Source organism: Oreochromis niloticus, linkage group LG15 (assembly GCF_001858045.2).
Source record: "Oreochromis niloticus isolate F11D_XX linkage group LG15, O_niloticus_UMD_NMBU, whole genome shotgun sequence".
In the NCBI taxonomy this organism is placed as follows: domain Eukaryota; kingdom Metazoa; phylum Chordata; class Actinopteri; order Cichliformes; family Cichlidae; genus Oreochromis; species Oreochromis niloticus.
Genome location: NC_031980.2, coordinates 12610023 through 12832681, shown reverse-complemented (window position 1 = coordinate 12832681; position 222659 = coordinate 12610023). Strand labels below are relative to the sequence as shown.

The window sequence follows — 222659 nt, the reverse complement described above, 5'->3', positions numbered from 1 at the left end:
TAGTCCTCCACTGGGTGACAAAAAATAGTGTTAAATGGGTGAAAATTTACACATAAAGCATCACTTAACAAACAAAATTCATCTAAAAAAGTTTCTTAATTTATTTTATTTTACTGCTTGTTTTTTGTCGATTTCTATTAGTTTGCTTGTTTGAATCTCTTCTCCAGACCCTACTATTACCAAAACCAAACTCTAAAAGATTTTCAAGACAGGGTTAACTTTTCTACATTTTATACAAAGTAAACACAGCGCCATTAAAATACGTAAGCTTATTACAGCCTTTGTTTGTATTGCACAGCTCACTTCAGTCTTTCACACAGTATATATTCAAAAGGGTGAAATGCAGCTGCGGCTTTAACAGAAATAACATCCAGCTATGCTAAGAAACCTAAACCTGTTTTGCTGGAAACTAGAACTTGTGAATTTTACAAAACACAGTGCAAATGATCATTTCCCACTTTCATGCATGGACATGTGTTTGTGCTCATGCTCCTAACTCACAACCAGTTACCTCCCAGTATCATAGTGGGCACCAGAGGAGAGCTGAACTCACAGCTTTGGAATGTGACTGGAAAACTGACAGAAAGCAAAGCAGATATTTGTAAGTCTTGAGCCTCGTTTGTCATGAGGATACCATTCCTTACCAAGATTAGTTCTGTCTGTTTCTTTTCTTTCTTTTGAGTGGGGGAGGGTCATTTCTTTTTTTTTCTTTTTTTTTGTTTATTTTTGGGGGGGTTTAGAAATGCTTTTAGAAATGCTATGAAGCTGTGATTAAATGTTCAGTAAAGTTTGGAGCTGAAATCTTGTTTTTCCTTCTTCTTCTTACAAAATAACTTAGTTTGAGTCTTAAAGCTCCACTTTTATTCAAACTTAAAGAGATTTTTGTGGCATTACTAAGCTTCCTTAAAGAGAACTTTAACACAGGTGGCTTGTATCAATTCAATATGCTCTTTTTTTTAAAATGGTACCGTTAAAACACAGTATGTTTAAAACCACAAAACAAACACAAAAGCTGGATTAAATCAAGTTTGAGCACATTTAAATTCCACTACACGTCTTACTTCCTATTCTGGACATGGTTTACGTCCAGCCGCATAGATCACTTAAGAGAAGAATAGCCCACGGAGCAGATCAACAACAAGAACAAGCCCACTGAGAAACTTTCCATCTTATCTCACTTCTGCCTTGGTGGGACGTTTCTCGAGGGGTTATTCGCGAGTATGAGGAAAGAGGAAAAACACGTTGGAGGAATGAAACAACAACAAGCCTGTCTCCACCCACCAACGCTCGAGAGCCCACCCTCCGGAATTCGCAAGCTTTGCCCCTACCCCCAATCCGTCCAACCCAGCCCCCGCGCACAAGGCCTGTTTTTGACGATGCTTGTAGTGGAGGCCTCCTCAGCAGCCATAGAATTACTGTGTGGGTCACAGGATTGGATACCACTGTCAGATGTTATCCACTCATTCATATCCTGACAGGACCTTTCTGATTAGGACAAGTCAGCGGAAATTACCGCAGTGCAGCTTACCGAAGTGTGCAAAAGAATGACAAGGAATGATTTAGATATGGGAGGCTCTGGTGTGCCTGTCGGTCAAAAGAGGGAACTGAAAGAGCAAAATGGTTGTTAGTGAAGATTTTGTGGTGTGCTTTAAACCTTTAAAAAACAAATTGATTCATGAAATGCTCGAGAAACAGCCTTAACTAATAGTAATGGTACAGAGGCACAGAAAAATCTGTGAAAGTAAAGCTTTGCTGATGTTCTAAGTAGTTTGTTTTCATAATCAACGCAAACTAGAATTCTTCACATATAGTTGTTTTTCAATTGGTTGTTAAACGTATGTCCATCTCTTTTCCACTTTTCTTTTTGCAGAGCATCGCCTTGAAAATTCAGATTTTTCTCAGTTTGATCGGTTGCCTTCAAGCTTCAGCAGAAGAAAGTTTTCAACATTTTGTTTTTTCTCAACGTCCTTCTGATGGAGAAGTTAGAAGGCAGCTTCTCATTTGACAGTGTGATAAAACAAAACAAACAACAACAAAAAACCTTAAAGGTCCTACATCTGAAAAAGTGACATGGCCTAACTTCAAACTTTGTTTCTTTGCATTAGATGTTTGTTTTGTAGCTGTCACAGATCCACAGTTACGCCTTTTGTTTGCACTTATGCAACAAGATAAGACTGTTTTGAAACCTCTTTTACCTTCAAACCTTTTCATTATATTTATGTAGATAAAAGAAGAAAAATACTTTTCATCTGAGACTTTTCAAAGACATCTACAAACGGACATATTTTGAAGATGTTTTTTTTTTCTTTTCTTTTCTTTTTGAAGATGTTTTTAAGCTGAACATAAAACTTGTAACAATTTCTGCACTAGTTGTTCCATCATGCTACAGAATAAGATTAATTTTTTTACACTCATTTATATAAGGATCTGTACTTTTTCCACTTCTATTCATGAAGATGAGCATTGAAAATATTTCACATATTAAGTTCTACAAAAGGATCTTCATGTCACATCTGTAATATTGCTAGGAAATGATCTGTTTCTGAAATGAGCCGAGCAGCTTCTTGTTTGCAGATGACCTTCGTTTTAAAACCAACATCACTGTTTGTGTTTTTTTGGTTTAATATCATTTCTTATGATATGATCTAATTTTAGTACCTCCCTACATGTGAAAAAAGAGAGCTGACACTGATAAAGAAGAAACTTTTTATGTGAATGTTTGCGGAAAAAAAGGTTGAAGAGATAATTCTTATGTAACAAAAATACATTTTTAAGACAAAGTGACTACATTTTTTTTTCATTTATTATTTGTTTCAATGCAAAGCAGGAGCAACACTTAAACCCCTTTTTATGTCTTTTTACTCTCTCTATTTTCTTTTATGTCAGGACAAGCTGTTTCCATATATGCTGTATCTTTATATCGATCTAATCCCCACCTGTTCTGTGGAGCACTTTGTTGAACTGCCCAATTTTAAAGATGTGTGATTACCTGAATTGTTTTTATTCTTTCATCACAACTAGCAATGAGAATTTGCCTCATATAAAATAAGCGGTTTTGGAGAAGTGCATATAGGGTTTTTGTTCCAAATTGAATGTCAAAATAGTCCCTGTGAGACAATGCAACATCATACAAATAAGGGTTCATTTATTTTCAGTACAGTCCAATTCAATATGGTACAATTTATATATGATGTTCAACACTATGAGTACAAATTTATCATGAGAGCAGAAAAAAAAATTGGTGTAATATGAATCTCTGTAAGGCCTGCAGTAATTTCAGGTGTAGAATTGAGGGAGTGTGTCTTGGGTTTGTTTTATTTGGCTTATTGATAAGATTTGCATAGATACATTTAATAAAACAAATGTAATATTTTTAATGGATTCGCCTTGTTTTATTTATTGTTCTTGTTGCTTTATTTTCTCAGTTAATAGCTCTAATCAGTAGAAAGAAATGTGCGCATCCAACCTGCAAACTATAGGATCTTAAGAGCATTTTGTTTTCTTTTTTAAATAAAGAGAGAATTTTTTTTTCATTTAATTGTGTTTTGGGGGTTTACTGAAGACCAAGTGGAAGTATCAGTACATATTCTGTTTAAATGTATCTTTTTATAAGCCATCTTATCAAACCTGTTCAAATGTTAATTCTTTTCTATTGCTCTTTATTTTTTAAGTCTGTAAGGAAAAAGCAGTGGTGATTTAGATCTTCAGTTGTCTTAGATGAAATATATATATTTATGAGCACATGCAGATTCCTGAGTTGTTTGAATACCAACTTTCTGTGCAGACTTTGAACTCCCTCTCCCCAGCTAACCTCCCCCAACCCCCACTCTTCACCAAGTAGGCTCCCAGAGGAAACTTGCATTTTACCCTGCATTGCTGTCAATGCAGTTCAAAGGGTTCATTGAGTCCCTCTCTCTTTTCTCTTTTTCTTTTTTTGTGGGGAGGGGGTTGTTTTTTGTCGTTTACCTCATGCATTCCAGCTACCAATCCTTCACTTTTCTCTATCGTTTACAAGGATGGATAAACAGTGTTGGCAGAGCGGGGTCATCTCCCCTCAGGGTTATTTTTAGGACCTGGAGACTATAGGCTTATGGAGTGTTTTAAGAGAAGAAGAAAAAACACGCCAAAAAATGACATTTTTTTCTAATTTTTTTCACCTAGTTTCAAATTCAAAGCACAACTCACTTTAATTTCCATCCCTGAATGTTGGTAACTCTCTGCAGACAAAGAAGGATTGATATTTTTTTTCTCACCCATTCATCGAATATTTTCCTCTGTTTTCTTCGCAGATTTCGTTAACAAATATTTAGACTCAACGAAAAAAAATATTCACACAGCACAGAAAAGCACACACGTGTCGTGTGGTTCATACTTGACCACAGGGGCAACTCAAAAACTTTCCCTTCGTTTTTCATGCTTCAGTTCGTAAAATACGATTTTTTTAAAACCCCGTTCCATTTAAATTCGGATTGGATATTTGTTCAGTGGAGGCATTTTAGGACGACTTTCAATTTGATACACTTCCAACAGCCATATTTTTTTTCTTTTACCTTTTGGTCTCAGGAGATGAATTTCCCGTTTACTTCTGAGGGAGGAAGAGAAAGAAAAGCGACGAAACTAAACTTTATGGGCGGTAAATCACGTAGTGGTAGTCTAACCATCCGGCCAAGGCTCCTGCACCGGGAGTAAACAGGGTGAAAATATCTGAATGAAATATCAGTGACGTCAGAGAGAGCGCGAGGAGAGGGGGGAGGTTAGGGAAGAAGCGCTTGTACCGCCGGTGCGCCAAAAACTGCGCACAATGGGGCCACGCATCTATATCGCGTTCTTCCGATTTATTTTTGGATTCTTTTGTCGTGTTGTTCTGCGGGGCTTCAGCGGGTCAGTATGACTGTTTTTTCTTGCTCCTGGATCCACTGAACCTTCTGAAGTTTTAGTCAAACAAATGGAGAAGCTGAGCATCCACCCACAATGTAATCGATAGATCTGCTAAACCAACGCTAATACTCCTTAAATATTATAATATAAAGCTTAAAGTGGTTAACAGAGATCCTGTGATGATGGATCTTGTTTGCTTAATTGCTGTTTTTCCGGTTTCCCCCGTGTATTGGGGATAGTTCCCTTTAAAGACTTCCAGTTGTAGTTATACAAATAACTGTGTAATGTGTAATTTCCCTTAATACAAAACGATAAGCAATCTTTTGGGCGCATTTGTGCGCATCTTTAGCGTCAAATCGGTTTTGATTACGTTTGATTAAAGAACCAATCCATCAAGTCTTCACGGTGGGTAACGTCGGTCATTTCAGGTCAGGGAATGGCAGTGTGTGTGTGTGGGGGGGGGTGAGCCAGTCTCAATCAAGGCTTTTCTTGAGGAGGGTGGATTTAAGCTGGAGGAAATAGGGGAAAATGTTGGTAAAATTCAGCGCACTCACCTGTAAAAGAGGTAGAGGAGGAAGTGGACATGCTCCCTTTTTTCTCTCCCTCTCTCGTCGTGAATGAATGAGATGGCACAGGCAGACCAAGCGTTTCTCCCGGTGTTCCTTTGATAGAGCAAATGTAGGGTGAAGTAGAGATCAGCCTGCTGGTCATCAGGTCTCCCGACGCTCTAGTTTGAGTTACATGTTTCAACTGACTTTAACCTGCATGGCGCATGAAGCCAAGTGACCGTCTGGAATCAAAGAGATTTTCCATGGATGAATATTTTATAGTGACTCTGTAACATAAGCTGCAGCAGCGTGAGGGACAGACTGATTTGTTTTAAACTGAACCAACAGATTCCTGTGAGGCTGTGGCACAGATCCGAAAAAACACATCCTCTGAACTGCTCCAAAGGTGATTTCTCTCTCTCTCTCTCTCACTTCATTTCCCAACTTCTCACAAAAGGCTGCTCAAGCTCAAAGGCACTGACGGCTCAATCTCATATCTACCCTCCACAAGCCAGGTCTAAAAATTGAATTAGTGCTAGCATTTTAGCTGCAAATGTGGGGTTTCCCCATAAACACGTCTTCCAGTAGAAAAGATGCAGATGCGTCGTTGGTATCCGAGATCTTCTGAGCTTTATCACTGCTCTCCTAACCATGCGGCATCTATGACCTCCCCCCAACATGCTCTCAACCATCCCCACCTCTCTCCCTCTCTTTCTCTTGTTGATGAAGATCCATACTTAACATCCCCCACCCAGACCGTTTAAAAGACCTACCCACCACTCAGTAAACTCAAATTAATTTTCCTTACAAGATTACCATAAATATTCACTCCAATCACCCGTGAAGCGATCATACAGAAGACACCCCAAAATTATTATTAGCCTACTATAATGTATCCACTCCTTCAGGGACCCCAAACTTTCCTCACTGATCTGATGTCTGCTGTTGACTCTTTCAGCTTCATATCCTTGTTGAATAGCGCAACTGAGCTGGTTCCAGATCAGCTACTGGTAACTGATAAGACCAGAGAAGTGGGGGGTGGGATTGAAAAAATAGCGCCATCCATCGGTTTGCTAAAGACAGTCAACTTGACTAGTAATGTCACACTGAGAGTGAAATATCAGTTTGCTTCGATGATAGATAGATAGATAGATAGATAGATAGATAGATAGATAGATAGATAGAAACTGTGTAAATAATAATTTAAAAAAAAGCTACATTCGCAACTATTAAATGAACAGACTAGATAGGAAGCATAACATAATTTAACTATTACCCTTCCGCCAAGTAACATAGTTCCTCAACACTGGCTTTCCGTTTAGCGTTAATGCTTATAATCACAGGTGTGTGTTCATCGGGCGCGTTATAATGTCCTCGAATGTGTCAGCCAATCAGAAATGAGGATCTTTTTCACCACTTTCACTAGACATAAGTTGATAAGATTATTGCCACATGTGATGGTTATTTCCACCTAAAGCCAACGTATAATAGGATGTTTTAACATAATATTATAATGTAGGTCATGCATGGGCTAATCCTATAAACCACTTGCTTTGTGTGTGATGAGCCGCCAGCTTCAGCACAGACAAGTGAAACAGTGAGGGTTTTTTTTCTTTTGTTAAGTTTACCACTAGGATCAGTTCACTGACACACCAGTCTACATGTAGGCAGGCTGCAGGATTTCACGGGGTTTTTATGCGCCATCTGGTGGTCCAGTATCCTCTGGTTTCCCACGCGGGTATATGTGGACGCGTGCGCATTCAGTCTAAATTGGCTGGGAGGTGATTAAAGGGGAGGGCCAAACCTTAGATGAGGCATTGAGTGCTGACAAAGTTATTTGTAGTGACTGGGATTTATTTATTTTTTAAAAAATTTTTTGATAAGTTTGGTCAACTAGCTCGTTTGATTCTATTACGCATGGCCTATATCTGGCTCTGGTTGTTATTCAGTTAATTTAGCTGATCATTCTTCCAGTTATTTAACCTAAAGTTAAATAGGTTAAATAGAAATGCAGAGGCACTAGCAGGTCTTTGTCATCCAGAGTTGTTGGGGAGCTGGAATAGATGTTAAAGAATTAAGACAGGCAGTATAATTTGGTTTTAAGTAAAGCGAGTCAGTGTTGAAGAGTTGTGTCAGAAAACATTCTGAAAACTTAAAAGAAAAATTGGATCGTGCATCTCTTCTTGGCGTCAGATTTCACGATTGTTTTAGTTTCATAACATGACGAGTAATTTGGTTTTTCTGGAACACTGAGCACATGTTTCATTCATTTACATTAAAAATTATCTGAATCTGAAACCATGAGTTTTTTCATGTCCATCTTTAATGTTTATTGGGAATTTTAAATAACAGAAATGAAAAATATAAGCTGTCATTTTTTTCTGTCTTCAGATTTATATTTATGTGCATCTCAATTATTTATCTGAAACTGACGTTTTTGCAAAGCATTTGAATTTATTTAATTTTTTTAACTTCACTTCCAATAGACGTTTTTCTAATTTGATATCAGTTTATTTGAATGTTGTGAAAAATGTAATGTAAGGTGCACACCAGTTTGAATTTAGATAAAAGGAAATTTGTGCATGTTTTCATACTAACCCGTGAGACACACCCCCTGACCCTCCCCCACCACACAGACATATCCTTCCATCTAACTAAGAGAGGTGATTATAGCCTGATGAATTTCTTTTCAAGGTTCATGCTGCCCTCTGCTGCGTAACCGCAACTGCCTTTGTTCAATTTTGTAAAAGTTACAATTAAATTAAAGTAACAAACTGTGATTCTTGGATATAAAAAGGTGTATTTTTTATTAAAAATAATTCATTTTTGCTTTTAATGTGTAGACTGTGCATTTAAACATTTTAATAAAAAAATATAATCCATTCTATAAATTATGAAAAAGTCATCGTGAAGCTCAACTTCTTGCTATTTTTAATGTATTGTTCATTAAAGGCGCGGTCACAGAAAGTCAGCTGGATGATGATGGAGCGTTTGAGAAGATGATTATAAAAGTCTCCGGTGCCAGATTATGCTTATGAAAACCAAAAGTGCGACATCGGAGAGGTTTTTGAACATGAAACATGTACGTTTATTAATCCTCATGGCTCCCTCTGTGAGACCACCCTCATTTTGTGCTTGCTGCTGTACCCGTTGTTCACTTTCAGCGTGACTGCCCCCTGGTGGAAGACCACACATGAACTCAAGATCAGATCTAGACGCCCTGACTTGCTTTGTCTGTGAAAGGGAACAACAGACCGATTCATATCCCAGGTTCTTGACTCGCTTCTCATTTCATTATAATTTTTTAATAGAAAGCAAAATATTTCTGCCTTTGCCCAAGATTATCTCAAATAAAACGATTTTTTTTTTTACTTACTTCCTTCATTTGTTTCACTCAAACTTGCCACTTTGAGGATTAATTCTCCGATCCAATTTGGACAATCAAATTTCATATATTTTTATCCTAGGCTGTTACCCTAGTGTAATTTTATTTACTACATAAAGGTCCATAGCTGTTAACATACACAAATAATAAAAGATCCTGATGAGTCACTGTTGAAAAAGTTATTTATTGTATTTGTGGCATTGTGTTTTGTTTCCTTTGAAAAGGAAAACAATCAGCACAAGTCAAGAGGTAGAAATCATCAGTCTGAAATTAATGTAAGGACTGACATTTACACACACACAGACACACACACACACACACACACACACTTTCCCATGGAAACAGATTTTTTTTTTGCATTTGTTTTCATTTCATCCACCAGCAGTACCATCATCCGTGTAATACTGTCACTAACATTTGTATGTACTGACATCATCTGACATCAAACAGACTCCATTCTGCGCACAATCCAGAAATAAATAACACACACATCACGTTGCAGCACCCAAAGGGAGCAGGAACAATCTTGAAATGAACTTTTTGCTATTTTCACCTCATGACTTTAACGGCTGATTGGCTGATTACTGCATCATCCTTGAAAAGAGCCCCCTGTGACTACACAGAACAAACAACACATTAGGTGTGAGAGATGCATGTTGGCTTATATTTGTGTGCATGGCAGAGCCTGATGACTCTGTGATCTAATCTGCTCACACAGGGGGAGGGACAAAAACAGATCAGCACAAAAAAAAAAAAAGGAGAAAAAAAAAAGGTAGCAGTGCTATAAACAATGTGTCAACATCTGGTATTAACGGTATTCTGGTATTAACGGTATTCTAAATATGGTTTGACCAAAGGATTAAAAAAAGAAAAAAAGAGAAACACCACACACTTTAAAAGGTAGGTGCAGGTTATTTGACCCAAGAGATGTTGAGACAGCGAGCGATGAAGGCGTAAGTGTCAGCCACCTCCTGAATGACTTTGCTCGTGGGCTTTCCAGCACCGTGGCCTGACTTTGTGTCCACAAGGATGAAAAGGGGATTTGTCTGCTTGGGGCTGCGACCTACAATGTGCTGCAAAGTGGCGATGTACTTGAGGGAATGCAGAGGCACTACCCGGTCATCGTGGTCACCTGTCAGCAAAAGCACAGCAGGGTACTGGACCCCATTGCCTTCTGGGACACGGATGTTATGAAGTGGGGAGTATCTGCGAGAGAGGACCAGTGGGATCTTTGTTAGGACTGCAACCGTTTAAATATTAAGTAAACAGCAGATTCCCACTATAAAAATGTCAGAGCAATGATAATGTTTTAGTAAAAAAATATTTTATTTAACCTTATAATATATTCACACTGCTATCCTACATTAGACACAAAATAGTCAGGTAATTTTCTTTGTTCTGAATATCTTTGTGAGCTTCAGTTCTCAAATCAAGAAACAAGGATAACTCCTGGAATGAGATATTTCATTAAAATACAGTACTGTGCCAGAGTCTTGAACCAATCCTTATTTCTTTATATTTTGTAAAGACAATTGAAAATCTGTGCAGTAATTATTTATTAAAATGGGCAAACAAACACAAGGAAATACAGTATACAAGCTAAAAGCTGAGACTGTACAATTCTAATAAGCATGAAAGTTGATATTTGGTATGGCCACCTTTATTCCTCAACACAGCCTGAACTCCTTAGGATCTTCTTTGGATGTTGGCTGCCTTTTGATCTGTTCTCTGTCAAGATGATCTCACACTGCTTCAATAATGCTGAGGTCTGGGTTCTGGGGAGACCAATCCATGACTGACAGTGTTTCATGGTCTATTTTTCTATTTGTGTATGCTTTTACTGCATTAACTGTGTGTTGAGGATCATTGTAATGCTAAAAAAAATGAAGCTGCTGTCAATCAAGTGCTTTCCAAACTGTATTGCCTGGTGGATTAAAATCTGACAGTGTTTTTCCACATTCATAATTCCTTAAAATTTGACAAGATCATCAACACCACTGGCTGAGATGTAGCCCAAAACCACCATGAGCCTCTGTATATATGCATCACACCATAAAGACCTGTTACCACTGATCTTTAATCCAGTGTTTGTGTAATTTGGCATAACTCAGCCTCCTTCCTGTTTCTCTTCCTTAGCAATGGCTTCTTGACAATTGGACTTTTTAAATCCCCATTTCTTAAGGAAATGACATTCAGACACTTTATCTGCTGCAGACAGGGTTTTAGGCCTGGCACTTTTCCTTTTGTCCTCCACTTGTCCAGTTTCCTCAATTTTTTAAAGGACATGCTGCAAACCATGCTGAAATTTGACAAGTTTTCAGCTAATAGCACCTTGGGACTCACCTTGTTTGTGCAAAAATACTATTTTGTGTGACTGTTATCTTCAGGATTTTTTTTTCAACTAAAGAAATAGGAATAAATTGTGTTTTTGTGACAGGCTGCTAGTAACAAAGCGTCTAAAGATAAGATATGAAATTGGTTCTTCACCAGGTTGTTATGTGTAGACACACGCTGGTTCTTACCTTGTGTTAGGTGCCTTTGTTATACTAGAATGAGTCACACGAATTAACGATTTTTTTTTTTTTTAGTGGTCAGGGACAAAGAAAGATTTTGACAGACCTTCACACAGCCTGGAGAACTATTGTTCGAAACCATTCTACGGTTCAGAAAGTGAGAGTAGCTCAAGACTTTTGCAAGCACTGTACATTTTTTTTATGTCCATGTAGCCAATGTAATCAGTGAAGCTTAGATTTGAATGTATAAAGGAACCTGCTGATGTAAATGCAGCCTACAGTATATATTTCACATTAAAATCTAAACTGTGGTCAGAGAGCACCTACTTGATCAGCCATTCAAACTGCTCTTTGTCTTCTGAACAGCCAAAGTCTGTGGTCCAGGCGTGCCCGATTGTGAACTTGTGGAACTTCAGCATGTCCATGACGCCCACCTGAGCTACTGCACATCCAAACAGCTCAGGCCGCTCATTTACACAGGCCGCTGAGACAGGACACCAAGGATTCAGAAACATCATCTATATCCATTTGCTGCGATTATATTGTTTTAGTATATCTTGTTCTTTAGTGGAAGCGTACGTACCTACAAGCAGGCCACCATTGGAGCCTCCATTTATAGTCAGTTTGGAGGGAGAAGTGTATCCCTCCTTGATTAGATATTCAGCTGCACACTGGAAGTCTGTGAAGCAGTTCTGTTTATTTGCCAGCATGCCAGCTGGAAGAAAGAATACAAAGTATGTAAATGAGGGCTTTGCACTGGTAATATTTAAAAGATTCCCTCCAGGCACGTTTGAAAAGATCTAAAATTATTATGCTTTGAATAATAATGTGTGTCTGATATGGTGTTTTTATGCTTGTCGGGTTAGAAATTCGTAAAAACAACATTTATGCCTCCTCAGCCACAGAAAACTCCAGAATCTATCAATATGCAAATATATTCATTTCAAACTTTTAACTAAAGGTGTGTCTTGTCTTTCAGTAATGACAATCTACTGTATGTCCTACACACAAACACAGTCATTTTCTAACAGGGCAAACTGGACACGCCCTTGCGATTGAGCTCTGTAGTCATGTTTATAATTACGTGTCAAAAGCTCCTCACCTTTGTGCCAGGTCTCCCCATATTCTCCTCCTCCTCTGATGTTGGCGACAGCTAAAACTCCTCCCAGATGTCTGACAAAGATGAGTCTGGACACGCTGTAGCTTGGCGTGATGGAGATGTTAAAGCCCCCGTAGCCATATAAAAAACCTGGATGGGAGCCGTCCATTTTGATGCCCTTCTTGTGAACAATGAACATGGGTATCTGAGTGCCATCCTTTGAGGGATAAAAGATCTGAGACAACAAGAGAGAAAAAAAAAAAAAAGATTGTCAGGGTAACATAAGGAGACGGGGAGTGAATTACGAAAAGGTAAAGAACAGTAAAGCTTACATCACCAGTCTATCCTTGTTTCTGAGTCAGAAGACAAGAGAAGACACAGGAGCTTTTTTAAAATCCTGTCTGCATCGTGAACATTTTACACTTACAGAGCTATTTCCGAGGCCGCTGTTTTCAGCAAAAGTATATAAATATATCTAACTCTGGGACACTATATGTACAGAGGAAGTAAAAAGAATTTGAAACATGGTCTGGCCAAGGCTAGACCATCTAAAGGACAATTTACTGCAAGTTTCTCAGGAATCTGAACCACTTAAATATAAAATCAGCTATGTCAGGTCATCCATTCCTGGCCCACAATCATTTCCCAGGGACACTGACAACATCTATCATAACATAAAAGCTTCAAATCTTATTACTAATTGTAAAATTTCTTTCTCTGTCATTTCTCTCCACAGGTGACCAGCTTCCAACTCCATCTGGCAATCAATCTTTTTTTTTTTTTTACAATAAATCATAATTAATGGCTGTTACTTTGGCTACATTTAAAGAGAAAGGGGTCATGTCTCCTCTGACGGCCGAGCAATCCTTCCCGTTATACTTCCGAATACTCCATACTCCGTTGGAGCCCACAGAAGCACCACATCTGCACGTACACTCGCGTTCACCATCTTAAAAACAAATTTACGTTACTTGGACCCAGGCAGCAAGTATTATCGAGGCTTTACTCTCAACTGTTTGGTTCAATTTGATGATGGAGGTGTGCCTCACTCTCTGAGTGTCCTTGCAGGTGAGAAAGAACTCCGGTCGTGAGGCAGTACTTTCCATAAATCTTTCTCTAGGTGATTTTTTTGAAAGGAAAAGTGCTAAGAGCTAAAAAAAAAAAAATGTCAGAAAAAGTTGCTTATTTGCCATAACAAGGTGAACTGACATGTGACAGTTACTACTGTGAATTATAGCAATGTGACACACCCACACTGACTTGGTATATAGCCTCATGTTTACAAAAATACAACATCTAAATCACAAAATTAAACTAAGAAACAAATATCTGATGATTTGACTATTAGGGTGCAGTTCTAGTTGAAGAATAAAATAATTTGAAAGCTCAGTTTGAGTGCTGCCTACGTTAATAAATGCTACCAGTACCTCTTTCAATGATTTAACCCACCTTTTCTACAACAACCCTAAGCTAATAGTTTGCCCACAGTTTGCCATTTTCGAGCCAGCCAATTGATAAAACCCTTCATTTTGTTTGTCAGGGTACAAACTGGCCGGTACACCACCGTTTTATGTCTGTCATTTTGGATAAATGCTGGGTCAGTACTTTAAAAACTAGGTTAAAGTTGGGCATTTATGCATAATTAACTGTTAAGATATCTTTTAATAAATGTGTTTACCACAGCCTATTTTTAAAGAGAAATGAAACACACCTATTTAAACACTGGTAATCCCAGTCTAGGCTCTAGTTACCTGTGTGGTCTGGTAGTCGGAGGGGTTGAAGCCTTTGACAGTGACCTCTCTGAAGATATGGGGCTGCAGGGGCTCCTTGGTTAGGTCACAATGGTAAATGATGGCTAGATGAAAAGAAAGTAAAAGTTTCATTTTCTTTACTACTTTGAAATCACTTCACAATCAGTGAATTCTTAAAGACAGTACAAATTTACTTAATGAAATAATACATGGAACTTAGAAATGAGAACAAAATTACATTACTTGTTGTTTCTTATTTATACAAACTTAACAAAGGTTGACTTATTTCACTTAAACAATATTTGCACAGGTAGAAATTGCAAAGCAAAGGCATCTGATAAACAAAATAGCTTTTTTTAATTAAAAATAATAATTTTTGCATTATAGTACCTGGAGACAGGAAAGAAGTGAAATAATAGAAGATCTCAGAGTCTCGCTTTCGTCCTGTGAACCCTACTATGGATCCAACATCAAGAGGGAAGGTCCTCAGCTCCTCTCCTGAGCTCAGACGATACATTTTCAACACATTCTTCACATCATGGAGGAAGCACACAAACAAATAGCTGGAGTATGTACAGGTGGCAAACACTGCAAGGAAGACATGGCAAAAAAATGAATGACGTTGAAATTTACCTTTAATGACAGGGCGAAACTGCTAACGCTTCATATTTTATAGGGAAAAGGTCATGCAAGTGTTGCAGAACCTCACCAATGACATCCTTCTCATGTTGAGGCAGGAGCTCCTTCCAGCTGCTCTGCTCCGGAGAGGCAAAGTCGATGTTGATTAGTCTGTAACGCGGGGCGTCTAAGTTGGTCTTGAAGGTGAACAATGTGCCCTCGTTCGTCACGTATTCGTACTCGGCGTCAAAGTTGTCGATTAATTTTACCCATGGCAAAAGTCCTGAACAAACAAGGATTTCAGTTCTAAAATCAAACTGCTAAGACTACAAGAAGAACAATATTTGTCTTAAAGTACCAAAATACTTTGACAAATAAAGAGACACAAATACAGAATACCTGTAATACCCTGAGGAGTGGTCTTGAGGTCACAATACCACAGTCTGTTGACAGGATCACAACCTTCTCTGATAGACAGCAGCACGTAGCGCCCATCTTCTGATACCTACAATACATCTGCAATCATTAAACTGCACCTGAATGCCAACTAAAGCATGCATTCTGCCCAAGTTTGATGACATGACAGTTGAGGGGAAAAAAAACCAAAACAACTTCACACATACTTCTGCTCCACTCATCCATTTGGGGTGATCAGGAAACTCTGCACATAGGACGTCCTCAGACTGTGGAGTCCCCAGAACATGATAGTATAACTTCTGATGCAGGTTAGTGGAGGTCTCAGTGCCTGAAAGCAAAAAACAAAATTGAATACAAAAAGACGAAGAGTGTTACGAGTGGGTGTAAATTTTATAATATTAGATTACAAAAGGTTTAAAAACAAAAACAATAAACAGAAATTAGCAAATGTTGACAAATGACAAACATTTTGCCTTATGACATTATTATATACATTCTCCTTAATTTACAGTGGCTCAAAAGTAATTGGACATACAAACGTAACTTTACATGGATGAAAACCCTTTACAATCTTTGACTGTCTAAAACCGGCAAACATCACCAAATGCTGTGTTTCTGCTCCCTGGAGATGCTCTGCTAGGCTTTCATTTGGTGCTTGTTTGTGAGTCTTTCTGCATTTGTGCACTATGCTCTATTGGAATGAGAATCGCTTACTGACTTGACCATTGAAGAATATCCCATTTCTTTGCCTTGAGAAACTCTTTGGTTGCTTTTGCAGTATGCTTTGGGTTAATATTCATTTGCACTGTTGAAGCACTGTCCTATCAGTTTTGTAGCATTTGGCTGAAACTGAGCGAGTATAAACCTGTACACTTCACAATTCATACTGCTATTTCTTTCAACGCTTACATCATTAATAAACACCAGTGATCCATTTCCACTGACATTATAAGTCGTGTCTGACTGGTAACGTGGCATGCTTCTCCATACTTTTCTATTGTCATCATCTGGTAAAAAGTTCATATTTGTTTGTTTTTTTTATTTCCTTTCCGGAACGATGCAGATTCTTTTAGAAGATTTCTGGTAAAATCTAATCTGGTCTTCCTGTTCTTGACTGTAATGAGCAGTTTTCACTTTATAGCAAAGTACAAACTGCTGCATTTCCTGCTGTACCTTGGCAATTTGTCATGTTCTTGACTTGGATAGTGTAAACTACATTTTCTAAACCATGAAAATGATTTTGTCATCATCCACCTTTGTGGTCTATGGCTCTATGATCTCTTTATTTTTGGTTTTTAGTTTTTTAGTCTAATGATGACAGCGAAAAGCTGTTACAAAAGAAATCAGCACTTTGACTTATTTGTCATGAAACAACAAGGGAACAGGCCTCACCTGGCCATTGAAATGCTTGTCAGTTGGTTAGCAATTTCAGTCTTTGTAAACGGAGGTCTGTGTACAAAAATGTCTGTAATTCCTCAAAAGCTAACATGTTTTTTTTAAATTTTTAATTCAAGGTTTAAAAAAAATACATTAATGGTATCTCTGATCAAGTTTTATTTTCCACTCACGTTTGAGCAGACATTGCTGCTGCAGTTTAACAGTCTATGTAGGCTGCATTTGGAGATATATAATTTTGAAACTGCTAGCAATTATCTAATGACAATTTAGCTTTTCATTAGCTTTTTTAAATGGTAACTGGCCAGTGCACAAAAAAGCGAGTCCTTAAGCAGATATCCATTAATCCATTTTCTTCTATCCTGGCAGAGAGCCCTGTCCCATGAGGCTAGGTAGGCAGACTGAGTTCCAAGAATGTCAATTATCTTATAAGTATTTCATATTTTGAGGGTAATTTACTGCAGCTAAATGAAGGTTTAGTATTTGAGAATGTTTGAATCCTGTCCAACACAGTCTTACCATCACTTTTGCCCTCCTGGTCAGGATACGAGTTGTAAAAAAGCCCCTTCCCATCGTGGGTCCAGGACATGCAACTAAACTTGACTCGCTCCAGGCGGTCCTCTAAAGGCACAGCACCCTCAACGCGCAGAAAGCGGATCTCCACCCAGTCAGACCCACTGGCACTAGTGCCATATGCCAGGTACTCCCCATCCTCAGAGAATGCATAGCCTTGAAGAAATCAGAGAAACATAAATAGAACGTTAACAAGGAAACTTAACAAAATTTAGATGTCAGAGAGGACACTATATTTGTAGAGATTTTTATTCAAAACTGAATAAAAACTACCACATGAAGCAACTATTACTTGAAAGGCAATTTTGAACTAAATGTATTACTAAAATTACTAAAATTAAAAAGAGCACACGATCCAGAAATACAGGTAACATATTTTTTCATGTCAGTAAAATGGATACTTTGCTTTTATAATAGCCACAGCTGATACCTCGCAGAGCAACTGTCCCATCCTCAGAAAATGTGTTTGGATCTAAGAAGACTGTGGGCTCGGCATCTAGGCTCTCTTGCACATACATCACACTCTGGTTCTGGAGGCCTGTGTTGTAAAAGTGAAAGTACCTAAAAAACAAAGAGAAAAGCTACTGGAATGTCACATAATCACTCTGTCATCTAACACTAAAGCTGAAATCCAACATCACAAATATTATTAAGGAATCAGTTGCAGCAAGCTTTACCTGCTTCCTCTCTTGAAGGGACAGCTATACTTTGGATAGTCGTACAGCTCAGTCATGCGCTCTTTGAACAGCTCTCGCACCTCACAGTGCTCTAAAAATGGCAAAGTGAGCTGGTTCTGAGCACTGACAAAGGCCTAATGGAAGAAAGCATAATACAACCATGCTTTACATTTTACCATTATCATTTCAGCAGACTGTTCAAAAGAGCAAATAATTATTTAGCAGATATCTTTGCTGTGGAAAAAGTATCCACCCCTTCCTGAGTTCTTTTTTTGGCACATTTGTCATGACTAAATGTTTTAGATCAAACAAACTTTAACATCAATGATAACCTGAATAAATACAAAATGCAGTTTTTAAATAAAGATTTTATTTTTACCAAGGGAAAAAAAGCTATCCAAACCTACCTACAAGCTAGGTTTTCAGATTGTACTCTAATTAGAGAAGATAATTTTGTTAAACATTTGCATATTTTTCATTTCTCATGTCTCATGATCTATTAAACTGAAGGAGTCTGTTAATTTAGCTTAAGTTTAAAATATACTAAGAGACATTAAAAACATACAGAGCCAACAACTACTGATTGTTTGTGCATGAAAATATAACAAACTGACCCCAACCCCAATACCACAACTGCCACAGGTAAGCAGGGATCAGGCGATCGGCATACTAACTCCTACGGAGAAAAATATGATTTACAAATGTGTACAGTAATTTGTGTGTAACATTTGAGGACTCACAGATGCGTGTTCCAATCCACATACAAATCGATTTGACCACACGTAAAACTATTTAATGCCGGTGCACCAATTTTCTGATATGCACGGATTACAGTGCATGCTAACGTGTCCTCAAAAGTTACACGTAAATGATTGTACACAATTTTTAATCTTAGTTTATGCTTTTGAAGCAAGTTTTTCTCCACAGAAATTCATAATGAATGCTGGAAGAACTGAAATATATAAATGAAAATCCAATATTGTTGTTCTATAATGTCTCTGATAGGCTAAGCATTATATATGTACTGGGGTTATACTAATATTAAAATGTGCTTGATCTGAAACATGTAAGTATGACAAATATGCAAAAAAGAAAGAAAAAAAAATCAAGAGATGCTACCCTTTAAATGCGCCTGCGACATTTAATACCAACACTTAACTATCTAATCATATGCCCACATTTCTTAATTACAAAAGGCGACACAACAACTAAACATGGCAGTTTAGTTGTTGCTGGTGATTTGAGTGGTAACAGAGAGTTTACCTGTGTCTTTTCACTGTCAGGGTCCTCCAGCCAGCTGTAAGGGTCAGGTACTTTGCAGCCATGATAGTCATCCACCTGAGACCAGCCATAGAGGAATGATTAAAAGGTGAAGTAGCTAAGCAAAACAGAGTTGAGCTATCGGGGTTATAAGCCCAGGGTGTTTAGTAAAGTTAATCACGTAGCATCTTGAAAGGCTAAATTTGGACTTGTAGTTAAGTTATGGCTATCTCTGAAATGCATGCATTTTTGTCAACATAGCCAATCTCAGTTTACCAGTGCTGGCTAAGCTAACTAGCATGCTAACAAAGCGAACGCTCTTTTCAATGAATGAAAGCGCGTGATGATTAAGCATCCCGGCTTATTAGCACGCTAGGCTAGTTAGCAACCCACATTTACTTACAACTGACTCGTCGCGGTAAGCCTGGGGATACTGAAAGGACATTTTGGACGTCAGTTTTCGGGAATTTCGTAACCAAAAAAGCTGCCGCAGAGATTGGAAAGGTGCTTTTGAAATGACTCTCGCGGTCCTGTAAAACATAAACTTAAACCGCAGAAGCTTTTGTGTGGAAAAGACACCGCTGCTTGTACACAGCCAACAAGCGCTTTCATGAGAATTCACTGACTGTCAACCAATGTTTTACAGCGCCCTCTGTTGGCCAATAGCGAGAAGAAGATTCTTGGAACCTGATTTAACCAACCACTTAAGATGAATTTAATAACCTCAATTAAACGGTTTTAATGTGAAATCATTTATGTAGTCTGTTACGTTCAATAAAACAAATAAAATGGAGATTACGTGCTTCAGTACTTTCCCCTGTAGGCCTACACACTTCATTAAAGAAGCAACATAACTGACAAAGAGAGATTAAATGCAATAGTTTAAATAGTCTGTACCAAACTGTATCTAAACCAGGAATTCACGCAAGCATAAAGTGTTTAATGGCAAGGTCTAAGCTAAGCTTTGAAACACTTCTTGAAAACTGCTACAGTAAATTTAAAAGGAATTCAAAACAATGTCAGATGCTTATCAGCATCTACAGTTTCGAATTCTGTGTTTGGTATTGATCTTTGTAGTTTTTATTCATTTTACTTGCAAAAATAGACTCGTACAGTTTAATAAAGCTGGAATGCCAGTAGAAGTCATTTCAATTTAGAAATGAATACACAATATGTATAGCCCTGTAAACAGTGTTCATCTTATTTTTTCCTTTTCTTTTTTGATAGGTTAGAAGTCCACTCTAAACAGAGCAGCTTTGTTAAAAAGTGACATTATTGGTAAAGGTTATCTGAGTCCACTGAGAATCTCCATCACTAGCCTTATCTATCTGACAGCACAAGAGAACGGTCAACTCTTCACTCTTTTTGCTTCCTGCTCATCATCGTCCCCTCCCTTCCTTCCACTTCTTGCTTAATCAATCAGCGCTGATTTGACGATTATTATCTCTGGCACCTACTCTTACACAATGACTGATAGCTCAGGATAAGGCTCACCGAGCCGGCTCGCAGCTTGAGGAAATGAGCGGAACTAAGTGATTAATTATAAGATACAGTGTGTTTCTTAGAGAACTCATGGGCTTTAGTATTATTTGGCTTATTATGTGTATTTAAAAATGAAAGTAAATGTATTTCCAGCAGTATTTTGTATTTTAAACAGTAGTTTTAAGAAGAAATCTGACGTGTTTTATATAAGTTTGTTTATCTGTGACGCAACATTTTGACTTCATGTCATTCGTAAGGTATGCAGATAAGAGGCTTGTGACAGCTTTAATTACGCAGTGGCGTTTGCATCGAAAAGGAAACACATTGTTGGGATACCGCTGGCGATCAGATGGGCAGATGTCTGCAGGGAGATTGGAAAGTGTTTTTACTTTTAGACTTGGCTTGAAGCATTTCCCGGCTGTCACATGGTCAAACCGGTTGGAATGCTTTGAAATGTTCAGACTGTAAAAGATTCTTAATCAGTGAGATCTTTTTATGGGTGAATTTACAATGAAAGTGAAGAATGAGAGAAGCTAAGTGCAGGTGACGGAAAAGCAAGAAGTGTTTCACCTGTGTTGTCTTTTTCTCTGTTGAGAAAATGTAGTTGCGAGCGGGATATATTTCAGGTTGTGTCATTGCTGTGTTCGGCTTGTTGCATTGTTCCTGGGCGGATAGATATGATCTCTTTAGATGGATTTTTTTTTAGGTCGGAAATGTTTGTGGTGGTGTTTTGAGGTCAAAGTGCTGTCGCTGCGCTCACCCACCCCCACAGCCCCTCTCACCTCCAGCCCTCTTCCCTTTTTAAGCTGGACTCAGGAATACCCTTCTGTGCAAAGAGGATCTCTTCCTGTTTGCCAATTGTCAGGCCATTGTCCTCTGACGCCTCTGTTTCCCTGACAAACTGAGGAGAAAAAAAAACACTGAGCATGTTTGTGTTTGCCTTGCAATGTGGACTATTTTATGCTCATAGAGTAGTTGGGTTCATGCACTTGTATATTTGACATAGAGCTGGGATGGGCCAGGAGCTGCCCATGCATGAATTACCCCCCCCATGCCCAATTTCCACCATTGTCCAAAGCCTGTCCGGAGATCCACGCAACCCACCCACCCCCACTCTACCCCTCATTGTCGGAAGCACCTGTCTCTGTCGCAGCAGTTTAAGAAGGATGACCACCTGTTGTGTCACCGTGTAGGGTTACCACAAAGTTATCTCATTCAAAAAACCTCCACTCAGGCTGGCTCCTGTGATGCACTGCATTTGGTTGCATGTGTTAAGCTCTTTTTAGTTTACGCTTGACTAAAAAGAAAACGAAACAAATCAGTAAAGCATAAAGAAAGCTGCCGATGATGCCCATCTAAGGAGAAGAGATGACAGTCTGACATCAGCACCTGACTGGAAAAACCAGTCTAATGTACCAAGATGAACTGTGCTAAACAGATCTAAGTGATGTACAGATTGTGAAATCTGTACATCTCTTAGTCATTATAAGAGCTATGTAAGTAGATCTCTTCTTCAGCTCTGTCTTTAAGTTTTTCTTCAGCATCTACAGATAGATTGATACTGTATTGATGCCATAAGGGAAATTATCATGCTACAGCAGCAGGATAATGAATAGAAATAGTACAGTCTACAATAAATAAACAGCATAGTTAAAATAAGTAAGTAAAAATGCCACAAGCGCATAGTGAGGGCCTTATGCTGTGAGACAGTGTAAAAATGTATATATGCAAAAGTGATTTAAAAAAAAGAAATAGGTTTGAGTTAAAGAGTAAAAGTAAGATCTAGATTGTACAAGAGAATAGTGCAGTAATATTGCATTAATAATTATGTACGCTATAAATCTTGGGAACAAATACATTGCTGATGTAGTGTTTTATCTTGGGACAGGGAGACTAGTTTTCATGTAATCTAGTCAGTGCAGTTAGCTGTGACATTTTTTTATTTTTCATCTCAGATGCTGTCAATGCGCATTTCCCTTTTGTGAAGTGTTTCCTGAAGATTCTTGGTGTCACAGACAAGTCCCAGTAATTCGATTTAATAACAGTAGTCCAAAGGGATCCAAACACAACAAAACAATACCCAGGCAATAATAAGGATGCTTTTAAACACAGAGATCACAGGGGACAGCTTCCTGGCTGGCTGTCATTAGCCAGGGCTGGGAAAACAGTGTGTGATGATGCGGTGGTGGGGTCAGTAAAATCAGGCCCCTCAGATATCCTCAGACAACAGGATGTTATTGAGTATCCAGCCGAGGGAAATTACAGCACACGTGGAAGAAGGATGCGACCAGTGCAAAAATTATAGGAAATGCTAAATGCCTTTGTCATGGTGTTCAGACGTGCTGCTGTGCCATTTTCATTGACTCTCGGGCTAAGGCAAGATGCCGTGACTCATGCCGTATGTTGACAAGTGACAAAACAGCCATTATAAATTTGGGTTTGAGCTGTGACAACAAGCCCAATGTTGTCCACTAGTGATCTCATGTCTGTGTATTTCGGGATACCGCAGCTAATAAGGTCCTGTCAGCATCTATTCAGACATACAGCCGAGATTTCATTCAGCAGAAAAGCATAAAATAAGAACCGCAATAAGACCAAGTCAATCACCCTGAGGAGAAAAGACGTTTGCCATTGTTTGTACCGATCATGCTGAAAAGGGAAAGAGAGCACTCAGGTTACCCAAAGGCAACGTGGTGAAAGAGCTGAGAATAAAAGGGCAGTTTTAAAACAACACAACTTTCAGGTGCCAAGGGTCTTTGATTGCTTGTTTGTGCTCCTTGTTGTATTCACGCTCCCAGAAGTAATGCCAGCGAAAAGAAACGATGATGTCACTGTCTGAAAATAGATCTTCATCTTTCAGTCGAAGCAATTTGTTTCCCTTTATGCTCTGTCTTTCCTCCCGGTCAAAGTTGTCTGTGCACTTCTTCCCGCTAGACTGAATCAAGTCTTGCCAATGTCTGGCAGTCACATTTTCAGACAGCGATGTTTTCATCACAGGCATCTGCAGTGGCTTTGTGGTCTTTATTAGTTAGAAAAAGTGGGAGCTAAGTGGTAGAACAAAACTGAGATATCATGATACTTCGACCTCAGTTAAAGAAGTGGTTTGTAATCACTGTGGTAAAGTCCACAGTAACCAGAGAATCATTAGGGAAATGATAAGTTTCCCTAAGTCATATGTCCATCAGCTCGACGTGTCTCCTGTCTTTATCTCCTTTCCTTTGTTTTGTCTTTGAACCTTACCTGCTTTGTTTTCTGGGTTTGTCACAAAGAGAAGAGGAGGAGCTATCAGCAGGAAAATGAACGTATTGCTTGTGTGCAGACAGATATTACCCTTTCAAAATACAAAACAAATATGTGTTTGTGCGTGCCCTGTAATTTTGCAGTTGACATGTGCACTTAGAGTGGGGCTCTGGGACCCTTTTAATGACCGGGACGGGCAACGCTGGAGACAGGTGGAAGACAGTGCTGTCTGACTGGTCTGAAGTGCGTGCGTGTGTGTGTGCGCATGTGTCTTTGCATTAGTTTCTAAGTAGTTGCACATACTCAGATGTGCCGACAGACATGCTGGCACCCGATGATGTCACTGATGTTGTCACTGAATAACTGTAAGCTTCCTCTTTTTGTGACAAAAAAAAAAAGAAATCACACCATTTGTGCTCACTTGCTGAAACAGGACGTTACAATAATAGCAGCACTCTCATTAGCACAGAGTTCATCAGTGCCAAAAAAAGTTTTTGTTTCTTGTATTTCTCAGTATCACTCTATTGTTTGCCCATTGAAAGTGAAGTTGTACAAACTTACACAGATAGCTTTGTATGAGAAAAACTGTAGTCCTGCCACAAAGGGAAAAATACTATAAAGTACAAGCCCGCACACGTAGTGTTTCTTGTCTGAGTCAAGAAAAGACATAGCATATTGTTTTTGGGTTTTTTTGTTTTGTTTTGTTTTGGGGGTAGTTGATAGAGCCTCTGTACTCCACTTCCTCTGTTTCATTCTTTATGCTAATCTAAGCTAACTCTGAGGCTAAAAAAATAAAGCTAGCACTTAAGCAATAGATTCTGCAGTTCCTCAAATGGCCACTTGGGGCTGGTTGCAAGAAGAGCAGAAGAAGTGAAAAACCTGGCCAAGACAGCAGGAAGTGAAACAGATACAATTGCAAAGTGGACAAAAAAGAAAACGAATAAAATAAATGTGGTTTAACAGGAACCAAAAACCACAGAACATGTGCTCCATCTTGGTAGGTATTTTTTTCTTTGCTATGTTACTTGGAACTAATGCGTAGATATGTGTATATTTGTTATGCACGAATACAGTTTGCTAGCCAAGTTTTCTAGCTTAGATGATAACTTCACTTCACCGTCTTATCTAGACCTAAATAACATGAGTTACCTAATTGTTAAGTGATAAAGTAGCTGTTTCCAGGTTGGAGACGCTATTGCATCAGACAAAGCTCCACTGCCCCATCCCCTTAAACAAAGCAGTCTTTTTAGTTTTATTTTTTTTCTTTTATTTGATCTTCTTCCTATATTATTACAGCATTTGTCATCATGTAGTATTGATTTTTTTTAAAAAATTTTGGTAACATTTTAACCCTCATCCTGCACATTACCTTGATTAATACTGTTTATATTAGCCTAATAATAGAACTATAGCTAGCTAGCTGAAGATAAAAGAACATAACACGGTATTTAAACTGGTTTTTCACTAATATTGTTAATATTTAGGGTTTGTTTCCATTGGTTTTAGCCCATTAACTCATTTATGTCTTATTTTAACACTCCTTGTATTGACAGTTATCAGTGTTTTCAAGTAACTTCAAGATACCCATTCGCTGTATTTAAACGATTTAAGCGCTCATCGAGTGCCTGTAAACTCATTTTCTTTTGTGATTCATAGAGCGGTGCTGCTTGGGTGAAGGTATTTCATTTGATACTTTGTTTTAAAAACCATCACACACAAGAAATGCGTTTTGGTCAGCACTGCTAATAATTAAAGAATTGTCAAGGTGAGATTCAAAGGATTATTATTTCCTGTGTAAGGAACTGATTGCACTCACTGAAGAGGGCACTTACAAAGTAAGCAAGGGGTAAGCATGAATACGCATACAGCTAAGCATATTGCATCAGCTTAGGGGTCACAGTCGGGCTTCCTGTGGATCTTTGTTTAAGATATAAAAGGAAGTTAAGCGTGTATGTGTGTGGGTGTATGAGAGAGAAATGGTGAGGGGAAATTCTACAAGTGGCTAAAAAGTGACTGCATGGATCAGGTTGGCCTCATGGATGGCTACTTGTTCAAGAGCCATCCAAAAATATGAGGAGGCTGCTCCTTAGAGACAAAAAATATGATAGACGTAGACAAAGACAAAGATATATATACACAAACACACATACAGACATGTCAAAAAGAGAGTTTTTACGGGATTCCTGTGAAAATCTTAGTACACACCATCTACTTCCATAAGAATCAAAAGGGTAAATAGCATGCAGGTGCTGCAAATTTAAATGCAAGTGGTTCTTTGATCATCAAAAAGAGTGAGCATCTCTATAAAAACTTTCATTTTGGTAGTTTGTTGGTTTGGAGAATTCAGGTGTAAAATCCTACAATCTTCCCAGGAGTGGATGTCCCAAAAAACCCAAGAGTCACATTTCAGACTCTTTAGGCCCCAGTTAGCAAGCTAAATGCTAAAGTTGGAGCATGACTTAAGTTTGTAAAAGTTGCATATGTACAAACCGATTCTGGAAAAATGTCCCGAACAGACTAAAGTAGGTATGTTTGACCATTGGTGGAAACCAAACCAAACACAGGATATCAGTGTAAACGTCTCTTATTAAATGTGAAGGACAGTGATGAAGGGGTGAGGATTTGGCTTATTAAGGATTCACAGGACATGGGAACCTTACTGTCATGAACTCCTCTGTATGCCAAATTCTAGAGTCAGATGTGAGGCCATCTGTCTGACAGTGACAGTGGCAAACCTACAAGACAGTGGCTGAAAATGAGAATAACCTAGGTGTTGCAATGGCTTGGTCAAAGTCCAGACCTAAACCTCAATGAAATGCTGTGGTGAGAGCTGTTCTTAAACAAATGCAAACCTCAATGAATTGACATAATGTTGTCAAGAAAAGCGGGTTAAAATTCCTCCCCAGTGATGTGAGAGAATGACGTACTGACAGTCATACAGTAAATGATGACTTCAAGTTATAGCTTCTAAAGGTGGTTAGGATCTTGGGGCGCACTAAGTTTTTCAGATTGTGAAAACTGTCCTGTGGAAACTTTGTTTTTCACATGACTTTATAACGCTACTGTGTATGTTTAAGAGATTCTGACTACTTACCATTTTCTTTGGGGTTGGGCAGATAGGTTGAAAAAGAGAGTGTGTGTTTGCGTGAGTGAGTATGTGTAATAGTTTGTGTGCATCCTTCCCGGATGACAGGCCCCTCTGTTGGTCATTATTACAGTCTGGCTTAGTAATCAAGAGGAAGACTAAACAATGTGAGAAGGCTTTTGATACAGGCAGGTGTGGCTCCTGGGGGTCTGACACTTCCTTGCTTGTACAACTGTCTGTCTAAAGATGCCAGTGTCTGTAAGCACACCCTTTGTTTTCCCACTCAATGCTTCAAGTGAAATTTAATGCAGCAACTGCTTCGTCTTTCTTTTTTTTTTTAGATCAGAAACAAATGCTGTGGCTATTTTAGAGTAATAGTCGGACCTTAAAGAGAGTCAAAACGTTTCCTAAGTATTAGTAATGGTGATAAAGAGGCATGATGCAACTGAAGAGTGAGAAAAAGTACACCTCATTTCAGACAAAATACTCAGGAAGAACTTTAAGGGGTCAACCACAATGCTTTGGTTCTCAGAGCAGCATGTTGGTTTCTATTATTAACCATCAGGTTACTGTAAACTCATGTGATGCTGTATGGAAGCTTGTGCAGTAAAATAAACAGTGAATCAAATTTTTTTTTAAACCCAAAGAAACTGTTTTTACAGAGAACTGAGGATTGCTATATGCATGACAAGACTGGCATGACATTCTGATGCCAGTTAGGATAAGAACATACAGACACCTGTAATTTCTACTATCCAGCCTGAGTAACATTTAAAAAAGAAAGAAGTGTTCTGGATTATTAGTATTGAATTAAGTTTTTATTAAAAAACATCTTTTGTGGGTCAGCCGAGTACAGTGATACATTTTTTTCTTCCTGTTCTCCTCATCTCTGTGGGTGGCTTTGTCAGGATCTGAAAAGACATCTGTTGTGAAGCGCAGTAGCATTCCTGGCCCTGAAACCACGATAATAACCCTTGGCCTGTCAACAGGAGATCATCCAGCAATTGAAGAGAGATGGCTGGACTGGGTGGGTGGTGGCTGTGGTGCAGCGCTGTCGGGTTTTGTTTTTTTCAGATTAACACATGAAATGGATCAGAGGACAGAAAAAAAGATGGAGAAAGACGGCGTGCATCAGTGTTTTTCTAATTTAATAAAATAAACCCAATTCATTCATTGTGTTCACATTGCTACCACTGACATATAGATGAAGCATATCTTGCCTCAATCAACTGTCAAAGACCGGATGAAATGCACGTGAGAGTAAATGTTTCCTCAACCACAAGCTGTCGAGAGTATAGGGTATTTCGAGGTAAAGGAAATCACTTAAAGTAACATGAAATGGATGGGGAGGCTGTCATGGCTGACAGGCTGATAACACCACAGTAAGGCAGGGTGACATAGGTCAGAGTAGGGGACAGTGACAGCAAGATAGCTGTGATAAAATTCTAAATATTTCTCCTTGAGTCAGCCGTAAAACTTCAGAAAAAAAGCCAGAGGTGGAGGCTCTGTTGAACAATTGAGGGGTAATGGGTTATAAAATGGGCTCAGTCTTAGCCATCTCTGCCAAAGTGCATTGTCCTCATTCTTGCGGGAGGTGACAAGGAAGGAGTGGTCACCTTTGGTTCTCCTGCGAGACATAACCCAAGGCAGGTTGCAGATTCGGGCATGGAAATTAGAGAGTAACCCATTAATGGAGCCTTCCCCCACAGGTATTCTTGGCTTGTGTTAAAGCAGGTTTCTGTATGGAAGTCTGTGAAATCTTACTGTTGATTAAGTGTAATTTTAAAGTAATTATAAAATAGTTTTTACATGTACCGCAGGAGATTTAATCAATTCGATGATTAAAGAGAAAAATTCTCAAAATGTGAAAAAATGGGTAGATGCTGTGGTCTATTTTGGTTGAACTAACCCTTTCAGCACAAAAAAGCTGAATGTATCTAATGCAAAGAAAAATTTAGAGCTGGTGCTATTTCATGTAAGGGCAATGCAGAACGAGCCAAGTTTTCCGAGATGGGTGCAAATTGAAACCTGCTGCTCATTGTGAGCTAGCTAAGAGCTAATGGCTGTACAGTTGGCACACTGACTTCTGTTTGGCAAAGCCAAATTCATGCAAATGATGAAAGTAAAACATTTGCTTCACTTTCTGCCTGAAAGCACTTTTAATCCCAGTCTGCTCAGCGTTTATTGTGATACTGTAAATCTAAGGGTGGCTGTTCTTTAGCAAAATACTCATTGCCCTGCTTTGGGTACATGACGTGTCTACTTTCACTTCCTACAGCACATCCTAAACCGGTTAAAGTCAGTCATCTTGTTATTGTTAGTCTACTTGTATGCAGCTTACACTTCATTACACTTCCTGCTCACTGACTTCATTCTAAGAATGCCATCTCAATTATCAGATCATCTAAACCAAGTTATAACCAGCTACACAGCTACATATACATGTACACCCATACTCAAAAACCTCCACACGTATGTGTAAGTTTGTCTCCAGGGCCTGTGCACAACTCAGACTAGAAGTCCATGCTGTCATTATGAGAATTACTCACACATACCTATGAGTAATAGACATAGTGTAGAGAAGGTCCAGATAAAGAGGCATTAGAGAGGAAGAGGAGGAGGAGAGGAGAGCTGAATAGAAGGTGATGAATGAGATGACTGAAGGCAAAGAAAGAGAACGAAAGAGTGAGAGACAGAAGTGGATTTTAAATTACATGGTGGCTCATGTCAGCAGTCCTAATTAGTAGCTTGGTCAGGTGTGGTGAGTGGGCAGGAAGCATGAAAAGGACAAAACACCACAAAAACAAAGAAGAGTCTACAAGCGCCAGAATCCACTTGACATATGCCAGTGCATTATGGACCTCCCCAAATTGAAAGTGAATGTGACCAGTGTAGATGTTCAATGTGGAATTAAGTTTACAGATAGGTGTACGGCGTGGCCGTTCAGAGCGTGGCGCGTGTCTAGCGCGTGGGTAACGAGAAAGAAAATTCTGACAATTCCTGAGCTGGCTGGAAGCCGGCCAAATCAAATATTGCTTTTGGAGAGAAGTCAAGAAGAGGAAGGAGCGGGGGTGGAGGTGAAAACAGGGCTGTAGATCTCAATCTTACCTGGGCATTAACAAATTCTGGACCTCCCCCCCAGTGAAGTAGTGTGTAGTAGCTGATTACAAATCTACATGCACCAGAACACACCCTCAAGAGTTTTCCATTTATTTGTTTGTCTTTATCGCAGCTTATAAAGATTTCTAAGGTGTGACACTGCTTCTTGTTGCACCAGCTTGCATTTTAATTTCGAATAAGGTGTGCATGCACAATATAACCCAGAAACTGTCGATGTGTATTTGTTTTCAGGATTCTGATTAGAAGTACCTATTTCATCATTCTTAGTATTACAGTGACATAATACCATAACAAAAATTTTGATTAATCTCATGGGTTTGTGTATCTAAAGCTCTGAAGCATCAAGTATCAATATGAATGAGTCAACCAAGCAAAGCAGACGTATTTCTACTTACAGCTGTTTATTTGGTACCTCTGACTTGGTATGCAATAAAAATAACCTGGGTGCATTTAATGTGTATGTTTTTTTAACTGATGATCTCATTTAGCTACAGAACATACAGAACAATTGCTTCGTTTAAAAGACTATTACAGACGATGAAGTTTTACAGGTTGTTAATTCTTTGTTGCGGTTAAGATATCCTTATTACACGATTACGTGGATTTCGACTAATCTGACTAACTTTAAACCTACAATTTACAAATAAATGATCTAATTTCCTCTGCTCCGCGTCCTTGACTCTCTAACATAACACAGGTATGCCGTCTTCCAATCCACAACAGATCGAAAATGAAGATGCATTTGTTTGATCCGGACATAGCTGTGTGACAGCCTCCCCGGAGAAAGCCTGTTGCCTCGGGGCAAAAGTGTGACACAGACACACACACACATGCACATGCACATGCACCCACACACAAACACGCTCCAAGGAGGAGTCATGGGGCAAAGGGGAGAGAGGGGGAGGGAGCATGAGAGGAAAGGGAGTGTATCTCTCTCTCTTACACTGTCAAACACACACACGGTGTATGTGAGCAAGACTCACATACACTGACTGCTCAGTTGCGCAGTCAGTATACTGAGGTCTGCTCAGAGAGAGAGAGAGAGAGAGGAAGAGAAGACAAGAGGCAGAGAACAGCCACTGGTTGCTTCTAGACACTCAAGCTCAAGAAGGGCACAGACAGCCTGACCTATGTGTGGCTCCTCACAAGGCTTTACAGTAAGTCTGCAACATCTGTCTCAGATCATCTTCTTAATTTTTACAGGAATAATTTCGATTGTTCTAACGATTTCAGCATGTTTAAGAAGGGTTAGACATTTTTGGCTCGACTTTTCTTTTCTGCATTACGACACTCTCCCACGAAGCGCAATCTCAAAGTGTGCTTTCTAGAGTCAGCCCGTTACATGTCGCCCCCGAGCCACAGCTGTGTGCTCTTGACTCATGTCTTGATTTTTCAGAATATATTTTCTGCTGTGTCACTTGGTTCAATGGTTTCGGAGTGAGCTGTCACACTTGTGACAGTCATTGCGAGTCAGCTGTGGTGACACTTCAGAGAAAAAAAAAATAAGGTGTAACATCACATATAAATCTCATCTCTTTGAACTTTTATTTGCATTTGAGAATACGTTGACATTCTTTTGTTATTGCAGCATATATGCCACTGAGTACAGTTTCTACCACTAGTGCTGAAAACAACAAAAAGATGAGCGGTGGGCTTTCTATCGCGGCTTACTGACTGTAGATTTATTTATACATAAATGTGGAGAATTTAGAATTTCTATTCCTTGCAGTCATTCCCTCAGGAGTGAAGTTTTGACTTGACTTTTTATCTCTCATCAGTAAGGAACATAAGTCACATGAGTGTTTACCATATATTAGCAAGAACCAGGCTTATCTACCATTATCTGAGAGGCAAACTGATGAGTCTACAAAGGAAGAAGTTCTCAGACAACACATCTGAGCGTTGTCTTTTAATCACGAGCCTGCCATCCGCTTTTTCACTCTTCTTTATTTCAGTCTGGGAGCCGTACCTTTTGTCGCGGCTGAGCTGCCTGACAGTCGCAATGTCGTGAGAAGGGAAAGAGTGAAAATAAAGGACAGAAAGAAAAGGAAATGGAGAGTAGAGTGGCACTTCTTTTCTTTGTTTCGACAATTAAGAGCGGTTGTTTAGGAAAGGGAGCCACTTTGGGGCTGGCAATCAATGAGCAGATGTACTGCTTTTGATCAATTGGTGGGTTTTTTTGTTTTTGTTTTTTTACATGTGTCTTAATATTATGGGTTTTTTGTGGACTGAAATCAGGCATATCTCACTCTAGCAGCCCTTCTGTGGCTTTTTAATACGGTAAATAGTCACTATAGAGTGTTAAGACCTGGCCGACAGCCAAGTCTCAGTCAGTTCAGAGGAAGTCTGGTTGATTCCCTGGTAGTGCGGGTTTCCTTGTGAAAGTGGTCCTGCTTCGGGGCTGACGTGCACAGGAACCTCCGTTATAGCCCCGGGGTTGTATTCTGAGTCACAGGATGTAAAGGACAGAGGGGGGCCAATGGGACAGCAAACTTGAAGGTTCCACTTTGAAGTTTGTTTGTCCGGTGTTGGCAGTTGACGGGAAAGTTAGTTTCTCTACTTCTACAGCATCACAAACATCCCACTGCCTCCTTCTCTATATCACACTTCACAATCTGGGACCTGCTTTTAGATTCATTCAAAACTCGACTCGATTCTGCATCTGCTGTTTTTATGAAAGAAAGGTTTGCCTTCCACCCTGTAGAACCAAAATAGGTTTTAATAATAAAATTAGATATAGAATCATAGGGATTTAAGAGCAGTTTTCTTTATTTTCCATAGGCCGCCTCTTCATGTACCTCAATCATGTTAACCTCAGAGAAGTCAGCTCAAACTGTGGGTGCCACTGCAGGGATGCCAGGAAAACACGATGTTGATATGACATCATGGAGCGAGGCAGACTTTGAGGAGAACTGCACTTACATCGTGAAGGACCAACCTCTGGAAGGCGAGTCCGAAAACAACTGCAAGACACGAGCTGAGAGATCGTTGCCCAGGAACCTGGCCCTGAAACGCTGCCACGACTCAGCAGAGGTACACAAGGCCTTCCGTGTTTGTTCTTTTAAAGACAGGCAAGACATTTATGAAGACAAATAGTCCCAGTTCAAATATATCAAAGGAGCTATGTGATGTTCAGTAGCTCTGCATGTTTTTAGTAAATGACGATTCTTTGCGTCACTCCAACATCCTTCCATCCTCTCATCTATCCTCCAGTGGGAAGTACTTGACATATTGTTGTCTAATTTGAGCTTTTCCTCTCTGCTATGTGTATGTTGAAGCAAACACAAACACAATAGCCAAGACTCTGGGCACTCAGCCTGAGGGCTCTATGATTAGTAGTTATCTTAGGTTCCCATCCCTTTGTTCCAGCAGAAAATTACACCATTAGGCAAAAGCCCATAATATACATAATACCCTAAATGTTCTTCCAGGTAAAATATGTGTCATCTAGCATGGAGAATTATTTCCATCCTCTCATCTATATATAAGTGAGTGGATAAGGAAATGACAATCATATAGTGTGGTAAATGCATGATAAAAGGTTAACCGCAAAGAACTAGTCATGAAAAGGAAACGCTAAATTTCCTCTACAAAAAGTCTGCAAAGGAAGGTAGTGAAGGGAGATCAGAGGAAGTATCCCTGACATCTGCAGTAAAATACCTGCATTTACCACTTTGACCTTCTAATAAGAAATGTCTGGTTGACACTAAAGAACAGGATACATGACAGTAATCTGTGACACAAGGGCAAGTCAAATGATGCCTTTAGACAAAGCCATTGAATGCAAGGACAAAAATATCTTGATAAACTAACGACAAAACTGTAGGCCTGAGTCTATAGCGGCTGGGTCAGATACATACAGTGTAAAGATGAAAGAGAAATACACTACCGTCGCTTTAGGGCTTTTGCTTTTTGAACATGGAGCTCAAGGTGCTGGTTGGGGTGTGACCATGACACCTTATCCACTCTTCCCCACCCTGGAGGACTGAGACAGAGGAGTGAGTTTCACACCTGGTAGTAGCAGAACAAGACTAGTAGTGAAATTTTAATATGGGAGAGAAACTAAAGATAACTTGGTCGATTGGCTTATTAAATATTTAACATGTGAAAGAAAGAACACATTCAGTCACAGCCTCTGAAAAACCTCTCAGCCTGTATATTATAAAATAAGGACAACCTGCTTAACCTGCTTTCCTTTTTTCCACATAAGTGTCTCCAGGGGACAAAAATATTCAGTGAATTGACCAGATTCTTTGGAGGCTGTATTCCAAAGAATCTCATCCCTTTTAGGATGTTTTAACAACTAAACGTGCATTTAACTGCTTGCTTAGATCTTCCGTTCTATTAACTGATTATGTGCTCTCTTTGTTTAACAGGTGCTTGGGGTGATGACTAAGGAGATCATTCCGAAGGGAACACGTTTTGGCCCTTTGGTGGGGGAGAGCTACACCAACGAAACTCTGCCGAAAGACGCCGACAGGAAGTACTTTTGGAGGGTAAGCAAACCTCATGTGAGACTCTGCAAACTTAAATGTTAAATTCAACGATGTGCCTTTCAGAACTGTTCACATCCTGTATCTCTGACTGACTGGAGATGCTGCTTTGGCTATGTCGTGGCACGAGTTAGCAAATGTGGTCAACGTCTGACATCCTGTCAATGTATGAGTCAAATTTGTCAATGGTCTGGTGTTTTTAAATGCCATTTGACTTGATAGCTTTCAAAAGTGCATGCATCATATATGTCAGTGTGTTTGCCCGTTCTGTGCACTTCTGTCTGAGGTCTTTCTCTCTCTCTCTCTCTCTCTCTCTCTCTCTCTCTCTCTCTCACACACACACACACACACACACACACACACATGCACAAGCACACACACAGCTGTTTGGTTTCAGTGACGCAGCGGTTCTCCTGTGTCTTCGCTTCTCACAGTAGTGGTATCACTGCCAGTAAATACACCATACACATGTCCGCACTTCTCCAAACTAACAAACTCTCACACTGACTAAGCAAGGAAGTGGCTTCAAGCCTGAGAACTGTTTATGTTACATATTCAGCAGCATCAGGGCATCTTCCATTGCACACATGCTCCTGTGTAATTCTATAGTATACACTCAGCAACCTTGACATCATGCAACCCCAACCAAAATTTGCAACAGTCTAACAATTTGTTAATAATGCAGCCATGACTCAAGCAACAGCACAGAAAGAACACTTTTGTACAATCGCAGAGGAAGGGAGGAGGTGAATAACTTCACCGTGAATGTAACAGGTGAGAGTAAGGAGTGGGTGAAACAGTATACCCAATACTACAATCCAGTCATACAGAGATATTCTTTTTGAGTGTTCCCTTTGTAACTCATATTGTGTGCTGCAAAGACTTGCGCCTATCCAACATGAAAGAAATTACAGCATTTACCATAAAGGCACGAGGAAACTGTGACTTCATGGTTTCAGGTTCACTTCTAATCATCAAGTGAATTATTTCTGATCTCTTGTTCTGCTCACGCTATAGGTCTTCTCAGAGGGGCGCTTACACCACATTCTGGATGGGCTGAATGAAGAGCGGAGCAACTGGATGCGTTACGTCAATCCAGCATGCTCTGTGGAAGAGCAGAACCTGGTTGCATGCCAGAGTGGCTTGGACATCTTCTTCTACACCACCAAACGGCTTCAGCCAGGCCAGGAGCTTCTGGTGTGGTACTGCTCTGAGTTTGCCCAGCGTTGTAACTACCCTCCACTGGGACAGCTGGCTATCGACAAAAACGGTAAGTGCGTGTGTTTTTGTGTGTGTTGTCAATTTAGGAATGCGCAAGGACCGAGTGCTGCTGAAGTCAACAGAAACTAACACCGTGCCCACGCATCGAGACGTATCTGGTTTGTTCTGTCATTGTTAAGTAAGGCCCCCAGTCAAAACGCCAGCCGACTGACACACTCTTTGTGTAGGTGTTTAAGAACTTACTCCGTCACACCCATAGCTCCTTTGTTAATGCAGAACACAAAGGAGGATAGTGGAGACTTGAAAGCAGAGAAGAGCTGTCTCCAGGTGCAGCAGCAGCACTGGCGTAAGATGAGACCAATTTCAGGATTTTAAGCAATGTTTCAGTTTCCCTTTTAAACTCCCACATAGAAGGCTGCTGGCGGCTCATTCAGCCAGACAGCATTTGGCATTCATTCACAAACAGTAGGAATGCGTATGCTAGCAGAAAGACCACATGCACGCAGCAAAATACAAAGTCAAACACAGTCACAAAAAGAGGCCGCTAGAGGTGCTGACGGCACTCTGGCACGACTCCATTTATTTATTTGGTTCTTAAGGAGGAAGCGAGGTAGGAAGTTCTCTACTGACTACTTGAACTTCCTGACAAGGTGACCAACTGACAGATTGATATCTCACTCAGTGTTGGCTGTTTGTTTGCTGAGAGCTGGCCTCCCTGGAGTGGGGGCAGGGTAACCTGGGAGTGAACAAAAGATAAGAGATGTGCTGTTTGTGTGGCTTGTGGGTTAATTGTGTCTAAAAGTAGGTGAAATGTACATGCATACCACTGTATTTGGTCTTCCTCTCTGTTGTCGGTTTGAGTCCCTTGTTTATTCTGTGGTAAAGTCAGTGAAGCAGTATCTTTTTACCTAGATGAAATGCAGATTTCAATCCAGATTTTCAATCCACCTTATAAAATAATTTATATCTGTTTGGGAGCTGTAGTTTATTTGTCACTTCAAAATGACAAGTTGTTTTTTTTGTCTCCTGTACACTGTGTATCCTGCCTGGCTTGTGACAGAAAATACACCTTCAACTGCCCAGCCCTCTAATGCAAATAGCACACTGTATCCACTGACTCTTGCTCTCTGTGCTATCTGTATCATGATCAGATCCCCATTGTTTCATTTCTGGTGTCCACTTTCACAGAGTGCAAAGGTCAGTCGCATCTGATAAAAAAAAGTGCATCTCCTGAAGTTTAAAGTAAATAGCTGGGCTAGCGTAGGTACTTTTGAAAGCAAACGTGCATAGTGATTAAGAAAGAAAACATACACGCGTGCTTGATAAGACGAGTATGTGCTTGTATGGCTGCAAGTGTCAGTTAGTTGAATGATGATAATGTTACACCTAGTGAATGTTAAGAAATGAGTCTCCTGTCTCTGATGATCTTTCTCTATTGCTTATCTGTCTAACAGAACAGAGTCCAGCGAAGAAGACAACAAGGAAACGAGGTCATACAGTCTCTGAAATCCTACAAGACGACCCCTCCAAATCCCCTTCTAACTGCATCAGACGTCTAGACAGTTTTTTGCCTCAGACAAATGTCTCAGCAGATTTTCCTTTATGTCCCAGCGTTGTCTACCCACCTCAGCCTATCTCCGAATCTATGCATGCTAATAGATATGCATTTCTACCACCTCTGCCATCCTGTAGCCCTCCAGCTGCCAAAAGGCAAGCACTAAGCATTCCTGTCCCTGCTAATGTCCACTTTGCCTTTCAGCACAGTCAAGGCCCTCCCGTAGCAAAGCCTTACCAAGATCCCTGTATGCCCGATATCGCTAACTCTACTCTAATGCACGGCCCCTATCTACTGCCCCACTACTCACTTGGCCTTCTACCTCATTCATATCCATTCTACCGTGATAGACTGAAATCTCACTTGGCAGTCTCACCCCATGTATCGCCCTTTCACAACTATGCACATTTTCAATCGCCTTTAACCAGCGGTTGCAAAGACTTGACACGTGCACTTTCTGATTCCAAACCAGACCTCTTTCTTTCACCAATCCGTGAGCACAGAGACAACAAGGACCTCATATCCAAAAGAAGAGCCTACCTCAGCATCCCCTCACACGACCTCAGAGATTTCAAACACTCCCCTCCCACCAACATTCACACAGACCTCGCTATGCCTGCCACATCCACCGCCTCATCTATGGTCACTAAAATCCATGAAGCACAGCCTTCTCTCGCTCCTGGAGGATGCTCGCCGCAAGAGGGAATGGCAGCCTCCTCAAACTGCCTCCCTTCCAATTTTACCTCTGCCACGCAAAGTGAAGCTGAGGATGCAATGGACCTAAGCAAGACAAAGCAAAGCGGGCAGATAATTGGCTACAAGACCCTGTCCTACCCTCTGATGAGGCAGAATGGAAAGATCCGATATGAATGCAACATCTGTGGAAAGGTCTTTGGGCAGCTGTCTAACCTTAAGGTTAGTTCTTCTTCAACGCATTAAAGCAGTGTGAAAGAAAATGACAACCACCAGTTGAATACAGTGACTAGAGTATAGTATAATTGAATTAACCAGTTCCTCTGATTTCCTTTGTTTGATTGATAACAAATAAATTGTCATATCTCCGACATCTTCTCAGGTTCATCTGCGAGTACACAGCGGGGAGCGTCCCTTCAGGTGTCAGACCTGCAATAAGAACTTCACACAGCTAGCACACTTGCAGAAACACTACCTGGTTCATACAGGAGAAAAGCCCCATGAATGCAAGGTAAGGCTGCAGCTGTCGGAAATTGCTGGAAAGCATTAGACGCCTTATATCACTCTCATAGTAAATATGTAGGTGGACTAAAAGTTTGTACGTCAGCAACAAAACATCAAAACATCACAGCGGTTATGTGACTAAGAACAAAATAAAGACTCATACAGAGATTCCCCTCTGCTGTGTTTTTACATAGGTGTGCCACAAGCGATTCAGCAGCACTAGTAACTTGAAGACCCACCAGCGGCTACACTCAGGTGAGAAGCCTTACCATTGCAAGCTCTGCCCTGCTCGCTTTACTCAGTTCATCCACCTCAAACTCCACAAGCGCCTCCACACTGGCGAGCGACCACACCGTTGTCCTCACTGCCCCTGTGCCTATCTCCATTACTGCAGCCTCCAAGTGCACCTCCAAGGCTTCTGCCCTCTCTTGCCCTTGGCCTCACACAGATACTCGTCAGAGGAGCTATGTCGAGTTAACTCTGAGATTGAGAGGTTTGACGTGAGTGAGGCAGCAGAGGAGCTTGAAGCCATGGCTGCAGAGGTTGATATGGACAAGGGGAATGTTACCGACCTAATACAGAAGATAGAGACCCGTGTCTCGGGCCACCGGGATGCTGACAGAGGGGAGTCTGAGAGAACCAACTACAAATCAGCAAAAGAGCGCTCGGGTGTTCAGCTGCATCACAGCAGTCCTGTACCTCTGCATCCAGCCAGCATCAAGCTGGAGTCAAGCTGCATAACAGAGCCCTAAGACAGCCCTGCTAATCCATCCATATAATCCTTACAGGTCAACTCAGCAGCTGTCTGTTACTGCCCTATTTGAAGTAAAGCCTTATCTCAATCATGGATTTCCTAGCCTATACTCTACATAGACCACAGCATGTGAAAAATCAAGACTTAACCAGCCTGGCCTGGAAAAAAGTGACTTTTTAAAAAAATAAATGTATAGATCTTTGTTAATTTATTCAATTACTTTTAATCTAAAATGTACAAAAAAACACATTTTTTGATATTTTGACTTTTATATCTCTGGAATGTCTTGATGGAACAACTACACATGTGATTATGCATTAAAAATAACAAAGATGTTTGCTTTAAAATGTGGTTTTTAGTGTGAGACTGAATGTTTCTGTTTTTGTATGTATGCGTAATTGTGTCCCTTGAGTCAAGTAACTATTACTGTACAAGCATGACTTTATATTGTAAGTGGGTTAAGCACTGAAATGACAGCAAAAAGAAACCTCAACTTGCCTTCTGGGTGAGTATACAGTGCTGAATCGGAGTTGCAGATAAACATCCTGTTATGAGTCTTGGGATACTCACAACCAGTAAATACCAACCCGTCATCATGGAAGGAAAAAGAAAAAAACACACACACACACAAAACTGAACAAGATTATCTTCATGATCAATATCCTGTGAATAATTTTATACACGTATATCTATATTTGAGTTTTGGTATTAGGCAGTTGTCAGACATTTCACCCACAATGTGTGACTCCAGAGTTTAGTAAGACATATAAATAAATTAAAAATCAAACAAAGAGAACAAAACAGACTTAAGATGACTACTTTTATTCACAATGAACGCTGATTCGTATAGCGCAGGCTTGTGAATAAAACTGCAACCATATCTCTATATTAACAGAGCTATACTTGCTATACTCAAGAATTATTACAGGATTTTCTATCCAGTATCCTTCTGTGGTTCTTTTGCTAAAACCTAAAATAGTGTAGTTGTGGAAAAGGTTAAAAAAGTGCCAATTTGTGCTAGTGATGATGAGGTAATTGGCTCTTGTAAACTGCTATGGAGCTTTTTCTCCATTTAAGAAAGTAAATTAAAGAAGTGGTGGGTCAAGTAGGTGTCATTAATGGCTTTCAAAATGACACAATCGTGACACAGTCCTCAAAATATGGGGCGTAGAACTACTGTAAGTGGGGCATGAACTATTAAGGAAAGACTCCAGCTGATGTCATGACCTTCAATTAATTGAAATTAAATCTTCCTTTTTATTCAGTGTTTATTTATTTAAACTTGATTTAACCAGGAAGCCCCATTAGATTAAAATCTGTGTTTTTTTTTTCAAAATGACAAAAAATTGTTAAAACAAATATAACATGAATGCACATAAAGTAAAAAATGAATTAATTAATAAATAAAACAAGTCAGAGTCAACAAGTAACACAAGTCCTGCTTATGAATAGCAACTGCAGTCTTCTTTCACAGAAGTCGTTATCCTAGGGCTAAACTATACCAGAGGGACGGAAGCATTCAGATTTGGTGTACTCTTAAGGTTAATTCATAATCAAGGTGCCAAAATAGAAAACACTATTCGGCCTAGACAGCGTTAACACACATAATATGGGAGCTTTTTCTGCTGTTTGGCCCCTTGAAACCCGATTAGGACACAGAGATGTGCACCGGTGTGATGTGGGGGATGAACTTCAGTTATTGTTGTTATTAGTCGGGCATGGCAGACAAAAAACACGCCAGAACCACAGCTGTAAACACCGTGACCTGCGACCTCCACATGCGAGGAAATTCACGCTCAGATCAGTCTGCCGTCTATCAGCAGTCTACCATGTAAGATGCAGCCGTCACAAAAGATTTGAAGAAATAGACCGTGATGTAGAAGAGGTTTCCACGGTGGAGGAAGGAGAGGCTCGCTAAACTGATGCGCCTTTAAAACGTGCTGTGACGTCAGATATTTTGACAGGGGGCAGGCAGCGGGAGAAGAAGAAGAGGAGGAGGAGGAGAGCGGATGTACCAAGCGGGGGCCAAAGGATGCCCAGGATAATGTCATCGGTGTGTCCTCCTTCACACCTATCCGCATCATGATAAACGCCGCAGGAGCGGTCGCCCGCAGGATGCCGTCGGCGGCGCGGCGGAGCGGGTGCTGGATAGCGTGGTGCCAGGCGGTCCTGCTCGCCGTGTCGGGGCTGGTTATTGTGGCCGAACGGAGCGCTCGTAAGTGGGGATTCCAAGCGCTAGCGGGCTGCTAGCTCGCGTGCTGTACATGTTGAAACTCAACCTCGTGGAAAATAGATGTTGGGCTTCTTTTTTTTTTTCTTTTCTTTTGCTGTAATGTGATTGAAAATGATGCTACGTGCTGGAGCCGTCTCAGCTGCGGCCGTACTTCACGTTAGAAGAAGCACATTTGGGAGATGCTATGGCACAGCCGTTACTACTGAATGGGAAAACCTAGCTGAATTCCGTGTGCACTGCAATCCAATATCGGCATTGGTTAGTCCACCTTTGTTGGCCAAACTGGGCCCCCCGAGACCTCCTGTGATCGTATAACAGGATAAGTTATTGAATTTAACTACTGACTTTAATTAAGTGTTACTAAATTGCCGTCGCTGATCAATATTCACATAATGCCCAACTTTTACATTATAATTCTCCACCTTAGACCTCCCCCAAAATATGATTGAACATATTAAACACTTGTTTTTCCAAAGTAATTTTTGCACATCTAGGATCTGTATTGAAAACAAGGTGCAGCACAGCGTTATGATTTCCTGACTGTGCAGATCAATGGGGCAAGGTCAGGACACAGGAGGATACCTGGATGTGTACAGAGTGTGACTTTGTCTTCAGCAAGTATACCATTACCAGAAGATAAAAATACTGTGCTGCTGCCTGAGCTTCACACTTTAGAAATCCTGTCATAATTAAAAATTTAAAAAGTGAATGCATGCATAAATGAATGGCTGTTTAGATTATCAGTAGAGTGGCACATTGATAAAGATGCACCAGTGAAGCTAAGAAACAGCTAATGGCTGTTTTAAAGTGGTGTGGAATGATTTTGGTGTCTTTTTTGTGAGCTTGCGCCATCCCATTAGAAGAGTTTTTCTTAAAACTAAATTTACTTAATGAAGCATGCATCTCTCATGACTCTGCAGCTTTAAATATGGCCTCACTAGTGCTCGGTTAAGTGAGCTGTGTGTCCTTTAAAATCTGAATAACTGGAATCACAAAATACTGATACCATTGTGCATCTGGGTGTCTGTTCTGTATATGTGTGTCTGTGTGTCAGTGATCTACTGTATAGGGTTTTACCTTTGGAATGAGGAGACACAGTGGGCAGGCCTCACACTTGGCCTCTTTCTACCGGGGACAGCAGTTCAGCTGCTAAGTGTGAAGTGGTACTATGATGATGGTGATGACAGGCGATGTTACCTCTCTGTTATACACATCCTGCACTTGGGCATCTTCAAAAGGTAAGCTCATTTTTTTCCATTCGATGTGCTTTACGTAGATACATTATAAATGCAGAGTACTTTATTAGAATGTAATAATTTGTAGTTTTTGTTAAAGTACAGGGCAAAAAAAATTATTCACATCACTGTGAAACCTTACTGAGTGGGTTATATTTTATGCCTGCTCTGGTTTCTGTCTCCATCTTCTGGCAGGTTGTGGGACTGCATGAGGTCTGTGCTGCGCATGCAGGGCTCAGTGGCTGATCTGGGAGCTGCTGTTATGCAGCAGGCAGATGTTGCTGCCCTTTGGCTGCTGGAAGCCCTTGTCCTCACGCTGCCTCAGAGCCTGCTGCAGGCGTACATCGTGGTGTCTACTGATGTGGGCATCGCATCACCAGGTAATTTTATGTTCAGTTGAATCACAGGTTCTGTGTGATGTTTATGGCCTGTAAATTGTTATATAGAGATAACATTTTTTTTTTATGCTGGTCCATGTTTTATCTACAGTGGCGTATTGCTGTGGTTTGTGTGTGCTGTCTATTGCGTGGGCCCTGGTGCTGTACAGCCGAGCCTGCTGTCTGATACGGCCAGGCCACCTGGACATGCCTCCAGCAGCCCTGCTGTGCCAGCTGGTGTGGAGGGCATGCATGCTGGGTGCCAGGGTGACCTGCCTCACATTCTTTGCCAGGGTTTTTAATTGGTGGGTTTGTGGAGTAGCAGGTGAGCACTGAGAAGCGAGTTTTATTTTGTTAAGACACTTGAAAGGCGGAGAAAGTGTACAGTTATATTAAACTAGTACATTACATTAACAGGAGACTCAATGACTAGTACACGCACAGATTTCCATGTCTTTTATGACTTTGAGCTTAAAAAACATTTTCTATCAACTCCCATTTAACCACTGAGTTATGTAATTATCCTCAGAGCACTGTGACATGTCCTCTTGATCCAGTTTTCTGTTTTGCCTCTGCATCAGCGTTGCACACTGTATATGGATCCTCTGTTGCACTTGTAGACCTTCTATTCTATTTTTATGTTAACCTTCAGGTTTTCACTGGCTCACGGCCTCCTTTTGGCTGGTATCACAGCAACCAGACATCTGCACCGGCCCCTGGTGTTGGCGTGCTTTTAATGGCGTCATGGGGCTCATCCACGTCTTCCTCTTCCTCAATGTCAAAGATGGACCCTCGCGCTTCCGCATGGCCAGTTTTTATGCAGTATGGCATGAGTTAAAGTTATTATTCTTCAACTTTTCTTCTTTTTTTTTTTCCTGTGTTTTCATTATGTTGTTTTGTGCAGCTTTGTCTCATCTGCCTACTCACAGGGCAGCAGGGACAAACAGATATAGATACATAAGTTTGCAATGTCATCCTCACCTCTGTGTGCTAAGCCCACAGTGACGTAAAGCTGTCTACAGATGACTGATGGTGCCACCTTCTCTCCTTCTTCAGTTCATGCTTGTAGAGAATGCCACTCTGCTGCTGGCCGCCTCTGACTTCCTGAGCGAAGCATCATGGGACAGCATGACCCTTCCCACCACTGTGCTGTGTGGCTTTCTCCTCGGTGAGTCATTTGTTTCTAGAGAATTTGCTGTTTGTATTGGGACATTAGTCATAGTTACACTAATGTCACACTGTTTATTAGTTTCTGTCATATCCAAGTGACAAATCCCCTCGTGTTTATTCACAAATTCTTAGAGGTATTGTTGTACAACAAACATAGCTACCGATATGCTGCCCTACTTACAATACTCTTCATGTGTGAGATTTTACTGTGCGGGATATTTTAAATCTCTTTATTTGAATAAGTAAGAGTGGGGATGAGATCGTAAGATGGCAAAAAATAAGTGAAACCTTTTTTGAGGTTGATATGCATTATAGAATTAATATAGTAACAGCCAAAGTGGCTGTTGTGATCTCTGCTCCAGCCTCCCTCTGTGATTCAGACTATGTAGTCAGCTAATTGCTTGTGAAAGGCCAAAACATACCTGGGCCACTAAAAACTAAAATTTCATATTCCTTTGTTTCTTAGGTGCTACCTCTCTTGTCCTATACTACCGCTTCCTGCACCCCAAGTCCACAGAGATCTCCCAGGGAACAAACCACAACCACATGGGCAGTACATGCATAGAACAAGGGGAGTCCTCCTTCTCTCTTGGGGACAAAAGTTTGCCAGCTCATTCTATTCAAAACCATGGCAGCTTCTCCCTCTCAGGTGTTGCTGGTTCTCTGCTGGAGCACCCAGGGAACTGCGGGGGCAGGCCTAACAGCTCCTGTCCATGTTACCACCACCACTGGCTCTTGATCCGCCTCGCTCTGAAAACAGGAGATCTTGGTAAAATCAACAGGGCGTATGGGGCTGGGGGAGCAGCGGCCGTACTAGACATAGAGGAGTACAACCAAGAATTTAAAAGTAACGAGGGCATCACAATTACAGCTGGAGGAAGCTGTGAGGGTGTCTCCACCTCCGAGTCTCAGGGGAAAGGTCTGGCACCCCTCTCGGACTGTAAAGACGAGTTCCAGAGCGTAAGCGAACCCACGTCGACTGAACAACCGGAAGAAGACGACAGTCTGGAGATGGAGAGCCCGATGGAGTCGCCCACATCGGATTTCAAACGCAGCTCACCAGAGGGTAAATCAATGTTTGGAGACAGCCCAGAACCCTATTTCTGCCCTACAGAATCAAGTTCAACCTTATACTTCAGCGCCGATCCCCAATCTCCAAGCAGTGCCAGTAACCCCCGTTTGGACCGGGACCTTGGGGCTCTGGAGCAAGGCGTTCGCCTCAACTCAATCCCCAGTGATCCAGCCCTTCACAGAGATGTCCGTGGACTCATGGGCCGGGTTGGACCACGATGCATTTCCACTCCTAAATTGGACTCAGGAGTGTTAGACTCCCCTTCCAGTGTCCCTCATCTTAAAGGTCCAAGAAAGCAGCTCATATTGTCCCGAAGAGATGAGGATGAAAACTTCTAGCTTACATGTGACAGAATCAGGGAAGAATTAAAAACTTATCCAACATTAAAGGAGTACACCAGCTTTTAAAGGAAGTGCTTTTTCAGCAGTCCAGCATTGTAGAATTAGAAAGCTGGCAGTAATTTCTCCTTTTGTCTATACACATATATTTAGTACACTGTGGGGCGTATGCAACAATTGTGGAATAATCCTCTCAAAGCATAAACGATTTTCTACAAAAGCATTCCTTTGCCCAAAAGCCGGACACAGAGTAAAGCCTTCAGTAGAGCTCATTTACCACAAAGGTTGTGTGTGGAGCTCAGACACACCTTCTGCCTGATGTTCAGCTGGCATTTTCATTCTTTTGGTGACAGTGAACTTAAGCCTCAAGAATAATAACAGTTATACTGTGCAACAAAATGAACACCGGTCGGTCAAGACCGAAACTACGTAATAAGGAAGTAGGCATTAGTTGTATCAATAAACATCATCAAGTACGCAGATGCTTCATGATCTTAAAAAAGGGGATGATCTCTTTAATACGCACTAAAACTGCTGTTACTCATGTCAGTTGCCAGCAGCTATGAAAATAGAAAAACTAATCCTGTATCTTTCAATGGCCGGAGTGTCTGACCTCTGAATCATAACCATCTCACTATAAGCCAGAGCCTTTTGGCTTCCTAAAAGCACAAATATCTTCTGTATCATATGTCTGTTGCTGTGATGCTGTGATTTTTTTCTTCTTCTTTTTTTTTATTAAAAAAACAAAAACAAAACAAAAAACTGAACCTACCTGAGAATCAAAGTGTATCTTTTGTATGATGTTAACAGGCCTAGGGAAACTGTTTGATGTCTTGATTTACATGTTGACCATGTAATTGCGGAACTGTTTTTGCAATTTAGGTTTTGTTGGAAATGAAACAATGTCTCAGGCACTAACGTCTCAAAGCTTTCATATGTTCTGTAACAAAGTGAAAAGATGCTTATGAGATATTTGTGGTGATTTTTTTTTTGTTTTGTTTTTTTTGTATGTGCTCTTGATTACTATTGGCAGGGGCCAAATGAACTTTGCTCCTTATTGTGTTCTGTAACAGGATTAAAGTCCACTAACAAAGCAGTGAAATTATGCTGGGTTTTCTCTCATGCCCAGGTGACTGCCTATATGACATTTTGAACTGTGAAGTGTAAGGCCACTGGTGGCTCTAAATAAGCAATAAATACAGTACATGTTTAGGTGAGTGGAGTGAAGATGTGTCCAGTGTTTTATTTTTTTTGAGCAAAGTACGGTGATGTGCAGTCTTGACCCAAACATCACTTAGTATTTATTGAAACATGCAAGCATCCATATAGTATATAAAGTGGGGAAAGAACAGTTCTAATCACCTTTTAAGTTAATATTTGATATGGCCAACTATCATAGGCAAGCTTTCTTGGAATTTAGGCTCCTTAAGGAGGCTTCAGGAATAATTCTCCAGGCTTCTTGAAGGACATTCAAAGCTCTTCTTTGGATGTTGGCTGCCTTTTGTTCCATTTTATGTCAAGATGATCCCACACTGCTAGTGTTTTATTGTGTTTTTTCTGTCCAGTTATGCTTTTATTGCACTGAAAGTGTGTTTGAGATCATTGTCATGCTGAAACATAAAGCTCTTGCCAATCAGATGCTTTCTAGGATTGCATAGTGAATCATAATCAGTATCTTTCTGTCTTCAAAATTGTTTTGATAGTATCTCCAACACTGAGTAAAATACAGCCCGAAATCATGACAGATCCTCCACCATGTTTTACAAATGGCTGTAGACATTGTAGGCTGTAGGCTTCAAGTAAGTAATTCTTTATTTAAAAAGCCATTCCTTGACACAGCGGTCTTAGCTAATTACAGGCCAATCACCAACCTTCCTTTTTCTCAAAAGTTCTTGAGTCATTGTTAAAAAGCTAACAGATCATCTGAGAGGAATGGTTTATTTGAAGAGTTTCAGTCAGGTTTCAGAATGCATCACAGTACAGAAACAGCATTACTGAAGGTAGCGAGATCTTATGGTCCCTGACAGTGGACTCATCTTTGTGCTTGTCCTGGTAGATCTCAGTGCTGCATTCGATACAGTTGACCTTAATATTTTATTACAGTGATTAGAGCATGCTGTAGGTATTAAAGTGGTTAGAATCATATCTATCTAATAGTCTCCAATTTGTTCATGTAAATGGAGAGTCGTCTTTACACAATGATGTATATGTTTCTGTAGGCAGTATCACTAGAAGGCATAGCATATGTTTTTACTTCTATGCAAATGATAGCCAACTTTGAAGCCAGATAACACACATAGATTACTTACACTGCAGGAATGTCTTAAAGACATAAAGACCTGGATGACCTTGAATTTCCTTTTTCTATATTCAGATAACACCGAGGTTATTGAACTCAGCCCTAAAAAACTTTGAAATATGGTACCTAACATGATGCTTAGTCTAGATGGCCTTACATTTTATTGTTTCTTTTATTGTTGTAATTTTAATGTGTTTGTCCGAAAGAGTTGTGTTTTGTAAACGAGACATCGAATCTCAATGGGAATACCTGTATAAATAAAGGTTAAAAAAACAAAACAAAAACAAACCCAAAACGTTGGCCTCAAGTAACACTGAGGACTTGGAGTCACTGTTGACCAGAATGTGTTCTTCAGTGCTCATATTGAACAAATATGGGGGACTGCTTCTTTCCATTTGCTCAATATCTCTAAAATTAGAGCAATCCTGTCGCAGACTGATGCTGAAAAACTAGTTCATGCATTTATTACTTCTACGCTGGGCTACTGTAATTCGTTATTATCAGTATGACCTAAAAAATCATCAAAAAGCCTTCAGTTGATTGAAAATACTGTAGCAATAGTAATGGCAGGGACTTGAGCGAAAAAGCATATCTCTCCCATACTGACTTCTCTTCATTGGCTCTCTGTCAAATCCAGAATTGAACTCAAAATCCACAACAGAGCACTTTGCTCTAAGACTCCTAATTTACTTGTGGTTAAAAGGAGAATGGGAGCAGAAAGCGAAGGCACTGCCTTCAGCTTCCAGGCCCCTCATCTGTGGGACCAGCTCCCAGTTTGGATTCAGGAGAAAGACACTCTCTACTTTTAAGATTTGGCTTATAACTTTCCTTTTTGATCAAGCATATAGTTAGGGCTGGATCAGGTGACTCTGAATCCTCCCTTAGTTGTGCTGCAATAGGCCTCGGCTGCAGGGGGCTTGACGTAATGCTTCTTCACTCACATTTTTTTCACTCACTATGTGTTTACACACCACTCTACATGTAATCAATAGTTATTATTAATCTCTGGCTCCATTCCACAGCATATCTTTTTTTATAATTACAGGCACTCTACAATATAAAGTGCCTTGAGGCAACTGAACTGAACTGAGCTGAATGGTAGATGGATCAGCTGAAGGGCCCGATGCATCTCCTAAGTCCTGTGTCAGTCCTGTGTTGAATTCCGCCCCACCTCTTAAGGGCATAACATACAGATACACTTCATCTGCTGGAGATTCTTTTGTCCTCTATTTGTCCTCAGATTTATTTAAGAACACACTGCACATGAATCAAGATGTGCCAAAGCCAACTCTAATAGGGCTTTGGGAATCATGTTGTTGTTGCAAAAATACAATTTTGTCCATGTCAAGACTATGTTGTCTTTGGCTTTTTTTTTTTTTTTTTTTGTAGATTTAAACTAAAGGAGCAAATTACGCATGCTGCTAGTAACAAAGCCCCTAAAGATACAATTTAAACTTGATTCTTTGCTTAGTTTTCTGTTATCTACATTCCTCTGAAAATAGTTAGATAATGAAAATGAGTGAAAAACTTTAAAAGACCTTCAGAGAACACGGAAAAACTGTTGCTCAAAACAAAGGATGCAAGAAAGTCTGGCTCCTTGGAAGCAAAATATAAAGAAAACAGAGATAGCTCAAGACTTTTGCACAACACTTTATGCCAATTCGGCATGCAGCTGTAAAAGTGGTTATGTTGAGTCTGACAAGGCAGACTGAACCTAACTTATTGTGTAAATCGACCCAAAGAAGGTATTTATGGCTCTGGCCCTTTAAGACGACGCGCATGCGTACGTCGCCGAGAAAGTTAACTCACTGAACTTCGTAGTCAGAAAAATTCTGATTTTTAAAACAGAAGGGAAAAGCCTATTGTGTTGACATGGCATTTCGCCGAAGAAATAAGAGCTATCCTTTCTTCAGCCAGGAGTTCTTAATTCAAAACCATGCTGACATCGTATTCGGTTTGGTGATTTTCATTCTGATTGGACTGATGTTTGAGGTGAGATGAACTCACATTCCTTTTTTCCTTCTCTCGTCTCCCTCAGCTGTTTTAAGATGGCAAAGCCTGCTGCAAACTCAAAGCTGTAACTTGAAATCCCACTTAAAGCGATTCCCGCTTTGTAGAAACGGTTGCTCATAAGATTATGTCTGTTAATTTAGCTGTTATCGGTTTCGCGGGTTTGTCGTTCGTGCATTTTTTTTGTGTTTTATTTTTTACAAGTTTGGGGAAGAAAAAAATGTTGCTCTGGTCGCAGTCAGAGTAACAATCTATGCGGTGCTTTTAAGGTAGGAGGAAACGGGTTTAAAAAAGCAGCTGTGCACAAACTACAGCGTTTTCGTATTATTGCTTTACTTGGTGAAAGTTTCCCCTTGTCTTGTCTTTAAGTTTCTAGAATCTGGGTAAAACCTAAACACTTGACTTGGGTAGCAAAGCTACATGACCGTTTAATCGCATGACAGTGTCTTTTACAGCAAAAACTCTTTGCAGCAATTGTTTTTGCAATTGTCAGTTACCAGACATTTCTAAAATAAAATAGGTGTTAAAGCCTTTCCTGGATTCAAATTAAAAGCACCGACGTTCCTTCCTTTGAGTTCCAACAAACTTCCGCTGCCAACCGTTTTATTTTGAAACTCCTATACGGAAGCTGTCTGACTATTTGTCAGTGTCTTGACGCAACTAGTTAACTGCCACGTCTCAATATTTGCTGCTGTGAGCTGCGGGCTCAGCTGCTCTTAACACGCTTTGACCTGAAGGGATTTCACCGCTGACATTTAGTGAATTAATTAATTAGATTATTCATGTATTAGTTCTTCTTTTTGAGTGAGCACAAACACTCCCAGGCAGCCACCGCCTGGACATTTAGTAAAGTTTCAAAACGGAACCCTGGCTGTGATTACACAGCTGATCGAATAGGAAAAAAAAAGTAGGGGATTTCCTTTTATTTTTTTCATTACTGGAAAAAAAAGAGAACACGAGTGCTCTACATGTAGTCAGTTATGTTAAAATTTGATGACATGTCACCAGTAGCCTCGATCCACAGGGAGTAACTGGCGACTTGTTTCACTGTGGCGCCCAAACTGGAACCAGGGGACCAACAAGGTCTCTTGGGGTGGGGGTAGGAGGGGGCTGTAGTTTCATTTTTTTCACTTTGCTTAATCATATGTGTAAAGGTCAGAATTTAACATGTGGGAAACGGTAGTTTACTGCAGTGGTTCACATCGTCGGTTGAGAAGGAGATGACTGGACACCAGTCTCTGTTATCTTTTTAATATGCAGGCGGTTAATCAGCAGAAAACCATTTTTAACAGTTTGAATTGCTTGAGCAATGAATCATCGAACCTGAAGATCTGGCCCTCTTCACCTTTTCTTATTACATTCAAGTGTATTCAAGTTTTAAGTTAAAAAAAAACCCAGAACAAAACATATTTTTGTTTTCTGTGCATAATGGATGTATGTGTGTGTGTGTGTGTGTGTGTATATATATATATATGTGTGTGTGTGTGTGTATGTGTGTGTGTATATATATATATATATATATATATATATATATATATATAAGTGACAGGAATAACCAAAAGTATTTGCTTTATGCATGTTGAAATCTGCATCATCTGAACATAACTTTCTGATCCTGGATCACACTCAGCAACCTGTAACAGGTGCTTGCAGGCAGGTATTGCTTTGTTTTGAAAGCCCTTTTTTAGAAATAAGGTTTATACCGGGTTAAAACAAAAACCTCTGCCATTCTATTTTTAAAATTTTTTTTTTTGAAGAACATCTTTAGAAATCAGTTCTCATGAGGAAGTTTTGACACCAGATGTGTGACTGTCTGACAGCTCTGCTATACTGATAAGGCTATTTCCTTAATCTCGCACGCCCACTTGCTATATATGTTAATTTGAATAGCTCTTTCGTGGGGGTTGACTCTACTCAGGGCAGTAACCACAATCGCTGTCGTAGTTTTACTTTATATGACCACAGTCTATGCTTTATTGACTATATGGAAAACTGGTATGGCTAATGTACTTCAGTAAATGAAAACCCGATATTTAAAAAAAAAAAAAAAAGTTGTTACAACACTGCAAGGGGATGTGGGTGGGGGTTGTGAAAAATCCTTTATGAAGGAAAGACTGACTTCTGTTTGCTCTACTTGGAAGCCCACATTCTTGAGGTTGCATTCAGGCAGGTTCGCTGAACTATGCTGCTGATGACGTCTCGTCTAATTTCCAGGCAACAGCAAAGACGGCCATACTGTTCATTCAGCCTCAGTACAACGTCACCACTTTATCGTCAGGTACGAAGAGCCAGATTTTGATTATGTGCTTATTTTCATTCAGCCTCTATTAACCTTTGACTCATGGAGTTTCACTTCTACCGTACCTTTTCCTCTGCGTCACGGTATTATTGAAGCTGGATGTTCTTCCAGGATGTTTAACACACCCCTGATAAATAACATCCTATGTGTGTTTCATATCTCCTGTGTGTGTTTTAGAGGGAGAGGTGACGTTGTACCATTACGGATGGAAGGACTGTGCCACCATCCTGTTCTATTTCTTCATCGCTATCATCCTCCACGCAGTAGTGCAGGAATATCTTCTGGACGTAAGCATCTTTTTACTGTTTCACAATGCCCCAGCTTTGTGGTGTGTTTTTTGTCTGAAACATATGCTGATTATTTCCAGCTGACAGATTTAAAAAAAATATGAGTAGGTAATTACAACGAGGGAAAATGTTTTTGTTGTGGGTATGCAAATTCGTAATAATTTAGTAGAAAGGTTTTTGGAAAGGAAGCGTCATAAGGTACCCATTGCCACAAAAGCACCGCTCCAATAAAACCCACATAAAGATTCATTAACCACTATATACACATTCTACACATTGGTTGAATGAAGGAGAACACTACAGGTTATAACCAGGTTGTACCAAGTTACATAAATCTTGCCAAGACCATAAAGAAGCTTTAAAATAATCAGAATATTATTGTTTTCAGTGTAATCATCCAGGCTTTGAACTGATTAGCTTAAAAAAAACCCTTCAGTGCACAGTCAGAATCAGAATCAGAAAGGGTTTTATTGGCAAATGTTGAGCAGGTTTACAACATTAGGAAATTGCTGCGGTACTTAGTGCGAACATACTGTCATATAATGCTTAAATAGGCATAAAAATAAGAATTAAAAGTGCTAAGTAGTTAGATATATACATGAGTGCAGGTGGTGATCAGGTCCGTACAGTACTGGCCTCTTTACTGTTTCAAAAACATGATATTATAATGAGGAAGATGCGTGCCATATACTGAAACCAGGATATGTGCTGTTTCATCTCATGGTGTTTGCATCCAAATGCTCTCAGTGTGTCAGTTTAAAACAAACCACATGAGAAAAAAACCCCACACATGACAGTTGTGAATATTTTAAACAAAAGAGCTTAAACAGATTGATGTGGGGGGATGGCGGGGGGTGGACTGGAGGCAGAAGGAGAGCAAGAGTAGTATTTGATCCATCCTGAACTAGAAGAAGCCCATGTGTCATTGTTTAGAAATAGGCCAGCGAAAAGGATCGGGGTTTTATTTTAGCAACATCACCACGGTTTCCAGCGTGTCTTGAAAGGAATACTTCTTCAGGGAAGTGTTTAAAGTAGCAGCCATAAATAGCTTCTATCATATTTTTTTTTTTTTGTCCTCCTTACGGTATTCCTGTAACACTTCCTTGTGCATGACAAATGCCAGAGTCAACATGGCACCCGTTATTGCCGGGATCTAACCTCATTCACGCGTCCTGTTGTTATGGTTCATGTTGCAGAAAGTGAACAGACGTCTTCACCTCTCCAAGAGCAAGAACACCAAGTTTAATGAGTCGGGTCAACTTTGCGTGTTTCACTTGGTGTCTAGTGTGTGGAGTTTCTACATCCTCATTACAGTGAGTGAGACTGCGTTCAAGCGACAACTTCCTAGTGAAGGAAATGCCTCACATATTCTTAAAACAGGCGCTCACCCGCGCACATTAATAGATAATAGTATTAAGACTTTTCAGTGTTCTAATTTCTTCACACAGGAAGGATATCTCCTGCATCCCAGCACCCTTTGGGAGAACTATCCTCATGTACATCTCAGGTATATATATTAATTTAACCATAAAACAATAACTGTAGCTAACAAATATCATGTTTATTAGAGGTGAGACATAATACTGATACAGCAATCTGTCATAACCTTTCCTCTTGTGATACTCTTATCTGGATGCTTCTGCCAGATTTTGATTATTTTGGGGTTGGGTTTTTGGCCTGGGTATGGACCTAAGTGCAACTGATCTTCACATGGTTCAGGCAAATTGACAGAATGAGTTTTTGCGTCACATTATATTTAATTTTGGCTGTTAAATAAATAAAGTGCATTTAAGCTATTTAATCTAACCCCAACCAGTTTTACTTGCCAGAGTCTCTACCGCCTGACTTTTTCTGGTGGCATTTATCAAAATAATAAGGGAGAATAAGAATAAGAGGTTATTAGCTATAATCATTATTAAAATATAATAATGGTAGAGTACAAATGTGTACTGTAAACCAACGCATACAGATCAGTATTTAAGGTTTGACTCTAAACATCCACTGGAGCACAAACTGGGTGTCATCAGGATGCTACAACACAGAGCGAACACCATCCCCACAGATACAGTGGCCAGGAAAACAGAAGAACATCATATCAAGAAGGCCCTGAGTAAATGTGGTTATGGACAATTGTCAAAGCTGGGAAGGCACCTAGAGAAAGCTCCAGGAGAGAAGAAGGACAATTGCTGCCTAAAGTGGAAACCTTTAGTGATCCCTTATGTGTCAGGGTGTGCCAAAATCGGTCCACCCCAAGGATCGGGTCCCCCAGCACAAACGGGGTAATATAGCTTACGCTGTTAAGTGCCAGGAGGATTGGCATGATTTATACATGGGGGAAACCAAACAACCTCTGGTGAAGCACAACACATGAGGATATACACATCCTGGACAGGGAGGAACGCTGGTTTGAGCGGGGAGTCAAGGAGGCCATTTACGTGAAAAGGGAAAGACCATCTCTGAATCGAGGAGGGGGCTTAAGGGCGCGTCTTTCACCATCTTACAATGCTAGGATTACAGGCATTCCCTCAACTCATGGCCATTGATCGGTGCTCATAGATCGATGGTCATAACAGTTTGCAATGAACTTCACAGTCCATTGTTCATTCAGTAGTGCTAGTTTCAGTCATTATGCATTTGTGCAAAGTAGGAGGCTTTTAGAGTTTCTTTTTCAGAAGAGGGGATCATCAAGAATATCTTATGTAACACGGTTTAACACAGCTACATTTTGCTGCAGAAACACGATAAGTTGGCTGTCTACAAACTTGTTGTTTTTTTGTTTGTTTTTTTTCGACCGTAGTCGTAATTATATAATAAAACTAAGACTATCAGTGAGGCAGAATATAGATTATGTGTGCTTCTCCCTCTGTCTTACCCGCATCTGTCTGTGTGTGTCTGGTCCAGGTTTCAGGTGAAGTTTTTCTACCTCACTCAGCTTGCTTATTGGCTCCATGCCTTGCCAGAGCTCTACTTCCAGAAAGTCCGCAAGGTCAGTTGGAGAGTCCTTGAAACTGGAGGAGTTCTAAAGTGTGATTAGATAAGCTCTGTTTATATTTGGGCTCATGTATATTCTGCATGTGCAATAGAGAGAGTTGGAAATGGACGGAGAGGTGGGGGACGGTGTCAAGCTTTAAAATCATTTGCAAATAAAGGCTGTTTGTTTTGCAGGAGGAGATTTCTCGGCAGCTCCAGTACATCTGCCTGTATTTGCTCCACATCTCTGCAGCCTATTTGTTAAAGTAAGAATCCCTTTGAAGTTGGCCAGTAAATATCCAAAGGTGTGAGTAGAGAAGACTCGCTAAATGCTTGGTATTTGAGTCATTTCAAGGTCTTTCAAATTCTTTGCAGCAGCAATTTTCACTGTGCTGCTCAACTTAGTGGTTTTCTATCAGCAGGGATGTAAGGGAGAAACGTGGCACTCAAAGAACCTTGATTTGAAATCTGTGAGGGAACAACATAAAGACAGTGGTGATGGTAGAAGTTATTTCGGGGTTAAGTCAGATCAAACTGTACTGGCGATTTAGTTATTTTTAGATAATGGCTCAAAATTGGTATCCAGCTGCACTTCACGGTGACTCCTGAGTTGCAAAATGCTTGGGCATGATTTCCTTTTATCACCTAATCTCTCGACTTTGTGTTTCCTCTTTCCTGCCTAGTTTAAGTCGTGTGGGTCTGGTACTCCTCTTCCTGCAGTATGTGTCAGAGTTGGGCTTCCACATCGCCAGACTCCTGTATTTCACTGATGAGAACCACCAGAAAATGTAAGCTATCTTACCTGCGAAGAGGCTTCAGCAGGTTTTACTTGATAAAGGAATGAGATAGAAGTAGATCAAGCCCAACAGTGCGACCTTTTAAAAAATAAATCTCAGTGTTTTTGTTTGTAAGCAACTCCATCATGTGTTTTCAGCGTTGTTCACCGTTTGACTCGGATAGTTTTACAGTACATTATAATATTACAATGTTAACCACCACCTTGAACTGATGATCTCAGCAGCTTTTTTTTTTTTCCCTTTTCCTTTCTCTGGGCCCAACCTCGCTGTGTGTCCTCCCCCAGGTTTGATCTGTGGGCGGTCAGCTTCGTGTTTACGCGGATGTCTACGCTGACCCTGATGTTCCTGGCAGTGGGGTTTGGTTTGGCTCGTTCTGAGAATCAGGGGCTGGACCTGGAGATGGGGAACTTCAACACTGTGCTGATAAGGTGAGTTATATTGAGAGGGAAAAAAAAGAGCAATGTCCAACATCTGTGGATAATGATTTATTTTCTGGTACTGCAAGAACTGTTTAGAGCTACAGAAACAACATAAGAGTATAATTACATTTTGTGCCCTTGTAGTGTTCATTTTTGTATTGTTTTGCATCATTCATTTTGAGGAGGATGTATAGGAGCCAGGAAGGAATTCAGATATTTTATTTAGGCTGTTGAAAATGTCATACATTTGCATCAAATTTTTAACATTTTGCAACACAATGACCCATTTTTACGAGCACACGTTTGTTTCGTTTTTTTTCTTCTTTCAGGATGACCGTTCTACTGTTGGTTTGTTTAACTCAATCGTGGCTACTCTGGAAGTTTATTCGCTTCCAGCTGAGGCGCTGGAGGGAGTTCAGACACGAGCAGGCTGTTCGCAAGAAGTCTGCTGCAAAACAACCCCTAAGGCCACTAAAAAGAGATTCACGTGAGTTTAAACACCTGCTCTGCTGGCTTTCATAATTCTCGGGCATTACCTGTTAAATACTTGCAAAAGAAAAAGGAAATGAGACTTAGCATTTGTCTCTTCTCTGCTGTCATTTCTGCTTTCTTCATTTATCTTTCACACTGATTCTTACATGTGCTGCATTAACAGAAGTACTGATTTCTCCCTTCTCTGCCTGGCAGTTGGTCACCATGAAAATGGAGTTCTTAAAGCTGAGAACGGAGCCTCTCCTCGGACGAAGAAACTCAAATCCCCTTAAGATAACAAACTGACTGGCCTAAACAGGAGACCTTAGCCCTGGCCAAGGTTTCTCATCAGCACCACAGCGAAGCTGATAGCCACTGGCCATCAAGCTTCTGGATGAGTATTTCCTGAGACGCCACGGGGACTCAGTCGCTACAGACTTAGGCTTGAATGCTGGAAAATGAAATCCAAGGAAACCCCTTGAGCCCCAACAGACATTTTCTCTTCTCATCATATCAGTATTTTTTTTTTTTTATATACATCCACAAAGCCTGTGATCCCACCCTGAAGCACACCATTGAATGCAGAGTGATTTCAAAAGTAAAGTGAACGCAGTGTGCGGCACATTTTAATGTGTATGTCCATGCTGAATGTGTTGATTAGTCCTCATACACAAGTACTGTATTGGTTGTAGCATTGTGAGATATTGCAGCTCTTGCCATTGAGCCGGCTTTGCTTGTTTTCTATTCTGGTCCGCTGGAGCAGAAAAGCGTTACTGATGATAAAGTATGATATGAGCTTACTGTCGAAATCATACAACTGTCACTGGTCATTTAACAAATATGCATTAAGTATGTATGTTGGATATTACCGCATGCTGTTTCATGTTTTCTTTTTTTTTTCTTTTCCTTTTTTGTTTTTAATTTCTTTATTAAATAATGAGATTTTTTCTGATATAAGTTTTGCATCTGAGGTCTTTTCAGCTGGTTTACATTTTATGCACCATGTGTTTAAAACAAAAAAACAAAACTACAAAAAAAAGAATAATCACTTGTTGGAATTTATGGTGTGTGAATGGACAAATTTGAAGTCTCCTCATCAGAGACGCCATAAGGTTAATTTTAAAGCAACAACAAAAGGTCGCTGTATTTATCATTTGTCTCAGTGTAAGGTATCACTTGAAAGGTGTCATGTTTATTATTTAATTGTCAAGGAAATTTTAGTAAAGGCTTTGATTTACAGTAGATTTATTGCAGAAGAAGAACTCTGAAATAAGGAAATTCTTCACATCAAAGAGACTGCTCTGTTGCTTCACCTGATAATGAGAAGGGCGGGGGGGGCAATTAGGATGAGCATGAACTAATTAGCATCTATTTTTTCCAAAGAGATACCTACCTGGTCAAAGGTATCACTGACAAATAATTTAGTTTAAATGGCTGGCATAGTCTTTCCCATCTTGGTCAGGTGGCTGGGTAGTTTCAATTTCCACACCCAGCTTCTGCCGCAAAGAATCCAGCATCTTGGAAGGGATGTCACTCCAGTTAGACTCCAAGTATCTGAGCACGTAGTGGTCGGCATCAGTCAGCACAAAGCGGTGACCAAAAACTGAAAGTGGGAAAAAAAAAAAGGGAAAAGGTAAATTTTATAATCTTGATATACTAAAGATAACATTTAAAATGTCATAACTGAGAAATGTTACTGTACAAAAATGCATATATAATCATTTTCAATTTGAAGTCAGAAACCCGCTTAAAAAAAGTTGGGATAGTGGCATGTTTGTTTTCCCAGTCCTGGTTAACATAGGATTTCAGCTGTTACCTTCCACAGTGGCCCCGATAGCGAAGTCTGCAGGTGAGTAGTACGCAGGTTTGTCTACAGTAGAGTCCGGCTTGGGCACACGGGACTTTTCCAGAAACTTTCCACCAATGATACCAGAGTTGCGTGTGGTCTTTTCAAAAATGCTGATCATGTCATTGGACAGGAAGTAGGACAGGATGAAACGGCGGTCTTCATCTTCAGGATTCTGGGAGTCCTGGAATGCAACATAGGCGGGCTTAACCAACGTGTAAAAATAAAAATAGCGTTTTTGCATAATCACCCCTTTTTAAATAAATTTTTACTGAGGAGTAAAAATATCTCTAATCTGCAGTGTTTCTGTTTAAACTGCTACAAATGCTCTGCTAAATGTTGCTCACCAGTCTGGCACTGTAGCGCAACACTTTATGGTTGTTCTCTAGCATCTTTACCACGTTCACTTTGGGAGGCTCGGGAATCAGACGCAAACAATTCTGAAGAGAATCCTCAAGTGAGCCAAAACCATTGTAGGGAGGAATTGTCTGTAAGAATGGACAGCATGGAGAAAGAGAGAAGGAAATGGACACAAAGTAATAATGTACAAAAACATATACACTTCTGCTGCTGTAGTCCGTCTGCTTAATTGAGCTACTATTGCCTTCCTATCACTTTGAACTGGTCTGGCTTAAAGCAGTATAAATCATGCCTCCTCAGTGATACAGATTACCTTCTGAATCTGTCTGTGTGTATGCAGTCATGGCAAAATTAGGTCCTTGAGACACTTACTATAGCAGGAACCTCTTCAAAGGTAGTTTTTAGAGCTTTATCAAGTGTTTATATGACTATCTGTAGACAGATTCTGTCAGTATGATGCGTCATCACTGTGTAAGATGCAGGTGTATCACTGACATCATGAAAGTCAAATTCACAGATGGATGTAGTTTATAATCGTGGTGTAATCCCATTCCAGGATGGGCTTCAGTTTAGATAAAATTTTTGCTAACATAAAAAACAAAAATAGGTTAAATATACAGTTCAATTTACCTTCTTCCTGTCTTGAGGGATATCAGCCTTCTTTGGTATCTCTATGGACTTCATCTCCATTTCCGGGTGGTTCTTCTGGTAATATTCTTTAGTGAAGCCATCACAGTCATAAAGCAGGAAGTTGCGCCCCAGTAGTTTCATCCTTTGACCCACCTGGAAGTCTTTTGGGGAGTAATACTCATCCACCTCTTCCTTTGAGACCTCCATCACTGCACTGGGGAAGTTCTCTACAAATAAACAAGAGTACACCAATGTAAAAATTAAATATACAAAATATTACCACAGTCCCACAGTATTTTTGATGTATCTAGAAAACCGAGTACTTTGTAGAAGCCAGTGTAATTAATCTTTTTACATAACATGTCATCATTTTTGTCATCATTTCATAAAGCCGTTTATGTCATACATAAAGTAGGAAAGAAAAAAAAACTTAACTGATGACATAACTCACTTTACTGCACTGTATCAAATCAAGTCAGTTAAATGCACATTTAACAAACGCACAGTACTGTATGAAACCTGATTTGATCTTTTTGGGTAGTCTCTGCCTCCGCATCAGGATGGGGAAGGGATCCCGGCCACTGTTTGGTTGGTGGACTTCTGCGATCTCCACTGTATCATCCACCAGGTAATAGTGAATGGTAACAGGCCTGGACTCCCCATATAGAGAGTCAGCATCATCCCACAGAGCGAAGAAGCGTAACACCTGACCAAAAAAGTGTAGAAGAATGAAACTACAAATACAGGCATGCCTCTATTATATCTGCCATTTATTTCATGGCAGGGATACCCAATCCAGGAATTTAATTTCTAACACTTATTAGAACTCTAACACAAATCAAGATTGGTGGATTCAAACCTTGGACGTTGCTGTGATGTGACAGTGCTAAACGTGATAAATGTAACACAGTCAGCTTGGAAAGGACAGAATTTCATTTACCTTGCGGTCCATCTTGAGAAACTTGTGCAAATTATCAAATGTGGAAGGTGTAGTGTGACACGGTGGAGGGTTTTCACGACGCATGATGTAAGGATCCGCTGGCATTAGCTCAGGGTCATTTACAATCATGCCTTCACTTTCCATGAATTCCTGTACAAAGAATGAGAGATCAGAACACGCAGGAAGTGTATTTATAACAGCAGACTTCTAATGCATAGTTTCATTTCCACAGCATTCAAACACATAAGGTTGTACCTTAGTAAAGGTATCACACTGGGTAATGCGGTATTTGACCCCATACACGTCCAGGTCCATACCAAGGTTGAGATCTTTCCAATGGTAATGCTCTCCACGTTCATTCTTGGGCAACTGGTGGCGTTTGATCCGCTTTCCCTGTGGTATCCCAGAGTTCTCTACTGTGGGCTCGATAATGCAAATGCTGTCATCCTCTAGGTAATAGTAAATTACCACAGGGCGTACACGGTACTCTTCTTCAGGGGAATACAAAATAGCCTCCATAAAATATCCATAGTAGCGCAGCGCCTGCAAGACAGGTGGTAGTGATGAATAACAGATGAAGAACCTTTATGTTTTTATGAGTTTTACAACTATAGGTGTTACCAAACCTTCTTGTCAAGGGCCACATGAGCAGGGAGGAAGTCTTCATGTACTCTTTTACCAAAGGGGCCATAAGTAAGGTCAGGTGTCTCGAAGGCTAACTCACTAATCTCTTGTTGAGTGAGCTGCTCTGATAAAAGAGGGTCGTTGCCAATGCCCACAGTGGGACGTCGGGGCAGAGCATAACCATTCCTATAGCTCAGAGTTTGGGGTCGATGGAAGGCTGACTTCTGCAAACACAGAGGAAGAAATAAATTAGCTCAGGTAAATACAGACAGAAATGTAATTATATGAAGCACTTATCACTAATTGATGTGGTTTACACTTAAATACCAATATGGGAGTGTTCTGTCCAATGTTACAGTAGTCTGTGCAAGTCTTGAGCCACCCCTTGTGTATATTTTGTTCCAAGTAGCCAATAATTCTCCAGGCTTTCTTAAGGTCTTTTAACGTTGTTCTATTGGCTGCTTTTTCAAGGATTTTAATTCAAGTCCTTGTTCCTGACCATTTTTAGAGGAATTCTTTAATTGTTAACTCACTTGACATTGACCTATGAATGACTGAAGCATTAAAAAAGACACCTAACTCAAGCAATGAGCCAGTGTTGTCTACACATAGCAGAAAACTACAACATAACAATCTAAAAATATATCTCTAGTTATCTTACTAGTATACTGTCACAAAAACACATCATCTGTTCCCATTAACACAGAACACAGAAAACACAGTTTATTAGGCACCCGTGAGCAAAACACAGTGGAGGTCTGTTGTGGTTTGGGGCTGAATTTCAGACAGCGGTGTCAAAATTAATTGAATTATGAACCGAGTTTGATCAATCATGTCAATCCATAAAATTGCCGAAACCTTTTTTTTTGTTTTTTGTTTTTTGCCAAAACACACTTCCAATGCGGTGAAGGCATAACTGGATAGAAAAATACACAAGGGAGCACAATCAGTGATAGACTGGCCTCCCCAGAGTCCAGACCTCAATGTTCTGATAATTCTTTAAATAGCATTTTTCTACTCCCTACAATCCAACATCATTCACCCAAGTGCTTTTTATAAACCAGTCACTCACATTGGAGAGCATCTTGGGGTTAGTATCTTACCCAAGGAAATTTGGCCATACTTGTAGCCAGGGATCAAACCACTAACTGTCCAATTAGTAGATGACTTGCTCTAACTCCTGAGCTACCACCCCTGTTAATGTAACAAAAGGCAGCTAGAATCCAAAGAAGATTTTTAAATGTCCCCCAAGAGGCCTGGGGAACTATTCACGAACACTACTTAAAGAAATGACAAGCATTGTTGCCTAAGAGTTCTGTTTGTGTTGAAGAATAAAGGTGCTCAGACCAAATATTGACTTTCAGGGTGATTAGAATTGTACAAACTCAGTTTTTGCCTTCAGTACTGTATTCCCATGTATGTTTGCACATGTTCCAATACATTCTTGCACCCATTTCTCATTTCCGAGGGGTGGCTCAAGACTACTGAACAGTACTGTAGATCAAGTATTGAGCGCTATGCCTGTAGGAAGACAAAATAACAATAACATCCCTAAAGTATAGCAAGAATGGATAGCAACAATCCTGGGATAAATTCTCTCTGTGTTAACTGTCAACAGTGAATTTGTTAATTTTATGAAAAAATAATAATAATTATGTGTTATTATGATTCAGAGCATTGCTGTTCATTTTTATTAGGGCTTGGTAAAATAAAATAACCTTATAAAAGAACCAATAATTATCAAAGACTCTTTAGAGAACATCCGGGATGTTTTAAAGGTCACTCGAGAGCTGGCTAGTACTTTAGCAACTTAAACAACCTAACTAGTGGAGGAATGTAAGAAGACATCTGCATTATTAAAAAATAATCGACAAATATTTAAAAAAAAAAAAAAGAAAAGAAGTAAAACTCTGTCAATCGTTAATGTTTCAAACTACTAAGCAAACCCTATAGTTTTGTTTAATCATATTCTTACCGTCACATCTCGAAATGTATATCCCGGTAAAAATGGTAGTCCGTGGCTGTTCCAGGTACAAGACATTTCCAGTCTTGATATATATATATATATATTTTTTATCTCCTCCTTTGCACAAGATGTTAGCAGTGGTAATTGTGTAATTTGTGGATTTAACAGCAGGTTTCGTTGGTGTGTAAAATTGCACGAGAGCTCTCACCGTGGTAAGTTTATGGTATCCATGGTAACGACAGGGGCGTCTCAATGGAAACAAAGCAAATATTTCCTAAAACAAAATTAAATTCGCGGTAAAAACCCAAGGAAATACTGAAATTCACAGCGGCAAACACAGAAACAAAGAAATAAAAACGGCAAAAATAAAATACAATATAATAACATGATATTAAGTTGTTATAATTTCTATTTTTTTTTAATTTGATGCAGTATTTTTTTATGTTATACCCACTAAAACAAATGCATTTATCTATATAGTTGTGCTGACTTTGTATAGCTAGCCAAAGTGATTTGCAGTCACTAACTTCACTCCTTATGTGCTGCATTAAAACACACTGTAGAGATCTGTCTTCATCACAAGGTGGCGCTCAATAACAAATCTTACAGATCCAGTGAGCCACTGGCTCACGAGTTCTTCTTCATGCTGTCTTATGGCCTCCTTGTGTAAATCAGTATTATTTATGAACTCCCTGTATTCTCAGTCCTTGAATTAGGCTAAAGCGTCTTCTTTTTCCTGAGACTCACAATATAGTCTTAAAGTCAAAAATATAGGTCAATGTACACAGTTGCAGCTTGTTTTTTCAGAAGAAAGTGCAGAAGGAAAAAAAAAGACGTTATTTTTTAACACAGTTTATTCCAAGCACAGGAGTCATATTTTGGTCTCTCACGTCACCAGTTATTGGCACATTTTAATCCCATTCAAAATTAAACACAACAAATATCTTTGTTATTAAAAAAAAAACAAAAAACTAGGAGAAGTGCAGGGTGTATGTATGGTGGAGGGAGTGTTGTGAAGATGACCTTAATATGTCCTGTTTACTCTTTAATTATGCTCAGAAAAATACCAAACTGATTTATGAAAACTAACTCTACGCTTGAAGTCAGGGAAGCACGAGCAGAACTGGACTGTCAACTGGTTATAAGATTAAAGTGGCGACATGATTCGCCACTTTCTGCAGCGCTGGTTTCCACAGGCATCTGTTTAGCATCTTTGAAATGAATACATGGATGGCGCAAGACCTGAAATTCACACATCTGTCATGAGACAAGACCATAAAAATATTTTGTAGCAAAGTCACTGATAGAAATTGGCATTTACTGGTAATGCACATTTACATCTGGGGAGAAGTGCAATGTTTAACAGACGCATTCAGCTTTTACGCATGGTCCACCTCAGCAAAGGGAATATGCATACAACGAGATGAATTTATGATTTCCAATCAATAAATAATTTGACCAGTTACAGAGAGACTCATCAGCTTCATTTCTGACAAAGAGATGTAACAGCTGGAAAAGGCACTGCACTGTGAGTTAAACATACTGTATCAAAAATAAGGTTTAAAATCACTAAAACCTCTTTGAGGCTCTTTATATGATATTTCTAGTTCTCCTCTTTAAATGCTGGCACAGCGGTTTAAATGGGCCGATCCCCTTCTTAATAACCAAAAAAAAAAAAAAAAACATCAACCAAACACAGAAACACTAGGATTGCATCCCTGAGGTGCTAGACCAGACAACCTTCGCCAAGTATAAAAATATCTCATAATAAACCATACTTGACAACAAAAATACGCAATATTAATAAACTATTAAATATTTTAAAATATATTTCAGAAGGGCTGAGATGAATTCCCACAAAAATATCTTTTGGTTTTATAAAGCTCAAAAGGCAGCATGGTTATTCACTGTGGAAAGATTATCTTACATTGTCAAGTGCACTTGCTTTATGCTACCCCTCTGCTAAAGTTCACACTTGAATACTGGAGGGTACAGAACATAAAGCTGTAAGTGTCACAGTCTCTTCCAGCTGCCTGGGGTTCTGTATAAACAGACCTGTCTGAGGCCTTGGTCCTTCAGTCACCATGTAGTCTCTGCAGGCCTATGTATGTCTAAGGCAGCTAACCCATAAATCCCCACTTCAAAAAGGCCTGCGGAGGTCATGGGCAAGGCAGTGCAGCCTTTCACCTCTTGCTTCCTCCAGCCAAGAGGTAAGCTTACCATACAGAAAGGGAGCTTATTGTTTTACTCAAAAGGGGAATAGCTTATGATACCCAGAGGAATATGCAAATCAGCAGAGAAGGAGGACTTTCTTTAAAAGTCTGCAGTACCTTCGACTTTTCTCATCAGTATGAGTCCAGCTGCTTTTGCATTCATGCTTATAAAGCTTCATCGAGGCCTTGTCCCTTTCCACTCCAACCCAAGTGTGTTCTAAATTTTTGTTCGAGTTAAGTAAGCCGCCTATCAATCGTTCCTCTGCAGTCCTCAGTAATATCGATTGAGGCTCCGTGTCCCTGGGATGTCCGGCTGTCCGTTCATCCAGATCTCCCGGATGATTCGCTCCCTTTCCTCAAGCCTCTGTGCTCTTTCCAGCTCCTCCGCCGACGTGAACACGTTCATGTTGAGCGTACGCTCAAAGCGCCGGTGTCTCCGCGCCGACAGATCTGAGGTGGTGTCCCAGTCTGAGTCCGAGTCGCTGGAATCGGAGGATGAGTCGGGAGGACGCGGTCGTTTCTTGGCGGGAGGCCGCTGGCGGGGCTGGCAGTCGGTGCGACAGGAGATCTGTACTACCAGGGCAAAGAGGGTGAGGAAGAGGCCCAAACACACACCGCAGACAAAGAATAGTGCAGCCCTCTCTGGGTGGTCTGTTGTAGAAGAGAAATTGGAACTTGTTAGTTGACTTTATGAGGAAAATGTGTCGAACACTAAGCTGAGTCTTTCTCACTGGGTTTCTTATTTTTTCCTGACCTGTTTAGCCAGATGCGTTTCACTCAGTGTAATGAACATTGTCTGCACAGCAAGTGTTCACGTGGCTTGGTTTAGTTAAGATGTCTTACAGATTCTGCTACTCCTGGTTTTCATCTTCAACAGATGTCACAGCTCTGATGGGATCTGTGTTTCACCACTGAAAAAACCAAAGTGACTCTAGCTCCATTTGCACGAGACGAGAACAGCTCTCCCTTTTCAATGAATGAATGCCATTTTCAGCTTTGAATCCTTCATGTCTTCCTTGCATTTTGCATGCAGGTACTTTGCATTTGCATTCTGCATCCAGCTTAGCTGCAGATACTTCTGTTTATATTATTGTTCATTAATATAATCAATTTCATTTCTCTTGTACCATTAAGACGTTGAGAATTCTTCTTGAAATCATAACGTGCAACCTTTTTTGCATTCTGAGGAAACCTTAAAAGAAAGCTAAAAGCTAAGTGATCTAAGTAACCACCTAAGCTCATGTTCACTGCATGCCTTGTGTATTTATTTGACCTTCTGTGCTGCACATTTCACTATGTATAAACTGTTTATAGCAGGAAACAGGCAAACTATTTCAGTGACTGTTTTAGCAGCTGCTTAGAGCAGGTGACCCACACTGTGTAATGTATAGAGACATTATCTCTGCTTACATCCTCTGGCCCACATTTACCCACCTTTTAGTGACAAGAAATGGGAAACGGGGATTTTACACACATCAATCCATGCAGTGCAGTCCCGTGGTCACTAATCTCATGGGCCAAGAAGCAACCAGGAGCTGATAATGCTCTTGAACACAGAGGTCCAGCCTTTTTGTTTGCTAACTGTATCTCTTTCCCAAAGAGATCAAGTTTCTTTCGTCCGCCCCTTATTTCCCGAGGGGCTGCCACAGCGGTTGGATCTGCATATTTCGATTCGGCACAGATTTTACGCCGGATGCCCTTCCTGGTGCACCCCTCCCATTTATCCAAGCTGCAAGGTGAATGCATTAACCTTTACACTGTGGGGCCACTCCGTAAGCAGATGCAGTTAAGATCTCTAAAAGTCTAACTGCCAGACATTACGCTATACATGTGATGTTACAGTAGATTTCAGAACAATGTTACCCGACCTAATACGTAAGTGTAGGCTGCCAGTGCGTTACTAATGAGGGCCATGTTGCCACTCGATGTTGAGTTGATGACGGGATTCATGTCCGGGGGACGCAATGGACTTTCTTCTCTTTCTTCTCCTCCTTTTCCGTTTTCAAAAGACTTTTCCTCGTCGGCGTTCGTCTCCCTGGGTTTCTTCCTTTCTGGAAAAAATGTAAATTAACAGGACATGAGTACACAATGAGTAATTTACAGCAGCTACATGTACAGTTACATTATGATGGTGCTGCTTTTACAGTAAATCCAGAATCTGCTGTTGCTGATTCATTGTAATGACATCAGTCTCAGTCGCCTACAGTCTCACAGTGGTTTGGGGAAGATTTTATCACATAAATTTTCTAAAAAGATGCGTCACGCATAAGACACACACACACACACACACACACACACACACGTACACATTCACAGGGAGCTTTGTGATTCAGAAGATAACACAACATCCTTTTCGGTTAAATCCATTCTGACTCAGGTCATTAACAGAGAACCACATGGAAAAGTTTGCACTCTGGAGACATTTCAAAAGTTTCCCAAAATCTTAGAACAAAAAAGTCTATTTATAGATGGGAACGACTACTTCCTGCTCTAGATTTTTCTTTTTTCACTTCTTTCAGTGTTTACCAGCTGGGTTTTGTTGTGCGCTCACTGCAAAGAGAGTGTGAGAAAGAGAGAGAAAACAGGAGCACCATGAATTAATTACAGGGATTCATACTCATGTTACAGCTGCCTTTAGTTTACCTGACGTAGTTGTTTATGGGGTATGGTGGAACTACTGCAAGTTTAGCTCCACTGAAAAAAGCAACCAAACCTCAAACAGTCAAAATAAACAGAAGCATTTAGTTTAGTGACCTGAGCTCTCTGTGTGTGTGTGGTTGCATAGTCATTTTTACATGCTTTATTTCTTTTGTCAATGAAGGTAAGCATACTCTGGTGATTTGTCACACGCAGGAATGACCTCTAATTGCAGAGTCTCTAAGGTGTGTCGGGCTCTCTTTATCTGATAAATGCAGTTTATACTGGAAGTGCTCGCTGATGAGGTAAATGCTTCCACCTGGACCTACGGCTATGTTGCACACATGAGCTAACGTTCAACCGCAATCTGTCTCAACTCACAGAAAACAGACAACTTTTGTCACATTATCAATGAAAATATAAAATACATTGTTGTTATACTGTTGTCTCTATGAAACAATACATTTGTCTTCAGAGGATTAGCATTCCTGTGGCTAACTAAAGACACCCTTCTTACTTCTTTAGGCAATAAGAGGATACATACCAGCCAGATATTGCTAATCAAATGCACTTCATTAACTGACAGTGAGCAAGTGTTAGCACCTCTATAAAAACAAAAGTGTTGTCAGTTCGTTGGTCCAGTGTGTTCAGGTGTGTGTTAACGCAAGGCTAAAAGCTTACCAGGACTGGACATCCCAGAGAATTCAACCAAAGATCATGGCGTGCAATGCACAGGGAAACTAACTGAAGAGTCAAAGAAAGAGCTCGACTTCAATGAAATAAATGGAAAAAGAAAAGTCAAGTAATCTGTGTGAACTGCACAGCAGCAATGCCACATCAAGAAGCAGCTGGAACCAAAGATGGAGACAATAAAAAGTTCAGTGTTTGTGTTTGTGCCATATGATGTTTACAAAGTTGTATTTTAACTTGTACACATAAAACCAATTTTGCGAGGATAGGAAATAAACAAGAGTGCATTCAAAATCCATGTTTATATAATGGTGTTCCTCTAAAAGCTATGATATCATGGTCTTAAGCATCACATAGTTTTGCTGAATTATAGTAACAAGCACATAAGTGTACAGAGTGAGGAATATATGATAACAGCGATAGAAAAGGCATAATTTATCAAGGCAGTAGTACAACACACAAAGCTTTTAAAATCTGAGAAATCAAAATTGGATGAGAAAATTGATATTAATCCATGTATGATTAATATAACTATCCTTATTAGCTTATGATGGGAAACGAATGGATACAAGTACTTTATTAGTGGTGCATTAGTCTAAAAGTTCAAATCTGCCTCTTCAATCATGCATGTACTCACTTGTGTTATATAGTAAATACAGTAAGTAGTGTTTTTATGGTATGCCACTTCCTGGACTATTTTTTGGCAGAGGGCAGTGACTTCCTGGAGCCTTTGCTGTCTGCATGGCTACCTTTGGTGATCAAGCAAAAAGATTCAATCTATGTCAACATACCCGTCATTTTGTGCAGCCTAACATTAACTAAAGAGAAATGCTAAAGTAAGAAGAACAAGGCACCTGAATTTACAGTGAATCACATCTTTATTTGCTTGAATATTTCTTTTGAAAACCTCTTCTTCACCATGTTTTATCTGCTATCACACAATCTCACGAGAAAGGTTATTCCAGAGTTAGTTTATGAGCAGTGCGTACATTCGTGGCAATGAGGAGAAGACATTCATGCATCAGGAACCGTCAGCGCTACAGCACACGTCTTCTGTCCTCTACCTCTCTTAACTGCTCATTCATTCTTCTATCCTCCTAATCAGCACAGTGCCAGTAGCCTAGCACAGTAATTATTGTGCTGGATGCAGGCCACCATTGCTCATGAATAAAGCTTTGTTTAAGTTTCTTTCTTGCTGGCGTCTATTCTTTTTCATTCTCTCATTCCGTTGTTCTTGGTCATTCATTCTCTGGGAATTTGAAAGCCTTAGGTTGTTGTACATGTAGTGCAATCATTGGTTGATGGGAAGGAGTATATTGTGAGTACCATCAATCAGAAAGGATCCATATGGAAACAGTTGAACTTGTGTTACTTTGAAAATGCACACAACCACGCTCTGACTTAAGACCTGAATTAGATCAAGGTCTGATGCTCAAGAGGCCTCAAACCTGTTTAGCGTTAACTGCATTTCATGGGGGGTGGGGGGTGACAGTGTATGAGCTTATACACTATATTTGTCATTTGTCTCACCTGGAACAGTGTCAGGGCTTTTGACTGAGTTCCCTTCAGGAGGGCTGTCTCCCACTATGTTAGGGTCATGGGCGCTGGGTGCTGGGTGGTAGGCTGGTGGTCTGGGGCCCTGCTCGTGGAGCAACTTCTTTGGGACTACAAAGAGAAGGAAGTAAAGCAAGGAAGGGGTTTGTAGGGAAATGAAAGACAGAACAGAGCATAATTAGACAATGCAGTATTGGAGTATTTGTAGGTAAAGGAGGTAAAGGACAATGCAGTATTTGTAATGCAATATACTGGATTATATTTTCAAAGCAACCAGTTTTTAGTAAGAACTATCTTCTTCTCTACCCTCTAGTGCGCACAGCTGTGCAGTCTGCCGTTTCTGTTGCTGTTGTTGATAAGGATTAAGAGTCACATCAACTGCTGACTCATTTCATTAGGAGTCAAACAAAGGTAAACATACTCAAGAGTATGCTGTCACTGACAGTGTCAGACAGCGTTGTGGCCATGACTCACACACTCTTCCGGACCATGCATGCAAGTTCCCAAAAGTTACGCTGCCCCCGCCATCACAACCGCCCAACCTAACAGTGTCCTGTTAGTCAAGGAGGTTTCACTCTTTCCCCAGACACAAACCTACTGGGCTATACATTCCTGCCGGCTCACATGTGGTTTCGGAGGCCGAGCCATGCTCCGGTCAGCCTGGCTGACAGTTTACAGCTGAACAGATGACTGTCTGTCCAGCTGTTGGTCATTCTTGCATTTTCACTGCTGTTTGCGAACAACGGCCACAAAGACAAATCTGCTGCTTTTTTTCCCCGTGAGATCATCAGTACTAATAGTAAAATTATGACATGAAAATTGGGGTAAAAATGCAGCATTTGTTTAAAGGACGACGATAAACACGCTGATCAAATTACCAGAGACGTATTTTGGCAGTGATCCAAGAGCCAATCAAAGCACAGGAAGGAGCAGAGCAGGCCACACTCCCCCGTTGCACTGGATGCTGCTTTTGGCTTGTGCACATTTTTCCAGTTGTAGGCAATGATGAAAAGATTGCACATGCACATTATGATACAATTTGTGTAATTATACTCTTTGTGACATATTGGACAGTACTGGCTGATAAGAAATGCTGGTGGCCACAGATACATGATCTTCCTACTAAACCTGTTCTTCCACAACAGGACAATTAAGCAGACAAAGAGCTCTCTTTGAAGAAGCAATAAATAAAGATGGAGGATATGGCTGCTTAAGTAAACCAGTATGTTGCCTCTACTTTGCAGGATGCATTTATGGTGTTTAAGACCAAAATTAATATGCAAACCATTTTCTTAAGGTTGACTTGGTTGTGTTTTGTGCCGTGCATCAAAGAAGAATGAGACAACACGGGAATGTGGAGAAGGCTGAAGTATTTCCTTGTGCAGGAGGTTAAGTGATTAACTCAATTTGTATTTCTGCAGACACTAAAAACAGTGAAGGCTCAAATATCTGAAGGACTTCAAAACTGTGCAGGCTAGAAGATTATAAGAGAATATACCATCTATATCATTTTAACTTCTGACAATTAAACAGAGAGAGCAACAGACGTGAAAAAGACGTTTTTCTTACAGCAGTTTAAAGACTGCACTTAAAGTAGTTTCACCAGCTCTTGTTCCTAGAGGACTTGGATCTAACAGGTCTGACTTTAACCTCCTCAACATCAAGTAACAAGAAGCAAATGATTTCTGATCTTTGTTTCAGTTTCAAGAAGACCATTAGCAATGTAGTTTCTCACCAGCTGTATAAACATACATGTATATTTGTATTTTTACATATTCTTGGGCAACATACTGAAACCAGTGTTGCTCCTGATGTGTGAATGTTAGATAGAAAGCACTTGTATGAATTTGTGTGTGAATGGTGAATGAAAAATGTTTTTTAAAGCACTTTGAATGCTTGAGTAGAAAAGTGAAAATGAGATTTTCATATCTGTAAAAAACTTTATATAATTGTGTTATCTCATGTGCGATCTGTCAACAGAAAAGATTTTTAAAAATGAGACTTAGAAGCCAAAATTTACCCTGGTTTGGTTGGGTCAAACTAAGAGGAGATTAAAAAAAATAGCAAAATTAAGAAGTGAGATTTGGCCTGGCAGGTTCCCTTGTTCCTTCTCATCAGTCTGAGACACTAATCACAGGGCTTACAACTCCCCCCTGCCATGTTGCCGTGGTCCCATGCCACGCCCTTATTATAGGCTTCTGATTGGTCCTAATTGGCTGCACATGTGGACCAGAGTCACAGCCGAAAGAGGGCACAATGTGACTTATACACACTGTGAAACATGCATTTTCTTCACTAACAAAAGACTATGTAATCAGATGCATTACCTGGCCAATGCACATGCACACACAGTCCATCAATCATCCAAAACAACAGTCTGCCAAGTTTTTCTGTACAATTTATTTTATAGCAAAAGACAGTACAGTATAGTATAGTATATTGACTGCTGCCTTTCTAAAAATAAGTGTCAAAAAGCTAAAACCCCTCAAAATAAGCGACCGCAAACCACGCTTAAGGAGCCAGGCATTTAAACTAAATCAGTAAAAGAGAGACAGAGGAGTGCAAGGGAGCGAAACCAAGCACATAAATCACACTCTCCAGCCTTCGTTATAATGACATGGTCACATAAATGTGGAGCAAATGAGTCCTCGAACTTCTTAATATAACTCTGCTACATGGGATCTGTCCCAGAACGGTACCTCTCAGAGCCCTGGATCGCCACAGGGAGCGAAGATACGAGGCGGGAAAGAGTGCCCTTAACAATGGGCTGTGTTTACACTGGCAGAGCCCAGCTTTGTTTTCACTGGGCTCTGCAGGCCAGAGAGTGTGTGCATGTCTGTATGTGTCTGTGTTTGTGAGCCATATGCTGACCATTGCAGAACACATTTGGGACAAAGCCCTATAAGCCAGAGGGGATATAATGAAATATTAAACCATAGTAAATCTCAAAGGCCTCGGCCAATAATTTGCACATACTTTTGCCTTTATGGGTTTACACGGGAGGCTGCTGAAGACTAGATGTTTGAGGTATTGTTTAAGGGCATCCTTGATGGTTGGTCAGCTTCAGCCGTTTAAAATTTGACCCCAAAAATGAGCGCAAGAAACTGTAAAATAGACATGGAGACATTGCATAGAGATGGGAGTCGTTTCCCGTGTCAGAAACTTCCAGAGTTTGTTTCAAATGAGATATTTATCATTTCAAAAATAGCTCGACTCTTTAATCTGTTGTATAATGGATAATGCACGCGGTTAGATGGCAAAACACATAACAGATTGGGTAATACATTTTTCTTAAATGGACTCTTCAAAAGAACCAGTCCACTGACACAATGTGCACGCACACGTGTGCATGTGTGTAGGAAGTCTGAGCAAAAACGTCTGGTTTTCATCAGCACACAGCTAGTGCCAACTTAATCTACGACATTAAAGTGCTGGTTAAGGCTCCACTTTCACTTGATACACACATAAAGGCAGTGCCTCAAAAAAACTTGAATCAATGTTTATGGACACTCAGATTCACAAAATGCTTTTAATGTTCTATTACATCCTTTCAAGTCTCACAGGCAGGCATGCAGACAGACATCTGCATGCACACACTCATGAAGCCATCCACCAACTCATACACATACACACACACAGTCATTTTTCACTTAGCTAATGGCATTCCTGCAAAATAACATGCAAGGTGAATAGGGCAGAAGCTGAAGGTGTTGAGATTGCATTCCTCCTCTCCCTCCCTTTGCTCTTTCTCTCCAACCCACAGCGTAACACTCTAACACCATCCAGCTGACAGCAGCTTATTGGGCTTGGGTATCACTGTGTGTGTGTGTGTGAGAGGGAGAGAGAGAGAGAGAGAGAGAGAGAGCACATTTAATAGCAGTGTGGGAGGCTGACAGTATTCAACATGCAGAATGATTTTGCATTTTTCAGATAAGAATGGTATAAAACAACATAAGTGCACAAGTGTAATACAAAGCTGGGGTCTTACAGCCATGTTCATCTCCCAAATGCACTACTTCGACCTCACACAGTGAAAATTTATGTTTTTTTTCTCTAAATATCCCCGTGCCTGCATGACTGAGAGCACGTGTGTCGGTGAGCATGATTAACACACTCATTCTTGTCTTATGTATACAAAGTAGACCAGCTTTTGCACCAGTAATGTGAACTCTACCAAGGGACTGGTGGTCTACACCGAGGACCTTTCCTGGTTCTGCTCCATTTTTATGTGAGTTTGGGGAACCCAAATTACTTATATTACTCCATTAGGTTTAGTAGCAGTGTACATGCATGTGTGTACAAAAATACTGCACAATGAGACTGTGGTATCCATAAAGGAGAATGCCAGTGGCTTTAGTTCATTAAATATAAATGGTATCAAATTTACACAACTTGACTGTTTTATGATGCATGCTGTAAGTCTTACATTTACTTTCTAGATCAGCATAGCTGTAAATTTACATTTTTATGCTACATGAGCTCAAAGACGTTCGTTTTCACAAAACAACCACTTTTTGCCTCCCACACCTGTGAAATACTGAAATGGAAAATACAGAACACACAGATGTTAAACTTTACTTTGTGACTGTGCTTAAAAAGTCATTATTTTGCTGCCAAGGAGCCATACTTGTACTTTTTTTAAGTAGTCTTGATCAGTAATTCTTGAGTCTTTCTAAATGTCTTTCAAAGTTTTTCTTTGGTTTTTCTTTTTCTTTTCACTCATTTTCAATCTAGTCCTTCTTTGTGACTGGGGTATTTTATTTGTTTGTAAGGCCACCTAACATGACCTATGAATCATTCAAGCAAAAAAGGCACCTACACACTGGAGGCTCTGTCATGGTTTGGGGCTGAATTTCAGCCAATGCTTTTGGGGATCTTGCCAAAACTGATTGAAAAGTGCTGTCAGATTTTGATCCAACATGCAGCATCATTTGGAAAGCATCTAACAGGAACATCTTTAAAGAGAACGCGACAAAAGGCAGGCAACATCCAAAGAAGAGCTTTTATTGTCCCTCTGGAAGCTTGTTAGAATTTTGCCTCATGTACTTTATCTCCATGTATGCTTTCAGATGTTTTAATAAATTACTGCATGTATTTATTGAAAAATATTTAAAAAATGAGATTAATTTGAAAAAACTTTGAGAAAATTTGAGAATCAAGCCTCACATCTTGGGGGTTGGAGAAACCTTTTCTGCTTTATGTTTTGGCTCACATGCTTAAATGAATAATGCAAAAAGTTGCGTCAAGTTATCTTGTCAGTGTGGATTGTTAAAGCTCAAAATAAACAAAGGCCACGTCCTGATGAAGCTTTTCTAATATGCAGTAATGCAGGTATGCAGTCCGTGTAAGACCCATTATGAAGGTGATGCAGTCTAAAAGCATCCAGAGTCAGGATACTGTGGGTTGGGAATGCATTCCAGAATGGAGAGAGTGGAACAGCTCAAACCCCCAAACCCTGCGTAGAATTTTTCCCCATTTACTTTAATGGATAACACACATCCCTCTGCTGTGAGATACCCACAAATGCTAATGTATGCAAACACACATACACACAGACGCCCCGGCATGGGACCTCAACATGAACACTCTCACTTCACCACAACCATTGGTTAAACTTCCAAATCCCAGCTGTGTGGGGTATTTAAACAGTCCACACACACACAGTTGGCATCATCCACACAGATTCAGAGATAGAAATAGATGCTCTGTTGACAGCGCGGGGGTCATAACAATCAGTGAGAAAATCACTCAGCTGTGGCGCTATCCCCTCAGACCCCACACAGACACATGCTAGAGTTTATATCTTCACCCATGACCTCACTCCGAGTTTTAAGCATACATAAAAAAGTAGGCACTGAACAAATCCATTCAGCCTAAATATGAAGCAAAGACAGCCCAACTTGTGTCTCCTGCTATGTTAACATGACATATTTCTCCATTTATAACTCCTATCCAGAACACATTTTTAATGCTGGAAGTATACTTAAATGACCATCTCTCCCACCCACTTTCTTTACATACCTAACACTCTGCTACTCTCAAATCTTTATTGGCTGGATGTGGGAGAGTCAGGCCACACTAGAGATCAGCAAAAGCTCAGCATTATCTGATGTTCCACTGGGCAAACAAGGATGAGACCAGCGCTGAATCATCAAATCAAGCCACCCGCCTAAACGCACTCCTTCATGTCAGTGTTGTGAGGTAATGGGATACTGGGTTTTTAGTGTGCAGAGGGCTGATGAGACCAGCAAATGACATAGTCCTTTTGCATACAGGACAGAGGGCGTGAGTTATTGAAACAAAGCAGAGGGAAAAAATTGTTGTGAAATAGACGTGCCGTCTAGAAACCCGACGTGACAGAAATAAAGGCAACAACTTTCAACAAGCATGTTCCAACATATGTCAAGGCTGATCTAAACAATGGTGCTATCTTTAGCTTCAAGCAACAACTGGCTGTGCAAGGCAGTTAATAAAATCAACACTTGGCAACATGAAGTCTACTGGGGACCTGCTACTTCGATGAAAGATAAACTGTGATGCTACTACGCAAAATTAGGATCATTTTTAATAATGCCTTGTCATATACAAATGAATCAGTGTAAGTCTTTGTGCACTGTTTAGTCAACTTTATTAAAGGTTGGCAGTTACTAAGCATGTTGGCAGTCCACATTCTTTCATTCTCGCTCAGTCTCTTGCACGCCTGAACAAAAGACTTCATTAGGCTTTAAATTAGCAGTGACAGACTGAGCTCTAAAGTGACAAAAAAACAAGTTAATGCCAATATCATTCATACTGACGTGAAATGCTCAATTAAATTACTTTAATTTTCCACTTCAGCTCCCTCCTTGCCATCTGTTCATGGAGGAATGATCTGTAAGCCTGCCTAAACAGAATATATGCCATCAGTACTAAGCCAATGTTTTTGTCAGTGATATAATAGGATCAACAACTAATAAGTGGATAATGACGATGAGCTGCTCTCTCTTTAAGGGTACCCTCCACATAAGTCAGCTTTCTTCTGATTGGCTCCCCTTTGCAAACAAAAGGACTGGGGAGCAGGTGTGTGGAGCTGTCTGAAACAGAGCATTTAGAGCAACCTTAAGCCTGAGCTTTTGGATGACCTAATATAATAAGAATTAATCATTGTAACACTATAACTGACACTCACAAGCCACTTTTTTAGGTACACCTGCGCCTCAAAACAAATAGGCAATCAGTGAATTTTGGCATGTTGGCATGTAGACATGGCCAAGGCAACCTGCTGAAGTTCTAGCTGAGCATTAGAGTGTCGAAGCAACGTGTTTTATGAGGCTTTGAATGTGCCATTGTTGTTGGTGCCAGACGGGCTCATCTAATATACTACGATTTTCTCATACAACCATCTCTAGGGTTTAAAGAGAATGGTCCAAAAAAGAGAAAATATCCAGTGAGCAGGTTTTCTCTGTGCAAAAATGCTTTGTTGACGCCCCAGGTCAGAGGAGAATGGCCAAACTGCTTCTATCTGGTAGGAAAGCAACAGTAACTCAAACCACTCATCACAGCATTGCTGAACACAACATGTGAAACCTTAAAGCAGATGGGCTACAGCAGCAGCAGAAGACTATACCATGGGCCACTCTTGTCAGCTAAGACCAGGAAACTAAAGCTACAATTCATTTTTCCAGTCCAAAATTGGACCAAGAGTGGTAAAACTTTGCCTGAAGAGATGAGTCTGATTTCTGCACTGACATTTGGATGGTAGGGTCATGTAGTTGGTGTAAACGACATGAAAGCATGAATCAGTCCTGCGTTCTATCGACAGATTCAGCCAGTTTTGGTGGTTCAATGATGTGGATGATATTTTCTTGGCACGCCCCTTAATAACAGTTGAGCATTGTTTGAACACTCGAGTGCACCCATCTTCTGTTGGATGCTTCCATAAAAAACATAATGCACCGTGTCACAAAGCTCAAATCAACAAACTGGTTTCTTGTACATGACAATGACTTCACTGTACTCAAACGGCCTCCACAGTCACCAGATTTCAGTCCAATAAAGCACCTTTTGGATGTGGATGTGGAATCAAGATTCTTATCAGGGCTGTGCGACCAACAAATCTGCAACAACTCTGTGATTCTATCAAATATCGATGAGCAACGCATCTATCATCTTGTTGAATCTATGCCATGAAGCATTAAATCAGTTCTGAGGTGGTGTTCAAACCTGGTTCTAGCAAGATGTACCTAGTGAAGTGTCTGGTCAGTGTATATATGACACAATGCATAAGAGGTTAATTTTAAATTAAACAATTTAAAAATAAGGAATAATAAAAGTGGATGAGATGCAAGTGTCGTACAGTAAAAGTTAGACAGACACTGCTTCACACCAAAGGCAAATTCTCAAAGATTGACTGAAGTCAGCATTGAATAGGTCTCATTGAACTCCATTAAGCTAAGGAGCAAACAGAGAGCAGTGGGTACAAAGATAGTATAGTTCTGTCATTAATGCTTTAAAGGTATGATCCAATTGTGTGCTGCTGTCAATCCAAACTGTGGTCACACTTTTTCTCAACAGAGTAATAGATTAATGCTTTTCTTGTTTATAAAATCAGTGCAAAGCCTCAGCTTCAGAGTAGAAGAACTATACAATTTAGCAAGTTAACGTAGCAATTGTGAGAAAAGACAGTTAAGACCCTGTGACAGTATAACCTCACAGTCAATTGCAGTGTTTAAGACCTTTGTATAACACACAGTCTTTTCAGTAAACACTAGAATGGACTAAATTACATTACAGCCCGTTGTTCTAAACAATAGAATACACACTCATAACCGCATAACACAAAAGTTTCAGCATCTGCATTTCATTACATGCTCTGTGATTTGATTTAGACCATCTCACTCGATTCTTCCCTCTTTATCAGTCTGTTTAAACACTACCACCTGCCTCATATAGCACTTGTCTATCATATGTGCTCCTGTGCCCTGTCATTGTCAGGTAATTACACAAACCCAAAGTGAGAGTGAATCATAACTGACAGCTTTCAGACAAAGTGATAGCCTTCTGTATTCCAGAGACAAAAACCTAATGATAACTTAAGCACCATCGTGCTTAAATTGAAGCGTGGGAGTTGACTTGCTCTCGTGTATTTAAATACATGAGCCGTATTTTTTTCTCCATGTGCTGACAGAGCGCTGGGCTATATTAGTGGTCAGGCCTGCACAGCGATAATAACAGTGAGGTCTGGGTCAGCCTGAGTCCGTCATCGGTCTTATCATGACAAATGCACACTGCACACACAAATGGATGAGACTACACACGGTTCGTTTAGTCTACTACCAAAATGCAGGGTGTGAGCTGGGTATTGTTTGAAAATTTTTTGAAAACAGTTCTCTAACATTACACTTTGGTTGACACAGAAGCCAATTAGAAATGTTGCTATCATCAAATACTGTCTAGAACTGGCTACGGACACCTTTTTAAATAGGTACATTAACAAATTTTGGTTAATACCAAAAAGTAGAGGCTCTATAACCCACCCATACACTTGCCCAATGTCTCCCACCTAAGGGGAGTTTTGACACTATTTTAATATGGACTATTATTAGAATCAGTTCCAAAAATAGATTTTAGGAGGCAACTTCTATCGCAGACTGCCCTCAACAGCTGCTTGTGATCAAGAGGAGGGAGGGGAGACGAGATAGGAAAAGATGAGCAGAACTGCTACAAACATTTCCTTTATCTGCTTGTTTTTAGTTTTCTTGGCATTTTCACAGGGGAGCACATGCATTACTCCATTTGGGTTTCTTATATATACATGTGTCCTATGAGGCCTCAAAGCTTTGGCACTCCATCCCCATTGCAGATGCTTTTTGAGTACAGTTGGTTATCTATTTGTGTTGCTGCCTGTATTTGTGTGTGTGTTTCCTGACTCGTTTTGCCTGTGTCAACCTAGATCACGGTCTTTAAAAGCAGATGCATATACATGGCCTCAGGGGTAAGAGAGAGCAGACAGACAGAGAACAAGAGGCCATCAGAGAGAGAGGAGTGACAGACACAGAGGCAGCCAGAGACACTTTTACAGCAGTCTTTAAAATAAACACCTGCTGCCGTGGCTGAAGTGCCTGGCGGACGTTAGAGATCCAGCATGTAGCCAGCATGTGCTTAGATGATGAAAGGGAGCTCATGGGATTATAACATGATAAACTATCTTTTAAATCCTTGTCTCTCTCTCTTAGACATATTCTTTATAAGGACAAACACACACACAATTCAAATGTGCATTCAGGCCTGTGGAGGAGGGTAAATGCACATAAAACTCTGTTGACACACCAATCAAATTCTACAGCACAAATTTGGATCTGAATAGTTTACACAGGGTAACAGAGGAAGGAGGTCCCGAAGGTTCTATCTGCCCAAATATCTAGAAGGCAATGTACACTGGCCTTTGTAGTTGGCAGCAAATTACTGAGTACATTAAAGCAAAGTACCCCTCTGTACTGTAGTGTACAGTCAAGCTAGCACGCATCATTTATTTATATAGCATTTCACACAGGAGTCACAAAGTGCTTTACAGAAAAGCATTTACGAAAATACCAAAATGACAGAGAGAATTAAAGAGGACAGAAGATAAAAGACTACAAATGTAAAACAACAAAGAAAAATTCTACAGGGCAAAAACTGCACACAAAATGAAACAGAGTTCAGAGTAGTACAAGAATTAAAGGACAGAATCTACATTGCATAGAACTCGCACATTTAAAGACACTGCCAGAGTTTACGCATATGTCTTATGGCAGGCTTTTGACAGTGAGTTGTGGAAGTCAATACAAGATGAGATGAATGCATAGATGAATCTCCAGCTCCACTATAGAGAATATGGATCTGAATTCACTAATATTTCTAAGATGTAATAAAATTAGGTTAAAAGAGCTGTTTCACATGGGTGTTGAAGGGCAGGAACTGATTGAAAATACCCTTTAGATTACGTTTATTTAATCTAACAGTTAGTAGATTAAATAATGATTAATTAAATAAAGGAATAGTACAGAGGGTGTCTATACTATTCCAGTGTACCTGAGAGGTACATTGTCTGGGCCAGCGTCTAGAAACTGTCGCACTGAGCTGTATTTTTATTTCACTGATAGCCTTTAGGCAGCTCATTAGTCATATAAATAATTAACTTATTAACCACATATGGTCTGAAGGAAAAATAAAGCTGGACATCATGGTGAATAAGTGATATCTAATGTTAAAACTCTCTTCAATGTATCTGTCTTAAATGTAACAGATATAAAATGAACTACAGGGGTCCCAGAACCACACCCTGTGGGGCACCACAGATCACAAATTTGACATTAGAGTCCAACACAGGCAGAAATTCATGTAGCCTCTTAATTAGCGCTTGATGTTTAATACTAAAACAGAGAAATCACCTGCGCCCAAGGGCACTGCAGGTCATTTAATAGTCTAAGAAGAGTAGTTTAACTGCTCTGACTGACAGCTGTGGTAGAAACTGTGTCTCTATAGTATACAGTATATCCTTAACAGAACTAAGATTAAAAAGGGATTTAAAATATAGATCTTACGGACAGCAGGATCTAGGTTTGGTTTCTTCAAAATGGGGTACATTGTAAGTCATCCAAAAGACAAATTAGTATTTTTAATAGCTACAGTAGAGCCAATAGTTGGCAAGACTATCTCCATATTTTAAATCACAAACATCAGTTCTTGTAAGCTAATGTAGAAAGTCCAGAACAGTAAGCAGAGGAGGTGAGCTAAGTTTCAAAAGATTCTGGCACTGATGTTCACTGCTTTAATAAAAAAGAGAAGAAAGGGAAGTTATTACAATTATAATTTTTACCAGTCATCTCCCCAATAGGGTCTGAGGTGTTTACTAAAAAAAGTTGTGTCAGTATTTGGATGGAAATATATTAGTTATGAAACATCAATTTTCTCTTTATTTTAAAACAAGCTTTGTTATGACTTTAAATAACTAAGACATGTACATTTGAAGAGATCTCAGGGAGCAGATAATGGGAGAATGATAATAGTGTAGTAACGCTAAACGATAGAGTTACTAGCAAAAGGCAGTTGACCTAACATACAATACTAAATACTAAGACTGAAAGCAATATTTCAGCTCCTTGTCAGATGAGAAGATCTGTGCAGTTTAATTCACACTGTGTTATGAATCTTTCCTGTAACAAAACGTTGTAGAACCGCTAAAAAGAAGTGGAACAGCTGTGGAGTTAGAAAATGCACTGTGACCAGTAAGAAGGGTATCAACAAAAAAGGGATTCTGCAGGGGGTGTGGTGCTTATTTAACACAAGGGAGACCCAAACATATCCTGACACATGGGTCAACACTTAACACTAACTCACACACACACACAATGGAGAACATCCTTTGAGCACATTGAGCTGTTGACCTTTAAGAACAGCAGAGAAAGAAAAACAAGAAGAGAAAAGAAACTGATCATTTCTCATAAATTATGCTAATGAGTTAGCTTTGTAGGTAGGTGAGTCAAAAGAGTTATTTTGACTGGTTTCCTGTCTTTATACCACACTAACATTCTTACTGCTCTGTAAGCACATTTAACCAGCAGATGTGAGAATGATTTCAACTATCACTTAAATGTAAGTAAGCATATGCTAATGAGTTTATCTGAATTTATTAAAGTGAGTAATAATGTTTTCTTAATTTTACAGCCTTGACAATTTTTAAGTAACATTTTATGAGTTGGGCATTTTAATGTAGACGTTTGTTAAATGCTCTTGTAGAGTTAGCTAGCAGCAGTATGAGGAGCCAAAGGCAGTAGAAGACCACCCACGAGCTCACCAGCCCTGACCTTTATAGGGCAACTGTCATATTAACACTGCCAGAGCAGAAATCATGTGATCAAAACGCAGAACGTGTGGCTGTCTATAAGATTTTTAAAGAGGCTCGCATTTTTTAATGCATTTTTATGTTTCTCTCAATGTATTTTTTTACTGTTGTATCTACATAGTAGAACATTATTTCATTCATTTATCCATAACAGATCCTAGAGCTTTTCTGTCTCCACCGCTTTACCAAATTAATCACCGGCTTCTTTACAGTCAATCAACTTCCTGACACTTCTGAATTGGTACTTCACTCTATTTTAATGTGTCAAGGACTATGACAACAGAGACCTGATGAGTGTTTCCCTCTATTAGCCCAGCTACCAAAATCTTAGATTATATAAAGGAGCATCCCACAATCTGTCTGGTTTGGAGAAGGCTATAACTAGACCTACGGAGCCCTGGATCCAGTGCATCCACTCAGGCCTTGCCAAACACAACTTGGAGGTCTGGCTTGGCCTTAGCTGACGGACGTCTTTATGTGCGTCAATTAAAAACAAACACGGAGAGCGGAGCGTCCAGCTTTTCAGTGTGGGCCTAAGTGTGGAAAATCCCCATCGGACAGGGTCAGACAGGGAAAAACCAGTGAAAAAGTGAAAGACATGCAACAAAAAGGGAAGGGTACTTTGAGCTGATGTACAAGATGTCCATTTGATACATTTTCACCTTCCCAGTTTTGCTGCCATAGAGAGTGAAGAAGAACAGAGTGGGGATTATCTCGGCTAATCCACACAGCTCTGTTACTGTTATAAGAGCCAAGATCCAAACACTGGCCAGACTGAGAAAACAGCCATTTTAGCCACAGCATATACCCGAATGACAGCTCAAAATGTGCATTTCTTTTCTGCACTGAGTGCTTAGTGTACTGATATTTTTATCTGAATAACATCCTCACTTTTTAACGAAAACAAGCGTGAAAAGAGTGAAATAATGCATTACCACAATATATCAGCCACTGAGCATGCTCAATACGATTCAGTGACAGAAGTCAGAGGTTCCCACACATTTTTAGCAATGCTATTATATCACATTTGGACCACATGCAACCACATGGGCCAGTTTGTACCAACATAAATGACTAGGTGTATGGCAGCCAATCATAATCCCTCCAATAGCACACGTGCACGCACACACACACACACACACCTCAAGAGTAGCAGAAACTAATCGGGCACTGGTGTCATGTTGCAGACAGGAAACAGATGGGCTGCTGGGAAAAAAGGAGAAAAAAAGCATGCCAAAGAAGGCCAGAAAGAGAATGCCTCCCTCCCTCCTTTTCTCTCACCATCCCTCCTTCCATCATCCCTTCATCCTCAGCTGGAAGGGAAAGGAAGAGTGAGGCCATGGTGGTGTTTGGAGCGTAGATCAGCGGGTTCTGGCTCAAGATCAGAGTGCTGGAGTTCTGTGGCAGATTTTTAAATAACAGCGCAGCATGGTTCTACTGTACTGGGCTAGGCTGAGGCTCAGAGCCTGTAGGCTATTTAAGAAAGACTTTGGGATACATCCCAAAGAGTGAAAATATATTTTAAGCCTACAAGCAATAATATTGCTGTCAAGTGTTGCATCTAAAATCAACCCCATTATCCTTTATTTATTCATATGAAAGTGTGATTGAGATTAAAATCTATTTTTGAAGAGGCACCAGAAGTTAAATATATGGTATATGGTATAAAGAAAATGAATTTGAAATGGTAACCTTAGGACACGCCCACAGAGCACTGGATTAAGGTATCAACACCACTCTCACCTTTAGATGGTCATCACTTACCTGAAACAAGGAACCGGTTACCCTAGGTTAGGCGAAAGACTGGATTTCACCAGCCTGGCTTGTTTGGTACAGTCAAAAACACCACTTGGGCCCAGTAATTAACTTTAATTTCTTTTTCTTGTCTTTTCGTAAACAACAGAAATGCACCTTTTTCTTCCCAAGGAGGAACCAACTGTAACCAGTATTGTAACTCCATGTAAAACTAGGCAGTGGTGTTTTTAAATTGCTGGTGTAATTATGCCTATTTTAAGAGTGGGCAGGAGAGGCTGTAAAAACTATACTTTCTTTTCTTGAAATAATACTGAAAGCTAGTGTAACAGAAATGCTACCACAGATCTGGACACAAGCAACAATGGCTACCATGTGGATTTATTATACACTCTATACTCAGCCCAGCTTTGTGTTGTTGATGCATTCATTCTGATTAACTTGATCAGTATCATGTTACTAGACAAAAATGATGATGACACAAACTACAAAAATAAAAAGCAAAAACCTGAACTACCCTTTGATTCAGACACATTTATTATACTGCTCTGTAAACAGTAGACAGAAAAAAAGTTGGACATCTACCATTGAACACTGGAGAATAACGACACCTGAATTCCTTAAGACATATTCTGTTAAGATTATTTCCTTCAGCATATCCTTATACTGTGTGTGACAGCAGCTGATAAGAGATAACCTTTGACCCTGAAAACAACAATTAAAGGTCAATATTCTCTACAGCAGAGCCACCCTCCACACAGGACAAGTGATAAGTGGACTGACCTCGGCTGTTTGAGGCATCACATTTCTACTTGAGCTCTGTGTCCTGCAGATTGTTTCAGATACTTATCACGGTAATTCTCTCATGCCAGAGCTAGGACAGCTCATATGATGTCCATGCTATTTGAAAAGATTTTTCAATCAATTCTCTGAGCAAATTTGTGGCATAAATAGTGTCCTGATGTCAGCTTCAGAACATAATGCTAAACTCGGAGTTATGGACTTCAATGCAAGGCCAGAAAAAATGTTTGCTTTTTAATATGTTCATCCAGAAATACCATAAAAACTTAGCCCCAAAGTTCAGGCCTTATCTTAAATTACAAGCACACATTTACGTAGCAGCAGATGTTCTCCAGTCTAAGAAAAACGAACACACATCTGTAGATATTCATTTAATGCTTCATTCGAAAACCCTGGGCTGTAAAATCTCAAGACATCATTAAGCATGTCTGCTAATTTCTAAAACCTGAACTACAACAGCGATAAAACTACCAAGGCAACACAATCCACAACACATGTTTACTGTATATTGAAACCTATCACATGTGTCCTGAGTTAAAACACATGTTTAGATAAAACAAGCTTCATCTTGAATTCTCTTCACTGAGATGCTGGGTCTTCATTAAATCTGTTCCCTGTAATCCTGCTGCATATTTTAACCTTTATTGGAGGTCTCAGTGGATTTCTGAGGAGAGTTTGGGCTTTTTGAAAGTCTGCTGACATCTAATAAGGACTCAACCAGGCCCAAAACATAAAAGAACATATAAGAAAACAAAAAAAAAATTAAAACATATAAGATTTAGATCATAAGAAGTACTGTAACTTCACACAATGTGAGCAAAACCTTACAGAGCACACACCAGACGCTCAAACTACATTTCTGATTAACTGTTTAAAAAGCATTTGTGATGGTGCCTTTCTTAGGCCCATCTTTAAGCAGTTTTTCTTTTCTTTTCTTTTTTTTTTTTTTTTACAATTTTACCACTAAACTTTCTAAAATACATTTCCCTGCATTGCTTTGCTTATGCAGCACATGCTTCTGGGCTCAAAGTGATCTTCGAGTCTCAGAACAAATTGAGTTTAATGGGGACGAGCCGGGGTGAGGTGGGGTGAGGCAGGGTGAGCTGGGCTGTAAAAACACACCCCATGCTACTCCAAACCAGCCTCCAAAGAAGAGAAGAGCAGCATTAATGCAGCATTACTCCATACAGCAGATCCAACTCTCACAGGTGACCACTTCAAGCCATTTTTCATGAACTTGAACGTGTCTGGAAACTTCGGGCAGCCGTAAAAGCAAACTTAATTTTTCACACTCTCCCAGTATAACTACACTGTCAAACACCATCCATCATTTTGACTCTAAGCAGGTTAAACCATTCACAGTCATTGGCAGATACCGGCTGACCCACGTCTGGTATACATGCACACACACAAACTCGGCCAGACAGGTAAGTAAGCAAACATCCGCACCGTTGGTAAAACACTGACATGAGTAGACAAAGCTAACAGTACAATGCTCTTTATTTCTCCGGTCTACTATTAACGTGCTTCAGTGGCCAACATATTTAAGGACACATTCTCGCTGTGAAGTGCAGTGTTCTTGATCTTTACCAGATTCCCTTTGAGAGTATATTAATTTGGGTAAGCGTGGCCTGCTAAAGGTCAGCTAAAAGGCAAAAAGCCCTGCTGAATTAATTCTTTCAAGAGGTTCTCTGCCATGACATTGTTAAGAGTTATTTTTGTTAGATCAGCAAGTTTGACACTCTCTACACCAATTACTATGAACGGGTAAACTTAAATATCTAAATGAATTAATAAAAGAGAGTATTTAAACAATATAAAAGTGAATGGGAATAGAATAAATGCTCATCTTCCTTTGTTTCTCTTGCACCGTGACTAGTGCGTCACTCTCAGTGCTGTATGTTCACACAGCAATAGACTACAAGTGCAAGTGTCTTGGTGTGTTTCAGATCTTCAAGTGTTAACTTCTGTGCGCCCATGTGCACCGGGCTAAGGCGCTTTTTTTCCCTTTCTCACCTTGTTGACCTTTTAATTCTGCCACGATCCTGAGGACTTACCCTCACAATCTCAGTGGGAAATAAATTACTCTCAAAAGCTATGAGCTCCCCAAATCCCTTTATCCTGGACCAGTCCAGGCAATAACCTGGACATCAGAGGAGTGATAAAACACTATTCCCCCAGGAGAAGACTAAAGAAGTCTGCTACAACTACCACTGATTTCAAAGTACAAAGAACTGGCCCGAGACAAAAGAAAAGATTCTTGTACCTTTTGGAAGCAGAACTATCAAACCTTTAACATGATTATTAGTTTGTAAAGTCAGCTTGTTATCAATGAAACTGTAGTATATAAAATTTGAGAGCGGGGGTCCCAGGTAGTTAGATTTGAAGTATGGGTTAAGTCATGGCAAATGCTCTGGACTCTGGAGATAATAAAAAATAGAAAATGAAAGTGAGAAGCAGCTTGAGCTAAGGCTATACAGTTAACGTGATGATGATATATAGACCAAGATGCTGGTGGGGAAGTATTGGGTGGGATGTGGGGGGCAGAAGAACCCCAGCCTGGCCTGCAAGCAGCTGCATGTTGGTGCTGAAGAATGTCAGGAACGTTTTTTGTTTTGGGGTTGAGTGGGGCATCTGCTTTGGCAATCAGAGGACCTCCTCACCCCCCTTCAAATTTCTTTTTTTTCAAGCCTCATCCTGGAAGGAAAGAGGGAAGGAAGGAAGGTCAGTAGGAAGGAAGGGGGGGGAAATGAAAACATCTCTCTAGGAGAGCTGAAGCCATTAGGAATGCATGCTGAGTTTCAAAAACAGAGAACAGGGAGAAAGGGATAAAAATCAAATCAAGTGTAAAAAAAAAGATGAGGTTGGAAAGGGCTTTGCTATTTTGTGAAAAGAAGGACCAGGCCAAAGCATAATACTGTGCCAGGTTCCATTCAGACTAGACAAAGTAAATATAACCACTTGATGAAAAAGAGACAAGGGGGGGCAAACGGATGGTGGAAAGAGTGCTCCAGGCAGCTCAGTATGAAGCTGTATATATGAAACTATGAAGATGAAGAGAAGGCTTTATGTGTGCACTGTTTTTACAACTGAGCCGTCAGCCTTATCTGATGGCTGGACACAGATTTAAAAAGATTATCACGGCATTGTCAAACGTGAAGTCACATCTGTGGGCGCAAAAGACACACAAAGACAAGCAGAGGGAAAGAGACAGAGAAGCCCATTCATTTTCTTCTCCATTAATCATGTCTACTGTCATCTTGAGCTTTCCTTCTTTCTATGCAGGACTTCCAAAGTAATAATCAGAAATAATAAACAAAATCAGGTTAGCATTCAGCTAATCAAGTAGTCCTGCTGCCGTTCCTGTGCCTTAGCCTCCGGAGCTGCCCTCTCTTCTCGTAACCCAAACCACACACTAATTCATAAATTACAAACAAAGAGTCCCTTGTGGTTTGGGAGGGACCAGGACGGCACTGCAAACTGGCGCTATGGGGGAACAGCAACGCGTCAATTAGAGGGAAACTTGACTGGCAGGGAGAGGTGTGGACACAGCACACACTCACAGGCTGACACATTTAAAGTAGCTCAAACATGGAGGAATGAGCGCAAAAGTACTGTATACACATGTTTACAACAGACAGTAAAACACACACAAACACATATACACAAACACGCAGACACACACACACACACACACACCGACAATTTGGAAGCCAGCTAAACAGTCTGGTCATTTTGGCATCCAGGAACTGACTGCACCATTGTGTGCTCTTAGCAGCTCGCTGGTTTTCTCAGGCCTGTTTCTGAAGGGTGACGTGTGCGTTCGGGTGTTGTGCATGCACTGCCGGGAGTTAAACCCACATTTGTGTTCAAAGCTGGCTTTTGTAAAAACACACGGGTTGAAGTGCAGGAAGACTTGCTTAAATTGTACCAGTGGTTTAAACATTAAACATGTTTTCTAGTTTATCATCAAAGAAATATAAGAAAAATGTGACAAGACTGAAAATTCTGGTCCAGCTCTGCTTTCGGGTTCCTATTGTGACACAGTGTGTCTTTATTTTCCGTGCTAAGGAAGCTAATGAGAAGATTGCCATGTGCCGTTTCGCCTTTTAGCCCCTTTTTTAAAAGTTTTGTTGTTAATGTTCTTCAAGATGATTGAAAATGAAGGTAAAGAAGTATCTTTTGTGTTTAGCTCTTTCCGGCCTTGCGCTAAACTATGACGTGAAATGGTTGCTGATTAAGTGTCATTAGATGACATAGGAGTGAGTGTTGGATTACAGTAGTTAGTGTCTTTATAATAGTGCTGGAGACTCATACTCATCAAACCATTCAGTGACCCTCGTGCCCTATTGAGAAATTATTAGCAATTTCCATCAGGCTGGAAATATTTCATCACTGGATAAAACAGATCACTTAAAAAATCCTTTGCAGTGACCATAACAGAGCCAACCGGCCCTCGCACTATACTGGTTCGGGTTTTTCTATTAGTTAAACTGACTTACGGGAGAAATACACAAAAGATTACTGATAAAATGACTTATTGTCTACATGATCAGCAGAAAAGTAGTCAACACGTCATCAAATTCTCCTAACTTTTTTTCTAGGAAAGTCATCAAAAAAATGCTGTTAATAGGTTTACAGATGTTAAAGCTTGGTCCCTTTATCTTAATTTGATCTGAACACATGATCTAGTCAGCACCTCACCTGTTTGCTAGGCATTCCCCCATTAGTCAATGAGCAATTGCTGGAGGTTGCTGGCAGTCACTTTATGCTGCGCTGAAAACCCTGTTGAGATCACTTGCTAGCACATTATGATGACATAGTTTGTATGAAAGAAGCTGACTTGCCAGCAAACACTCACCATCTACTTGCAAAGTGGTAAAACGTGAGACGCAACAGAAACAGAAACAGAACAGAAACGCAGAGGGTTTATTTTTAAAGTAAATGTTGTGTGAACACTTATTGGCTTCAGCTTTAAAGCTTGTGAGTAGTTGGCAAGTGTTTACATACAAATTGGTGACTTCAGTGCAAACTATGTGTGACTGTGGCAATCTGCCACAGCAAAAGGAAGCTTTTGATGCAACATACTTTTCTCGACTGGTTTCACCCAACAACACACCAAAATCTGCAGCAGCCACCCGGCAACCAGTTGGGGATACATCATTTTCCTAGCAACCTGAGTTTGCCTGGTTGTTGCCAACCAGTCTCTAATCAAAATTATCGAATAATACATAACACATAAAAATTATCTTTCAAATTAATCAGCAGGGAAAATAACTGTTAGCTACATGCATGAGAAAGGAAGTGATCTTATAGAGTTTTGGAGTTAAGGTGGCCTATGTTTGGGGAGTTCATGCCACTACCCACTCTGAGTCAGCAGTAACCTTTTGGCATGTGTAACAGCAAGTCAGTACTTCGGGTTTTCTTTACAGTATTATGCACCCTGTGGTTAATTACAGTGGAGTCTAACTGCTAACAGATCCTGTTCATTGACGAAAACACTGACCATCCATAGAAACCCACACACAAAAGGAAAACCTGAAAACAGAGTTTCAGTCCCTCTATTAAAGTGATCTTATGATGTTTATCTAAGCTTACGTCTACAAATCTAATCAAGCCGATCTTTAGGGCAAATTTATTTCTCAACTCACAGAACTTGTTTCTTCACATTTCACAGCAATCTTAAGACAGACTGCTGTCTTAAGTTCCAAATGCTTGGCACTGACTCTCACACTATTGTATCCCTTCATACATTCTCAAATCCTTAATTGCAAGAGCTAAAACAGCAATAACATTCCTGGAGGCAATGCAAGCAAGACTTTTCAAAAGGCAAAAGCAAAATAAGCAGACACAAAAGGACATAAAACATTTGAAGTTCAGAATGGAAAACTTTAACACAGATGAAGCCACAGGGAGTCTAAAGGATATGTAACACTTGATATACTGTGGATGTGAAACATACCCACAATTTATTTTGGTTTAGAGTTCAGTACAGTACACTTTAAAACTCTTTAACTATTACAAATTGCATCTCAGATCACATGCTTGTTTCCAAGTCTGAGGCAAAAGTGGCCAGAGTACAGCGAAGAGATTTAAAAGCGTGTTCAGACAGGAGACCAGGTGACACTTACACACACATCGCTGAACGGAAAATCCTTTGCGGGTCCAAGCGGCAGCTTTCTCTTTGAGCGTATGTCTCTGTCAAACACTCCCCCCTAATCCTCCTCCTCTCTGTCCCGGCAAGAGAACTAGAACTGGCTTTGCCGTAAAAACAAGCGCTCACGTGAATAGTCCGCTGTGGGTCTAACCAGAATGAGAGAGCACGGCCCAAAAAAGGCAAAGAAAGGAAGGAGGGAGGAAAAAAAGAATAGCCCCTTTAAGAAGGTATGCTCCTTTTGGGTGACTCCCCCTTTTTAAGCCAAATGGAGTATGAAGAGAGTTTCCTCGTCTTTTCTTCTTCTCATCCGGAAAGACTAAGGCTCTGCTAATGCCTGTGCTCTTTTTGGTTTAGCCTTCCTTCCTACACTCAGTGAGAAAGAAAGTTAAAGCCGGCTTTAGACAACTGGAATGTGACAGCAGGAGAGAGCAAGAGAGAGAATGAGGTGGTGAGGGAGGGAGAGAGAGAGTGTGTGTGCGAGAGAGGGAAGGAGAGAAAGACAAGGGACGTGTAGTGTCCACCTACACAGCCCACTGCTGTGTGAGCGAGCAGTCAGAGAAGAGGTACAAAGGGGAGGGAAGGAGCAGGCAGGAGAGGAGGAGGGCTGTCTGAGTACGAGAGAAAGTAAGAGAAGCAATGAAAAAGTTTGAGTGAGGCTCCGGGGAATGAGCTGAAAATTTCATTCAACTTAGGCTGGAAAACTGGGAATGCGCTGTGCCAGAGATGGAACATGCGGGCTGCATGTAAACAGACATGCACGGCTGCGGGGCTGGGCAGTAAGATCATACGTTCCATTAGACAAGATAGATTTGTCAGCAGTCAGCGGTTTGTCCATACTGATCATTCGTGTAACATGAAAGCAATTTTTTCCATTATTTTGGTTTCCTGACAGGAAGTTGTACCAACTAAGCAGCTTGTTGCTGAGATTTGGAAAGCAGATCACTGTGCTCATTCATAACCTCTAAGGAGAAACATTAGCAGATTCATGATCTTTAGAGAAAAGATCCTTTTGACAGAAACCGATATAATGAGTGTGTTTAAGAAAAACTTCTCTTTAAACTTAACTGATATTAATATCTCTGATTCCTTGGGTGCATCTTTGAACTCTAAAAACTGTGGGGCATGCACTTGCTTCTTAAGAAATCCAATGTCCTTCTTGAAGGACATTCAAAGCTCTTCACTGGATGTTGGCTTGCTTTTGTTCTGTTCTCTGTCAAGTCAAGATGATCCTACACTACTTCAGTAAAGTTGAGATGCAGGCTCTGGGGAGGCCAATCCATGACTGATAGCGATCCATTGTGTGTTTTTCTATTCAGGAATCATAGGCTTGCTGAAAAATGAAGCCATTTCCTTTCTAGATGATTTTTCATGATGGATCAAAATCTGACTGTACTTCTGTGTATTCATAATTCCATCAATTTGGACAAGACCCCCCCTACCACTGGCTGAAATACAACCCCAAACCATGATAGAGCCTCCACCACAGGCACCACCTCCAGGGGCCTCATCTTTCCTCAGCCCTCAGCCTTAACACCAGCTCTCCACAAGGCTGTGTACTGAGTCCCCTACTGTACACTCTGTACACACATGACTGTGTTAGTACCCACCCAGACAACGCAGTCATCAAGTTTGCAGATGATACCACCGTGGTGGGGCTCATCTCTGGGGGAGATGAGACGGCGTACAGAGCTGAAGTTCAGAGGCTGTCAGATTGGTGTGTAGATAACAACCTGGACCTCAATACCAACAAGACAAAAGAACTGGTAGTTGATTTCAGAAGGAGGAAGTCTGAGCTGCAGCCTGTCAGCATCAGCGGGGAGTGTGTGGAAAGGGTCTCCAGTTTCAAGTTTCTGGGTGTGCACATAGACACAGACCTCCAATGGAGCTCTAACACCTCTGCGGTTTTAAAGAAGGCCCAACAGCGTCTCCACTTTCTGAGAATCCTCAGAAAAATGGACCTGAAGAAGGAGCTGCTGACCGTTTTCTACCGCTGCTCCATTGAAAGTGTGCTGACATATTGCATCGGTGTGTGGTTCTCCAGCTGCACCACAGCACAGAGAAAGGCACTCCAGAGGGTCATCAATATGGCCCAAAAAATCATTGGACATCCTCTTCCCTCCCTGAAGGACCTGTACAGCACTCGCTGTCTCAAGAGGGCACGCAGCATCCTACGGGACGGTACACACCCAGGACACGGGGTGTTTAAGCTGCTGCCGTCTGGCAGGAGGTTCAGGCTGCTGAGGTCCCGAACAAATAGACTCAAGGACAGCTTTTACAACAGGGCAATAGCCCTGATCAATGCAAATAGCTGACCTGACTGGCTACCTACCTGGACTTACCGTTAACAACGGTAAAAACAGTAATAATAATAATATTTATATTTATAATAAGGTGCAATAATAATTAATGTGCAATAATAACAGTGTGCAATACAAATACACTTCTTCTTCTTTTTTATTACTAAGTTATTATACTGTGTTGTGTTGTTTGTGTTGCGGTGTGATGTGTCGTATCGTGTCGTGTTGTGTTACATGTAGTGCCGACGTAGGACAGTTTTCCAATTTCATTGTACTATTGTACTATGTATGACTGTGCAATGACAATAAAGAGTTATCTTATCTTATCTTACAGATGGTTGTAGACACTCACTATTCCAAGTTTTTGCCTAAAAGCTCTTTGGGAATTACCTTGTTGACAAAAAAATGAGAGAAAAAGTATCCAATGTCCAAGGAAAACTTTGAAAGACCTTGACACCCTGGCTCTTTGGAAGGAAAATATAAAGAAATGATGGGTGACTAAAGACTTTTGGATGTAGTTTTACATAGTACTGGACAAAAACTTGACAAAATGTAATAATTATATTGTCAAATTACTACCAAGCCAAAAAAATATGAAAGTAAATATGCATTAACTAGAAAACACATTTACATTTTAATGTGTTTTTTGTAAAACATTTGAATTCACACTTTATTTCCACCTTAAGATATCCTGGGAATTACTCTCTTTGAATCCCCCCACCCAAGACTGCCCCCTCCGTTCACAAAAATTCTGCCTTCTCTCTCTAATAATCTCTCTCTTCTTCTCTGTCTTTGTCCACCACAGAAAGAAAACTGAAACCAGCCACAGACTGGAAAGCATTAGCCTGCTCCCCCCCAACACATCTGATTCAACACTCCTCACACAAATGAAAACAAGAAGTATGGATCTCACAGAAAAAGCAGAGAGTAGTTTTTGCCATGGGCACACAATGACACGAAAACAGTAGTGTGCACAGTTTAACGAGTGTGTGAAGCCGACAAAGTTGGCAGCAAATTCTCGTCCGGAGCTTTGCTTATTTTGCAGTTTCCAGCCCAACAAAGAAGCAGTTGCTCATTTGGGAACACAGGCCAAGCAAAAAAACCACAGGAAGGGGGCAGACGTTTGTGTTAGTGTGTACAGTTTTGTATATTTTATCTGAATTTGTCTTTACATCCACGCAAATGTGTGACTGTATGAATGCTAGCTTCACTGCATGCTTCGATTTTCCTTCATTTGTAAAGGAGGTAAACAGCCCACAGCTAAATGCAAAACATTCCTCCACTCTGGAAAGAGCTTCATATGTTTGGGGGCTGGAACAGTTACAGGGACATAAGTGGCAGCGGAGCGACAGACCCCAAAATGCTCATCAGAAAAACCCCTTATAACTAAATCGAATAGTCACCACTTTTATGTGACCAAACTGTATGAAACTGGTATAAAAATCTGGTTTAGGATAAACTTGTAATTCCAAAAGTCTGAACAATGAAGCTAAATGGGCAAAACATCATATAGAGAAAAGAATAACCATTAATCATTACTAGAATATAGTAATAAAACAGTCAATGCATAGTCTTACACACCTCTGAGGTAATGCTTTGTTTCACATGAAGAATCTTTCTGAAGTAGTGACTATGTGTATGATTCTGGTCCTAATCAATGCCCTACAAACTACATCACAGAAACAATGCACAGTATTATCACCGTTTGGGTTTATCTTGTGTTTGGGTTAACAGATCATTATGTATATACAGACATGTGCAAACAGAGCTGTTGAATGCTTCAGAGGTTACAAAAGAGTTAACCTGACCCAGTGAGCGCTAACTGTAAGGTCTATCAAGTCACCTGTGCTATCTCTGTCTGTATCTCGCTTCTTCCCCGCCATGTTTACTAAGCAGTCTGTGGTGGGATCAAAGCGTCTGGCTGGCTCACAGTCCAGCTTCCGCTTTGCTACTTTTTTTTTCCTCCTTCTGTTTTAATTTAAGGGGCTTTTTTGGTACCAGCCACGTTGAATAGCTTTGGATAGAAAACACTGCAGCACTGAGCTTAGGAGAAAAACATAATGGCTGAGCTCTGACAATGCTCTTAATTTGCTTCGGTCATGGATGTTGGTCTCAGATAGAGAGTTTTGCGTCACAATGGATTTTTTTTTCTTTTTACAGTTTCAAGCGACACAGTGAAAGTTGTTAAGAACAAAGCCGTTTTCGCCCTTTTTCACTTCTGACTGTAACTGGGCAAATTTGTGGGTTAGTGAAGTTTAGCTTTGCTTAAATGCATTTCGCCTGGCAGACTGGGTGCTTTCTTAATATCTAGTTTAAGACACTTTATAAGTGCCACATCAGTTGCTGTAATGACTCCTGTTTATTCATGGTTTTCTTTAGTAATCTTGCTTTTTAATTAAAAAAAAAGGCTGTTTCTCTCTGTTTTAGTTTTTTCTTTTTTATCTTGCATCAGATGAATTAAAGGCTCTAGAGTTTAAGTAGCAATTGACTTTTTCTTTAAACACATTCTGATTATGTGGTATGCAGCTTCGGTAACATGACATATTCTGGGCAGAAAAGCAATGTTTACAGCTGAAGCTTGTGGCAGTTCAGTTGATTGCTTTTGAATACTTTGAATATAGTGTAAACCAAGCATTCCCAAAGTCAAAATTCATATTTCTTCTACGCATTGTATACAAAAGATGGTTGCTGCCAACACTTGAAACCTTGAATTAAGCATTGTGGTCATGTTCTTTTTTTAAACTGAATGTGTTTGTGCTTGACAGGCTCAAAAGGTACTTCTCAATCACAAGTCGGACTCGCCCTAAAGAATACACCCACTTCATTGTTGATTTGACTTTAAATAAGACTGTCATTTACAAAGTGCACATTACAAAGATTTAAAAATAGTTTAAAAAAAAGTGACCATACAAAGGTCTATGGGGTTTGTTTCCTCACAGACTTTTGTAGAGTTGGGTTTCAGGGTTTTTTGGTTTTTTTTGAAGGCCCTTGTATTTTGGCTTCAGTTTTCAGACCTCCATGAGACGTCCATCTTTTAGAAGTTACAATTTTTTCACAAAGAGACACTCTGTAACCTCTTGATAAAAGGTAGATGTACATAACATAGGTCTAACATGTGAAGCCCGCGCAGAAGTGCCTTAAACCTGCATTCTTTTTAATAGCCACTAGGGGGGTTCTATAAAAGTCTATAGGACAACAGCACTTCTGGCTTGACCATCAAACACTTTCCTTTAATGGCTCAGTCACTCATCTTGGTGAAATTTTGGTTATACTAAGTTTCTGAAAGGTGGGTTATCCAGGGCATGCTCATTAGTTGACATTAGCCAATAAGCATGCAATGCCATAGTCAGAGTCACCTCTTGCTTGTCACATCTTATTTGAAATTGTGGCTCATGGTGGCGACTGCCAAAAACAGAGGCCTTGAGGCTTTGAAAAGCAATGAGGGTGGCAGAAATGTGGGAATATGACAAAGGAAAGAGGCAAAAGACACTGACAGTGCCAGACATACACAGTGAAAGTGCTTGATTGTTTTCTTCGAGTTGTTGAAACGTGTGAAAACCAAAGGCAAACGGGGGGAAGAAAAGTCATAGAAACTACAGGGAGTGCAGAATTATTAGGCAAATGAGTATTTTGTCCACATCATCCTCTTCATGCATGTTGTCTTACTCCAAGCTGTATAGGCTCGAAAGCCTACTGCCAATTAAGCATATTAGGTGATGTGCATCTCTGTAATGAGAAGGGGTGTGGTCTAATGACATCAACACCCTATATCAGGTGTGCATAATTATTAGGCAACTTCCTTTCCTTTGGCAAAATGGGTCAAAAGAAGGACTTGACAGGCTCAGAAAAGTAAAAAATAGTGAGATATCTTGCAGAGGGATGCAGCAGTCTTAAAATTGCAAAGCTTCTGAAGCGTGATCATCGAACAATCAAGCGTTTCATTCAAAATAGTCAACAGGGTCGCAAGAAGCGTGTGGAAAAACCAAGGCGCAAAATAACTGCCCATGAACTGAGAAAAGTCAAGCGTGCAGCTGCCAAGATGCCACTTGCCACCAGTTTGGCCATATTTCAGAGCTGCAACATCACTGGAGTGCCCAAATGCACAAGGTGTGCAATACTCAGAGACATGGCCAAGGTAAGAAAGGCTGAAAGACGACCACCACTGAACAAGACACACAAGCTGAAACATCAAGACTGGGCCAAGAAATATCTCAAGACTGATTTTTCTAAGGTTTTATGGACTGATGAAATGAGAGTGAGTCTTGATGGGCCAGATGGATGGGCCCGTGGCTGGATTGGTAAAGGGCAGAGAGCTCCAGTCCGACTCAGACGCCAGCAAGGTGGAGGTGGAGTACTGGTTTGGGCTGATATCATCAAAGATGAGCTTGTGGGGCCTTTTCGGGTTGAGGATGGAGTCAAGCTCAACTCCCAGTCCTACTGCCAGTTTCTGGAAGACACCTTCTTCAAGCAGTGGTACAGGACGAAGTCTGCATCCTTCAAGAAAAACATGATTTTCATGCAGGACAATGCTCCATCACACGCGTCCAAGTACTCCACAGCGTGGCTGGCAAGAAAGGGTATAAAAGAAGAAAAACTAATGACATGGCCTCCTTGTTCACCTGATCTGAACCCCATTGAGAACCTGTGGTCCATCATCAAATGTGAGATTTACAAGGAGGGAAAACAGTACACCTCACTGAACAGTGTCTGGGAGGCTGTGGTTGCTGCTGCACGCAATGTTGATGGTGAACAGATCAAAACACTGACAGAATCCATGGATGGCAGGCTTTTGAGTGTCCTTGCAAAGAAAGGTGGCTATATTGGTCGCTGATTTGTTTTTGTTTTGTTTTTGAATGTCAGAAATGTATATTTGTGAATGTGGAGATGTTATATTGGTTTCACTGGTAAAAATAAATAACTGAAATGGGTATATATTTGTTTTTTGTTAAGTTGCCTAATAATTATGCACAGTAATAGTCACCTGCACACACAGATATCCCCCTAAAATAGCTAAAACTAAAAACTACTTCCAAAAACATTCAGCTTTGATATTAATGAGTTTTTTGGGTTCATTGAGAACATGGTTGTTGTTCAATAATAAAATTATTCCTCAAAAATACAACTTGCCTAATAATTCTGCACTCCCTGTAGAGTGACAGCAGACACCAGATGCTGTGAGTCAGAAAGACATGGTCTAAGCCAGACATCAGCTGACTGAACATGTTGGCAAAACATGAAACCCGCAAGCTCTAGTGTCAGCAAATTACAAGAAACTCCTCACATGTTCTTCATCCTCTTCCAAAGAATTCTTTTTACATTAGCCTGTGACTTCACCAAGCTAGTGTAGATTAGTGGTGTGTTGAAGGGACAAAAAGGTCAGCAAAGATGATGTTATACTAGTCAAAACCAATGCCTTATATGGCTATTGGCTAAACCCACAACAACTACTATTAATGCAACACACCCACACAGGTCAGGCCGGGTCACGTGCTTTGTGTTTTCTCGCTGCAGTGTTCATGAGTGTGCCAGTTGTGGCTGTTATCACGGGGTTTCTGCAGAGTCAGGCTTGTGTTACGAGGCTGGGGAGCATTTAGAGCTGCCTCTATGGCCTTTGTGCTCACTTCTCCGCTCACTAAACTCAGACGCAATACAGATCACATTTTCCAGGTTTACTGGTTGTATTACCCTCATAAAATACTCAATGTGCTGGGTTAGTTATAAAGTGTAAAATGGCATAATCGTGCAATAAGAGCCAGAGTTGTCTGACGTTACCAAGGAGGTATTTAAGGGTAAAGTTAGGTCGTGGATAAGTTGTTGATGCCGTACTTGATACATTTGGATTAGGCCAGCTGTAGCAGAGCACACCTCTGCTGAAAGTGCATTCAGGTGAATACATAGTCAAGGAATTCTTTGTTTCCTTAAGCCATGAATATACAGTGTGGACACACTATGAAACCTACTTAAATGGAATAATAAAATATTTGTACAACTCCAGCTTACAGGAAATTTGCTTTCAGTTTTGTTTCCTGAAAGCTCCTTTGTTCAGACTAATAATGAAGTCAAAAGCTGATGCTGAGTCATTCATAACAAAACCAAACAGGATGAAAGAAAATTAAATAACGGTGATGGTTATTTCTGGAAAATGTATAAATAAGTCCTTAAGAGCAAAACCTAGCAACTTGTGCCTTCATACTCAGATGAGCAAACAGTAAATATATTTATTTGAAGATAAATAATCTTTTGCTCATCGCATTCACCATTATCATAATTTACAAATGGTTTTTTCTTTTTTTAAGATGCCTGAAAAACACCTGAATTAAAAAGCTAGCAAGACTGTTATTGATGCTAAAGATTAAGAATTTAAGTGGATACTCAGATACTAAGCAACATTAAAAATCAGATTAGATAGTCATTTAAAACAGTATTGATAGCAACAGCGCCATATTCGCCATATGCCCCTTCCCTCACTAGCAGCTGAAATGACTGACATTCACAGCACTGAATAACAATTTATGAGGAATTGAAATATTACATTTCACACTGAAGTATTTAAACAGTTATCATTAATCTTAATTTGGCCAGCACACATGCTACCATTAGCCATTTAGCTATTAGCAATTTCCCAACAGCCACATTAGCCTGCTGTTATCACTATGGCTAATAATAAAATTACAGTGTTAATGTTGGAGCTAGGCAGCAAACATGATCAGTCCTGCTCATCTGTAATGTTAATAGACATGGTTAATTTAACAAGATAATGCAATTATATTCATCTTAAAAGTTTTACATTTGTCTTAAAGCCCCAGATTGAAAAGAAAAGCCTAAAACAACTAAATTGAAATAGTGGTAGCTCATATTAACAGCTCTATGTGATCAATAAAGGAAATGTAGTTCCAAATGACTAGAGGCACAGCACGATCTCAGAGAGCCTAAAAATGCTGTCTTTTTTTGCACTTTCTAAGAGAGTCTTATATATATATACCTTACAATTATGTTACTTTATTTTGTAAGACAACTTAAAAACAGGAAAAAGAAAAATACTTCTTAGTTTCATGTCTTTTTCCCCCCTTGTGGAATCAAAAATGACTGAGTATTTTCCTGGGTAACTGTTCTGAGTTTGAAATTCTAGTGTCTTGACAACCCTAGTATGTATGTCAGGTTACACGTGCTGAATAAAGGTGAATACCATACTTTGGTGTATTTTGGGACATATGACCACCAGTCATACAGCTCTAGGATACGCTCAAAGGGGGAATGATGGGGCCCAGCAGCAACTACTGGCTGCCCGGCTGGACTGCAGCTCTATACATGAGAGCCAAAATAAACATCAACCTCAGTCTCTTTGCTGACAGGACATGAATGTGTGTGGGGCAGCCAGAGGAGTGTGTGGCTACCAGCGGTCGCATGTGTTCCTCAAGTATCTATGTCCATGTGTATTTGTATGTATGTGCATGTGAGTGTTCGTGTCCACATAACCAACTTGGAGAATTCAAACCCTCAAGTTTCTGAATTACATCTCTATCTTCCTCTCTTTCCCCCAGTTACATCTAAATCAGCCCCCGCTGAGCTATGTCTGGCAGCCACGGCCTCCACTGCCCATCCTTTGTCCGTTAAAAATACCATGAGTGCACTCCAGTGACCACACCTCCATATATCTCTGTATTCCCGCATCACACTAAAGTTCAAATACTACAAGAAAAAAGATAATGCAACGATTAAGAAACAAATGTTGAAAACATAATCACTGGTTTCTTTTATTCTGTGGCTGTTCATAAGGTTAGACTGTAAAATAATTGTACAAATGAACTATAAAATCACTATGGAGTGTACATGTTTTTGGCACATGTAACTGGCGTGATAGACAGCACGGCGGCTTATTTTTTGACTGTCAGGGGCACTATAAAACCACATATACTCGACTTTTATTACTTGACTTTTTATTCCACTGCTAAAGAGGAAACGATTTGTGTTTTCAGCACCATTTACATGTCTGTGCGCCTTTGTATCAGCAATATTATGCAAAAAACTACCCATTTGAATTTCATGAAACTCAGTGAAGAGGTGCAGCATGAGCAAACAAAGACTTTTGAAATGAATTATTCCCTTTAAAAATCGCATGATAGGACACCAGCCTTGGTGCAGGATCCATGCTGAGTGAAATATTTACAAAGTCTACATTAGAAAACAAATAGAAAATAATGTTTATCTGAGCATCTACATTTTGACCAGCTCTAAAAAAAAATGACACTAAGCCATGAACTGAGATAAACTTAGTTCATTAGCTCTACTTCATTGCTTTACTTCCATGTTTGGTCCAAAGGCCAGAGAAGTGGTGGAAGTTCTTTATATCAAGAACGCATAAACTATATTAATGGACTCATTATACTTTCACTAGGATTTTTGAGGGATCCTATAGCCATTATGTGGTTTCAACCTCAGGGTTAGAACAGGGTATTTTCACAGAGCTCCCAGTGCAGGAGGACCAGACCAGCTAAATGCCATAATCAATCAATTTCCTACTCAGCAATTAGACCTGGTCATCGAGCTTTCCATAACCTTTTATCCCCTAAAGCCTGTGCTACATGGTTCAAAAGAGGCTGTGTGGCCTGATCGGCGTGACCCATTATAATACACCTTTGAGATCTGAAGCTTTAATAACTCTCAGGCAAGGAGAATAACTGTGCACTGGGTAGGAACTGGGAGACCCTTGACACTTGAAAGAGAAAGATTCCTCCAGATATGATCGGATTAGCATGGGGGGTCCATAAATCGTGTTTTTGCAATAATTCAAAGACAACACCATGTTTGATGGTATAAAGACATGCACATACAGAAACAGGATGCCTTCAGGCTGTCTGGAAAAAGAGGGTTATTGGCAAGATGGAAGAATTATGTTGCAGAGCTGCAGGACAGGCATACTGAGCCCTTCTAACTACACATTGCCAAAATATATCGACCTACTCTGTATTAAATATACATATAGATAACTGTTGAAAAGAGGCACAGTTTTTCATTCCAACATCAAACATCTTGACACAGTACCTAATGAGACATAAAGGAAGATTGTTCAAAGCAGTCGCAGCGGAACTTTGCTTTCTGCAGAAAATGCCCCAAGCAGACTCATTCATCAATCTTCAGGAGGAGAGAGACAAATATTTTCAAGCTTAGCCTATGAATAATTTGGAATACAGGAAGCATTCCTACAAATATATTTTAAACATCATCATCTTAAAATATTCAAATGTTAAATGAACTGCACTCAGTTTGCTATTGGACTCCTGGAGCAATTTTTAACAAAAAAGTAAACCTTAGGGATTTCCTCCTAGGGGAGTAAACGATGCTTGACATGGTGGCTGTGCAGAGTGTGTGTGTGATCTACTGGCAGATTGATGGCAGGTTCCAGGCCATTTGCTGCTGTTTAATTCCTAAAGAGTAGATCACCCCTGGGGCTGTATGAGGAAGAAGCTGGAGCTTGGACCCTGATGGAATTATAAATCAGAGGCAAGCTGAGGCCGATAACGAAGGGTGGATGACTGTGTGCGCGAGGGAGAGAGAGAGTAGACACGAGTACAGCTACAACATTGAAAACACTGACAGGTGAAGCGAATGCAAAGTTCTGCATGTACACTTTGGGTCCTGGCCTTGATGTGATTGTTACTTTACCCTGCACCCTAAGAACTGTTGTACACAAAGCCCCCTCAGTGCATCCCAACACCTTCTAACAACTGTTCAAGAACGCATCCCTACATCCCAATCTCATCAAACATCTGCATGATGCATGAAAACAAGTCCACAAAAGCCCCCAATCCCACAACCAGGAACCAGTGGATCAGCTAGCTATCGTATGTGAGTAACTTCAGGAATGTTTTCATTACTCTGTCTTTTTAATGTAAAGTAACTTTGGTTTAAATGTGATACATAAATAAAAGCTAGTTATTTCCTGATTGTTATGTACCTACAAAAGAGTATTAGGGCCAGTGAAAAAAAGATTTTGGTGTCATGACTTTTCTTTTTTTCTTTTTTATCTAAATTTTGACTGAAACTGAGAATTCTGACTTTTTCCCCCTCGGACATCTGACGATCTATTTCTGACTGTAATCTGTAGCAAACTAAAGGGACTTCCTCCTAGGGTAGTGGTTGTAAATGGTGCTTGACAGTGGTGTGTACGTGTGTATGTGTTTGTGTGTGTGTGTGTGTGTGTGTGTGTGTGTGTGTGTGTGAGATCTACTGATAGACTGATGGCAGGTTCCAGGTCATTTGCTGCTGTGTTATTCAGAAGGCATTCCAGAGGGCACCCCTGGGGTTGTATAGAAATTCTGACTTTTTGTTTCTAAAAACTATGAAAAAAATCATAATTTTAGAAGAAAATGTAATAAGTCATGACCAAAAACATCTATTTGTGCCCCTAATCCTTGTCTTACTTGGGTTCAAAACATCTAAACAGCAGTTTATAGTCTATTAAAGGTCCTCAACACAGGGCATAGAGAATCACAAACCTGAATACTCACTTAAAGTTAAACATCTAACACACTGTAGATTTTAAAACAAAAGCAAAAAGTAAATTCTGAACTACATTAAACCTAATATAAATAAAATCTTTGCTAATAACAGGTATTCATTTGAAAAGGCATAAAAGGTGCGATTTTTTTCCAGTGATCGTGTGCTCTCAGTCAGTTTGTAAGTCAGTGCCAGTTGGAACAAAACACACCACCGCACTCACGCATGCACATAAATACCACCAATCATGAGCGGACAGACAGCCTTCATCCCCTACTCTGACAAAAATGGGGTCAGTTCTGCACACACTCAACCACCAATGAAAGAGGATCCCCCAAAATTACAACTCTGAGAGAGCCTGAAGAAACCAGTGACTTCATGTCTACTGCAGTTATACTGATTTACTCACGTTCAACCCTCTCAACTCCCACCGCAGCCCAGAAGACCTCCCTCTCCCGCTTCCCCATCCCCCTCTGTGTGTGTTAGCATCTTACATCCGTCCTCTATCTCATTTGTCTCTGAGGCCCTACAGACACTCACACATTTACCAGCCAAACTCAGCACCAGAGCTGTAAGGATAATACGCTGTGCTATCAGTGACAGATAAGAGAGGTCAGACATAGATTCATTCCAAACGATTCCATAAACACAGCTGAACAGTCTCCGTATTCTTGTCTGCAATGACTAACTCAGAGTTGATGGTTCTTGGAGATTTAGCATGGAGGATCTCCAAAACCAGACTATAAACAAGCTGTAAACTCTCATCACAACATCAAGATACAGACTATCCCCTAAAGCAAGAAATGACAAGAACTGTATAGCAGAAAAGCAGCAGAAAATGCAACAAAACCAGAGATAAAATTACACCACACAAAAAAAATCTCAAAATCTATAAAATAAATTCAGAATTCAGATTGAAATGTTAAGGCAAACAACAGGACGAATGTTACTTTGGATGTTTGGGCAAATGGATTTTATGGATTTAAGAGATTCCCGGGCATGGTGCTGATTGATCCGTTCCTGTCTGGATAAAAGGTGTGTGTGTGTATGTATACTTTTGTGCATGTCTAAAGCATGTGGTTAATTAATTACAGTCTTGACATGTCCAAATTAGCTCTTGGGAAGGGAACTGATAAAGGAAGAAGATCATTAATCTCATCCTTCCGCACAGACATAAGGTCAAAACACAATATGCAATGCTTAATGTAGTTTTCTTCACTAAAGATCTGAGGTAGAAAATACATGTAGAAGCATTTAAATCCTTGAATAGTTTCCTCATTTCAGTAAAAAACTCTTTCAGAAATTATTTTATTGTTTCAGTTTCCTTTTAAAGTAAAAATTATAAGTCTAACAAATTATCCCCCTGTTACCCATGTTTATTCACCATAACCACGATCATTGCAGATGATAATCATATTTCTGCAACTACAGCAGAACCCATTTTAGTGCCCCTCATCCTGAAACTGGGTTCCAACATGATGGGCAGGAGTGCAGCTGATAAATTAGCAAACATCACCCCCTGGTGGCAGGCAAAAACTAAACCATGAGTATTGGTTTCCTGGGGACTCACCACAGGTGTAGATGACGCTGAGGTACTTCCTGGTGCCAGCGTAACACGGATCTCCAAACTCTCTTGTGGAAGCTCGGATGAGACAGGTTTTCTTTCCCTGGCAGCGGTTGGTCAAAACCTGCAGAGCCATGGACGACTGGCACTCTGGAATAAAGACAGAGATGGGGAAATATATGTAATACTCTGTTGTAAAACCATGCTTGTTACATCCCACATCTCAGTAGTGTCTATTCCACTGGATCATCAACTATAGTCTATAGAAAAATTCCACCAGCATTGTAAAATGTTGATTTCTGTTAAAAATACAGGCAAACACACTTTTTTTTAAAAAAAAAAGAAGATTCCTGTTAACATATTTTCTATATAAATGGACTGAAAGTCCAAACAACTTGCCCTATAACTATTATCAATTTACATTTCTTATGCTCTGTGTTCTTAGACGACATGACACTCACAAAGACACTCACATACATGCACACACACACACATCTCAGATCCCATGATGGAGTTTGTGTCCACATCAGACCCACATAGAGAACCTTCCGCAGGCCTTACATTGTCTAAAGGATATCTGATCCAATACATGTGGGTGTGTGAGTGTTTGTGCATGGAGACCAGTCAAAGTAACGGATACGCCTCTCATACATCATCGCTAAGCACCAGCCAACTCCTCTCCTTGTTTTTTGGCTTTGATTTCATTCCTTTATTCCATAATTGTAACACAGCTGCAGAAGATGACACGGCACCTCTAAGCCAATAAACTGCAAATGAACTAAACAGCGAAGGAAATATAAAAGTACTCAAAGGTGCAGTCCCAGTGGAATTCCCATTCTACATTTCTCCACATGACTCCAGTGACACTAAGGATAAAGGTGTGAGAAGCACTAATCAACTCCTGTTGTGGTCTTGTGGGAATGTGGATGGCCCTTGGTTCCACATGGATGCTTCCCGGGCCCCCCACGGGCCATCTAACCCCTAAAAACAACACAAGGAAATGAGCCTTTGAAAATGGACACTCGGCTGTCTTGGTGGCCTACACAGAATAAGAAGTGCAGAAAAAAGCTATAGAGGGCATGCTGGCTAAGACTTGGTTCAAGTGTCACCAAGCCTCAACAAATTATGGCCAAAGGTTAAATGTCATAGCCTGGAAGTGTTTGAGGGTAATCTAGTGGTCATGCATAATATCAAAATTGGGAATGGCCTGTAACCGTGCAGGCCTGTCTTATAATCAGGAGATTTGTTTACAGTTTATGTCATATAAATAAATTGCGGGGAAATCTGTTCCATAAATCTTGTGTGGTTACAGGTCACAGCATATGCAAAGCATTAAGCTTCTCAATGAAGTAAGCCTGAATCACTGTTGGTTCAACTGGACACAGTTCAAACGGGTACACCCCCAGCTGGAGCTGACATAGTGGAATTCCCAACCAGGATGTAGTGAGGTGAAAGCCTGTGGGAACCAGTGAGAGTAACTGGATATGAAGGAACATAACTCAAAGGTGGAATAATTCCTGCTGTCACTTAAAACATGTGGAGTAATGTAAAAAAAAGGAAAAAAAGAAGTTCATTTTAATTCTGCCATCAGTCTTAAACTTATAGGAGAAACTTGTTTACCATTTTTTTTAAATTATGAAAATGGCAACTCAACTTTGTTTTGATTTAGTAAATTACAAATTTTCTTACCTTTAAACTGAGGTTTAATACAAGTATAGTTTGTTTTTTCCTGATGCGGTTAAATTTGCATTGCCTGACATTACATGTTGAGCTGCATCCTGAGGACAGGACCGAAGTAGGACTATGGTACAAGTCATTAGGTACATTTGACGTGTAGGTACATCTAAGTACAACTGCACAATAGATGATTGGAAAAAGTTGCACGGTCACGGTTGCATGAGTCTTGATTTCTACTGCAGCATTCAGAGGAAGCGTCAGAATGTACTTAATCTGATTGTGCGTCAGAATTCATCCTAGCTCATATCTAAGGTTCAGACAGCTGATGGTGGCGTAATGGGGCGAGGGATATTTTCTTGGCACACTTTGGGCCCCTTAGTACTAGTTGAGCATAATTAAATGCCACATGCTTCCTGAGTATTGTTGCTGACTATATCCATCCCTTTTATGACTGCACTGTAACCATCTTAATATGGCTGGTTCCAGCAGACTAACTCACCATGTCTCAAAGCTCAGATCATTTCAAACTGGTTTCTTGAACATGTACTCAGTTGGCCTCCACAATCCCCACATCTCAATCAAAAAGGGATGTGGTGAAACAAGAGATTTGCATCATAGAACAAATCTGCAGCAAATCTGCAGCAACTGTGTGATGCTATCATGTTAATATGGAACAGAATCTTGCATTGTGCTAGGTTTTAAAGAATTTTCAGAGATGATGTTATTTATTGGTACTGTGTGCCGAACTAACACAGGTCTGAGAGCAAAAGGGGGTTCAAACCAGTATTACCAAGGTGTACCTAATAGCATTTAATGTGAAAGTTTATTATCTGTTTATGTAAGACAAATTGATAAGCAGTCTGTGTCTATGACAGAGATCAATGGTGTAACTATTGGCTTTTATTTCCTTTATTAATCACATTATATTTTTCTATAATATGTACATTTGTACTAGTAGACTTTATGATGACTGTTTATAGCAATATATATATATTTAGTACAGCCGTTACATAATTACATAATGTCCTTAGAGATTAATAAAGTATTCTGATTCTGATTCAGTTCAATAACCTCCTGCTCCGACGAATGTGCCTTAATTTTCTCTGCCGCTCTTTTTTCCTGTCCGGAGGGCCTGACAAGCCAAGTCCACTGACAGACAGACCCCCATTAGCTGCACCTTAGATTCACTGACTGGGTGATTAGCTGAGCACAGAGCTCACAGAAAATGGGGTGGGACTTAGAGGTTCAGGAGCTGATAGAGAGGATGGAGACACACATGTATTCTTTGTTCACCAGCTCAGCCACACACAGAATTTCTATGTAGTTTAAAAGAACACTCCCAAGGGCCTGACCTCCTCTGGCTCTCATTAGTGGTCTTAACACAGAGAGACAAGCATACAACAGTCCCCCTCTCTCTTTCTCTCTCTCACACACACACACACGGCATGAATAACCCCTGTTACCTCTAACCTTTACCCGCTCCAATTTTCCAAGCTTGGGCCACCACCCCTCTATCCTCCACACACCCAACAAGGACAGGAGTATAGTTCAGAAGAGTAGGTCCATAGTCAAGAGAAGCAGCATATGAGGAAAGGGAGGAGCTTCCTGGATACACACACACATGCACACAGATTCACATGCATACACACACAAACACACACTTATTCTCAATGATGACTAATTACAGCAGGAAACATAAACTGAGGTCACATACAGAAAAGCACCTGCAAGTACTTTTCTTACAAGTAATGACACAGTTTGAAAAGTTACTGAGCTGATTTCCTAATACAATGAAAGGGCGATTCTAGGTGGAGAAACCACCTAAAGCCGTGTGATGTGGCATTTCATGTCAATCAATTGTTTTAAAAGAAAAAAAAAGATAATAATTTATCTAGTAGAAAGTCACATCTTGAGTTTCACTCATCACAGAGCACATGTCTTAAGCCTGATGTCCTGTAAGGTTAGTGCATTTTCACTGTCATACATTCTGAGGTTGGTGTACAGCAACTGTGTGTTTTCGAATAAACACAACACACCTCAGAGCACATACATATCCAAACACACAAATGAACACACACGTGCAAAGAGTACAGCAACCTTTCCTAGTAAATTGTCACTACAACCACCATAACAGTCCAAGTTTTCCACCCACGCACACCTTTCCTGGAATTTCAAGACAATGGATGGAAAACACTCATCTCCTCTTTCGTTCTGACTCATCGCAATACGTATCGTTTAATAGGGAGGTTTAACTCATTGTTGTGGGATTTAAACTGTTTGTGTAATAGAAGAGCGACTTTCGGATATGGTGATAAGGTGAAAGGATGTGCACACGCCAAATCCTTTCAGTAGATGTCAATGATACATCGACAGCAAACCTTTTCCCAGTGCACACCACACGCATTTACCCCCAAATGTTCTTTCACTTCTCTGGAAACATATTTTACAGTCAGACATAAACAATACTTTTCAAAAGTCTTGAGCCACCCCTCATATCGTTGCTTTTTGCTTGCAAGGAGCTGGAACTTGAGATTTTTTTGAAGTGATCTTTAGCTATAGTAGTTCCCTGTTCTTTCTAAAGATCTTTCAATGTTTTTCTTTAAACATTGACTGCTTTTTCACTCATTTTAATTCCAGTCCTCGTCCCTGACCATTTTCAGAGGACTGTTTTGTTGGTTAAGCCAATTAAGACTGACCTTTGAATCATTCATGCATAAAAAAGGCACCTAATTCAAGGGATGAACTAGGGTTGTGTCTAGACTTAACAAACAACTTAAAATGTATCTTTAGGCACTTTGTTACTAGCAGCCTGTCACAAAAACACATAGTTTGTTTCCATTACTTTAGCTGAATCTGCAAAAAAAATGATAATAAAGTTTGACAGGCATAAAATAGTATTTTGGCACCAGCAAGGTGATTCCCAAAGAGCGATCAGCCGAAAACTCGCATAACCTAGCATGCTGTGCAGTATGTTCTTAAAAGATCTGAGAATACTTTACAAGTAGAGGGCAAAAGAAGTGGTGGGAGGCCTAAATAACTATTGACAGTAGATGAAAGTAAATCTAATGGCTAGATTTTATTATTCCAATTGTCAACATGTACGGAGGTGATGGGGAGGTCAGGAGAGAGGTATAACAGTGTCTACAACCATCTGTAAAACATACCTAGATAGAAAAGCACACAAAGGAATGATGCAGATCATGGATTGGCCTCACCGGAGCCCAGATCTCAACATTATTGAAGGAGTGTGGGAAAGAGAACAGAAAAAAAAGGCAGCCGACATCCAAAGAAAGGTATTTAATGTTCTTCAAAAAGCCTGTAGTATTATTTCTGAAGACTATTTAAAGAAATTATAAGAAATTTTGCCTAAAAGAGTTGCTGTGTTTAAGAATAAAGGTGTTCATATCGAATACTGACTTTTAAACTCATTAGAATTGTACAAACTCTATTTTTGCCTGATATGCTGTACTCCTATGCATGTTTCCGTAAATAACTCCAATTGTTTCTTATATTCTTAGTAAAATACAAAGGGCTTGATGACTTTTGCACAGTACTGTACAGAGGATTTTCCTTGTGTGGGTTTGTAAGGCGATAGCAAGTTATGTCACAATCATTCCAGCAAATCAGAGAATTTGGTATGTGTGCTATGTGTGTTATCACCTTAACCCTGCATGAGCTTGTTATCATAGAAAACACGCAGCCTGAGAAATTCATGATAGCCAGTATACAAATGTCATTGATTATATTTTTGCAAACTTTAGGCAAAACAGTCAAACAGTAACAATTTGTTGACAGAAATCTGTCAACTCAGGTCTTTCACGACTGATTTAAACAGACAGACCTGCACATTTGAAATAAATCTACATCTATATCTATGTCAGCAAAGTCCAAAACAGCATAAACACGCTACTTATCTGCTCTGCATCTATTAGTGGATGCAGTAAATACAGACAGAGTTACAGTGAAGTATCTCCCACCCTAAAAATGGAACAAGCAGTCCAAAATGGAAGTATTAAAGTTGAAGTGCAGCTGTGCATTTACCACAATAATCTAGTATCCAACCTGCAAATAGACTAAAGTCTGAACCATCGTTTTCAAACACAGCACAAACTCAAAAGGGAAAGCACAGTGGCCTTCCTTTTATTTTAGAAAAAAAAACACACTCTAAGATCCTGCATGCCAAGCATGGGGGGCTATTTAGATGTCAAGAGGTATGTATCATGGTAATGGGGAAGATGAGAGAGGAGGGCTGAAGCAGGCCCCTTTACTTTGAGGATTCTTCATCGCCGCCAAAAGCCGTCCAACTCCGCCACTCCCACCCAGAAGACAAGATCAAAGAGTCCTTGTGTTGTGAGTACATGCCTGTGTACATACTTGTTTTTTCCTGGTATACTTTTCCAGGACTTTTGTATTCAAAAGGAAAGCAGACAGTGGTTTTCCATGGCATAAATTCCATGCGGCAAATCTAATCAAGTTAAATAAGTTGCCTAGAAAAGTACCTCCAGAAGGCATTTGTTTGTTAGACAACACCTAGCACAAGTTATCACAAAAAAATTCCGTCTATTTGGCAGGTGGCTGGTGTTAAATTGTCTAAATTTTTGCATTTAACAGTGTACAAGCAAAGCACTGTAATATTCCTTACCATTACACTATGCACAGCATACCTGGCCAATGCAGTCAGCTGTGTGAGTTCAGGTGTTGATCCCACACCTCAGGCTGCAACTTTGCCAGGAAGGTTTGAGAGATTACCATAACCTATTCCGTTTAGCACATTTGAACCCGCATTTAAGGAAACTTAAATTCAAAACACACACAAGACCAACTTGCGCTTACAGCGACTGCCAACCTCAAGATTAATTCAGACATGCAGAACCACAAATACACACATGCACTTGAGGCTCCACGCCGCTTCGGGAGGGTAAAAAAGAAGGGGGAAAGCGTTTAGAAATAATTAACAGTGTTTGTTTGAGCTGTCACTCAAGACACCCTCACTTCCTGCTCCAGGTGACATGAGAGCCACATTAAAGATGGAGATGACAGGGGAAATCCCACCACAGCACCACCAGACTGTCTGGAACAGCTCAGGGGGTGGTTGTGGGTGACTGCAGTGTTTACATGCACACACATGTGTGTATGTGATGGAGAGAGGAAAACTCATTCTATAAAGTGAGCCAACAGCTGTTTGTGTATGTCTGAGTCTCCAGCCGACATAAACACACTAATGGTGAATATGTGATTTTTCAGTAAACACCACGTCTCCCTTGCTTCAATTAGATTTTTAATCAATACTCAAAGCTACTGTATTTAACCCCAGAGTCTGAAACTATATCTCAAACCAGCCCTGTCTCACCTGCTACACCTACTTGCCACATGTCTGGTCCAATGCTTCCTGCTCGTACAGAGGAAAAGACTACCTGACAAAAGGGTCAAGGCCACCACAACAGCACCTGTGGTTAAACTAATACTAATACTTGCCAGGGATCCAAGTTTAAAGTCGTTAACATTCCTCTAAACAAGGCCAGGGGTACATTTGGTTATCCCATGCACTCACACATGCACATAACAAACATGCATACTTGGAGGGAACTCAATATGTTCCTTTTCAACAGTCCAAACTCAGTGCTTTTGATGACAGGGACATCTGATCTACATTCCTCCTCATTCCCCTGGCAATGTTAGTGTGTGTCTACCTGATGCTCAGTGGTGGTTTTCTTTATCTCAAAATGCTCTGAGAACAAGCTGATGAAATGCCAAAAGGTAAATTGCTTCTAAAAGTGAAATTATCAACCAGTGATTGTGGAAGAAGTGCAAAGAGATTTGAATAGATGACATCAGGGATGGGTGTGACAGTCAAAGAAAGTGGAGGAAATGGAGGAATAAAGGTTTCCAAACCACAACAGCATCTCAAGGCAATATCGCCCACGTCAAAGACATTTCATGAAGGGGGGATTCAGCAGGTGTTTTGAACCTGACTGTATTTGTAGTTCACTTTGTGTTCACTGGAGTTCGAGTCCAGGCGTGTAACACTCATTATTAAAACCTTTTCATTTTTCACATCTGCTCAATATAATGACACCTGCATGTTTTGATTATGTCTTCGCTGCAAGGCATTTTTGTCTTTTAGCAAAAAAAAAGCGACCTGAAGTTGCACTCTTCCCATTCATTAATATGTATAAGAGCATTAGCACGACAAGGAGACTCTTTTTAACTTCATGCAAACACATGTAGGCCTGATTTGCATGCCAAGCTAGTGTCTTGTTTTATGACTCCTTACTTATTACTCCTCCCCTGACCTCGGACTGACTCCTAAATTGATTATATGAGGAATGATACAAATGTGCAAAAAGTACCACCTTTCATGACACAATCACATGATCAAGCCACCTTTGTAAAAAAGGAAGTCATTGAATGATCACGAACTATAAAAAAAACTGCCAAAAAATACAGCTTTCGAGAGCAAAGTACATTTTTAAACACTGCATACTTGAGGTGACAGAAAAGGAAAACAAGAAGGTTTCTCACCTACTGATGGAGACCTCCTGTGGAGAAGGGGACACTCGAGGGTGCCCTGCAGAGTTCGGCCGAACATGGCGGAGTAGACGGCGATCTGCATTCCCTGTTTGCAGCTTAGCCTCATCTTATCCTCCTCACAGACCACCTTACTCTTATACTCATCTGTGGATACAGAGAGAGAAGGAAGAAAGGTTGTCAACCAAAAACAACACATATTCTGTAAAGGTGAAAAAAAATTATTTAATAATATTTGATATAAGTTTTCATTTCCTGGATATTTGCTGATTAGATACAAATTAGAACCACTAAATTAGAACCTCTGCTTAACAGTTTATCATATGCACAGAGCACAGACTCCATTTTTCATTCAGAGTAATGGGCATGAGACAGAGGGAGGATAGATTGGTGGACATGTAGAGCCATGCAGAGGCATTCCTCAGACACATCCACCCAAAGTGACCTGTGACAGCAAGAAGTAGCTCCACTGGCCTGCAACTAAAAACACAACAGCAGAGTGTTTCTATATCCATGTGGGAAGTGGAACAGGAATGCAGAAAAGAAAAGTGAGAGAGAAAGCAAACAAAATGTTCAGGACCAGTTTGTTATACTTCTTTGTGATGGACTCACTCTTGTTCTGTCTCAGACCCTCCCTGTTCTCCTTCACTAACACCATCCTCTAGCCACCTCTCCTTTCAGAGGCAGTGACACCTGCCCGTTGCACCTCACTAACACCCCATGCAGCCTTTCTCTCTTCCCCCTCGAGAAGTCATTGGTTAAGTGACAGTGAACAAAGAGCTGCTGATTGGTCCTGGGGTCCAGCGGAGAAAGGAACAAATAGGAAAGGCAGGGGGATCAGTGGATTAATGCTGAGTTGTGGGCTCTCTTGTGTGAACTTTTGCACAGCTCAGTGCGGCTCGGCTCAGCACAGGACTGAGCGACGAATGAATACTAGAGTCTGGGTGGGATTACTGCACTGCTGTGGCTCCCCTCCGGAGTGATACTCTTAACTTCCTGGATCACAAGGAGAACGATGGACAAGGATAAACAGCGAGGCACACAAAAAGCGTTTTTTTCAGATAAAAGAAGCAGCACAGAGGGAAGAGATTTCAAGAGAGTCACAGGGATACTGACGCCTAAATTAATGCAGACTTTATGGAAAAATTATAGAAAAATTTTTCCTACAAACAGTAGTTAAATGAGAAATACATTTAAATACTCTTGCCAGGTCTGACCCCCTTATGCTCAAGGGTATTGTTTGGCATTTCCATCTGAAACAAAAAGCTTAAATTTAGTCAGTAGCAAATGCAAAAGTGTGAATCCAGAGTGAAACAGCTTCAATATATGAATGAGAAATATACTTAAGAAAATTTTGACCAACATTAAAGCTATGTGTCTCCGGGATAAGCAAAGTCACATCATGTTTTTCCACTTGAAGACCAAACGTTACTATTAACAGGCTGCCATATAACGGTCAAGCTGCTGAAACAGCAAAGTGCTCCTTACCGCATGCTACCATGAATGTCATCCAAGCCAAGCCATGCCAACTTTATTTATAACACACTTTAAAAACAGCAACCACTGACCAAAGTGCCGAACATAGGAATAGAAATGCATGCCAATAAAAATAAGAGAAAATAAGAGAATTCAAATTCAATCAGAAATGACAGATTAAGATGAAAGATAGCCTCTATAGTTATAACATATTATAGAAGGTCTCCAGTCATAGCTGTAGAGGTGTTAGCTAGCTCCTTCCATCTGAGGTTTTTTATAACAGATACAGATCAGACAGCCACGATCACATTAGATATAGTCTCTTCATCCAGTGAGTAAGATGCTATAACATATGGCTGCCAATGTCCAGTACTGATTGATACAGATTCAGTATTGCATGTGCAGCCAGGCGATACTTATTCCTCAATTGTTGTCAATATACTTGATTTCAAAAATACAGTATGTCCACTAGTTGACATAGTGCTTTATCGTGACAAACAACGGCACTTTGGTTTTTGGGTTAGCTACACATACCACATCCTGATGCTTGATAAAGTAAAGAGTCATTAAAGAGTCCAGCTGTGTTGGAAAAACCCATTATGAGCATCTATTCTACGAGCATGTACCTCACAGGATTATGAAAAAGCATAATCATCACCTGTAATATATTAAAAAGTATATCTCAGCCCTAATTTCTATTTCAAATTCAGATATTTATAAGTGGCTACAGGGGAGAGCCTTGGTACACAATTTTAAAGGTTGATTTGGGATTTCCTTTGATTGTTAGTGTACTAGTTTGGTTTTGACCTGACACCACCCTTGTGTATTGTGTATTGGCGTTGTTGGGGGGAAAAAAACAAAGAAAGAATGGTTCAAGCACAGGGAGGGACAGAAATTTTTGTCGCTGTCACAACGCGGGGCGACGAGGGACTTACTCGGTCTGCATTTGTACCAGACAATTAGGTATTTACTGCTCCCAGGACACTGGTCCGTCCCAAACACGCGGCTGTTGACAAGGACTTGACAGCTCCTTCTGTCTTGGCACTCGTCCTGCATTTTCTGAAGCAAAGTGACACAAAACGGGAGAAGAACAAAGGCATGTTTAGAGGGAGAACAATAAGCCAATGATAGTGAGACCAGCAGCAGACAAACCTAAAACCACTTCAAACAGGCTGCTTATAGCTATTAGGATATGTGGCATCAGTTCACCCATTTCGTTTGTTCATGTTTTAGCCTGCTATGTGCCCAGTGACCATTCCAACACACAGGAAAGGCTGAAAGATTTCAGTTCAGAGCCTCCCTTAAATTAAATATTAAAAGAGTTGCATTAGTTATGAAAAAGCAGGGAAAGAGACATGAATTACCACTGAAATAGTGCCGGGGTAAGATAACAGATGTAATTTGTGGACTTCCACTGAAAAACACACTAAATAGACAAGAAGGTCCTCACTGTGGCGCCAATTAAGATCGAAATGTCTGGAAATATACTTTTTGTTGTCAGCAGATCTAACAAGAACACCAAATCAAATAATGAAACAATAAGCACTGAATGAGAAGTCTTATTCTTCTGTGTACGTCCACTGTAGCCCATAAACAAAAAAAACACAGTAAACCACTGAATTGAATTAGCTGTTACATTAATAACATGCACATGGCTGGGTACTGATCCATGCTTGCAAACAGGCAGTAAATGCAATATTTTATCCTGTTTGTTACAAACTATATTTAAGTTTGTGTTTTTTAAAGAGTGATATCTTTAGGAGAAATGACCACATTTGTTCGTGCTGAAGAATTAATTATGTTGCAAAGTGATGGCCATCGTTGGTCTCTTTTATCAGACTGCTTCAGCTCCGTTTTATCCACATAGCAACAAATTAAAGTCTTTTCACAGCATTTCAAAGAGGAAATAAATGAGATCACGCTCATTTTTCAGAGGATCTCCACCCCCCCCCGCCACACACCAAAATTCCCCTTTTGAGCATGAATCTGGTGACAATAAGTAACCTTAGAAGGCTCAATGAAGGTGTTCATCTTCCCAGACAAGTTTCAGTGCCAACTGTGTTGACAGTCAGAAAGAATACAAAATAAGACAAAGCCTTTTACTGAATACACCAAAGAATGACTCTAGATATCACAGATTAAGCATACAGCAAAGGCTGAATTTTCACATCCATCAGACTACATGCTGAAAATCTACAAAAAAGATATTATTGAATGCTATTGCCAAAATTTCAATGTGAGAAAGTTATGTTATGTTAATTAAACAATTATTAACTCAGTTACTGGCAGACAGAAATGAATTGATTAATCTGCCTTTTTACAGCAAAAATTCTAAATATTTGCTACTTGCAAAATCTCTGTAGTGTAAAGTTTGATTGCACAAAAAGTAATGAATCAGTATAAATGGGATTTGAAAATAATTAGGTTAAAAGATAGGGACAAATGTCACTTGGTCAACCTGAGGCATCACTAAACAAGCATTTGTAGATGGAGCCATTCCTTCGGTAAGGCCAGCAAACCAAAGGTCATGAACAGGTGGCACACTGGGATTCCTCAGGGTTGTGCTCATGTGGGTGGCACGGCAGTCATTCTCTCACTTCGACACAATGCACCCTCTGTGTCTGTGCATTCATGGCAGCCCTGTCTATTATGGAAACGGAGGGTGTTTGATGCTAAAAGGCAGGGGAGCCTAAGAATAAACCGAACAACTGAATGAATGCCGAACAGGATGTGTGTTTGTGTTGGTGCTGCAAAGCGGGTCTTCTTGTCCAGCCGCATCCCAATTTAGGAGAGGATGCTAAAGCAAAGACCCCATGAAATCGCTTTGTGTCACAGGAACATACAAGCCTGCTTCCTCTTTAGAGAGTGTAATTTGCCGGAAAACGTTCCCACAAAGCGTTACATAATCGTTGGTTCTCCAGAGTTTAACCCTTGGCTAATTTGAACCTTTTACAGGACACTTTCTCTCAACCCAAAAAAGAAAGGCAGCGCATTAAGAAGTGACTTACAGAAGGCGGGATGCCAAATGTGGGAGGAGATTCTTTACTCTTAGGAAAAGTCTGGTAAATACCAACTCAATACAGTTGTGAATAATGACGATGTAATAGCGCAAAAGGAATGAGCCTGGCTATTTACCTGTAGTGCAGTGGACACAGAGCAATATCGATCATCCTCCCGAGCTTTATAAGAGCTTAGGAGGGCCTGGTAGGTCTGAGGGCACTGCTGGGGATCAGAAGCACCTCTTCTTCCATAGAAAGCTGACTGGATGGTGATGGTGGCACGCGAAGGGCAGCGAACAGTCAGGAAGTCTCCGTCACAAGCTTTCGCTGTGTAGTTCCTCAACACTTTGGACAGATAGCCTGTGAGAACGCAAGAAAGCAGAACCGCAGACATTCATTTATTGCACATTAAACATTACCATCTGTTGATAATTAATTTCTTGATACCTAACAGTTTTAAGCATTCTCGAGTTGTATAATTTTATGATGCACTACTTAATCTCTTATTTCATCCCATTTCCATATGCAGAGAGTTGTCAGCACGCTAGCCTAGCCTTCATTTAAAGAACTACATGTCAGTCTGACCAAAATGATGACTGCTTCCAGCTCAAAGATGCCTTTAAAGCCTCGACTAGTGCAGCAACAAAGAAAGTAAAGATTTATCTTATTCAACTGTAAGTTTTAGCCCTTTTGTTATCGCTACAGAACAAACTGCTGTGTTTTATATTATAAAAACATGTGCAAAGGATGATTTTTAAAACATGAATTTTTTTAGTGTTTTATAGAAAGATACTGGACCAGAATTGAACTGAATTAATATTGATCCAAGAACAATTCTGAAACAAAGTCTTTCTGGAATGATCTGTCGTCTCTCATTCTTAAACCTTTAATGTCCAACTCCACATGTTCGATATCTATTAGCATCTCATTTGTTTGCTGGAAACCATGTTTTCTTGCACTATGCAAGGTAGTTCATGTGACTAGACACGTTATATAACCATTTCATGAAACAAGGAACTCAGATGCTGCTTCAAATTAAAGAAAAGGTTTCTTTCTTCCATTAAGAGTCTTTGAGAGCTGCCACTCGGCTGTCAGTCACTCCAGAGAACTCATCACAAAGCCACCATTAACATTCCAGTCTGTGAGAAGGAAACAGATAAAGAAGAGAGCTGATCCCTTGGCCGCTGCCATATAATGTCTTTCTCGACCGTCTGGCTCATTTATGAGCTGGCTGCCAAAGAACACTTTGCTTCTTCCATTTGAAAAACTGGCTGGAATTGTAAAATCCAAAATTTAAGGACTAAGTTTATCTCTTTTCTCTGAAGTTATAAAGGTCTGCCATATCTAAAAGGAAACGCAGCCACTTTTTGTTAATCCAGGTGGTAAAATATGTTAAAGAGCTACTTTTCAACAAAAGAAAACACATTCCAACGTAAGCTCAGCCTTCTTTCTGCAGTTAATGCTCTGCAAACATGTTTACAGAGGAGTAAAGTCACACATGCTCACACACAAAGTGGACACACTCTCATTCAATTACCTTTATTTGGTTAGGGTTCGTTAGAAAAGAGGAAATAACACCAAGACAGCGTTCATTAACACACACATTAGCACATGTGGACTTGCAGAACATACACACAAAACACACACATTGTGCCCTTATCACCATGGCCACAGTTAAAGAGGCAGAGGGGAAACAGGAGACAGTCTTGGGTGTAGAAAGGTCAGCCTCACTCTAAATAGAGATGGTTATTAAACCACCATTTCTCACAGTAACCGGTTTCCACCTGTGACTATGATGTGATAAAGGAGAACAGGTAGATGTACCATATTACTGCTACAGTATAGATCACTTTTAAACTTACTACTGTAACAGCTGTAAATATTACCTGCATGTATTTGGGTGATCTGTCTTTGTGAGATATTAAGTTGTTGGGCTGTGGTTAAAAGAAAAAAACAAAACATCCTGAATAATGAGCACGTAGGCATTTGGATTTGCATGGGGGGGTACTTTTTGCCTAAATTTACAATTCAGAGGCTCTCTAAGACATTGCTGAAGTGCTAGGTTGTGTATGGTTAGCCAGAGTATAGGTGGAATGATCAACTCAGCTGTTAAAATAACTCAAAGAACTTAACTGATCTGAGTTTTCAGAGTTTAGGTTAATAAGCTGTTGAAATTTGGGATTTAAGAAAGATAATGGGCAAAAACAGAACAAAAATAGACCCAGCTTGTTATATATATATATGTATAAAGCACTAATGGTATAGATAAATGAGGAAAAAGTTTATAATTGATATCGCTGAAATACAGCAACTAGCTAAACTCATGAATAAGATATTAAAAGACAATATGTATGAATAAAAACCTGGAAATGTTTCTAAACATATGGGACAATGACTATAAAATAATTAGTTATTGGTATGATAAGCATGATTTAATATAAAAGTATGAATAATCTAGTTAAGTAGTCATCGAAGACCACAAACAAAACTGTTACCTAACCATAATGGTTAAATAGTTATTAAATTATTAAAAATACTGTCATTATTTTCACAAAGAGTATAACAGACTGTTGGCTAACAGTATAAATGAACAGTTGATGAAAACGAGGAAAAAGAATTAAATTGTTTTCTAATAGTACAAACAAAACTTTTAGCTAACCATAATGGATTAATATGTGAAATTAGTCACAAATTGTCATGAAATCACAAGTAGACAAATAGTACAAATGGTAAGGTAACAGGTAGAATAATTGAAATTTTTAATAGCTGAGAAATGGTGATTTACTAGAATTCAGGCTACCTTCACTGTATTTTTTTAAAGGGCGTTTAATGCTTTTAGTCTGAAAACTATCTGCATTCATGTGTAAACCCCCCACAAACAAAGCCTACAAACAGTAACCGCACGGTCTGATGTCAGAAAGGAGATAAAGGCACACACCTGTGACTTACAAGACAAAATCTTTGTTTTCTTTGCCCACACACAAATGCAGAAACAGAATTTATGAAATCTTCACAGTGGAAGGAGTTTTTCAGTGACCCAAACGGCCAAAACACACAGAAAAAGCTGATAGTAGCTGCAGCTGTCAGGTAAATTAGAAATAGGTGTGTTTTATAAATTACACTTTTCACGTCATTATTGCCCTTGATTCTTTTAATTCTTTGGTCTTAGCTCTAATCTCCCGCTTCCACACACACACACACAACCACACAGGTCTGTTTTGCATGCCACATTCCACACAGGGTGAGAGGGAACTTGGCATTCCCCAAGCAGTTGGACCACACACACATAAATACACACACACACATATACACACGCATGCAAAACGTCAACACAAACAACGTGGTAGGAACAAGCCCTGCTGTTTGGCTCCTGAAACCAGGGTGTGGGTGATGGTGTAACAGTATCACATTATTAGGAACTGGTTCTTGGCAAAGTGCCGTGACAGACCACGATTTTGCGCGGCCCTCCAGCTACCCAGGCCTTGGCTGGGGTTGTGTAGCCATGGAAACGTCCGAGGTTACAAAAGGGGTAAATGAGAGGGGACTGGAGATAGATAAGTGAATTTGAACGGACCACTTGCAGGAGGAGTTTCTTGAGAGAGCGATCCTTGAGCAACAGTCTGAGCACCGCAAACACATCGATACGCCTTCCTCCACCCGACAAAAGGAGGACTGTGAGTAAAAGGCAAACAGATTATCTCACACAAACCCTCAGGTGCCTTCTAAAGAATCCATTTTTTCTCCACCACTGCACCCTCCCTCCACTCTGCCTCGCTCTCTTCTTCAAGATCGTCATCATTGTTTCCATTACCTGTTGACTGAAGCCTCATTTTAAGGACAACAAATCAGACGGCGTTAAGGCACCTGTGTGAACTGCCCAGCCAATGACAGGTGTCCCTCAAAGGCATAAGGCTCGACAATGCTGCAGGAACACCCAGGCGTCTTTCCTCCTCCCTTTTCCCCTGTGTCCTTTTTCATGTGGGGGGCAGACTCCCTATTTAACTAGCTCTCTGCCCTTTCTCTTGACAAAAGCGCTGCGCTATTATGTCTACTGGTTTGTTTATTCTCTCATTAAAAGACAGGAGGCTGTGGCTCTGATGCTTCACGTGTAAAAACAGCTCAACTCTTGTCATGAACTGAATTGAAAGGCTTATTTAATGCCTGCACAAGTACACACAGGGATTTGTTAACAGCACCTGTCTTTTTATTGTCCTACACGAAGAGCATTTTTTAAAATTATGCAATTTATCCCGGTAGCAGGAAATAATGTCCACTGTCACAGGCAGTCATGAAGCATAAAATCACAGGCTCTTGCGATTATTAGCCCCCTATATCTGGTCATGTGATGACCCTTAAGTCTGACCCAGGGTTGGAGCAGGTCACGTATGATGGAGATTAGTGGTGGTCTGCGGTGTTGTGTCAACATCACATAACAAAACCCCAGCTGGCATAGTGGTTCTCTCAAGGGATCGGTACTAGTACACAAACTAGTGCATATCAAATACCTTTGCCAATTTACACCTGGGTGTGGGTAAATAAGCTTAAAAGATTGCCTTCATGTCTTGTACAAACTGATGAAAAGCTTATATAAAGTGCTCTCACCCAAGCTGGAGCCTCAGCTGAAATCTTACCTGTCTCACCTTTCAGGTCAGCCTCAGAGGAAGCTAACTAATTCACTTTTGGTACACTAAGCTGGGGTGTTCAGTGTCTGCTAAGAATGAGCATGACAGGTACTTCTGACATGAACTGAGGGGAAGGTGGAGGTGAATAAAAGAGAGGGGGAGCGGTTCGACTACAAAGTCTGTCAGTTACTAATGCTCAGGGCTTTCCCCTGTTTTTGAAAGATGCCGCTTTTTCCTATTGGCCAGGCCTGAAGAATGACACAAGTATTGCAAATGCTACCGACGTGTTATAATACCATTAATGCTGCTTCTTTTTTAGCTGCTTACTCCTTTAAGTCAGTGTTATGGTGCTTGTGCAGTGATGTAAATCCTCTTGCACTGGGCGAGTATGTATAACATTGCAGAAAGTTGTGAGATTACAGCTTAGCCTAATGCCACAAAAGTGATTGCTTAAACTGTACTTTAGAGATAATTGACAGGCTGTAGCTATAAACTAAAAGTGCAAGAACATTCACATATGATAAAGTATATTTGTAACAAGACCTCAAAAAAGCATCCCATAGAAACTAAATAATAAAGACATTCCCGAGCGCTACAGTATGAAAGGCTGTATTGCGTTTCATCTTGGTGCATTAGGCTTTTATTTGCCGCTTCATAAATTTATTGGTGTTATTTTAAGCAAATTATAGCTATCAAACCATCAAATGTTCAAAGATGGAGGGCTGCAGGCTCGCTTGCTGGAAAAGGAATTCCCTTTAAGTGGTAATTTCGGGGAAGAGATGAGGTTTGCCTCAAAGACACGGGCCACACTCCAGCACTGCTCTGGAGAAGTCTGGTACTTGAAAAGAGGAAGAAGAGAATGAAGAGGGGGGGGGAGCAAAGAATAAGATGAATGCTGGAGAAGGAGCTTAATAATTTAATGCTTTATGGTGGTTTAAATAAACAAGAACAGAAAAACAATGACCTTTTTTTGCTGAGGAAGAAAGCTGTATAGAGAGAGGAAGACAGAGCTTCTAAAAGCCACCACTCACAGGATGTGGCAGCAGAGGTCCAAAGGCCAACGCTGGTGGCTTTAGGCCCTGTAGTAATTACATTTCCTAAAAGACAGATGGGATGCAAAGGCCTGGAGCAGAGCATGACTTTGAGATGCAGCTCCTCTTAAAAATAGTTGGGAAACAGAATGTCTTTTTGACTGATAAGCCTATAAATTATCAAATATTGACACCTTTTTATTGGTTGTTGGAAGGTGTTTTTCTTTTCAATTCAGATTCAAAAATGTTGGAATGAGCTCATATCTGTGTTGCATCACCTCTTCTTTTAACAACACGCCATAAGAAGGAGATAAACTGCTGTTTTAAAAGTGAAATGTTTGATATGAAGTTTCAGCTGCTAAACTATTTATTTTGTCCTACTTTTCATTTGCAGTAAATGTCTTGCAGGGGTGACAGGTCTGGACTGTAGGAAAACCAGTATGTATGTGCTTAAAATGTCTTGCCTTATGAGTCTCTAAACGTACTACTTGGCCTTCAAAGATGTGCAAATTTCTCATCAAATCCATCACAGAGTCTGCTTTTAAACTGTGCACTGACAACAACCCAGATAGTCCCCCTCTTCCTGCTACTTGAATTATGACCATGCAATTTGCAAAAAGAGCACAGGATAGTTACAATTTCTACTTGGATTATAAAGATTTCTCCAGATTCTAGTTCATGCATTTATTACTTCTAGGCTGGACTACTGCAATTCATTATTATCAGAAAGTCCTAAAAACTCCCTGAAAAGCCTTCAGTTAATCCAAAATGCTGCAGCAAGAGTACTGACAGGGACTAGAAAGAGAGAGGATATTTCTCCTGTTTTGGCTTCCCTTCATTGGCTCCCTGTTAAATTCAGAATTGAATTCAAAATCCTGCTCCTCACATACAAGGTCTTAAATAATCAGGCCCCATCTTATCTTAATGACCTCATCCATCCATCCATTCGCTTCCGCTGATCCTTTCCAGGGTCGCGGGGGGCGCTGGAGCCTATCCCAACTGTCATAGGGCGAGAGGCGGGGTACACCCTGGACAGGTCGCCAGTCTGTCGCAGGGCCAACACACAGGGACAGACAACCATTCACGCTCACATTCACTCACACATTCACACTCTTAATGACCTTGTAGTACCATATCACCCTATTAGAGCACTTCGCTCTCGCTCTGCAGGCCTACTTGTTGTTCCTAGAGTATTTAAAAGTAGAATGGGAGGGAGACCCTTCAGTTTTCAGGCCCCTCTTCTGTGCAACCAGCTTCCAGTTTGGATTCGGGAGACAGACACTATCTCAACTTTTAAGATTAGGCTTAAAACTTTCCTTTTCGCTAAACCATATAGTTAGGGCTGGACCAGGTGACCCTGAATCCTCCCTTAGTTATGCAGCAATAGGCATAGGCTGCTGGGGGACTCCCATGATGCATTGAGTTTTTCCTTTTCACTCACCTTTTTCACTCACTATGTGTTAATAGACCTCTCTGCATTAAATCTTACTTGTTATTAACCTCTGTCTCTCTTCCACAGCATGTCTTTATCCTGTCTTCCTTCTCTCACCCCAACCGGTCACAGCAGATGGCCCCGCCCCTCCCTGAGCCTGGTTCTGCCGGAGGTTTCTTCCTGTTAAAAGGGAGTTTTTCCTTCCCACTGTCGCCAAAGTGCTTGCTCATAGGGTCTGCCTTACAATATAAAGCACCTTCAGGCGACTGTTGTTGTGATTTGGCGCTATATAAATAAAATTGAATTGAATTGAATTGAATTGAACAGATTCTTGCTTTAACGGTATTATGAACAACTAAAAACAAACCCCCAAATTCTTCACTTAAAAGTCATAAAACAGGCCATCTTCTGCTGCTACGGCTGGGTAAGGCAAACTAAGTTACTAAACTATATCAAAAACAACCTAGATAAATGAGCAAATGTTCACATGGATGCTACTAAAAACACACACCTAATGGCGTCCGCACCACAAAAATATAATGTCAAGGAGAAGTGCCGAACTCCTTTTGTAAACATGCCATGTACAGTCCTCACTGCTAAGCTGTTCTGATTTGGATTTTAAAATATGCATTCCTCAAATAATTAGAATTCCTCTGCTCGGACTACATTCGTCTTCATATTATACTTTGGATTAGCCTACAATTTAGTTAATCACACCACTATTTTTTTTATTATTCCAGGCAGCTAATTTTAACTGGGTTGATTTGTCCATTTTACTTCAGAGCTTTCACGTATGTTATGTTACTGTAATCAAACCAAAGTATTAGACCCTCTGGCAACAAAGTCACAACCCCAATCTGCTAAAACAAAATTAAAAAAAACCAGTGATGATAATTGTAAATCCAGCAAATGCAGATTATGTACTGAACAACATGTGAGGAGTGAAAAAGGGAAATGCTTGCACTGAAATAGTTGAAAGGGATTGTTGTCAGACAGGTGTTGGGCACACTAGTCGTGAGGGAAAAATGTATATTCCCCGATTAGCTGGCAGAAGGTTGCTGAAGGTTGCCGGCAGTCACTAGGTGAAATTTGTCAGAGAGAGGGTATATGCACCAAAAACCACCTTGTGATTGCTTTGATCTCTAGCAGGTTGTATCAGTTCCCCATAGTTTGCAATGAAGACACCAAATCGAGTGCAAACACAAACTGGAAACAAATACCATTCACCTTTAAAGTGAAACCCGCGGTCTGCAGCAGTGAGGCATTACTTTGTAGACGAATGTTCTCACTTTCAGACCAACAACCAGAGAGTTGAGAGTGTTTCCAGAGAATTAGGTGCCTTCCATACAAGCTACAGGGAATCGTAACAATCTGCTATCAATCAAACCAATCCCAAAGAGGTTTTTGCCGCCACATCCTCTTTGCAACACATTTAACCTGCCAGCTGCTCCCATTGTTCCCTAGCAACTGGAAGTCGCAAAGGGGCCCCCGACCGGTCTCAAGGCCTGTGTGACTGAAGTCTAACCGGTGCAGTGTTGCCTTTCCTGAGCATGTCAACAGACACGCACTTTACATACGCTGTGTGCACTACATTTAGTTTTGCTGTTTGACTGATCAAACAATAGCTAATGAAATTGGAGAACGTGTGGCAAAAAGAGAAAGAAAGCCTAAAGAGAGAGAAAATAAAGAGTGGGTAAACTGATATTAGACGACAAGCTGAGGGTTTTGCTGCATTAAGATTTATAAGCATGACATTCATCTGTGGGTATGCTTGTGTGTGTTTCTTTCTTGTCTTTTACACAGTGGCAAAACTGCGTGCATATGGGTAAATGCAACATTGATTCTAACATTTTAGACAGATGTGAAAAAAAAGCAAAGAAAAAAATTCCTATGCTTTGATCAGTTTCACTGGTGCACAAAATTCTCTGGTTTGGAATCCAGAGGGAAGAAAAGGTCTGTGTGCTAACTTGTTTATCCCACTTTTTAAAAATAACAGCACGGGTTGGCCTCATGGTGTGTATCAATACCCTCAGGCGATGGTCGCCTTATTTTGAAAATCAGAGTTGCTTACACATCTACCCTTCCTCCCCTCAAACAAGAGAGAGAGAGAGAGCGAGAGAGAGAGAGAAAGACCAGAAACCAAGCAGCTGAAGTCATTAAAACCAGAGACACAAACACAAACACTCTGTTCTCCTGGTCCTTTCCTCCTCCCGGTGATGGCTTATCTTTCTAACACCTTCACACACAAACAAGCAGCCACACACACACACGCACGCTCACATATAAACCAACAGCCTCATGTAAAAGTAAACAAACAAACGTCTACAGCCCGCTCTGCCCCCAGCCTTTCCGAACACAGCTCATTTATTTGTTCACAGCATGATGTATGAATCCAAAAGCAGCACACTGGGAGGCTTATAATGATGTGTGTGCGTTTTACGGCCTAAAACTCTTCAAGTCGCTTAAACTCTAATAGAGGCATGAATCCCACTCTTCCAGGAGTGCATAAAATGATACTAAAATGAATGAACTAGTGAGGAATGTCACATGCTAAGTCATGCACATGTCAGGAGGGACAAGGAGTTTGCAACAACTTCTTTTTCTTGCTTGTTTATCACAACAAGGGAAAGAAAAAAAACCCACACTGGACAGTCTGCTTTATATGAAAGCACAGGAGGAGCTTGCCCTGACAGCTAAAGTCATCTTAGCAGCGAGGTCACGCTTGATATTTTAGATTGTTGACAAGAGCCGACCCCTGCAGACAATCAGAGGACGTCCACCTGTGGGTCTGCTGTCTAAAGATGTCCCGAGGGTGCTGAATGGGTATAAATCTGCCAGCTTGGGGATGTCCTCACGGCATGACAGTGGCCGCTAAGTCTGCCTTAGGGAATCATCAAAACCCAAATACTGGACCCTCCCATGACCTCTGTCAGCACGTGCCTCTTCTTGTGACCTCAGAGGGTCAAAGGGCACAAGGCAGGAGGACACTTCTACTCCAAGCTGGAGGGTGAAGGAGTGAGGGGCACTGGGGTTCCGGGAATATCTCTGGCTTTTGCATGCAGATGGAGAAAAATATGGACAGACAGAACCAGAGGAGGGCAGATCTGTCATTTTAATGGTCACTTTTACGGCCTGGAAGAGTTGGGTGGCAGTCAGAGTGCATATCCCTAATCACCAGACAGATGCATCAGTGTGTAAGCTTTATCGTCACAGAGTGAACGACAGATGTATCCTTCCTCAGTCACCATCATCACAGCAGATTGGATTTAAGTGACTGCTGGTTGGAGAAGTTGTAGCCTGAGGCTTGGACAAGTGAGCTTTTGACAGAGAGGTCACCACTGAGACAATTCATTGCACTCATTTAAACTGCCAGTGAGAAGGCTAGACAGAGATACTTATGACAATTTGTAACAATTGGCTATACAGTGTGGAAACTTCAAAGAAACGTGTCCAAATTTCAACAGAGCAGCAAAACTATCGCTCTTCAAAAATACGAACGTCAATATTAACACTTGAATTAGTATACACTTAGAAAGTTAGGAGTCCTCAGGGAAAGTTTATCAGTAGGCCAATGCTCTCGTGGTAATGGACTCGTGGTCATCATGGTAATGGATATAATTAAGCTTTTTTGTTATCAAAAAAACTAAAAGAAAGAAAGAAATAGAAAGCAAGAATTTTTGTTTTTACAGGTCTAGAATCAAACCATACATTAAAGTCATCTTTAAGAAGATTTTTTTCAGTCTTATTCGTTAAATATTCTTTCAATTAGAAAAACTGTCTCCTGGATGAGGCCTTTACATATCATACTATCCATGACAAAGGTAATATATATTAATGTGTTATTAAAAACCTTCTCATGATAGGATGTAGCGATGTTTGTCTGCAGAACAACAACACAAGCCCAGGCATGTCTGAAAGCGAGAGCACAGTGTCAGCCTGTGTAGTACCTAAAAAGAGAGCTACTTATAATAATAATATTATTATAATAATGATAATAATATCAAAGTGGTTTGGCTACAAAAAAATTGGACATCCAAAAAAAACAAAAGAATCCAGTACGTGCTTACTTGTAAAATCTGCAAGAAAATGGTTTCAATGCATGAGATCAAAACATACTTTCCAGTACAATTTACTACTAACATTAGTTCTCCACATGATGGGAAGAGCAACCAGTGGATGGAAATTACTTGGTTACATGGAGATAAAGGAGGACTTGAAACAAGTAGTTTAAAAGCTCAGCCTGAGATACATCTAATGGTATAAAATATTTATTCAATTTCAATTTTACTATGAAACAATAGTGTGCAGACTGCTGAAGAGTTACAATGTCATGTTACTTTAAACTACACTGTTAACCAGTTACGGTATTACCAACAAATTATATTTTGTATTTTGTCTGTATATTATTTATATGGTCATAAATATGCAAATTTCCTTAAAATATCATGATATACTTTTGATGTTATATGACCCCCACCTACTCCTGGATGTTTGAGCTATAAAATAAGTCCCTGTTATCTGCTTCAGATTTATTGAGCTCAGCTCTGACTGAGTCAATAAACAGTGTTATCACAATAAGATAGAAACTGAAACACAGCAGCCAAATTAATTAAGTTAATTAAGCTTTACTTTTATTTTTCAGTCAAGTTTCGCATCTTTCTTGACACTAGTTAATTTTTTTTTTTAATGATAATACGTTATAATAGTCATCCTAAAATGAGAATGAAATGTACAGTCAAAATTCTCCTTCTAAGCCTTCTTTCCATCAGCTAGTCTCCTAACGCTGTCTAAGCTGAAAATACTCTTGCATTAAAAATGACAAACCCTTTTGCAACACCATCAAAACAGCCTGGCTGTCTGGCAGGCTGTAATCCTGCAAATTGCTCCATTACATTCATCCTTCTTTATTTTTCTCAAAAGCCCACAAAACTCCTTCCAAAAGCAATCGTCAGTCTTAATGCATTAACAGCAAGACCACATACCTCTATCACAGTTCAGGCATGTGCTTGGCAAAAAAGAGAAATATTTCCCTTAAAAAAAGGGGGGGAAAAAGAAAAAAGCATAGGAGTGGGTGGGCACTCAAAGGCTGAGCTTTTTGGAGGGAATTAACAAGCTTATCTGGTGGGCTGTTCTGTGAAAACAAGCAACAGCACAACTCCAGAAGAACTGCGAAAGTAAAAACCATCTGCAGGATGTCCACTGGGACTTAGGAAGGAGATCCCTTTCCCTTTACAACAAAGTCAGACAGATCTGCAGGGACAGACTGAAGGTGAAACCTACTTTCCTCTAGTTATAAAGAGCTTCAGTTACAAATGCCAATATTGAATAAAATCCAGTCTTTACTTTACAGCTCAAATACTACACTTTGCACACATTTTTGTTTGTTTTTTTATTATCATTTTGTGCTGAAAGAGCAACAAACACAATGTAGGTTTGGGTGGTAAAAATTTATTTGGCTTAGAGGAAAACAAGTGGAATCTGTCTCCTCCCGTCTCTCGTTCCTTCCCCCTTTACCTGAGCTGGCCAGAGGGGCAGTAAGCAACAGATTAGCAGTGCTTTGGGGAGCAGGCTGCTGTAGCGTGCTGTAATGCAGACTGTCAGTCCAACACAGTTGGGGGGCTACACAATGCCTCCTTGTTCTGACTGGCCCTTCGGTGCCCCACCTCTCTACCTCTCCATCGCTCTGTGCCCTCTGTCTCTCTCTTAGCCTCCAAGGGTTTCAAACTATAAAAGGAAGAAATGCTGCTCAAATTGTTTCCTTTTCTCCACTATAGCAACCTGCTCATGGGTGGATGGATGGAACGAGATATCAACTCTTGAGCCAAGCACAAATCAGCACCCAGGAAACAGACTTAAAGACAGAGGAGGCATCAATGCATGGCTAACATTCTTCAAGTCACAGAAATAAAATAGAGTGACAGTTCTTTTTTTGTTTTGTATTTTTTGCATGTGCATGTGAGCGTGTCTTACCGCTTGTTTAGAGCATAATTCAATAGCCAGTGCAACACCCTTCAGCCTTTTCCTCCCCACATGCTGCTGTTTATTTACAGCTCAACCTAAACAGTCCAACCCTCTGTACTAGCAGCAGAAGACACAACTCAAAAGACTTTTTCTGTAAAACAGCCTCTGGCTGTATTGGAAATATGAATTATTATTGCTAATTTATTGTTTACTTAGAGCTTAAATAGAGACAGAGATTTAAAGATAGATTTGTAAGTGCAGCTGCATACAGCAACACCAGGGTGCCACTCAAGAATCTTCTTCACAAGTTTCTGTGTGTTTTCTTTGGATCTTCTAACTCTCCCTAATGCAAGAAAGGGCAAGTAGAAACACACACCTGAAATGTGTATATATACATCTTTTCAGCTAAATGGAATTAGACCCTCTCTTCTCTCCCCAATAACAGTTATTACTATAACACCATCCAGCTCAGCGTCTGATTGGGCCATTTGGGTGTTTTTACGTACTGAGAGAAATCTATACAAAATAACGATTATCGCGCAGTATTCACAGCTGACTGGACGAGAAGTTCTCTCCTGATAATAAACCTCGATTCTCAGCTGCTAGTCAGACCTCCTTCTCGGCCTACATTAGTAATTTAAAATTCAGCCCGGATTTAATTATGAAGTTCAGCCTAAAATCAGGATTGAGACAGGCGTTGTTTGAAAAAGCAACACCAACATGGTAAAATTATAGTGTTTTTCTTCTTCTTCTTTTTTTTGTCAGCAGCCAATGTAAGCCCTCAGTCAACACACAGATAACAGTCCGTCACAGTATTTTGCTGAGTTTGCTTTCACACAGCTTTGGCTCCTTTGATTCAGACCCCAGAAAAAAACGTGTGATGTTCATCACCACTACTCGAATCCACCTGCAAAACTCAAAGAGCCCAAAAAGGAAAAGGTATGACCATTATTTGTGTTATTAAGCCCTTTTCAGGCACAGAATAACTATCACTTATCACTGCAGTTAATCACCATATTATCACAAACAGATTGCATTTAATTGCGAAGTTGACCCATTGAGTCACAAACACAAGCAGACTGATGGCTGACAAACTCTATGTCAGTGCCATTTTGTTGCCATCTTAAAAACAGCAAATTTCCATTGAAGACAGCAAATGACTACAAACCATTTTAAAAGGCAACAAGAATGCAAGTTCATTGCACAATTATTTTGTTCATGCAGGGATTTACAACCAGTTTTTCCTAGTGTGACAGTAGTGTAAGATGACCATACTAAGGATATCTGCTCTCACCAACATCACACAGAAAGAAACTGAACATTTAGAGCGTTCTGAGTCCTTTTGTATTAAAATGATTAATTAATGTGAGCATTCGTGTCACATTATATGTATAACAGAAAAAAGGAAAAGGACAATAATTCCTGTCACTAGGAGGCCCGTGACCTCTAAACATAATGCACAGCGCTTTTAACACAGCTGTGTTATGTGGGTAATGTCAAGTCAAATATGAAATTCTAAAGTGTTTTGCTAAAAGTTCTAGTTTCAAGATTCCCATTAGATTAATTTGTTTGTTTGTCTCTCAACACCACCTCGCACTTGCCTTCTGTCTCGTTTGGACCCAGGAACTGCAAAACCAGCCCGAGCCCTTCTGGACTCCTCTTATCATGAAGTTCCTGGGAGCATATGGCAACTGCAGAATATGTACTTTCAGGTGAGGGTGTGATCTGATGTTTGAAAGATAAGTTGATTTAAGCAGTTAGAGAGTAGGTACATAATAATCCCACTCTCAAGGGTAGAATAAGCACTGATGAAGTTAATCTTGTAATTAATTGTTGCTTAACTGTTATATCCTGTAGTTGGAGGAGCTCCTGAATATATAAGCAGGAGATACAGATCCTCTGGAGAGCTCATGTGTGTCTGGACATGCTGGTGATTAGGCCACAGTAGTTGTACTCTAAGGGGCCCTACCTTATATATTACTGCTCCACCGCTCAGCAATTCATCATATTGTCATTCAGTAACATCGACAGTGATGGAGAAAGCCACAGTTTGTACAAAATATTGAGCATCCATGTAAAGGACTTACTGTCAGTGTCAACTCTAGCAAAGGAAAACTATAGTTCTGAATTCTGAAATCTCTCAATATGTTCTCTGTTTTTGTGTGTGTGCTCTGCTGTGCTGCAGAATAAGCTTCACTCCTTCCTGCTCACATGTCATGGGCCAGTGTTTTGTGTTTTCGGTCTCCTAAGTTCTGCTGATTATTAATTGTCTTCAGTTTCATTCTTAATTCATTTATTGTGTTTTCAGCCATGTGCCATTTGTTCCAGTTACCATTGTATTTATAGTATTCTTTCTTTCAGTATACTCTGCCTAAGTCTTCCTGTTTAGTTTCTTCCTGTATTATTTTTGTGTGCCCTTTTCCTTGTTCTTAGTTCACTTCGAATGTCTCATTATCCAGATTTAGCTTACGTATGTGCAGTTCCCAAGATGTCGAGGTATTTATTCCTTCAGCTTGTCTCAGTTCTTTATCGGGTCATACTGGTACCTGTACTGTTCCCGATACTTTTTACCGCGCTTACTGTTTTCTGTGGTTCCTGTAGTCCTGTTGTTTCTGAGCTCCCAATGTCTCCCTAGCCTTCTTGTGTTTTCACATGGAGTTTGTTATTTTACTGCACTTTGTAAGATTACAATTTCCCCTTCAATAAAATGTTGTTTTCATTTGATCCCTGTCTGCCTGCAAGTCTGCATTTAAGGTCCTCGTTCACCATCAAATATGACATCATGTAGGCTCAGACACATGTCTGGTCTGAATTTGGAATAGCAAAAATTCATCATAAACAAATGTTTTACTACAACTGAAAATTTTACACAGATTGGTGAGTTAAAATGTCACTGTGTGCTACTGCTGTGTAAAAGAAAAAAAGGTTGCCCAGAAATAAATGCAATCATTAATTCTAGTCAGACCTGGTGAGAACGCTTGTTGCAAACAAAACAATCAGAATGATTATTCAGATATGACGAGTTGTTGCAAGATTAATAGACAGGAATGCAAGTCTATAAAGAGACTGAGGCTATACTTTTCATATTAGCAATAAAGATAAACTAATATAGGAACAGGGTGAAAAAGGGATGAAAAAGTATTTTAATATTATTAAGGAAATACCGTGTGACCACTCACTACAAAGGTAGGGTCACATCTGTTTTAAGAAAGCCCCCATCTCAAGTTGTCCTATACCAGATGACCCTAGCAAGAGTTCATATAACACCTATGACTCTAGCCCAGATAAAACAAGCTAAAACAGACAAATGCACCTGAGCCTATTTGAATCAAGGCAAGCAGGTAAGGCGCGGAAGAGCACACATTAAGACGCGATTGAAACTCCACATTTCATAAAACTCAAACTAGAATAAGCATTCTACAATCTACAAGACTTTAAACAACTTTAAACACACTTCAAAAATACAACTTCATCCAAACCAAAGGTCAGATGGAAGGTGTCTTAGGTGTGCATATGATACACCAGAAAAAAATGATTGTAAAATAGCTACCTTGATGATGGCAGCTTACTGTGTGTCTGTTCTTTGGGTGGTACCACGACATTACTAACACTCCATCCTCTACTTAATTTAGCATAATATTACCTCAAAAGGTGCCAAAACATTTATTACACATTACCTCACTCAGGATACGATCGCTTCCAATGCATCTTTTGGCAATGACACAATAACTCATTTTGACTCGATCATGTTAATGAGCCCATATGCCACTACTTGACTAACGCAAAGCTCACCTTTAAGGCTATTCCTCCTGTGAGCACACATGGAAACATTAATCATCTCAGCATTTTATCTTAATTCATTGCTTTGTCTTTTCTTTTCATTTGAAAACACCTTCAGGGGATTGTGGGTTTTAAAAAAAGCTGATAAAGAACTTGATTTATGCAAAAAGAAAAGCTTAAAATCTTATTTACATCTCAACAAGCCACTTTTAATCACAGCCACAGCAAAACAGAACAGAGTTTTCTCCGGTTGTTGCACTGCGATGTGGTAAAATTTAATTTCCTCATGCCAGTCTTAAATTAGCGGAGGAGAAGATTTGCTTCCTGTTGTAAACAGCCATCTCTCATCTCCAGCTCCACTTTGTTGTTCCCCTGTGTGATGTCAAGCTCTGCCTTATGCGTGTGTTTGTTTATGTACTGATTGTATCCCGGGGGAGGAACTTACATGGTAGGTCATGTCTTTCATCATATCCATGTTGCGCCAGGCCAGACTTCCATCTTAAATTACACACACACCCCACGCACTCTGCCATAAATGCATACAGGGGCAGAAGTTATCTACAGTATATCCCCAAGCTTTCTGCACCCACTTTAGTTTCCTATTTCCTAAAACTGTGACTGTGGGATATGTCGATTTGCAGCCAATATTTTATGCTTCTCATAAATGAAAATATTTTCTGTGTCAGAGCTGCGTCAGGACCTAAACTAAAACAACCAGCTTTAGTTTTGAATGTTTGCTTGTGATTTTAAACGATTGAAAAAGGATTTGGATCCTATAAGCAGGCTCAAAGCATCATTCAGATGTGATAACGTGCTATAAACCCAGTCATATCCCTATTCAACCACTTGGCGTATGAGTGGATTTAAAAGATGAAATCAAGAGAGGACTTTAGTGTAAACCTTTCTGTGTGTGAGCTCCCTGTACTCGAGCCGCTCCTTTGGGAAAATCGTTCACAGAAACCATTCTTCTGAAGAGACGCGTAACCTCTCGCTATTCAGCTCGAGAGAAAAGCGGCCTTATGCCAGGTCCTTGCTGTCCGCCTAGCCGCCTGCCTCCACCGCAGTAGACAAAACAAGTGGGAGGCAGGATTTGTTTAGACAGAGCTCACCTGGCACACAAGCAGACAGAAACAGTGATCAGGCAAGCCCTAGGGAGGAGTAGAGGCAGCAAAGAGGCGGGGAGGAGAAGCGGTGGTGGTGGAGGTATGATGAGCCTATGGAGAGGGGGAAGGGGCTTGGAGAGGCGAGCATGGGGTTCAGCATGCCACCCATATACAGGACCATTAAAAAATCAAAGCAGATTAAGAATTAAGGGACCTTGATTGGCTTTCAGTGTGTATGCAGAGCTGGGGTTAGGGCTAGCTATACCAAGACTTACTAACAGTTTAACAGCACTGGATTTGTGTGTCTGTGTATGTGCAGGCTGCAGTTACATGAAGCTTAAAGCACTTGGCTATAGAAAAGTCTTCAGCTAATCTCTCACCTAAAATGCATTGAGCGCCAAAGGCTTTACACACGACATCAACACACTGATCGCAGGCCTACAATGTACGATTTTAATTATGTATTAATAAGAGAGGCTGCTCTTTTCTCCTTGTTAAATAAGGAATTTGTTATTTTACAAACTTAAAAGTCGACATCACAGTTAGAGTCACGATCAAGAGCCTAAATGCAAGTCGAATGGATCACACAAGCCAGAAATGACCCTTTAAAATGACCCAAAAAACAGTGCTGCGGTGACTTTCTCGCTACCTTGCTCATCTTTGAAAAACATGTGAGGTGAGGTTCGACAGGGGAACAAAGCATAAGATGGATGGCAGGTCCCTCTAACCACACACTGATGGTTACTATGGGATGACCTCAGTTGACCCTTTGGCCCCTCACAGCCTCACTTCCCTTTGAGTAAGGTTAAATAAGGGTTTTGCCTGGGTGGGGGGTTAAGACATAGAAAGAGAAAGAAAGTGGCTTGACTGTAACTCTTTGGCAACATCATCAGTAAAATCTCATTAACAATGGTAGCGGCTCTAGAACATTCTGCAGTTAAAAGAAGCATACGCTATTGTATGCGAGTGTTTTGCTGGAGATGCTTACAGATAAAGCGAGCAACCGTCAGGCCAAAAGGCACAGCTGCAGCAAAAGCTTTATTCCTGTTATTGTTTTGACCTTTTTCTAAACAGCCTGGCATTCATCACTTTCCTTTAGCATCACAACTACGTGTTGACAGAAATGATAATCTGTCCTACGTCAACTCGTAATGGCACCGAGACAGAAACACAGAAATAACAGCCAGTAATCATGTGGTCCTCAGGTTCCAGAAAATGGGCACTAAAACGACTGTGGGTAGTATTTGCACAAAGAAAGCGTTTTTGGAAAGAGAGGCTCGGCAGTTAGATGTTACATTACAAGCTGAGTGCTCAGTCCATAGCGTGAACAAAGATGGGGAGACAAGGAGGTTTTACACTGAATTCTGTGAACTTTCAATTTAGATAAAGTAGCTAGGCTGACACCATTGTTAGCCTATAGGCTCTTAAGTGTTGCATGGCGCACTCTGTGCCTCTAATTAGCTGCTCAGATTGCTGTACTGTAATAGAAAATGATTACAGGGCAGAAGAAGAATTAAATAACCCACCAACATAGTTTTTGTTCCTCCATTTCACCAGTGCTCTCAATGCCATTGATGAAATATGAAACTATGACTACATTTAGTTGTTAACAACAAATTCAAATGCAAATGAAATAAACTTCTACTGCCACAAATGGTCACTTGAAAAGATTAACTAAAAGCAGAGACTGAGGTCCACTGATGTGAGCAGATTGCTCACCATCATTGGTTCAACCATCTGACTGATAAAGGTCTGACTGACAGATGGTAGATCAAAACTTCTGTCACCCTGCAGGGTGGCAGCACCTGTCAATCAAAAAGGTCTGCACGGTCTCCAGGAACAATCCAGCCAGTCAAGAATGTGAGGCTTGAAGGTTTTCTTTGTCACTGAGGTATTCTGAAAAAAAGCCTCTTTCTCATCGTATCCACAGGAAAGACTGGTCAGCATTTCTGTGCATCTGGGGAGTCAGCAACGATGACTCTCTGGGCAGATACTAAAAACTAATCAGAGGTCAGTGGTCTCAATGGGGGCAGAGGAATTGCAGGTTTCAGAATCACAGGAAGTGAATTTGCACCAAACTTGAGAGTTCAGCAAATGAACTCCTGCCAGACTTGCTTTTCGTTTATGTTTGCATAATCGCGTGTAAGCCTGCAGCAGAACTCGAGATGGAATCAGCTGCTTGTTTGGTTTTTACTTGCTGGCTGATTAACCACCATGTAATCCGTTCAGTCTTATTACTTGTGACAAAATTAACATCCACCCGCACATCTATGTGTGTACATGTTAATTACAGAAATGAAAGCTTGTTAACAGCCTTCGCTAGACCAGGGTCTTTCACAACTAATTAGGCAGCAACATGGACACATGCACACAGAATCATACACGGGGGACGCTTTACATGCATCTGCTCTTTAGCACCTTTCCCCGTAGCGTTAGTCTGCTGATTCCAATCATTAGACCCATTAGAGGCCAATTAACACCATCACAAAGCTCCCTTTCTTTTTTATGGCACTATAAACAAAACCTGCAGGCTTGCCTTGGGCCCAGCAGAGCTCAACAGACTAATGCAACACAGAATAATTTAATTCAGTAATATACTACCTTTTAGGAGCAGACACAAAGGCTTACAGCCTCCATCACACTGGCTTATGTATAAATTCTTACTCTGTCCTGAGGTCTAAGCACTGATGTTCACTTTTACCTTTGAAGCTGATTGCAGCTTATATGAAGTACAGAAAAGCCATAAAATTTCCTCTGGAGTCGGCTTTTGCTTTATTCTCTGGGTTGTAAATCTATAAAAAAGGGGAGCATCTGGCCTATACCACAGTTCCCATCCAGTAACACATTAACCATTATTCCATTTATCTCAGCTGCATCCTCAATGGGGTGTGTGTGTAGCAGGTTTATGCTGTGCTGATAAACCAGCCTCCAGACTAATCCATACAGTCGGATCGGTTTAGTAAAAGGGAACCTGTTTGAAGTGCCTTATGTGGGTCAAACTGTGTCAGAATAGGCCTTAAAGATAAGCACGATAAGGGTGTTTTCCGCATGTTTAAGTCGTGCCCTATAGTGGGTTTGCGCAAACATTTGAGTGTGCATGCTGCAGCACGCCACAGGCATGGGTCGTCCCGAGAGGAGAAGTTGATGCGAAACAGCATTGAAATCAGTTATAGTGGCAGTCGTGCTCAGCAGTTATTCGTGATGTGTTTCATTTCCCAAGGGGGCAAAAATAAACTCTGCACACAACACGCTCAAGTTTCAAATGAGCGCAAGTGCAGTCACGCAGTATAAAAGCAAGTTCTAAGAAAAGAACGCGCCGCTTTCTAAAGTCTAGAAAACAAGATTGTATTTCGTGTGTTGCAAAACAAATAACAAAATCACAACCTGAAAGGTCTGGAGAGCCCACGGTGAGATCGCAGAGGACGGTCAGACACGTTATTCCCAAGAGGAGCGTAAAACTGACGGCTGAGAGAGTCCCATCTGAGAAGAACATCCTTGAAGCCTCGCGTTTTTAAATTGTCTCCGAATCATTAGAAAGTCCAGCAGCATCAGCAGCAGCGGAAACATCGAGGTTCAGACTGTGCGATGAATTCAGGAGATGTGCGCGTCCATGTCTCTAGCCTTCTCCTCAGCCTCCCACCACACCGCTGTGAGACTGAGACTGGGATTACTTAAGGCTGCAGCCGTACACAGCTCTCTGACTACATTTCCAACTGCGTGCTGTGGAGGATGGCCACCACCTGCGGGATCGACGCTCCCCTGCATGGTCTCAAACAGACAGAGTTAGCTTAGAAAGTCTTTTTTTTTTTTCTTAAAGGTGCAATGTTTGAGTCCTAATTGACAACTGTGTCTATGTTACTTATGTATATTATATCTATTTTCCACTTTATATCGCAGAGACAGTCTACTTTCGTAATCTGACAGCTACAAAGACCAATCTGATAAAATACGATTTAAAACAGAGTAATAACAGACTATAGTGACACCCTATAGGTTATACCTGTTACAAGAAGCTCCAACATAACGAGAAAGACCATACAAATGCTACATACTTCTGACTTAATTACTTTTTTTCTAATACCACTGCTCTTATATATAAAATAATTGACGTGGGATTGTTATCAGTACGGTGTGCCCTATGCCATGCTATTTTGGACACATTTTGCTATTGCTAAAGTTTCACTTAAGCAATAACTGAAATAGGTAGAAAGCGATCAGCCGGTGAAGCACTTAGCGCCTTAATAATGTCATCACCTTCTCAGAACATGTTATAATAATAATTATTATTATATTATATTATATTATATTATATTATATTATATTATAATAATATTATTATTATTATGGCCTGTCAGGACCAACCGATATCAAATGAAGGAACAGTTTTACCATCTTGTGGGCAACTTGCCGCATTGCAGCTTGGAGAATTCGCGTTTCAAGTACGTTTGACCCACACGGCTTCCGTACAGTCTCACACGCGACAACAGAAGGTCAATCATGGCAGCCTGCACTAAAAGGCTGGACAGATTTATAATCTCACTGAGGTTACTACGAAACTTGCAGCTCCAAAATGAGCGTAAGTAAATGGAATTACTTTTTTAAATCTTCTGTATTATCATATAACTGTGTATTTTCCTGACAGGTCGTGGGACGCGCCGTACTTGTCCACTCTGAGCTAACGGAGCTAACGCTAGAAACAACCTCTCCAAATAACATGCTTAACCCTTAGGTTTACAACTAACTGATGAGAAACAAGACGGTCTTAGTTTCTTCTCGATTTCAGGGTTTCTGTCTACATCTCCGTGTCTTCGTGCTGCTGGGAATGACAGCGAATCGCCGAAATTCGTCCCTCCATCGAAACCTGTCATCGTAGACAAGACACAGACTGTGGCATCTCTCCGAAAGTATGACGCTCATTTGCAGAGCATACACCTCAAAATTTCAGTGACACTGAAAATTTGTGTGTGTATCCGTGAGTAAGTAGGATTTTTTGTGTGTGACTTGTTCCCCCCTGCTCCTCTTTTCTTAGGTTCTTGAGCCCAGAGTTTATCCCTCCTAGACAGAGAACAGATCCTTTAAAGTTTTCTATTGAGAGGAAAGACATGATTCGCAGAAGAAAAGTGCTCAACATTCCTGAATTTTATGTTGGTAAGAACCTAAACTGTCAGGTGTAGTACCACTGCATGATGAGACATTTGCATATTTTGACCTGAATGTAGAGATTTATAACTGTTTTGTTGGTTTCAGGGAGTATTCTAGCTGTGATTATGGCTGATCCAAATGCCAGTGGGAAAACCAACCGCTTCGTTGGCATCTGCATCCAGAGAGGAGGAAAAGGGCTGGGGGCCACGTTTGTCCTGAGGAACATCATTAATAACCAAGGTGAGGTTTGTTTGTTTTGTAAGAAATGTCTTCTGAATGCAGAGTATCTGTGGTACTGCATGAGGAAATTAGGAGCAGCAGAAGTATGTGAGCATGGTCCACGACATGCACAAGGACAGGAAGCAAGCGGTGTTGTGGGATTATATCACTGATTGTTGAGAGATGAGATTAGGCAGGAATCTCTGTGAACTGTGTTGTTCGCAGATGACATTATGATTTGTAGTGAGAGTAAGGAGCAGGTGGAAGAGAGAGACGTGTTCTCTGGAAAGAAGAGGAATGAAAATCTGTAGAATCAAGACAGAATACATGTGAATGAGAGGGAGACTGGTGGAAAGGTGAGGCAGAGAGATAGTGAGGCTAGATGAGTTTAAATACCTAGGGTCAAACAGCTAAAGCAACAGACGGTGCACAAGAGTGATGAAGAAGAGAGTGCAGGCAGCGTGGATATGAGTTCCTTTTTTGTCTCACTTTTTAGCAGCAAGACTAAAAAGGAAGGTTTACAAGATGGATATTGAGACCTGCTGTGATGTGTGGTTTGAGATACTAATAAAAAGTTAAGAGGATGAGCTGAAGATGTTAAGGTTTTTATTGGGAGTGCCCAGGATGGACAAGATTAGAAGTAAATATATAGGAACTTATTAGGTTTAGAGACAAAGTTTGAAAGGCAAGGCTGAGATGGTTTGGACATGTACAGAGGAGGGATAGTTAATATACTGGGCAGGCAGGAGGAAAAGAAGAAGACCTCAAATAACAATAATGTGAGTGCCATGAGGGATCAAAGTAGCAGAAGAATGGCTTTGAAAAGACCTGCGTGGTAGCCACTGGAAGATCAACTTAATACTAAATACCTCCGACCAAAAAAAACTGAGGGTTCCTGGAAACCACAGTGCAGTGGTCGCAGCCATTTGCACAGGTTCACCAAAAGATTGTTGAGAAAATGCATATTATTCAGTTTATGGAGGTAGTCTTATTTTCAGAATTTCTGAAAGGTAAAAGCTGAATAGAAGATAACATTTGATTAGCTGTTCAGCTCATTTGCTAACTTGTAGCACTTGTCATTGGAGTTTCTGATGGGTTTTTTCCCACCTTTTGTTTGTCTCTTATTCGAAGTTTTTCTACAATCCTAAACTAAAATGTTGCATTCAAAGCCACTCTCATTTTACACTTTTTGTTGGCCATATAGGAGAAGCATGCAAGAAAAATGAACAGTTGTTTGCATTATAAAATGCACTGTCAAAGCTTGGAGTTAACTTTAAAAGTTTAGGAATAAAACGTAAAGGTAGCAGATGCAGAAAGGCTGTCAGATTGAAGTGTTTGGCCAGTAGGCGTCGTTAGCCAGGTGATCAGGGATAACCCATGTTTTAATAATGTACGCCTGTGATTTTGACCTAGGTGTGGAGATCTGCTATGAGCTGTACAGCCCTCGTATTCAGAAGATTGAGGTGCTGAAGCTGGAGAAAAGACTAGACGATAATCTGATGTACCTGAGAGACGCTCTGCCCGAGTACAGCACTGTGGACCCCGAAATGAAGCCAGTGCCTTTCTCACCTACTGGAGAGGTGCCTGTCAACAAGGTAAGTGAACTAAAAAGTGAACTGAAACAGCTGGATCCAGTTGGGCTTCTCCAAAGCAAACTCGTCTATTACACTTAATGTTGTTTAAATATTTTTGATGAACCTTCATTTATCATTACTGATATTACTACAGGTCTTATTTGTAGCAATGCTGAAATAAATAGGCCAAATGTGTGGGATTTGATCTAAAAGAACTAAATTATAATGTGTTGAGCCCAGTCCAGTTCAGTCTATCTATTTAACAGACCTAAGATGCAAGAATAAAACTGCAGCATGTTGAACCAAAAACAATTACTTGTTTTTGTCCGTCCTCCAGATCAAGGTAAGGATGCGTCCAAAGCCATGGTCTAAACGCTGGGAACGGCCTAAGTTCAACATCCAGGGCATCCGCTTTGACCTCTCCCTGACCCCAGAACAGATGGAGCATGCCCAGAAGTGGGCACAGCCGTGGCTGGAGTATGACATGCTAAAAGAGTACGACACATCTAAACTGGAGGAGCAGATCATCAAAGAAGTCCAGCAGGATATGAGCAAGTGAAACAAACAACTTTTTTTCCTTTTTACCATCAGTGCAGACATTTCCAAAATTGGAAGATGAGGCGGTCATGGATGCGGAACAAATCAAGTCTTATTCCAAGTGGTTTACAACAGCCACACCTCTTTATCTAACAAGAAGTGAATATGGATATTGATGTTCTATTTGTAAAAGCATTGTCTTCTTCATGTCTGCGTATCAGTCTGCTGAGGAGTTCTTCCAGTGTCACTGATTTTAGCTGTGACATTCACAGTATGCGATATTGAGTGTCGTCTGTAATAAAGCTAATTAACTCTGCAAGCGTTACAACTGAATTTCATTGTCTTGTTATGGTCTGTGCTCTTTGTTTGGAGTTGTGACACCAGGTGGCGGTGTTTCTCTACTCAAGTTGCCTCCCGTTAGCAGTTATATAATTCACGCAGTGTTTTAAGGAGAAACTCCTGCTGTGCTAAATAAACAAATAATGTTTTATTTAAACTAATGATGACAGGACCATTCCAAACAAGCAGGTTAACTGAGATGTTTTTTTGGGTGGATTTTTCCATCCGTTCATGTTCTAAGGGCTTTATGGGCTAAACCTGGCAGCCGTAACCCAGAACCTTGGTATTCAGGGAGCACACACACCAAAGACACCCGGTAGTGTTTTACTGTTGTGGATGGAAAATTGTGGTGTTGAGATGGTATGTTAGAGCGTCAGTTGGGTAGTATAAAAACTCTTGGACTCCTTATGTTATGTCTGCTCACTGTGAGTGTGTGTGTGTGTGTGTGAGTGTGTGTGTGTATAAACATGCTCAATGAGTCCCTGCACTCTAATTTCTCCATATTACAGGATGAGATGTGGAGAAAATGGTCTCTAATACAGGAGTAGCAGATGTTTGCTGAGCTCATTATGGACCACACAGATTCCCTGTGTGGAGATAGAGCGGAATAAAGGGAGTGAGGACTCGTGTTACATTTAGGGTCATGGAGTGGAAGAAAGCCTTTAACTGTGATATACAGCAATTCACAGGGTATCTGCTAGAGTTAATGGTTTTGTAATTGTTTTAGTCCAATTGCCAAATCTTCTGCACCTGTTGAACAAATAGGTTTCCACATCGCTGCAGTGTTGTACACACTGTGTTTACTCCGGCTAATTTATTCTCTGGCTAATTAGATGTGACCTGCAGCAAAGAAAACCAACTCCATGTGCTTCTGTATACAGTTGACTGAGAGCCTGTCCTGCGCGTCGTCATTATGCTACCTACTGAACCTGCAGGCCCTTTCACCTTTTTCGGTATTTCTCTTTGAGACTGAAGTTCCCATGTGGAGGCGGCAACAGAAATGTTTATGTTGCAGCACATTACCGAGTCTTTAGGCGCATTCCACGGCGACACCACTGAACTGGTAAACCAGTGTAAACCGCAAAGTTACACAGTCCGTGTTACTGCTCTAGGGAAACGTTGCTGGTGTGCCTATGTGTGTGATTTAAACTGTATGTGCCTCCCCTGCCCTCAGGTTGACTGCTGCACCTGGAGTGCAGTTAAAGCCCTTTGGCTGGGAAAGAAGATCAAACACCAGCTTTTTTTTTTTTTTTCTCTCTCGCTCTCTTTCTCTCTGTGTCTCTGTGTCTTGCTCACACACACAGACACATACAGTAACTTGCAGACGGGCTATCATACCAGCCCTCCCTAACAGACAGACACTCTAAACAGTGCCAACTGTAAACGTCTGGGGCAACCTGTCTGTCAATCCTCATGCTGAAACTAGATACTAGAATCGAGGTGGGGCATACAGGTTTGAAGAGACATAATCCCACCCCCTCAATAACATCCAACTGCAAAGGATGGAGGGCTGATGATAGTTACAGTGCCACACACCACAGTGTAGGAATGTAGGGAGGGACATGCTCTTCTAATCTGTCTTCCTCCCTTTCCCTGGTACTCCCAAGACCTTCATCTCTTTTTCTCTCTAAGGTGGGATAGCTCTTGAAAAGCAGGCAGGTTGATGAATTGGAGAGGATGTGAGGGTGTGCAGCAACTCCCACAGATTGAGATTTTGAGGTAATGTCTTCCACTGGGCCAATATAGCACAGTCTCACTCTACCGGATCAGAGTGCTGATCTCTTAACATCTCTGTCATCGTGTGATTTCTTATTCTCCTGTCTGCAGGCCTGGGGAAATTAGTTTCACTCTCTCTATCTCTGTCAGCGTGTGTGAACTGTGTTTGAGCTGTCTGTGTGTATGACAAGTGCAATGGGATACTGGGCCACCCATAGGCCCCAGGTAAATTACACCCTCTCACTGTGTGCATGTGTGCTTACACATGTGTGTATGTGCTCCTTGGGGCCACCCATAGTCCTAGGTAAATTACACACTTGAGTTTCACCATATGTTTCCAGTGAAACGACACAACCGTCTGCTCCTCTCCGACTGTCCCACGGGACTGACATGGGCTCCTGCTGCCATCACTCACACACACACACACACATACACAGACAGTGTGACAGCTGTTAGGAAACATTACATTGCAAGCAGCTGATAGCTGAAGTTGAACAGGCACATATCAAAGTCTTTTTAATAGTGTGATCCTGTGTGGAGTCGATTTGGCAGTGCTGCTGGGGTCAAGGGTTCACTTCCAGTTGAGGCCAAGTATCTCATCCCAGAAGTGTTTGGATAAAAGCGTCCATCAAATGGAACGTGTTGGACAGTAGTTTTAGGATTATTCATTTAACGACAGGAGGACAAGGATGATGGTACGGCGCAGGAGGAGAATGTAATCAGAAATTTCAGTGGCCAATCTGTTTCATCAGTACTACTTGTCAGATGACAAATATATAAAAATTTCTCATCTCGGGGGATTACATTTTTCTTTTTGTCCATAAATACCACACAGAGATCCTTAACCACTGATGACAAGATCCCACTGATACAAATATTGTCTGTGCTGGCAATGACTTATACATTCAGTTGTCACTTGAATGACTGATTAAGTATTAACAATGCATTTAGGCATGTAAACCTAGCCAAATGCAACGTGTTGAAGTTCAAACTGAGTATGAGTAGTTCAAACAGAATGGGAAAGAAAGGAAATTCAAGGCAAACTTTGAATGTCGTATATAGTGTATATTTCCGAAATTCCTGATCTCCTGGGATTTTCCCACACAATTATCTCTAGGGTTTACAGAGGATGGTCTGAAAAAGAAAATATCCCGTGAGCAACAGTTGTCAGGGCATAAATGCATCACTGATGCCAGAGGTCACAGGAAAATGGCTGGGCTGCTTCAAACTGATAGGAAGGCAACAGTAACTAAAATAACTACTCATTCCAACTAGGGCATGAAGAAAAGCTTCTTCAAGTGGACAACACGTTAAACCCTGAAGCAGATGGGTTAAAGCATCAGAAGACCAAAGCATCAGAAGTTGGATTTGCCTAAGAACAGGAAACTGAAAAGGCTGCAGTTCACACAGGATCACCAAAACTGGACAATAGAAGGTTGGAAAAACATATGAGCAGGTGCTCTTAGTGAAACGGTGCAGAGGATAGTTGGGCTCCTTGTGAGCTTTGTTACCAGGCCACATTGTACTCGAGTGTTATTGTTGACCATATCCATCCTTTTAGTTTACCCATCTTCTGATGGCTGATTCTAACAGGGTAACTTGCTCAAATCATCTCAAAGTGGTTTCTTGAATATAGTCAACAGATATGAATCCAATAGAGTACCTTTGAGATTTTGTTGGACTGGAAGATTCCTGTCATGTATGTGAAGCCATCAAATCTGCTGCAACTGTGTGATGCTTTCACGTCAACATAAACCAAGATCCCTGAGGAATGTTTCCAGCAGCTTGTTGAATCTGTGACACAAAGAATTACGGCAGCTCAGAAGGGTCCAACATGCTGCTAAAAAGATGTATCTAACAAAGTGGCTGCTGAAAATACTTTATTGAGGACCATTCTGCAAATCTCAGTAGTTACACTCCCAACATCTAGCTATTTTTTACATGCTTAAGATTAATTAAGGACATACGTGAACACATCTCAAGAATTCTTCAAAAGGATCATATTGTCCTGGAATGCTACTGACGGCTCGAAGTCGTGATTAATAATGAGAGTCACAAGAAACATACTATTGGTTCATTCTGGGCCACAACAGTAAAACAGGAAAGTTTTCCAGCTTCACACTGCAGACTAAAGTCCCCCTCAGTCATATGATCAGAGGAACACCGTGGCCAGAACTGAGCTGAAAATAACACTTAAACCTTTTGTTTGGAGGCAGCCCCAGATATCAAATAGTCACACATTTCTTTAAAAACACTAATAATTTTTGGTATGACTCGAAATATTTTCAAGGCATGATAAGTCAGGAAAATAAAACAGGGAGTATAACTTGTACTTCATTGATTTTATGTCCTGAGGATAGAAGCATAAAGATGAAAGGGAGAACAACTCAAACAGCAGCATGAACAATGCATGCTTCACAGCCATTCACTCACTTAACCTATTATGAATTGACATATGATATTTTTGCCAACCTGAACAGCATTCCTGTCTATGCATGCAGGACGCAGCTGTCTTGAGTTTGACCTTGGTTGGTTGTGTGCCTTTTCAGTAATATCTTGAGTATTTTCTGCTTTTGGGATGTCACTGTCAACATGCTGTCTGAGGTAGGAGCACCCAAGGCTCTTTGGTGCATTCTTTACATTTTGTTGGTATTACTGTTTGTTCTTGCCAAAGCTAGCTTGTACTCACTTGTGGTTTATTGCTAAGGACGTGAACCAGGTCATAACACAGAATAATATTCCTCATGAAAAATTTTCTTCCTCTCTGGTCATGATAACCCTGCCCTCGTACTTGTTTTTAAAACAGTCATGAGTGCTGACTCAAAGCGTGCTTCTGCTTTGACGTGAGGAAGAATTACTGGGACGGAAATATTAGCAGTTTGACTTCCTTCCCTCTGGGAGGCGCCCTTTGTCTTCTTGCTACACCTGTATGCAGCTCTCACTTCGGTTCCCCTGCACAGCTGGTCTTCTTCTCTCCTGAGCTGTAATTGCAGCTCTGTCCTGGGAAAAAGAGGGAGGAAATCCCAGAGCTTTTGCCTCGCAACAATGACAATAAAAAAGAGGTGAGGAAAAGAGGAAGAAAGCATTTCAGCTGAGATAAAAGAGGGAGGCAGGCTTAGGAGGAAAAAGAGAGGTGGAGGAGTGCTGGCTCAGGAGTGCAGGGAGAGGTGGAGGTAGAGATGAAGGAAGAAGGAGGTAGGAGGTGGTGGAGGGATGGCGTTGGTGATGGTAGTAAAGTCTTGAGTTTATTAACCTCATTTAGTTTAAAGGGGGCCGAGAGCGAGGGGAAGGGGAGAAATGGTGTGTTCATACTGTGAACGCAAGGCTGGCGTTTACTAATGAGGGCTGGGAGTGTACACACACACACCGACACAGTCTTACTTTACTTAGCTCATTCCCTTGCTCATGCCCGATTCACCTTGATCTAACGCCAAGTATGCAGGAAGAACACAGATTCACAGGACTGGGTAGCAGTCAGCTCCGTTTTTTTCACTCATATCTAGCAGCAGCTGAAAGGCTGTTGATATAAATAGAGAGAGAGAGCTGCCGAGGCACATAATCACCGATTCCCAGACGCACCACACTGCTTTAGATTATGACATTCTGGACCTTATAATTTCTCATGCATTGCCAATGTATTATACATGAAAACACAGACTAAAAGACAGACACAGAGTCTTTCTTTCTTCAGCATCCCTTTAATGCTGGTCTTTTGTATGTGGGAGGGAACCAAAGGATTTAGAACAAAACCCAGCCAAGCTCTACACTGCGAGGCCCTGGGTCAATAAGGTTAACAAACAAATAAGTGATTTATATAAGGTCTTGTGAGGTAACATGGCTAACCCTGTTTGCTAAGGTTAAAGCAGACTTAAGATAAATGTCCCCAACAAAAAAGTTCTAAAAAGCTCTAAGAAAAAAGTATTTTTTCTAATTGAATAAAACAAATGGATAAGTGTGCAATAAAAGTTAACATCTAACTGCACGTTTATAGACTTTACACTAAGAAAAAGTCGACTTTCGGTGTAGGAGCGTGTATTTGGCAGCTCAATGTATAAAGAGCCTTCTGCTGTTAAGTTTTGCGCATATGTCATCATGCACATATTTTGTTAGTGACTACAGATGCGAATGATCGAATCTTCTTATAGATGCGATTCTTTATCAAGTCTGTTATTGATTCTTGAAGCAGTTTTATATGTTTGTTTATTTGTTTCAGTTTATGCCAGATTTCAGTCATGTAAACAATAGTTTACATGAGTAGCGGTATCTCTTGTTGTACACATACATAGAGCGTCAAATACATGGTAACCCTGGAAGTGAATCCCGTGTTGCATAAAAAGATGTTTCAGGATGTTGCTGGTGTTTCCCCCCAACTTGAAATAATCGTGTTACAGCCATTGCAACTAGCACTGTTACAATCTTTCATTGTGAAGCAATGCTTTGTCCTCACTACCGAGATACACGTGTATGACATTGCTGACTTGCAATAAGTGTGCAATCGCAGCAGCCACAGGCACCGATAAAGGAATTGATAAGCATAGACGCGTACAACTCTGATGCTTTGGAAAACTTGGAACCGGTTTTCAAGTGGCATTGAAGTTTTCGATTTCCCTCCCTTTCAGTGACAGGATTTCATATATCAGAGTCAATGTTATATCTCTAATACCACCGATATAAAACTAGAGCAGTTAGCGTTTGTGTATATTGATGTTTGCGGATAAAAGGGCTGTTTTAACACTATTGTGGAAAGTTGTACATTTAGTTTGAGGCAAGAAGACAGACCCCAGCCCATTCATCCATTATGCACGCCGAGCACTAATGGACATAAAGAATGCACACTTAAGACGCTTGCTGAAGACGAATGAGCGAAGATGCACTCTGAACTATTGACAAATGGCGTGAAACATACACACACCACGGACACACACACAGAAATCACAGCAAAGATGGATGGCACAGGGAAGATGCTCCCTGAACTGAACTGTAGCTGACAAATGAGCTGACGCCTCAGTGGATGTACTGACCCCCTGCTATGGCTGACGATGGGTGGGTTATTTTGTGATTTGACAAGGGGTTAAGAGACCATTTCTTCACCTTCATTCTTCTGCTGATTGTTATAGCCAGAGATAAACTATGCACCCCCTTTTTATGCGCTATTCAGTCATTTTCTTTAGGCGATGTCAGGTCAGTTTTATCAATCAATCACAAATTTGCATACATAAAACACAATTTATGTATGTAGAGTCTGATTCTAGTAATTCAATGGCTGTATTTGCACTAAAAAAACATGCTGTAACTAAATATATAGCAAATTCATCAAAGGTCTCCATGTTCTTCATCTCTGCTCATATTAAAACATAACACTGTGAAGCAATATTTGCATTTTTTTTTAATTCAGCTATTTGGAGAAGTGGATGAGTGGTTAAACAGAGAAAAGTACAATGTCAACTCTGTGAGCGTAAACCAAATACTCTTTGATCTGATACAGTAAACCCTCTACCATCTGGATCTTTGAGCAGGTAAAGTAAAACTAATTAGCAAATATTTGACCCGATAACAAAAAAATCCTCTAGAAAAGAGCAGATTCCACAGTCTCGAGGCCTCGTCTGAACTGGCAACCCCAAACCCATCAGTCGGGCACTCAAAGTTTGATCTTAAAGAGCTGTGACCGGCCATTCAAGGCAGCTTTGAACCGTTTGTCTGCGTGTCAATACACTGCCCATTCACCATGTTTCACACACACGCTATCATTAAACTTTTGACCCTGCCGTGTCTGTCACTCCTTGACAAAACTCTGTTCTTTGAGCTCTGTGACTACTGTTTAAGCAGCGGTCAGCTCTGTCACATTAGGTTTACTTATCTTGTCTTTATTGTTTGGTTGTCATTATCTCTCTTTTAGGCCACACACCTAAGGGTGCAGGCCAGCTGTTGTACATTGTGATTGTATGATAAATCCTAAAATTTATGGTAAAGACTTTGATTGTTGTGTAGCGTCCCTGCAAAAGTCTCGAGACATCCCTCATTTCTTTATAGTTTACTAGGAAAATGGGAAATAGAATGATAAATACATTGTTTAGTCCATATTTGAGAATTTTTTAAACAATAACAATAACAAAGAAGTATGAAAATAAAATAAGTGGGGTATTTTATTGAAGCATGTACAAAAATTTATCCAAATACCGTATATAAAGCAGTCTGTAAAGGTCTAACAAGCTTGAAAGTCAATATTTGTTATGAGTACCTTATTTTCTTCAGCTGAGCCTGGCTAAATTTCTTGTAATTTAGTCAAGTAGTCTTCAGGAATACTTCTGCATGTTTCTTGAAGGAGATTCAAAGCTCTTTTTTGGATGTAGACTGACTTTTGTGCTGTTTTCTGTCCAGATGATCCTACAGTGCTTTTATAATGCTGAGATCCGAGCACTCGGGAGGCCAGTCCATGACTCATAGTGTTCCATTGTGTGTTTTTCTATCCAGATATGTTTTACTCACTCTATAATGACTCTATAAGATCTGTGGCTGCTGATTTTCAGTCCAGTTCTTGTGTAATTTATCATACCTGGATCTTTTTCCCTGTTTGCCTTCCTTAAGAATCACTTTGTGACAGCCACCCTTCCACTGAGACCATTTCTGATGACAATTCGGTGAACAGCATTATTAAGGTCCTGTGTCAGATCTTTGCTGGATTTTCTTCCTATTTCTTAAAGACATGGATATCAGATAGTTTCATGTGCTGTAGATAGTTTGTTAGGCATGCCACTTCTTTTTTTTGTCCTCCACTTGTTAAGGTTTCCTCAGATATTTATTTTTTTGGCTAACAGGTCTGTCAAACTCCTATCTTTGGGATTTTTCACAGATTCACCTAAAAAAAATGCAAACAAAGTATGTGTTTTCGTCAGGCTGCTATAAAGCTATAGATACAATTTAAAAGCATTTTTTTTGCGAAGCTGTCTATCATTTCTAGACACACCACTGGTTCATTCCATGAATTTGGTGTCTTTTTAAGCTTGAATGGCTCAGGTCAATGTTTAGTAGCTTAATAAAGAAACTTAACAAACTAAAAAACAAAAAAACATTTCTTGAGAATGGTCAGGAACAAGGGCTGGACTGAAAATGAGTGAAAAACCATTCAACTTCTATGACCTCCAGAAAGCCCAGAAAACTATAGCTAAAGACCACTTAAATAAATTATTTTAAAAAAACTCTGGCATTGGAAGCAAAATGTGAAGAAACAAGGGATGACTCAAGATTTTGTTGTGAGCAGTCATGTCAAAATTATGCTCCATTAACCTACAATATCCCACAGTAACAAATGACTAAGAGCTGCTTCACAGCTCATTACCAGGCAATAATGTAAGACAGTTTAGTTGTTATTGCTCAACCTTCAATGAAACAACCCAGCTTATATAATTGTAGGCAGTGAAATATCATATACTCTGAGAAAGTCACACCTGTGGGGGGCTTGACATTATATGTTGGGTGTGGAATGGCTATTTCCGTGGTTTTACTACAGCTTAGCCAGCTGATCACTCTGATAACAATGTAGTATCCATTACTCAATGCTCAATCCAGCCACCCAGACAAATAACCTGGAGGTCACGGCCTCTCAGCCATTCAGCCACTATCCCGAGCCAACCGCTGGCCAATACCACTCAATACCCCAGGTCCAGTTTCCCCATCTGTATCAACCCCCATCCCTCTGATCTCCACCACGGTCCCAATAGTAATGTCTGGATGGGGGGCTGTTGGCGCCTAACCAGCAGCAGATGTGGCTCCGCACAGAACACCGGCCCTCATTAACTTCAATGGATTTCCTAATGCGACAGCTACCATATTTCATTTACCGCGCACACAGACCCCAGCGGACCTGACGGGGCCAACTGATACTTCCATTCTCCTGCATTGCAGAGTGGTCGTAGGGGTTTAGGGACTAGGGGGAGAATGGAACACTGAGAGTCAGGCGGTGAGGAGATGGGGAGTGTGAGGGGAGGGAAGAGTAAGGGATGTCAGGAACCAGAGCAGAAGACATGACCCCTCTTACCGAGAGGAAATCAATTAATTCAAGCTTTTTGCAGAGCTGTGCCTGAGAGGAGTGGCTGCAGCCGACTGCCAGCAGCAATCTGAGGCAGACGTTAAATTTAACAGTAAGAGCTTGCAACACCTGCATTAAATCAAAAAGAGAGGAAGGGATAAAATAGGAGTGTCATTGTTGGTGCGGAAGAGAGACGGAAAAGGATAGCGGAAGAGATTAAAAGCGCAAAACATGGATGCTAGGGGAGACCTATGCAGAGGGAGAGACGGAATGAGGGAATTTATGGTCCTGGGTCTCATTGTTCCTGTACACGTGAGAGTGCACAGCTGGGGGAAAAGAGGGAAATGGGGTACAGATGTACTGTATCAAACACAGAGCCCTGGACTTCAATAGATACATTATGATGTGCTCCCCTGCTGCACTCCTTTTCCAAACATCAAAACCTCCTACCTTTCTCACCCTTGTAGCTACTGCTCCTCCCTCCCCCTTCCACCTCCCAGCACACACACCTGATTACCCCTGTTTAATACACCAATATCCGCAGTCTGCTTTTTTTTTCTTTCTCTCTGGCAGTAGGTTGTATTAATTTCACTTTGCTCATTTTATTCTCCTTATTTAACGGACGCAGCGGGTATCGCCAAGCTGTGGCCTCCTTTGAACTGCTTGTTTTAAAAGCTACCTAAACGCGCATACAGATGTAAGCTGTAGCAATGTCCAGCCTTAATGACATGGGTATATTATCATGGCCCAGACGACAGTTCATCACAGCTGTTCACACCTTCCCCCAGCTCTTACTTCCACATTCCTTTAACACACACATACAAATCATTATGAGAGAACATATGGAAGTAGAAGAAGGAAGCTTGGGAGGGTGGGAGAGAACCGTGCCCCCTGAATCTTCAGGGTTTACCCTCTTTTAGGATTCCTGGGGAGCTGGCTGGACTAATGCGGAACAGGGGTATCAGTGGAGGCTCTGAAAGTGGGACTGGCCATGACCCTCTTCTCCTTTAACTAAAGAGCGAGACAGGGAGGGAGAGAGTGAGAGCAAGCTTCCCCAAGGAGCGGAGAGAGCTGAGACGCTTGATAATTCCTGGTGCTTTCCCGGTGCCTATAGAGGAAGGGGGCCCCTCTGGATTTGTCAGTTGTGGCTGCAGCTGTCTCCGGGCAAAATGGACCACAGTGGACTTGACATTTGATCTCTCTTCTCTCTCTTTCTCTGTGCCTTTTTCTTGTCCCTTTATCTCGCTCTCTTGCACTAACTCTCCGTCTTGCACCATCATTCCTTTCACTGTCTTCACTTTCTGTCTGTGTCTCTCTGTTTCTTTCTTGTTCTCCCAAGAGTGTTTCCAAACAGAGTTGGAACCATTTTTAAAAATGTACATTTTTTTTTAATCCCATCCTTGCCTTTTGGTTCTCTTATCCTTTGTCACCCAAAACCCAGAAGAAGAAGTTGTTGACAAAGAGCTGCAGAAACAAAAAATAATCTGGAAATATTGTTACAATCGTGCTAAGATGCCCAGCTTTCTGTCACCTCCTGTCAATTGTTTAAGTCAGTATGAAGCGAATTAGTCATTTTTCTATGGTTCAGGGATTTGAACTGGGACAGGTGTTTTCACAGAAACAATGTACATTAGACTCTTTCCTTTGTCTTCACCCAGGAAATAGTCTAATGCACCCTATGGGTTAAACTGAAATTTGACCAAAGGAAGAGTAATGAGACAAGAATGTCGTTGATCAGTCTAGTCTCCGCTTATCTACACCGTCTTCACAGCTGTTGAAGTTCTCACAGTCATGACAACATCTGACGTCATTACTTTGATCACTATCACCATAAACTGCATAGTTTTTCAGAGCTTCCTTATTGTTCTTCTTATTATTGTCTTGTGTATATGTATAAAAATGTTGCTTGTTGTTGTATATGAAAAAGTCAAGTTGTATAGGCAATTATTCCATTAGATTACAAGTATTTTTTCTTAAACTATGACAGACAACATATCAGCTTCCTTAACTTCTCAACTTCCTTGCACGGCACAGTTATGGTGAGTCTGCTGTATTCAACAATTTAACAATGACCCTGAAGATGAACGCTCGAGGGATGTCATAAATCGCTACAGGACACTCAGTCACTGTGACCCGTCCCGACGTTCACATTGTTCTTGGTCAAACAAACAGTGGAAATGACATCATTCGCAACAATCAAAGTGTGATATAAAATAAAATCTGATACAACCATTACAACTATAATAAATTATACAAATCGTGTAGTGTAGCTTGCTGCTAATATTTTTCATAAAATGTGTCAGTATTTGCAATATCTGAAAACAGTCATGAAAAAGAAACTATTTACCTCCTGGATGGCTTTATCAGAATCTCGCATCATTGAGGTTGAATCATTGCCCTGTCTTCTTTAAAAGATTACCTAAGACTATTGATTTTTGTGGGTATTCAGAGAGGTACATTTCAGCCGAGCTTTAGTTGTCAGACAGATGGCTTCACATTTGACTCTTTGGATATGCAGAGGAGTTCATGGTGACTACAAGGTTCCCGGGTCCTTTGGCTGTAAAACAAGCCCAAATCATCACCCCACCACCACCGTGCTTGACATTTTTCATGAGGTGTTTGCGCTCATATGTTAAATTTGGTTTTCTCCAAATGAAGTACTGTGCATTATGGCCACACGGCTCCACTGTGGGCTTTCATCTGTTCAAGGAACATTGGGCCAGAAGGCTTGTCAGATGCAACTTTCCAAATTCTACTTTGTGTTTTTACTGAGAGGTTTTCGCCTGGTAACCTTTACAAAAAAAGTCATAGATGCCATAGTTTTTAAAAAACTAATTTTACCATAATAAACTTTGACATGTAACTTACTAAATGATTCCAGTAAAGTCTGAGATGTGTTTCAGAGTTCCTTTGTGCACTGCACGGTCTGCCTGTGGAAGCAGTAATGTTGCACTTAGTTTTTCACAGGACTGCACAGTATTCTGTGAAAACCTTTTTTTTCCCACATGACTGTATATTCACAAACAGCGGCACATTACTGTTAAACATTTCCTGTATTTTTACGGTAATTTGTTACAGTGAACACAACAGGCAAATTAGCCGAATGAAAATGTGTTTTGTGGGAGACCGACTTGCTGTTTTATGTGAGTATTCTCCTTTGCTTTGAGTAAAATTTAACTGACATATTAGTGCCTTTACCTGAGAAAAGCATCCCAGTGCTCTTTCATTCTCAAGTAATTGACCCACTTTGTCCATATAACACATCTGGCTCCCAGAGCCGCCCTGTAAGGCTCTGAGTCTCTATAAAGTGAAACACCATCCATAAAATCTCCATTAGAGCAGTGCTGCCTGGGGGTCAGTGCTCCACTGTAATGCCTTCACACATGGGGTTAGAGGTTAGTGCTGTTGACATTCCTTCCATGACTGTCTGATATCAGAGTGATTGATAAGCCCGAGAGAAGCTCTGGGAGGTACACACCCTCTCAGCTCCTGAACTTAAACATTTACGTTTAAGATCTGCGCCTTTCAGTCTATCCGCCCTTGCCTCTTCTTCTCCGCCTGTGCATCTTGTTCTCCCTCTGTCACCTGGGTGTCTGGTGGATCTCCAGTGAGGCTTAAATGTCACACGGGGATTGACCTTGGAGACATCGTAGCAGAGAGTGTTTATCTGGCTTTCCTCTTAGCTAAACCAGATAAAAGAAGAGAGCTGTGATTGATCGCCCACTCTTCTCCTGAGCCTTCATAGGTTTTCTGTTAGCGGTTCCATGTGAATGTGAGCTACAGTAGAAGGCTGTGAGTTACTGCCTTGTCAAATTCCACACCTTCTGAGTGCTGTTGGCCTTGGAGGCATGGTAAAGACTTTACCTGTGGACAAGTACACGAGTGGTACATTTCTTTATCTTTTGATACATTTCAAGGTTTTACTTCTGACAAAAATGGGTGGGAATGATGACATGCAGAATGTATTTTAGCCTCCTCCCCTATCAAACATAAGTTAACAGGCTCTTATTGACAAATTGTAATAGCAGATAAGAGTCGTTGATCAGATCCAAAACAGAGCTCTTGGAAAATACTTACCAGTAGCTAGGTGGAACGAGTCAGTGTGTCCTGAGGTGCTTTCAGATATCTCTTAGCATCAAGATGGACTTTTGTTTGAAAACAGACATGCGCGAGAACAAAGGGTTTTTCTTTAATCTTTATGCAGGCTGTGTAAAATGAGGATACAATTACAGCTTTTATAGACACTTGTGACTTACAGTAAGAAGACAAATGAACAAAGCACACCCAGATTTCCCGTAGGCCAGTCAGTCATTAGAGCCCACTCACAGTCCAGCTTATCTTTCCTAATCAAATACTCTAGCCCCACAAAATCACGTGTAATTAGAGGTTCTCCATTTTTTCCAGTTCCTCTCGGTCTAAGCTCTGTGAAGATAACCTTCCTCGCTGCCGCTGTCTCTGGTGTCTTTGAGTAAACAAATAAACAAACAAAGTTGGAAACAGACGGGCAGCAGCAGGGCGGGCTGGTCAGGGTTCAGTCGCCAGGGCAACGGGATCCTGCCTGTTAGTTTTCCCCCTGGGAGGTGTGTATGTGTTGTGGTGGGGTGACTTGTTGTTTATTACTATAATTTGTCTGAGTGGCTCTGGAGAGATTTCAGAGTTCTTTGAAGAGGGGCTGGATGAAGCCTGGAGCGTGCCATGCTGTGTCCGGGATTTGGGCCCAGTGTTCAGTTCGTCTAACCCCTGCCTACACCCAGCCTTCACCCGGCCTCCACCCATTCTCTAATCTTCTTCCGCAGTGCTTTACACTTTATCCCAAACCCTTCTGGTTCTTCAGGCTCTCACAAATAGAGAATTCTTCCCTGAATTTAATCGCAAATTGCAAAGCTGGCAATTATTCAGTTGCAGGAGTATCAGTGTGTTAGGTTATATTCTGAAACTGATTGGAGTGGTCTTGTTTTAGAAGTAAAGGCTAATTCATGTGGGAAACCCCCACCCCCAGCCAAAAAGAAAAAAAGAACATACAAAGGTTTGCTTTAGAGACCAGTGCTAAATTCAGTGGAAATTCTCCTTTTGGTTTAGGGAGTTTCTTGGCTGCTTTTTGCCCAATTGCTGTGTGGCAACAGCTCACCAACCCTCAAATGTTAATGAAACACTGCCAGGTAAAGCTCCAAAGGTTTAATATTAAAAAGTCTGAAAAGAACTTTAAAAAGAACTTTAAACATCAATTTGTCAATAATAAAATGTGCATCTGCTGTCACTTTATATACTGGTCTAAAAAATTTGAACACTTGACCATCACACTTTAACACAAAGTCAGTTAAACTACAAGGAACCCAGTTTGTCCAGATAGAAAGCATAAACGATTGGAACTCGACTTCACCTGCTTTGGCGCAAATGGCAGTGATAACAAGTGCACTAGAGAGCCCGCAACAAGAGAAACTCTCCAAAAGGGAATAGTTTTGCATGTAGTGGCTTCCGACCATTGCTCTGCCCTTATTCCTCTGAGAAGAGTTTTGCTTTTTGTTCATTTTTGTTTTCACTATTGGTAGCATGAGATGGCAGCCCATTCAGGTTTCACAGGTAGTCCAGCTTCTACAGGATAGCACAATCATTATATGATGTCACAAGAAAGTTTGCTGTGTCTCTCAGCACAGTCTCAAGAGTGTAGACAAGATAACAGAAGACAGGCTGTTATATAAAGTTGACAAGCCGTAGAAGGGTATCAACCCAGCAGTGGGATCAGTATCTGCTCCCTTCTGTGAGGAGGAACAGGAAGAAAACTACTCATGTGTGTCTTTCTGACTAAATTTTCAGAAACAGGGACCATAAGGGCCTGATATCCTTTTTGTAGGACCTCTCCTCAGAGACAAGCTCCATGCAGCTTCATCAGTGAACAGTAGAACCAGTACCTAGTTCTCTTCACAGATCAGAGCAGGTTCATACTATGCACATGTAGTAGACAAGAAAGACTCTATGGAATGTTATGCCATCAGTAACAAAGGCTGTAATGCCACTGACTGGCCCTCATGTTCCCCAGACCTGATTCCAATGGAGAACCTCTGGGACTATGTGTTAGTGCATGTCATGCTCCCAAAGAGCACCACAGACTGTCAAGATGCTCATTCATTCCTTTAATCCAGGTCTGGGAGAAGATCCCCCAGGACACCATCTGCTGTCTCATCAGGAACATGCCCAGACGATGTTAGGAATGCATACAGGCACATGGGAGCCATAAGAAGGACTTGGTTGTATTATGACACAAGCCGGATCAATCTGCGATTTCACTTTTAAGTGTTAATTATTGATATGATTTTAAATCCAGTCCGAAAAGGGTTGATTATTTTGGTTTCCACTGATTGTTCTTGTGTTATTTGGTTCTTAACATATTACACAATTCTTATTGGTAACTTGAATATTTCACTCATCATGATCCATTGTGTGATATAATTGTTCCTTGAGAGTTTTTTTTTTCAGTGTAGTTTTTATGTAAACAAAAAAAATTCTGTTTTCAGTTCAATTTTAAGTGTCAGAAGATCTAAAAATATCTGGCTGGTGGCTGTCTGCATGTTTAGTGTGTTTGTGTTCTGACATAGGAAGCCGTCCTATGCAGCCCAAAGCCATCAAAGTGCATGGCCGTCTGTCTCCTGTGTCCACCGTGGGTGGGTGGGGGTCACTTAGTCCCAGACTAAGTTTAATTGGTGTCAAGCAGGCCACAGTGAAAAGCCATCAAAAAGTAGGGAAGCTCAGTGAGACAGGAAACCTTTTATAAGGGGACTTCCTCCATCTGCATGACTCTGTCCCTTTCTGTCCTATTGTCTCTGCTCTATATCCCTGGCTCTTAAAATCTCTCACCACCACTCAGCTTCCATCTGCTCTCTTCCTCTCCCACTCACTCTCCACTGGCTTCAAACATTCACTATTTACCACCTCCACTCCCACCCTCAATGCTCACTCTCTCTTTCTCCCACTGTGGTATTGTTTTTATGTCTGAAGGCTGTCCTTGGGTAACTGAAGAAGTTTGTCTCTGGGGGAAACCCGTGACCACAGAGCCAAACCGAGCCAGAGGGCCTAATGATGAGTGGACTTCCTGACAGCTTCTACTACAATACACACAGACACACATAACTAGTCATAACACGAAGCTGATGCACTAGACTATATTTTTACGTGATTATTCTCAATGCATTATGTAGCAGACATTCAGACAGCTTCCTTGTAATCGAGCTTATGTGTAAGTTCATTAAGGAATGTCTGTAACCACTCGTCTGCCTGCTTTCCTGGGTGTTCGGCTACTTTTCTGTTTACACGTCTACCACTTCCCACGCTGTCAATCTCAATACTGACATCATAACTCTAGTCCAATCATCTTCTCGCCAGCCTTCTTTGAGCTAATCAGCCTCCGCTTTGCATGGTTTAAATAGTTGCTCTCCGTCATTCTCCCTTTCAGACTGTCTTTTATGCAATCCACCTCCTCCCCATCTCCACCTCAGACACCTCAGCCAGAGCTCTATTCAATCCTCAGTCTTCATCTTCACCACCATCACCAGCGTCTAGACTCCAGGAGGTCCTCTCCTAAGTCCTGTCACTGCTGGGATTCCATCTAATCGTCAAATACATTTCTCTATCTCAATAAATCATGTTCAGTTCTTCCAAGTGGTCTCTCCTTATTGAAATTTCCCTAAGTAGTCTTCAGGAATAGTTCTCCAGGCTTCTTGAATGACATTCAAAGCTGTTCTTTGGATGTCGGCTGCTTTTTGTCCTGTTTCTTTCAAGATGATCTCTTGTTGAGGTTCAGGCTCTGGGGAGGCCTATCCATGACTATCCAGGTATGTTTCCACTATATTGGATGTTTGTTTGGGATCATTGTCATGGTGAAAAAGGGAATCTGTTGCCAGTCAGAAACTTTCCATATTATATTGCGCAGTGGGTCAAAATCCGATGGTACTTTTTTGCATTCATAATTACATCAATTTTGACTATGCAGCTCCAAACCATGTCAGGGGTTGACAAACAAACAGATGACTATAGCCACTCATTATTGCACTGTTTTCCTGACCTCATCTATACCTACTGATGTTGAAAAAATTAAATTCATCACATCATAAAACCCATTCCCACTGGTTTTCAGTACAGTCTCAGGCCCTGTGTTAGGTCCTTGACAAATTTTTCCTCTTTCTTAGTAACATGACTTTCAGATACTCTGCATCTGCCATAGAAATGTTTTCAGGCTTGCCTCTTCTTCTTTTGTCCTCCACTCGTCCAATTTCCTCAAACGTATGCCATGATTTTGGCTAAGAGCTCTTTGGGAATCACATTGTTGGTGCAAAACACTATTTTATGCCTGTCATCCTGTAGTATCTTTGGCATTTTTTGTAGATTCAATTAAAGAAATGGAAACAAATTGTGTTTTTCGGTGTAAGGCTGCTAGTAGCAAATTGCCTAAAGATACAATTTCAGTGGACTATTATGTGTAGACACAACACTACTTCATCCCTTGAGTTATGCTTGAATGATTCATAGGTCAGTGATTCATAGTTTTCATAATGTTAAGTGCTTAACAAACACAACATTTGTCTTAAAAATGGCCAGGTACATGGATTGGACTGAAACGGTCTGACACCTTGGGAGCAAAATATAAAGGAATGAGGGGTCCTTCAAAACTTTTACACATGTATGTATGTATGCATGTATTAGCTGAGGTTCAAAACTTAAAATTTCAGTATGATATGAGAATTTACGTTAAAGTGATTCAGCATTAATGGTTAAACGGTCTTATCAGCAATGCATCTTTTATTTCTTTTCAGCACAAACACTTTTGCTTATATGTACACAAACCCATGCACACAAATAAAGATAATGAAGCAGCTGCATTTCCCAAGTGCTGGCTGCTGTGTTTTGTCAGCAACTTTAACTGTAACCGTAACCCTAACTGTAATTACTGTTGCACAAGAGCAACCGGTCAAAGAAAACACCTAACTGCAGTGTAGACAGCTTTGCTTTTTATGCATATGCTTATCTACACAAGCACACCTGGGCACACCTGCCCTTCAGGTATGTGTATATGTACATATATATATTTTTTAATACAGTCCTCTTACTGTTTTTGTGCTATGATTTTACTTTCAGTATCAAGCATGGATGTGGTACACAGAGATACTTTCTTTTTGTCTTTCTTAATGGACCTGTGCCAAAAATGTTATAGGGAAGTCTCTGCCACCTTTTCGGAGAAATACCTAGGAGGGTGCCAAAGACCATGGGAGAACATTCCATTCTGTGCTGGTAAAGGTACGTCACAGCACACTGATCCGCTGGAAAAACCATATTTGTCGCAGGAACCAGGAAGCAAAGAGCGGGAGCAAGTACAAACTCATCCTGACAGCTAAGCAGCAACGGTGGACGCCTAACTGCCATTGTGATGAAAGTATGCACAAAGTTCGTTTCTTGTTTCATGACAAGACAAGCTCGCACACTTCCAGTGAAACTATCTGAATGATCTGCTTAACTGACGGACAGAAGATACCTTTAAAAAAAATCCAGCAGGTTTTTTTGGCCTTGTTTCTGTAACAGCTATTTCAATGAAAAAAGAAAGCATCCCTCTGTTTATCTTTGAACCAGACACTCTGCAATCAGCCGTTCTGCCAACCTGTGTCTCTCCTATCTTTGTTCCCTTTCACTGTCATTTTTCTTTTATCAGACTCTTCTTTTTGTTTTCTTTCAGCGTCTCCTCCTCCTCTGCACCTCTCTTTCTGAACATCCCCCACCCCCACCATCCTTCCCCTTTTCTCTTTCTCTCTCTTTCATGTCATTATTTCTGAATGCAACCCTTTTTTCTAAGTCCCCCCTTTTTTTTTCTTTCTGACCCCCACCACCACCACTACCACCACTTCTTCTCCGCCCCTCTCTTGTTCGATCCCTGACTCAACTTTCACATTCCTGCAGCATTCCTGTAGGATTAGCCTTTAGCACTCTCAGGCTATGCAGAGGCCACAGCCCCCCCACTGTGATGGTGGCAGGCACTAACAGACAACAGAGAAAAGTGTGTGTGCGTGTGTGTGTGTGTGTGTGTGTGTGTGTGTGTGTGTGTGTGTGCGTGTGTGTGTGCACTATCCTCTCACTTTCTTTCATTGCAGGCCCCTTCCTCTGCCCGGCCTACTGCCCCAATTCCACCGAGCTCAGTTTCCATCGCAGATAGCAGCCTTCAGGTCCCATTCCCAGTGTCCTAAGAGCCTTTATTCAATAAATGATCAAAATTCAAAAGTGCTAGTGATATTACTATTTATTTTGTCTACAAAAAAAATGTTGTGAAAAAAACTGCAGGTCTCTTCTTTGACTCAGACATTTATCTGAATTTGAAAGGATGCAAATGCTACGCTATCAGTTTTCAGTGTGGACATTTGTTAAACAGGAAAAGCATAGGTGTCAGGCTCTTGCACAGAAGAACAGACATTTTAACAGATTACTGTTATAGCAACTTAAATGCCTCCTTTGGAAGTGCTGTGCCTCTTTCCAGATTAAATACTCTTTCTGGCCACCAGGGACACCTAAGTCAACTTAGTGCACTTTTAGGTAAAGATGACCTGCTGATGTTCAAACTGAGCATCAGACTGGGCAAGAAAGTTGATTTAAGTGACTTTGAACGTGGTAGTTGTGGCTGGTGCCAGATGGGTTTGTCTGCGTATTTCAGATTTTCCCACACAACCTTGGGTTTATAGAGAATGATCTGAAAGACAGAAACTAACCAGAGGGCTGCAGTTCTCTGGCATAAATGTCTTGTTGATGCCACAGATCAGAGAAGAATGGACAGAGTACTGTGAGCTGATAGAAAGGCAACAGTAACGCGTTACAACCAAGGCATCTTTGATTGCACAACATGTCAAACCTTGAAGCAGATGGGTTACAGCAGCATTTTAGGTGCCACTCCTGTCAGCTACAGTTCACAAAGGCTCACCAAAACTGACCAACAGATGTTTGGAAAAATGTTGCCTGGTCTGATGAGTCTTAATTTCTGCTGCAACATGACATTCAAATTGATGGGTAAGAATTTGGCATAAGAACATGAAATCCTGAATCCATCTTGCCTTCTGTGAACAGTTCAAGCACCTGGTGTTGGTGTGATGGTGTGGGGCATATTTTTTTGACACTTTTAATAGTTTAAAAGCCACAACTTAACTGAGTATTGTTACTGAAGCGTGTCTTCTGGTGGCTGCTACCAGAGCCATGTCACAAAGCTCAAATCAACTCGAAAAAGTTTCTTGATTTGACTATCGTGACTTCACTGTACTCAAATGACCTCCACGCTCAATAGATCTCAATTCAATAAAGCACCTTTGGGATGTGATGGAAAAGAAGATTTGCATCATGACTGTGCAGCGGGGAAATCTGCAGCAACTGTGTGACGCTGTCGTGTCAATATGGACCAAAATCTGAGGAATGTTTCCAGTGCCTTGTTGAATCTATGCCACCAAGAAATAAGGCAGAGTTCCAAGCTGGAATTATAGCCCCCCTGTTCCACATTCATTTTACGTTTTCATATATTTGTAACCTCACGTATGACGTACCTTCATGTGGTGGGCAAACATATAATATTTACCGGCAGTGATAGCGTAGCTGGTATTGTTTTCACATTATGAGACTGTGCGTGTGTGTGTGTATTCGGCAAAATGTGGTGCTGGGGGCACGAACTATATGGGGAATAACACAAAGATGGTTTTGTCTGCTTCGTCAGGAGTTTATACGCTGTTTGTCTGTCTGTGGACAGATTTTCTCAACATCAGAGTGTCACAACAAAGCCATCAAAATAAAGGCTGAGGACAGCAATGGGTGTGGTCTGAAAACTTATTGGCATTGTGGCTGGTTTGATCACATCACAAGAGGATTTCTGGTTCCTTTTTTAAATTGAAGCAGATCTTAAAATCTCTTTTCTAAAAAACTGAACAAAATCCACATAAAGCATCTTGCAATAGAATTACAAAGTAACTGGAAATAAATATCTCACTGTCAAAAAAAATAGCAGTCTAAACAAAGCTGTGCTGTCCCGAACAGAAAAGAGAAACTGAACTCCTCACGCATCCTTTCTGACAGTGTTCAATAAACTGCAGCTGCTAGCGGATTGATATTACTGTTATTTGAGTCATACTAATGATCCAAAGATGATATCTTTAGATTTTTTTTTTTAAAACTGGATGTCTGGACTGAAGAAAAAAGGATCACTAAGATAACATGAGCTAAAACTACTGTGGCATATTCAGGGATACACTGACCTGTCTCTGCTCTCCTTCTCACTGCTTCTTTTTCTTGTTAATCCGAGCCTTCAAGTTAAAAGTGAAGTGCTATGAGGTAATCATTCCCTCTTTCCTGTTTGTTCTTGTGTTTCTATAAGGGGGCTTTGTGTTGAGTCAGTGTTACATGCCAAACTGGTAGCACTGGCCTACCACATGTGGAAACACTCACTTCACCTCCCGGGATGAAAAACTTGGCATGGACGAATGGGAGGAGGGGTGGGAGAAATAGAGAAGGAGTGTGTGTGTGTGTGTGTGGGTGAGAGAGGCAGGGAGAAATAGATAGAGGGAGAGAGAGAGAGACCCTTTTTGCTCAGTATCACCTTACTTCAGCCAAAATAAAAGTATGATCAGAGCCAAAGACGCACCCCAAAATCTCTCAGCTGTTTCCCCCTGCACTGCTGTGAACATGACTCATTTTTATCTGTGCTCCCCCCTCCCTCACTCTCCTCACTCCCATTTACTCTACCCCTTTCTGTCATACTCACAGTCTCACTCAGATGCTTATCCAAAAATTTTTGCACCTAATTTAGTGCTGCTTGCTTTTATCTATTTCCCGCTTTTGCTAAATCTATTGTTTTTCTTACATATTTACTTTTTTCTTTTCATTTGTGGTCCCTGGCTCAGTCATTTTTCGGGCTGCGTACCTCCACTCTTTTTGCTCTTTTTTCAGCTAGTTTCTCTCCTTATCCATCCCTATATCTTAATCTCTGCCCTGGCTCATATTGCAGTTCTTTCTGTAAATCTACAGTGCAGTATTCTGTTCCCCGACATCAAGCTGATTGCTTTCTGTCAGACTGTACTGCTGTAAGGGCCCCCGGGGAGACCCGGTCCCTCACATCTAAACATCTGTCCATCCCATTACTTTAGCTCTAGCTGAACCTGAGCCCCTTTTACCCATGCTGACAGCAACACTGGCGAGAATGGGAATGATATCCAGGGGAATGCCGCTGTTCCCGGGTGTCTCCTCAAAGCTCCTGATTATGCGAGGCAGCTGGTTGAGAGACATGAGGGATCGCCAGGCGACGTTCCACTAAGGTCCCGGATGTTTTCATAGTATGGGTATGGTTGGGAGCATGTATGCGGATCAGTGTGAGGATGGGAATGCACGTCCTGCACCGGGCATCAGTCGGCTGGGTCGTTTGGCAGGAATGTGAGTCAGGAAACCCATAATGGGACAGACTGTGTGCGCTGTCTGGATGACTGTTGTTTTTTAGCACTGCGAGGTACAGAGGAAAAGGATACGGCTAGACGTCATGGTATCGACAACGATGATGATGACGAAGATATAAAAAAGAACAAAGACTTTTCAACTAAACAACGAAAGCGCAGAAACAGCTAGGGAGCATAATCACTACATTTCTTATATCTTTAAATTAGTGGTTTGCGACATCAAATATATTTTGATGTGAATTTCATGGATGACATTTGATTTTCTATCAAGATATTAGGGGAAAATTTTTAATGGTTACCATGAAATATGATACTAAACACATCTCTAAATGCATTTACTAAAAGAGCTTTTATTTTTGGTTATGCTTAAGTGCTCATACAGCGTGTAGAGTCATATCACATTTGGACTCACAGCAGAGTTTTAAAAGAGCTGTATTGATGCAGCAGAAAGAGAGATAGCTTCACTTTCTTTTCATTACAAAGTGGTCCCTGCATTACCTGCAACATACCTCAGCTACTAACAGTCCTGGTGGATGTTTTGATTTATCGTGCTCGCACCTCTACCCTCTTTTGAAAGATGGGGAAAGCCAAGGTGCCAGACTTGGGGCTTCAAAGCGGTAGCAGACAAATTAATAGGGGCTATCATGGTGGCTACATCCATCTTTTCTATAGTCTGTGGTTAATGCATAGCATGTCACAAACTGCAGCAAAACTGTATTTTCAAGTGGCATTGAGCTGCCTCTGCTCTGGTGGGGAAGTCGATAGCAATTCCAGGGTGATGCTGGGATTTGGATTAACAAGTGAGAGAGAGACAGAGAGAAACGGCCAAAGTCACATCCATCATGACCGGCCATAGTTAGCAAACCAGAAGCTTTTCCTGAATAATAACTCAAGGCAGGAATGTTTCAGCTATGTCTGTATACTTCACTGTGATGTCTATGACACATTTTCTTCTCTTCTGCCTTTGTTTCGGTCCCTACTGGGACATGTGAGTCGGTCCCCAGCAGTTTGTCTCTCAGATAAACTAAACAGAATCCTACTGTGGCTTTGGCCTGTGGTCAAAGATCAGATAGGAGCTACAGGTAAACACAAACACGGTTTGGAGGGAAAACAAAGATCGGATGATAAATGATGCACACACGCTTGGACGCACATACCCACAAGTGCAACTCTAACTGTGGCTCATTGAGCAATGAGAACTCATTTGCATCAGCTAAATATTTTTAGCTTGTAGATGGCTTACTACCAGAGCCATAACCACACCCTTACACAGAAGTATATACAGATAATCTCTTGAACATACGCAATAACAGACATGTCCACAGACACACACAGTTTTATATACCCAGTAATACATAAACACTAATAAGGAAATACTCATGCATGCAAATGTGCAGATGCCTCTTCGTGTATGCACACAGGACCCATCACACACACACACACACACACACTATGAACTTGTCTCGTGTAAGTGAGATGTCTTCTGTTTCAACAATGTGTGTAGTGTGTGCTGCCTGCCTTTTATTCCCCTGGCAGAGTTACCCAATCTCCTGACACGCATTCTGCATGGATGACGGCGAACTCTTCTCATGACGCCGCCGGAGCCACCCGTTTAGTTCCGCCTTGGCTCTGTACACGCACAGTTCATAGGGTCAGAGGGCCAAGAGGGGTGCCGCCTTTCTGTGTGAGCATGAATGAAAAAACCCAGAGCAAAAGGAACAGCTTTGATCTGCTCAGCTTGTCTTTGTCCAGAGACGCAATGTCTGAATTGGACTCTCTTATATACAACTATAGTACAGTGCCAAGCAGTGTGGACTAAAAGAAATAAAGCTGACACTTGCTATGACCTCTGAAGTCCAGCCCATATGAATTCAAATCACTGAAAGCACCAACAACTATGTGCTGACCTTGCTGGAAACGAGCATTCATGTATTTGCATGAGTGTTTGCATTTGTGTGTGCGTGCCTGTGGCTATTCCCTCACCTCCACTGACCCCCAAGAAAGGGCTCAAAGGCACAGAGGCGGTGCTCTCTGACCTTTGACAGAATCCAAGCCAAATTAGAAAACTCCGCTCATTTATTATTGCAGGTCATGGCGTTCCACGGATAACATGGGAATGTGCTCCAAAATCAACGGCCCGGGTCAAGACCTGCCTGTTTACATGTCGCCGATTATCATTCCTCATTTATTTACACATGATTTATTCAGTCAGCAGAGTGGTTTTGTCAGATCACACAGAGGATCATTTACACCATCACTTTGATGATTTTATATAAGAATGAGTCAGCGATTTTGGCCAATTGATTATGACACAAACCTGTAGTTTGCATGTTGTGACCTATTTCACTGGAGCCACTGCTTTCAAGGGTTTTACAGGCTGACATCATGAGAGAGCGAAGTGAGAAATTTGAACTGAAACTAAATTAAATCTCAACCATTTGTCCATAATTGCTGGCTTTTTTGCGCAAGCTTCTGCATGTAGCTGCTGATCCAGCAACACCCCAGAGCCTCTCCCCAGATGATTCCCAGAGAAAACAAGTTGTGTGTCTGTGAGACTTTCAATTAAGACACACTGAGCTGTTTATACCGAGCTTGAGGTCTGGCATGCAGCTCCTACACTCACTCACTTTTTATGATGCTCTCAAATCTATAAACTCACTTATGATATAAACATATTCCAGAGGCCATAAAACAGCGGCTTGTTTTTGGCTTATGAAGACACATTAGGGTGTGTGCGTGTGTACAGAGGTGTGTATGACTGAACAGATTATGCGGAGAGTGTGGAAATAAGTAATTGCTTTTTTTTGTCCCCCCCCCAAAACCCTCCCCACATGCAATTTATATGCATGTAATTAGCAGCAAACACAACTGAATGTGGTTGAGAGCACAATATGTGTCCATACTGCAGGCTGGAGGGATGGCACTGCTGCCTAAAAGATTGGCACATTGTAGTGAAACTGGCACAAGGTCGCATGTGTGAATGTTGCGTAAAAACAGGGAGAAGCACGCTATCGGAGCCACAACACACTGAGAGAGTGAAAAAGGGTGCAGCAGCACGAGGGAGTGAGAAACATACAAAAGATGCTTTCACACACTCTGGTGCTAATGGGACTGATGCTGGAATGTCAGTGCGGCTGAGTGAATGCTGAGGTATATGCTAAGCGTTTGCTTCAGTTCCATGTACAAAATCTTACCTATATGTAAAGATTTTTTCAGGAACCCCCTCTCCCTGTCATATTTTGCTGTCATTAAGGTAAAGTGAAGGTAATATTAAGAGAGTTAAGGACACCCCAGTGTTTAATTTCACATAACAGAATTTAGAAAAGAATTAGAGAAGCAGGGAAAGTATTTCTATCATGGTTGACTCATTTGAAAACAGTGTTTCTTTACTGTTAACTCAGAATTAAGTCACAAATAAACAAAAATAGCTTGTTGTTCGCACCCCCTATGATATATTTGCTCTCCCTGTAGGATGACATGTAAAGTTCCGCTAGTGGTATCTGATGTAGAGGCCAATCCATGATTGATAGTGTTACATTGTGATTTTTTTCCTTCCTTCCTTTTGCTGCATTGGCATTATGTTTGGTATCCTTGTCACATTGAAAACTGCTACTGCCAATCAGATGCTTTCCATATGGTATTGCATGGTGGATCAAAATGTGATCATACTTTTCTTCATTCGTTATTTGTCAGTTTTGACTGACATGTAGCCCAAACCGTGATACAGCCTCCACCATGCTTTTCCTCAAAATTTTTAGGTTTCCATTGAGCACCATGCCAGATACATTATGCAAATAGTTCTTTGGAAATCAGCTTGTTGGTACAAAAATGTTCTTTTATGCATATCACACTATGTTGATATTGGCATTCTCCATAGCATCAACAAAAGAAATGAAAAGTGCATCCTTAGTTTCACCTAGCCTTAATGTTTTATAGAAAGTAATTTCTCCTAAACAAAGCCAGCTTTAGCTGCATTCATTTGGATGTTCAAATATCTCCAATCAAATAAAAAAAACAAGAAAAAACAAATATCTAAAAGAGTTTGCAGTTGAATTTATTACCATAGCGATACGTATAAACATATATTGTTTAAAGAATGGAAATGAATATATAAGAAGTTGATAAAGACACTTTAATAACAATAATGACAAATGAAACAATCTATTGGGGACTTGCCCGACACATCCTGTCCCTCATATGCTTTGCAGAACCTACACTTCCTTCCAGGGTTACAGCCCAGGCCTTGGCCTTTCACCGGGTGGCTCCTGTTGGGTCACCAGCCTTTCACATCCCACCCTGTCAGGGACACAAGACCACCTAACCTTACTGTGTGCAGTTCCCTTTGAGGCCCTTCCATTATTTAATCTGGCTATGTGATTAATCTTGATTTTGATGCGCCATTCCTACACCGCACCCTTTCGAGCATGCTGCGTAGGAAATAACAAAACATTAATGTTCCAGTCATTCTTGGCTCGTACTCGGGATGTTTCCATTACATATCCAGCAGCTAGGTCTTCCTGTCTCTGTATTGTCACCTCCACTCACTTCCACACTTATTATGAGCCCACGGGGTATATATATGTTTGCATATTTTTGTGCACGACAAGGTGGGGACTTGGTTAAAAATGATTGCGTGCTCCATCTCCTTGAACGTCTGCATAACGACTGGAACAAGTTCATTTCCACGCCTCTGCTTACTTTGTTTTAGCTGTTGTCTATCTTTGTGTGTGTGCGTGTGTGTGTGTGTGTCTGTGTGTGTTAATAAAAGGGGAAAAAGCACAGCGGATGTGCAATTGGGACTCCTGGTCCAGACACCTCAATAACAATCAGAGAGTCTCTGCTCAGCTTCCTGTTTGACTTTTTATTGGCTTTGCACTCATCACCGCAGCAACACAGAGAGGAAGTGCTACACTGCTGCATGATGGACAAATGGACAGGAAGATTGAAAACATGAGTAGAGAATGTGCGGATACACTCCCTAATCTATTTTGGGATTTCCAAACGCACACACCGCCACACTAAGGATGCTTTGCCATCAGTGAGTCAGGACATCTGGCTTTATTATTATTATTATTATTATTATTATTATTATTATTATTAATATGGCAAATAACATCAAGTCTGTTTTGTGGGTATACGATGTGAAGAATCCAATAATGCAATGTCAGTTCCCTCGCACTTTAATAAAAGCATCTAAGGAATAGTATCCAATTAAATGCAAGCTGCATATTCTACAATGAAACATTTAGTTTGTAAGGGATATGCAGATGTTAGCAAAATGTACCTAGATGTGACTGCTTGCATGAAATTATTGAATCAGCCCATTGATCTATAGTGCTGCTTCCCCTACATGTAGAGGCTTATATATTAGTAGATTTATAGTTCAGCTTTTCTGGGCTCTTGAAAAGTTTTAGGTGAATAAATAAATAAGTTTTTAGACCCCCAAATTTTATGAATTATGAAAGTTTAATATTTATTAAACTTTGTTTGCCTGGGCTGTGATTGGCATCTAGGGTGCTCTTAATTACTTACATGCTGCGCTTGCCTCGAAGACCAGTAGCGCACATATTCTTTCATTTAGCCATACTTCACTGGTTACTTTCCTTTTTCTAAGTGGGTGTGTCTGTTCCGCCTCCTCCATACCCACTTCCCATCTTCCATTCCTTTTCCCAGCGGAGTTCCAAATAATCAGCGCTCTTTTGATGGGGAGGCAGTGCAACGAGAGGCACAAAGGATTATGTCTGCTTCCAGCTTCTACGTTTTCTAAAGCAGCACAACAGCAATCAGGGAATTTTTCCACTGAATCGTAGAAAAACTGATCAAAGGGAACATTGCTCGCACATGTATTCACAGAAAAACGTATGTGCTATATAGTGCGTGTGCACTTTTATGTGCAAAGGAAAGCATGGGGTAACACAGACACACAGAGTATAACATATAGGCAGAAGAAATACAGTAATCACCTGAGTGTGGCAAAATTACTGTGGTAGGTTAATACATTTCTTTTAGTGGTTCACCCCCCCACCCACCCCGCTAACAAATATGGGCTAAACACTTTTATTGTACACACATATTTCGCCCCCGGCTTCTTATGAGAAAAACTGACAAACATTTACACAACATCAGAGCCTTGACGCAAGGTTGAAACTGTCATAAGATTAATGGATCAGCTTAGTTATTGTCAGGTCCACACTGATTACAAAAAAGATTTTGTCATTCTGTAATTTTCCTTGTAACCAGCTGCCTTTATATCTGTATAAGCTAATCACTCACAGTATCTCAGACAATTTGCAAACACAAACGTTGGGCAATTTTCCCTCCCTCTTGTTTTATCCCATTTTATTATCATAAGCTCTTACTGACTATTCCTATCGAAGCTCCTATTAAGAAACATCCCCATCAGGGATGAGTTATAATAGACCACTTTATTGCGTATTCATTTTAAGCTCTTTAATTCCCCAGAAGAGTTCATCTTTGATATTGCTGTGTTGGTGTGAGCTGGGTATTCCATTACATCATGACCTTCTTTCAGGGCCTCATTAGCTAGCTTATTATCTCATTAGCAAATTGAGTGGACCTCGTTAGCACCTGCAAGCTCCGGCAGGATGGTGCTGGCACTGCGCTGTTTGTTAATGAGATGGAGTTTTTAGGTACATTAGTGCTCCAGTTTTTCTTGAACCACTCTGGGTGAATTTCTACTCTCAAATAAATCTGTCTGAAAAGGGCCGGGGCTGGAAAATCATTTTATCACCACGGACGACATCAGCCAAGTCCAGAGCTTCGGGTGCATCATCCTACCAACTTAAAGCTGGAGCGTGCAGCCATAAATTTTGACCACAGGCTTGAGTCACCCGCTGCACGCTGCTGTTTGGATGACTGAGAGCAATGTTTAACTTAATAGATAGCAGTCTCCTCTTCTGTGTTGGCAACAACAAACACACAAATAAATTAAAAATAGCATAGAGAGAGGTTTTTCCTTGAAAAAAGGCTAAAAAAAAGAAACTCCCCCCCCAACAAAACCAAGCAAACAACAGGCCAGCATATTCTTTTCAAGGGCTTGTTTGAATTACTCCTTTATTTGTGCTAAAGTGCCGGAGTATTTCTAGAAGTGGACAGCCTGAGGAAAAGACGGGGGTCGGGGTGAGGGTGGAAGATGGAGCGTGTCCTGTGGGTTAATTTGGGACTATTTTGTTGGTGGTCATGTCGAAACTTTGCATCGCCCAAAGGGACATACTGTTTAGGTGGGGTGGTGGGAGGTGGTGGGAGTCTCTCCTTTTCAGAGGGGGGACACAAATGCGCAGAGGAAACACTGGTAGCACTTAAGAAAAGCCAAATAAACAGTTTGAATCCAAATGATTCACAGGTGTGGGCAGTCGGGACTGCCATCTGCGGTGGGACCGACGGTGGCACTTCTCCTTCTGCAGCGGTGGCACTGCAATACAGCATTGGGACGATTATGTAATTTGTTTCAGCTGTTGTCACATCTCTAACCAAACGACAGACAAAAGGAAAGATGGGAGCTGTTGACTTTTTGGTGTTGTATCACTTTGTGATCAAGAATAACTGTGTGTGTGCGTGCATGTAGATGTGTGGCATTCTTGGGGTTTCAACTCTGAACAGGGAATGTTCAGAGTTCTCACATTCCCTGTGTGTTTTAGGGATCCACTGTGAGCACACTGTTCTCGACAACTGGTAAGTGGATGTTTCACAACACCTCTTTCTCTGCAAGTGAGCTACGATGGCTGCTGGACTCTGTTTGGAGCAGATTTTCCTGACTTCTGACGCAGAGCCCAAAAAAATGCTGAAATATACAATTATACTTTTTAGACTGAAAACAAAAAATCGCATCAAAATCAAGCACTTCTGCGAATTGAAACTCACTGAGCACAGTGTGGTTCATTAATGTTTAAATCAGGTGCTGAACACAAACACACAGTTCAGCTTTTTTGAACAACCCTCCTTTCAGTGATGGCCACAGCAGTCAAAGCCTTTACTTGATTAGCGGGATAAACATCAGCTCAAAAGCATTAGTGCGGTATGGTAAAACGGTGACCTCACTGATAATGCACACACACACTTAGCAAGCACTAAAACTAAGCTCGGCGTGGGCAGCTGCCAAGGCCAGTCAAAGCCCTCTGTACATCCTGGGAGCAGCTGTCTCGTCCAATCATAGCTGCACGTGTGTCATCTGCCTTTCAGTTGGAAATGAAGTTCAGAATAGCACTGTGTGAAACCAGCAGCGTGACTCTTTTTGGTTGCATGTGTCTTCTTGTACAACAGGACTTATTTATTAACTCCAAAAGTCTCACTTGGATTAAACAGAACGGTAAATCCATGAATAAAACTAAAGTCTACAGCTTCAAAAAACTATGGCCGATTTACTTTCCAGCAGAGATTTAAATCTAAACATCCTTTGACTAAAAACTAACCCAGATCCTTACTTTTAATTATTAAGAAAAGTCTGGATCTGTGTTTTCTTACTTCCTCTGTAATTCCTCTAATAACAGCCTTGATAGTCAACCTTCCCAGCAGGTGACGGAGGCTGGGACTCCCACCATTTTACCTACCATTACATTCCCTAATAAGCCATCAAAGTCCTATCAGTGCACACAAGGATCCAGGCAGAGTAAAGCGACCTCAGGTGACCTCTGCGCGGGTGAGTTCCTGTGCCCAGGGGCGCTCTGTGGCTTGTGACTGGCCAAAGGTCATGGCAAGGGGGGGGGGCAGAGAATGTTGGGAAAAAAAGATTTCTTTAAAAGGATGGTAGTTGCCTACAACCAACATGGACACAGAGCACAGAAGGATAACCAACTGGGGTCTAAGTGTTCTCCAAAGGGGGGACTGGGATAGAGAGAAGCCCTGTTTCCTCTGTGTCTGAGCACAAAGTGTGTCTGTGGTGAGGTCAGCTGGTGACAGCTGAATGCTCCAAATCTGTACACCTCAGCCAGCCACTGCTTTACATACTTACTGAAAGGCTGATTCATGCATTCATCCCGGTAGCAAAATGATTCACAGCTCACTCACAGACACACATGCTACATAAACATTTGGACCCCAAGAAGGGGCTGAGAGGTCTTAACACAATCACCTTTTCATCTTTGTTGGAAGGCAGGAAAAACAGTGGTGCGACACGGCGGCTTCTCTGCCCATGTGGAAAGACTCATGGGAGATTATCATAGTGCAGCCGAAGCCTGGGCCGAACAAGGGCCCAGCTGTTAAACAGGAAGTCACCTCCGGCACGGCTCTCCGCCGCCAGCAATCCTCCTTACTGAGGGAGGAAAGTCAAAACTGACACTGTTACAACAAAGTCTATGGGCTCAAAAAAAAGGGAGAAAAAAAATCTCCCTGTCTGCTCAGATTGTGTGTGTAAATCTGAAAGCGGTGGAGAGAGACATGGGGATCATTTAGAGGGAGAGGTGGAGAGAGACATTTGAAAATATGGGAGAAGTGAATGCATGAAGGGGAGGATATGGTCAAGAATGATTGGGAACCTTTCTCAGGTTGAGTAAATCCGGTGGAGTTCCTATGAACTTGTGGTGGGAGTAGACTATGACTTTACAAGGAGGTGTTTAATACCAAGGTGGAATCTGAACCTGAAGGGAACTCAAGCTGCACATCTGAGAAAGTACAAGAAAGTGTCCCACAGCTGCAGCTCACACAGTGAAAACTGTACTGCTTTTCTCTGCACGATGAATATCTAATGGAACAACCATAAAGACGTGCTGTAAGGGATCTTTCAGTTCACTACCAAGATTGTGCAACATTCTGCGCTCAGCTGAGACATACGGCTTCTTTTGACGTCTAGAGCTTTGATGCAGCTTAAGTTGTGCTGCCTACGCATCTGCAAGAAAAAAAGAAATCTGCAGACAGGGCTGTATAGAGAAAATGCAACCTCTCTCTGCCAGGGAGAAACACACTCAGCCAGTCATTAGCATTGCAGATGCTAGCGATAGGAAATGAGAAAAGGCCTCATGCATACAGCCTGAATCCGAGCATTGTCCAAGGACTACGCAGCAGTTTTACTGTATGCTGCAGTGTGGGAGTGGAGTTAGAATCCAGTGGTTGGAATTCACTGTGGATATGTGTGGGATTCAAGGCTTTCCTCTTATCACAGCCAAATGTCAAAGTGAGGATGTAGTGGCGCGGAAACAGAATAAAGCATAGCAGGAATGCTTCTCAGGCTGTGTCAGCGGCGTGCTTCACATTCAGTAACACACTCAAGTAAAGCGCTCTCCCATTTCAGCTCAAGTGCTGATATAACAGGAATAAAGTGATGTGGATGTACACATTAAAATAGGCCTTCTCAGTTTCTTTCGAGACCCACATATTAGTGCACTGAGTCTTGATTGCTGTATGGTGTAACTCACCCCCAATTATTAGATACTGATTATTCAGCTTAACCACTCCAGATACTTACATCGTCCACAGTCTAATCATTTGCAGGGTTTAAGCTAGATGATGCAAAAGGTGAAGAAATCACTAGGAACCTGTTGACAGGACAGACAACCTTTGTAGTTCGAGTTATCTCCTGTAACCTCCGTGATCTCCGATCCAACATGATCAAATGTCTAACAATGTTAGCTGTGCCCTAACTACAACCTAAACTCCCCGATGACCCCCATTAACCAAATACATCTGTCCGCTGTATGGTCCGTCAGTTCTGTTTGAAGTGTGTGTGCGTGTCACTGTCGCCTCCAGCTCTGTGACAGATGACCCGCTGACCTTGTCCTTCAAACAAAGGAGGATCAATAAACACAAAGGTTCCTCCTGCCATCATCAAACAGCTCCAATCTATGTGTTTGAATACACAAGCGTGGCAGCGTGGACATCTAGCATGTGCAAAGTCTGCTTCTTTTAAAGCTGGTGCAATTCAGAGTCTAGGGACTGAGAATCAATATGGCGGGTGACTGTAGCAGATGATTAGAATTAAACATGTTCATTGATTAGAGAGTTTGGGGTGAATATTCCCTGGTGCATCGGTGTTTAAGCACATGAAAAACTAATCTATAAATCTATAAGACTATTTAGGAATTAGGGTACAAATATTTGCATGTACTCGATTAGCTGCTACTTCTATATAAAATAACTCATAGAAAATGAGTGCTTACAATACAGTACTGTGCAAAAGTCTTTTCTTTATATTAATTTCTTTATATTTTATTAGTAAAATGGGAAATAGGTGCAGTGATTTTTGAAATGTGCAAAAACACATGATAATACAGCATATATAAACCCATGATAGAGTTTGTACAATTGTAATAAGCTGAAAGTCAATTTTTGGTATGACCTCCTTGTTTCTTTAAGTTGTCTTCAAGAATACCATATTTTTCGGACCATAAGGAGTATAAGGTGCACTGTCGATGAACGGGTCTGTTTTCATACATAAGGCGCACCGGATTATAAGGCGCATTAAGCGAAACAAAACAGTCAGATAAGTCAAACTTTACTCAACTCATTGTTTTTGTTTCCTCCACTTCCGTACCATTGATTCATTAATGTTGAATTCTCTCACAGCTGCTCTATTCCCATGTTGTTGCAGTATATTAATGACTAACCTCATATTGTTAATGGATTATCTCAGTTGTTCTCCTGACTGAAGTTTGGCACTTGAGGCTTGGAGTTGCCTACCCCTGACGTAGCACATCATTATATACCAGCTAGCCCAACTTCAGTAACCCTACAAAAGTCACTGCTGTTTAGTTTTCTGTCTTCATTTATGTTGGAAGTGATAGCAGAGCTGTACGTTTTAATTTTTCAGAAATCAGTCAGAACATGCGATATCATGTTTAGGTAACTAGCGAGCTAACTTCCTGCTAACCTCTTTAACTCTGTTAAATTTAATAAATTCTGTTTTCATGGATGCCTGGATGTTAAGCTTAGTTGTTACACCTGGTAAAGCAGCAACGCTGATCATTTTATCAAAGATGAAAGAATTTAGACAGTTTTTAACTCTCAGTGATGCTGCAGTGTTTGTTTGACTTTGGGACTTGAAGCAGACGGAGTTTTGGACCCAGATTACTCCGCGAGGCTCCTGACTACGGCTTCGTAGCTTACCAAAGTCATACTAAAACATTTTTGACAGATTTTTGAGCGCCGTGTACCACATAAAATCAGTTCGAGGTAGGTAAGCACAACCAGAATTCATACATAAGGCGCACCGAATTATGAGGCACATTGTCAATTTTTGAGAAAATTAAAGGATTTTAAGTGCACCTTATAGTGCGGGAAAAAAATACGGTAATTTTCCCTCTTGAAGGACATTGAAACCTCTTCTTTGGATGTTGTCTATCTTTTGTTCTGGTTTCTGTTAAGATCGTGATCCCACACTGCTTCAATACTGTTGAGGTCTGAAGTCTGGGGAGACAAATCCATGACTCAAAGTCTTCTAATGTGTTTTTTTTCTACTGAGGTATGGTTTTATAATATTGGCAGTGTGTTGAAAATTATTCTCATATTGAAAAACGAGGTAACTTTCCAGAAAGTGGATGCATGGTGGATGGTAGACTAATAAACTGTACTTTTCTGGTTCATAATTCTATCAATTTTGACAAGGTGCCCAACACCCCTGGCTGAAATGCAGCCCCAACCCATATTTAAAATTTGGATTAATTACTCCATAAGTGCTGTTGCTACTGGTTTTCAGTCCAGTTTTGTGTCCAATTTGGCGTCCTTCTGTCATATAGACAGAAAGACGCAAATAGATGAGGGAAAAGTAGGAGACAGGGTTAGGAGTCACAGAGGAAAGGTCAAAGGCACAGAATTTTCAACCAGACAAGTTTTAACATGGATTTTCTAATCATATTTGTGTTTATTACAATCAAAATTAAATGAAAAGAAGTCCCAGACACAGTATAAAGCATACTTGTAGCCATATAGCACTCTTACTCAAACACCCTCCCAATCCAGGGAGCAGTTCCAAAGCAATATGTAATAGGAACCGTCTCGGTTCTTTCCTGTAATACATCAAATGATAGGAGGATACGAGATGCGATTATTCACATCTTCTATTTTTCTATGTTTGAAGAATAGAGCTTGATATTGATGTCTTTGGGAAATGCCGAGCACTGCAGTGACAGTAAAAATGTCATCTCCACCTTTAAGAATGGCTCACTATGTATTTTTTTTTTACTTCCACTGACCTCAAATATGCAGCCTAAATTGAACAGTTACAGCAGCTCCCTGAGAGTTTGGTCAGGCTGCATAACTTGAGGTGAAGACGTGTGTATTTTCCATACTCGCACAGCGTGGAGGCAGATTCGCCTTCACGTCTCACGGCAATCTGTCAGAGAGCCACAAGCAGCACGCTGACACACCAAAACAGGGGCTCCATTCTCCTCAAATGCTTCTCAACCTAGATGAGTCACAGAGAAACTGGCACTGCTTGAAACAAGCATGTCGGCCATTCGGTTCCTTGCGGCCAGGGCTGAGGGGATAATAAGAGAGCTGGTAGGAATCAGGGGCCTTTCTAATCCTAACCTCCTCATAGACAGTACTATTATCAGCCTTGTGTTTAAGTCAGATTACATGCTGCAATTAAAAGAGGCATCAGCGGGCTCCTTTATGGGAACCACTAAAGCGAGCCAAGGGCAAATGGTTTGGCGTTTCAGAGAAAAGGCCTTGTTTATGGAGCACAGAGGCTTACACACTGTCCTGGTGGTAGCTGTGGAATGGTTTAGTCATGAACATATGCTAAACGTGGGTGGGGATGCATAAACAGAGGAATATTTTCATATTCAACAGGAGCAGCATTTAGAGAAAGTGTTCATAAACATTTTATACTCTGCAAATAGGCAGATGTTGCGTCGCGCCAAAAGTATGCTGCTCAGCTTTTAGTCTACACTTTTGAAAATGTAAAGATGCAGATTTACAAGAGCTTTTGCATTTCAGGAAAATGAGCTGGTTATAAATCATGTGTTCTGTGTTATTGGGCAATTGACAGATGAGTAAATTAGAGGGGGGAAACAGATTCTGGTTATGTGGAGGTCGGTTAACTATAAGACATCCTTACACCACTGCAGCTACTTCAATATATAAAATGTGTACATCCATACACAGTGACACATGGGAAAAAAAAGATCTGTCACAAAGCAGGTGACGGCTGGATCAAAGCAAAGGCGGTAGTAAATCAGGACATGAATACACAAATGTGTAAATGAAGAAGCAAAAAAGACAAGTGAATGCATAATTGTGTAAGGCTGACTGCACACGGTGTGTGTGTGTGTGCGTGCGTGGGGTACTGACGAGAAGCCAATGGGGAAATCAGTGGAGACGCTTTAAATGCCTTAATGCAGTCAAATTGTTTTCAGATTTCCCATTGACGGACAGTTTCCTTTCAACCATTTCATTACCGTCACATATGCACACACACTCTTTCAAATCACTGGTCAGTTGCTCTAAGTCTGGACATTGTTATAACGTTCTTTGCTTGACCTTTACCCTCTGACCTGTGATCCCAGAGTGCTGTTGCATCGTGAAACACTGAGGTGGGCAGGATGGTGAACTAATCTGAAACAGGAAGTCACGGCCGGAAGACAAGAGGAGGCTAGTGAAGGCCGACTGATATATAGCCAAATAAACTAATACAGATCAAAGACATTGATAAGTCTTTCATATCTGCACACACTGTTTTTCCTCTCCCCTTTTTTTCCCTCCTCCTCCTCACAGAAGCAGAAGTCACAAAGTGTGAGCGATACTTGAAACACCAGTGGCATCCGGTTTCTGCCCAGACGTGTGCTTTACACCTGATTAGTTACAGGAGCTGTTCAGATGAGTACAGATGATATGAGATGGAACACGAAAGGAAAGGAAAGGAAAGGAAAGGAAAGCAAACTAATTGTTTATCTCCAATCACGGCTTATCTGGCTGGTCACCCTGATATGACACTTTGCATTTTTTATTGCTGTTTAATTAGGGGTACAAATTTACTGACAAAGAAAACTGAAAGAAAAAAATCAAAGAAACCTTCTAAATTCCACAAATGTCTCTTTTTTCTGACCAACACTCAGAGAGATATTAAACTTGAAGTTATAAGGAGAAAATGAGAGAATATGTAAATCTGAGGAGTTGAAACAAGATAAATGTTTCCTTTTTTGCCTATTAATAATAATGAGTTATGAAAATACTTGCAAGTTAATTAGTTTTCAGTCTAATATTCAAGTAAAACAAACATTATTTTAATAGTTTTCAACCATTTTTGTTTGTGTCTCAATTAATTGAATTTATTCAGATTTTAATTGTATTTCATGTATTGTGCTTAACAATACCAATAGATCAATGGAGAGGCAAGAATGAATGAACAGAAAATTAATCTGCTGACTGGTTTCCTTACTTACATTCTGCTAAACCCGACATGAGCTGAAACTTAAACTGTTGCAGTATTATACAGACTTCAAGCCACTGAGTTAACCTGCTGTTTGTGAACTCTTTTGGTTTCCCAACTAAAGACTTCTCATCCGTTTTGCCTTAACAACTGGCATTTTTGTGTCTAATTTATTCTTTTTTAAGGTATTACAGTCTGTATACTGAAAACAGAGCCAGTTTACAGTAGGCACACATTCCTCGCCACCCCCCTTTATCTCTGAAGTTTCATTCCAATAATCACTGAAATAATCTTAGTCATGCCGGCTCTCGTCTTTGACTCTGACAGGCTGAGTCATGTTCAAAGATGTGTTAGAATACCTACATAAACAATCATGGTGCTTCTTCTTGTAATGTGTGTGTCGGTGTGCCTGTATTTAACAAAATAAAATGACCAAAGACTATAACATAAGTTTTATCCCTTCACTGCTACTTATTCCATTGTTGCTCCTCACCATGACTTTTTTTAATGACATTGCACGTTTTGAAATATAACCCACCATTTATTTTTTTATTCTTCCTGTTCTTTACTCTTCCCTCTTGTTCTGGCAATAAATTGAGACTTCAAGCAAAACACACTTATCCAACAAAAGGGTTTACCAAGAGTGGTAACATGCTATGACCCATGAAGCGCGTATAAGCCTTTCAGTCTCTCTACCTCACGGAACACACACACACACATCTGTGTGCAAACAACGCATATGGCAACATCTGCATGTGATGAAGTGGTCAGCACTCCAGTAAAACTGGATGAGGCTTTAAAGACGTTCCTCCATTTTACGGCTAGGTGAGAGAGGGACGGCCGGAGGTAATGAGGAGGCAAACAGCTCAAGTGTCATCGGCACAACACCACCTTCTTGATTTCTATCACAGCTTTCGGCGGGGGCAAACAAACAAACAGTAACAGTAAACGCAAAGCTAAGGTAATTGACATTCCTGATGAGGTGGAACATAATCCCCAATAGGTTTGTATTTATGCTCTTTTGTGTGTTTGTATGCATAGTCCGTGCAGTCCCTCGGTGCAGTATAGAAATCATGTTATCAGTCAAAAGGCTCACTAGATGTTCAGTATGACCAGTTAAAGAAAATTCCTTTAGCTGCACCAAGTGGGAATACATTGTTTAAAGTTTGGTTATTTAGCACAGCTTTGTCAGTGGATTTCATAAGGCACTGTACTATACCCAGCTGTTCAATTATATAAAATGCAATCATTTTTCAACAATAATTTTGTGAAGCGATGGGGATGTGGAACAAGCAAAAAAGAAGCCAATAAAAGTTATCCTGCACAGAACACCAGCAAGAATGAAAAAAGGTTTAGCCGCATGAAGACAGCCATTACCTCATGCTTGCAATGACAGCCTGCTCTCACTCTCATCTTGTCACACACAGACAGGTTAGGACCAATAAATTGCACTGGACACTCTTTTAGCATCATTTTTCATCTAACGTCTCTTAATAGCTGAAATAATCATACTGAAACTAGGGAAATGTTCTCTGCTGCTGTCATCATTGTCACAGGAAGTAGTCTGTTACAAATATGGAAGTTGGCTACCCTTGGAAAAACCTGGTATTTATTCTAATTGTCATCAAACCGTGTCTTTACTGATATATACAGAGGCGTCAGAGCTTGTCATAAAGGGTGCAGGGGAGGTCATCAAATGTCGTCTTTATGGGGGAAAGTGCTAAGGGCCAACCACATTTTAGTCAGGCTGAAGTCTAGACTTAGGCTGCAAAACAAGCCGCAATCATCACCTCTCCACCACCGCGCTTGGCGGTTGTTGCGAGGTGTTTGTGTTGATATCTCCACTTTGGTCTTGACATTGTTCCCGAACTCTTGAGGTTTCTTCAGCTCCAACTTTGCAAACCTAAGCTGCATTTTTAGAGGGATGCAAACGCTTCCAAACAAACCACATTTTAAATGCTAGCTAAGGCCTTTAGAGTATGAGATGTAGGTCTTGGACCTTTTGCAATTTCTCCGAGCATTGCACAGTTGGGGGTTGAATCAGATGAGGTATCTGCTCCTGGGAAGATTGTAGCATTTTGTTAACACACACCTCGATGCTTTAGACCAGCAAACAGTCAAAAGTTACGCTTCTGCAAAGGTGGTCATACTCGCTCATGATCACTTAATCAGGTGCATTTGAGTAGAAGCACCTGTCTGCTACTTACCCTCTAAATTCTTATGGAAGCAGTAAGGAAAACCTTCTTTTTTGCATGGCTGTATTCGAGGTACGTTTTGTAGAGAACTCGCAGGAAAGCAGAAAGGTATAAAACAACAACCAAAGCAAATGCATACAAATACTCGTAGAGTTTAGTATTTTTTAAGTCTGAGGTGTCAGGCAAGGTGTGCACACTACTAAATATATCACTTAAAATAAACTGTCTCTGTTCTCCTATAGTTTGTGAATTTCTCTTTTCATTCTACGTAGCCTCTCTATATTCTTCTTTTCTTTTTTCTCTTTTCTTCCTGCGTCCTGCCCATCTTGAGCTTGGTTCTGCTGGAACCAACCCTCAAATAACTATTTTTTGAGCTGACTTACATTCATAAAACTGATATAAAAATTGTAGAAAGTTGCAGTAACTGTGTAGCTATATCCTGTTCATATCTTACAATTTTGTTAGTAGCAATCTAGAAGAAAGAATAATTAATCTGTGGGACTTATCACTAAACTGTTCTTAACAAAACTATTTTCAACAAAACTATTGATCATGCTCAATCAATAAAGCAGATGTCAATAATGGATTAATTTGCATACAGATTGCACTCATGGGATCCACTGTTAAATAAAGCATTTATATTCACATGAAAATTCTTAGGATGTGTTGTAGCTCACTTAGAAACAGATGAAATAAATAAAAATAAAAACACTGGCAGATGCTGGCTGACAGATTGACAGCTCTCTGTTGTGCCACATTCCTCTTGCGTTGAGTCATGCCATGCTGCAGGTCAGACACCACCTTCCCGGCTGCCTCTCAGTGAGTGGGTAATCTGGAGTGTCACACACCCTCTCCAATCCCAGGCCAAGCTATCCAAACAGTTCTGGTGAGCAGGGGGAGGAAATTGAATTTCCCCCCTCAAAGACAGGCCTCCAAATCCCCATCAACAGGAGCTTAGGGAGCCTGCAGTCCATCAAGTTTCATCTGCTACGGTGGTCCGGCCAATCAGGTTTCTCCTTTAGCACACATGCAAACATCGGCGGATGCACACACAAAAACTAACACACTCACACACGCATGCACAGAGGCACTTGGGTCACATGCACAAACAGAAAAATATACACACAATCAAACAAACGCAAACTTGCACACACACACACGCACAATCCTACCCCTCCTCACAGCACCAGCATTAGGATCAACAATCAACAATCTGAGGCATTGTGGAGCCTGTGATCCTGTGACCTTTGACCTGTGGAGTTAACCCTAGAGCAGGCAGTGCTGAGAGGTGAACCAGGCAGCTCATTGAAGGGAGGGGAAGTTCCCATGAGAACAGGAACAGGGGCGGTTCAGAGATCCAAGACCCTGACGATGATGGCGATGAAGGGCTTGAAGTGGACTTCAGTGTTCTGACATGCCGGTGGGCTTGGCTGGGGCGTAAGATGTTCAACACGGAAAAACCTCAGAAAATGTGGCTAAGATTGTTATGCAAACACAATCCTCTCAAACTGCTCTGGGGGTGTCTGGCATTATTTTTTTGCTGGATTAATGTTATTCATAATCAAACTTTCTTAAGTAAAGCAAAGCAGATACTAATGTAACATGAGAACAAACTTCAACCAAAACTCCTTGTGCCTGATTTAACCCCCCCACCCTCCACCCCTCCCTTTTCATTACTGTGTTGACAGTCTAACACACAACAGCTGCTCCCACCAGCACCAGCATCGTCTCTCTAGAGTAAAGCTCCAGCTGCAACACCTCTTTCTGGGCATCCAGGTCAGCAACCCAACTCCCCGCTGGAGAGAAGAGGGCCTTGCATGTAAGGGGCTAAAATGGCCTTTCAGTAAACTGAAACAATTAATTACTGGATAAATTACTGGATAGCAATTTGGTGACAAAATATTCAAATTCACAACATATCAATACTATTTGTATTTTATTTTATTTTTAACAATGGCTGTCTTGATATCAGCAGATTGGCAGGTACATCTGTGTCTGAAGCTCACATGACGTACTCAAGTGAAAGACACCACCATGTCATAATTATGTTACAATGAAGAAAAGGTCCCTTACAGTTTTATCCCTCTGGATTTAGAAATTTCTAAAAAAAACATGCAAAGCTTTCAGTTAGTTTACTATGCGGCAGCAAAAGTACTAAATACCCGTTGTCTTAGTTTCTGTTCAATGGCTCCCAGTTAAATTGTGAATTCCTACTTAAACTCTTCTCCTCACATACAAAGTCCAGAGTCCTGATGCGACCCTATCGTATCTAAAAGACATCAGAGCACTCTTTTATCTAAATATAGCACTTTGTTCTCAGAGATTCCTAGACTACCTAAAAGTAGAATGGGAGGCAGAGTCTTCAGCTATTAGTTCCTCTCCTGTTGAACCAGGTCCCAAGTTGGGTTCAGGAGACAGACACCGCCTCTAATTTTAGGCTTAAAACTTTCCTCTCTGAAAAAGGAAGGTTTTGAATATGGTGACATTAGGACAGGATCAGCTGACCCTAGACCAAATCTTAGTTGCACTGCAATAGACTCATGCTGCTGGGGGTTTTTCCGTGATGGACTGAGCGCTTCTTCACTCAGCTCTTTTCATTACTGATGCCTTTACATGCCACTGTTGATGGTCATTATCTACAACTTCTCCCATAGTTTGTCTTTTTCTATTTTTATTGTTAGTGGCCTCTCTATGTTCCTCTTTTTATTCTTCTCTTTCCTCTTAAGCCCAAACTGGCCATGGCAGTTTCCTGCCCCCTCTTGAGCCTGGATCTCAAGCCTGGATTCTCTCCACCCCTGCAGGGTTAGCTGGCACCAAAGAAATAAAAATGATTTTTAAATTTTAGAAGTGTTTTATATGTTACTGTTTTGATAGTAGCAGTTTGACTTATAGAAGAGAAATGAGGCTCCTGTATACTGAATGACCGGCGAAAACTGCAATAAAAGGCCTCGGCTTTTTTGATCACGTCCTATACACACGCGCAAACACAGACACACTTTCTAACAGTGGGCTATATCCTGTGAGGCGGTCCTCCAGCAACTTCCAAACAATGTATCTTTTAGATAAGGATCTGATCGCTGTGTGTGTCGAGCGTGTGGGTGTGTATGTATCCGTGTGTGCGTGCGATGCTGGCTATAACCGGCAGTATTCATGCTGCACTGGGCTCCCAACATTTCTACAGCTGTCGCCTCTTGTACTCTCTGACCTCCACCAACAGGTCCTGAGGCCATAAGTCCTCATGGCAGCTACTCAAACTCTCCACTCTGTGAGTGGATCTGCAGAGCCAAGGACATGTTCCTCAACAGCAGGATGCGTAGAAGCATTTCACACTCTAAACAAATGTGTGGATAAACACGGGCATAGATATAGTATGTGAACACATGCACTGAATAGAATCCACAAAACAAGAACAACAAACGGGATAGAGTTACTTGGCAGTAATTTATCAAAGCAAAACAGGAAATCCTTTTATTCAAGCAAACAAATAGATGACTTTAAATGTGCAGGAGCGTCTATATTCCAACAGTTGGTTGTGCTGTGCTAACAGCTGTCCGAGTCTATATGCTGTCTGATGACAGTGTAACATTACCTGAAACAAGCTGAACTATTTCCAAATACTCAGTGATTAGGCACACACTGCCCTGCTTTGAAAACATCTAACTTCATCTAACCTAAACCACGCTCACTTCTTTATGAACAGGTGGGATTCATTAGTGTGAAATGAATGATTTATGGCAAGTTTGCACAGTTAAAAGAATCTGGATAATTAGACTGAAAAACAAGATAAATCAGTTTAGAGCAAGGATCCAAAATTGCTCTTCTATGAGGCCAATTGTTTCTGCAGTTGACACAAAAATGTAAAAAAGAAAAGTCAGAAAGTTTGTTTTTTCACAAAGGCATCTGCCATTTTTTTCCCTGCTGTATTCCTATTTTTAAGACTTTTCTCTGAGGTGTTTCTGTTTAAAAGGAATTGTAAATTTCCAAATTTATTTATAATGAAAGAAAAATGATCTGAACATTTGATTGTAACACCACATCGAGACTTTTGTTACACACACTTAAATCCATGGACAGAAACACATTAATCTATCCCCGCCACCAGTGAACTAAATATCCACTTCCCTTCCACACACTCAAAAGTCTTCATTCGTTCCATAATGGCCAACGGGCAGTTTTCTGGGGGCCTCAGATGGATAGACCCTCTCTCTGTGGACCCATTGCTAGTCACATGAGCCTCATGAGTGTGCACATCTCCCCCCAGAACAAGGCAGACATAGTGTGTTATCCATCACCGATGGCATTCATATCTCCCAGCTTCAAGCGCGCATTGAGTGCAAATCTTCACTATTGGAATCATGTGCAAAGAGATAAGTGCCAAAGCCAAATGGCACAATGGGAAATGATGGGGGGCTCTTGAACAAGAGCACATCCAGTTCTTCTTCCATTGCAGCAGGGGTCAACTTAAGTAAAAGGAAAACCTTCTCAGGAAAGGATCATCAACATCAGCACAGATGCTCTTCTGTTCTCTCTCTCTTTGCTCCCACCGGAAGCCTCTATCCCATATACACATGCAGACACATTTCTCTGTCAATCTGTGATGGATGTCCACTTCACAAATGTGAGCAGATGAAGTCTGGGGATTCCCGTTTCCCAGGGGCCATTGGGTGGCTTTGGCGGGAGAGAGGACCTCTGTTATGTAAACATAACAGGCTGCACTTCCTGCTTGGTCAGAGAAAGGGGAGAGGGAGTGAGCGCGAGCAATGCTTTATGTTATTTCTGAGACAAAACACGGATCATGGAGGAGGACAAGGGAGGAACAGGACTTGGAGGAACGGGGGTGGCAGAGGAAGAGCCCTTTCCCTCTTAGCTGCACCTCCACTTCCTGTGTGGGGAGGAAGTCCCTTGTTGGATGCGCACTGATCTCATTCTAGGTTGCGAGGAGCTTCCGCCCTGGCGAGGAGTGGCTCTTTGAACCGCCAACTAAAGAAGGAAAATTGAGAAGTAAGGTGCACGCACGCACATATCCCTCTACTGATTATCACAGTGGAAAACACCCCCCTCCCCACACACACAGCCGGTCCGACAGGAAATAGTGCTGCTTGGAACAAACAAGCACTTCCTGTGTGTACTGGGACCTATTCACAGAGAGAGGCCAATCAAAATCCAATGTTTTGTCCACAGCCTCATTATCACCATCATTCAGGGGACATTACTTCTCATTTGCTAATAGCCACATGGCCTTATTGATGCTTACACTGCCCCTAAACCCCAAACACCAAATGCAACCCACTCTCTGATGACCCATGTTTGGGCTTGTACTATGCGGAAGTCCGCTTTTCCTTTAAAAGTTAGCCACTAATTGAAATACATTAGCCTTTAATTGCCGCTTTTTTCCTTTCACCCATCATGCTGACAGGGGACCCAATATTTAAGTTTGCCTCTCTAATTTGTTGTAGAAATACCACGGCAGCAAGGCAATGTGGCTCAAGGGGCTTTTGAGTTGTTAGTTTACAGTACCATTACATTGAGAGATGGCAGGAACAGAACAGCCATTATGTTCCTAGTTCACTGTGCGGTCAGCACGGGACTGCATCTAAAGACGGGTACGTGCTGGGCTGCTGAACTGCTGTAGTTTAAGTCTCAATTAATGCTAAATTATGAAGAACACCACATGATGGTGGCATGTTGTTCATCCATGAGAGCGGCTCAGGCAAAATAAAACACAGCTGCTCATGATGTTACATAATAATCATAAGTAAGATTTTAAATTTGGAACTTTTCGAATTTGTCCGTCTCCGTCTTTCATATCTTTTGTTGCCATTGTGTATCATTTACATTATGCTATTTGCTTTCTCCTAAATATTTTTATTTCTGGTGGTTTAGGCAAGATGACTGTTGTGATAGTATGGTTTAATGCCACAGCAAACACTGCTTGAGCAGCCATGTAATTAATACAACAGGAGGGTAACTGGTGTTTCCGAAGCCCTCTTTTTGAAGCTAAGTTTAGCACTGTGGCCATCACATCTTGTTATTTTGCAGCCAGAAGTGACCATACACAGGCCACACAGACCCATGCTAATTATTCCTAAGTGACCTACAAAAAAATACTTCAATTTCACTCACCAAAGCCTGAACAAAGACCTTTTCGGAAACGCTGAGCATAATTAACCACATAGTAAGCCGTAATTTTTTGTCAGACAATTGCTTTAAAATGTTCCAAGAGGGGTAGTCAAGAGGGGGAGTTCAGTGACTAAAATTAGCTGAGGTGAGGCACAGCAGTAGCTAGCAGCTACAGCTGCCAGTTTCATATACAACCATCACTCAAAGTGGCCTCACCGTAACCTTAAGCCCGAGTACAATTTCAAGTGTGAGTTTTAAAAAACAAACAACATTAAAAAACGGTGCAAAAAATGTCATGAAAACCTAAAAGACTGTGTTTTAATTTTCTGATGTCCTTACCTCACAATATAAAGCGCCTTGAGCAGACTGTTGTTTAGTTTTGGTGCTATATAAATAAAATGTAATGACTTGGGTGTACAAATATTTTTGTAGTGGAAAAAGACCAGTTCAAAGAAATCGTGCAAAACTACAAACCCCACCACGCCCCATCAATTCTATTTGATTTTGCCAAGTTTCATTTGGTAGCTTGGACAACATATCCAACCAAACGTCTACACATCCACACTCTCTCTAAATTATTGATTCACTTTTCAAACAAATGATACCTGCGATAAGACTTCACTGTTTGCCTCCAAGCCTCCTCTTTTTTTCTTTCTGCCTGTCCTTCTTTGTTTTCTCTTTGTCTGTGTATGTTTAGACCAGGAAGCAGCCTTCTTATCTGAGCACACAACCCCAGTGAACAGCAGGGCAGCCTGTGGAAGCTCAACTCTGGGTAAACTTTGCCTTAACTTTGAAGCTGGCCATGTGAGTGCATGTCCTCAGGGCTGCCTGGAGCACTCAGCACCGGTGACTCTCCAAAGAGGAGGTCAATGGGACAGGTAAACAGGAAGTGCCAGCGTGGTGATTGACAGCCTGTTTAGACACAAAGAGATGGATACTCTGGGAATGCTAAGTCACAGACAAATGAGCACTCACTAGATGCAGCAGGGCACAAGGCTGCTTTCTTGTTCTCTTAATTAACTACAAAAGAGCTTTCATTTTTTGTTTTTTATGTTTATTTTCATATCTTGGGCCTAAATTTTGTGAGTTGTGGCAGTCTTTTCTATCGGGCCAGCAACTCTGTAACTTTAGGAATGAGATTTGTGACATTTTTCTTCCTATCCACCTTGACCTTTCTTGGATTTAGCATGTCCTTGCATTTGATTGCATTATATATTTGCCTAACCCTGATCCTGGTTGTTCAAAAGTGGCCTGTAACATAAAACAACTATTATACACTATTTGGGATTTCTTTCCCTAAGACAAGCTGTTTGTTTCTGACATAGCACTGGTTTCTCTTCTGACCCCATAAAAGAGGAAGTTGTTGTCTTTTTCCCACAATTCATTCACAATTCTAAATAAGGTCAAAATACTGAACTAATGGCTTAAGGGATCTCTCCATCTTTTTAGCCACAGCCTTTTCTTGTTTCCTTGCACTCAGAATGAGGCATGTTAAGTCTGAAAACTTTTTGGAGGGTCTTAGCTTTTGGACTAATTACACGAATTGTGAGCTGCAGCAACACATTCTGGGAAGAAGGTTGAAATAAGATCTAACAGAGACAGATACTCAACATGACGACACTTTTTAAGTGTTTTTGAAAATGAGAGGAGAGGGGATTTAAGAGGACGAAAGATAAAAAAGATAAAAGACGGATGCATACATGTTTCTTGTAAAGCTAGCAGCAGATATGACTTTACAGTGGAAGACACACCCGTCCCATCTTTAAACAAATTAATGTCAAGTATAAAACCAGAATACAAAAGCCCTCACGGGTGATGATGACAAGAAGTAGCATATGCATCTATGCCATATAAAGTGGTGAAGTATGTTTGCAAAATTGCAGTTGCATATTAAAATTAACTGGATCAAATATAAAATTGTGACCCTTTCAGGTGTGAAAAGGGATCCGGTCTCTTGTATTCCCACTCTGACCATTCCCATGCAGCGATGCTGAGGGTGCTTGCAGGCCAGCAACAACCTGGGTGGCAGACTGAGGTCTGGCACTGCAGCTTGCTCACGCTAATCACGTTGATTGTTGCGATTACAGACCATTTCCCCTCCTAGTGTCATGCTGCAACTTACTGACCTGGATCTAACAGGAAGTCCTGCTCGCCATAGGCGATCTGTCTTCCTGTTCTCCTCCATTCAAGTCCTCACCACCCACCCATCTACCAAAAACACCCACTCCCTCCCTCCTTTCCTCAACTCAAACACAATCAGTCCAAAGGTAACTTAGGGACTGTTTCCTCAACCCTTTGCCAAGCATGTCATTGCCAGGAGGTTTACTAGAAACTAGCTCTCTCACACACACAAACATACACATTCTAATATTGTGTCTACACTTCCCTTTTGGCCAGCTTCCTCTTTTTCACTGGGGGCTTGCAGTGGGATAAAGTCTTCCCTGTTCCTGTGTGGCCAGCAGGCGTGCAGATGTTTGTGCCCTGCTCTTTGCCCATATGTTTATCAGATCACCGTGATGTTTCATAATCTGCGCTATAAGCACTGAGCAGATAACAGGCCCTTTGATTTGGGCCTGATTTCCCCTTATCCCCCATGTTAAATTTAGCACAGTGATTACTAAGTGAGATAATGGGCCTCGGTGGCCTCGTGGAAATCTTATGGGACACACACATACATACAGACACACACCGGTCCTGCTTGGAGGATGTGAGCTCATATGGTCAGAAAAGATGCAAGTATAATGTTCAAGAATGTAACAGTGAGAGATGCTGATTATAAGATACAGCTAAAACAGTTTATCACATCTCTTTTCAAAGGAACCAAGTGATTCTTTAGTTGTGGCAAAATTTCAGCTGATTGCAATATTATATTATTTTTACCTCATTTGTTTGCAACCTAACAGCATATCATTATTGTTTTAGAGGCACAGTTCCATCAAGCCTCTTTGTAACTGGCACTAAGATATACTAAAGACACAGCTGCTAATTGGTAAATTTCAGTGTTTTCAGTCCCATTGCCACAGGTGGGTGGTACTATAAATAGGATGCCACCACAGCAGCAAGTCATGAAATGTTGCTTCTTCTAAATATTTGATGATCGGCTGTAATGGGTATTATTGTAAAGTGTAACTGAGTGGTAAGGCTCATAATGCGCAAAAGTCACCAACGTTTTGTTGGGAATAACATCAGCATGATAACTGTGTACTGGGAGCTTCATGGCATGGGTTTCGATGGCCGAGCAGCTCCTGTAAGTGCAATGTATAGGTGGCCCAGTACTTTTGTCCATATACTGTAACAACTCTTTCTTCAACTCCTTCTGCTGTAGCTCAGGAGGTAGAGCAGGTCATCTGCTGGTTGGAAGGTTGGTGGTTTTATCCCTGTATCCCCCAGTCCGCATGCCGAATATCCGTGGGCAAGATAATAACCCCAAGTTGCTCTCCGATGCATTCATCAGAGTCTGAATGTTAGTTAGAAAGCACTTAAAAGCATAGAAGAAAAGTGCTATATGAGAATCTGTCCATTTACAATTGGTTGGCCATGCATACTCTGCATATCCAATAAATGAACAAAAAACAATCCTCACACATCCTGTGGGAAAGGTGCAGGGAATTAATAGTTCGCACAGAGCAGAATTCCAAATTCATTATTTATTGCATGACGGTAACACCAGGCAGCATCATCTTAAATCGCCTGAGAACAGTCACATGACCATGACTAATTGCAATAACATCCAGTCAAGCACCAGATCTTATATAGGACAAGTATATTGATAAGAATTCTTCTAATCACCAGATTACACTGAATAACAGAAACCAGATTATGTAAATATGAGGTTTCGAGTGAATAAAAGGCAAAAAAAGAAAAGAAAAAGAAAACGTGATATGATTAAAAATGTATTTCCTTCAGTGTCATCAGTTTTTTTGCCTGCCTTACCATGACTTCCACCTTAAGCTGATTTCTTTTCGGTCCAGGTACAGTTTGTCACAACAGTTTGATGAATATAAATATAAATATACATATACATATATACATTTAGAGAGAGAGAATATATATAAAAGATTGCTAATTACATACCATAAAAAGAACACTTAAAGAGGAAAAAGGAGGAGGAAACGTTGGCATGACCTCACACAAAAATGCAGCTTAATTGATTAGTGGATCACATGATGGAAGTCAGAAGATGGAGGAAGGGGGGAAGGCTGTCGAGCAAGTTTTTTTTAGAAGGGTTGACCTTGTGGAGGGCACAAAGGTCACAGGCCTGTAGGCTACTGGTGCCTGTCAGGAATTCATCCACAAAGACCTTCCATTCCAATACAATCACATCAATTGACAGCAAAGGATGATCAATGATGACAAGACAGGGTGATCTGCTGGGTCAGTGGGTTGTAGTGGGAACACAGTGTCCCTGAATCTTGAATATTAATCATCCCATTATCTCTTTCTCTGATTATGTCTGCCACTTGTCCATCTCACAGTGTGTTTCTGTCCCTTTTTGCTTCCAGTATGTGCATTTCTGTGCATAACATCCATGTGTCATATAAATAAATGAGCATTGCATTCCGGCAGGTGGCATGCCTTTAATTTCCATGCGCACTAAACCATGAACAGATGGAACAGCATGGTATGTCTGGCATATTACCTTGTTGGTGGTCACACTGAACTCGATGCCCTCGACGTTCATTTTCCTGCAACGCAACTGTCCTTTGTGAAGAGACTCAAAGTCACTGAATGCACAGAAAGAAAGAAATGTGCAACTGGGAGCTACATACTAACGCTCTTCTGTTCTTTTTCCTCACATGAGGTATTTATATCCCCAGCTTTCATTTCAAACTCCAGAAACTTCAAAACACATCATGCAAACAAAGCTTCTATATATAATGTGCTTTGCATACATTGCACATTTTTAATCTAAGTGTTTAATGCCAACGGGAATTGACCTTCTTTTTGCTTACAACAATGATTTTGTGTGCCAGGCATGCTTTCATATTAAAAGCTTAAGGGAGGATGATGTGAGAATGAGGGGAGGAGAGGAGAAGAGAAGAAATACACCAAGGCTGCCACATGCCTGTCAATACTCCAACCAAAGCCAATTCTCTAGAGACCATCAGGGGGACCGTCAGTGGGAGCATCACTATGACAACGCCTAGACCCCCAAAATCAGGACTTCAAAAGTGGAAAGGCGTCCCACTGAGTGAGTGGGGGACCACCTCCTACAGTCATTTACATCTCATTAGGAAATAACTGCCATTTAGCAACGAGGTGCTTAAACACACGCTTTTTCCATACCGTACACATGCACTGGTATGTGCTACTCTTCTTGTATTTCATACATTAGGCACAGGCTAATGTGCCAATACATGGCACTGAAAGTATGTATTAAAAGATGGGCATGGTTAGGTAGGCTGAGATATTTAAACAATGCTCGTGCTCAGCTGGTACTAAAAGAACCCAAAATATGCCAAGAAAATCTACCCACACGTCATTACACTGCCACTAACTGGCTGAACTGTTGATACAAGGCAGGATCCAAGCTTTAATGTTGCTTAAAATTCTCACCATACCATCCAAATATTGCAGCACAATTGAGACTGATCTGAGCAAGCAAGTTTCTTCAATCTTCTCTTGTCTTCTGTCGTAAATTCTAGCCTCAGTTTTGTGTACTTAGCTTACAGGAGTGGCACCTGGTTTGATCTTCTGGTGCTGTAGCACATCTGCTTCAGGGTTTCGCATGCTGAGCATTCTGCAATCCTACGTTGTAACAAGTGGATTTTATGAGTCGCCTTCTTATCAGATTGAAGCAGTCTGACCATTCTCCTTGGACCTCTGGCATCAACGAGGCATTTTTGCCCAGAGAACTGTCTCTCACTGGATATTTTCTCTTTTTTGGATCATTCTCTGTAAATCCTGGTGATGGTTGTTTTGTGGGAAAATCCCAGTAGAGGAGCAGTTTCTGAAATACTCCAACTAGCCTGTCTGGCATATATCATGCCACATTCAAAGTCACAAAACTCCCCTTTCTTCCCAATCTTGATACTCGGTTTGAACTTTAGCAGGTTGCCTTGACTATGTCTGCATGCCTCAATGCATTAGGTATCTAATGCATTTTTTTATTTGAAGATTTTTGTTGATCAGTTGATGAATGCATGCGACTAATGAAGTGGCCGGTTAGTGTATGTAATGTAATCATTACACATTCATACATCTATAGGTTTTGTGCAGACTGTGCATCTCTACTACATTTCATTATAGCTTCAATTATGCAGTTTTAATTTGCATTTTTACCAAATAATTTATCATAATTTATCGTTCAATATTCTGACAATACATGATTTATTTTATATAATTGCTTTATTTGTTTGGGACCTTATTTGTATTAGTGTGGTGGCAGTTCAACAGACCTGACGTTTGGTGGTTAAAATTGTGAGCTCTGAATACTGCAGGAGGGTCCAGCACAGGAGGAAAGAGTCACTCATCGCAGAGACAAATGGATCCTTTGCCCACTGATAGCTGGACGTTGCTAGCACAGACATTTTTCTGGACGGCCGACTTCCTGTTTAGGCCAGAGTTCAACAAATCACCAGTGATATCATTAAAACGGTGCTAACGACACTACTTCCTGTCAACACAACCATTCACTTAAAATTTATTACATTGGTTTCCTTTGCTTGCCTTGCGAGCAAATAATTCTTCTTTCTTCTCTTCTCTTTTTTGCCTTTCTTCTTCTCCTTTCTTCATTTTCTCTCTTCTGCTCAACCCCTTCCTAATTCTCGTAAGTCACACTAATCTGACTAGAGCAGACCGACAGGATGGATCATGTCTGCAGGAAGCAAAAAGTTCTCTTTTTTTTAGTCTCTTCAAACTGCACATTGATGATCTCAGGGGTGATATATAGACCAGGAGGCTGGGAACCCAACCCTCGAGGAGGAATGTATTTAGACACGCACATACGTGCATAAACAAATGTTCACATGTGAACACACACACAGACGCACTGTGGGCCTCTCCTGCCGGAGGTGTTGAAATGCTTGCAAGTCTTGAAATGCCAGTTGAGATGCTAAGCTCCCCTTTCACACACTGTGCAGCAAGAGGCAAGAAGCTTGACAAATGGATGCGTTGAAACATATTAACCATCTCCCTTTGTGAGCAGACAAACATTTAGTCTTGCTAATGACCCCTGAGGATCAAAACAAATGCAAGGAGATAAAGACGGGCCGAGGAGGAGGGGGAGATGCTAAAAAGAGCTCATTGACCTCCGTCAGAGCTTTCCCGGGTTCACTGGGGCCAAGAGCTGGTACTGTGCAGATTATCTGTTTATGAATATACATAATATGGAGGGGAAGTGAAAGAATTTAATTCCTGTTCATAGACATGAGGGTGGTGTTAGGGAACATGCAGTGCTTGCATGTGTGAGGTAAAGACAAATCCAAACAAAGACTTTTGATATCACTGTCTCCATCGGTGTTCATCAATAAACAAGTCACTTAGCGTAAAGCTATCTAGCTCCTTTTTCCCCTTCAAAACCCACATGACCGTTTATCTTGAGTCACAGTCAAGCTGGTTATGTTATCATTACACAAATGCATTATGCGTTATCTGTCCCGCTATCAAAACTAAGCAACAGCTGCACTAACCAGTCAGTGGAGGTCACCCGCAGTCATGAATGTCACTTTCAGCACGTGTACTGCTGATTTGTTAGCACACAAAACAAGATCCGTTAATGTTTTAAGATAGCCTGTGTTGAAATGCTGCGTTGAACAAGGCTATTGTGGCTGCTGCTGCAAAAAGCTGAAGAAGGAAAGTTTAGATTTGTAGGATATATTTGTTTATATTTGTATTTGTAGGATGTGCACAAAATGAAAATAAGAGTGGTGAATCTGAGGTATTTTGGGTTGAATTCTGGCAGCAACCTTAACCTTTTTAATTTTAAGAGGAATATAGAAGCAGAAAGCAGGTGTAAACACCACACTGAGAGTGTCTGTGGTAAACGTATTTGAAACAACTGCCTGTTTGCATATTCAGGAGATAGCAAACAGTATTAAAGTTCAGTTGGAGGTGTGATTTTGTCCAACTCATCTGGGAACCGGACGTCTGTCGTCTGATCATCCATTCCAGTCTAATCTGCTGGCTCTTCACGTGGACTGCTTAATTGCATGCAACCAAAGACTGCTCAGATGTGATTGGTCAACAGTATTTGGAAGAGAAACAAAAACCACAAACAAATCTTGTCGTCTTACAAATATCTGCATATTCATTTCATACAGATTATTATCCACTGGAATTTATTGGGGTGTCTCTGGGAAGCTCACTACTTAGTTTCTAAATGTGTCTGTCCTGACCAGGTGGTCCACGTTTGTCCAGCGTTTTCCTCAAAAACAGGTGTGTGCTGCAGCCAAATGTACCCTGATGAGAATGTTCAGAATGAACTAAAACAGTGACACTGCTGTCTTTAAAAACACGACAACGAGCTGAAAGACACTGCTGAGTCAGGTGGCCATTCTCTCTTTCTAATGAGCAGGCATCGGAGAGTTGCTTATTGTATGGCTTTTCTTATCAGACTGGAGTTTGTTTAACAGTCTGTGGTTTTTCTGTGTGCGTGTGACTGATACCCACACCAATATCAGTTAAATAAGGCTTCCTTCCCCTGATTCACAGCTCCACAAACACACCAAAATCCTCCCTTTTTTTCCACAAGAGAGCAACAATGGGCCTATAAAGCTGTCAAGGCAAAACTGAATTTACACACGCCACTTTAAACGGCTAAGCCCTGCTCCCAGGCTATGTCTGGCGAGCTTTTTGTAAATAGGTGCAGTGGGGCTGTGGGGGCGCGTTTTCCCTGTGATACTGTCCAAGTGATGGAGTGATGGATAAACTTTCCACCTCACTGTGAAAAGAGCAGATCAGACTCAGTGGATCACATTAGCGTGACCCATGCTGTTAATTTATCTCGTATTGATTTCCAATTGTGCATCGTTGGGAGGTCTGGAGTTTGGTTTACGGTCGCGACTTGATCCATAACTTGCAATATGATCCATGCCACAACAGCGATGGACAATTACACCCAATGCTGCATCCTATTTTACGCTTTATGGGAACTGTTGAAGGCCAGAACGGATCAATTTAATGAATAAATAAACAACTCCCTAACATGGGACGCTCCAAAGAGATCTACGATGTAGATAACATCTAGTCCCACCTTCACAATGGGATTGTTCCTCAGTGCAAACACCTTTTGAAATCTTTTTCTTTAAAATCTTAAAAAAAGGTGAAAACCCAAACAAAAAAAAAGTAGATACTCATATCACTTTTCATCTCTAAATAAGCTCCCACACTGTGGCTGGATGCCTTCTCATCATTTGCATGACATCTTTTTATGCATTCCTGAGCTGGCACTGGCAGGTAAAGATCCTAACAGTTAATGTGTTTCTGTACTCCCTTGGCAGCAACCTTCGATGAAGCCAACCAAGCAAACCTGTATCTTTTCTCACACTGAGATATGATGACACTACCTGTAGTTACAATGGCTTTGCTTTTGAAACATAGTCATGCAAATTTGCTTTTCTGTTGCAAAATATTTTCTGTGGCTTTCTAGACTTTACATGGAAATGTCTCCCAGGGGGTTAGTGTGCTGTTGTATTCTTTCGCACTTTCAAGGATCTCGGAGCACGACAAAGGAAGCATTAACCTGGGTGGAATGGATTGCACTAGAAATCCTGAAAATAATATTCAGAAGCAGTACTCAAGTGGAAAAAGTGATGTTTACATGCTTCATGGATCATGTGATGTGCCGAGTTTAATTGCACAGGTAGACCTGTAGGCATACTTAAGACACAGTTTGAGGGCAAGATCTAACAAGACACTTCTTCACACGGGCACACGTTTGGCACTCTCAAAATGTAATATCTAAAGGCCAAACTACTTCCTCAGCAAGTTTATTCTTCCCAAAATAGTCCTGATGGGAAAACGAGGACCAAAAATAGACATGGGAAAACAAACATTTTTCCAAGCATGTCTGTCATATTAGTTTATATGGCTTTCTAATGGTCGAAAAATGTTTTTGGCGGGGTTTTTCACTGAGGAATGGCAATAGAAATCTCACAGAAATTCCTCAGGGCTTTGTTGCAACTCGCTCCTTCTTTCCCTTACAAAGTTAAGTGTCTTACAAAATCCTGGTGAAGTCATAACTGGCGGCAGCATTAAAAATAAAAGGCTTCCTTTAACCTGAATCATCATCTGCTGCATGTGAACGGTCAGATTCCACTCAGGACTTTTGGAATAGACACGCGTGCTCCTTAACAGAAAATCAACCACAGTGTCCATGCATGACATTTGGTTAGCCTGCATGCTAGGTTGACTCTAAAGAGGATTAAAAACTCATAAAGCATAAATTATATATTACACTGTCCTCTTGAACCAGTGCCAAGAAATAATGAAAAAAAAGGGTGGAACAGTAACTTAAAATGAGACTGAAGCGGTTGGATTTCTGTGAAGGTTTCTGTTAAAGGTGCAGTGTGTAGGGGGAACGATTGCTATAAGCAATAAGAAAGGGGTTAGTACTAGATCAAACCATTGGTAAATGGCTGTGATTGGCTGTTTCGCTGCTAGGCATTTGAAAAAGGGCACGTTGCAGCCTTATGTGTCTTTTGTGGACTTAGCTAAGTTGCTTTTTACATCCTGACTTCTGGACACACACACACACTGCAGAGAAATATGTAAAAAAGCACCAAAGCTCAAAGTTACATCATCACATTATTTACTTTGTCCAAACAAGAGCCCAAACCTTTAAATGAGTTTCTGCTATTTTTTAAATACAGTTTTCGCAGGTTGGTCATCAAACTCTGAAGGCATTCAAAAAAATCAGCCTTATTGGAGTTGACTGTTATACTGATATACCCATATTGTCTCCCAGCTGTTCCTCCAGCCAATCCATTATAGCTCTACAGATGTAGCAGGACCTTTTACTTGAATCCCTACATTTTGCACCTCTTTGTTTCTACAGTAGCCTAAAATGGGCAAACCAAACACTGGCTCTAAAGAGAGTCTTCTGTATGTGTGTGTGTGTGTTTGTGTATGTGTGCATTTTTAGTGAAATTTCCTTAAACCATTTGTGAGGGGAGCGTGAAGTGAGGGGCATTCTGGCTGCAGTCTGTAACCCTAACCACTAGGTGCCACTAAGTCTCAGACACTGCTTCCCCAGGTGGACCTTAGGGATAAGGTTACCACCTATTTTACCTTGGGGGGCGAGGTAAATGTGAAGGTGTTGGGGGAAGGGGTGGGTGTGTAGGCTCTGCTGTTTAGGTGTGGTCTGTGGGATGGGGGACTCGCCAGAGCTGAAATGTAATGGTGTGGATCGAGAACAAATACGGCCTCTTCTTGGAATTGGTTTGTTTTAGCAGAGGATTGCCACTGTGCAACCTGACCTGACACGATTACAGAAAAAGAGACTCAATGCCTTACACAACTGAGCAGAGCACAGGTCAATTTATGACCTGAAATTGCTGGATTTGTACAAGGATTTTCTAGTGATGACACTGTGAAACGACTCTCTCGACTCTAAATACACCTTAAAGATTTAGATACTTGCAAAAACATGCTGAAATACCCATATGAAACATACAGATTTTCAATATCACCGGGCAGGAGTGATATAAAACAGAGGATTATTGTTTGTATTACAAATGATGTTTTTTGATGATATTTGTTAAACCTTGGAGAAGACAAAGCACCTAAAAAGGTTTCCAAAAATATAGTATTTTTAATAATAGCAGAGTTGAATATGTTGAGGAAAGTTGCAGGAAGAGAGTTGCCCTTCATCTCTTCTCAAGCCTAGTTTAAATTAGTGCTTAAAGTCAATAAACCATGTGTTTTAATCATACACATCTAACATACATGTATACAATGTTTTAAAGGAGTAAACAAGTCTGTATTTCATCTCCAAAACACTCAAGGAGAACATACACCGTGGACAGCTTATGAATATTTGCAAGTCATGGTGATGCGATCATGTATACCGTATCAGCTGTATAGCTTCAAGCCCACTACATCACTGAATGTTTGCTCTGAATGATATGTGACATCAGTAAGAATCAACACACACATACGCAGCCACCACACACACACATTCTGATGCACGCAATTCAAATATTAATATCGTATGAATGCTCTCTGACCACACACAGCCTGTCACAGCAGTAGAATTTACTCACAACATGCTTGTGTTTGCGCTATCCACTGGGGTGACTTATGAATCTTTTATCAAAACTGGCCTAATTGCTTAACCATCCATGTCCCGGTCCAGTGGCGAATGCTGGGAGGGGGTACTGGGCATGCAAATTGTCATAAAAACAAGGAAAGCATTATTCCTCCAGCATTATTCCACCTCTGGCAAATCTGTCTTTTCTCTATATAATTATGGATTCTACTGAGCTACATATTAAGCAACAAATTAATTTACAGTTGACAACTTCAGGGAAAGAGCTGGAGTTGCCCCTTTATCTTATTTAGGCTGGGAATGAGAATGGCTTTCTGGTGTTACTTCAAATAACCAGTGATAATATTTTAAGAACATCTGGGCAAATTCAGTGCAAAGAAATGTGCGTGTGCATCTCTTCATCTCATCTGTTTCAGCAAGTGTTTTTAACTCTATGCCAAGACACTTCATAACACCATGAAACCATCATTGCTTTTGACTGTTTTTTTTTTGTTTTTTTTGGTCCATAGGAGCAGTAAACAGCTTCCTGTGCTCAACTGATCCACAGTGGACAATAAATAAATAAATATTCCCCTTCTGTTCTCACTCCCACTCTCTGCCCTGTTTCACAGTAGAGGAAGCTGCCGAAGGGTCAAGCTCAACAGTAGTTTGAGAGAAATAAAAAGGATCTAACTGGCAAGAACCATGATTTCATGGCGTTTCTCACTCAAAACCCATCTCTCCATGTTCCTGGGAGCTGCATAAAAAGTCCCAGGAAACTCCCTACTATTCCTACTCCGTACACCAAACAGCTGCGGATTCTCACTTTTCGCTGGCTTTAGTCCTTTGAACTCAACCTCAACCCCTCACAAAAAAAAAAAAGTTTGTTGATGAACTAAAATGGACTTTTTCTGTTATGAAATGGCTGGTAGCTCTAAATTTAAAACATCTTTTTTTTTTCATTCATTAACAAATATATCATCGCAGTCACATTTATGATTAATGTCAATTGTTCATAGGAGAAAAAAAGATAGAATCTCAAAATATTAAATGCTGTTTTTATCATCCTCCATTGTTTGTCTGAAAATAACTGGAAGCCGTCACTCTTCCTGCCCACAGCTGGCGTTGAACCGGAATCTGCTTTGTAAACGTTTTCCCTGCAAGTCAGTATCAGGACTGTGTGTGTACGCCTGTGCCTGTGCGCATAATTACAGATGCGCCATTCTTCCTAAAGCTGTCATTAAAAAGGGAATGGGAATGACTCCAACTACAACCACCGCTTGGGGTTACGTAACAAGCTCTTCTTGAATTTTGTCTTATCCCGGAGACAGCTGAAATCTCTCCTGCACAGCCGGTTGTCCCTGAAAATGCTCCTCCTTCAAACCCAGGAGAAGTTTGTTATTTTTACCGACTTGCATTCTGTCTTTAATTTTGGCGGAGAGAAAAAAAGAAACCCCGATCTGGTGTTTTTATGTCTTTGTCTTGCTCGCTCGGTCGTGTTAGAGCGCGTTTCCACTGTTGTTTTGGGGTGTGTCCGTGTGAGGGCGCAGTGAGCCCTACTTTGTCTTTCATCCTGAGATGCTGGTGGTCCACAGACAAAAGAGAAGATGACATTTAGAGCTCTACAGGACAGCTACAGGGCCAGGAGGGTTTGCTGTGTAGGAAAACATCTCTTAACATAATTTTGAATTACTGACACGTGTTCATAACAACCTAAACAAATACATAAACACATGGATTGCATTTATAAAGCTGAGTCTTACCCTGTTCTAACATGCGTTTCATGAAAGATTAATGTGTTACGTTGGTTTTTGTTACTTTCATCCCAAAATGTTTCTTATTTTTTGTTGTTTTTTGTTTGTTTTCTCAACTCATAAACTCAATTAATAATCAATTAATTAATTATAAACAGACATAAAACACTTGGGGTAGAGCTCACTAACACCAGCTTGCACTTTGTCTTGCTTCTGCTTCAGTTTCGTATGACACCCCATTGAACAGATAAGACAGTTTGCCTGAGTGTATCAATAATGCATGATGAGAATATTCTCTCATTTACACTTTTCTTTTGCATCCTTTTCCCTTCTTCCTTTTTACCCCCACCCCCCGGCTTTCGTTCCTGCTCACGATGTTTAGGCTGTTTTCTCCATTCACCTTGAAAGAAAGCTCCTGTCTCCCGCGTCCATCAAAACGAAAGCCCGACCCTCGCTTTGAGAGGGAGGAGCTTCCTAGCGCATTACTGAGTGTATAACACTCTGTGGCCATCCAGAAAGTGTGTCAGAGGACTGTGTTTGCTCCCAAAGTAGATGACTGCTCACATTCTGGTCTCTGTATTACTGACTGCGAGATACGAGAAATTTTTAATTCGTACATCATCCCAAGCCAGGACAAGGTGAGCGTCTTCACACTTCAGCAGCTTAACGTACAAGTGTTATTATTCTCTCCCATTTCAGGCAAAACATAGTGTCTGCTCGATTTCATTGTTGTCATTTGATTTATTTATTTTTTGGTAAGCATGCTTTTTGTTTCTTAATCTTTTTTCTTGGGGGGTCTTTAGTGAATCGTGCGTCAAAAAGTCATTTTGCACCGCCTGTGCGTCATGGTCACATTTACGCACATTCTCCTCTGAGATTTTTGTGGCTTTTAAACCCCACAGAAGAGTTAGTGCGGAATTCAGTCAAGCAGACTGGGTCTGTGTGTGGGCTTTGGCTCATGCTCTTTCTACAGCGCCGTTTTCAGGTGTGATAGAGGAGAGAAGGAATGTGACGAGACGCTCTTTCACTGAGGACTAAATCATCTTTTGTCTCTTCACAGGTTTTTCGATTGTGGGATAGAATGCCGGCGATCATAAGTAAAAACTCCGATTTGGAGTTTGACTCCTTACAACCGTGTTTCTATCCGGATGAGGACTTCTACTTCTGCGGTCCCGACTCTGCGCCACCGGGGGAGGACATCTGGAAGAAATTCGAGTTGCTGCCCACTCCGCCCCTCTCTCCAAGCCGCGCCGCGCTACCGGAGAGCCGGCAACTGCCTCGCCGGAAGCAGACCCCCTTGGCTTCGGGTTAGGGGACCCACTGGACTGGGCATCCGAGCTGCTGCTCCTGCCTGGGGACGATATATGGGGAGCATCCGACGATCTGTTCGGCTCCGCTTTGGATTCTAATCCCAATAGTATCATCATCCAGGACTGTATGTGGAGTGGCTTTTCTGCCAGGGAAAAGCTGGAACGGGTGGTTACGGAGAAACTCGGCAAAGCTATTTCCACGGCGACCGCAGGCAGCAGGAGCGTGTGCGTCAAGGCGCAGGAGGTGGTGAGCCGCAACTCGATGTCAGAGTGTGTGGACCCCACAGTAGTGTTCCCCTTCCCGATCAACAAGAAAAACAGCACCAGGGACTCATCTGGGACCATTATTACATCCACGGTCCACGGGAGCGCGCCTAGTGACTCCGGTAAGGATTTGAGGACATTATTATTATTATTATTATTATTATTATTATTATTATTGTATTGGTTGTTGTTGTTGCTGTTGTTTTTGTTGTAAGCCCCTACCCTAACAAATCGGAGTGAGTGCAGCTTGTTCATATGACTGGTCTAGAATCGGATTACCTCGTTAGATATAACACACACACACAGACACGCGCACATGATCGCGCAGTGGAGTAGTGACACAGTGAACGAGGTTTATGTAATCAACAAGGTCTCCATCCGGCAGATGGCGGTAAAATGGGGAATTCTGTGACTTACTGAACTCAGCTGGCATCTGAGCCAAACAAAAAGACATCACACACACACTCACAGTCAGACCAGGTTGTGGGAGGAGATGAAAAGGTGTTTAATAATGCGATGAGCTGATAAAGTGTCAGGTTCACGGTACCGTGAACGCTTTCATTACGCATGAATTGAGGGACAATTTGCGCACAGTGGGTGACAAACTGACACTTACTCCACAGTCTGAGACAGACAGTCTGAGCCAACTGCCGCCCGAGATGTGGGGATATCTAAAATTAATACTCAGAAAGAGAAAACAAGAAATAATGTCTAAAACGGAAATACTGGATTTGTGTCAGGATCATAATGTTAGATGTGTTTAGATTGGGTAATGAATGTTATGTGTACTTAAAAACTAAGACTTCCATCACCGGTCTTTTATAAGTTCCCTAAACAAACACCAGCCCTTATCAGCGTGTTTTCGTTGTGGAACTGTAGTACAAAGCCCCCCAGCTTGGCACAGAGGATAGACTCAGCCAACCTTGCCAAACACCTCCTCCACAGCGAAGAAAAGAGGACGGAGGAGAGCTTCTTTTAGGCGTGTGTGTGCGTGTGTGTGTGGGAGGGGGGGTGACAGCTTTGAACAAGCGCTCCATCTCGACAGCTGTCTCCCTGGCGCCCCTCCAGGTCTGGGGCTTAAAGGGTGGTGATCCGATCGCCTGCCGCCCCACCGTCCAGCGCACACTGCCGCCCCGATGCGCTTCTGGCGTTTGAAGCGACCCATTCTTCGTTGTGCAGCACGCCTTCTGCACTTTTACATTAAGGGGAAACTGACCCTAAATGATAAACTGTGAGGACCCCCATTTAAAAAACAAACAAACAAAAAACAGAAGCTGTTCGCAGGAAAAGCATGGTGAAGGACTGCTCCTCTTCATTTTCCTGTTTACAAATTGAAACTAATATCTCCTCAGACATGAATTTTGAGACTTTCTTCTCTTTATATTCATTCCACGTCAATTAAAGAGCTGTTCCATTCTGAATTTCAAACAACAAGAGCTAAATCCCAGCCACACATGTGGCAAAATCAGCGACACCCCCTCATCCAGCCAGCTGTGGCCAGCTTTGTTGTGATGACAGGAATAAACTGTGTGTGTGTGTGTGTGTGTGTGTGTGTGTGTGTGTGTGTGTGTGTGCAGCATGTGTGTTCAGACATTCTGGTGCAGTAGTGTCTGAAGTGGGTTACCATAAGCTGTAAAATGCCACACTCCTCAGATGCTCCTGAGCTGATAATGGGAGCCGTTATCACAAAGGCATTTTAACGGGGCCTCACACTCTGCTTCGTGGTTGGTCACTCCTTGTCAACCCCAAAAGCACCCGCGGATGATAAGGGTCACCTGCTCAGCTCAACATTAGCACATGTATTAAGATCAAGAGCTCAGGTGGAAATGAGATTTTTAACTTCAGAGGTCAGAGTTAAACCTAAGTTCTTAATGCGTCTGATTCTACTGGCACACTTTCAGTGTGAGTGGAGGTGCACCAATAGACTGAAAGCACCAGACTAAAGCTGTCTCATCCCCAGAGAAGATTAAGAAAGTTTTGAATAAGGGAGGGAGACTGAAATGCAGAAATCCAACCTGTCTGCTCAGCGCTGACACTGAACGTGTCAATTCCTGCAGAATAGATTAGTTACCAAATGACTGACACTAAGCATTAAGAGGTTTCTGCTTGTGCAAACAGAATTGAGCAACATTCTTTCTCCTACACCTTGATCTCGCTCACATGTATACCTGCCACTTGCTGGCACACATAAAGGGAATAGTGCTGTGTCAGAGCAATTAATCACTCACGTTGTTTTCTTTTCTCAGAAGAGGAAGACGAAGATGACGAAGAGGAAGAGGAAGAAGAAGAAGAGGAAGATGACGAAGAAGAAGAGGAGGAGGAAGAAGAAGAAGAAGAGGAGGAGATTGATGTAGTCACAGTAGAGAAGAGGCGCTCTACAATCACCAAGGCATCACCCATGGCGTCAGGCACTGTCACCATCTCTGTACACCCCAAAAGTCAAGATGCAAAAGGAATTGTCTCAGGGTCCGGATCCGGTGTGGTGAGTCGATTCGTCAGCCGGGCTCCTCAGGAGCTCATCTTGAAGAGAAGTTCAGTCCACCAGCAGCAACATAACTACGCAGCCCCCTCACCCTATGCTTCAGACGATGACCCAACCCCGCCTCCAAAGAAGCAAAAGGTGTCCGATGCCCCGCGCCTTCCTTCCAGAACCATCTCTTCATCCTCCTCATCTTCCTCCTCATCCTGCAGCTCAGTCACCAGCACATCAGGGGTGCGCAGCAAGCGCAGCTCCAGCGGGGACAGCAGCCCGAGAGGCAGCTCCGACTCAGAGGACAGCGAGCGCCGACGCAACCACAACATCCTGGAGCGCCAGCGCCGCAATGACCTGCGATCCAGCTTCCTGACGCTGCGCGACCACGTGCCGGAGCTGGCGCACAACGAGAAGGCGGCGAAGGTGCTCATCCTTAAGAAGGCCACCGAATATGTGAACTCGCTAGAGACGGAAGAGATGAGGCTCCAGCAGGAGAAAGAAAGGCTCCACGTCCGGAGGCAACAGCTGATGCGCCGGCTGGAGCAGGCAAGGACTCGCTAACAGACAACTGCTACAACACAAACACTCACAATATACCCTGGACGACCCCCCCACCCCCACCCCTCTGCATCAACTCAAGTCTGATACACAAGAAGATGCACGCAGAGGCCTCCATATCTGTTGCACACGTGCACACACCAACACAACATCTCAGAGGATGTTTATCTTCAGATGTCAACACACACCTTGGAGGGGCGGGGTGCCGGGGGCGGGGGGATGCTCGGACTTTCACTGCCGCCACTTTTTTTGCACATTTGTTGACGTTAAGAATGTTTAGGGTTTACTTTTTCAATCCAGTCACATTAAAGAAAGATTAAAAATGCACGCACACACACACACACACACGAAAAACAAAAAAGCATGAGGAAGGAGAGAGGACACACTTTTTTTAGTCTTCCCTTCTTCTGTTTTTTGAAATATATAATTTCTATTTGTACTTTTTTTGTACTCACTGTGACACCAGCCTGGAATCTAGTTATTCCCACAGGGACGGGTGTTGGAGGGCACTTTGCTTGGAGAGTTCATGTACAAGAAGAAGTGCACACTTACTTTGCCTTCACCACTGCAAAACTGAAAAGACTGATGACTGAGGCGTCACATAAACAATGCCACTACAGGTCCTCTTTCCCTCACTCTTCTCACACTGGTGCTCAAACCAAGTCAGTGGATGTATAACTGCGCACCTTGCTAGCCGACACTTTTGTATATAACAATAGTGTACAGACAAAATACACTCAGATCTGCCTTGTTTTGTAATACAGTTTGTCCTTGTTCTTTTTTATATATATATACATGTCAGAAAGCTGCCAACATTTAGACTGGAAGTTTATATACCTTTAAAAGTACTGTAAGGCCTCAATTTTGAGAGTCATGAAACTTTGTAATATAACAATATATTGTTTTTTTTCTCTTCCCTTTCTTTGTATTGTATTATATTACTAATTCAACACACCTTTATGCTTTTAGTGTGAACCTGATACATACTAAATTTGATACTTATATTTTCGTATGAAAATGAGTTCCTGGTAGATATCACTTTATCTCGTCATTTTTTCTTCTATCTCAAATAATTCTTTTGTACAGCAAATGTGTTCTATCCTCATGTACCTGGCCTTTTTTTTTCTTTCTTCCTTTTTTTTTTGTTTATATTTGCTATCGGGTGCATAGAACTGGGTAAACAGATATAAGATGTTTGTTTTTTTGTGTTTTTTGTGTTTGTTTTTTTTTTCAATTTAAAATGTACATTTAGTGCTGCAACTCATAGCACTTTGAAATACCTCATTTTGAAAAATAAATAGATATCATAAAATCTTCATCTTTGCCTTTGTGGATTTTTTTTTCTAACCCTGTCACCCTTTCATATCTGCCTCAATCTGTTTACTTCCCTGTTTGCCTCCACATTTCTGTATTTGTTGTGCTGCTCTCAAAGACTCATCCTGACAAAGAAAGCGAGTGTCTTCTGAATGCTCTCTGTCTCCGCACCCTGCAGCTACCTCCCCCTGCATAGCCTCTCACACCCACCCACACACACACCTACACACTCACTCACTTCAGTTCACACACACACACAGACACACACACCTCTCTATTTTCCTCTCTCGCCAGCGCAGCTCTTCCTACTACATTGTTCAGGCTGTTGCTATGGAAACTGGAGCAGCTGCTGAGTGGCAGACACGAGAGTGAGGCTTTTATTTGTCTGTTAGTAGTCTGTGTATTTCTGCCCGAGTGTGTGTGTATGAATGCAAATGTGTGTCTACCTTTTGTTGCGGTCTGTGTGTGGCCCCGGCGCCTGATATCTCCGGTGTTGTGCGCTGCCTGCCACGATGCCAGGACAAGGCTGGATACTGTTTACCAACATAGGCCACATGGCTTTGCCCCTCCCCACCTCCTCTTCCCCTTTTTCTCTCTCCTCCTTCCCTCTGTGCATCCTGTGTTGGGCCTTAGCCCAAATATGCGCCTTTCACGAGTCTGTTCAAGCGCTCTCTGGAGATGGCTGAAAGAGAAATCTGTTGCCACGGTCTGTATAGCCATTTAGCACAGCAGTGTGTTCACAGAGGGTATAAGAAAGAGAGAGAAAGAGAGAAGGGCACTAATACAACATAAAATACACACTGCTGATGAATTGCAGTAATCCCTTTAAAAAGATAGATAGGACAACATGATCAATGATTGTTTCTCTTTCACCAAAAGTGATATATTACTTCCTTTCTAGAACAAACACTCCAGCGTTTAATTTTTCAGAAGCACAATTGTCATTCAGCTACTTGCAGAACCAAAATGATCCTAAGGTATGAGGCCTATGTGAGAGACAGGGGTATATGAAGACCGATGACTTTGTTTGGGAGTTGAGACAGTACAACACTGAGCTTCTCAGTGGGGGAGTGGCATTGGTGGATTACATAACAGGGGTCTGGTGTCTTTGTGCATACTAACTGTACATGTGTGCGTACGGGACAGGAGTCCCTGTGTGTGCGTGCATGTGTGTGTCCTCTCATGGGACTTCCCCTTACCATCTGCCTAATGACTTATCCTGCCTGGTTATAGGATAAAAACAAGTTCATGGACAATAACACAGAAAAATAAATGGGGGTAAAAAGAAAAACAACATATCACAGCAGATAGAGGTTGTTTGGTTCAGATGGTAAGATTAACTTTAATTTCACCTCATAGTGTTCAGCGCCAAACCCCCTGCCAATATAGGTAAACCTGACTGGCTCGGATATGCTCATGCATTGTTTTACATGCTTCTTCTTGAATCTCACATGTTCCAGTTGCAATTTAGCAACCTTTTCCCTGAACAATTTATCCAACCTGACATTAGTGGGGTGGACATTACTGCTGACATTGGGCGAGAATAAGGGTACACCCTTGACATGTCACCAGTCCATGACACGGCTAACACAGAGGGACAGACAGCCATTCACGCTCCCAGCTAAGCTATCTGCTCTCTAAAATGAGGCTAATTGCTTTAGAAGGGAGTAGCCATCTTCTGCGTTAAACAGACATATGGCCATGGCTTTTCCCTGATTAATATCCATTATCTCTCTGCCCGCTGACTGCCTGGCCTGAACTGCTCAGACACAGAGACACACGCACACACACGCACACACACACATGATGCAACTCTAATGGGCTTACACCCCACTGACGGATGTGCATTAAAGCTACACAGGAGATAGTGTGGCATGTTGCGGGTTTGTGTCATCTACTTTGAGATCTTCATTACCCCCGCCATTAAGACTAGCCACAACATTTCCATTGTGCTGTTGGACACCGGATCTGTATTCAACATATTAACCTTCCTATATGTAGGAATACAATAGCGTCTGTATGTATCCATACACAAGTGTGTTTGTGTGCATGAAATGTGGGCACGCTCTGCGCAATGGCATGCCCATCACACATGTGCCACAATAAGCTCCGTATGGCGAGAGCCCCTTTATCTGTGTGTGTTGTGCATGCGTGTAAGGGGCAGGGGATGGGGGTGAAGGGGTGTCACCATCTGTTATGGAGTCCAGCACGGTCGCAGGTGCTCAGAAATGGTGTGTGTTGGGCTTGTTGTAGGTACAGCCTGAAACAAGGAGGGTATCGGGGGGTATTGGGGCAGAAAACGTGGATGTGTGCGCGTGGTGGAGGCAGTTCCTCCAGGGAACTCATTGCCCTAGCTGAGTAATATGCAGCCGTGACAAAGAGCTGTGGAGCTACAGTAATTGCAGAACACATAGTGGACAGCTAAGCAAGAGAGGGAGGGAGGGAGAGAGGGAGGGAGTACAGCAAGAGAAAAGAAGGCCTGAGTGTTTGATCAAAGTTTACCAAAGTCTGAGGAGATTTGCATACAGATGGCACTGTAGCATGGCCCCCTGGAATACCTTTCTCTCTCTTTATTTTTCTTTCTGCAACTCCCTCTCTCTCTCACACACACACACACACACTCACACACACAGCCTCTCACACAAATGTAATAGGGTGTCATTGAAGAATACATGAATAGCCTTTCAAGAGTGCGTTCTGAGGAAGAAACGGCCTTGGCTGCACAACACAGCACCTACAACAAGAAAGCAAAAGTGAAGAAGGGCAGTTAAGAAAGACTGAAAAAGAAAGAGCAATAAAAAGTAAGAAAAGGTAATGATTAAGACAAGATGGGAAGAGAGAGAATGGTAACAATAGAAAGAAAACAAAGAGGAAAAGCCTTACCACATCAGTAATTACGCGAACAGCTCTGGGACAGTAAATTTTGTTTCAACAGTCATCCAATGCACATATATTCAGTAATGTATCTACGCAGACATTTATACACTTCCTCCATTAATCCATTCCCCTGGCAAATCCTTACACTATATTGATCTTGAATGTAACTGTTTAGGGGGTATTGATCATTTAAGTGCTTTCCTCTTACATAAGTTACATATTTCTTTCAAGTCATTGTTATGAGCCACAGACAATTAGCCAGCTGTGCCAACTGCCTCAGCTTCTATGCAACATGACATCTAACAGTTAAAGCCACAAGAATGCCACAAACCAGCCTGAACTTGCTGTCAGCTGCTGAACTTCTAAAAGTTTAAAAGAATATTAAGCTACTGGTGTCAAGAGGGCTCGGAGGCCATTATGTGGGAGTGGACCCAAGTGCAGACACAAATGGAACAGTGTTAAGGTTTTCACAAGCTTTATTATTAACACAGAGAAGCAAATACAAGACAAGAGTATGTGGCGGGGGCAGAGGACTAGAGTGCACGGGATTGACTTGTGAAACATGGAACGTGGGATGTATGCACAATGCACAGAGTTTAAGTTTATCTGCTGTAGGACTGATGACGGGCTCACCTTCACAGGGTCCAGTGTAGCTTGGGGTGATCTTGTGGGTGAATGGCCTGAGGGGAATGTCCCTAGCAGCGAGTCATACCTTTTGGCCTGGAGTGTAGTTTGGAGCGGGTGTTCTTAGTTCTCATCTGTGTAGCGGTGCTGTCTACGAGTCGGAGTGCAAAGTGTGGACATCGTTGCAAGTGGTGATAAACTGAAGGAGTGCAAGATCAACATCATTCTCATGAAACAGGGATGACTGATAACCTAGAGAGGCTTCAAAAGGCTCTAGATGAGTTAAGTCAATTTGTGCATACTCTAACCAAGGAAGATTCAAAGACCAAATTACCGGGTTTTGTGTGGTGACACAGTGGAGGGCTGATTCCAACACTTGGCTGAGCCTCTTGGTCTGTCCATTGGACTGTGGGTGATATCCAGAGCTGGGGCTGACCTTGGCTCAAAGAGCAGTACAGAAGGTCTTCCAGACCTGTGAAGTGGATTGAGGACAATTGCCGTAGGGATGCCGTGGTGCCTGAATACATGATCAATTAGGAGTTTGGCGGTTTCGGAGGCAGAAGGGAGTTTGTCTAGGGCAATAAAATGGGCTGACTTGGAAAACCTATCAATAAAAGAAAGAATTACGGAGTTTGCGGAGGAAACAGGCAGCCTGGCAACAAAATCTAAAGCGATATGAGACCAAGGTCCACGGGGGTTGTTACTTGTTGTAGCAAACCTGGTGGTCATTGAGTGCACAGATGGTGCAGGCAGCTACATAGCCTTTGGCACTTCTTTCCACAGTTTCCCACCAAAAGTGACTTTTGATTAATGAAATTGTCCTACCTACTCCAGGGTGGCGAATTTAGAGGTGTGAGCCCAATGGATGAACGTGCTGTAGTCGGGACATAGTGGGCTGGTACCTATGTCCGGCTCATCTTAAAGGGCCTCACGGATGGTATCTTCGACGTCCTAGGAGTCGAAAGGCACCTTGCAGGTGGCAGGAAGGAATGTGGCAGTCTCAGGTGGGTCGGTGTTGGTGACGAACTGGCAGGACAAGGCATTGGGCTTGACATTTCTGGAGCCTGGGCTCCAACAGTTCTTCGTCACCCACATCATAATTTCTCTTAGCTGGAGGGAGGTAAGAAGAAGGCACAAGGCTGTAGCTTGGCTTGGGGCCCTGAATGTTGGGGGAGGATTGCCCCAGCTCCTGAATCTTAAGCGTCTACTTCAACTATGAATGGTTTTGTGGTATGGGGTGAATCAAAAGGAGTGCAGAACTGAACAAGTTTAATTTAATGAAGCCTGCTTCGGTATCAAGAGACCAGATAAATGGGATCTAGGTGGAAGTGAAATGAGTGAGTGATGTTGCTACCTGGCTGTAATTCTGAATGAAGAGATGGTAGAAGTTAGTGAAACAGAGGAACCACTGAAGGTGTTTTTGTGATGTGGGAGTGGGCCTTTCACTTCAGGCTTAAATCGTTGCAGAGTCGGTTTTTCTGCAGAGGGTATTTGTTTTTAATTGTGATCTCATTCAAACCTTTATTGTCAATACACGGACGGAGTGTCTTATCTTTCTTAGCATTCATCCATCCATTCTCTGCCACTTATTCTTTTTCAGGGTCGCCAGTCTGTTGAAGGGCTAACACATAGACACAGACAACCATTCGCACTCACATTCACACCTATGGGCAGTTTAGAGTTTCCGATAAACCTATCCCCATTAACTGCATGTCTTTGGACTGTGGGAGGAAGCTGTAGTACCTGGAGAGAACCCACACAAACATGGGGAGAACATGCAAACTGCATCTTTCCTCCGCTCTGTAGGGAGGAAGGGACAATGCCTTATCCTTACTGAAGACCTCCTGGAGGTCATGATATTCCTTGGGAACTGAGGTGAGATCTGGCGGTGAAGGTACAGCAGGAGATGCTTCTGATGTTCCTGAGAACAGAGCTGAAGAAAGGCAGTTTGTGAGGCAGAATAGACTCCAGCTTGTAACCTTGTGTCCTGACCAGTCGATGTGTAGATTGTGTTTTCTTAACCAGGGGTAGCTGAGAATTAAAAACCTGTCAGGGGAGGCAAAGGTGAAAAAGGAGAGTGTCTTTTGACCCGGTGGGGGTGAAGAGAATGAGTGGTCTGATTTCTACTGAGTGACACTGGCAATAGTAAACGGGGCTTAAAAATTAATCAGAGATCCACCCACTTGTTTCCCTGTAATTTCTAGCCGGCAGTAACCATATTGGGCAAACAACAACCAAGTTATCCTGAAGAATATCTCTGACTAAGCACAATGACGAATTTTGAGTCACATGGGCTGGAGCAGCAGAAGACCACACTGAGTGCTACTCCTGTCAGCTTAGAAAAGGAAACTGAGGCTACAGTCCACATAGGCTCACCAAAGTTGGATAACAGAGAATTGGAAAAATGGTCTGATGAATCTTAGTTTTTGCAGTGACATTCGAATGGTCTTAAACATGTCAACGAGTTCTTTGTATTCAAATTACCTTCACAGTCGTGAGACCTCAACCCAGTAGAGTACTTGGATGGACCAAAATCTCTGAGGAATGCTTCCAGGAACTTCTTGAATCTATACCACAATCTATACACACGATCTCTGGACAAGTAAAGACCTTCTTTCATTTGTCACAGACACTTGTATGCAGAACACTTAAACACAACTTGTGTTTGTTGTTTTGTCTTCAGTGTAACTGTGTTGCAACGAGTAATTGTAAAGGAATTAACTACTGACCTTTGAGCTCCATGTTACTACTAGCCTGCTGTGTGTAACCGTTGTTTTACTGCTTGATTTATAAGAGGCACCAGCACCGGCATTTCATCATTGTTATACAAATCCTTTTACATATGGGTGGGGCACAAGATGAAACATAAAGTGTGCTGTGTTTAGTATAAATAAGCCACCTAATGCAACTACTGTGAATATATACAGCGGAAACAAAAACACAAGATATCCCATGTGTTATACTAATTACAAGACTTTCAAAGAATGTTTTTCTCCATGTATATCTTTCCATAGGAATGCTGTGTGCATTTGCGCACTCCCCATGTTGTTCTGTGCATACGTGTGTGTACACTTATCCCATTGTGCGTGTGTTTATTTGGGGTAATCACCGGGGCGCTTCTGTGTTTGTACATTTGAAGTGAGATTGATTCATGACTGTTCCTCCAGAGGAAACAGATAACAAATGGTTTTCTGGTCCAATAAACACCCTCTGCCTGTAAAACAAATTAGAGTAAACTAAACCATCCTCTGCATGCACCAACACATGCTTAATAGATGGCTGGCCGGGAAACTCTCTGGTACTAAGGTAAAACTCAGTGAGAAACATATCGATTAAGCCTCCCAGACTCCCTTGTGGGCTTTGCTGCTAATCAATGAGTATGTGTTTGACTGGGGCAAGGTTTGGCAGCTACTTCAAAACTGTGGCAAAAGCGCACGATCAGTACAGCAAAAATGGGTGCTAAACGTGAAGTGCTTTATCAGAAACTCCAATTAGTGGACAAACCAACAGAGACTAATATAGTCCGTATTTAGACTCTTAATGAACATATTAGACAAATATTTTTAATGCTTTAAGATTCCTATTCATGTTGAATAGCATTGTCAAACTGAACTGCTTGCACTGGAGAGTTGATAAATTCAGCTTACCGAGCACCAGTGGTGCCACTAGCCAATCAAATCAACTTTTGAAATCAAGACATTGTGAATAACATACATGTACTTGTCATAAAAATGATAAGTACATTGGGTAAGAAAAGAAAGATCAAACCTCTGTATGGTTGGAGTATGCTAATGCCCTGTGGACACACTTGATATATAAAAGAGTCAGGGGAAGACACCTTACCTAATTAAAAAGTCACTGAAGTCTGCAAAGGGAACATCTGGATAAACCAGAATTGTTTTGGAAACAAGTGCTGTTGACTGATTGTGCACAAGGCCTGGACTGGGGGTGAAAACAGGATGTACTGGGATGGAGTGCGAGTGGTTTAGGAGTGTTTTGCCTTTTCAGCAAGAGCCTGCCCCCACACCGCCAACAAGGAAACAATACAGACATTAAACTTGGATTTGTTCTTGCTCTCAAAAAAAACCTAAGTTCAAACAAGGGTAGTTATATTAAAGCTTGTGTAAAGCAGCACGAGAGTGTAGCACTTGCTTTTGATACTACTGAATCTAAAAGTCTACCACTTTGAATTTCATTTATTCTTTCTTTTCCCTCTGTTTCACACATGTAAGGCATGAAGAGTTTATTTTCTCTACTTTAGCAAGCATGCGAGTGCTTTTGGAAAGTCTAATTAATCACCTCTGCAGCATGAAATGCAATACATAAGAGAAACTATAGTGCTACTACTACTATGAAAACAACTCAAGTCCTGAATGCCTTTTTTAGATATTAATAGTGAATTGCAATGACATGTGATTGCTGCGATCTGTTCTTTGAAAGCCACACGTGACCTTTTGTATTGTGCTACAAGCTTAGATAACTGATGTTTTCTTGTATTCTTCTTACAAAGAACAGCATCTTACTAGCTGATGCCTTCTTTGCTCACTTTAAAATAACTGCCTGAATTAACATAAAGCAATATTGATTTGATATCCTACATCTGGGAGCTGAAAGGGGCTATAGGATGTGCATGGAGGCTATCAACACTTCAGGCCCGACCTTGCTGCTCGACAGTTATCTGTCGGTTTGATGGCGAGCTGGTGCGCGACAGGGCAGAGGACGGGGGCCGCCCGGGTCAGCAGAATCCTCAGCAGGCGCCTCGCTGACACATGTGGGACAGCGCTCAGTGGAAATCGGGTTAATGAATCGTAGAGAGAGGGAAACGGCAGGGTTACTCGTCTTTCAGTATCCCCCATCATTATCAGTTGGACCAGTGTTCATCTGCACAACATGGGGAGAGAAAAAGATGAGGAGGTCAGTAGGTGGCAAATCTGGACCTGTGAAAAGGATTTCAGACAATAGATCATAGATGTGTGTAAAACAAAGCAACTGCTACTGAAGCGTCATGGTCAATTTTGAAGGAAATAAAAGATGGGTCTCTCTCTTTTTGTAAGACATCATGTTATGTGATTCACTCTGACCATTAAGAACCATGTGAAAATTTGATAGTTTAGCTATTTTTCCTTCTGTATGCATTCTCTACAAGCTCTTTTGTGCCTTTGTAAGAAGATATTCTCTGGTGGGCCTTTGGTCCATGACCAGTCCATTACAGGCTTGTCTGCCTTTGCTGTCACTTCTTTTCGATGGATCAGTGAGCTTCAGATAGAACCACCAGTCTCAATTTTAATAATACCAGCCTGCTTCTGCGCGCAGACTCAACTCAGATGCAAATCACCGCGTCTTATTAAATTGGTTAAAACAAATTCACTCCACAGCTACACCCTTTCTTCCTGCAGTTGTTACTGTTCTTGAAAGGTATGCACTGACAACCTGACAGTGGTGAAATAAAGCTTTTAATTACTGAAGAAAATTAGGACAAATAGCCTGAATCCAGCCTATTCACACACATAATTCGCCTATCTAAGAGGATGAAATATATTAGCATATTTAATTGGCGGCTTATGCCCATCTCTTGTGTTTGACAGCTGTTGAGTCAGACGACGGCATTGTCCGAATATGAGTCAGCGCGCGCTAATCTAATCAGGGAAACCTTGGTTGGGGATTGAGTTAGCATTTTGGATATCTGTCAGCAAGCTCTCAGGATTACACACAGGGGTTAATTACAGAAGAATCAGATTCAGAGAGAGCTTTAACGGTCGTAAGAGTAAGGCAGTAGTATTCACGAGCCGGGCTGATGGGAATGAAGGTCTACAGAACAGCCTGAGACTATGATGCTGTGGTAACTCAGGCATGGCATTGATTACTTTAATTGGTGGACCAGGAGCAGGGAACATTATTGGATTTGATTTAATGCCCCCTCCCTCAAAGAGACACTTCAGATACAATCCACCAGTGCATTGGTCATTGCTGGACGTTTGCACTATTGGTAACATTTAACATCCATCTGGGATTATACATCAAATAAATGTCTTATTTTACAACTCCTCCACACACATTTCTCCAAAGTCCTCCAATCTGTCCTTGTTTGATATTGATTTGAACTCAGAAAAATACTGAAGTCAGGGTTTTTCTCAGGTTTTCTGGCAGGTAAACAGCTGTTCATTGATAAATACAAGCACGTATAAGGACAAATCTACGGCCGAAAATGACACTTTAAAGTGCTCCTTTATTAGTGTTATCAGATTGAGTGAGGTGAGTCTCAACTGGCCATGCTCTTTCAGTCATCAGCAAGACTAGAAAAGCGTTATATAAAACCATTTCCACTTGTCTTGCAAGGCTGGTTGGTCAATTGCACGCAAGCTAGATGAGACCTAATTCTAGTCTGTCCTTTTTATCTATGTTGGGGCACTTATTAATCCTTTTATTTTCAGATGTTTTGATTTGATTTCATCAATCCTGAATGGGCAAAACAGTTTTCCAGCTTGGTTGCTGAAAAGATCACATAGTTTAATAAGAATATGCATTTGTACAATTGACGTCTTCCTCCTAACTGTCTGCAAATATTTTAAATATACAATAGTTTCCTCCTTTTTGGACACCACAGCTTTCCATTGTCTCAAATGTCATTGGTTAATATTGCAATTATGTATCTGCCACTGTAAAACTCTGTGGTGAAAAAGTGAATAAAAGCACTGGAAAATCCAGTTTTTGTGCTGGAAACATTGCTACAACCACCTGCTGCTGATGAAAAGGGGATATCATGGTGAGAGATAACACCTCAGCAACTCAAAATACAAGATTTACTGCAAAAGGTATATCAGGCTTATATTTCCTCATTTGTTTCACTCATTCTGCCATCTCCAACAAACGAGTGATTAATTACATCATCAAGATATTTCCAGTACGTTATCCAAATTCCTTTTTCTCTTTCCAGTCTTCCTCTATCTCTCTTGTGCACACAAAGTTAAATAAGATACACAGCCCAATACACTGACGCATTCGAGTGAGTGTGCAGCATGCCATTGATGCTCTGCTCTGGCTTCATCCATCACTGATAATGGCTGAGGACAGCTGTGTGTTCAGTCTCCCCCTCTCCATCATACCGCAAGCTTGAGGCGGAAGGATGGAATGGAGGAGGGGTATATTTATTCTACTCTACCTCCCAATCACACACTAACCATCCTGTAATACTATCGTGAAACCTCCACCCCCCACAACAGCTCAAACACCCCCCACTCCAGAGAATACCCGCCCGGGGCCGGGCCCAGATGGCCGTGCCCAGCGGCGGCCTGCGTTTTGCCTCTATCTGAATGTGCACTTGAGGCTGGATTTGGAATCATCGATGCAAAACGGTGTTACACACAAACACGCACAGACACAGATATGAGTGCCTTCATGCACTGCTATGCACAAACCGATA

At 41.0% G+C, this 222659-nt stretch overlaps 8 protein-coding genes across 12 annotated transcripts; 5 read left to right on the top strand and 3 right to left on the bottom strand.

Annotated features, from left to right (window-relative positions):
• Window positions 1–8975: 8975 nt before the first annotated feature.
• On the bottom strand, window positions 8976–19753 carry prep (prolyl endopeptidase). Its single transcript, XM_003458233.5, has 14 exons — window positions 19518–19753; window positions 19118–19192; window positions 17855–17988; window positions 17608–17738; window positions 17124–17333; window positions 15416–15537; window positions 15192–15297; window positions 14884–15075; window positions 14565–14762; window positions 14175–14278; window positions 12427–12658; window positions 11908–12039; window positions 11652–11808; window positions 8976–10017 (listed from the first exon to the last, which is right to left on the bottom strand). Exons 1-14 carry the CDS (start codon window positions 19653–19655, stop codon window positions 9723–9725), a joined length of 2226 nt encoding a protein of 741 aa, XP_003458281.1. The 5' UTR covers window positions 19656–19753; the 3' UTR covers window positions 8976–9722.
• Window positions 19754–31008: 11255 nt separating this feature from the next.
• Window positions 31009–39863, top strand: prdm1c (PR domain containing 1c, with ZNF domain). Of its 3 annotated transcripts, XM_005463227.4 has the most exons (8): window positions 31009–31198; window positions 32823–33074; window positions 34418–34537; window positions 35552–35804; window positions 37210–38225; window positions 38386–38514; window positions 38702–38762; window positions 38902–39146. In XM_005463227.4, the coding sequence occupies exons 1-8, from the start codon at window positions 31172–31174 to the stop codon at window positions 39009–39011; spliced, it is 1968 nt and encodes a 655-aa protein (XP_005463284.1). In that variant the 5' UTR covers window positions 31009–31171; the 3' UTR covers window positions 39012–39146. The 3 variants fall into 3 exon arrangements, with proteins under 3 accessions (XP_005463284.1, XP_025755036.1, XP_005463283.1); XM_025899251.1 differs by having other exon boundaries at window positions 32893–33074; window positions 38702–39863; XM_005463226.4 differs by having other exon boundaries at window positions 38702–39863.
• Window positions 39864–41188: 1325 nt separating this feature from the next.
• Window positions 41189–46913, top strand: xkr5a (XK related 5a). Its single transcript, XM_005463228.4, has 7 exons — window positions 41189–41476; window positions 42549–42732; window positions 42925–43109; window positions 43219–43431; window positions 43759–43928; window positions 44163–44274; window positions 44743–46913. The coding sequence occupies exons 1-7, from the start codon at window positions 41344–41346 to the stop codon at window positions 45684–45686; spliced, it is 1941 nt and encodes a 646-aa protein (XP_005463285.1). The 5' UTR covers window positions 41189–41343; the 3' UTR covers window positions 45687–46913.
• A 2839-nt stretch (window positions 46914–49752) lies between these two features.
• On the top strand, window positions 49753–58055 carry tram2 (translocation associated membrane protein 2). The gene is made up of 11 exons (XM_003458234.5): window positions 49753–49977; window positions 52210–52273; window positions 52472–52581; window positions 53778–53894; window positions 54030–54088; window positions 55483–55567; window positions 55747–55817; window positions 56235–56339; window positions 56633–56776; window positions 57097–57254; window positions 57455–58055. Exons 1-11 carry the CDS (start codon window positions 49858–49860, stop codon window positions 57529–57531), a joined length of 1110 nt encoding a protein of 369 aa, XP_003458282.1. The 5' UTR covers window positions 49753–49857; the 3' UTR covers window positions 57532–58055.
• Window positions 57892–63847, bottom strand: efhc1 (EF-hand domain (C-terminal) containing 1). Its single transcript, XM_003458251.4, has 10 exons — window positions 63614–63847; window positions 61641–61862; window positions 61270–61557; window positions 61015–61164; window positions 60594–60780; window positions 60075–60301; window positions 59432–59572; window positions 59055–59268; window positions 58632–58841; window positions 57892–58551 (listed from the first exon to the last, which is right to left on the bottom strand). The coding sequence occupies exons 1-9, from the start codon at window positions 63677–63679 to the stop codon at window positions 58660–58662; spliced, it is 1677 nt and encodes a 558-aa protein (XP_003458299.1). The 5' UTR covers window positions 63680–63847; the 3' UTR covers window positions 57892–58551; window positions 58632–58659.
• A 593-nt stretch (window positions 63848–64440) lies between these two features.
• Window positions 64441–141517, bottom strand: eva1aa (eva-1 homolog A, regulator of programmed cell death a). 3 transcript variants are annotated; one of them, XM_003458235.5, is made up of 8 exons: window positions 140625–141517; window positions 119448–119671; window positions 117248–117371; window positions 114831–114983; window positions 106638–106781; window positions 70675–70809; window positions 67686–67868; window positions 64441–66468 (listed from the first exon to the last, which is right to left on the bottom strand). In XM_003458235.5, exons 1-8 carry the CDS (start codon window positions 140731–140733, stop codon window positions 66089–66091), a joined length of 1452 nt encoding a protein of 483 aa, XP_003458283.2. In that variant the 5' UTR covers window positions 140734–141517; the 3' UTR covers window positions 64441–66088. The 3 variants fall into 3 exon arrangements, with proteins under 3 accessions (XP_003458283.2, XP_025754735.1, XP_025754736.1); XM_025898950.1 differs by lacking the exons at window positions 106638–106781; window positions 114831–114983; window positions 117248–117371; window positions 119448–119671; window positions 140625–141517 and adding an exon at window positions 92248–92809; XM_025898951.1 differs by lacking the exons at window positions 106638–106781; window positions 114831–114983; window positions 117248–117371; window positions 119448–119671; window positions 140625–141517 and adding an exon at window positions 72719–72856.
• A 143-nt stretch (window positions 141518–141660) lies between these two features.
• mrpl19 (mitochondrial ribosomal protein L19) lies at window positions 141661–145037 on the top strand. The gene is made up of 6 exons (XM_003458252.5): window positions 141661–141816; window positions 142024–142144; window positions 142270–142388; window positions 142488–142622; window positions 144015–144196; window positions 144513–145037. Exons 1-6 carry the CDS (start codon window positions 141738–141740, stop codon window positions 144732–144734), a joined length of 858 nt encoding a protein of 285 aa, XP_003458300.1. The 5' UTR covers window positions 141661–141737; the 3' UTR covers window positions 144735–145037.
• Window positions 145038–206303: 61266 nt separating this feature from the next.
• Window positions 206304–211740, top strand: mycn (MYCN proto-oncogene, bHLH transcription factor). The gene is given in 4 exon segments (XM_019346286.2): window positions 206304–206457; window positions 206880–207078; window positions 207081–207515; window positions 209640–211740. Coding segments are annotated over 3 exon segments (1401 nt in total). The 5' UTR covers window positions 206304–206457; window positions 206880–206900; the 3' UTR covers window positions 210428–211740.
• The last annotated feature ends 10919 nt before the right edge of the window (window positions 211741–222659 follow it).

What these genes read in the sequence shown, in the direction of transcription:
- prep (XM_003458233.5), bottom strand. Translation starts at nt 19,655, where the DNA reads ATGTTTTACAGGACCGCGAGAGTCATTTCAAAAGCACCTTTCCAATCT. An exon ending in CCCTTCAAGAGAGGAAGCAG is followed by an intron (nt 17,739 to 17,854) that starts GTAAAGCTTGCT and finishes TTTGTTTTTTAG; the next exon opens with GTACTTTCACTTTTACAACA. An exon ending in ACATGAGAAGGATGTCATTG is followed by an intron (nt 14,763 to 14,883) that starts GTGAGGTTCTGC and finishes TCTTCCTTGCAG; the next exon opens with TGTTTGCCACCTGTACATAC.
- prdm1c (XM_005463226.4), top strand. Translation starts at nt 31,172, where the DNA reads ATGTGTGGCTCCTCACAAGGCTTTACA. An exon ending in GCTCCTCACAAGGCTTTACA is followed by an intron (nt 31,199 to 32,822) that starts GTAAGTCTGCAA and finishes TATTTTCCATAG; the next exon opens with GCCGCCTCTTCATGTACCTC. An exon ending in ACAGGAAGTACTTTTGGAGG is followed by an intron (nt 34,538 to 35,551) that starts GTAAGCAAACCT and finishes CTCACGCTATAG; the next exon opens with GTCTTCTCAGAGGGGCGCTT.
- xkr5a (XM_005463228.4), top strand. Translation starts at nt 41,344, where the DNA reads ATGATAAACGCCGCAGGAGCGGTCGCCCGCAGGATGCCGTCGGCGGCG. An exon ending in TGTGGCCGAACGGAGCGCTC is followed by an intron (nt 41,477 to 42,548) that starts GTAAGTGGGGAT and finishes TCTGTGTGTCAG; the next exon opens with TGATCTACTGTATAGGGTTT. An exon ending in GCATGGCCAGTTTTTATGCA is followed by an intron (nt 43,929 to 44,162) that starts GTATGGCATGAG and finishes CTCCTTCTTCAG; the next exon opens with TTCATGCTTGTAGAGAATGC.
- tram2 (XM_003458234.5), top strand. Translation starts at nt 49,858, where the DNA reads ATGGCATTTCGCCGAAGAAATAAGAGCTATCCTTTCTTCAGCCAGGAG. An exon ending in TGCAGGAATATCTTCTGGAC is followed by an intron (nt 52,582 to 53,777) that starts GTAAGCATCTTT and finishes TTCATGTTGCAG; the next exon opens with AAAGTGAACAGACGTCTTCA. An exon ending in TTCAACACTGTGCTGATAAG is followed by an intron (nt 56,777 to 57,096) that starts GTGAGTTATATT and finishes TTCTTCTTTCAG; the next exon opens with GATGACCGTTCTACTGTTGG.
- efhc1 (XM_003458251.4), bottom strand. Translation starts at nt 63,679, where the DNA reads ATGTCTTGTACCTGGAACAGCCACGGACTACCATTTTTACCGGGATAT. An exon ending in ACCCAAAAAGATCAAATCAG is followed by an intron (nt 60,302 to 60,593) that starts GTTTCATACAGT and finishes GTTTATTTGTAG; the next exon opens with AGAACTTCCCCAGTGCAGTG. An exon ending in TGCGCTACAGTGCCAGACTG is followed by an intron (nt 59,269 to 59,431) that starts GTGAGCAACATT and finishes GTTGCATTCCAG; the next exon opens with GACTCCCAGAATCCTGAAGA.
- eva1aa (XM_003458235.5), bottom strand. Translation starts at nt 140,733, where the DNA reads ATGTTCTTCTCAGATGGGACTCTCTCAGCCGTCAGTTTTACGCTCCTC. An exon ending in GGGCTCTCCAGACCTTTCAG is followed by an intron (nt 119,672 to 140,624) that starts GTTGTGATTTTG and finishes GCGTTCTCACAG; the next exon opens with GCTATCTGTCCAAAGTGTTG. An exon ending in AGCCTACACTTACGTATTAG is followed by an intron (nt 66,469 to 67,685) that starts GTCGGGTAACAT and finishes CTTCTACAACAG; the next exon opens with ACCACCCAGAGAGGGCTGCA.
- mrpl19 (XM_003458252.5), top strand. Translation starts at nt 141,738, where the DNA reads ATGGCAGCCTGCACTAAAAGGCTGGACAGATTTATAATCTCACTGAGG. An exon ending in GAACATCATTAATAACCAAG is followed by an intron (nt 142,623 to 144,014) that starts GTGAGGTTTGTT and finishes ATTTTGACCTAG; the next exon opens with GTGTGGAGATCTGCTATGAG. An exon ending in GAGAGGTGCCTGTCAACAAG is followed by an intron (nt 144,197 to 144,512) that starts GTAAGTGAACTA and finishes TCCGTCCTCCAG; the next exon opens with ATCAAGGTAAGGATGCGTCC.